General features: G+C 41.0%; 3 protein-coding genes across 6 annotated transcripts; 1 reads left to right on the forward strand and 2 right to left on the reverse strand.

The window, feature by feature from the left end:
- Nucleotides 1-10,271: 10,271 nt before the first annotated feature.
- On the reverse strand, nucleotides 10,272-43,726 carry pitx3 (paired-like homeodomain 3). Its single transcript, XM_074675805.1, has 4 exons — nucleotides 43,494-43,726; nucleotides 34,959-35,076; nucleotides 28,377-28,582; nucleotides 10,272-13,446 (listed from the first exon to the last, which is right to left on the reverse strand). Exons 2-4 carry the CDS (start codon nucleotides 35,065-35,067, stop codon nucleotides 12,877-12,879), a joined length of 885 nt encoding a protein of 294 aa, XP_074531906.1. The 5' UTR covers nucleotides 35,068-35,076; nucleotides 43,494-43,726; the 3' UTR covers nucleotides 10,272-12,876.
- Nucleotides 43,727-55,523: 11,797 nt separating this feature from the next.
- Nucleotides 55,524-185,210, forward strand: gbf1 (golgi brefeldin A resistant guanine nucleotide exchange factor 1). Of its 4 annotated transcripts, none has more exons than XM_074675201.1 (41): nucleotides 55,524-55,839; nucleotides 67,083-67,187; nucleotides 68,580-68,646; nucleotides 119,425-119,556; nucleotides 129,629-129,747; nucleotides 130,032-130,140; nucleotides 130,379-130,439; nucleotides 138,470-138,524; nucleotides 140,822-140,857; nucleotides 141,763-141,910; nucleotides 144,855-145,084; nucleotides 145,281-145,449; nucleotides 145,574-145,785; nucleotides 146,026-146,124; nucleotides 146,230-146,424; nucleotides 149,212-149,401; nucleotides 151,064-151,195; nucleotides 151,282-151,370; nucleotides 151,469-151,671; nucleotides 151,762-151,885; nucleotides 155,562-155,687; nucleotides 158,457-158,539; nucleotides 160,058-160,294; nucleotides 160,606-160,699; nucleotides 162,834-163,010; nucleotides 163,183-163,247; nucleotides 163,375-163,498; nucleotides 163,678-163,749; nucleotides 163,900-163,994; nucleotides 164,105-164,258; nucleotides 165,890-166,115; nucleotides 167,203-167,360; nucleotides 167,826-168,075; nucleotides 170,856-171,076; nucleotides 174,097-174,247; nucleotides 174,421-174,551; nucleotides 174,699-174,800; nucleotides 176,920-177,033; nucleotides 179,252-179,429; nucleotides 179,517-179,699; nucleotides 182,059-185,210. In XM_074675201.1, the coding sequence occupies exons 2-41, from the start codon at nucleotides 67,092-67,094 to the stop codon at nucleotides 182,310-182,312; spliced, it is 5,661 nt and encodes a 1,886-aa protein (XP_074531302.1). In that variant the 5' UTR covers nucleotides 55,524-55,839; nucleotides 67,083-67,091; the 3' UTR covers nucleotides 182,313-185,210. The 4 variants fall into 4 exon arrangements, with proteins under 4 accessions (XP_074531302.1, XP_074531303.1, XP_074531305.1 ...); XM_074675202.1 differs by having other exon boundaries at nucleotides 170,856-171,064; XM_074675204.1 differs by lacking the exon at nucleotides 140,822-140,857 and having other exon boundaries at nucleotides 182,059-185,209.
- A 5,676-nt stretch (nucleotides 185,211-190,886) lies between these two features.
- Nucleotides 190,887-212,739, reverse strand: macroh2a2 (macroH2A.2 histone). Its single transcript, XM_074676420.1, has 9 exons — nucleotides 212,518-212,739; nucleotides 208,863-209,042; nucleotides 207,320-207,426; nucleotides 202,600-202,794; nucleotides 197,787-197,885; nucleotides 197,503-197,602; nucleotides 197,315-197,404; nucleotides 195,161-195,335; nucleotides 190,887-191,389 (listed from the first exon to the last, which is right to left on the reverse strand). Exons 2-9 carry the CDS (start codon nucleotides 209,032-209,034, stop codon nucleotides 191,224-191,226), a joined length of 1,104 nt encoding a protein of 367 aa, XP_074532521.1. The 5' UTR covers nucleotides 209,035-209,042; nucleotides 212,518-212,739; the 3' UTR covers nucleotides 190,887-191,223.
- Nucleotides 212,740-288,358: the final 75,619 nt, after the last annotated feature.

Raw genomic sequence — 288,358 nt, forward strand, 5'->3', positions numbered from 1 at the left:
TTTTTTGTTCTCAGTCTGCTGTTTTAGAAAACCCTTCTTTCAGCCTCTGTCTAAAACTCTCCATTTCAGCTGCTGTCTCTTTAAGGCTCCCCCTTTAATTGGCCAACCCTCTGGAAGCCTGTCAGAGAGAAGGGGGTTTGAGGTGGGCCTCGGTGTTTGAGGCCTGTCTCGCCAAAGTGTTATGAACCAGTCAGGAGATACATTGACATCATAATTCAAAAAGTCTTGTAAAAATCTTGTCATATCTTTTTAATCTGTTCACAGACAGGTTCAGGGATTTCTATGACATATGAATATGTAAAAGGTTTGAAAATCTGCGCATTCTGCATTGTTTCTTTAAATCTATTTTTTTAAATAAGTGAAAGCAGAATACCCACTCTTTAAAAGTAGGGTCTGCAGGATTTTTCCAAAACATTAAATGTTAACTTTTACAGGAATAATCCTGCTCCGCCGTCTCCTCTGGGCCTTTATTCATGTGTGTCAGTGTCTGTGTCTGCCTCGAACCCTCTCCTCTGCCTGTATGTTGACGTTTTTGGTTGTATCTGTATATTTCAGGATGGAGAGTAGATGGGGTGAAATCAACCAATCACAGTGCACACTTTGTGTGTTGGTGATCGTGAGTGGAAGAAGCTAATCAGTGCAGCTACGATAGCGGTAGTAGCACCAAGGAAGAAAAACAAGGAAAGTGAAACGAAGCGTCAACAGATGAAGCTTTTTACGAAACGAGGGTGAAGCTTGGCTCGACTTTCACTCGTTTTCAGGAACTTGGAGAGCATTACGAGATGAAGAGTGACATGAGTTAGCTTTCTGCTGAGCAGGTATGTGTAAAAGATCTGTGATTAGCTTGTGCTAGCATGCTAAGCAGATGCATGGCTCTCGAGTCTCTCCCATGTAGAAACGCGATGCTGCAGGTAGTTGATGAGTAAGTGAATGAGTGTGCTGCCGCTGGCACTGAGCCAAGGAGGAGGAGCCCAGTTTGAATTTGTATTTACAAACAGATAATTCCCACAGACCCTGCCTTTAAAGATTGATACATTTCAAAGACTGCAGCCAGTTTGATTGTCAGGCCTCATTAAATGTGGATAAATCCTTGCAAACATTTGCTCCCTCTTGTTCGTTCGGTGCCTTCTGTGCCCTTCTTAAATGGTCTAATTTAACCCAATGAGGTTTCCGACAAAGTTTCATAAAAGCACTTGCTCTGATGATCCAGAGTCACGTGACACAAGATGATTTTGTTCATTAGATCTTCACATCTTTCAAACTTTTCTCCAAATTTAGGGCTTCAATTACCTCCTGAGATTTACCCCCCTTATGAAGATCGAGGAAACAGCTCATAAAAAGAATCACCAAAAGTCACTTTGTTTAGTTAATAACTTTGAGACGCCAGTTCTAATTTTTACTAATCCCCGACGAGGAACAAATAGTCAGAGGAGTCTGCCGAACGACTCCGTCTCTCTGTTTCCTGCTCGGAAAATTACCATGAAGGTGTTTTTCTGCTTCAGTCCTAATTATATAAATCACATTTCTCGCTTTCGTTTAGTCCTCCCGCTCTGAGACAGTAATCACCTTATCAACCAGGAACCATGAAATGCAAATACACTAAATATCCTCAGATTGTGATGAGCTGCTTTATGCACCCAGCAGGTTTATGATCAGAGGTCAGCAAAATGACGCTGACCCCTTACGTTTAGTAATACAGACATCTGCAGCATATAGGGAGCATTTCACAAAGTGCAGTGCTGCATGATCAGAGAGGAAGCTTCCACTTTCACTTGGGTATTCTACAAACAGGGATTAAAACTCTGTGTTTACATGGTGTCTGTATCTGGAGCGTAGTCTGAGCTGAAAACAGACCGTCCCCCTGGTGTGAACAGCCCGCTGTGATGGCACTGTTAAAGACGGGATCACTGCTGTATTAATTACACGAAACTGTTATAAAATATGATCGTAAATCCCCCTTCATGTCAGCGGGGCGTATATCAGAGGCCTGAACAGATGCAAAGTGTCCGTCTGTAAAAGTGCTCGTGGTCCACAGGAAGCAGCGCTGGCGGCTCGCAGACGGATCCGGTTGCACAGAAACGTGTCATTACGAGGTTTTGGCTCTGCGCTGTAATGACGCTGTCTGTATCGGGTTCTTAAAGAGAAATAAAAATCCAGGCATTATTCTTTTTTTTTTAAACTTTGACTTTGAAAAGTGTCTGGAGGGAATTAATCCAGAGGAAAAAAAATCCAGACAGCAGATGTGATACAGAAACAATGCAGTTAAAACGATACTGAAGGCGACTCAAGTGCTGATGTTAGCGCTACATGCTAAATGCTTTACATGTTCTTCTTTTTAGAAATGTAAGAGAAACAAACATGGAGAAATAACAGAAAAACAAGTAATAATAGAAAAATAAATGTCCACAAATCTGCAGGAAACGTCCCAAGAAACATCACCGTCCTGGAGAGACAACAAAAGATACTCTGGATCTTTCTAAATCCACTGGATTATGCTCACCTGATAAACTGAGTTTGTGTTTTTTTCCCCTGAGAGCAGTTTCTTTCTCCATTTGTCTTTGTTTTTCTGTCCAACTGAATTAATATTGTTAAAAAAGCTGCAGTAATATCTGCTTCTTTTTCTGTTTTCTCAATAAATCTCTGTTTGAGTTGTTACCCATATCAACTCTTCTGTTTTTCCTTTGCCTACTTTATAGTGGCATATTGTATTCACTTGAAGATTAATAGATTAATAAATATATACTCTTTTTTGAAGAAGGTAACTATCTCATAAAAACATTATTTTTTTTATTTTTTGTTTTCCTATGTTTACAAGATACTATCTTAAAAAACAGGAAAAGCTTTAATGGTTGGTCAAACAACGTGAGGTTTTAACCACTAAAAACGTACGTATCACCTCAATAACAACAATTTGATGGATGTTAAACAACTCCCATCACCTCAGCCTAAAACCAACTTTTGCATTTAAAGGTCCCATATTCTGCTCCTTTTCTGCAGTTTAATATGGATCATTGATGTCTTCATGAAATGGTAGTAACATGTTTTGGTCCAAAAAGCCAATAAATCAAGCACAGCAGCATTGTTTCCAGGCTCTCATAGCCCCTCTGTTCAGAACGCTCTGATTTAGTGGGCGTGACCTTCATATGTAAATGAGTCACAGCAGATACCGCCCCACTCTTCAGCGTCACTGAGAGAGGCACCACAAGCTCCGAGTGCACAATGTTTAGAAAACAGCAAAGCTTTTTTACTGTAAGGGAGAGGAGTGGGCAGGGAGGAGGTTTGGGGGTATCTGCTCCGGTGAACCAATCAGGCCAGACTTGCTCCTGATTGGTCAAAAAAGGGAATTGCTGACATCAGCAAATCCCCAAAATCCAAACAGCTCGTTTTAGGTCAGGATGTTACATTCACAAGCACTAATAAGTTCAGGTTTTGTCATGAAATATCACATTTTGTGGTATGGGAGTAAAGCCAAAGACCCACAAATTTCACTAAAAGACTAAATAGAGTGATTTTTGCATAATATGGGACCTTTAATCCACCAAGTTAAAAAAATGGATTTAGAAATTTTCGCAGTTGCTGGTGTCAGTGTAAAGTGTGACCTTGTTAACTGGTGACCCTAAACCGGTAATTACTGATACGTTGGACTCAGCTGTTAGCAGTTAGCACGGTCACTCTTAACTCCCAAACACCAGTTGCTCCGTAACGGTCAGACCTCGACAGGAGCTGACTCAATGGTGTCTTATCGTTTCTGGAAATTGAACACAGAGAAACCATACATTTTATGCTGCTTACAGACTGAACTGAGTGTTTATAGAATGTTAACTCATTGGAGCTAAATGCTGCTTCCATTGCCCAAATGTGTGCACATATTTATGATGACATGAATCTTGTTTTTATGAAATGGTTATCTCATAAAAACGGGAAAAAATTCTAGTGGATGCAATACACCACTGTATGAGTTGATCTCATCTTCAGCTGAATCAACAGGATGCAGAACTGTCAAGAAATGAATTACTCCCAAATACAAATACACGTATTAACGAAGAGACTGTTTAAACTTAAGAAGGGGAGCTTAACCTAAAGAAAGAAAAGTACATGTGTATATTTACATTTTCTGTCAAGGTCACAAACAAAATCACTATCGTTTCTTTAAACTCCACCTTGACTGTTCATTCTGCAAAAACTCAACAATGTCTTTCGATGAATGGATGTATTATGATGTCGAAATTTGAGAGTTCAAAAAAACACATTAGAAGACACAAGACCAGATTAAACTTGCCAAACTCTTCTCTGTGACATCACCCATCTGTGTCTGAATTAAAGTTTTGAAGCCCAACGTGGATGGAGGCCTTATTGGACTCACACCTTGGCTTTGTTTGAGTAAGTACGAGGTACAGAGGCCTTTAGGCTCTTCACAGACAGCGACAGGGTGCTTGCCAGTCAGCCAAGTCAGTCGTTTCCTTAAACGGTCGAGCTGTAAGTTTAAAAACTTTAAGATGTAAAAAAAAAAAAAATCACCCCCAGTTGAGTGTTTGCTGATAGAGAAGTGACATCCTAAGACCCCAAATGGTTTGTTTTTGTACCAGGCTGTAAAATTGTTGCTGTAAAGATTTAGCTCTTTTGAATGGGTTTGTATGTGGTTTTTGGTGTTTTTGCAGCCAGCCTCAAGTGGACGCTCAAGGAACTGCAGTTTTCATGGTTTCATATTTTATCTCCTTCTCCTTTCAGTCACACTCTGTGTGCATGTGCTTTTTTGTTGAGCACGGGCGCTGTATTTGTTGTCAAAGTTTACTTTTTTCTAATGTTTACTGCTGTACCTGCTGCTTAATCAAACTAAAACCTGATACCACACTGTTAAATTTGATGTTTACAGGGAGCTGTTATAAGTGGTTAGGTCGCGTGTCTGATGACATGAATCCTTGGGCCCGGGTTTAAATCCAACCTGCAGCCTCTTTCCTGTCCCTTCCCTCTCTCAGCCTGTTTCCTGCTCCATCCACAGTCCTCTCATGTCTGAAGAAAGGCTGAAAAAATAAACGTTTATTTTTGACAGTAACCGATCGTTGTGTCTCAGTTTAAATATGCAGCAAATCCTGGTGAGAGAAAAACTTTAAGCTAATCTGAGGCTAAACATAGTCCTCAACAAATTCACAATTTCCTCCTGCAGCAGCCCGGAAACGGCTGATCCCTTTAAATTTAAGGTTCACATTTTATTATAAGCGGTTTCTGAAGGAGTCCGATGAAAAAATACAGGGTCAGGGAGTTGGAGAAAGGAGGTGTATACTGTTTGAGGTTTTTCTTTTAATCAGAAAATGATGGCACTGGTTTGACACAGTAGGTAGGGAAGACACACGGAAGCTTTAGCTTCTTTTAGACTTTTACTGTCCCTCTTTAGTGATTCAATCCAAGAAAGATAAAACAAAACCCGTTAAACTTACTGTACAAGGGTTCAGAGATGTGAAACTGGCGAAAACTTGGATTCTGTGTTTATATCTAAAACATAAACGGATTCAAAGTGTGTTTTGGGTTACAATTGTCACAACTGACGATCCCTGACAAACGGCTAACATTCTTCACTGTAAAAGAAAAATCAGTAAAATAAAAACCATGAAAGTGCTGGCAGCAAAATTTCCAGATGGGTACCGTCAAATCACAGTCAAACGCTGTAACACAGAACTACGTGAAATAACTGTAAAAATGCAGGACTAAATTTTACAGTCAAAATAAATTAAAAAGCAGTATTTCATAGTATATTAATGTATACTGTATATTATCATTTTATATTAATTCAGTCAGAACACATTCAAATCAGATTTCTTTAAGGTTAATCAATGTATTTTTATGGTATTAATTATTATTTTAGGAAACACTCAAATCAATCTACAGTAAATTCCTGTTAAATTACTATTTCTTCCATGTACAACAACAAATTCGCAAAGTATAAAAACAAACTCAATACGTTAAACTAAAGATAAATGTGTGCAAATGTCTTACAGTATTAATATGTAATTTTAGAGAAAAATACCATTATTTAGCAGTTTTTTCCTATTATAGTCAAACACCTTCAATATAGTGACAGTGCAAAGAGTCCTGCAGAAAAACACCATTATTTTACAGCAAAGTACTTTTGTTTTTATAGTGTTTTGAAACCGTAAATGAGGAGGGCACACAGTGGATATAAGACTCTACTGAACATTATGGTATTGCATTGGGGAAACATGCTGCCTGTGCAACACTGCATAGATCGGCTGTGTGATCTTTATTACACTGTTATTAAAAATTGAATGTCATAGCAGAGACCATCAACACATCTTGTTTATTAAAAAAAAAAAAAAAAAACTGTAAAAATCACTGGATACATGGTCTGCGCCATGGAGCACAGACAGCCGGTCTGCCCTCTGGAGCACAGACATCTAGGATGTTATTTTACAGATAATTTCTGTAATTTTGCAATTTTGTATAATATTTTTGAAAAACAGAAAAAATAATTTAAAATTTAAGGGTTTATGACCGTTAAGTTTGGATTTTTTTTGGGACTGTGTAAAATTACTGAAAATATCTGTAAATCTTCTAGGGTTTTGTTGTTTTAGAAGAAAACAGGAAAAATCTGTTTAATATTAAAGACCATTTCCTATAAAATTACATTTTTTAACAGTGTGTTTTGTTCTGTGGCTCACATTTTGTTTGCGTGAAGTCAGTTTTATATTAATGGGAGCACATAGGTTGTCAGATATCAGTGGATTGGCCTCAGGTTTTTCTTTCTCTTCTCCATATCCCTCCTTTCATCACTGTCTCGACATATAACTTTTGATCCAGAGTTTGTTGAATGTTGACAAAGACTGTTCAGGAGTGAATTTTGTGTCCCAGCGTCAGCAAACAGCACTGATAGACTTCTGCACACTGAGCTCACAGAGACACAGATTCAGGTTCACCTTATTCCCAAATAAGAATATTTAGTTGGAAGTCAGGAGAAAAGTCATTTGAAGTGTCTTCTGCTTGCATTTCATATAAATGTGAAACAAAAAATTAAAAACCACAGGAAATGTAATGATAATGTGTAGTTAGAAGTTTTCTATCAGCAGGTCTGTTGTTCTGTCTCCCCCTGTAAAATATTGCTCCTCTAATTCTTAAGACTCCTTCTCTGTCTCCTCTCTCCTCTATCCTCTGAGGTAATCGTTAGAACTTCCTCTGCTTCTGTATTTTTTTCCACGCCACGCTCTCTGCCCTCTCTTCTCTTGCCGTAGATTTGGACTGTGAGTAAACATCAGGGACTCTCTGCTGGAATATTGATTGTAGTGAGTGTGTTTGTGGTTGTGTGTGCTGGTATTGTGTGTACTGTGTGTGTACTGTGTGTGTATTGTGTGGGGCAGACACTGTGACCGCTCCACCTCACTCCACAGAAACAGGTCTGTGCCGGTTCAGCGGGAGCGTACAGCTGCTGTCGGATCAGTGTTGATGTGGAAATCCTCTCACAGCCGGTTTTACAGTCTGAAGCTGAGGCCTGTTTTTTTTTTTTTTTTTTTTTTTTTTTCTGCTGGTCTGTGTCACATACAAGAGTTTTCTCTTTTATTCTCAGGTCTGAAAAATCTGATCATATCTTTCAGCAGATACATGATGCAGACGTCATTTCTACTGTTGCATTCCTGCTGATAAACAACATTTTAGGAGCAAATGTTCTCACTTTCTGTTGGTGAAACATTCGGGGTGTGTGTTTAAACCTTATTTAAGAAACAGGGTGTGGTGTACAAAGTTTTATTGATTTTCTTCCAGTGTAGAGTGCTGTTTGTTACATTTTTGCTGTATGAAATGAGCCAGTAATGCACCTGATTGATGACTTAAGTGTGAAGCAGAATGACCAGACTCCACCAAGTGTGTACAAGCATTGTTAGTCATCAAAGAAACTGAAAGCTGCTGGGAAAATCATTTTTAAACTAACTCAAAGAAAATCTGGAGACACAGTTTTTATTTCTTTCAACAACCCACTCAGGAAGAAAACAAGAACTAAAGAGACTCAGGTTGTTTACCATCAAAACAACATGAAGCTAAAAGTGCTATTTATCCAAACATTTTGTCAGCATTGGTTATTCAATTTCCCCTTTTTTTAACACTAAGTTCTGTCTGTCAGTCTTAATTTCAGTGATTCACTGTGTCCATCGTGTGACTCAGTGTATCTTTTTCACAGCGTGAAGACAGCAGAGACTAAGAGCCTGTGTGGAGTAAAAAATGAGGGACCAAGTAAGAGAAGAGCATCTTAAACCTATGTACACAAAAAAAAAAAGAAAGAAAGAAAGATGCGTTCTCAGGTGATCAGTAAGTTTGTAAAAAGGTCACACTGCCTGTCTTAGAAAGGAATGATCTGTAAGTACAACATACTGAAAAATGTTGACCCCACCGTGCTACAGCATCAACTCTCTTTCAGCACCTGTATCCCTAAAAATGGTTAGATGCTGGAACACAGCAGACGTTTTTTTTTTGTATGTGATGTTTTACTTTAACAGCTTGTCAGTTTATCGACAATTTAATTTAATTCAATTTTAATGGAAGATGAGTTCAGATATTTTTTTCCTGTCTTTTTTTTTGCATCAGTGGCAGATTTTATACACTGTTATTTTTCTTTTTAATTTTTTTTTTTGCTAATTGTTCTGATTTATTTATTTATTTATTAAAACCTTTTTTTTTTTTCTTTTTTTTTTCACTTTTTCACTTTTTTTGTGACTTGCCTGCAGGGGCCTGGGGCCATGATCCCCTTCAAATGTGAAATGCTAGGTACCACCCTAAAATCCAAGTTTCCATCACCTTGTTGAGGTGAGACTAATAGCTGCATTTCCATTACACCTAGAATTGCACATAATATAGATTTGGCAATAAAGAAATGGTAATGGAAATACCACAAGCTGTGTTTAGACTTAGCTGTGTTAAAACTTTTGAGGCAACAAACTACTAGAAGCTTATTTAAATGTATTTCAATGTGGCTTTAATTTTTACTTTGTATTTTAATGTTTTTGTTTATTTAACAAAAGAAGATTTTATTGTTTTTCCACTCCATTCTGTTACCTATTTCTTTTAAATTATTTTTTGTTGACTATTTGTTTTTATTGATTGTTTTTTTTTTAAGCTAAAATAGAACTTTGGTAAACTGTGGTTGTTTTGAAATGTGAATATTTAATTTAAGCTTGACTTCATTTATCGGAGCAAAATAGACATGTAGACACAGCAGTGACCAAAGTTATCTAAACACTTTGGATGTTTATAAGGTTTCAGTTGTTTTTGTGGAAGTGTCAATAAAACAGTCATCACTACGCTCTGTATTTGAAAGAACAGAGCCATCACATGAGATTCAGATTGTTTTCCTGATAAAAAAGAAAACTGAAAATGATGGACTGGATCCTTTAAGGTCCAGACTTGAACCCATCCAGCAAATTTGGTTGAGTTATAAATTAAAGTGGACAGATCTGTTGAACATTTAAAGGAAAGTCTTTGTCTTGAGTTTCAGAAGTCATGGAGTAACACTAGCGTTGAAGTTTTCAGGAAATATATCGACATCATGAGAGAGACGTGTGCTGCTGTAACTGCTGCAAAAGGTGGACAAACCAAATATTCAAGTTAAAACAGATAAAAAATCACATCATCTAATAATTGTTGTGCTCAGAGTAAACATCTGCATGTTTACTGATCAGGATCTGGAGGAAAAAAGAAGTTAAAAATCTGTCAGGTGTTCTCATAATTTTGTCCACCTGTGTATATTTACACAGGAGTTTGACATCAGTTAGATAGATGGTGTAAGTACACACAATCTGCTGCTCCTGTGTTGGTCAGCGCCTGAATTTGGCAACAGAGCCCAAAATCTGGACATAAAGCTGGTTTTAAATAAGTAATGACGCCTAGATCCAGTGAAAATTATAAAGTAGTGAACACAAAATGATGTGCTCCCCAAGCCAGACTTTCAGTCTCACTTTTCTCTTTGTGATGGACATCACATCTGAACCAGCTCAGTATAAAGAGTTTTCAGGAAACATCCAAATTCACATGCTAAAAATAAAAAAGTTCATTATTCATGTCACCTGCTTGAAACTGAAAAATACTTCCTTGAATTAATAAAGAAATCATTTTAAGAAATAAAAATATGATTCCATTCGAAATGTATGTCAAGATTTTTTTATTTTTTATTTTTTATAAGGTTTTGCCTAACCTTTGAGGAATTTTCTGTTTGTGTTGGCTTTGGCGCCCCCTGTGGACAAAATGACATCTCTCAATCATTTGCTGATCATACCCTTTATTGTATCATATTTCCTGACCAAAACAAATCCCCCCCAAAAAATTCTGGCTTTATTTCAAAAGTTCACTGTAAATTTGTTGTTGGTATTTACTGATGAAAGAGTGAAAAATACAAGGAGAGGTTCTGACTCCTCCCCCTCGCAGCCGTTACCAGCATCAATAATGAACATCCAGTAAATGTCGGTCCATTTTTACTTGTTTTGTTTAGTCAGTTACAAAAAGGCGTTACTGTTTATCCTGGTTGGTATCATAAAGAGTTCAAAAGAACTACTCACAGGAGTTTGAAGTGGACTTTTATTTACTGTTTGATTCATGTTGGTTCAAAAAAAACCTCTCATTTCTACCTAAAAAAAAAAAAAAGATTCTGTCATCAAAGTTTCACATCAGACTTTTTCTTACTCCTTCAGATCATCAAACTGTAGATTTTTAATTATCTTTCAGAGTTTCAAGCTGGACCAACTTCAAGTTAAAGTTGTTTTTTTAATATTTGTTTTATATTTTGACAAAATCAAGATCTAGACTTCATTTCCCATGAGCACTATCACCCTAAGGTGGACATATATCTCCTTTGTTGTTGAAGACAAACACAGGTCGTCTTTTTTCGTACTCTCTTCTGTTCAAGACGACCTTCAGCAGAATGTAAAGCGACGGGGCCATTTGTGGATTTGGAGCCACGTTAAATCCACTACAAAGAAATAACCAATCAAATCGAAGAACATCTCCTTCTACACAAAGTGTGAGACCACATCAGCATCAGTTTAAAAATTCTAAAAAGACAACCTGTTTTAATTATCTACCAACCCCTAAAATAACGTTAGAGGAGTCTGTGATTTAAAAAGAATTCAACAAAGAAATGTGGAAATCAGACAACTTTCTGTTTGCATGGTTTCATATTAAACTTAACCTCTATTTTTGTTTATATCTTTATAATGGAAGAAAAATGCAGTCTTATAACATTTTTTTTTTGTTATTTTCATGGAAGGCATGTCAGTGTTTTGCCATCCCCTGGGTGATCCTGTACCCTTACTTTGGGAACAAAACCCCCCAAAATATTCAAACCCTTTAAAAAAAAGGTCAGTTGTTTTCGTCCCTCTGTCCACATGTCGTCATAAAACAATGCTGTTTTACTTTTTTGATCTAAACCTGGACTTGATGTTTTGTTCAGTCATTTCTGTCCTGATGAAAATGTCAAACATGAAATTCTTTCTGATGTTAAATTTGAATTTTCCTTGAAACTCAGCGCAAAGGAAACTCAACCAGAGCGGAAATGTCAGAGCAATAAACAGATGCAGGGGCTGATGGGGATTGATGGGCTGCTAACCCCTCGTTTGTGGCTCCGCTGGGACACCTCGCTCCTTCAAGGCTCTTATGTAATCCTGGCGCTGCCTCTGTGAATTCTTGCCGTGTTACCGGATAGCCTGCGGTTAGCGCTGCGAGTGTAGGTCAAACGTATCAGAGAGCACCATCGGGAACATCTATATCTCCCTCCCAGCTCACTACTCTCTTTCATCGTTGCGCAAGTGTTGCCATGGAAGTGAGTCAGGGTTTCCATGGCGCCGCGCTCATTGTTGTGAGGACATCATGTTTTGGCCTGTGTGACACCAGAGGCTGCACATAAGTGATATCAACGGACATGTGACCTTCTGCTCCATGTCAGCACTCATCAGCGTTGATAAAAAGGGATCCTTTAATAGGTCGTTTAATGAGACAAAGCAGGCTACATCGGGAAAAAAAGCTTGTTTTTTTGTTATGACAACTGCACTCTTACATACATGTTTTTACAGTCATGACTCCCTTTGAATAACACCACACAAATCTATATAATCAATGGCTTTTTAGAGTTTCTCTTGCAGATATTCTGTTTTATGTGTGACTGAATTGTTGTTTTGGTGTTTGACCATGAGGTTAATGTGCTCATCTTCCTTCTTCTGCTCAGGTCCACCCCCTCCTGCTCTCCAAGCTGACCTTTGACCCTCTGCGGGGAGAAGAATTCACAACAAAGTCTAAAGTTCCTAAAGGTTGTGCTCATATTACGTCAAACTAGGGCCTTCTGCTTTTAAAGAACATGCTTCTCTCATCTTTAGAGTACATTTTCATATATTTTCGTCACATACAAAACAGAAAAAAGTCCATTATGTACATCCTCCGTTGCTCCGTCATTGCACCCACAGGTCCCTTCTCCTGCGATTGAAGCAACGATCGCATTTGGTGTTTTTTGGGCCAAGATGTTGACCACCAGTCCAGGTGAAGCATCCGTGATTTATTTACCCTTGGTTTCTACGTTTACTCTAATCATGCAGTTCAAAAGAAGGAAAAAAATGTGGATAACAATCTTTAGAAATCCTCTGGAGCGGTTGGTCAGTTCAGCGACAAAGTCTCACAAACGGGAGAGATTCCTTTGAAGCACAGTGGTCCATCAGGGCATGTCTACGTGTTGATTAGTCAGTCTTGGAGATAATTCTGAAAGAGTACCATCAAAAACACACTCTGCCAGCCTGCAGCACATCTGGCAGCCTACAGATGGAGCTGAGGAGATGTTGGGTTGGGTGAAAGTGGACTTACAGCTGGTTGGTTGGATTGGGGGTCCTCGTCAGGGCTTCGCCTTCATACCGGCCGGTCTACCGCGTACTGGCAGGGGCTCAGGTTGGACACGGGATTCTGCACCGCCGGGTAAGCGAAGTTGGCATGTTGCTTAGCCTTGAGCCGCAGGCTGGCCAGGCTGGAGTTGCAGGTGTCTCTGTACATGTAAGGACTGGCCGTGGTGGCGTAGGGGCACGTGGCCGCCGTCACTGCTACCGAGTTGAGCGCTGTGGGGCTGTTGAGGTTGTTGAGGTTGCCCAGGTTGTTTAGCCCAGTGGTGGGGACCCCAGCCACCGCCGAGGGCACCATGCTGGAGGCCATGTTCATAGAGGGGATGGAGCTAGGGGGGGAGAACATGGGCTGGGACGACAGGGGGCTTACATTCATTGAGTTAAAGAAGGGGAAGCTCTTGGCAGAGAGCGGGCTGCTAGCTAGGCTCTTGGTGGCCCAGTTGTTGTAGGAGTAGCCTGTGTACATGTCATCGTAGGGCTGCATGAGTCCATTAAACTGGGCTCCAAAGCCATTTTTACACAGCTCTGCCTGCTGGTTCCTCTCACGCTTTCTCCACTTGGCACGTCGGTTCTTGAACCATACCTACGGAAGACAAAAGAGGAAAACCTGAGTGAAGGCGATACACTGAGACCTCCTTGTGCAAAGACACTGCTAACTGTGCGGTGGAGATTTTCTTTTCACCAGAGCCTCCTGGTTTAGGGGTGAGTTGAAGAGCTTAGGGTTTTACCAGAGTTTCACATTAATCAGAGTCAAATTCAGGTGAGGAACTGCTCTGGGATTATTTTCACATTTTCTTATGTAAAGATTAGTAAAATCTCAAACCTGAACATATTTCCCTGTTCAGTACTGTAACTCTGAGCTGAAAGGATAACAGTGAAAGCCTGGCAGGGGCAGAAGCAGGTTACTACCTTAACGATACAATGTAATATGACACAATGATGTCAGTATGGTTAGGAACTACACAATATTAAAGTTCAGGATGGGATATGAAACATTATGATCATTTAGGACGCAGCAGTGTAATACACTACAACATGTGATAGAAAACTGTACAACATGATAAGGTATAATAAAATGCTATATGACACAATACCAGAAAATGCAAGATGATACATCCCGGAGTGTATCTGATATAATCATACATCACCTGAGATGATGTAATATGACAGGGTGATGCAATGTATGACGTTATATATTACAATAAGATACAAGATGATATGATGTGAATTAATGCAGAGTGCTATTAATGACATGATAAGATGCAATACAGGCAGACAGGATTTGATGTGTTGAGATATGTTAGATCAAAATACAACGCATGTTGAGTCTGGATACTATATGACATGGTATGTTCAGTTAAAACAAAACTTGATACGGTACAACACAATCCAATATGTTCCATTAAGATAAAGAATATGTTTTTCTGAGTTATGGGATGTTCAACTTGGTTCTTTCGGCTCAGCTCCCAAAGAAGAGTCAGATCTTTCAGTTCCTAAACAACTCCTGATTCAGTCTTATCTGTAGCCTCGTATTAGCCTAACCTGGAAAATCTGTTTGATTTGTGTTTCGATAAAACCCCTTTGCCTTCAGTGTTTTGATGAGAAACCAACATAATTTTTGTACATTTGTTCTTTTACAAAAGCTGGCATTCTTCATTCACTCATTCATTTTCTATATCTTATCCTGTTCAGGGTCGCGGGGGGCTGGAGCCTATCCCAGCTGTCATTGGGCGAGTTACGGGGTACACCCTGGACTGGTCGCTAGTCAATCGCAGGGCTGACACATAGAGACAGACAACCATGCACGCACACACTCACACCTAAGGACAATTTAGAGTGATCAATTAACCTGATGAGCATGTTTTTGGGCTGTGGGAGGAAGTACCCTGAGAGAACCCACACATACACTGGGAGAACATGTAAACTCCACACAGAAAATCCCACCAGCTGTGGTGGGGATTTGAACCGCTGACCTTCTTGATGTGAGGCTACAGCGCTAACCGTTGCTCCACCGTGCACCTCAAAAAACAAACAATTGAACCAAAGACTCTGCTTTGTTTACAGGTTTCACTCATATTTATGTGATTTTGAGACACAGGGAACTCTCCTCCTCAGCGCTGTCTGTTGTTTCACTCACTGAGTGGAGACAAGACCCCATATCCGACTGAGTGTACCCCTCTGCTTTCACAGAATGGTATGATCCTATATCCTCACATGTGATATGGCTGCCATGCTGTCATTCAAAAAATCTGTTTTAATTGGACTCCTTCATCCACTTTTGGTCCAGAGTCTCTGCACACTGTTGTGACGATGTGACTTTTCTCTATTCAAGACAACTTTTTACTAAGCACAACGCACCAAGGTATTTATCAGTATAGTTATGTAGCACTACGGTTTGAAACCTGGCATCAAGCAGATGTTGTAGTAGCCGGCTATACGTAGCGCTATCGGCAGCCTGATGCTCTAACACACGTCTATAATATGTAACGTTAGTGAATCCTGGTTAGCTTTGTCCTGCCAGTCATTTGACTCTTTTGAACAGACCACAGCAGAATAACTGCTGAATGTAGGTTGAAATGAGCATTAGCACAAACAGCTTAGCTCTTGTGTTAGCTTTTATCACTTAGAAACTCCTCACAGTCCGTTTAAGTTACAAAAGAAAACAGCATGAGCCATTACATCAAGATATGATATGATGCGATACAATTATGACATGTTACTTCACAATAAAATTAGTTGAGATACTATGATGAGATAAACGGTACAAAACCTATGTTCTGTTATGATACAATACTATAAGATATGATATATTCAGATAAAATATGATACCCTGCAAATATGTTCTGTTAAGATAAAATTTGATTCTTTAAGATGCAAAAATGTATTTTCTGTTAAAAAAAACTATAAAATAATAATAATAATAATAATAATAATAATAATAATAATAATAATAATAATAATAATAATAATAATAATTCCTTTAGAAATTAATAGAGAAATGAAAAAAATATTTTTTTTAAACCTACACGTATCAAACATACCCAGGTGTCAGTGACCTGATTTTTCAAGGCTTGATTTCTATCTCATAATTATATTATTTTAGTGCACAGGAAAATATAGAATCACTGAGGTGGATATTTACATAACTTATTTCTCTCATACCATCTCAAATATCACAAAGTGAGAGAAGTAAATTAACTTTTTATTCCAAATCTCACAGAGTCAGAGTATCCTAACCTCCCTCAAATACTCACAGCAATTTTGGTGTGCAGACGTCTCCACAATTTTTGAAAGACATAATAATCCCAGAAAGAAAGTTAAAGTGTTTCATCAAACAGTCATATTAGGCAGGGCTTATTAAAACTGATCACTGACTTATTTGGATAGTGAGATCTCAATGAGAGAAATGTCACAGAGTGGAAATCTTCACATTTGTCATTCTCCAGTCCTATACTTAGAGGAAATGAACTGGATTAGAGCAGGAGGAAAATCTTGATTGAGGGTTTTAGATATTAAAAAGTGTTTTATTTGAGAGGAGAATGAGGAAAGTGAGCGCTCATATTTGGACGTAAAGTCTTCAGTAGAACTCTCTGGTCCTCTTTTAACATTCCTGTGTTTGTTTCACATTTGGTTTCAGATGATTCTGTTTCTTTGCTGCTCATTAAACTTGCGTTAAAGTCCAGCGTTGGTACTCAGCCATCTCTCTGCACCCTCAGCATGCGTGCAGGGTATCATCCAATCCCTGGTTATTATAGTAACAGAATGCTGTTGACCATTAATAAGAGTATAAAGTAGATGACTCAGAGTTTTCCATTCCAGTGACAGCAGGGGAAAGTCCACGCCAGAGAACAGGAGCTACCCAATCTTTTTCATCACTCCCAGGAAATGCTGTCTGAAGGTTTGTGGCAAAGGCTCGACATTACTTAGTCGCTCGTCTGCAGCCGTATTTATCTGTGAAGTGGTGCAACGATAGCATGAGAAGGTCATCAAAATACCTGCTCAAAAAATCTCACTATTCACAGCGGCGGGGCCAGACTTTGGCCAGACAGGGTCAATGTCCTTCACGGAGGCTTCCAGGAGTGGTAAGCGTTAAAGGCTGACCACAAATCAAGGAAGGTTATCACCACAAATCACATCTTCTGACACAAAATAGCCCAAACATTTAGTAACATTAGAATACAAATATAATTTTCAACCTTGGATGGGAATTCTCAAAAGTGCGGAAATTTAAATAAGCTGAAAATCACATTTTTTCATTGGCTCAAAATGAAATTTAAAACAAAAAAAATCTGTCTCAAGTCACTATTCAATAAAATTGTGTCATGACTATCTTTTACAACTATTATCTTATTAAAAAATTACGATTTTTTGACTGTTTTGCCAGTGCCTGACTGTAATTCATCATTTCTGCTGGACGTTGGCTGTGTCAAGTCTAAGTCCATGTTTACTAATCTGATTACCTAAGGGCCAAAATACACCAGATGTGTCTGTGGTCCAGCTCTGGTTGTTCATGGCTCTGGATTAGACTGTTTAAATCAATGTGTCGACTAAAACTGGATCCGCTCCATTACAGTCTGGCTGCATCCCTTCTCCGGCAGGTTGCAGCAGATACGCAAGATTCCTAAATTTGTTGGATGCTGGAGCTGTGATGTGTCAAAAGCAGACTGAGCAGGACAGGAAGTTGTGCACAGAAACCACATAAAAAAGCAAAAAGAGTGACTTTCAAAATAAAGCAACTTGTTTTTAGCTTGACTACAACAAACCAATGAATGAGCAGAGCCAAACTATGAATCAACAGTTTTTTAGGTTTGAATGAAGACAGGGTCATCATTGGAGTGGTACTCCAGGGAACTCCTCAGTCTCCTGCAAAGTGTTGGACTGAACTAAGCGGCAACCTCAGGTCTAAGAATATGAGACAATGCGGAAGTGCTAAAATCTGCTGTTTCTCCATTACCTGTTTGAAGCTGGCTCCGGAAGTACCGGAAGTCACACCAAGCCAAAAAAAAGCTGTTTTCAAAGCAGAAATTAACCTATTTACAGCCTGGTTCAAAAAACGTCTCCTGTCTGGGTCGCTGATTTTACTATCGGCACACACTGTAAAGGGGGTGAATTTTTTTCTCGCATGCCCAATCAGAGGCACAGCTCAGGGTCATGTGACCGACAGGCACCCTAGAGCTGTATGCAAAGCCTTTGCCACTACCAATATGGCCGCTATAGCCGATGTGCTTCGTTTACCATTTCAGAAACAGACAGGTGACAATGGGGAGACAACGTTCATGTTTTATACAGTCTATGGATCTGGTGTATCCCCGTCATAACAGTAGAAGAAGAATAATGACTAAACGAAACAACAAAAGAAGAAGAACACATTGTTGACAGTCACTGGAAATATGGGTATTTTAGAAATGAGATTCAGAAACGGAAAATAATGAGAATGGCCATGAAATATCGAGAATCACGTCAGGCTGTTGCATAACTTGTATCCAATCAAGAAACAGAAGAAATTTACCACATTTGAATGCATAGATACTACCACTTTGGATAAACACCAACCAAAAGGCCAATTTCAGCTGGAGAGCCATGTCTGACTTTAGGTTCTATTCAGGATTCCAGGTCGGTCAACCAGCAACCATGGTCATCTTCTGTTTCCCCCAGTTATTAAATGTCTTTAATTCATATTCAGCATTCAGGTAGGTTGGCAGGTCTGGATCATGTTTTCATTTGGACTTTTTCTATCTTTTTATGTTGACTCAGATCAGCCATATATCATATCATATCAATCATATAACATGGGAGGGACACAGGTGGCTCTGTAGTCAAAGGGATCAAGCCTAAAAGAGATCACAGTTTGGGCTTCATGTAAGAATAAAAGACAAAGTGGATTTATCTTAACAGACGTAGCACCCAGAGGAACGCTTTTCACCAACACCACCAAATGCATCCACACTTCCAGACCCTGAAGAGCTCCTCTCATGAGGGATCACTTCAACAGTCCACATCACAGACACACTAATCCATGGGTTGGATTTTATTAGGCCTGTTTGTTTGGAAGCCAGGTAAAGAACTGACATTAGGGTATCTTTGTCAGCAGATAATAGCTGCTCTAACAACTCTTCTTTTTTCAGTTGAAGTTTATGCTGTATTTGGAATATTTCCTGTGTTTTACTCTATTTGTTTTGGCACTGCTCCTGGACACAGTGAATACAAGTCTGCTGAGCACAGCTCCTCTGTTCATGCTTTGCGATATAAACTAAACTATCCTTGCTTTCTTCAATTATAAAGTTCAATCAGAAAAAGCTGAATGGAAGAGTGTCTTCAAAGTAAGTTTGAAGCAGTCACTATGTCTTTATCGAATAATGGCTCAACCCACAGTCCACGAACCCCACATCTACCTTCTCAGAATGAACCCAGTGAGCTCCTGAGCTGAGATCACAAACTCTACACACACCACTGAGTCCAAACCATTGTACTCAAAACTATAGCTAGATCAGAGATGCAAAAACATGACAACTCACAATATTTCAGTGTCCCAGAGTTTTTTTTTTTTCTTTGTTGAAGTAAGCTAACTGACCCCATCTGCAGAGGCTGATGGTCTCACTTCTGACACTTCTCCACAAAGAGGCTGAGCTGTGGATCATGTTGGGGGGGTTGAAAAAAGTTTTGTTTGTGTTTTGTTGTTTGTAGACTTGATTAAGTGAGCAGATTGTTTCAGATGTTTGGCTTTGTGGATGTTCAGTAACTGGTTTAACTGGTCTCCTTTTCACTTTTCATTAATGTACTTGTTTTTCTGTGTCTACTTTCTGGTGCAGCTAGTGTTACAGACTCTCTCTTCATGCAGATTTGAAGAATTATTACACTGGTTGCAGGCTTCCGTTGTCAAGTGATACCAATACTGATCAGATACCAGCATTATCTTAACCTCCTACCGTTCCTTAATAGTAATAATAGAAAATACATTTTGGTAACTTCAGGCTTTTATAACCTTGTAAACCGAAAAAAAAAAGGCTATAATTATTTTATGGGTTTGTTAATGTATAAATGTTATGTACAGTAACCAACGCTAGGATTTAAATTTATACTGTGAACATACCAAACTCAACCATGTTGCAAATTGTCTGCAAAAAAAGCGTGAAATATCTCCTGGGCTACTGCAGCTATCTACCTCAGTGAAGTTTGAGCTCTGCTAAGCAAAAATTGCACAGACCTACAGGCTTTAATGACCTAATTTGCACACGGGCGTAGATCTGAGCTGTATAGACCTGCCCCATGGAGCGGCCCTTTGTAAGCAAAAACCAGTCTCACTTTTTCACTCTGTATCGGACCGATACAAGATACCAGGATGGCATTGTGCATCCCCAGTTTTCTTATAAATATTTCACAAAATATCATTATAATGATTTTATTAACCAAAGTAAAGTTAAGCTGAAAATCTAGTATCATGACATTCTTAGCATGAATGCATCAGATTAAGCTGGGAAGCCTGTGAGTAATCAAAGTGATCACAAAGATGTGATTTACATAGTTAAAAACTGTTTCTAGGGAAGCCAGTCGATGAGGAGTCTGGGCAAGTTACCCATGTGATTCAAGGTTTTGTTGGAGGGATGGAGTCACAACCTGAATTGCTCCCATTGTCAGTTAGTGGTGTATGAATGAGTGTGAATGTGTTAGTTAAAAAAACAACAACTGATGGTTCTCAATAAACCTCTGCCATCACTGTGTGAATGTGGTGTGGATGGGTGAATGGGACTAGAAGTGTAAAGAGTGGTTGGAAAGACTAGAAAAGCGCTATACAAGTACTGGTCCATTTACCATCTTCAACATCCTGAGTCCCTCAACAAGCAAAGTGATGACCGTCCAGACATTTCATAACTACTGAGGGGAGTGTGACTGGCTGGAAGTGATTGTAGCATTTTGATATGAAATGATGAATGTTTAATAGACCTCTTTATGACCTACGTCATCATAAAGATATGCACGCATTTTAGCTCCATTCGTTCAGAGAAGTGAGCATTTTTAACCAACATCAACCGTAAGCAGTAAAATAGAATAGAATAGAATAGAATAGAATAGAATAGAATAGAATAGAATAAAATAGGATAGAACAGAATAGAATAGAATATTCTTTTATTGATCCCCATGGGGTAAATGTTCCCATTCATTACCCATTACACCAGAACTTACAGCACCACTGTGGCACAAGAAGCTTGTTAGTGTGTTAGCTGTTGGCCTACCCAAACATCCCGTACGCTTAGAACGATAAGTCTTTCTGTCGAGTCAAGCGAAGAAATTTAAAGTAAAATGCAGAAAATCTGCACCGTCCATCCTCTGACCTTTCCTACACTGTCGTCATTAAGTCTCATCTGCTTCAGTGATTAACAACACCTCTCTGACAAATCCCATGAATCAGTGTGACAGGTGAGGCACGCAGGAATCCGCCTCCACGCAGGGCTCGAAGAGGCCACTGAAAGACATTAAGTACGACGCGTTGTGCAGTCTGTTGTCCTTTCAAAATAACAACCAAGAGTGTTTGCTATGTGACCTTTCAACCAGCCAGCATTGATGTGATCCATTACTCGTCAGGCAGGCCGCTGTCTGTATTGTCATCCATTTGAGTGTGTGTCCTCCTGCTCCATATAGCTACAGTTAGCAGAGCGCTGTGTGTGGCCAACCTCTGCTGCACCTTTGACATTTACGGTCAGTGTGACACCAAGCTTCGGGAGAAGCCAACAAAGCATCATGACTTCAAAAATACTCAATTTAAGGAATACATTCTCTTAATGTAGTTCACAACAACCTCATCTTTTCTTCCTCTTTATTCATTTTCATTTGAAGACAGATTCAGATCCTCTTGGTGATAAGAAAGGAAATCCTTTTGAGAGGATCAAGCTTTTTAAAGATCATCAGTTTTCCATCTACCTTACGCAGCATGCCAGAATTTCAACACAGAGCTCCCTGGTGTCAGTTGAAAACAGAAAAAGCCATGAGCATATCTGGACTCTGGGTTCACTCTTTGTAATCTGAAGCCACTGGGAGTGTAAAGGTGAACACACACTTTCCAAATAGTGTTGATGCTAATGATCTGAATGCACGCAACAAAAAGGACTTAAAATCAGAAGACAGTAGCACTTGAATAGCAGCTCATAACAGCCTCAACAAACAGGGAATAAAAGCTCGAAGTGGACACTGAGGTGTCAGTGGGATACAGCAACGGACAAAGAGAACCCATTTCTCAGTAGTGCACTGAATTCCTGGCAAGACGTCAAACCTTAACACACTTTAATGGCACTTTACTGATCTGGATATCACTGCAACTATTCAAACATATTCTTTAAATTGATCATTTTGAATAAAGCAATAACAAATTCCTCAGCAGCTCCTCTTTGTTTGTGTTTCAGCTGGAAGCTCCTTTATAATAAAGTCTAAGTCTTTTTGTAACCTGAAATGCACAGAAAAATGTCTCATCGCAAGATATCTAATGCCTAAAACAATGCCAGAACTGTTCATAGAGTTTAAAAAACGACAGTCTTTATACATGAAACTACCAAGTAATGTTTTCGGATCCCATCGGCAGCTACACTGCAGGGCCAAAAAAAAGTTTCCACCAAAAAAAGGGTCTCATACTCTAATATTTTGTTGGACCACCTTTAGGTTTGATTACAGCACACTGTGGCATTGTTTCATCACAAGATTTATCTCCACCCAGTGTTGCATTAATTTTTCACCAAGATCTTCATCGATGATGGTAGAGTCTGACCACTGAGCAAAGCCTTCTCCAGCACATCCCAAAGATCCTCAGTGGGGTTAAGGTCTGGACTCTGTGGAGGCCAATCCATGTGTGAAAATGATGTCTCATACTCCCTGAACCACTCTTTCACAATCTGAGCCCAATGAATCCTGGTATTGTCGTCTTGGAATATGGTCATTGAGTATATTCAGGTAGTCAGCTGACCTCATTCTTTGAGCACAGACTGTTGCTGAACCTAGACCTGACCAACTGCAGCAACCCCAGGTCATAGACTGCGCCCACAGGCTTGGACAGTAGGCACTAGGCATGATGGGTGATCACTTCATCTGCCTCTCTTCTTACCCTGATGGCCCATCACTCTGGAAGAGGGTCTATCTGTACTCATCAGACCACATGACCTTCTTCCATTGCTCCAGAGTCCAATCTTTACGCTCCCTAGCAAACCAAAGCCTTATTTTCCAGTTGGTGGTTTTCTTAAGGCTACACAGCTATTCAGCCCTAATCATAGACTGTAAAAAAAATGGACGTCATCTTGCTTGGCTAAAAGTGAGGTCTCCACAAAAACTGCTCCCCCTGGTGGCTGGCTGCAGTATAGGTAAAAAAAAAATCTGGCTTTCCAGCCATTCCAGATGGGCTGTGGTCAAACTTTAAAAAATGAATACACCTTGTAGAAATGTTTCTCACGTCCGATTGTTGTGGTGATTTGAAGATATCATTTGGCTGTCTTGTATTCAAGTCCTCTTTTTTTCTGAAAAGTTTTGTTTCCATTACTTATACAAGGTTAAAAACGGGGTTTTACGTTGCGTTTAAAGATGATTGACAGCTGCCGTTCTCGTGTATTTTTTACAGGGGTTGTAAAATATGTTGTGAGGTAGAGTGAAGTGATTAGACTCTCAAAAGAAAAAAAATATTAGTTTTGTCACCCAGCTCCACTTAGATTCTCCCAGAATCCCTCATTGTCACTGTGCAGACTCTGGCTCCAAATTGCTACAATGGTGGCGCCTGTGAGGGGGGTATTTTGGCTTCAAAAACGTACAATGATAAATGGTGTAGCCACGCTGTCCACTCTTTATACAGTCTATGGTCCCAATCCCTTGAGTTCCCTTCACATTGTGCGTGTGGAAATGCTCTTACTTTCATTATTAAACATAACACTTAGTTCTACTGTTGTTTTTCTTCCATTGATTTCACCAAAGTTTAAGAGATCTTCGATTACCATCATTCAGGATTTTTCCATTTACCACATTTCTTCCTGGAAGACGATGTGTCCCCACTATCCTTCCAGTTTTTAACAATGCGTTGGACAGTTCTTAACCTAGTTTCAGTAGTTTCTTCAATCTCCTTAGATGTTTTCTCTGCTTGATGCATGCCAATGATTTGACCCTTCTCAAACAGACTAACCTCTTTTCCACAACATGGGATGTGTTTTTCCACATGGTTGCCTAAGAAATGAGAAGCAGCTCATTGCACCAATTGGGATTAAACAACTTGTTACCAGCTGAAAGATAATCACCCATGGAATAATTATCCAATAGGAGGCTTGTAACTGTTTGCTTATGTTTGCTTTGCTTAACTGTTTTTTTGTTTGTTTGTTTGTTTGTTTGTTTGTTTGTTTGTTTGTTTGTTTGTTTTGGGGGGGGGCAGTGTATTTTTACACTTCTTACTAAGTGGCAAGCTCCAGTCGTGAGAAATGAAGCCACACAAAGGCCTGAAACCACATACACCAGGCCAAAAAAACCCCTCCTTTAATTGCATTAATAAACATGTTGACAGCTTGGGTCTGAATACCTCGTTCCTCTATCACCACCCTCTGTAGGGGAAGGAAGATATTAAGATGATGAATTTACCCAATCAGAGGCACAGTTCACATGATTACAGGTGGGTAAGTGAAGAGGCTCAAAGCCTACCTATTCCTCATGTGGCCAATGATCAGGTTCAAAATGTCCTTTCAGAAATGGGCTCACAGAGACTACATCCTTTTATTGTACAGTCTGTGTTCCAAGCAACTCAGACGTCATTTTTGTCTTTAATATAATAGAACAAGAGCTCTTTCTGGACCCATCTGCTGAATGAGGCTCATATTAAGTCTGATAAAACAATGTTAGCAACAAATAAGATATGAGCGCTTGCTTTGAATTTTCCATTTGTGCATTGCATAGTCTTTTTATTGACAAGCAAAACCTGCTGTAACACTAGGCAGAAAACCACACGTACCAACATACTTTTTCAGGTTGATTCATTGCTGTGAGCTACTAAATCCCAGACATGTCAGTGTCAGTCTGTTAAGCCCTTCCTGGTTTACAGATTGTGAACTTTCTGTGGTTTTTAAATCAAGCCTTGGCTGTTTGGATGAAGAGGCTCCTCAGAATGACATTTATTCCCCAAGTATCATTCAAAAAAAGCACAAGGAATTTAACTGTTTTCTTTGACTTTGCTCTTTCTGTACAAAACATTTGTGTGAACATTAAAGTTACCAAGTGCCAAGCCTGCCATTTGTGGTGCCATCTTGTACTGACATCTTGACTCCTCCTCAGTCTGCTGCGCTAACATGAGCTGCACCTGGATCACCAGTGTTTGCAGCCTTAGGCTCTCTGACAGCCAGCTTTGGAGGAGCATCATATTTAGTGAGGAGCTTTGAGGATTAAAATCCCAAGCTCCAGTGTAAGTTTTACTTGCTGAAGCTCAACACAATATTTTTTATCTTTACTTTGAGAAAAATAATTCTTTTTTTTCACAGGAAAGAAAACGTCATGACTGAGTGATCATCAGTGTTTGTGTGTTCACTAGACGAGTTAATCTTCCTGTCAGGATGCTCCTGTGCTGACGTGGACTCAATTCCAACATCAAGTCGGTAAATTAGTCTCTGGTAGTTTGTCGGCTTTTTGAGATAAAGTAACAAGTAATGACCCCTGCTTCATAGAGACAACCACATCCTTCCCTGTCCTTCCTTTCACTGAGCCTGGCAGAAAAAGAAGAAACATCCTCCTCTACTGAGGAGATGAATATTAACCTGCTGTGACTTCAACCGTTAGATGCCAATTCTTCTAACGCCACTAGGAGCTCCTAATTTCTATTCAAACCCCAATCAGAACCAAGAAGGGGCGGGGCCTTCTGGAATCATCAAGGTCATCAGACAGTGGAGGGCCAAGAGAACAAGGTAACCTCACTTGGTTTCTAAGGTACAACAAAACTATACCTGCTACTCATTAATCAATCAATCAATCAATCAATCAATCAATCAATCAACCAATCAATCAATCAATCAATCAATCAATCAATCAATCAATCAATCAATCAATCAATCAATCAATCAATCAGTCAGTCAATCAATCAATCAATCAATCAATCAATCAATCAATCAATCAGTCAGTCAATCAATCAATCAAGCAATCTTTATTTAAATAGCAAAATAAGAAAGAGGAGATCAGATATGTTTTCTCAAGAAACGTTACAAAAAGCAGGTACAGACCTGCTAATGTTGATGTTAGTTTTAAACTAAGTGAAAATGGTAATCTGTTAAATTACGTCAAACCCTCAGTCAGAAACCTGCGTCCGTCTTCGAGCCACAGGTAAGAAGCCGGTCCAGTTGTGTTTTTATCAGCTCAGAAATATCTCCGAGGTAAAGCCCCTGATGTCAGCCAAAGATCTGGAGAAACTCATTCACACCTTCGTATCCCCCCGTCTCCATTACTGCTATTCTCTCTACACGTCTCTCTGCCAGAAATCAATCCACTGTCTACAGACGGTCCAAAACACTGCAGCTCAGCTTCTGACAGAAACCAGGACCACATCACCCCAGGTTTAGCTGAACTACACTGGCTGCCTGTTGTTTCTAGGGCTAGTGTTAAGATTATTTTAATCACATTAAGGCTCAACATGGACTCAGCCCTCCCTGTATACCTGAGCTTCGATTCCCAAATGAGCCAGTATGCACTCTGAGATCCTCTGTTAGAGCTCCAACAGCTTCCCCAAGGTCCGGTAAATTAAGGGGGGACTTTTACTCTTAAAACTTCTTAACTTCAGAACCACCTGCCAGTAGTGATGTGCAGATCGAAATTGAATATCGATACTACAAATACCAAATCCTTGTGCTCTTAAATCCATTCTCAAATCAAATTATAAATCCTTTTTATACTTCAGTCAGAGGTAAAGTTCATCATTATCAGGAACACAGTGGAAAGTAACTAAACCACAGAGATCATGTCTAAATGGCACACTGTTGGTGGGAAGTCTTTATGTTTCCACCTGGGTAAGTGTGTCATGCGTAAGTGCAGGGGCACACTGCTCAGTCACTGTTTGTGTTGGAGAGGAACAAATTAATAACTAGAAAAGCAATCAGAGAGCACAGACCTCCGCCAAGCATATTGTGATTGTTACCAACACTTTAGTCCTACTTTAATGTTATACTTCCTTTCAGCAGACTGTCTGCTACAATTTGGTGTTCGTTGCAGGTTTGTATGATAATTTGTTTCCTGACATTGTTGAAAATTATGATGACCCAGTACATATTTCATATTCTGGATCTTAGTATCTAGAATATTGCCAGGATCTAGATCATACTTTTAAATCTGTCAGGAATTATGGTGACTTTGTCTTGTATTGTTTTGCAAAGCAATCTGACCATTTATGGTGGAGTTATGTACACATATGGTAAAACAGCCCCATCTCAAAAGTCCTGGATCCAGATGGTGATCCAGATCACCTCCAAAATTTAATCACTTCTTCCTTATCCCATTTTGAACATTTCCTGAGAATTTCATCAAGATCTGTTTGTTACTTTTTTAAGTTGTGTTGTTCACAGACAAACAAACTCTCATAAAAACATAACGTCCTTGGTGGAGGTAAATATAGTTATGAAATACCTAACAAAATAAATACAAGAAGTCTAATTTCATCCAGGTAAGGTTTTCCTGAAGATTTGATCATTTACCATGGATTACATAGACAAGGGGTCATTAGATTACACGGAGCAACTGTAATAAAACAGCGAAGGTGGACTTAGAGCAATATATACGAGAAAAGATGGGTAGAAAATAATGTTTATCTATAAAATATAGCTACTTTTATTTACAATTAGTCTAATGGGTATAATCAGTGTTGGATCTGTATTGTCAATACCAGCCTAAATTTCACTCAGTATCAGATTGGAAAGGATATAGGTGGTCACAACCAGTTCCCTGTTTTATCTCACTGCTTCAGATTTATTTTCCAGAAACGCTTCGATTCTGTGATTTTATCTCGTTTTAACCTTCATTTTATTGGTTTCATTTTATTTATACATTTTATGGCTCATCTATGATACAGATCCAAAATGAAGACATGCCTAAGAGTCCGATCTCAGCTTATCCCACCATGAGACCTTTGCAGCCTTTAGTAAGTTACAGTGGTAAGAACAAACTCCCTTTAACAGACAGAAACCTGGAACAGAACTAGACTTGTGTTAGATTAAAATACGTTTTAGCCTCATGTCAACACCGTCACTAGCCGTCCACTCTGAGTGAGGTCACAGACGTGACTGTAAGTGGTCAATACTCATCAATAAGACTGCACCTCATGGAAAAACCCAGGACACTGTGCTGATGTGTTTCATTGAAATCAAATCTCCCTCCAGGAAATCCATTTGGAGAAGAGACTTGATGCAGTCAGAGCAGGGTGCAGGAAAAAGATCGCAGTAACAGATGTTTATCATATGTCACACGTATTCTAGATTAGCAGCCAAATAATGGATTCACAGCTGAAATGGTGGACACAGAGCCGTGGGTACCCACCCTGACCCGGGCCTCGGTGAGGTTGGTCCACACAGCGATCTCCTCTCTGGTGCTCATGTCGGGGTAGCGGTTTCTCTGAAAGGTGGCCTCCAGCTCCTGGAGCTGCTGGCTGGTGAAGTGAGTCCTCTGCCGCCTCTGCTTCTTCTTCAGAGAGCCGTCCTCGGCGCTGGACTCGTCCAGCTGGTTCTGGTGAGATTTCTCTGTGTCTGAAGGTGCAGGAGAGGAGACGTTAGAGAAGGCTGAGGCAGAAACACGAGAGAACATGAGTCAACCAGTAAAGCAAAGAATAATCAGTGCATCTCTGATCAAATCTAAAATGTAAAATACAAACATGAAGGAGCTATAGTTTTGTTTTATTCAGTGTGATGTAGAAGTGCAGAAGAAATGGATGAGAGCTGAAATTAAAGGATGGCAAATAAAAAGAAGAAAAATAAGAAAGCTGTTGATGAGTTATGCTGAAATGATTAAAAACACTGTTTTAGTTCAGAAGTAGTGGAATATTACATTAAACATGAAAGTGGAAATCAGAGAAACTGAAATTATCAGTTGTGTTTGACTTAACATACATGGGGTGGTGCAGATGTTTGGTGTATTTTTCACCATGTTACTTCTCTGAATAAAACATCATTTTACTTTTGCTATGCTTTACTTTTTTTAAATAAAATGAATAAATCAAACTCAGTCTCAAAATATGAAACCGATGTGGAAATGCCAACAACTGTTGTTCCTCGAGCGTCCACTTGAGTCTGGCTGCAGGAGCACCAGAAAACACAAACACACCACTTCAAAAGACCAATCTTTACAGCAAAAACTAAGATGTTCACAGCCTGGTTCCGTAAACAGTTTGGGTCTCAATAGCTCGTTTCTCTCCTTGTCAGACAAAAAAAAAAACCTCACCAACACAACATCCATGTATTAACCTGAAGTTAACAGACATATTTACATGTTTCTGCTCTGATAATCTTTTTAGTCAAGTATGACTCATCACCAAGCTTTGAGTTGTTGGTAATACCTCAGAGAGGCTTCAGCTCAATTATCAGTAATTTCTCCAAACAGGAACATCCATGTACACCCATATTTTCAGAGCTGGAAGTAATATCAGACGTCGTTTGACCATGAGCAATTCATAAAGGGATAACAGCATTTGAAGACAGTTTGCTCCATGTTTGTGAGATAATTTAAAAAACACATGGATGAAAATTCTAAGAGGTACTACACAACTCTTTTGAGTTGTAACTCCTGCTGCTAAAACTTACAGCTGATAATTTTTATCAGCAAATTTTTTTTCAGATATTAAAAATTAAAATGTTCATATTATTGGATTTTATGTTTAATGTCTTATTTTAACCCTCTCACGCATGAACTATGAAAGCTGGTGTCAAGATTTATGAATTTTTTTTTTATCTTCTCGGGACATAAATGTTTTTGTTATTATTTATTATTATTTGTTCATTTATTTTATTTTTTATTAGTCTTATTTAATGTATTTTATATTATTGTTTATTATTATTATTATTATTATAATTATTATTATTATTATTAGTAGTAGTAGTAGTAGTAGTAGTAGTAGTAGTAGTAGTATTAATAATAATAATAATAATAATAATAATAATAATAATACATTTGATTATTATTTATTCTATTTTATATTATTTTTTAATTAATATCTCAGAAAGTTACAGACATGTTTACTCCAGTGAATTACATGAACTTGAGCATTCAACATAAAACTGAATGATAATAATGTAAAGTTAATTTAATTTAAATTAAGTTAAATTAATTTTTAGTTTTGTTTTTTTTTTTTTTTATCCAAGGAATAATTATTGCGTTTTCTTCTTTGAAAAACATTAAACTTATTTTCACATATTTTAACTTTGTGTTAGAAATTTACTTGGTGTTGCATGATGTCCACTATAGTGGACACACGGTGTATTACAATTTTCGGCTTATTTGAACCCAATTTCAATAATAACACAATAATACCATTACTAAGATGTTACTATATACCAAATTTTTGTTTCCCACTAGGGATCTTTTGGTCTAGGAGGATTGACAGGATGAGGTCCACTAGTGTGTTCGTCTGTCTGGTGGTAATCTTGGAGTCAGAAAAAATTGACTAGCAGTTACACCAACTGACCACTGAATGCAGCTCAAAAGGGTGGGAGCAGCAGAGAGCACTCCAGAGGCTGATATGCAGTTACACCAGTTCGGTGCTAGAGACTGGCTGAACACTACATTAACTACAATGCACCAGGGAGTTGAAGTCAGTTTGATAAAGCTTTAAATTTATGTTCTTTTATAAATTGGTTTAATTTTGTCCCTCAGGGTGGCACAGTGTTTGACGCTGTAGTCTCACAGCATGGGACTTCCTGGTTTGAATCCCCGGATGGGCGGGAACCTTTCTGTGTGGATTTTACATGTTCTTCTTATGCATGTGTCAGTTCTCTCAGCTTCCTCCCACCATCCAAAAACATGCTCATCAGGTTGATCAATCACTCTGAACTGTCTGTGTCTAGATGGTATCGGTCTTTACATCTTAGCTCTGTGATAGACTGCTGACCTGCTCTGGGTGTGCCCTCCCCTTAATAGGCCCCAGCACCTGCCACTCTGAAAAAGCTATTGGATGGATTTTCTCTCAGTTTGATGGAAGTATTCATCATTCATTACCAGTATTGAGAATTTTTTAGCATATTCATGGGTGGAGTTTATGAGCAGCAGAAGAAAGTTTAACTTGAGTGCTTTCTGCTTCTGCTGTGACTTCTCACTGTCTCACTGTCTCAACAGTGTCACTCTGTAAAAAATGACTGTGTTTGTGTTTTGTTTCTGACAAAAAATGATCACACTTGACCTAACATGAGCCACACATACCTGACAAATCCAGGAAAATATCTTCTTTGAATATATTAAAAGACAAAAACAATGCCTGAACTTATTGTAAGGAGTAACACAATACGCACATGGGAAAGGAAAAAAATATTCTTCTTATTTCAAATCTAAGCACATTTTTCCTGACTTGCCTGGTAGCATTTGTAGCATTTTTGCTGGAAATAAGAAATAAACACTTGCTTCAATTTCAGTTTTTGAAGCAGAGTTTTTTGTACATTGACTCAAAGTAGAAGATTTAATTTAAAGAAAACTAAGTATGTGACAAAGGATGTTAGTCCCTCCTTGGGTTTGCAGATGCTGTGCAGAAAGCTGTGAATGAATTAGACTTCAGGAAAACAGATGCAGTCAAAGAAGCTTTGAAGTCTAAGCGTCAGCGCGGATCTTCCATCTGACTGATATGAAAGCACTACTAACACATTTCCCTGACTCCTCTCTCTGTGCTCCAGCACTACCCCACACTACTCGACCCTGCTGCTGCAAGCGATGGATAACACTGTCAGATCAAACATGATGTGAAATCTCTGCCCCACAGGACGGAGCCTGGGTGTGACGTTGCCAGGAGAGAGCGACTCCAAACACTGCATTATGCTCAAAGATGTGCAGGAACCCTGAGTGATTGCATTTGGCCCCCAGCACAGCCACTTTAAAGGACCACACATCCATGTTATGTCTGCCAGGGCTCCTCTCACTCCCATAATTTAAGGACCTCACAGAAAGAAGTGAAATTAGTTGGCCAGCTAATCCCATGGATCAGGCTTTTGTGACTCGGGCAAGTTGGGCTCTGTTTGGCGAGGGCTTAGCTCTCAGAGCAGCTCCAAATGATCAGCAGGGTTTAAAAAGAGGCTCCACAGGGCCACCAGCAAAACCAATAAGGGCCAGAGCCAGGCTGTTATCTGGCAGTAAACTGACACTGGGTAAGCTGTCACTTAAGGCCAAAGTCTATCACAATACAGAGGAAAGGGCAGCAACGCGCTGAGCAACAATGGGAGCAATCTGACTGATAATGTGCCGACATGACAGAGCCGTTCCAGGTCAGCTTCTCAGAGGGATTTAACCTGCAAACAACCACGGACAGGAGGCTTTTAACCAAATCACTTCTCAGCGTTTGGAAAAAGAACAAGAAAAGAGAGAAGGCAGCACGCTAGAAGACTTCATTAAGGAGCAATGATGAAGACCGAGGGGTATCCCCTGCCTGTTTCTGTCAGTTAGGCCTTAACAATAATCTGCCTGACTCGTTTTCATGTTTGAAATCAGATTTTACAGCTTTTATCTCAGGGAAACGGTTTTTGTAAAAGCCACCCTCAGGTGCTTCAGTAGTGGATCTGTGGTGGATGTGAGGGGCCTGAGGCACAGGCGTCAGCTCTCTGTGCTGAGGTGTGGCTGCTTTGAAAGGCCTCAGTGCCAGCGTGAGTGGAGGATGTGTTTTGTGTGCTCAATAAAGGAACATAAAGCAACAATAAACTGTGAGAAACATATTCACAACGACATATTTTTAAAGGGAAAATCCCCTGCTGTGGATAAAAGCATCCACTTTGTATTGTTCCACTCAGCTCTCAGAAAGGAAACAGACTCATGTGAGGTCTGGTGCTCATCAGAAAACTCACTCTGATGCAGTGATTTGAAAGGATCGCACAAAAAATGTGCAAAACAGAGTTCAGACAGTCTGAAATGTAGTCTGTCTGAGTTAGGAAGATACAAATCAAAGAATATATTTCTTTAAATGTGTTTTCCCAAATGACAGGAATACACGTCAGAGAGGAAAAATAGAGTAACTGTTTTTTATTGGCTTCAGTAAAGTAAAGAATCAAATTGGAAAGTTTTGAAAATAAAGCAAAACCACCTAGCATGTGTTGATTTTCAAAAATTTCACCAAACATCATAAAAACTTCAACACATTAGTTTTTCTTGCTGGTAACATTAACTGAAACCACAGACTTTCTCAGCAAATCCTGTAAATTAATTTTACATTTGTAACATTAACAGCATATTAATCTTCAAAATATTTTTACTTTCTTTGTTTTCTCTTCAGCAAACGTGAAATCCAGGCTCCATAACATAATAAACTCTTGTAACAGTATTTTCCTGGGACCAGAGGAGCTCAGCTAGTCCTGCGTCGAACGAGTCCGGAGTAGCAGCACAAACATCCGGGCATTTTCAGACCCAAATAGTGAGTAAGTGACAGTTTGTTACCGGAGGATTTCAAACCACACACACTTTAGCAATACGATTAGGTTACACACACACAAACACACACACACACACACACACACACACACACACACACACACACACACACACACGGGCAGAGATGTGTGTAAGTGTAAGTGTTAGTGTGCGTGTGTATGTGTGTGTGTGTGTGTGTGTGTGTGGGGGGGGGGGGGTATTTTTGCTACTTTCTTAATCTATAAAAACACACGTTCACAGTTCTGTAAATACAATCACCCACGTGCGGATTTATCGTAGCCTATAAATTGTTTGATCGTAACCTCACGAGCTGTCCACCAGTCAACAGATAGCACGTGCTACCTCACATGAAGCTTGACCACCTGTTACCACGTGACCTGAGGCTAAGATAAAAAAAGGAAATACACACCAAAATGGAGTCAGGAAAAAAGTCTCGTTTATATATTTTGTATTATAATTTTATTAATAAATGCTTTATTTATTTATTTATTTATTTATTTATTTTTAAAATATTTTTTATAAACATTTTATTATTTATTGGTATATACGCTGTGCGTATTAAATAAAGGTTATTGTGTGTTTTCAATTCATGGTGTTCTGTGTAAAATGAGGCCGTCGTGCCGTCTCTGCTGCTCTCAGGAGAAAAGAAAGGTTCTCATTAGGAATACATTTTCATATTCAAAGTCAAACGGATAATGTGATATTAGAGGCCCGGCAGAGGGAGAGGGAGAGAGGTTGCTGAGTGAAGACACAAATAAAGCCTCAGTTAAACAGATCCCGTCAGAGTCCCTACGCGCTCTCACGTCTCTGGACTGCAGAGCGCGCACACGCACCGAGTCTCCTCCATTTCACCACTTTCAGGGTTTTTTTTTTCTTCTCTGGTTTTTGTCTCATTTGACACGCAGATGGTGTGTCAGTGTTCACCGTAGTCAAGCAAAAAAAAGAAAGAAAAAAAAAAAGAAAGAAAAAAAAAGGGGTCATGTTTTTATTAGTATTTTATTTATTTATTATTTTAAAAAAAACATGGATATTACCCATAATCATTTAATATTTTAGTTGTTTTAATTCAAATACAAATTGGGTAATTCGGGCGTATTATTATTATTATTATTATTATTATTATTATTATTATTATTATTATTATCATTGCAGTTGTATATTATGCTGATTTACATGCATTTTTGTTGATTCATCGATTTATTTGATCATTCGTTAATTTATTCATACATGTGTTTTTTTATGTTATTAAATCAAACAGTAAATCCTTGCCCCGCAGGCCCGACATGCCCACACCTGCAGGTTTCTGAGCGCTCTGGCTCTTATTTCTGACGCTCATTATTCTGATGATTTTCTCTAATTTTAACATGACGTTTCTTTCCCCGCGGGGCTCCTGGAGAACAAAAACTGCGTGTGTACACTCAATGACGCTGGCTTGGACAGATACATGTATTCAGTATTTATCGTGTAGTATAAATACAGTTTTAAAGGACTCGGGGAGAAGTGTGAACTGACCGCTTGTGTCCTGGCCCTTACATCCCGGCTCGTGCTGCGGGGTCCCGGAGTCAGAGAGCGACAGCGCGGGGCTGCGGGCTTCACTGTCCGTCAGCAGGTTAAAATCCATAACCAGGCTCTGCGGACACACACACAGACACAGATACACACGTTAAAAATCAAACAAACTCTCTTAGTGATAAATGAACCAGCATTAAAAAACAAAACATCAGCAGTGTGTGCGCGTGGTGTGGTCACGCGCAGCTTAGTGAGTGTTTCATTTGTTCGATGGTGTGACTTTTTAAAACACATGTCGTGATCTCTGTTTTTAACCACTCTTTAAACACAGATAAGATTTTCCTCTTTGTATCAGAGGATCAGAGCGCGCCGTCATGCGCTCGGACGCCCTCCTCACGTCCGTAACTCTGGACCTGCAGGTCTCCTACAGCTGCTTGATGCAGATCAAAGAGAGGATGAAAAACGCCATCCTCTCACCTGGCTCAGCAAAACGCTTCACCAACATGGAGTGAAGAGTCTGTATCTGATTGATGGAGCAGTTTTCCAGCCTTAAAGAAAAATTAAGACAAAACCAAGAGGGGAAAAAAAATCCTCAACTTCCTTTTGTTAAAGAAAAAACAGGAATTAAACTTTTAGTCCATCGCCAGAAAGGAGCAGAAAAACAAAAGAAGTGACTTTAATAATGACACTGTATTTTCAACAAAAGCATTTACCAGTTTTCCCTTGTTATCCTAATAACTGGATTCATTTCAATGAATTTTTCATCACTTTGTCTGAATTAATCCGGACCATGCTGAGTCCCTGTGTAAAACACACTCCTGTTTTCTACATTTCACTTTCAAATATTGATTTATTTTGATGAGGTGCAGCCGTTTGATGTGGCTCCCTCTGCATTTGTTTAATTTGGCAGCACATTCAGCTTCTATTTTCTCTTCGATCTTTCCATTCAGGCCTGGTTGTGGTTGTAATCCCGATCCCTTTTATACCAGCCTGACATAAGCTGCTAAAACAGGAGCTGCCCTGAATTGACTCTATTTTTGGGCTACGTGGGGAGAGCAATTGAGTTATTGCTGTAAAATACATGACATTTCAGAGGCCGATTCCTGCCGCTGAGGTAGAACTGGTCCTGAATGGAGGTCAGAAATAGCTCCTGGTTTATTTATCTGAGAGCAGTTAACACCTTGAATATACTGGGACACACACATAGACAGATGACAGAGGGTTGGTGAGATTTATGGGACATGAAAAAGGAGCTTTATATGTCAAATGTTGATCAGAGAGGGCCTCTGATCATGTGGAGGGTGTGGGGTGTGGTGTTATTTAAAAGCAGATACAGTAATAAAGGCAGTCTTGTGATCAGAGGCAGAAAATGTGTCAGTATCTGGAGGAATAAAGAGATTAAACAGGCACAAGGGGAAGGCCCAGCTCACCCAAACTCAGCCTGCTGCTACTGTTTACCCTCCTTTTCTGTTTACCTTTGCATTTCCCAGCACACTGATGGCATGACACCTGAAGTTTACAGGTTTAGAGGAGAGTCTTAAGACTGCTGCGGGCCACAATGAGTGCATGTCATCAAAGATTTAAAACGGAGATAAACCTCATCCCTGAAAATCAAACACTGACTCTGAGCCGGGGTTTAAGCCTCGCCTGTTTGGACGTTCCCCGTGTGTAGTCAGCGTTGTGGTTACAAGTTTCTATTCAGAGGGAGCAAATTTAGATCTGCACACACACACACACACACACACACACACACACACACACACACACACACACACACACACACACACACACACACACACAGCCCTGCAGAGTTTCCCCACCGCCTGTTTGCCACCATACCAGTCCTTTGTGTGCCAGTCACATGTGACTTTTGCCAGGGTTAAATCTGAAGCCTACTGGGGGACGGGGATGTTGAGAGCATGGCACGGCTTCAAACAGCCCCCCCACCCCACCTCACCCTGACTACACCAATGACAACAACAACATGTTGTACAACCTGAGCGAACTCTTCAACCTGACTCACTGTCCACATCTGAAATGGTTGATGTGACATGTTTTTCCTCATCATTCAGACAGAAACTCTCTGAGCTCCCACCATGAGACAAACCTCCTTCAACAGGATTCACACTGTTTCAGACCCTCCAGATACACAAGGAAACACACAGAAGACAGAAAGAAATGGGTTTGACCTCTCAATGAAAAACTCAGAGATGTCAAACTCTGTTTAGTTCAGGGGCCACATTCAGCCCAGTTTGATCTGAAGTGGGCCTTACCTGGAAAACCAGAACATAATAATCGTAAAATAAATAACAACTCTAAAAGTTTCTATTCATTCTAGTGTAAAAATGCACATTCTTGATCATTTAACTTCTTTCCACAAGAAAAAATAAAAAAGAAGAACCTGGAATTTCTGTAGAAATTAAGTTTAATGGTAAAAATGTTCATTACAGCTCACAAATTCTAAGCTGAACAATGGCGTGTTTCATGTTATGTTAAAAATAACTCATCAGGATGTAGAAATTATTTTAAATTTACCTCCATTTCCACATCTGTGTCTAACTCCTGACCTCCTGACCTGAAACTCCACAACACTTAAGAGGGGACTTTTCAAGATCAAGGTGAAAATGTCTAAATTTGCCTCAAAATACATAAAAGTTGCATCAGTGCATGAACAAAAGGGCTCCACCAAACCAAAGTGACTCTTTTCTGTCATTTTTACACTTTGCAGATGTATACGTTTGACATCCCCTGCTTTAAACACTAACCAGTACACACCAGAAACTGCTGCTGTGTGAATCTCATCAGGTAACTTATTGCCTGATTTTGCATTGAATAAACAAAAGTGGATTTGTGAATTGATTCTGGGCTATGACATCCTTTTAATGCTTTGTTTAACCTGTTTACACTATGGTTTTAATTTGGTTATTTTCTGTTGTAATGCGCAAAACAAAACAAAACAAAACAAATGAAAATTAAATAAAAAAATAAAATAAAATAAAATAAATAAATAAATAAATAAATAAATAAATAAATAAATAAATAAATAAATAAATAAAAATAGAGAACAGGCCCTGGTAGAGTCATCTCCCAAAGCCCTGAACAGAAATAAAGACGGAGGGAAAAAGTCAATTCTAATGTACAAGACTCCTGTTCCTGTTTGGGCTGAGATTTGTGCCACTAGAGACTGATTTTAATTGTGATATAAGCATGATCTGAAAATAGATTTAATTTTTTAAAAATAAATTCCTTTACTTTGAAATTTTTTACATTACCCACCTCATTTAAAATAATAATAATAAAATAATAATAATAATAATAATAATAAAAATAAAGTTTCAAGCAAACCTAAATATCCAGGCATGATGGAAATGGTGCCACACTCTTCACTCGGGTACAGACACAGACCATGAAGAAGTTTCTGCAAACGTGAAAAGGATTTCTGTGAATCTGAGCTCGATTGCTCATCCTCTGGGACGTAGATGACGTAACGTTTGTGTCACACTGAACGGAAAATAATACTGTGGGTTTTTTTATTTCAAGGAATACAGAGCGTTGAATTCTCAAGAAGTTTAAAAAAAATTTCAAAATCAGTTTCAAAACATGAAATCTATTTTCAGACCATGCTTTCCAAATTCAGGATCATAATTCAAATTTTGTTTCCATTGGCACAAATCTCAGCCCACATGTTTTACATATACTGGACATAAGGTTCAGTCATTCAAATACCTGACGTGCTGTTTTCTGACGTTAAGCAGAGCGATCCAGAGCAAGCTGTCACATCTTGAACAAAGTTCAGCTCCTGTTGCAAAAGTCTGAGTCAGCATGTCATCTCCTCAGGAGCACGTTAATGTTCTTCCGCTCATTAAGTTTGTCATTGGAGCAGTGTGATAGCCTCTGCTACACTGTAAAAAACAACCCACACATGTAAAAACAACAGGCTCCTCAGCCAAAGACTGGTCTGCTCACTCACTCAGCTTCTCCCACAGAGCTCCACTCGGACTCTGTCACTGATGTGGACTTGGCACACCAACAGAAGAATGTCATCACTGCCAGTTATGAAAGGTTTTCCTTAAACTCTCCCTGACCCCCACTTAACATTGTGTCAGTCACTCTGACAAAGCATCATAATGCTGCGCCCAAGCCAACCTGCATATTCTGATTAAAGGTTTAGCACCTTATTACCACCGAATATCTCTGACAGCTGATAGGTCGGGCCACGTTTCTTCATCAGACACATCTGCAGTCTTCATCCAGACGGACGCACAGACCAACAGCATCTCAAAACACAGTCACATCTCAGATTAGTCACTGTGAACATAAACCGTCTGAGACTCTACAGAAAGACTGGCATCTGTTTTCTGTTTAACATCCGTGAGAATGATCAGAGCTTCTCTCAAAGATTAGGAGACAGGAAAATGGGTCTTCTTCTGTCAGCCAGAGGCCAAAGCTGTGTCTCTGGGAAAAAAAAAAAGACTAGAAGGATCAGGTTGAGTCTCCCAGAAGAGAGATTACCTCTGTAAGCACGCTCCCTCTGTGTTGTGGTGTTGGATTAATGAACCTCTGATATGGATTTGTGGGTTAAAGTTGACTTGTGGGTCAGAAAGATCAGTTTCCCTTCATCGTGGCTGCACAAATATTGTTTCATTTGCTTCTTTTTGTAGTGGAGTGACTCAAAGGTCCGACTGTTTGAATTTCAGAGACTGGAAAACGTGACCTTCTGGTAATTCTTCATCTTAAATTTATTTCATATTTCCTCTAAGCCTTTTAAACAACTCTGACCCCTGACATTTCAGCTCCAAGCCTGAGCTCATTTTCAAGATTTCTCAGAGCTCACAAAAGAAACTGTCACAAGATCACCTTTGCTGTTACTTCTCCATCAGCTGAGGAGAAACTGAGGCGTCATTTTAACAAAAACACAGCAAAAACAAGCAGCTAGAGTCAAAGTCTGAGAAAAAACTGTTTGTTTGGAGGAAGAGAGTCTCAGTTTAGGTTGAAAGCAGAGTTACCTGTGCTGTAGATTTCAGGTGAGATGTTTTTTTGTAAGCTTTTAAAAATCAAAGACCCTCCAGAAACATGTCCCAGGTCAGTCAGGGTCCTCGCCTGCCTGACAGAGCAACAGCTGTCCCTTTGTGAAGTCTAGCAGCAGTAAGGTCCAGTATTTTGGTCGGAGACATGAACGTGAGCCAGTCCGGGAGACTTGATCCTCAGCAGTGATGGATGGACAGACGGCCCGGTGTCAATGTGGTGCTGAGAGGCCGGCTGGCTTTGGCAGAGAGGGGCGTGCGGGTGATGCAAGCCAGTCATTTTGTCCAGAACAAGGTGTCAGTAACCCCCCTTCCCTTCCCTGCCTTTCCCTTCCCCTCCCACACACACATAGAGCAGGGGCGCCACATGATTATGTTTCCAAAATGAAGGGCCCCTCATCCCCCTCCCTGTGAGCTCAACATGACCAACAAGCTAACACTGAGCTAACAAGCAGGCCAGGAGGCCAGGCACATTTATCACCGTTCTAATAGAGATAGCTGTGCTGTGAGTGTGTGCTGGAGTTTATAAAAATAAAAAATAACTCAGATTTCTCTCTCCTTCTCCTCCTCAGTGGATGAGGGACGCCTCCACCTCCACCTGACACGCTGTCCCACCACCTCTCCCCGCTCAAATAAAGCCCGAAACATGGCTTGGATGGGGCTGTGTGTTTACTCTAAATGCTGCAGGCCTCCTGTTCAGAAATTGGACGCAAATCAACATCACGGCGCGACTCTCCGGTTTGCATTAGCTGCAGCGCTTTGCATAAGCAGGCGCCGGGTGACACGGATCTCATTAAAATATATCTGCTGATAATAATAAAAAATAATAATGGAGGCAAAAAAAAAAATCCTCTCATTTTTCGGGAGATTGCGCGGGTCCATCTGGCGGTGCGCGCGGCAGCCTGCTTGCATTTCCACGGACTACGGGCATTATCCCGGGAATTATTCATAAACGCGTGGAGAATTAATTCCGGGGATTAAGAGTTGATTAAGATGTGTGTCACTTTGCTGTCTGAGAACTTATTAAGGGCCTCCTCGAAGAGGCGGCAGATGGAATTTCAGTCCAATGTTTGTAGATGTTAATTTCTGCCCTCCTATAACAGCCATTTGCATATGATTGAGGAGAGTGCGGCCGCGCGCTCCTGCAGCAGTCCCCTGCCTGCCCGCGCGCTCAGAGAGCGACGGAATAATTGGCAAAGCAACACAAGTCCACAGCAGTGATTAACACAGTGCCTCTGTGCAGGGGGAAGTTATTACCGTGGATTGAAAAACACACTCCTCAGATGTGATGAGGACTTCAGAGTGATCAGGAAATGATTTGAAAATGCAGACTGTCTTTAACAGGATGGACACGGAGAGCTGGCACACCGTGGGGATGTTTATGGGTCATTTTATGAGAATGAACGGCGGATTTAGAAAATTTAAAATGAGTTATTTAACAAATTAAAGACAGTAATGCCTCCTGCTCCGCGTCCACACTTTATCTCCTTATTCTTTTTAATTTAACAGGTGACTTCACGTCAAATTTCACTGTATGAAATGAAACACCAAAGAGATATTAATAATTTAAATCGAATGAAACACTCACAGATGTTCACCTGGCAGAAAGGATGAACCGTGGTGTGCTCTTTCGGTGGTGATGAACTCTGGGTAGCGCAGGCCGTGGCCTTCAGACCCGCCTTCCCAGTTTGGTAGGCTAATTGATATTTAAACAAAAACGCTGAGATTACAGCCTGAGGCCAAACGAGAACTTCGATACAAACAAATGTTATTTCCATATGTGCAGAGCCGGATGCAAAAGAGGCCGGCGCGTGCGCGCCGTCAAGGCCTGCTGGAGGAAGTCTCACGCGCTCATCATATTAGACTAAATCTGCACGTGATTTCAATAACTGAAGAAAATTGCCCAAAAAATAAAATATAAATTAAGAAAAAATAAAATAAAAAACAAACGACAGTAAATAATTAAGTGAGATAAATCAAGAAAGGAGAGGAAAGGTAAAGATTCCAGATAAAAGTGTTAAAGATAAAACAAAATTAAAGATTCTATCACGGAATATTCCAGATGAAGCTCGTGCATCGTGAGACCTGCCATTTCTTTATTATTGGGATTTTTAAAAATCCACTTTATTTTGATATTAACACCGTTTCTACACACGTTGTTGCTGAATACATGTTTGTTTTTTTTTTTTTTTATTCTGCGCTAGACATGAAACTCTGAAATCAACCCGGAGTCTCACCGGGCCTCGCGCTACAAAAACACGAAATTCATTCGAAGGAATATTGGGACCGGGAGGTTCAGGAAAAAAATCGACTGAGAACACTCTTTACGTATTTATTAAAAAAAAAAAAAAATCAATTCAGTCTTTAACTGTAGAGTTCAAAATCAAAAATCTACTTTAAAAAAACTGTTAAAAATCTTTGTAATATTTCTGAATAATTTTTGAAGTGAAAAGAAAACAAATAAATAAGGAATTAAAATTGATTTAAAAATAAATGAATAAATAAATAAAAGCACAAAGTAGACTTAAGTTTCTTTGTGTACCACTTCGTTTGTTTGTATGTGTGTGTGTGTGTGTGTGTGTGTGTGTGTGTGTGTGTATGAGTGTGTGTGTGAGTGTTTGTGTGTAGTGGAGGACAGTGGAAGTGGTGCTGTGGGAGGGTACACGGCTCTGTTTTTCTGTCCGCGCTCTCCTGTGGCCCCAGCAGCCACCTGCCGCCTATCAATTTCCCCAACATCTCCAAATATTTTGACCTCCCAAATATTTTCACAGCGTCTGCCTCTGCACGGCCAGAACTTCTGGAGGAAACAAACCGAATCAGAATCATGACAAATTTAATTTTAATGCTGCAAGTAGAAAAACTGCATTTCAGAGCGCGGGAGCGCTGATTTAACCAGCTGCTAAATTCTCTTTGTTGTCTCATAGAAAAATCTGAATCATGGGCAGACAGAGTGTTTACTGTAACAGACTTTGATGGTGAGTGGTCATCCAAACACAGCTCTGTGTCACAGATATATCCGTGAATCCGCGCGAGGCCAAAACGCACGGAGTCTTTGCGCAAAGCTCGTGCTGTTTTTCGATCAGGATTTAGTTTTTAGTTGTTGTTTTTTTAAAGTAATTGACAATTTGTTGTGCACCGTTTATAAAGCACTGTAATATTTTGACGGATTTGCTTAACAGAATGGTAGATTTCATTTTGAAACTCTGACACAGAGATAGGCGTGTGTCGTTCAGCATCATAATCTCCTCAAAACAAAGCCGCGTCGATACTTTTTCTGTAATTCTTAGGCCTCACCCACAGCCCTCTGGAACTAAACCTGTGCATTTTTATTTGCACATGGCCCTGGTAGCTCTGAGCGCTGGACATGGTGTGTCAGAGGAGAGGTAATGGACACACTGCTCTGGATTTTTTCAGCTGTTACGCATAAAGAAAAACGCGCTGGATGCCTGGAGGCGCACAGAGTCAAAAAGAAGAGAGGAGGAGGAAAGGAAGAGAAGAGGTTGACTGCACTTACATGGAGTCCCGGTCTGGTTAAATTAATCCGTGGTAAAGGCAGAGAGCTTCGCTGCAGGCTGATGGATATGCTGGCCTCAGGTTTTCTGGTGACATGGACAAAAAGTTCTCCGGAGCGTCAAAAAGTCAGAAAAAAAGCTTTCAGCCGGTCACTTTCCTCTGTGCTCCTCTTCTTCTTCCTCCCTCTGTGCTGTCAGACATGAAGGCTGTCGAGGAGTGAGGCTTGATCCCCACACATAGTGTAGGGGTGGAGGGAGGGGGCGGGGGGTGAGGAGGAGGAGGGGGGGTTGACTTCATGCTAAATATTGTGTGTGACAGGTCCACGGTAGAAAGGACGTCCCCCTGCTCTCTCTCTCTTACACACGCGGCACACCCGCACGTATCCACACACTCAGTACAACACACACACACACACACACACACACACACACACACACACACACACACACACACACACACACACACACACAGTCCCCCATGTCCCTCCTCGTCCCTCACCCACTGGCTTCCTGTCCACAGATACACTCTCCATCTCTTTCTCTCTGCAGCCTCCAGGGCGTTTTTCTTCTACCTGCTTTGCGTTTGGTTGGGATGTCAGAGGTGCGGACCAGCTGTACGGATGCTTTTAGGTCCAAACTTCAGTGTTTGATTTTATCCTGTTTTTTTAAAAATTTGATCTTCTATCATGTTTAAGTAAAACTTTAGCAATACAAGTGTCCAAACAGCACTGGCTCTCAGTCTGACCTCCTTTGACAGAGTGAGGTTCAGCACAGGTTTCATCTGCATCCACCAGCTTTACAGAGACACATAGTAAAGACAGTTTACAGAAAGATACACACAGGCAATGATGTGTCAATCTGCAGCTCCATCGTTTCAAATAAGTCAAGAAAGTGAAGGTGAGTTTACAGGCACTTTGGTGCTTTTATCATAAAATGAAAATGTATAAAGAAACTGAAATTGAAGAGAAGGCTCTTAAAAGAGAAGCAATCCTTAAATCGTCTGGAATCAAAGATAAATCAGCTCAATCCACCTTTTTCATGGGAAACTAACAAAGTGGAAATCTATAGTTTGCTGCTTATAGACATAAAGAGTGTCTGTGCTGCCTCATGAAGAGCATTTCGTCCACTCTCCTGCAGCATCACTTCACTCAGTGGTTGAATGTATGTTTTCAGACACCCTCATTAATTAAGCAATTTTAAATATCATCATGAAATATTTTTGGGAAAATCTGTGTTTCAAATAGTGTGGCCGCATTAGACAAACACAATCAAATAATGGAGCATGTGGGTTTGGAGAATGGCTCAATACTAGACAGGCAACCAGTGGACCGTTTTCATTACCAAAAGCAAATTTCCTGAAACGTACAGCAGAGCAATGAAGGCATGAAATTCCCTACCACTGTGACTAAATTAACACAAAATATCACTTTTTAAAACTCAAATTGAAACCTTTTTTTTTGTATCAACCTAACCTTTGTATCATTGTCTTATGGATGATGTTAATTTTATTTTTTGAGAGAAGTTATTGTAAAGGTCAATGAATATCCCAAGTCTCTGGATTTCTGTTCTGTATGTTTTTTAAAGGGGACATATCATGCTGATGCCTGATTTAATACTTACATATAATATAATAAATTTGAAAACAAGACCTTACACCCCCTGAATTTTCAAAAACTGAGATATTGTATTTTTTCTGATATCCAAGATCGAGATTTGATGCCTAGGAAAATAGGTCATTGCCAGATGGCCGCAAGATTTCGACCGTAGTGACGACACGAGGATCCTTTTTTTTATTGGAGTAATCTGATAAAGCAGCTCCTCCTCTGTGATGTCAGTTAGTCATACAACCGCCACTGAGGGATACACCCACCAAGAGCTGAGTATAAACGTATAAACTATACATGTTACAGTACCGGTTTGACTCACCACACTGAAGCGTCTTGAGATGATCTGTGTCGAGGTGGATTTTCTTCCTCCTGAGCTGCAGAACCGCCCGGGTCTGACTCCGGGTCCAATACAAAAGGACGTATCCTACACTCTGCCATTTTATTACTGCTATCAATGCCTTACAGAGAAGTTTTGGCAAACAGCAAACTCGCTCGGTCTGCCCCATCCAATATAGCGATTTTGTAAATACTGCCATGCTGCAAAAACCGCCCCCTGGCTCTACCCCCTCCGCCCCTCTGATAGAACTGACCAATCAGAGCACAAAGGGCTGTGACGTTGAGAGGTTACTGGAGGTCTTTCTCCAAACGGAGCGTTTCAACGAGATCTTCAGAATGGCCTAAACTGAGGATATTGAGAACGCTATTGTGGGGCAATGAAGGAACTAAATGACTTGTGCTGAGGGCAGAAATGCTTTACAGGCATCCTGTAGTCTGGCATAGTGAAAAGGAGAAACAAGTATGATATGTCCCCTTTAATTCTCTTTCCAATACATGATTGACTGTACAGACTGTGTCGCGTTCTTGTTAATCTAGATGCAGATCTAGATGTAGATGTTCAGCCTGGACCCTAGGGAGACTAGCTGTGCCCCAGGGTACAGCTAATGGGGATCCAAATCAAATAAACCAATGATCAAATCCTTGTCAGAGTTCAGAGTTCAATGTCCCATCACATACAGTGAGATGAGCATCAGCATCAGCAGCTCTGATCAAACCCTGATCTTAAAGTGATTCACGTACAGAGCAGGTGGAACACTGGACACCAGTTTGGTTTGACCTCTGCTGCTGAAGCTCCTGTGATGTCATGTGGTGGTTTTCCCTGAACATCTGGATCAGGATGTGGTCATTTCTTGCTGAAGAAACCCTTGGACGCTCAGATTTTGGTTTGTCTTCCAAGCTGTTGGTTGGTCTGTGTTTCTGCAGAATGGGTCCAACTGCTGAAGGTCTGCATCTGGATCTTCAGGTGTGTTTCCTGTGTTAGGTTCCTTGTTTTAGACATTTTTGTCTCTGAAGAATGAACATGAGGCAAGGCAACAATTATGTGGATTTGTTTAGTATTTTGGCTGTGACCTTACAAAAAAAATGTGCTTGAAGACCTAAGAGAGATTCTTAATGTAATATTTCACAAATGTACAGGGTGTCTGAAAACTTTTTTTCATCACTGTAAAATCTGCTGTTACTCACTGTGTCCTTGTGTGCACCGTCTTGTTTTCTGAAGCAACATTCGCTAACAAGTGTTGAATAAATGTGAAAACAGCTCTGTGTAGAAAAAAGGAGGAAGTGAGAGATGAAGCAGGCACCGTTTCAGAATAAAAGTGAAATCCTGATGCTTATGAAACACTAAAATGACTAAAATGAACAAAGTTGGTTCTTTTGACGTACAACAGTAAAGTAGACCATTAAAAGCTGGATCAACATTGCCTAAACAGTAACTTTTAATACATTTTGCTATTCTTGAATCCTGAACTGATAAAAGTCATTTGTTCTTCATACTTCCTGCTCCTCAGGGAGGGAGAGCCCTGCTGCGTCCTGATTGGCTCTCTCAGAGTGACCAGCCTCTGAATTTTTTTGTTCCTCCTGCCTTCTCGGCACACTGCCAGCTTCGGCTGCACTGCCAGATATCCCAGCATGCTTTGTGCTCTAATTCAGCCACTTGCATACACAGTGAATAACAGTGAATTTTCATGCCAGAGTGTTGGCGTGCAGAGGGCAAACACAGAGAGAGGTGACAATAGTTCAGATTTTGTTCAAAGAACAACAGATGTTGCTTGATTATTGAACTGACCTTTCAACCCTTTACCCACAGAGACTAACCCCAACTCGTTATTGGTACCTCTCCTCTAATAGCAAACTAAAACCTGATGAAATAACAGCCAAAGGTAGAAAAGACTGAGGAAAGCAGAAGATACCACAGAAACTTCTCTGCACCAGCTTGAACCATCAGGGAAAAAAACATGATACAAGTTTACAACAGCAAAAACATTTGGGGGAAACATTTTGTGTGAAGAAATGAACCTGGCCACATTTAGGGATGCTGCCCACATCATCTTTTGAGGAAATTAAAACATTACACCAATTTTAGCGAAGAAAACAACATATTTGAGTACAATAACACCACTAACAAACACCATAGAACTTGTTACACAAATAATCGAACCTCTTGTACAAAGACAAAGTTTAGTTATTGTACTTATTAGGTCTTACTCATCCAAAATAGCAAAGTAAATAAAAAAAATGCAGACCAGACAAAAGCGCAGATCTTAAGAGGATAAGAGGATGAATCTGCTGTCACTATGGACACACACTCTCTAACCTCTCTATCTGTAAGACAAAATACACACCTGATCAAAAATGATACAACTATTTAAAAAATTACTTGAATTGCATGAAACATTTTGCTCTTTTAAAATCTTAAAAAGGTTCTAAGTTGAGTTTCAAAATACAAAAAGAAGAAATGGGTGTGAGACTTTATGTTCTTGATGAACAGTAATTTTTAGCACTTCTACACAGGCCTCATGTTCCTGAACCAGATAGACCGGCAGTACCGGCTGTTGGCCGACTGGCAGCACCGGCCATTCTGGTATTCTCCAGAACATCAAGATGACCAGTCCGCCCCTGACGTCTTTAATCTAAAAAAAGAAACGCTCTGACCACCGCCTAGTTAGGGTCTGGAAAACACTGGCCGTTTGGGAAAAGTCCCAAATTTCCCGAACGGCCAGCCCGCCCCTGCAGATTACGCAATCTTCAAATCCTCCAACAACGCTGTCTGGCACTGCCTGTTCGAGCAGCGGGATTGACAGGCGACTCTGCCACAGCCTGATCCACCTCCTCTCTCTCATGTTGCGGCCGCGGCCTACCTGCCCATTGGCCCATCAGGGATATCCCAGGTATCCCCACACACCAGTCCGCCCTTGTCTGAGGGTTATGGAGCAAAAAAAGTCCAGAGGTAGATCCAAAAACATTTCACCAGTGCTGAGCCAGAGGATCTGAGTGGCTGTTTGTCAGGTGACGGGATGATCCTGGACTCAAGTGAAGACCATTACTACTGCTGACTGCAGCCCAACAACCATCAGACGCCATCTGAGAGAGAAGAGCTTTAAAAACAAAACATGCCTTTAAAGGCCTCGTCTCCTTCACCACAAACTCACTGTTTGGACTTTTTCAGAGAGCAGCAAACATGGGACCATGAAAGGTGAAGAAAGTTTGATTCTCTGAGGAGAAAAAAACTGAACCTTGACGTCCTGATGGCTTAAACGTTACTGACATGATGAGGAGATCCCACTGGAGATGTTTTCACGGCGGAACAGTGGAGGGGGCGCCATCATGATCTGGGGCTTTTTCCTTCAATGGACCAATGGAGCTTCAGGTTGGTCAGGGGCGTCAAACGGCGGCTGGCTCTGTGGAGATGTTGCAGGGGGCCTCCTTCATGACTGAGGGCCCTGGTCTGTGTGGGAATGACTGGGTTTTTCAACAGGACAACGCTGCAGGTCACAATGGGCGCCTGACAAAGGACTTCTTCCAGAGGAATCAGCTCACTCTTTGGACCATCCTGATGTTCCCCTGATCTTAATCACTCTGACAACATTTGGACGTTTACTGAAATTGACATCATTTCTGTTGCTAGGCGCTGCCCAAGTAGCTGCCTGTTGCAGTAGCTCTCTCTTCTTTGTCAGTTTCTTTAGTTTTTTTCATCTCTTTTTCGTAATCTTTGTATTTGGAGTGGATCATTACTTTGTATGGCTCATTGTTGGTCATGGACACCAAACTTTTTGTGGCTTCAGTGATATTTTTACTACTTTTCTCCTGTGTTTGTCTGGAGATCCTACATGTAACCATGGCTGCATTGTTTACATGTGGAATTAGCTGTTAGCAGCCTGTAGCACGTCAATGCTAACAAGTGTAGGGCTTGATGTTTTCCCTCAAGGTGAGGAGGAGGAGGTGAGGACGACGTGCTGGTTCTCGGATGTGAGCTGGGAGGTGATGACGTGGACTTGTCCTTCCATCCGTCGTTGTTGGGAACGTGGGATCTATCTCCGGTGGGATGGACGAGCTAGTCATGCTAGCCCAGCGGCAGAGGGGCTGCCTGAGGGCAGAGTGGCATCGTGCTGTTCACAGACGTGGCTGATGGAGCTGACATCGGACGCCGGCGCCACATTGGAGGAGCTTCGCCTGCTGTGAGCAGACAGGATCCAGGAGACAGAGACTGAACAGACTGCTGGGGAGGCTCAGTCCTGGACCCTGTGGAGGTGGAGACTGGTGGACGGGCTGTCGTCATCTATTTTCTTGTGGACCTTTTTGCACTTTCTATACTCTTTCTTACTTTTGTTTTGCTTGATTGTTGCTGTGACTCCTGAATTTCCCTTCCGGGATATATAAAGTATTTTCTATTTTCTATTCTATTCTATCAGGTCCAGACAGTGGAAGATCCTACATGAAGATATCTTCACCACTTGGAGCAACGTTCACCCTAACCTCTTGGAAACACTTACAGTTTTTAGTTTTTTTTGAGCTATGATCTTAAACTTTTGATCAGCTGATGAACAGACTATTTCACTTCAACTGTTGTTGGAAATAGATTGCTTACACTTTTTTTTGTCCCACTCCCATTTCTTCTTTTTGCATTTTGAAACTCTACTTAGAACTTTTAAGATCCAACTCTGAAAAGTGTAAATTCTTGCAATTTGTCATCTGGTCTTAATCTGATCAGGGTTGTATATCCCAGATTCATTAAGAATGCTCTTCTCAGTGTAATTTTCCAACCAAAACAAGAGCCAGAGATGGTTGTGGGGTTGCAGCATGGTCAGTGTGTTAAAGTTTCAGTTGAGCTTGCTGCATGATGGAGATCTTTATTTCGCTGCGCTAAAACAATTCTGTTGTGAATTTAAATTTCCATTCAAGAAAAATCATTTGAATGATACGGCTATCTGTCAAGGCTGATGGCTGCTCAACAGTAAGGCTTTTCATGTCTTCTCCAAAGAGCAGGACGTTTGTGAACACAGAGGGGTTCTGCGGCGTATTGGAACTGTTATCTTCTTTCAGTTTAACCGATTCAAAGACAGCCGTGGTTATGAACGTGGTTATTTGAACAGTGTTAACACATTCCTAACACAGCTGTGGCCTTTCAGATACGGTAGCAGCATAAATGCTACAGTTTCTAACATTTGTCATCTCTCAGTGACCTTTGCTGATGGTGGTGATCCTTTGAAGCTTGCACAATCAGCAGCAGGAGCAGGTTGAATATGAAAATATCCAAAACTCATATGCAGGTGTGTTTGCCTTTCTGTGACATGGGGCGTGTTAAAGGGAGCCCCACATTGCTGTGCTGATAAACTGCTTCATAGTACTCTGCAGGTCAGGTGAGAGTCAGGGGACAGTGAAGGTGTGAGAAGGAAAAACTTCGTATTTCGATTGTGCTAGACTCAGCATTTGGCTGCTGTGCTCTGTCATTCTCATCCAATCACACGTGGTGTTGAACAGAGGTCAGATTGAATAAGGATGTGAGATTACAGGTACATTGGAGGGCCACCAGCACTGTGTTCAGTGCTAAAGTGTAGTTATTCATCAGCCACTTTATTAGGTTCACATGTTCATCTGCTCATCTCCTCATTATTGAAAATATCTAATCAACCAATCACATGGTAGCAACCCATTTAGTCATGTAGAGATGGTGAAGACGAGCTGCTGGAGTTCAAACCGAGAATCAGAATGGAGAGGAAAGATGATTTAAAAGACTCTTTAACATGACATGGTTGTTGCTCTGAGTATTTCAGAAACTGCTGATCTACTAGGACTTTAACCATCAACCATCTCTGGGGTTAACAGAGAATGGTCCCACAAAGAGAACATATCCAGTGAGCAGCATTTTCTGGGACTAAATACCTAGAGGTCAGAGGAGAATGGACAGACTGGTTGGAGCTGATAGAAAGGCAACAGTAACTCAAATAACCACCGGTTACAACTGAAGTCTGCAGAAGAGCATCTCTGAGGCTACAATTCACACAGGCTCACCATAACTGGACCATAGAGGACACAAAAACGTTGCCTGGTCTGATGAGTCTGGATTTCTGCTGCTGTAATGGTGTGGGGGATAATATCTCAGCTCACTTTGGGCCCCTTAGTACCAACTGAGCATGGTTTAAAGTCCACAGCCTACCTGAGTATTGTTGCTGACCATGTCCATCCCTTTATGAGCACAGTGTACCCATCTTCTGATGGCTACTTCCAGCAGGATAACGCTCCATGTCATAAAGCTGGAATCATCTCAGACTGGTTTCTTCAACATGACAATGAGTTCCCTGAAGTCAAATGTCCTCCACAGTCCCCAGATCTCAATCCAATAGAGCACCTTTGGGATGTGGAGGAACGGGAGATTCTCATCATGGATGTTCAGCCGACAAATCTGCAGCAACTGTGTGATGCTATCATGTCAATATGGACCAAACTCTCTGAGGAATGTTTCCTGTGCCTTGTTGAATCTATGCCACCAAGGATTAAGGCAGCTCTGAAGGCAAAAGGGGGTCCAACCCGATACTAGCAAGGTGGACATGATAAAGTGGTTGAGTCAGAAGATGAGACAAAGATGAGAAGAGAAAAGAAGAAGGACAAAGAAAGAGGTGAGATAAAGCACATTCTTGCACATTCTCTTTGACAACTCCTCCAGTGCTCATTAGTTTGGGATTTTGTCATTTTCTGTAACTTTGCAGTTCGCTCTGCTTACCTTTCTTGAATGCCCCCTATATCAGCTTCATAGCACTCACTGTTTTTGTGGTTCTGGTGCTAGCTGTGGCTAGTTGTGGTAAAACTTTAGTATCACCTTCTACTTGCAGCATTCAGTGTGTTTAGCATAGTCCAATCATGTTATTCTTCTCCAAAACAGGGAAAAAACATCCACATCTGTGACAACATTTTTTTGTGTTTGTTTGCTGCAGCTGTGAAACTGAGTGTGTCGAAGTCCAGAGTGAAGTTTTCACAGTCAGTGATGGTTTGGGGTGCCATGTGATCTGGTGTAGACTTTTAACAGAGAATTTTCCAGCACTTAATGCCAAAGACAGAGCCAGGAGTTCAGTTCTGAGTGGGGGAAACACATTTTGGGGGGGCCTCGAATTACCAAAGTTAGTAGATCGAGATGTAAACTGATAAAAACGACTGACTGATGTACTTCTGTTACTACATGTGGTTTTAAAGCAGGTTTGGTTTCATTTTCCTTCTTTAATAGTTGATAGCATTTTAATATCATTTTAGTGCACTGGACAGGCCTACCTGTGATGCTCTCCATGGCACTGACCAAAAGTACCACTCAACAGTGGCTGCACCACTACAGCTTCTATTCTTTACTTCTGTTTGTGCCGTATGAGCAGTAACATTAACCAGTGTCAAATAAAAGACAAAAAAAAAACACTTCAGCCTTCCTCTGAAATTATCCTCACCGAGGCTGAATATTTCATAGCTGTGTTTCAGTGTATTATTTTTTCTGACAGGCTAAAAACATTTCCAAATTTGGCTCATTTTATAAGGAATGGGAAAACGATCTTGAAGTGTCAAATTCCACAATGTTACTTTGATGAAGGAAAAAAATAACATAAAAAGTTTAGGTAGGTCTGTTGTAAAATGGGTGGACCTGGGACCCTTGAGCCCACCCATAATGCCTCCCCTGCTTCATGCTTCTTTTCTGATGATGTTCCCAATGGTGATGCTGAATTTTTTTAACTGTAGCCATAACCATTAGAACAAAAGGAAATAAATGCTTGTAGTATTTCACTATTTATTTGCAAAATCTATTTAATCAACGAGTTTCACTTTGTGAAATTTAATACTGAAATAAATTAAGTTTTCCATCATATTGAAATTATTGAGTTGTTCTGTATAGGGACAATCATTCTCTTCAAATGTGTAAAAACAAATTAAGGTTGGAGCCAGTTCGTCTGGTCGAAGTACAGTTGTCATACATTGAAATGTTTATTGACTCCCACTCGTTCTTCAGTTGAAACTAATTGAAGCTTGAATAAATTCAAGATTAGTAACTATTTCTTGGCATTATCTCAGCTTTACAAAGAAATCGCGCAGAAAAATCCCTAAATATGAAACAGCAGAATGAGTTAGAAGCTGAGTAATAGTTTTTTTTCTTCATCCATTCAGTTATCTCCTCTTCATATGTTGTCCTTTTACAACCTCATGTACCTCACTGTTTTTGTTTCAGTCCTTAAAAGTCAAGGTAGCTTTCATGGCTGAACATCTTTGTCTTTGGCAGCTCCTTCCTCTGGTGACTGCTGAGACATGAGCGACCTGATGGTGAAGGACAGTCAGAGAACTCTCAGAGTGATGTCAAGCCTCTCCTCGACGTCTGGGATGTCAACACATGCAGAGAAAGGTTGAGTCTGAAGCCACATGACAGCTCGACTCACCAGACGCCATGCATTCCTACTTCAAAAACCCCAAGATCCTCTGGCACATCAGTATGCAAGGACCCTTTTTAAGCAGCTACAGAGGGCTCCTGTCTTTGATCAGGGTCCCAGAATTGTGCAGGGCTTCATAAAGACCATATCCTGAGAGCCCTCAGAGAATCTGTGTGAGTTGGCTGTGGGAGTTACTAAAGCAGTCCTCAATCATCTCTCTGCTTTACTCTGCTTGACCCTCCATCAGGTCGACTAACCTGAGTCGGTGATAGACGACATGGTCTGCGTCATCAATGAAAAGGTGAGGAGGATGTACCCTGCAGACACCCTGAGACAAAAACTGAACCGCTTTGGGGTTCAAGTTTGAACAGACCACTGCCGAATAACTGCTGCATGTGGGTTGGTATCAACATTAGCACAAACAGATTAGCCTGTTGAAACCATAGACTGTGAAAAAAATGGACGTCATCTAGCTCAGCTCTAAATCAGCTCGCCACAAAAACTGCTCCCCTTGGTGACTGGCTGCCATATAGGTAAAAAAAATCCAGCTCCCCAGTCATTCCAGATGGGCTGTGGCCAAACTTTAAAAAATTAATACACCTCGTAGAAATGTTTCTTACGTCCAATTGTTGTGGTGGTTTTAAGATATCATTTGGCTGCCTTGTATTCAAGTCCTCTTTATTTTGAAGAGTTTTGTTTTCAGTAGATATAAGAGGTTAAAAACAAGGTTTTATGGCACGTTTAACGTTGATTGACAGCTGCTGTTCTTGTGTATTTTTTATCGGGGATTGTGGAGGTAGAGTCAAGAAGTGATTAGACTCTTGAAAAAAAAAAAAATCATGGTTTTTGTCACCCCGCTCCACTCAGGTCCCTCACAGTCTTCACTGCACAGACTCTGGCTGCACAACTGCTACCAATGGCCACGCCTCTTATAGGGGTATTTTGGCCATACAATGCTAAATGGCTAAACCATGTCCACTCTATATACAGTCTATGGTTGTAGCAGGTCAAATACACCCATATCCATAGCATACTGGGGTATATTTGGCTTTAGCTAGTAACAGACCAGGCCAGACTACCCAAAATACATACCTTTCAGGAAGTAGGATTTACAAAGTGTCTGATTCAAGGAAAAATGATTGCTGTGAATGCAAACAGGGCATTACAGGTCCAGAATCTGTCTAGACTCTGAGTTGACTACATCAGAGTGTACTGTGAATCTGAAATTAGTCAAACTTGTTGCAAGAAACAACAACTGAAGAATCAAAACAGTTTGGCCTTGCAGTTAAGTTTCTTTATTTGAAAAATGAATTTAAAACGGATTGAAGTGAGACTGTTTCATTTTATAATGGAAGTCCTCACAGGGCCTTTGGTTGTTATCAAGCAGCCAGTTTCGTCATTGGTTCATCCCTGCAGGCTCAGATTGAGAGGAGCAGTGAGACAGAGCTCCTCATTGGTGATGCAGGCCGTGCTACTGACGTCATCACCCCAGCGCAACCAACCTTAACTGCACTACCGCTTTCTTAGTCCCGCCTTGGATTCTGTTTCACATGTAATGCTCTCTTTCTCTTGAAATAAAAACTGATATAAAGAGTGTAAAATATTCTACGGGTGGTAATTTGTCAAACATTTTAAGTGTCTCGAAAATTTTTGAACCCCAAATCCTGATAGCGGTTAAATTGACCGGTGTACCGGCCTATCAATCAATAGTCAAGCTCGGTTGAGAGCACAGAGCTTTTCCACGTCAGTGTGTTTACCAGGAGCAGAGTGACAGCTGCAGGAAGGGGTTCAATTTACCCACGTATGGAGCTTTTTCATGAAGACTGAGTGAAGAAGCGGTGTTGGACGATATAAGGTTATCCCACAGTGGAATGTCCGAGTTTTTCAGCGAGCCATCCGGTCGTAGTGGGTTGAACTTTGGTCTTCATCGGGCACTGTTGGCCGGCTAGCTAGCCGAGCTAAGCTAGCATTAGCAGAAACAAGACTCCATCTTTGAAGTAGCAATCACACAGGTAATGTATATTATCTCTTTTAAACGTAATATGATTTTGTATCCCTGTCAGCCAGAGTTTAACTCTGTAAACCAGTGAGTCAGAGCAGACTTTCTTTAAGGACAGACACTGACAAACCGTAGACTGATGGCCAGGTGACCTGCTAGCTAGTTGAGCTAGGTGTTTAGCTGATTTGTGAGCAGTAATTGATTAGTTTATGCAACACCTCTTTGACTCTTAATGCCTTCTATAGGAAAGACAAGTCCTCTGTCATCTTGTTGTGGGGGTGTTTGACTCAGAGGACTGTCAGCAGGCTTTAAACATCTCACTGTGGAGCAGAGCTAGCCTGTCAACTCCCCTAGTAAACGCTGCTGATCAAGTTAATCTAATTATCCAGCTTTTAAAGCTCACCTGACAGACACCTCACAGACTTATGTCTACTACTTCAGGTGTTTTACTACGAGGCCAGCATACCTGCCAACAGTAGAGTGTGAAAAATAGAGACATTTTCTGGGGTAGCAGAAAATCGGCCTTTATTAACATAAACTACTAGTGAAATAAACAACCATCACATCAATTCATGATATTATGTGAGTACAACCGAGGTTAACTGACAAAATCTAATTTATTACCTTAAAATATTATTAAAAAACCTACAACTTTTCGAAATCAAATCATTATGATCACCATTAGAATAGTTGCCAACACCAACTTGACTCATCCTCTTGCAGGTCAAAATAAAATAGTACTTTTAAATAGTATGAGGTACAGTGTGGAGGAAAATATTACATCATTTTATTTTTTTCCATCTCTCTGCTTCTACACGATTCATTGTAAAATAAAACATGAAATGAGCTATGTGGAGCAAAACATTAGCCACAGTTAAAATAACTAAAGCAGGCTCCATCCTGAAACACTTCAGTAATAAAAAAATTGGTGCTTCAATCCAATCAGCTTTTTTAAACAGTTATCCAGATTCTGTTGTTAGTAATTTATATAATAGTGAGATGCTGTTGTTACACCATATTTTAAGATAACACAACAGTACAGCTTATAATGATGCCTGACTCACGTGGTAAATTTGAAAATCACATTTCAGTTTAGCCTCCAAATTTCAGGAAGTCAGGAGGATGGCATGTCTTGCTTTATATGTCTCCGTTTTGGATGTCTGACTTGATGCTGTACAACTACAAGGGGTCCGATGCTGTCTTGATGCTTGTCGAATACTTTGTGGCTTTGTGAAGTGGGTTAGAGTAGTTAGTTGTGTTGTTACAGGTTGCATGCAGTCATTGCACATTCCTTTTAGCAGCATGACTTGTCTTTAACTTGAAATTGCTCCAAGCAACCGGTGATAAGCTGTTTCAGGGGCCCTGCTCCTCATTTTCTGTTGAATCCTTGTAAATTTGATATTGCCAAGCCAGTGTCTGTTGTCAACTCTTTTTCTCCAAACTTGTGCTTCATGGTACACTTTTCTGACACGCCAGCATCTTGAAAAAGTGAAGCCAGTATTCACAGATGGAACATGTTGTGAACGTCAATACCCAAGACAGTCATGGTCTTCTGCGAGGAAAATATAACATCGAGTGCTGTTGATGTTACACCTTTGAGAGTAAAGTGTCTTTCATTATCCAGGGTCATAATCAGTACTTTGTTATAATGAACAGTGTTGAGAGTGTCCCTACACAAGGTGTTGCAACATTGCATAAGACCGCTCCACTGTTTGTGTTTCCAGTAAACCAAATCAAATACAGTGATGGATTGGAGTCTGAGTATGTTGTTGTTACACAGTCTGCAGCAGCTCAATATGCAATAGAAGAGCGACATAAAAACATATCAACATGTAAGCACACAACACAGATGTTTAAATTGTAAAAGAAAAAATGGGAAAAAAGGGACACAGCAAGCTTCTGTTATTATAATTTAAAGGGGCAGTGAGGAGTTCCTAAGTGATCTTGAAAAAGTCTCCCTTCAGATATATGCCAGATCATTATCCACACTTTAAAATGAGATTAACAGCGTCAATGTAGGTTATTTCGAAATGCCACTTTGTAGCCTCTCTACAGCTTCCCGATCGGGTCGAGAAAGAGTAGACTGATTTACGGCACGTTCGAATCTCTATGACAGCACCACACCAGCTGACAAAATTAAGTGGTGAGAAGAGAGATGTGTGTTTTTCTCTGCTGAAAATGATTTCTGTGATTAATTTTGTAGTGATGGTTGACACTGGAGCCTAACTGTCTGACAGAAGGAGGGCAGAAGAGCAGAAGAAAGATAAACAGGAGAGAGATAGAGCACAAGCTAAAGGCTAAAAGAGCTAATCTGTTTGTGATAATGTTCATTTCAACCCACAGTCAGCAGTTATTCTGCAGTGGTCTGTTCAACTTGAGTCTATCAATAAAATGAAGAGTGAGGTTACGTTAGCTCTGATTGGTAGATGACTGGTAGGACATAACCAGGATTCACTAACGATACACATTACGGACACGTCTCACAGCATCAGGCTGTCAGTAGCACTACATATGAATGCCAACTAAATTACTGTACAAACTCACAGTTAGCTTGTTGTCACATTAGCCTACGGATACATCATAGCACCTGGCTGCTCGTAGCTCTACATATAGCCGGCTACTGATACAAACTTACAATGTTTGTTTCGTGCTCAGTTTTCAAACAACAGTGCTACGTAACTGTACTGATGAATACCTCATCACGTTGTATCCAGTAAAAAGTTGACTTGAACAAAGAAAATTTGTTCCAAAACAAACACACCTGGTTAGAAGTCACATGTTTATGACAGTGTGCGTTAGACTTTTGTCCAGGAGGTGGCGAGGCAGTCTAATCAAACAGATCCTCCTCACAGCATCTTTAAGGTTGGAATTTAATTATATACCTAAAAACACTTGTAAATACTGCAGCAAACAATACAGCTGCCCAGTATTCCTGTATTTCTACCCTCTAAGACTAAGACAAGATTAATGAAACTATTTCTAGAAGAGGAATGAAGCAAGATAAAAAATGATAAACTAAAAAGTGGACTTCAAAAATTTGACTTCATGAAACAAGAGAAAAAACATAAACCAAAGGGAGAAGAAAAGATCCATGGTCGACAGCAGCAACAGGCCAAAGAGAGGACTGGCTAACTTCAGAGGGTCAGTTTCTTAACTAATTTAACAAATTGAGTCCATGATCAAGTAAATCTGCCTGGGTTCCTTATCAGCCTAATTTTCTTAAGTTGACGGCCGATTTTGAAATTTTAGTTCTTTTATTAAGAACTTTTACTAGAGTGCAACATCAACAGTTCAGACATGCAGGGCTGATCAGATTTAAAAAAAAAAGTTTGAAATGATGCAAAAATACTGTTACAATAAGAAAGTAGATAAAAATTATTTTATAGAGGGTTTGAGGTGAATCCCCCCAGTTGCTAAATGTGGGCAGATTTTCTGTTTGATAAGTAAAGTCTAGAGATGTTTTCCTCCTCATTTTTATTGCAGAACTGTCCCCAGAAAAACTGAATTTGTACCTGTTTCCTGTGAAGCTACAGCCTCTTTTTTCCTGCTGCCCTGCAGGTGCTCCATCAGGTTGAACTGAAACTCACATTATCATAGGAACACAAATACACAGGAACGCCACGTGCCACTGTTTACTGCACTGGATGTCAACAAGCCACACTGCTAAAATTTAGGTTTTTGGGATCAAGAGTCTTTGACTTGACTGCTAGCTAATGGTTCATTTAAGTTTTGATTCATGGCCCCCTCCCCTGCTCCTCACTGATGGTCACAGGTAGTTACTGTTTGAGCTCACTGCTCTTACAGTGGGGAAAATAAGTGTTGAATGTGTCAACTTTTTTTCATCACAATTACTTCCAAAGATGCAATTCAAACAAAATTTCTTCCAGACATCGGTATTAACTCAAATAATCCACACATGAAAAGAAATCACAACGTTCAGGTCCATAAATAATGATTATGTGGAATTTAGTACGATAACACAGAAAAAAAGTATTGAACACGCTAAGTGAGACTCATCTTATACTTAGTGGAGAAGTCTTAGTTTGCAATGACAGCTTCCAGATGCTTTTTGTATGTTTGAACTAATGGCCCACACTGCTCAGGTGTGATTTTGGCCCATTCCTCTGCACAGATTGTCTTCTGTGCAGAGGAATGGGCCAAAATCTGCAATATTCTCTGGTGAACCCATTTCTTTAGTTCTTTCCACAAATGTTCGATTGGATTGAAGTCAGGCGATTGACTAGGCCATTCTAACAGATTGATTTTCTTTTTTTGAAACCATTTGAGAGTCAACTTTGCCGTGTGCTTTGGATCGTTGTCCTGCTGGAAGGTCCAGCCACGTCTCATCTTCATCATCCTGGTGGATAGCAGCAGATTCATATCAAGAATTTCCCCATACATGGCTCCATTCATTGCTACATCATTTATATGAAGTTTGCCAACACCATGAGATGAGAAACAACCCCATGCCATGATGCTTCCACCTCCAAACTTCACTGTTGGTGTAGTGTTTTTTGGGTGATGTGCAGTGCCATTTCTCCTCCAAACATGGTATGTAGAATGACAGCCAAAAAGTTCAGTTTTGGTTTCAGCTGACCAGACAACATTCTCCCAGTATTCTACAGGCTTGTCAAGATGCTGTTTAGCAAACTTTAAACCAGCTTCAACATGTCTTTTCTTGAGGAATGGAGTCTTGCAGGCTGAGCGTCCATAGAGGCCATGGCGGTGGAGTGCATTGCCTGTTGTTTTCTCTGTAACAATTGTACCTGCTGCCTCAGGGTGGTCCTTGGCTCGTTGAGTATTGTTCTGACTATCTTTCTGACTCCCTGGTCAGAAATCTTGCAAGGAGCTCCTGTGCGTGGCCTGTTGATGGTAAGGTGGTGCTTCTTCCACTAGGGCTGCACGATTATTGCAATCGCAATCGCAATCGCAATCGCAATGTCAGCACATGCAATTACGTAATCGCAAAAGAGGTTATCGCAATCGCAATCGCAATGTCAGCACATGCAATTCAGATTTTTCTCCATGATAACCAAGCAAGTCTGTAGACTCATCATGACACAACTTTTTTTATTAAATCGCAAGCACAATCGCAATCGCAATATTGTCCACCTAATCGCAAATCGCACCTTTTCCCCAAATCGTGCAGCACTATCTTCCACCTGCAAATAATGGCCCCAACGGTGCTGACTGGAATATTCAGGTGCTTTGATATAAGTCTGTAACCAGTTCTATTCTGATGCTGAGCAACAATCAGGTTGTGAATGTCTTCAGAGAGCTCTTTGCCTTTACCCACATAATCATTATCTAATTGCAGCTTTGGAAATAAATGTAATGAGAAAAAAGTTGATGCGTTCAAAACTTATTTTCCCAGCTGTAACTCATCACAGATAAAAAGATGTAAACTCAGTATGTGTGAGGTGATTTGTGGAAAAAGTGACTTATACAGTGTTTTCATAGCCTATATAATTGGCTACGTCCAGCTGTATGTGTGTGGTGAGCACCTGTTGTGGTCAGTGTGGTGAAACTGGATTTGCATCCCCATTTGGTCTGCGCTCCAATGTTTTGATACAAATACTTGTCGTTTTACAGCTCTAATGTGCGCAGTTATCAGGGCCTGGATTCCGGTGTGGCTTTGGGGGCATCCTGCACGGAATATTCAATCCCCCCAAGTCTGGCACTTCTCACACATATTTAATCTATAAAATTTCACACTGACATCGTATACCACACTGTAAATGTTTGCACAGTTGTTTATAGGACAGAACAGCCGCCACATCACTCTTGATCAAGACTGGGAGTGTGAGTAGAGCGGTCAGCTAAAAGGGAAGGGAACAACATGGTAGGCAAAACTCAAAGCTGTTGTATGATGACCCCAGGTTTTGATAACCTGGAAAATTTGTGTCAGGAGTAGCAGGATGTTGGTCTTGTGGAACTTTTGTGGCTTTAAAAATGGATGTGTACACTGCTAGAGCTGCCTTACTGTTGATGTGACCTCACAGGCATCACAGGGCCAACACCTCTCACCTGTATCAGCACAGAACACCTCAGAGCCATGACTGATAATTGCTCAGATAAAACCAAAACTATCTCTGTCTCAGTGGTAGGCATTTCTCAATCAGAGGGTTGGTGCTTCTTGTCCGGGTTGTGTGACCAGGTAAAAACCCTTGGAGTGGTGTAAAGACAAGAGGAAGAGCTTCATTTGACATTTACCTTTACATGCTGGCTAAAATCTGTTGATATTCATTTGATTTCTTAAAACTGACCAAAGTTCAGTAGCTCTAACTGACATATCTATTTCAACTGTGAAAGTAATGCTCTATTTGTTAAGTATTTCTTTCAGTGATCTCTGTTAAAATTCAGTACCTCAGTGTACTCAAACCTCCTTGTTCCATCATCACAGACTGATGAAATCAAAGCTCACCTGTCCCTCAGGTGTCTCTGATCCCAGATGATCAGTGGTCAGTTTTCTGTAGTGTTATGTGCTGTGTAAACATCAGCAAACTCTGCTTCTGACCAAGGAAAACCTTCTCTATTAGGGGGCGATGTTAGTACGACATGACATGGAGCTTTACGGCAGGATCAGAATCTGGATTTATCAGGATTGTTTTTCATAGTCAGACTATTTTGTTGGGCTGAAATGATTTGAAAAGAATAGAATAGAGTAGAGTAGAGTGACTTTATTGACCCTTAAGTGGGAAATTGTTGTGTTGACAGCAGCAATTAAAAGAGTAAGTAGAAAAATACAAAAAAAAAGAATAAAATAAAATAAGATATCCACATAAGAACTGTAGTTACAATATACAACAATAAGGATTGTGAGAGTTATACACCAGCTATAAATTAACATCACTACTAGTTTTAAAGGAGAAATTAAATACAACATTAGCGGAACATAGATTTGTTGACCGATGTCAGAAATGTGCAAATAGCAGCTAAGGTTGAAAGGTGATGTTTTTTAGACATGCACCGACTCTGGTGAAAAACATGCACCATCCATCGGCTGGCTGATCGATTGGTGCCGATTTCCTCAATTTTGGGGTATCGCGGTCGGTGATCAGGGATCAGTATTCCCATCCTTACATATGAAACAGATCTTATATACCTCCAGGAAGGTCTGACAGCCAGCCATTGTTGCTTTTTGCTGTGAGACCTAAAACTCAGGACACTTTGTTGTTTTTTTGAGTTAAAACTGGGGATGGGTACCTTTCATGTTTGAAACGATACGGTACCAATGCCTGATAGCTTGCAATCGGTACTGGTACTCAACGGTACCACTTTTCTGTACTTTTTTGTGTTTATGTGGTAAAAAAAATATTTATTTGTTTAATGATAAAATATTATTATTTTTTTCAATTTAACATACTTGTTTCTCAAAATATAACCTTACAATGCTGTGTTTATGTTCAGCATGGAAAATCGCCTAGTCTTCCGCTCCCTCACAGTCACAAAGGTGCATTTAGGTACCTAGACATGGTACCTTTTGGTTTTAGATTAATCGGTACCCGGTACTTTTGACAGAATTCAGTCGGTACCTATAAAAGTACCTAATTCGGTACCTATCCCTAGTTGAAACATAGAGATTTTATTGTTTCACAGGTATTGTTCAATGATTTTTTCAATAAAATGAGATTTGAACATTGAAGATATATGTTGTCAGTTATAAAAATTAAAGAATAAAAATTGGTATTGGCCCAAATCAGTATTGGCAGGTCAGGCTTTTTAAAGATCAGTAATGGGCCAGAAAATTGTGATTGGTGCACCCCTACTTTTTTTTTTTAAATACAACACTGTGGTGACATAGGGAGACATATGCTTTTCTCCTGATTCGAGTCATTACGCATCGTCCTTAATATTTCAGATTATTGCGATTTCCATTTTGCCTCTGAAACACAAGACCAGGTGAAAAAGTTGAGTGTTGATGATGATAATGAAGTTTACAGACTTTATCAGGAGCCATATTTTCCCCCCAAAAATGCACATCACATATAAGTCAGTTTTTGGGATTTATTCAGGGGGTCTGACGTCATCAAACTAGATAGGCCACGGAAAACATTTTGCTTTCTGCTGGAGAAATGTGGTACGTTTTTCCAACCCAGCTTTTAAACAAAGACTATAATGAAAGATTTAAATTCGAAAAAAAAGAAAAGAACAAAAAAGTCAAAATTTAAAAATTGTATATCAAAAAATTCCAACACTTATGTTTATCATTTCTTTGTCCCACCCTTATTATTCTGACCCACAATCAATATTCATTTCTGAACCGGCATTCTGAACTATTTTTTTGCACCAGTTTTTGTCTTTTTTTTACCATTTCATATCTTTAATCCGCTCCTTTGTCCTCTGATGTGTTTTTTAAACACTCACATTTTCACATCAAAACAACATTCATTTAAGGATGTCAGCTGTAACTGTTGTTGAGTTTCTAGAAAATGTACAGAGCTTTAGCTTTACAACAAATTAACTGTGCAAATTATGTCCGAAAATATAATCTCAAGACTCAGTAGCATTAAATCAGACAAGTGGTTTAAAATGTAGTCTTTGCAATTCTTGTAAAAATCTAACAGCTACAACAGCCAGTCACTCCGTCAATAAATCTCTACTTCTACCTACCAAACCTTCACCCTCCTATTATACAGAAGAGGCTGCTTACCATGAATTCAAAGAGATGGCCTCAGCCCTCTTGTCTCACCGCTTATAAATCTTCTTATAAAGTAAGAGTTTAATCCGGCACAGCTTTCATGACATGAGGAAAAAGGTTAATCTGGCCATTTTGAGGTATACTGTTTGTCAAATATGAACAGGTAGTCATTTTGCTTCTGTTTGGTTTTCCATATTAGCTTCAGGCATTGTCAGAGTACACATGGAAATATGCAGGTCACTTCTTAGAGTCTGTGCTCACACTGAGGTGAAAATTCAGGTTGGGCTTTAAGCCTTTTTACTGAATGTGGACTTCCTGCTACATTGTCCTTTTTCATGTTAGATGTTTTATCTAACAAGACAATGAAGAAAAGCTTCTGCATGCTCTCAGGCTTAATGTTGACATATTGGTGGAGTCAAACAATGTTTCAGTCTGGCATATTAAATATATCAGCGAGGGCTGTCATTTTAACGCGTTAATTAGATTAATTAATTACACCGCAAATTAACGTGTCATAAAAATTAACGCAGATTAATCTAGATCCCAAACCCGCAGGGTTTTTGAAAATCTGCTGGAAATCAACCGTTTGCTCTAGCTCAATTCTGTAAAAAACAGATAATTCTACAGTCTTTACTGCATTAAACAAGCCCTGAATGATCGATATTTGTCCTGTATTTAAATCTAAAGAATTCTTTGAAAATTTGCTTCCATCTTCCTGGTGTCATGTTTCAGCTTGGGGCTGCTCTGCACCAATGAGCAACAGTTTCTGTGTCTAGAGCATGTAACATTGAAAATACTTCACTTTTCTTTGATCCAAGACTTGAAATAAGTGTTTTGTACATAGTTCCTCACAGTTTTTAGCCTTTGGCCCTGGTTCTCCTGACCTCATAGAAGTATAGAAGTTCATATTGCAGTGAAAATTGAGTCCACATCGGGTAAAAATGTGACAGAAGCAAAAACCATCCTAAAAATCAAATCAGCTTATCTTAGGTGCAGGACTGTGTAGATTGTGTAAAGATAGAACCATAAAACTTTTTTCATGTGTTCCTTATGCCTCAGGGTACCTAAAAATGTGTTGTATATATTCCCACCTTATCTTTAAAGGTTTTTTTAATGTCTTTTAATGTAATTTTAATGTCCTGGAATTCAAATTCTTTATTTTGGGACCTGAAGCAGATATGAGATTAAAATGCGATTAATTAGATTAATTAATTACAAATCCTGTAATTAATTAGATTAATTTTTTTAATCGCCTGACAGCACTAATATCAGCATTAATCTCAGACAGAAGCAGGAGATGTTCCTTATCGTCCTCTGGTTTCTTTCTAACACTCCTGTCACACATCCAGGTGAGGACGTTTCAATGTTTGAGTATTTTTCTATGGACAGGTGTTCCTGTACTCCCATTTGATAAATATTGGACCTCATACTGTGATGAGAAGCTCTGACAGTTTTTTTTTACTCCATTTGCATCTTTAACCACAAAGCCACGACAGCCTCAGCACAACCATGATGTTTGCCAGATAATGAATCAAACTGCTTCAAATAAAATGAACTTCCTGAGAATCTGTGCCTCACAGATGTAGTCTGTCACAAAGGTTTTTCCTTTGAGTCTCATGGTGTGCCGAGTTGTTTTACCTAAAATTCACACCATGAGGTATCAAAGGCGTGTAAATGCCTGTGGAGCATCAAGCCATTTCATCCAAACCGACTGTGACCTCTGTCACAGCGTTGGTGTCACAGCCGTCCTGTCAGCACCACTGACAGACGAGCTGAGGAGACAGCAGAAGGACAAAGTGTCGTCACCACGCTGACTGAGATCAGAATTCACCTGGGCACACTGGCATGTAGAGAGCAGGACGTTTTTAATGTTTGCGTTCTAACAGCAGGAAGCGAATCAGTCATGTAGAGGAAGAGCAACAAAGAGACGCTGAAAAACATATCTCATAAAACTGAACACATGAAACTTGTTGGTTTAGTGTAGGGGCCAGCCTTTAAAGAGAGGGTGTTGAGCTTTTTAAGTCTTTATTCTGTCCCTCCCAGGCCCCTGTAGTAGTTTTACAAGATTTAAACTCAATCAAATCCCTGTTTTTCTCTCACTGGTGTTATGGGAAACTCTTATTTCACCTTCGTTTTGGCTGCCCTTTCTCTCCCCTTTCCTCTGATTGGCCAGCCCTGTGGAGGTCTGTGGGCAGACCTTGGTGTTTGAGGCCCACCCCTGGATGGGATCATGAATTAGTGAGGAAATCCTCATATGATGACCTCATCATTAGTCCTGTGAAGATCTTGTGCTGTTTATAGAACTGGGTGTTTTTATCAGTTTACAGACAGAATCAGGGATTTCTGCAAAACATCAATATGCAGAGGTTTGACGGCATTGTTACTTTATATTTTGTTACTTAATATTTTGTGGAAGCACAAAACCCCCTCTTTAACAATATTTTAGCTGTAATAAATGATTGAAGTACAGCCATGTTATCATGCTACTGTGGCTTTAAGCAAAGTAGTTAAATTTGAGGACTTAAAACACCAATATACATAAAATTTATATATATGGTATATTAAAAAAAATGTCTCAAATTTCTCAAAAGTCATCTCTTCTGTTTATTTCACAGCCTGGCAGCATGGTGGACAAGAATATTTACATCGTGCAGGGTGAAATAAGCACTGTTGTTGGAGCCATCAAGAGGAACTCCAGATGGAACACCCACACACCTCTGGTGAGTTATATAAAATTATAAAAACTCTTTTTTTCCTTTTTATTAACAGACTTAATTTCAAATATGGGTGAGATTTAGGGTAGACAACTTGTGGGTAAGTCAATTAAAAGGCTAATAAAATCTGTCATGCTCTTATACTGTTGGTACTGGTGTTCTATGTGGCTTGCAACAGCACACAAACATTGTGTCACAGTTCAGGACTTGATTTAAAGTTTTTTGGTCGGTACAGCAACAGGAAACAAAAGCAACACAATATTAATTTTGTTTGACTTTAACAATTTCTCTGAAGTATGGCTGAACAATTAATCAAATTAAAACAAACATTGCATAGTAATCGAATTAAATTTCCAAACTGCAAAAGCTTAAATAAAAAAAAAAAATAACAACAGACCTGGAGAGAATATGGTAACTTGTACTTGTTCTTATAAACCAGCAAAAGTCTATTTTTTTGGTAAACACCCTGTGAGTTACAGAGATCCATACCGTAGAGTGAGCCAAACCCTGTGTTCACTTTATTCTGTATGGTTTGTTACTCTGACAACTGAGGGTCAGGGAAATTTCACAATGGCCACGTATACATGGGCCTAAATATTGTGCTTGCTCAAACGGAAAGAATTTAACCTTTGTATACACCTCATTCTGAAAGAAAAGTGCCAATCTGAATGGACATTTAATCAGTTTCACAGGGGTGGAATATTCCTTTCCCCAAACCGATTGAGGTATCATGTATCCACTCAAATGAAAAGTTGTCTGGGTGCGTTCAAAAAATAAAGAAAGCAATTTGTTTGTTTTCCCAAATCGTTAAGCCTTACTATGAAGTGCAGCATTGAAATTCAGATTCATTTAAAAAAAAAAATAAAGCGCAATATCAATAAAAATATTTAAAATTGAATTAAAAAAATAGAAGAATACAGAATTTAAAATGGACCTCATAATGAAAGTGCTAAATGCAGGCAGAGTTTTCTTTTAATGACAAATATCCGGGGTCTACTGGTCACACCAGAGGTGTGTATCTCTACCAAATTAGTCAGGTTACCAATAAACCACTGGTAAACTACATTCTTCGTGTGGCTGCAGTCTCTGTCTGCTGCTGCTCTTCTGTCTGCTGGAGCTTCACAAAAACATAAGGACACAAATGTACAGGAACACCGTGCGCTTCTGTGTCCTCCACTGAACTTAAGACTACTCCCAAGATTCACACTGTCTGTGGTTTAAACAAGCAAAAGGTGCAGATACACTCAGAGTGAAGACAGAGAAAAATCTTCAGAAAACAAAAATCATTCTATAGTACTACATTTGGATCATTTTCAATCAAAAAAACATTTTACAGCATTCTGTTTAGGGAATGGTGCTCCAAACACGTCCTCTGATCATTTTCTTTTCCTTGTCCAGGATGAAGAACAGGACCCATTACTGAACAGCTTTGGCCAACTCAAAGACATACTCAACAACATTAAAGGTACGTTGGGCTGAGGGGGTGCAGGTTGTTTGAGCCCATTACAACGTGTCACGAACCAGTTAGAAGATCCTCATATGATGACCTCATTATGTCATGAAGACCTCATGCTATTTTTTTTAAGGTGTTTTGATCAGTTTACAGACAGATTCAGGGATTTCTACAACATACAACATACATGGACCCAAATATTCCGCTTGCATTCGGTTTATTTGCTGAAACGGAAAGAATTTAACTTTTGTATACACCTCATTTTGAAAGAAAAGTGCCAATCTGAATGGACATTTAATCGGTTTCACAGGGGTGGAATATTCCTTTCCCCAAACTCATTGAGGTATCATGTATCCACTCAAATGGAAAGCTGTCAGAGTGTGTTCTTTCAGCGCATGCTCAGATATGACATAAGACGCAACTTAAGACATTCCTCAACTTTAAAAATGGTGGCGAGCAGTCAGCACTGGACTGCTGCGGAAAGTTTGTTTTTGATTCAACTTTTGAAAGAAATGAACATAATATCAAGACTGGACGGACGACAAACTCGCAATACGGGGTATTGCAACACCGTGATAAACAAACTGTCGTCCTTCAGCTTTGATAAATCTCGTGATGTTTACGTTTTTCTGCGAATGCCCCATTGATTATTCTGTTTGATTACAGCTTCGCATGTAGACCAGAGATTGGAATATTCCTTTCCATCTATACTATTGTTTTTGGAAAAGTCGTTCGGAAAGATTCCACTCAGAAAGACGAAAAACTCCTCATGTAACTGTTGCTACTGACCTTTGAGTAATGACTGTTGAACCAGTTTGTTTGAGTCTTTCTTGTTACAACAAAAGGGACTGTATTAAAATGAATCGTGCTTTTTTCAAGATGAAGAGTCAAAGTTGTGCTGCTTCACTCAGCTTGCCCATGAACTTTCTTTCAGTGCAGTTAAAACAAACATTTGTTAAATTATGACAGAGGATTATCATTGTGAGAGTGTCTTCCTCCTCGTCTTTTGTTCTGTTGCTCTGCTCCATGCTACAGAAGGAAAATCAGTTGAGAACGCAGGCCTCCTGAGCTTAAAGCCAGAGGTAATATAATGATCATGGCCTTTAGACAATCTTGTAGCACTGTTGGTGGTGATTGATCATTTGTAAGTCTAAGTGTGTGTTAATGCAGCAGAGGTCTCAGCCCCCCCCCCCCCCCCCCCCACCCCCTTTCTGGGAGAAGCCCAAGCTGGCTCTTAGGACAATCCTGCATGTTGTCATGCCTTTGCAATGAGAGTCCTGGCAGCTCCCTCTGCCTTACAGCTCCGCTCGTACAAGCCATCAGCAATGGGAAAGATGCAACACATGGAGCTCCACAGCCTGAGCCCCCACTGCTGCTGCCTCCCTCAGGGGAATGCCTCTGCCACAGTGAGATGGACAGGCGCTGCTGGCTGTGGAGGAATCCACCACACTGGTTAACCCCCCTCTTTCCTTTTCCCTCTCCCTGTAAACCCTTTGCCTTCAGCTCCCAAATCAACAATAAGCTGAGTTCCTCTCCTTCTTGTATGAACCTTATCAATGTTTTCCACCAGAGTGCTAATCACAGGTAAAAACTGAAATACTTTTAGAAAACTCGCATGAAGTGATGAATTTCTATGAGCCCAACTCTCCGTGCACCCAGCCTCTCACATGTTCCATCCAGGCCCCGATGAGAGACAAAATGGAGATCAAATAACCGCAGTGAGGTTGAAATCTGTGCTTGACAGATTGATCAATTTGTTTTGTTTTGTTTTGGAAGCAGAGTAACAACCTAGTAGATCTCTAATAGGTAGCTTTTGTCTCATACAGCAATATTTTGTTGGGAGATCTTGCGGGTGGGCTCTTCGCTGCTGCTCGGAGGCTTTGCAGCAGCCCAGCTGTCTGCTTAATGAAAGCCCAGTAATTCCATTGACTCTGGTGTGTATCTCCGCTCGCTCTAACAACAAAAGCCAACCAGCGAGGAGATATGAATTAGGTTTCTTGGCCCCCTCTCCCTCTCTGTTCTCTTGTTTTCTTTCTTTCCATCTTTCCCTGTTGCACTCTGACTGGCTCAGAGTTTCACTGCTCCGGTGGTTCTGTTCTGCTGGCCGTGATTGACAGGACCATGTGCCTTAGAGCTGGAGAGTAATGCAGCTGGAAGTATATCATCTGCAGTTTTAGTTGGGTAAATATAGCAGGGAGTCTTGTCAAGCAGAGAGAAAAATTGCTCTGGGAAAGGAAGTGTTGTCTCCTTTCTGTGAAAGAAAAAAAAACCTCCTGGGCTCCTGGAAAATGTGGTCCTCCCTCTGCTCCTGAACAATGAGAGCTCAGTTGGAGACGCTGGGCCTATGATGGACCATATGCTGATGCCACATCTCCACCTTGCTCAGTCTTTGGATAGAGCCGGTTTCTAATGCTCCATCCCTAACCTCATTAGACCCATATAATCTGAGTGCTTTCCACAGCTCTGTGGCCGGCATCTGACTTTATGTGAGCTGATTTGGAAAGAAGTGAGGTGTGCTGAGCTAAAATTTAAGACATTATTTGTTTCTATGAAGAAAAGTTCATGTTTGAAGCCTTTACTGAACTTCTTCAAGATTTCACTTGCGGCTCCAAAAACCTCAGGCGCCGTAAACAACATTTATGTGTACATATCTTTAAGGCCAGAAGCCACGTATGTGTTTATCCCTGGATGCAATCTGATGGGATGTATAGGTCATTTCAGGCGGTCTCATCATCTAAAGACGTGTGACTAATAAAAGGAATAGAATGTACTTCACTAATCCCTGAATGGAAATTCAGAGTTACAGCAGCAATACAAGAAAGTTCATAGTGCAAAATTCTAATATATAAATATATAATATATATTCTAATATATAAATAGAAGTCTGTTCAGTATCTGTCTCCTGGATCCTGTCTGCTCACAGCAGGTGAAGTTCTTCCAATGTGGCGTTGGTGTCTGGTGTTAGCTGCATTAGCCATGGCTGTGAATAGCATGATGCTACTCTGCCTTTCTGTATTCTCTCTGGTGCTGGGTTAGCACGGCTAGCTTGTCCATCTTGTTGGAGATAGATCTTACCTTCGTACATTTACACTGCAGCAGCAGCACGTTGTAGTCTCCTTCCTCTCCTTAGCGCTCAGAAGGCTTAGCACAGGTTAGCATAAGCATGCTACTGGCTTCTAAGGGCTGAAATGTTGGGGGATCTCTGGACACATCAGCAAGGATTTCCATAAAAGCCCAAGTTCAGCACTTTCAAATGGTTTTCATTTCATGTTTATATGTGCTCCAGAGGCTGAGACAAAAAATCCTTAGTGAAACCAACAACTCAGTTTTTTTTTTTTTTTCAGAAAACCCTCAGGTTTCAGGAGATTGTGTACATCTTATGCTCAGGTTTCAAGTAGTGGTGTCCCTGTCTGATATTGATATCGGATATAGGTGCGATATCAGCAAAAAAACAAATATTGGTATCATATCGGAATGCATCTAAAATCTCCAATATAAGCAGTTTTTGTTACCCATTGGTTAGTAATAAATGGGTCAGTTTTTCCTCATACCTACTGTTGCTGACTACTGTTGCTGACTTCTGTTCTTTCAAGAAAAAAAAAAATCAAAATTTTCGAGTTTCTCAAGTCGCAAATTTACGACTTTAGAAACTCAAAAATTTTGAGTTTTTTTCTTGAAAATTCATTTATTTATTTCATTTCTTTAGTGGCCCTAATACACTGTCGTAAGTATTATCCCACATTGGGACTTGCAGGTTATTATTTAACACTGGTATTGGATCTGTATCTGTGTCGGTCGATACCCAAAGCCTTGACTGGTGCATCTCTAGTTTCTGCAAAGAGGCTGAAGCCCTCTTCCTTACCTCATCCTAAATTTAACAAAGCTAGTTTAAGTTCACCCTTTCCAATATGCCCCCCACCCTTCACCCCAGTTAATGATAAAATTTAGTACTCTGCCTCAGAAACAAATGGGGGACATCAGTTGATACCTCCATATTTCATAGGTTCAGTCTTGATACGCAATGAAGGCTTCCATCTGCTCATAACATCCTTTGAGAATCAGGAAAATGTGGATAACTTAAGCTCTGAACTCCTTTGTCTTAAGCATTATCAACTTATTAAACTCTATTCAAAGATATCACAAAAACACGTTGAGCCATTTGTGCCAGCTTCTAGTTTTGGTCCGTTTGTGCTGGCCATGTATTTGAATGAGTATCAATACATGATAATTTTGTCAACACTTGTCGCCCTTATTATCAAGTTTTTATGATGTATGACTCCATCAGTGGTAGTTCAGCCTTTGCAGTGAGCTTGAAGTGAGCTGTGGTGTCTCGTCTCGATGCTACAGCTCAATTAAAAAGATCCCACTGACAGGGACAAAGTGGCTCTGATATCAGACTTACCTTTCTTTGTAGTGACTCCATCAAAGCGCATAAAGAAAAGAATCTACTGAAAGTATTATTGTACTCTGAAGGGTTGGACCGAGCTTTGGATTGAGTCTTTGTCTCTTAGCTGATTGACAGGGGGTCTCTTCTATATAGGATAGCCATCACACGCACAAATCTGTCTCAATCTCTCGTTGAATAATTCTGTGGATTTATCTTATTCCTTCTATACCTCAGAGAGTACAAGAGCACAGAGAGCAGCCTTTGATTCCTACATACATTTTATTTCCTCTCTTCCTGCGCACATTTTTTTTTCCACTCGCACCTTTTTTATGCAAAAGTCACTGAGCCTCAGCTTCTCAAATCTTCAATTCTCTCCATCCACCCTTCCTTTCCCAGCAACCCCCTCTGCAACAGCGAAGGTCAGATTTTTGACAAGTCTGCAGAAGAAACAGCCTGCTCCTAAATCCCTTCATTTTTATTCATACAAATACAGGTTTAGAGCCCCTCGCAGCCCCCTAGATACAAAGCCAGTGTGGCCTTTTGACTGACAGCTTTCTCCTCTCCTTTCAAACACTAACGAAATTCACAAGCACACCTCTAATTGACTCGAATCACCAGCACAGCACCAGAAGAACATATCAGGGGGGCATGGCGGTGGATTTGTAGAATGAACGTTGTAGAGGGTGATGTGATTGCTCTCCAGCTGACCTTTAAAAATAATTATCCTGTTTCTCTCAAGACAACGAATTCAGAGCTAATTTACTCTGGAACTGAAGTGTAATGACAAAAATCACATTTTAATCACTCACAAATATGCAACATTCGTTGGATGCACATTGTATTGCATTTGTCTGACCTGTTTGTGATTTCTGTTTCTGGCTTTGGTGTCTGCAGTGGAAAACAGTCTGTATGGAGAGCAAAACCAGGTGGAGCACAGTCAATTGTGATGTCAGCAGTCATCTTAGGAGGATGTGTTTCTCTCTAATAACTGATATCTACAGGCAAAAGCAGCCAACAACATGTTTTATTTAGATTCAGATTTCCTGGCTTCCTTGATTAGATCAGAAATTATCGATCCACCTCTGTTCAACAAAGAAACATTGTTAACCCTTTAATACCGGAGCCTCAAAATGCTTGCCTGGACCTTTATGTGCATTTTGACCATAAAACGGTCAAAAAACGTCCTGTGAGTCAGTGCTTTGGTCCATTTTTTTCTGGAGTACTTTGAACGTTCAATATCTGGAGTTATTTCCAATTAGCTGCATTTTATATGCTAGTAAAACAGTTTAAAATGAAGAATAACACAAAGACAGAATTGGATTTTAGAGGTTTAGTGAAGGAAAAAACACAGCAATCAATCATCGGAAAAATATTTTAAAGGATGAACCTAAAGTTTGGACATAAATAAACATGAACATTAACATTTATGATCATTCTCTCTTAGTTTATAATTTAAAAAAGGTCGCTGACAACTGATACTGATCCTGATCTGATACCAGTGTTAAATAATAACCTACGTGCTCTGCTGTGGGATAAGACTAGTAATGTTTTGAGTAAAAGACAAAAATGAGTACATATGCAATCACTGAATTAATATTTATTTAAACTATAAGTGTTTAAATGTTTGACAGCAGTTTGGTTAAAAAAGGCTTCGGAATTTACATAAATAACTATCTGATTGTAAAATTTTTTACCTTGTAGACTAAATCACAATTTAGCATCAGTGTCAAGTTCGTACTGATCTTTTCCCACCTTGACCCGATCCAGCTTTGAGGGGCTGAATTGGCGCTGATTCCAGATACCTGATACCTGATTCCTGATTCCTGATACCAGGATTGGATTGGTGCATCCCCAATCACCAGCATCCCCACAGCTCTCTCTTTCCACTCACACCACACCTGAGGGCAGAGTCCTGCAAGGGTCCAATTTTCAAGATCCGCCCCGCCTCGACCCGGGGACGTACAAACCCGCACCCAAACCGCAAACCCTGCGCATCAGCCCGATTAGTACCGCAACCCGATCCGACCCGTTGAAACACGACCCGCAGCCCGACCCTTAACCTTATTTAAAGTAATCATTTTGGGTCATATTGTCTGAAAATTGAACAGTATATCGCCATAGTTCAGATGCCAGTGAGTAAACAACGCACCTGAATGAAGCAACTCTTCCAACAAAAGCCTGACTTCAGCTCCATCATCAACCCTCTGTGATCTTCTCACATACAACTGTAAAATCACTAGTTTTTTACGTTTAATGCTTTTAAACTTTTAATCTCTTAAAAGGACCTTACGTGTGTAATAGTAGACTTACTGTCTGTCCAGACTTAAGCGACGCAACGTGATCATGTCACAACCATGGATGTATTATAAGAACTGGATAGCGTGGCTCAGCCTTCCACCATGTTGCGGATTTGAAGCCAGAATCTATTTGGTCACACAGCCTTACAATCAGCTTACAACTTACGTTTTTATTTATTGTATTTATTATTATTTTATATTCATTTTGATGTGTCAAACTAAAACCCGCGACCCGACCCGCATGTTATTTTTTCCACCCAGATCCGAACCCGGGAAAAAAAAAAAGTTTTTAAAAACCACCCGCAAAGCAGCTGTTTTTGGGGGTACCTGACCCAGTGCAGGACTCTGCCTAAGGGTCACTGCTCCTCGTCACGGGACAAACTGAAAGTGAAAGTTACAGAGAAAGCGATTCCGCTGTTTAGGCGCAGGCCCTTTTGTAACTCTTTATTTACAGTGAATCGAGCATGAACAGCAAACTATCCATGGGCATTTCAAGCCAAAGTGCTATTTGATATTCATTGTTATAATCACATTAAATACGATCTGGTTTGGACACAGTTTGTTTTATTTTGAAAGTCACTGGGCATTTTTAGGTGGTTCCTGTGCATAACTTCCTGTCATGCTCAATTAACTTTTTGGTCACTGGTCATCTGGCAAAAAACTGCAACCTGGTGCAGACAAGACAAAGCCATCATTGCACAAACCTTTTGATTTTTTTAATGTTAATGACTTTTCCAATCATTGCCCATCCCTGCCGCAAACAGAAGAAGACTAAGTAATGTGATGGACTCGAATGAATGGAATGATGGAAACGATGAATGATGCTAGAGGCACATGTCATCATAAGAAGTATGAAACTGTCCTGCTTACTCTCTGTGTGTATATTTTGCTCTGTTTTGCGCAGCCTCATCTGAGTGTTAATGCAACCCTCACTAACTCACCACAGTTTACTGTCGTGTCAGTCATCTAGAAAGAATGCACACATGCCACCCCTCGCAGTCTGATTTCAAGGTCAAGCCCGAGTGTGTGTCGCCTCGGTACCCAGCTGTGGTCAGGCTTGCACTGTGGGGCCTCCCAGGGGTCACAGCCCAAACACTTGGGAACTTGTTGCGGCCTTTTAACCCCCTTTCACCCCCCTCCCCCGGTCCTCCTCCTTGCCACCTGATCTTCTCACATATATCACTCCCAATTGAATCGGTAGAAGGCAGCTGGGAAATGCCAAGGAAGAGACGCCATAATTCATGTCGCTAAGCCACTTATGCAAATATGTTTACTCATGAAGGCATTCTGAGCAAGGAGAATCTGCCTCATGGCAATTCTTTACATGTCTGCCACGTGGCGCTTGGCGTCCTGTGGCTTTAAGCAGGAGATCACAGGTTAGGTTCCTCGTGCTGCTGTCAATCTTATTGTTATGATAAGGCCAGAAGACTCTGGGGGAGTTTTTTGCAAAATTTCATCAGTCTTTTAACTTAGCCACAGCAGAAATGGATGAATATCTTAAGGTCTGTGTGTTTATAGGTAAACAAACTAATACTTAAACTTTTGTTGTTGGTAAATCTTTTCTGTGGACTGTGCAGCTAGAAACTGAATTATTAGAATTATTATAGTGAATTTGTAAAGCATGATCTGAGATTGAATTTAATGTTTTGGAACTGAATTATTTGCTTTGAAGTTGTCTTTTACCTTGTTAATAATTTAATTCTCAATATTTCGTAAATTCAAAAATGTACAACTCAGATTAATTTTAGTGTGGCACGTTCATTATTTCATCTTTGTCTGCATCACAGAAATCCTACAAAAACATTTTTTACAGTCTATGTCTGTGCTCCTAACCTGCACAGAGCGAGCTGAGCTCACGCCATTTCCATGATTTCTTTTTTATTATTTATTTATTTAAATTAGGACATTGCATATTAATCAACATATCAGCAAAAGCTTCAATGTAAATATGCTGGAGTTAGCACAATAGCTAGTTTACATCTGCAGCCCTAAGGCAGGTAAGGACAGTTAACATGGACACACACAAGAGAAACAGAACATTCACACAGACATTACATTAACAACATGTAGTTACAATAACACATGAAATCATTCTCAAAAAGTTTGAGAGTCCCCAAAATATTTAAAAAAAAAAACAGAATAAGGATGGTTTAGTGTGAGCATTTTTGGTTGGTTTTTAACCAACATTTCAGAGCTGTTTTAAAGGCTGAGTAGGTGCCACAGTTCCTGACATTGGCTGGCAGTGTGTTCCAAGTTAGTGAGCCTCTGATTGACCCCACCATTTGGCCAAATTTAGTCCTACGCCGTTGTATGTTACAGTCTCCTCTGGTCAATGCTCTGGTATTAACTCCATCACTAGTTTTTTTTACCTATAAAATCCCTTAAGGGAGGAGGAGCAGGTCCATTTAAAACTTTAATAATAAGGCAAGCATCCATAAATATTTGATAACTATCGAAATCCAAAATGTTATACTTACTTAGGATGTTACAGTAATGATATTGTTCAGGCTTTTTGTCCATAGTTTTCAGTGTTCTCTTGAAGAGGGACTTAAGTGGCTTCAAAATGGTCTTTGAAGTGTAAGACCATGTGGTATAACAGTAAGTAATATGACTAAATATCATGGCATGCATATAAGCCTTAGCTGATTCTGTGGTCAGAAAAGGTCTTGCTTAAAGTTTGACAAATGAAATTTGATTATATGTAATATTTTCTTTACATGTTGCTTAAAATTTAGATTGGAATCAAAAACTACTCCATGATTTTTAAATTGTTCCACCCGAAGACCAGGGACTGAATAATTAGGTTTGCTTGCAGCTCAGAATCACATACACATCTCTGATGTTAGAGCGTACCAGCCAGGTGAACAGGATTCGCAAACTTGAGAAGGATTTCTGTGCTTGATTATCCTTCATCAAGGACGTGGATGACGTAATGGTCGTGCTGGGATGAACTCAAACAGACTAAATACAATTTTAAGGGAAATAAAAAAACAAAACAAAACAAAACAAAACAAAACAAAACAAAACAAAACAAAACAAAAAAAACCCCATCAATTTCAGATCATCCTTTTTTAAATTCAATATAATAAATATAATATTTGAAATTCAGTCTTGAGTGACACTAACCTCAGCCCATATTTTCTCTCCCTGTTTCATCTACATATGACTCCTTTAATTCAAAATCCTAATCTAAAACCATTGAAAAACTCTAGTTTGAGTTAAGAAATATGTCTTCATCATGGTGCTTATACACAGTAAAAGAAGATATTTGTTTTATTAACATATTTATGGATTTTGAACATATATTCAGTTTTAAATCAGTTTGATTTGCTCTCTCTCTCATTCCTGACTGACTTACATCGTGGAGATTTCCCCTGAACTTTTAGGTCACTTTACAAGGTGTTATAATTCACCTTTGAAAGTTAACTTTGACTTTTTTTTCACAATGGTGATGATCATGGTGAGTGGAGTGAAGTATAAAAGAACAAGTGTTCAGTACCAATAACTAATAGAAGTATTTTAAAATAGTTTCTAATTCTAGCTGAAGTGTGACTTAGAGCTGAAACGATTCCTTGAATGATTCGAGGTACTCGATTACAAAAATTACTCGAGTAATTTTCTCTGCCTCGAGAAATCGTTTAATTTTTAAAAAGATCAAAGAGTGGTATTTCAAATAGAGCTGAGGCCATATCAAGAGAGTTTTCAGACCCCTCAAGCTACCTCTTATACAAAATAGCAACTAGCAACAAATCTAGCTTCTTTTCTGGAGTTTGGAGACTAATGGGTCATTCTACGAAACAGGTGCCATTTGGCGCCGCAACATTTGATGAGATGTACAAGGCACAAAAAATGCATCAAAGTGTGTTAACAGATTTTGGAGCTACCAAAGCAAGTGCTCTTATTGACATGCTGTATCAGAAAATTCTGTTTATTAAAGAGAAAAAAAATCATTTGAAAAATAACTGCTCTTTAACTAAACAAAAATGTATTTCATCTGATTACTCGATTATTTGATGGGATTTTTAGTAGAATACTCGAATACTAAAATATTTGATAGCTGCAGCCCTAGTGTGACTGTTAAAGATTAATCCTGAGAATGAAAATACTTGTCATATCCGTGTCCAGTTATGATCGACTGTTATTGCAAGGCGGCACTGTGGATTATACAGGTGATAAACATCTGCCAGCCTGTACTGTACAGGTTGTAAAAGTCCCCATCAAAGCAGCCATGATGAATTGCTGCCCCCTCCTCCCCAGACAGGCTGCCACCTAGTGCTAGTTAGTAGCTGTAAATCTGGCCAGTTAACAGTGCTCTAACCGGGGACTGACAGGCAGGGCTTAGGCTCAGTGTGAAGAGGGGATGCAACTGTTGTCCTGTTTCAGAGGCTCTCAACAATGTGCTGAGTGGATGGAGAGTCCCAGCAGAGGGCTATTAATCATGCTGGCCGGGGTGTCTGCAGGGTGGGAGGAGGGGTCGGCTCAGGCATGGACGGAGTTGAGGGTGCCGTGGAGGATCTGGAAGTGCTGACAGGAACAGTGGGTAAGATTGGGGCAAAATAAACTAGCCCCCCTGAGCCCCGAAAGACAGGAGGCGGAGGAGACAGAGGGCTGGGTGGATGAAATAAAAGCATTTAGACTGAAGCTTTGAGATCTGTGCACAAATTTGGACTGGTTTCAGTCAGATCTGTTATTCCACTTTGATTACACAAGCTGCAGTTTAATCCTCAATCACTGTCAGTGATGAAACCCAGCACTGAAACCCTGTGACATCACATGCTTTATTACTGCTGCGATCAGGATTCATCATCATGTCATGCTCAGAGGTTATGAGCCACATTTTGGTTTTATATGTCCAGTTATAAAGATACTTTAATTTCTCTTTTTCATTCATTTAGTTTTTAAATTAAAGCTGTCAAATTTGCCTTAATTTGAACGAACAGGAGAAAAAGATAGAAATAGTATCCAGTATTTCTGTTCCTTACAAACTAAAAGCTTCACCTTTGACCCTCCACACTTGTCTGTATCGCACGCACACTTGGTTTTCCTGCACAGTAAGGGATGCATGATGATGTTATAGTCACATATCGTTAGTCATATCAGATGAAACAGTATGTACCTTGGTTTTAGGGTCACGGTTCGGTACATTTTTGGTACAGTATGGAACAACGCAAAACCATTTGCTTGTTAAGCATGTTTATTAAACCAAAAACTTGCCATTATACAGCGAGGGGGGAGGCTCTTCAAGCTCCGGTCGGAGCTCAGGTTGTTAGCAGCAGCCATGATGCACAATTCAGACACAAGCTCCTGTGGCTACGGAAGCTCTTTGATATTCATCCTCTGATTGTCTCACCATGAGACGTCACGTCCACATGATATGCACATGATCACAAAGCACGAATCACAGACCACTTTCCTCATGAATATTAAAACGCCTTCCCTGCTCAGCCAATCATAGACGAGTACTCACGTGAATATTAAAGAGCCATGTGCAGCGGCTAACGTAAACTTACTGTACTCGTTCAAATACAGCACTGTACCAAACCGAACGGCCTTATGGAGCGGTTCAGCACGTATACATGTACCGTTACACCCCTAGATGAAACAGATGCAAACAAACAAGAAAACACACAAAAATGCTTCAAAAGAAACATTAACTTCAAACTTAGGCCCCGTTTGCACAACGTTTCATCTGAAAACACTAAAACGCACCTAAAACGTGGTTACAAAAATTCAGTTTACGTGGAAACGCTGAGGGACTGAAAACGATAGTGAGCATGCCAGGCCTGTAGTTGGCGCTATAACTGTCTTGTCCAGAAGCATCTTTTGGTAGATCTCCACTGAAGTAGAGTTGGGCCAATCATCTGGTGTATTTGTGAATGCTAAGAGTAGAAGTGGAGCAGCAGATGCACATTTTATATAAAGACAGTCAGCAGATTCAGCAGATTGAGCAGCACAAGCTCAACAAGGTAGTCTGCAACAGTCGTAACAACTTTAAGTACTTTACTTTATTGATTTATTTGACAGGGACCATGTACAAATATATTAATCTTTCAATAGAAAAGATGCTTTGTACCAGATTTAGCAAATGCTAATTTCCATCTGCAGTCCCTGGGCAGGTTCACAACAATCACAATGCAATTACATAACTATTTATGTTAAAAAATTATTACAAAACACATTACATTAGCTCATTTAAAATTAATATACATCAGTGTCAAATCCTATATTCAAAATCAACCGGACTGATGCTGACAAAGTTGGTTATCAAGAATATATTTCTTAAGATTTCTATAAAGAAATTTTAAATCTTCAGAACATTTCAGACTGTCTGGGAGCTGATTCCATTGTTTAATGGTTTTGAATGAAAAAGCTGTTTGAGCAAAGGCAGAGGATCTTTTTAGGACAGCACAGTTTCTGTGAACTGTCAAGCGAGATGTTCGGGTTGTTTGCTCAGTGTAAAGTTGAACACGTTTTTTTAATGGAGGTGGAGCAATGTTATTGACAATTTTAAAGATATTTCTTAAGTTTGTAAATGAAAATTAAATTGTCAAAATATTTTATACCCACTGAGAATATTGCAATGTTGACAACAGTACTGTTGTCCTGTTGTATGCACTCAGAAGAAGGGGAGTGTGACGTCAGCGGTTCCACTGAAAACGCCGGCTTACTGTTTACATGGCAACGGTGTCGACAGCGTTTCAGAAAAATTCCACTCTGGAGGCTGTCTTCAAAAGTTTGCATTTTACGTCGGCTGAAACACTGTTTCTGTGTAAATGCGAAGAAGAAACGCAACAAAACTTTTGCATTTCACCCTAAAACCGTTGTCGTGTAAACGGCCCCTTAGAATGTCAAAATGAAATACAAATGACTCATTAAATAGAATATCTGACAGGGTTAAAACCAAACCATGAATAAGTTATTGCTTAATAACAATTGAGGATAGTTATGAATTCAAATCAAATCAAAGTTTCATTGTTTTATTTCACTTACTTCATAAAAATATATCCTTCTGTCTTTCTTTAAAGGAAGAAGATAGTTATCTCAGAACTACTCAAAACATTTTCTGTAGGTAAAAGAATTGTCTCTTTTTTCTTAAAAACAAGGTACCCTGTTTGTCAAATATAAACTAAAGTTTTCACTTCGTCCTTGTGAGGAGGAAGATCAGTCCTGATTACATCCTGTAATCCTTTTTAATGCTGGTTTTAGAGCAGATTTGTGAAAATGTTCTTTGTAATTCTCACATAATTCTCTTGTTAATTGAGAGGAAAGATGCATATGTTCCCTCTGGGGTTAACTGAACGCTTTGTTTGTTTCACAATTTGTTTTTCTGTCAGATTAATGACTGTACGCCACTTAAACGTGTCGTTCATGTGGTGCAGGTGATTTGTCTTCCACGCCTGTCCCTCTTAGTCTAGACTGGATCAGCTGAGGTCTGGACCTTCTCTGTGTTGTCAGCTGAGACTGGATGATGAGGATTTAGTGTTTTCCTCCTTTCAACCTGGGTTGTGTTTAAATGTTCTGTTAAGCACATTCTTATGAGGTGGTAATTGGGGTTCATTGCGTGGCAGAAATCCCCACAGACACCCACCTTGTTCCAGTTTACCCCCTGAGCTGAGGGGCTTTGAGTTCAGCGCTGCTGTAATTACTCCACACTGAGCCAGGAGCATCAATAAAACCGAAGGTATTAAGGTGGGTTTGGGATGTTTCAACACCTCTGAATGTAGCAGCGACGCTCCACCAGAGCTCTGCTCTAAAAAAGGACTGGGGTCTGCACGTGGTGACATGTTGACAGCATTTTTCAGTTCCACTACACAAGCTGGTATTGACAATTTCTGAAGGTGTCAAGTGTGGGTTCCCACTGTGTGAATATGTGCCTCCAAGTTTAGCTGCAGTGCAGCACAGAGTTAGTGGGCATCTGAATTGTGTTGAAGTGTAGGACTTTGTGTATTTTTGGTGCCTTATCGTCAACAGTCTGTCATCTAAATTCAATCCACAAAACGCTCATAGTTTCTTCTTTAACTGCCTCCTGATGATGACCTAACCCTACCTTGTGCAAAGGTTGCTTTCTGTCCTTTTTCGACAACAAATATGCTTTTATTTTGAAAGGACACAAAATGTTCTTATGCCAGATAGTAAAGTTACAGCAGTGAATGAAAACAGCTAAGAGAACAGTGTTCAAAAAATGTTTTAGTGCCCCTGAAAGAGACATGAGCTCTTGCCGTCCATTTCATCGTTACTTTCATTATTCCCTGTTATCTGTTTGACACTTCCTGCAACCTTTACATAAGAAGTAGAAACACAGAGAGAAAGAGCTCGTCTGTTAGTTTGTCAATCGCCAAAGTTTATCTTGTATGGACGGCAAAACAACAACAACATCATCATCTGAGTGTTGGAAACTGCATCCTCAACTGCAGTAATGTCTGTACGCCGTTACCATTCAGCCACAGACCCTGGACATGTTTAAGTCCAACCAAAGACTATGTAACACATGGACGCAGCTTCTGTGACATCATTCTTTGTTTTGGGTTCCAAGTTTTGAAGCCTATCGTTGGCAGGTACCATATTAGGAATGCTGAAATCAGCCTTTGTCAGTTAGGATTAGGATGAGGTACAGAGGCGGGCCTTTCACCTCTTCACAGACAGATACACAGATCCCGCCTGTTGGTCAAGTCAGCCGTGCCCTTATATGGGCGAAACAGTCTTTTTTGAATTATTAGAGATATTTTTAATTAAGAGATTAGCAATTGAGTCCAACAAAGCAGCAACCTCCAGGGATTATTTTGTAACCCGGCGGTTTAGAAGATATTAAGATGACAAGTTCGCCCAATCGGAGGCACAGCTCATCTCACGGACATTTGCTTCAAAACTACAAATCTTAAACAGATGAGTGACATCACACAGGCTACATCCACATGTTATTCAGTCTATGAGTCCAACATGAGAAGTCAGAGGCTGATTACTCCCTCTTCTGTTTAAACAAAAGAGTATCAATGCTAATTTTTAAGACTTCTGGCCTTAACACACCGATCCAGATTTCAGCAAAAACCACAGTTTTACGGCAGCTACGGCAGCTCTGTAAGAACATGTTATTACACTGAAATCAAAAGCACAAAAAATGCAGCACTGTCCGCTTCACCTGCGACAGCTCCGTCAAGAAAAGTGACGTCTGGAAATGCGTCAACAAAACAGTGAATGTGCAGTGACAGATGTGTGGCGATAAACTTGCATGCGATAGAATAACTAGTTCGATTCTTAACCACATGAGCTCAAAGCACAAGGAGAAAACAGTGGAGGAAGGCAGCCTTGCATCACACCAATTGGCAGCTCTGTTAGCACATTGATGTGAGGAAACCAGAGTGGAGAAAATCAGCTTACTAATAACTGGAGATCTGCTCCCATTAAGTTTTGTGTAAGGTGAAGACTATAGAGAGCTGATGGCGTTTGTTGAGCAGGAGTACGAGCCACTGCCACGGGGAAGAGCATCTACAACAGTGGAAATGATGTACCTAATCACTTTTATTACAGTCTGGGAGGTCCGCTTCCGACAGACTTTATTTTAGCTAGTCATTAAAATAAAGATAAACTGTGAGTATTTGAATATATGTTCATTAAATACTTAGGATATTCAAATACAATACGCAAATTCAAAAATAATACTTCAGATTCTGAGAGTAAAAAATTCTGTTATGAGGCTTTGTCTTTATATCTCTTCTCAGATTAAGAAAAAAAAGATCTAAAACATTGCTACAAAAATTTTTCATTAAATAAAGAAAATAAACTGAATTTTTTAGCACAGGTCAAATTACACTGTTTTTGTTTACCTATAATATTATTATCAGTGTGATAAAGTCTAGACACATTGGACTCAAAGTACAGCATGCTTTACTTAATTGTCTTATTTCTCCAGCCTGTCTTTTGATTATTTTCTCCTGCTGAAGCAGAGGTTTTGTTGGATGATCAGCAAAGATGATATCTTACTGTTATGTATTGTTTTACAAAGTGATAATATTGGGCCGAGTCTGTTTTCTGGATATCTTTAGCTCCTGTGTCATCCATCTTCTCCTGCTTCGTCCTGACACTCTGTGACACGGGGCAGAGGAGGCGGCTTACTGCTTATTGATGGAAAACAACCCATCATAAATAAGGCTGAGCATGCTAATGTCACAGACTGCAGTCCAACTCGTCAGGGACTTGTATAATGTGGAGAATTCATAAGTCATGACACGTTAACGGCGTCTCCTCCATTCTGACGTCTGCTACTTTGCCATGCTGGCGGTTGTAAAATGTGTTTGTGAGCACACTGACGAAAATAGGCTCCTCAAATCCTCTGCACCTCTGACAGAGGCCTATAACTCCATATTGATAGTTATATTGGGTAGAGTGGGCTTCACACGGCCATGTTTATTATCATGAACAAACAGTGTTCTACATGGTGAATCAGGGCTGGAGAACAGAGGCTGTTGTTGATAATCTCCTCTGAAGGACAGCAAAGCTAGTCAAATCAAAGCGCGCTGCACTCGCTGGGGAAGGAGCGCTGGTACGGAGGAGTCGGCTGTGGAGGGTATGGGCTGCTTGTTGTGGTAGAAAATAAGGGTCCACATTAGTATTTCGGTGAGGCGCTGTCTTGCTGTCTTGCTTGTGTGGCGCTCACGTCCTTAAGCCTTTGGTGTTTCAGTGTGAATCCCACACTGCCTTGATGGACTGGGTTAATAAACCTCTCAGCAACCATCCCTCCCACACACACACAGGAAGACAAACGGGGCGCACACACACACACACTCTCACAGCGATCACACATACACACTGAGCTCTCTCAGCACACACAGCTGCTTGTTATTTCATGCCCCATAAGGATGCTGTGACCACGGACATTGTAATACACATATCCAATTAGCTAAGCATCGAATCCCACGTTGGTCTCAAGCTGGGATTCTCACAGATACGTACATGCTCGCTTCTTCTGGACCTGGAATTCATGTTTTCATCACAAATGACTGCTTTTTGTATCAAGCAGGACTTCACTCACATACAGGGTCAGGCTGGATAACTTCTTCGATTGACTTCCTGGTTTTTTTTTTGGTTTGTTTTAGCTTCAAATTTTTCCTTCTTTTGAGTTCTGTTGTTTCTGATTGGCTGATTCAGGTTTGTTATGGATAAATGAAGAGACAGTATTATAAATGTTTGAATAAGAAATGGAAGACCACCACCACCACCATCCTCCTCATCATCTTCATTTTTTTTTATTGTAATCATTCCATAGCTGCTTCTTTTCTGCAGTTGAAGTAAAATTTGTGTTAAGGAACTTCATATTCATCCCTCGTAATTATGCACTTTCAATAAGAAAATCTTTTTTCAACTCTGTTGTTAATTTTTTTTTTGTATCCGTTTTACCTATTATTTTACAGACAACAAACAACAGTAGAGAGCAACCACAACAACTGAACAAATGACTACAGACAGGAGAACCAAATAACCAGCTACTGAGCCTGAAAAGGGATAGGGTTAGATATAAACTAAGAAAACAGGAAGTGTGTCCAAACTGCTTCTTTGAGTGATTTCTGTAAAAACCAGTCTCAGACTGATGAAACCAAAGCTCACCTGTCGCTCATACCAGATGATCAGTGGTCAGTTATGTGCATTGTTACGTACTACGTAAACATCAGCTAAGGAGCATGTTCTCCATTAGGGGGCGATGTGCAGAAAATATGTCAGAATGTTTTTTATGGCAGGATCAGGATCTGGATTTTATTAAGTCTCACATAATTCACATTCACATTATTTTGACCTGAAAACAACACTTTTAGATCCAGATAGTTCTTATTCGGTGTTCTGTATGATTAAATATGACTAACTGGTGTTGCAGCATCTACAAAAGTGACCCTGAAACTAGGGATGGGTACCTTTCACATTTAAAACGATACGGTACAGATGCCCGGTACCTGGCAATAGGTACTGGTACTCAGTGGTGTCAATTTTCGGTACTTTTTGTGCTTCTGTGGTAAAAAAATACCAATTCGTTTAGTAATAAAATACATATTTTTTTGACTACACATATTTATTCTTAATTAAATAACCTTGCAATGCTGTGTTCATGTCCAGCATGGAAAAATGGCTACCCTTCCACTCCCTCACAGTCACAAGTATGCATTCAGGTACCTAAACATGGTACCTTTTCATTACATGAACCAGTACCCAGTACTTTTGACAGAATTCGGTCAGTACCTATGAAAGTACCTAATTCTGTACCCATCCCTACCTGAGACCTAATAACAATTTATAAAACCACTCAATACCAGTTACTGTTAGCTGTAACACCCCCTCCCCAAAAGATGCACTTTGCTCTCTATTTAACTCTTGAAAAAGCGCGTCTGACAACTACAGTGGTTGGTGGGTGTCAGACGATTTCCAATAGCTACAACACAAATGCGTCAGTCATTTACTTCTTTTCACAACTTTTCTGTGTCCGTGGGGATAGCTAACCTCTTTTAACTCCTGTTGTAGCTGTACTTCCTACTTACTTTACTTGTGGCAATGCATTTGCATTTGGTGTTTTTGCGTTTGCAGTCGTGTTGTTGCTTTTGCAAATCAGCTGACATCTACCGGCCACAGTAGACGACTCTCTCAGAAAACACAGTACACAGACATTGGCTGAACTGCCCATCGTTGGTGATGCATTCACTGTACCTTGTAATTCTCAAGCACATAATAAGTCATCTTACCAGTAACACATTCCCATCCAGTATCAGTGGATCAGGGTTTTTCCCCTTGAGATGAACTATCACAAAGCATGCTGGGATATTGAGAAATAGTGGTCTTTTGATCTTGTGTCATGCCCTCATCAGTTCTGGATCTTTCTGTAGTGCCCAGCCCTGTGACCTTCTATATGAATGCTCAAAAGCCGTGTTTGATCTACATGGTTAATTTACCAGCCTCTTTGTTATTGATAATTGTTGAGTTGTTTTTCAGTGATTGAGAAGAAGTATTACACACACTTTGTGTTTTCGTGGTTGAAGGTAACTTTTGATAGAATTTTCATGGAGGGAAAAGTTTGTCAAATACTTTTTACCGACTTTTACCTGATGACATGACTTGTGAGAGTCTGCATGCTTATCCAGTGAGTATGGAAAGACTGATCCACGATTTCATTTCAGTGAAATCACTCTACAAATTCTGCACAACATCCATATGGTTGTCATCCCCCCTCCTGCTTGGAACAGGACACTGGCACAAGGCCCTCGCCTCTGAGTGGACACCCAGAATTAAAAAAAGCTCTCCTATTTCTGGGTTGCAGCTGGGGGTTTGAAAGGAGTGTGTGCTGTAAAGGTGACATGGGTCAAAAGTTTCTTGTCAAGTGATGGCGGGAGGAGGAGAACAGGCACGCTGCTGGGCATGGGCGAGGGGTGGGGGTGGGATTAAACAACTGGCCACATTTTGTAGCACAAATATTGAATCAAAAAGAGGCGACACATGCAGCAGGAGAGCTCCAAACCTGTTGACGCACCCCTTCTTAAATAGAGTGGGATCAGCACCGCTGATAACAAATTTAAACAAAAGCCGCCTGCTGACAGGGGAGGGAGCCACACAGGCCGGTGTGGACCAGTGCAGCTGACGACGAGACATGCTAACAACCTGGGACAACAAGGAGGTGTTGATTGCTCTGAAAGCAAAATAGACCTGCCGATATGTACAACCACGTTCTCTCCCTGCTGTCAGGCCCACAGTGTTTTTTTTTTTCATAGCTTCTGGCTGCTCAGAGAGACGGACTTTACACACAGAAGACTGGAGTCAAAATGAAGGTTTCTTTGTTATTCCATCTTTTAACCCTGCTCACATGTGTTCACACATGCTGTTCCATGGTGTCTAGCTAAGCAGCCGCCTTGTTTTCATCAACACGCAAGGGCTGCTCACCCAAAACAATAGATCTGGGATCTTTCTTGACTTGCTCCATTTAATCTTTCTTATTCTGTGGTTCACCTCATAACGTAGTTAGCCCAATTATGTGATTATGTGGATAGCAGGAAAAGGTGAACATTAGGACTGCAGCGATTAGTCGACATGATCGACTAGTCGACAATAAAAATTTGACGCAAATTTTAATAGTCGACGCGTCGTATTATTGTTTTTATTGTCACATGATAAAATCAAATACCAGGGAGTAATACTCATTTGTAACTTCAGTTCAAAGCATGAGGTGCTGTGTTATTGGATACTTTTATGGGAAAAGATCACCAAGTTCATGCGTGAGGAATATTGATGAGGAAAAATCTCCACTCCCAGAGAGCGCTGTGCGCTGACGGAGGCTCTGCATCTCTGGCTTGGACAGCCTGACAGCTCCCGGAGTTTAGCGTCTGATAACGTGATTTAGAGAGTCTCCTTCACTCTCTGTAACAGTCAGTTTTTCAGGATGTGAGTCACAAACTAGTGTCAAAACTCCCCTAACTTTTGAAAAGAGAGGACATTTATCTGAAGGAGCTCTCACTCTCAAGCTCACACTGCACCGGTAACACTCAGCGGGGAGGAGGAGGGGCGGAGTGCGCATGAGCGAAATAGCGCATGAAGAGAAACGAAACTAAACACTTTGTCATGGAGAGCTGGGAGAGAGTCAGGCAGGATCATACAGAGAGCAAAGCAAGCCCCAATAAGCAAATAAACAGTAGGAAACAAACCCAAAATCACTAATAAGATGTCTGTCCAACACTGCGTACAACAACTCCATTTCCCTGTTACCTGCTTCATCCATTTTGAGATTTATTTATTTTTTTGTATAGTAGGCTACTTATATTTTTTTATGTCATCATGAATGAAATGAGATAAATAAACAAACAAACATGACACAGGGCTGACCAATCAGAGGTGAGAACCTAACTCTGGGTAAATGCAGTGAAAATGCATCACACAGGTTGAATTTTAAAGGTCTGCACATTTTAAAGGCCAAATTAGGTTGAAACACAAAATAACCACGATTAATCGACTAAAAAAAATAATAGATAGATTATAAAAATAATTGTTAGTTGCAGCCCTATTGGACTGTAGAGTAAACAGACTGGCCTTTTTATTTTTATTTTTTAAATTTTATTCTATATTTTGCATTTTGCTTTGAAAAACAGTGTTGTTTAATACACTCTGATATGAGAGAGATCTTTTTGGCATTTATTCGGGATACATTATGGTTTTGAAATAGTTGAACAACACAACAAAAATCGTTAGACTAATCGTCCAATTAATCATTAGATTAGTTGACTAATCGATAAAATAATCGCCGATTAATCGTTTTAAAAATAATCGTTTACCCCCAGCCCTGGTGAACAAACATCTTGCTCAGTAGGCAACATAATTAAAACTAGAGATCAGAATCACAAGTAAAACATAGATATTATTTAAAATATTTGAAAATATTTTCTTTGTAAAATTGAAACAAGCACACATGTAAAGAAATAAATCCATCCCAGTGATGCTAAAATGTTGATGTTGTTTTGGAAATCTAAAATTCCCTCTAGCAGGAGCTGAGAAGGTGGTGAACCTTCCTGAATTTACGACTTGGAGGAACTTGTGGCGGGCAGTGGGAGGTGGTTGACGGAGTAGACTTGTTGGTGTTAGTGTTGTGGGACTGTGGGAGGGGGGGTCAGACACAGGGGTCAGTGGAGAAATGAGTCTATGAACTGGCGGGTATGAAGTGTTACCGTTGAAGTCAAGTGTAGGTCGGACTAATCCAGAGCTCACGGCACAGATCCCACTTTACTCAACACCACAGATGTATCGGTCTGGGCTTTACGCTGTGTGTGCTCTGCAAAATGCTGCACACAAGCACAACATTGTGCTTTTTTTATGAAGGAAGTCAAGCTTTTGGAGTAGAGTTTGACTAATTTGATTCTGATCATGATCATGAGAGGAAGAAAAAATGAATACCTAACCAGAGTTAAGCAAGACTTGGAGAAAAGGCTTTGTTTAAGTTTTTATTGCTTCTCGTATCAGGTCCTGAAATCAGATCGCTTGCCAGTTTATGGCTGGCACCTGTGTTTGTTTACCTGCATGCTCGTTCATTAAAGACGGGCATGGATAAGATTTTTTTCATACCACTGCCCTTATCAATCAGTCTGATTCTTTATCATTTCCCTTAACAATTCCTCCTGTGAATTTTCTCTGTACAACAAGCTTTACAGGTTTTCTGTGTCAACATTTTATTGAGTTTATAAGTAAAAAGGTATAAATTTTGTCACTGAATCTGGATATTTCTGGATGTAAATGAATAAAAATAAGTCAAAATTGCATGTCACATGACGTTAATGCAATGTTTTGTTATATGTTATTAACTGAAGTAGGCCATCTGGTGTCTCAAAGTGGTTATAGCAATGCTTTAAGCTGTTTGGAACCTTGCTGTTGTTACGCTGAAGTCATCCATGATCCTCCAAGTAACTTTTTCTTTTATCTTGCCTGTTAGTGTTTTGACATTTGAAGTTTTCATTGTTTATAGAGAGAAACTGTGATGTGTTTCTGTGATGAAAGTTGAAATTCTGTTGTAAAACCGAAGTTATACCGATGTATGCTGCTCAATAGCATGTCAATAGCATTTCCCATATATGGTAGCGTCAAGCTGGGGCTATTTACTAATGTAATGTAAGAAACACTTTAAGCAGAAAGTTGTGAATCAGTTTTCTTGGATTCATCTGCAAATTGTCCACGTAAGGTTCAGCTGTTCTGGCGAAATGTAAAGAATTGATAAGGAAAGTGTTAAGCATAAGGGCTAATGTTGTCGATGGATTGAACCATTTCTTAACAGGAACTGATTTTTGATACCCATCCCTAGGGTTTAAGTGCTGTCTCAATCGGCAGCAGTATATGAAAAGATGTCAAAAGAGGTTTGCTTTCAAAGTTACCACGAATGTTGATGAAGTTGTCACAGGCTAGCTGCTAAAAAACAATAACGTTAGCCGCTAAAGTTACTCAAACTATGGTTTCATGAGGTTTGGTGGTTGTGATCTGATCTTTTCTAAGACTTGGACAAAGATACTTGGCACATGACTTTGACTCAGCTTAGTTTGAATTGAAATAAAAGGTTTGCTGAACTTTACCTGATTGAGAGTTCCCCCTTTTTGCATTCAAATTTTAAAAATCCAACTGAAAAGTCTGCTTGAATCATTATACTGTTGTCATTTTATGCATCAAAGGGTTGGATTTAACATTAATGTAGTAATTTAGAGGACAAATCAGGAGATCAAGTATATCTTGTATCGAGATATAGCCGACAAATATCAAGATATTGGATTTTGGCAATATCTTGAAGCGTCAGAGTGCGTTGAAAAGCGAAAGTGAAAGTCAAAAACATGTTCGTTTCTCATTGTGGAGACTTGGGAGAGAGTAGCAGAGCAGCAGAGAGTGAAACGAGCGAATCACCGAAGAGATTTACATTCCGACATCTGAAAACATTAAGGTTACTGCTCGATTGCGATATGGTCATTTCATACATCTCACGTACAAAAACCTGTGATACATCGAGTATATTAGATACATCCACCGACACTAACTCAACTTGAATTTTTTTTTCGGTGACTCAGACTCGACTGATGACTTCAGACTCAACTTGAACTCGGGCTGTGGCGTCTGGTCCACAACTCTGCATGTGACACATTTCTATTAACAATAGAGGGCGCAGCCTCTATCCTAGTTTACTTCTGTTTCAGATCTGTTTAATTTTTTTTAACACGGAAGCCTGCACACCTAACCTGACATGCACACCCTCCCAAATTTGACTAAACAGACTACAAGCCCTGTGATTGGTCAGTTGGTCAGCTGAGCAGGATTGTGCCTACTCTTTTGTCCAGAATTGCCGCATGTCAGCCGCACATTTCATCTCCTCTGATGCTGCATCTCCGTTTATCCTTGAAATGGCAACATGTACTAGCTCAGATATAGCGCTTCGCTCAAATTGCTGTGAAAACGTGAGTAGAAATGTAGCCGGACTAAAAACTGGCGATCTGACGATCATGCAGACCACACTGCCCTCATGTGTTTCGTAGCAGTATTACAGAGCAACAGGACACATTGCAAGAGAAATATGTAGTGCTCATGACTACTTCAGCCACTCTAACCTAGTGTCAAACAGGCAGTATGATCCAGGCTTTTGACTTCTCTTGTTGGGTGTCATTGAATGTCTTCTAACAGCTGGTAAAAACTTATTTGTTCTTGCAATTCATTACAGGAAGTGGTGGGGGCAGTATCACTCCCACTGTTTATGTCATACACAGAAATGATGATGAAGTTCAGATGAGTTATGGGGAAGGGCACAGAGGATGCTTCCAAAGGTTAGGAAGATTTTATTTGCAAAATATGTGAAATGCAAACTGTGTGAAGCAAACTCTCCTTCCATGGCAGCTCTACAGCAATCTATGAATGTCTAAAACGTGTGCGTGTGGGAGATGAAACAGGGATCCAAAATAGTACGCCAAATAATCAGGATGAATCAAACTGAAAAAATGATCAATGCATTAGTCAACATGAAAAATAATCACAAGTTGCAGCCTTACTCCACACCTGCTCTGCAGGTAACAGAGAGAATACAGCAAGGGCCTGGGCCTCTTCAAAGGGTCAGGTGATTTTCTCTTAATGATGATCCTTCTTTTTCCTGTTTTCAGTTGATACTTTTACCATCAAGTGGAAATTCTTTTATGTCTGTTTACAATGAGAGCATACTTGAATATAGAGGTCTCCCAGTCCAATATTGATATCGGATAGCTGTCCAATATCAGCAAAAAAACAAGTATTGGTATCGTATCGGAATGCATCAAAAATCTCAGATAAAAGCAGTTTCTGTTACCCATTGGTTAATAATAAATGGATCAGTTTTTCCTCATACCTACTGTTGCTGACTACTGTTATTTGTTTGAATAATATCACTTAGTCAAGCCTTTTCTAAAATGACAGACATACTACAAAATAAGTAATAAAAGTATACATGTTTAATGCTGATATCCTATCAGATTAATATCGGTATCGGCCAATACTCAATGCTGCAGTATTGGTATCGTATCGGAAGTGAAAATGTAATTTTGGGACATCCCTAATTGAAGAATCCTGAAAAATACACTTACAGAAACTTTGGGGTATGGTGTAATACTGTTGGCACAAAAAGCAAAAAAAACATGGTGAAAGTTTTTACTAAGTCCTCCCAGCCCTTTAATGTGGTATAGGTTTTTCCTACCTTAACTACCTGTGACCTCAGAAACATACAGCTTATGTGACCATTGTGGTCCCTCCTGTACTGGATTCTCATCCAGAGGTCTGACAGTTTTGATCTGTTTATCTCAGGATGAGCAGAACTGTCTCCTAACAGCCCAGAGGATCAACTAAAGGTGTGGATTCAGACATCGAGTACTTTTATCCGACAGCCTTCTGCCTTTGTTTACATAGGAGTGTGCTCGTCCACACAGGCAGCATTTGTCACTTGCACCCACAGACACACTGCCCATGCCATTTTCTTTAAAGGTGACAAAAGGGATAACCAATTGTTTTTCTGTTTATCAGAGGTGACATGACCAGTGGCGCAAGGGGGCGAGGAGGCCCTGTGTTGCCATAGCTAAATATACATCCCTGACAGCTCCATAATAGGTTCCAGGAAGTTCAGTCGAAAATAAAAACAAAGCAACATTTCTAGCTGATTGGCTTTGAAAGGCCGTTTTTCCTTGCTGAATGGGAAAAATGTGGACTTCAGCATTCCATGGCCGTGATGCCAGTCGGATTGGATAGGCGCAGCCTTGCGTGTGCAGAACAAGCTTGGTGTGAGGGAGACACATTGCACTGCAGAAACCAACTTTATGGGAAAGAATTTGTCTACATGTTTGAAAAGGCCAATGGTAAACAAAAGGACAGAGCATACTGAGAGCTGTGCACATCTGTCAGTCAGGTTTTTTTTTTTTTTTAACCACTCCACGCCGATGCACGGCCTTTAACACATTTGTTATGTTTTCATTGGCAACTTTTGCCTTTTTTAAAGGACACTGAAGAGTGTGAACTCGATGTTTTGTGGTTTACAGCTAATCCTTGCAAAGCCTAAAGTGTAAGCCAAAGAAACTGGAAACCCTCCTCTACGTTTTTATAACGATTATTTTCAGCTATCTTTCTCTTCAAAGTTCTGAATGTAACAGCTGGGATGTTTCACTTCCAGATGTTCCAGTCTACACTGCTTTATTCTGTCCTGACAGCAGCATTGACACTACTTTTTAATGAGAAGTTTTATATCAAGCAGAAGATGAATAGGAACACCTTTCTGCCTGCTCCTACACGGTGTAGACTCAAGCTCTTCAAAACTCTTCAGCAAAATTTGAAGACCGTGCGTACACATCCAAGCCTCCATCACTTTCTGTACACATTTCCTCAAGTATTCATAAAGATAATGCACTCCCTGGACCCCATCCCATTTGCTCAGCTGTCTGACATTACTGCACAGTATCTTTTGAGGAGGTACTTACTGCAGCCCGGTCTAGAATTACTGCACCCCTGGCACACTGCCTTACTATTACACCCCAACTACCCTTCAGTAAATTGTTTGTTTTCCATTTTTGTCCTGTTTTTAGACTCTCAAGTTTGGTTAAATTACGTGCTGAGAGATGTTTTATGACAAACACTAAGCCCTGGGGAAGTGCACTTATACATCAGGGGAAGAAAGCTGCCATGTGAACAGCATTGAAGTGGTTCATTTTTCTCTCCTCTTCAACCACTCAGCCCCTCCTTCAGTTGACACGCTAAGAAAAAGGACAAATCTTCCAGCACGGAGCAGCAGAGGAAAAGCTGTGGATTGAAGCTGGGCTTCTTATTTTTTATTAAGGTGATTCGATTTTAACTGATCTCTTATTTGTATTAACTTAATAAGAACTCAGACACCTTAAGGAGAAAAACACACCCTGAAAGAAAAAGGTAGAGCCACAGTATGACAGTTGGGGTGGTGCTGTCTTCTGTGCGGCCTGTTGCTCCAGAGTTTCCCTGAAGAATGGCAGTCACGCAGGCCCACAGGGGAGTCATTTATGACAGTTGTCGCCTTGGTCTGCTAAGCCAGTCCAGGACATCTCCAGCCACTCTGTGCGGGCAATTCAGTGCTCCAGAGGGGATAAACCCGATAGGCTTTAATGTTTCCACACGGAGCCTGTGTGGCATCAGCGGTTAGAAATGTCGCCTGTATGCGTGTGTTGTTTAAGGGTCGCCATATGTTGCCATGGTGAGGGCCACTCATTGCATATGGAGAGCTTACATGACAGTTAGGCTTGCACATGTGTCTGAATTTTTCTAGATTTTATCCAGATGAATTGTGTGTGTGTGTGTGTGTGTGTGTGTGTGTGTGTGTGTGTGTGTGTGTGTGTGTGTGTGTGTGTGTGTGTGTGTGTGTGTGTGTGTGTGTGTGTGTGTTTTTCCCACCAGCTCCTTGGTACGTTTCAGAAAATATGTGCCATTTTGTCTACAAGTTTAATTAAGCCAAGTTTATACCCTTTACTGCTCACCTGCAAAACTTGTAATTACAATAACTTAAAAAATCACTTCTGTACAGTGTTTACCAGCAGAGATATGAGCTTTTCAGTGTCAGACTGAAGTAATGTCTTTGAACCAGTTTATTTGTTATTGCTGATAATGCTGTAAATACAGCTGTTTTGGCTTGTCTGTGTAAGTGGTTTCTGCTGTTTTTGCAACCAGCCTCAAGTGGACACTTGAAGAACTGCAGTTTTTAGCACTTCAATATTGGTTTCATTTTTTTATGGCCAGTGGTTACTGCTAGTTATTATTTGTTTTTAATAGAGAGCAGCTGGAAAATACAACATCATCAACGAGTACCATGTCATACTTTTGCTGTCCTCCGAGAGTTTTTTTTATCATATTATTTACTTATTTACAAACTAGAATATATTTGAAAGTCTGAGGTGATTGTGTTTCTGACTTGTTAAAATAAACTGAATTCTACAAAATTTGGGGTTGATAGCTGTACATAAGTATATCATATATTAAGGGTGTTCAATACCACTTTTTTCAGACCAATACCCATAAGAGTACTCCCTTTTGAATACTCATAGATACTGAGTACTGATACCACTGGTACTTTTGATACAATAAATCTAAATTCCCAGTGACTGATGATTTTGAACAAAGACAGCACTGTCACTCTGACATTAAGTCCAAAATGAAACACAAACATCTCTCTGAGTTTATGACTCTAATAAATTAACAAAAGAGCAAAATAAAACTAGCAACTGTTAGATTTTTAGCATCTTTTAAAAAAATAAACTGAAGTGCACATACAACAGTTGAACTGCTAACTCTCCCTGGTTTATTCATTTTGTCTGAACAGGAACTGAAACACATTTGCCTTGGTGACAAAATGAGGCAATGAAGTGCCAAACTACTGGTGAGGAGGACGTAAGATTCTTTTGGCTTTTGTATCAGCTGTTGGTGTCAGCAGCCTTTGCTAGTACTGGTACCTTGAAAAAGGCTGGTATGGGCCCGATATCCGATGCCAGTACCAATACCAGTACTTGCCCATCCCTGTTGTATACAAGTCGTTATCATCACATAGGGATGGGTACTGAGTTAGGTACTTTGATAGGTAGCGACCAAATTCTGTCAAAAGTACCTAGTACCGATTCACATAAAATCAAAAGGTACCATGTTTAGGTACCTAAATGCATCCTTGTGACTGTGAGGAAGTGGATGAGTTGGAGATTTTCCATGCTGGACATGAACATAGCATTGCAAGGTTATATATTAAAGAATGAATATGTTAAATTGAAAAAAAAAAAAAGTATTTTATTCTTCAATAAATTGATATTTTTTTTACCACTTTAACACAGAAAGTACCAAAAATTGGTACCGTTGGTACCGGTACCGATTGACAGGTACCGGGTATAGGTACCATATCGTTTCAAATGTGAAAGGTACCCATCCCTATCATCACAACATGCGACTAACACAAGGCCACGGTCAGGATTTTCTGAAATGACACATTTTTAAAAACCGAAACAGAAATTTAATTTTCTGGCTTGTCAATAAGTCTTATGGTAAGAAACCTCCCAGAAAGCAGTAAAAACTGTGTGTTTTTAACACATCTGAAGATGGGACCACAGGGTCTGCAGAGTCCGTTGTTACTGAGTTATCAAACATGGAGACGGTGGAAGGAGAACAAACAAATAGTTTGACAGAACATGTGCTTGAAGGAAAAAGCAGCGTGTAATGTCACTGTTGAACAATGTTGCCTCACATCGTATGTTGTCATATGATGCAAGCCTGTATCTGAACCTGGATTAAGTCCTGTCATGAAAATATTGTACATGTCACAGATTTATTGGGCTATTCTTTCGATGTTCCTGGCACACATTCGCTGGACATTCCAATCTTTTGCTGCCATGAAAACTAAGCTTTGGATCTAGCTAGGATTGAGTCTTGCGTATTAAACCTTCACGGAGACATCCCTCTCATGCCCCCTGCGATCCCTTTGTATTATATTTGTGGGATAAAACTAAACTTAGCTTTCCAAATGTCAGAGGGTTGGTGGACGCTGCATGGAGATGAAGGAGCTCCATGCTGGTGCTGATCCATCAATGGGATGTCAAAAAAAAGACCTCAACACAACACAGTCTGGCTGCTAGGCCTCACAGACCCCACACATCCAGAGTCATTAAGGAAGCCCCAATAAATATTAGAAGGATGACTGCTTTGGAAAAATAACAGTGATGCATTAGCCTCCTGCCTGATCGCTGCCAACTACCTCTGCAGGCACAGCCATGACAGGTAACATCAGCAAAACAGACATGGCAACAGTTAAGAAGAGCTGTACTGAAAGCTATTTTCAACCACAGGAACTAAGATTTAAAGCCTGTTTCCACCACCAGTTCAGTTCCATTTGTATAATATGTCACATTTTGTGGCGTTTCCTTTGACTTAAACTGGGAGATGTCCCCAAATTACTTACCACACCGTCTCACTTTTTGGGACCCTTCTGTTGGGATGCTAGACGTGCTGCCAACTAGGGCTGCAGCGATTAGTTGACATAATTGACAAGTCGACGATAAAAATTCATCGACGCAAATTTTAATAGTCGATGCGTCGTATTATTGTTTTTATTGTCGTTGTCACATGGTGAAATCAAATATCAGGGGGTAATACTCATTTGTAACTTCAGTTCACAGCATGAGGTGCTGTGTTATTGGATACTTTTATGGGAAAAGATCACCAAGTTCATGCGTGAGGAATACTGATGAGGAAAAATCTCCACTCCCAGAGAGCGCTGTGCACCGACGGAGGCTCTGCATCTCCGGCTTGGACAGACTGATAGCTCCCAGAGTTTAGCGTCTGATAACGCGATTTAGAGAGTCTCCTTCACTCTCTGTTACAGACAGTTTTTCAGGATCTGAGTCACAAACTAGTGTCAGAACTCTCCTAACTTTTGAAAAGAGAGGACATTTATCTGAAGGAGCTCTCACTCACAAGCTCACACTGCAGCGGTAACACTCAGCAGGGAGGAGGAGGGGCGGAGTGCGCATGAGCGAAATAGCTCATGTAGAGAAACGAAACAAAACGCTTTGTCATGGAGAGTCAGGCGGGATCATACAAAGAGCAAAGCAAACCCCAATAAACAAATAAAGATTAGAGAACAAGCCCAAAGTCACTAATAAGCGGTCTGTCCAACACTGCGTACAACTTCATTTCCCTGTTACCTGCTTCATCCATTTTGAGATTCTTAAATGTTTTTGTATAGTAGAATACTAATATTTTTTTATGTCATCATTAATGAAATAAACAAACAAACAAACAAACAGACAAACATGACACAGGGCTGACCAATCAGAGGTGAGAACCTAACTCTGGGTAAATGCAGTGAAAATGCAACACACAGGTTAAATTTTAAAGATCTGCACATTTTAAAGGCCAAATTAGGTTGAAACACAAAATAACTGTGATTAATCGACTAAAAAAAAATAATCGATAGATTAGTCGACTTTAAAAATAATTGTTAGTTGCAGCCCTATTGGACTGTAGAGTAAACAGACTGGCCTTTTTATGTTTATTTATTTATTTTATTCTATATTTTGCATTTTGCTTTGAAAAACAGTGTTGTTTCATTAGTTCTGTTATGAGAAAGATCGTTTTGGCATTTATTTGGGATACATTATGGTTTTGAGATAATTGAACGGCAGAAAAATAATCGTTAGACTAATCGTCCAATTAATCGTTAGATTAGTTGACTAATCGATAAAATAATCGCCCAATTAATCGTTTTAAAAATAATCGTTTACCCCCAGCCCGTCTGCCAACACTGCAGTCTGTTGATTGGTGGAAAGAATCATTACTTACCGTTTGGCAGCAGCTGCTGTATTTTTCCTTGTGGCACACAGTCTTCTCTGAAACAAATCTTGATTGTTCTTTGTAACATAGAGCCACATGCCAATCACAAAGAAGACAAATTGCTGGATGTCTTCCATCGTTACATTTTGTTTACTGTGTCACGTTTTTCTTCTTCATTGGATTTATTACGGAGTACACCATGTCATGCAATCACGCTATTACGTAGCTGATGTGACTATTGGCATCTGGCTTACACACCGCCTACCAAGAGGGTCGCGGTTGGCTGTGGAAATGCAAACAGGATCAGGTCTTACCGATCTGACTTGTGCCGAACTGTACTGACCTAAACCAGACTGCTTGGTGTAAAGGGGGCATAAGTTAAGTTCTGGGAAAATCCATGCTAGCAGGCTAACTACGATGCTGTATGAACACCAGCTTGTCTTCTACCTCTATGGTTTCGTTTCTGTTGAATGGCCTTTGATGTTGTCTTACTGCCTTCTACTGCTCAGGCAGTTTAACGCATATACTAATTTTTTTGATCTGCAAAATCTCTGTGTATCTTTGGACCACGGTCAAACTGGGACAAACAATGGAGTTCAGAAACTATGTGGTTCCTGGACCTCCTGGTCAAAAAGCCTCATAAGTCTGCCTTTCAGTTACCAAAGAGTTTTTCTTTCTGGGTGTTAACAACCTTGAGTTACAAAGGCACCCAGTGGATCTTGGATCAGGTCGGTTAAACCCAGTCCATGATTCAATTTGTTTGGTTGTTTGCCCAAGCTGTAGCAAGCACAGACTGACATGCTGTGGTGGAGAACCTTGTTCTCACTGTGTGACTTTTGGAATAGAAAATAAATATCATGTAGCCCAGGTGATGGATCATCTGCCAGGTTTAACTCTGTCAGTAATCAGATTACAAAACCAACTCAGTTATGCAGTTCTGTTGTGTTTGGGAACTGGCTGACAAGCTGCTGGCAAGATGAACACACACTGGTCTGTTGTCCTCTCAAACCACCCACCTCTCCAGGCCTGGGTAAACTGAAACAGCCAAGATTAGTATTAATCCCTCTTAATGCTGGGGCTCATAATATAGTCATTAGGTGACTTGAGACTAAGCCATTCCACCTAACTGCTGCGATTTATTAAACACACTCACAGGATTTGCTGTCAATGCTGTGTGGGTATAAAGCGAGCATCACGTCTAAATACAGAGGTATCAGCCTATTAATACTGATGAGATGTGCTGTGAATGGCTACATTCAAATGAGGGGTTCACACACACTGAGGCAGGGATAAAATGGGATGACTGGGCTCTCCTCTGAATCCTGCTCTTCTGTGTGGAGTATGAGATTCCTGGGCACATTTTACAAGAGCTGACTTATCAGTTATAAGAGACTTCCCAGATTAATTGATTAAAAAAAATAGTTTCCATTTTAGAGTTTTCTGTTTGTTTTTGATTTTGTGTTCACTTCTCCATTAAATTCAATGATTTACGGTAAAATGATGAGAGGCACATGTTACCACCACAGAGTAGAGCTTAAAAGTATTTCAGGATGAATTCAGGATTTTTATTGACAACGATCAAGACATAATTATTTCATTTCTTTTATTTTGTTTGTTAGGTTTGTTTTTTTATTTACTGAGTTCCTTCACAGTGTAGAAAGAAATCATGGCGGTTATTTCTTACCATCTTTTTGAATCCTTTCACTTTGTGCGGAATGCAGTTTTGTCTTCAACCAGGCACTTACTAACGCACAATTCTCTCTTTCTGTCTCTGGGTCATGTGACTACACAGTAACCACATTTACATGGAGCCAAATATTCCAAATAGAATCGGGTTAGAAGCCCAAACGGAATGAAAATGCTCCATATAAACACCTCATTCGGAAAAAACAGGCCGAATCCGAATGGAATTTCATTCCAATGCACAGGGGTAGAATTTTCCTTTTCCCATTCCTATTAAAAGCAAAATCCTGTCATGTAAGCGATGAATCGGAAAGTTGTCAGGCTGGGTTCTGTCTGCACATGCTCTGTCCTGACGTAAACAAGCAGTGACATATGACGTTTACTCACATGGAAACATGGCGGCTTCCAAACAGAGCACACAGCACTGGTCTGCGTCGGAAAGTTTGTTTTCAATACAAACTCTCAAAGAACTAGACATTGTCGCATGCTTAGACGATAGGAAAACAAGAAATACTGAGAAATACGGAATGATTATAATCTGAATTAGAAAAAAATCTGCATGTAACTGTGGCTAGTGTTGTGTTTTCAAGGGGACAGAAAATGAATACAGGGTGTAGGGAGAGTACTGAATTGACCAGAATAAAAGATAATCCTCAATATGAGAAATGAGAAAACTTTCTGAGACTCAGCCTTGTTTTCTAAAGAAAACAAGTGTCTGTCGATTTAGCAGCTTGTGGTTGTTTTTGCTCAGCCAAGCAGAGTCAGAGATGTTAGAGTCAGCTGTGAATGCAATTTCAAGAAACTCAATCATAGTTGATCTAAATAAACTAAAAGATGAACCTTTTCACCATTGAAATTTGAAACTGATCTAGAGTCAGTTTTTTGACCTCCAGCCCAAACTATCTGAACATTCAATCAGTTGATCTAACTACATTGGAGTATCATCTTTTGGCCAACGGTGGCCTGGTATGACGTACACTTATGAACACACTTGAATGTGACAATTGTTGAGGCCAATGTGACCTGAGATCATGTAGGTTGTTCCTCCCAATCACTCCTCAGGTGTCTCCATCATTTCCCAATGGAGTGATGAAGTCTCCTATAGGAATGTAGGGGTCCACAGCTTGGATTCCTGTCAGAACCCCACTCAGGAACTTGAAGAAGGCTGTGTACTCTTGTTCTTCTTCTCTGGGCAGAACTCTGACTCTGATGCCCTCAGTTGACAGCTTATGAGTGTCTCCAAACTGGGGTGGTACGTCTCCCCATTGGCTGCTCGTCCACCTGCGCCAACGCTAGCTCCTTCCTTTGCCAGCAATGTCACGTTCCACCCCACCACCACCATGCCAGTTCACCACTCGCAGGTAGGGCTGTCCAGATCAGCATTTTTGACTCCCAGTCCCCTTCCAAACTCAGATCACTCCGTTATTCTGCAGTTTTGGATTTGGCAGCAAACTGTGCTCAGTGACAGCCAGTGTGAATGATGCCCAGATCGGCTCTGATGTGACTCCTGAGACCAGGATTGGTACCACCCTGCTCGCAGGGGGAGGCATAGGGGTTTGGTGCTTTGGGGGCCTGGTGGCGGTCAAGGAATTGAACTTGGATATGCTGACCTCAGCAGTGCAGAATGCTGAGATGTAACCGTGATTTTTTGTGGCACTCAGGTTCAAGTCAGACACGTTTTATCAGTCCACCCAGGATAAACAAATGCTTAGAAATCTGTACATGTCTATGGCCACTTGGACAGTTGATATTGCCCACTTTCGTAAGTCAAAATGGAACAAGTCCACTTGACCCAGGCTTTGGTTATGTGCTTATGAATTGTAAAGCAGCAGCATAAATTTCTCAGTAACACTGATAAAAACAAAAAAAAAAGTAGTGATGGGTGGTGCTATTTGGTTTTTTATCTTCTCTTCACTGATTTCTTTCAGCAGTTAAAGTGGAGTCTGTGATGTCTTCATAGACGTTGATTTAAGCACTAATGACGCATCAAGCAGCTCTTTGACTAAGTCTAAAAACCAGGTAATCTTATGTTTCCTGATAACGGAGGATCCCTGTGAAGTGTCCTTATCCATTCAGCAGCAGTTTTCGAGTACCACACCAGTTTTTTCGTAGCGGCTGTGTGTAATTTCTGACAGGCTGCAGTTGTAGCTCAGGCCTCTGTGGCAGCGGTGTAATGTGTCTCATGTGAACAGCAGAGTCGGCCTGTACAGTGCATGGTTTCTGGAATCTCTCCTACCCCATGGGAAAGCCATTAGTGGGGAGCTGAAGGAGTGCAGCAGGTGAAACAAATAAGGACGATAACACACACACACACACTCACACACACACAGTTCCTCACACTTTGTCTCTTTGTTGGCTGCTTTGTCTCTTTTCTCTCTGCCGGCACCTCACGTTTTCTTTCCTTCTTTCTCACATCATGTCCTACCTTTTCTTTTTTAGATTTTCCCAACAACACTATTTTAATTAACTAATCGAATTAACCATGCTGTATTTACAGCTACATACAAACGTAATGATTCCAATTTACATAAACTTTGACAGAAGCTCATGTTTATGGAGGGACTGTTCCATTTCTTGTTACTATCAGCTGATGTGTCGATTTGTGCTGTAACACTTCAGATGTTCAGTAAAATGTTTAAAGCTTATTGTATTCATAACAGCATAACATGCCGTCGTGTTGTCTATGACAGCTCACATGTGAACAACTGAAGCATGTTCTCATTTGCTGACCCAATAAAATCTTCCCCTTTTGAAGAAAAACACAAATATAGAGTGTGTCAAAAATGACCTCAGCAGCTCTTAGTGTATTGGCTTGGCTTCTACTCCACAAAAACAAAAAAAAGGCTGGGATGAACATAACTTACTTATATTAAAGTTCTTGTTGCTATATTTCTCAGCTTCACCAAACAGCAAAAGTAGAGACTATGGACAGGTCTTAAATGCCGTCAACAGTCTTGATGCTGCTTTTGGTGTTATGGCTGTTATATTTCTGGTCATCAGTGCTTCATGGGAAATTGCTGTCTGTTGTAGACCTGATACTTTCATACAGCCATCCTGTTGATACTTGTTCTACTGATCTCAATATCATGCCAATCATATCGTACATGACCTGGAGAATATAAATCCTCCCTAAAGCACAATCTACAGTGCTTCTTCTTGTATGGTTGATTTAAAGTTTATAATGAAATGCAAAGTAACTTTAAGCAAAGTAACTTGAAGCAAAGTAAAGTAACGCAAAGTAACGTAACACAAAGTGACGTAACGCAAAATGACGTAACGCAAAGTAACGTAACGCAAAGTAACGTAACGCAAAGTAACGTAACGCAAAGTAACGTAATGCAAAGTATCGTAACGCAAAGTAACGTAACGCAGCGTAACGCAACGTAACGCAGCGTAACGCAGCGTAACGCAGCGTAACGCAACGTAACGCAACGTAACGTAATGCAACGCAACGCAACGTAACGCAACGTAACGTAACACAACGTAACGCAATGTAACGCAACGCAATGCAACGCAATGCAACGCAACGCGACATGACGTTGCATAGTGTAACATAATGTAACGTAACAGCAATCTGTATTGGTACCCAATGGTACCAATTTTCAGTAATTTTTTGTGTTTATGTGGTAAAAATCAATTTCTTTAAATCTGAATCTGTACTCGGTACTCTGTACTTTTGACTGAATTCAGTCAGTAACCATAAAAGTAACTAATTTGGTACCCAACCCTAGTCAAATCACAACATAACATAACATAACACAACATAACATAACATAACTCAACGTAACGTAACGTAACGTAACGTAACGTAACGTAACGTAACGTAACGTAACGTAACGTAACGTAGCGTAATGTAACGTAACGTAACGTAACGTAACGTAGCATAGCATAGCATAGCATAGCATAACATAAAATAAGTGGCTTAACACAACTATTATTCAGAGAATATGAGCCTGTATGCGCTTTTAAATATGTATATGTCTACCTCATTGTTGTCACAATATTAAAAATGTATCCCTACATCCAGGGATGTGTACCAAATTAGGTACTTTTAGGTACAAACTAATTTCTGTCTGTAGTACTGAGTACTAATTCACGTAAAATCAAACAGTATTTAAGTACCTAAATGCATCCTTGGGACTGTGAGGGAATGGAAGAGTAGGAGATTTTCCATACTGGACATGAACACAGCATTGCAAGTTTATATACTGAGAAATAAATATGTTAAATTGAAAACTTTGAGATTCTATAAATTGGAGGTGCACTGATCACAATTTTCTGTCCGATCACCGATCTTTAAAAAGCCTTTTTACTTTCTATTTTTTATAACTAACAGCATATGCTTTCAATGTTTCAATCTTATTTTATTGAAAATCATTGAACAATCCCTTTGAAACAATAAAATCTTTATGTTTTAACTTAAACAACCAATAAAGTTTCAGTAATTTTAGGTGTCAGAGCAAAAAGCAACAAAGGCTGGCTGCTGACCTCATATACCCAGAGGTATATAAGATCAGTTTCATATGCAAGGATAGGCCGATCACCTTTCTCTGATCCCTGATTACCCATCACCGATCCCACAAAAGTAAGGAAATCGTCACCGATCGATCAGTGCATGTCTACTATTAATAAACAAACTGATATTTGTTAGCACACAAACACACAGAAAATTACAAAACATTGGTACATAAATGATAAAGCTACCCATCCTTACCCACATCAGTATTTCAGTAAAAACAACTTATTAGAACCAAAAGAGAGTTTTTACCCCTTTTGGTGTTAGTGAAGCTTCTCTCTCTTTCCTTCTCCTTGGCTGTCATCGAATCAGTTTTCTGGTTTTTGGTTTGTGTCAGACCTTGGAATGAAATTAGCTTCAGGGAAAGGGCCACAGAAGCGGTTTAGGATTTGTTTACCTTTACACCCCTGTTGTGCAGGTCTACACTGTGGAGACACATTCAGGATACTTTTCACTCCAAACTCAGGCAACCAGGATTCCTTTACACAAGTAATATTTGGTATTTAAAAACCTCAGAGATGGGTGTATTTATGCACCACACTGCCTCTGATCTCTCTGCTAAAACATGTTGGTCCTGTCAGTCATTTTTAACTGTCCACCATCATGTGTGTGAATTATTGCCTTTGCACTCTCAGGTTTTAGATCTACACATACAGTTGTTCCAGCCGTCCTCCCCAGCCCTTCATTCACTGCCTGCACTGGTGGATGGCGGTACTCATAAGAGGGGTGTAAAATCCAGTCCGAGCCTGAGTATGTGTGCTGGTTTATCCAGCCGAATGGATGCCATCTGCAGCTTAACCCTTCACTGTACCAAACCGCCAGCCCTCCAAACCTCATTACCCCAACCGTGCACCCCTCCCTACCTCCCTCCCTCCTTCCTGATCCTCTCCTCATCCCCTTTCCTCTTTCCCAGCCCGACATCTTCACCAAGACACACACTGACATTGGCAAGGGGACGTGGCTGAAGGATGGGATGGAAATTGTGCGTCTTGCTCTGCGCTGTTTGTTTTTCTGGAAATAGAGGTGATAATACAAGCCTGTCTCATCTGAAGGGCACCTCACTGTGACACGCCAAGCAAACACTTCTGCTTAAAAATGAAGCAGGATGACTTGAATCAGGTGGCTGGGTGTTCTCGGCAGAGCAGAGAGAAAATGTGTTTGAAAAGTTTGTTTTATTTACCGCATTTTGACCCAAGTGATCAGCTAAAAAAGACTGGCTGGGTCAAACTTTCTGGTTTTATAAACTCCTGTGACTGAGAGTAAGAGTGAGAGGCTGGTACTCTTTTCCTTGCTGCTGTTTTTGCCCCACACTTTGTGTGATTTGAGTATAACAGCCCTTTTCTTAAAGTTTATGTTCTATAAGCTCCACTGAAAGACAGCGACATTTATAGAAAATATTCTATTCAACAAAAGCTATGCTCACAGGCAAAATATTAACTGCCTGACACAAATTCATAGAGAGCGTTTATACGGGGGATCTGGCATGATAAAACATCCGTTATTTATAAGTACACTGGGCGTAAAGTATGTCCATCCATCACAGAGGGGACAGCAGGCTGTGAAACACATTAAGTGGACGCTGGGGCCGGGCCAGCTCTCTGCCGAAATAATGCGGCCTCTGTGCAAACTATGCAGCATAGAAAATACATTTTATGTACAGGATAACAGGTGCAAAGTCACGCAGAGAGCGACCGGCTCGGCCAAGGAAAGGATCTGTAATGAAGTCATGCTGTTTGAACGCACCTCCTTTTTCATTGGCTCTGCTTTTAAAGGTGAAACACACATTTTATACGATCCAGTGGCTTTGGTTTTAAATAAGTTTTCAGAGATCACAACAAGATGACAGAACAGTATCCTTCCTGGATTTAATTTGACTTACTAAGCATGCATTTTAACGATTCACTGTGCCTTAAATAATCCAAATGTTATGTTCAGAAGCATAACAGGAAAAGTTTGTACAAGACTATTCAGAAAAAAAAACAGAGCTATTTACATATTCCTCTTTTTTTTTTCAGATAACGAACAGGTGGACTTAAGCCACGTTTCCACCAAGCAGACCGGTTCAGTTCGTCTCAGTATGGCGCCCATTTTGTGGCGTTTCCACTGACTTATTCCGGGACAAATCCCTTTTGACCATTAATTGGTCAAAAGAATTGTCACTTACCCCGACAGCAGCTGTATTTCTCCTGGCGGCACATAGTCTTCTCTGAAACAAAGCTTGATTGCACTTTGTATCAAAGAGCTACATGCCAATCACAGAGAGGACGAAATGCTGTATGTCTTCCATCTCTGCTCTTTGTTTACTGTGTCGCGTTTTTCTTCTTTGTTGGATTTATTAGCGGGTTAAACTGTGTTGCGCTGCTGCGACGTCACGCTATTGGGTCAGGCTTAACTGTACCAAACCGTGCCAAACAGTACTGAACCAAACCGGACTGCTTGGTGAAAACGCGACTTAGCTTAATGCTGAACTATTAAACAATAAAGGCAGCAAAAAGAAGTAGTTGTATTCAATACCACTTTTTTTTTCAGACTGATACAAGTACAGGTACTCCCTCTTAAGCATTCAGAGATACCTCTAGTACTTTTGATTCACAAAATTTAAATTTAAAGTGACAGGTCATTTTGGTCAAAGGCGGCACAGCCACTCTGCCATTTAGTTCAAAATGAAACACAAACAATTTTCTTATAGTCTACTTTTTTATGTAAATACCATTTATAATATATATATATATATATATATATATATATATATATATATATATATATATATATATAGTATGTTAATACTATAATATATATATATATATATATATATATATATATATATATATATATATATATATATATATATATATATATATATATATATATATATATATATATATATATATATATATTTATATATCACAACAACTGTCAGAGTTAACTTATTTCTTAGAATAAACAGAAGTGCAAAATAAAACATTTGAATTGTTAACTCTCACTGATTTATTCATGTTGTCTGAACAGGACCTGGCGCACATTTGCTGTGGTCTTAAACTGCAGCAGTGTAGCAGCAACCTCTGTCAAGGAGGACTTACTCGACGTAAGACTTTTTTGTCTTGAGTATCGACTGCTGATATCAGCAGCCTTTGCAAGTACTGATAGCTCGAAAAAAGCCTGGTATTGGCCTGATACCTGATACCTGGTACCGATACCAGTGCTCGCCCATAATTTAAGTTTCTGGTCATCTTACTAACCTTTCATTTAAGGCAGTGTCATGAAAACATCCAGAGCCACGTGTGAGTTTTCAAAGCTGTTTTATGGCACATGGCTACCTGTTTAAAGGCACTTAAACAGGATTGATATGAACCGTTTTAGAGTTTTTAGAGCAGCACTTCTGCATTTGGTATTAGTTTAAGCTGTGAGACAGTGGTTTGTCACTGAATGAGGTAAACATAAGGGGAATCTGAAATTAGACAGAGAGGAAAAAAGGGATTTAAACAGGTTCTCTCAGCAGACTTCAGCTTCACTTCATCTAAAACATAAATAACAACAAAAAAATACAAGTCCCTGTGGTTTTGCAAACTGAACAGTTACTATCAAGATGTTTTTTTACACCCAGGTCACAGGTTCAGTAAGAACCTGACTCCAGCTGGCTGAATTTATTCAAAGTAAGAGCAGCAGTAGCTTTATGTTTTAGGCCTCACTTTAATGAGTTTGGAGAAAAACTTTTGGTCTCTTCAGAGTTATGTGAAGACATGTTTTGATTGACTCAGTGATGGATTATGCTGTAGGAGCTTATACATACTTGTAAGTCTGTTGGTTCTGTGCCTCTTGAACAATCCGAGAAGAGTGTTCTTGTAAATACGAATGCAAACTATATTCCATGAAGCCCTTAAGGAGATGTTCTCCTGCAGCAGCCATTACAGCCGTCCTCCCAAGCATTTTAGAAAAGTTTTAATTTCTCCCGGGCTTTCAAATTGCCTGTTTAGGTTCTGCAGAGGCATTGTTCCAGGCATCTATAAAATACCGCTGTGGCTCCATGAAATGACCATATAGAGCTCCATAGCACTGCTCCGTCCTAATTGCCCTCTTCCACAAGTGTCAATTTCATTCAGGAGAACACAGGGACTGAGGGCAGGAGGAGGAGTGAATGAAACAAAGGTGCGGGGGGAGGGCTGGGGAGAGCTGACATTCATCAAACTTCTCCCGAAAGAAATAAAAGAATACTGTCGTGGAGGACTTTGTCTGGCAGATGAACGGCACGAGTCTCTCTGGATTTCATTTAGCCTTGCTGTTCTTGTTAAAGCGTCGCCTCTCTCCTCAGCACGCGGAGCCGTGGCATTGCAACCAAGGACCCTGACTCTTAATTTTAGCAGCTGAAGAGGTCCAGATCAATAACCATCAGTGTTTGGTTTTGGACCGCTGCGTCGGTCAAAGGGGGAATTCACTCCTCCCTCATCTGCTCGCCCTCTCCCTGCCTCTGTTGCACCCTATAGGAGGTGTCATTCTGCTCCGTCCATTTTCACTCTGAGCTTGTGAACTGTGTTAGTGATAGTTGTGTGCAATAAAAACAAAGAGGAGTTTACTGCAACCATGTCCCAGAGATGTGAGCCTGGTATAGGGGAGCTGGTCAAACACAGGCTCAGAAAGGTAGATTGGATATTGATGACAAAGGACAGATCTATTCAACCCAGTTCTATGCTCTTGTGCATCATCAGGGGGTCTGTGACATTAGCTAGGCAGAGCTTAATTACAAGGGGAAGATAACTTCAGAGGCTCAGCAGTTTGGAGGTATTTCACACTTGTTTCATCAACAATTCTGACGACACCATATTTATAATCCTATGTAATATTAATACAGTCAGTTTGATTGTATTTAGAGTTCATTTTGGTTTACAAAGTTAGAAAAGGCTCAAATTGCCAAAACACAGCTCTGTCTCATCCTCATGTGAAGGATAGAATAGATTTAATACCGGGATCAGATTGGATCAGTATTGGTATCTCTTATCTGTTAACTCACACTGGCTGCTTGTTCAGTGTGGCACGTACCGCCAGACAGCTGGAGTTACCAGACCCAGTATTCCCTGCACTTCCCAAGCCAAAGCCTTCATGTTGGGCTGTAAAACCTCAAACCTGTCGATCCCTGGCCGGGCTCAGAAAATTATGTCTGCTTGTTGTAGTTAAGTTAAATAAAAAATGTGTTTTGAAAGTACCATTTGCTTTTGTGTAGTTTCTTTGCATGACTTGCTGTCCCTCAATTTACTCGGTGCAAATTGATGTTGTTACGCTTACATTCAACAAAAGTAGAAGTCTTGTGTGTCAGACGGCGACGCAACAGACCAAAGTCCAACTAAGGTCATGGCTCGATCGTAAAGTCACAGCGGGGATCTAGTCTTGTCTGGGTATAAACACAGAAAAGAGAATTTGACTCCTGGCTGGGAACGTTTCACTCTGCTTCCATAGATGACACTGTGTCTGTTTTTGATAAGCAAAGCTGCGGGCGTATCAAAATTGTTTCAGCTCACCCAGACAGAAAGCAACATTCTCATGATGATGGCCAAGATGGATGCAGTTGAAACTGTTTATTTTTCTTAAATGCTTTACCTGTTAATTACTTTACATGGTGTTTGCACCGAGACAATTGCAATTGCATTATTTAGGTGTGTCAGTCGAGCTATGCTCAGTCCGTTCTCAGTCTGACCAAGCTGTTTACATGAATCTTAATAGTTGGATCTCTTTGCTGACTAAGCTAAGACTTCCTAAGCTGCATTTAAACATACTGATGGACTTGAATAGAAACCTGTCAGATCTGATAACATGACAAAGAGGAGATACAGCTGGTGTACTTTGATCGTTAGACTACATGTAGACCTGTGACTACATCCTGGATATCAAATAGTATACTCCAAGTTTGTTTCACTGGAGGTTGACACTTTGTTTAAAAAAATGTTAAAAAAATTATCAGGATTTTTTGTTTTTGAAATATCAAAATCAGGATTCTTTGTCAGTTTTTTTTTTTTTTTTCAAATTCTTCATTTCAGTCTTTGTTTATAAACTGGATTGGAAAAAACGTTACCACCTTTCTCCAGCAGAGAGTGAAATGTTTCTCTCTGACTCACATGATGTGCATTCTATGGGAAAAATGGCTTCTAATATAGTCTGTAGACATTATAATCATCTTTTTCACATTGTCTGGTGTTAAAAAAGCAAACTAAAAATCACAAAGATCATAAATAGTGAAGAATAGGGATGGGCACCGAATTAGGTACTTTTATAGATACCAACCAAATTCTGTCAAAAGGACCAGGTAGGGGTGTAATGGTACACAGAAATCACGGTTTGGTACGTACTTTGGTTTTAGGGTCTCAGTTCGGTACATTCTCAGTATGGAGCAACGCATGGAACAACGCAAAACCATTTGCTTGTTTAGCATGTTTATTAAACCAAAAACTCACCATTATACAGCGAGGGGGGAGGCTCTTCAAGCTCCAGTTGGTCGTTAGCAGCAGCCATGATGCACAATTCAGACACAAGCTCCTGTGGCTACGGAAGCTCTTTGATATTCATCCTCTGATTGTCTCACGGTGAGACGTCACGTCCACATGATATGCTCATGATCGCAAAGCACGAATCACAGACCACCTGAATATTAAAACGCCTTCCTTGCTCAGCCAATCATAGACGAGTACTCACATGAATATAAAAGAGCCATGTGCAGCGGCTAACGTAAACTTACTGTACTCATTCAAATACAGCACTGTACTGAACCGAACAGCCTCATCGAGCGGTTCGGCACGGATACATGTACCGTTACACCCCTAGTACCAGGTATTGATTTCAGTAAAACCAAAAGGTACCATGTTTAGGTACCTAAACACGTCCTCCTAGTGATTATGAGGGAGTGGGAGAGTAGGGGATTTTCCAAGCTGGACATGAACACAGCATTGCAAGGTTATATATTAAAGAATAAATGTGTTAAATTGAAAAAAATGTATATTTTATTATTAAACAAATTGATATTTTTTTACCACATAAACACAACAAAGTACCGAAAATTGGTGCCGTTGAGAACCGGTACCAATTGCCAGGTACTGGGCATGGGTACCTTATCATTTCAAAGGAAAGGTGAAAAGGTGGAAATTAAATTAAATCAGCACCCCAAAAATCATAATAGAACCGAATCATGAGAATAGCACATCATCCCAGCACTATTTTTAGCACTGTATAATGTATTAACAAGCGTTGTTTTGGTGCTAGCAGCTCCTGAGCATCGTCAGCGTTCAGCATCCCCCCGCAAATTAATGTCGCTATAACATGAGAGCAAATTAGGTTGATATCCAGTGACCTTCTCTTAAACTTGCTTTTATGAGACAACATGCTTAATTATTTGCAATGCTTGTACCATAAGAATGTAAACCTTTCTTTGTTTTCTTGAACCAGCCTTGAAAGCCTCAGATACTTTGCCTCTGGATCGTCTAAATTCTGTGATTCTGGGAGAGACGGTCTTGTTCGTGTATCTCCTGGCTCTGCTCAGAGAGCCCTGTAGAGATCTTTGAGGACTTCACATTGAATATTTTCTGTGATTTCAATCGAGATGGACCCTTTGGATGGAGATATTGTTTGTGTTTCATTTCTGGATGTTCTGTGCAGATTTCTCCTCCAGTTTGTTGGACAATAATGTGCGTCTGCAGCTCAGATTTATCTCCTGCTGTTGCTGCCTGCGTTCTAAGCCTTTTCTGCTCCACTGCCAATAGATGTGCATGTGTTAAAGATGGCTTGTGTTTTGCGGTGAGCCGGCCTCATCCCGAGGTGCTCTCCTGGGGGGCAAAGGTTCACCCCCGCCTCCCCTTTCTCTTTGCCGGGGTCATTTGGAGAGGTAATCCACACATGGCTGGATACTCTTACTACAGCTCCGAGCAGAGGGCTGGAGCTCCAGCATGCTAGAGAAAGACAGGATTAGGTTCATAGTGAATCGTAATGGGCTCATTTCACAAACCTCTTTTTTTTTACCAATTAAGTCAAACTCGAGTCGGACTTGTACGCACTCTTAAATCAGGACTTGTACCCAGCAAACCCGGCCCTTAGATGGCAACATGCACGCCTGGTTGAGCCGCTTTAATCCTGCATTTTTTTTTTACTTTGGTCAATGTCAGCCAGAGGTTAACCTGGTTATAGAATGATTGCTTCACCACAGCTGCAGCCGTCGTTATTTATTTCACTCCACTCCACAAGCCCCGGAGATTGAGCTGAAGTACAGAGCCTGTATTTAGACTTTATATAAGAAGATTGGTGGTGGCCACCGACGGACCGCTCCTGTCAGCCCCGCGTTCACCGATGGCCAGCCGGATCAATACAACACAATTGAGTTCTCCAATCTGTGGTCTTTGGGACGCAGCCACAGCACTTACAGGGTGATCGCGTCTGATGAAGTCTTTATCAGGGTCTATTGACAGATTCATTTGAGCTCCCTCCTTCCCCCTTCACCACACTGTAAAGTAATGGGACACAAAACCCCTCTCTTTAAAAAGTTTTCTTCCCTCGAACAGACCGCTCAGACCAGCAGAGCTATCACACTCTCAAAGTTAACAGTTATTTTATTTATATTCTGCTCTAGTCAGTAGTTTGTTGTTACATCCTTCTCCAGGACCAGTGTTTGTTTTTTGTGCTGTGGTTGCTAAATTTATACCAAGAGTCACCCTTCACGGGTTAAACCAAAACAGCTCCAAGCTTTCATATCATGCAATAACTCAAATAACACACCACATGAAAAAATATTCAATAAAGAAGCAAGCAAGAGATTTGCTTTTGAAGGGAGGCCTAAAAGTGACCTGGCGGCTGATAAAGGGACTGTGTAAATTTCCAAATTATTTCATATTTGATTTCTAAACAAGCCGCAGGGGTATTGGATATCACACGCTAATGCAAGGCGGTCACATGTGCACTTGGGAAATTGGTTGGACGCTCTCCTCGGCGCTTTTGATGTCCAAGTTGTTTTTTCTCATCTGGAGTGGAGCGGCTCTTAAGAAAGCCATAATCCTCACGGTATTGCTGTGGCAAGCACTCCTCTGGCACAACATTTCACAACGGCGTGCGTGACTCCACTAATTTTCTCCGTTGTTGTTTTACCTGTTTTGTATTTTTGCTCCCCCCGCTCTTGACCCTCTCCTCTCTGAATCCTCCAGAGAAGGAGAGGGGGAGAGGGACTGTTGAAGTCGGGCTGGATTGGCTAAAGGTGGTTTCCCAGAGTTAAATGCCCAGCGAAGCTCTTTTGTCTGTGAACGGATTACAGAGGAAGATCTTCTGCTTCTCACACCGCAGCTGCTCTCAATAACGGCGGAACTCATTCCCAATGTCGTATTAATAAATATTAACGCTTGGTTTGGGTCTCTTAGATCATGTTCTACTCCTATTTATTGGATTGTTCATTTAAAAAAATGTCCTGTTTATTTAAAAAAAAGAAAAAGAAAAAGAAAGGGAAAGTTTTATTATGAACCTTACATTGCAAACATAGCAGTCTTTAAGGACGTTCTGTTTTTAAGACGCAGGTTTATGCCAAGATTTGCTCTGGTAGCAAAAAAAGTCGTCTTTAGTGATGAAAATTAAATAAATTCTCAAATGTTATAAGTAGGGATGGGTACCGAATTAGGTACTTTTAAAGGTACCAACCAAATTCTGTCAAAAGTATCGGGGACCGATTCACGTGAAATCAAAAGGTACCATCTTAAGGTGCCTAAATGCATCCTTGTGACTGTGAGGGAGTGGAAGAGTAAGCAATTTTCCATGCTGGACATGAACATAGCATAATTAGGTTTTATAATGAGAAATAAATATGTTAAATTGAAAAGAATTGCCATTTTATTATCAAACCATTTTTAATACAAATAAAAAAATATTTTGACCACATAAACACAAAAAAGTACCGAAAATTAGTACTGTTGAGTACTGGTACCGATTGCCAGGTACCGGGCATTGGTACCGTATCGTTTCAAATGTGAAAGGTACCCATCCCCAGTTATAAGCCAGCTCCAGCTCGATATCTTAAATCTATTCCAATCTGATTCATCCATTGCGTGAAACAAATAGGTACAGGTACCTGGCACCACATTGGTACTAAACAGTACCTATTTTTGGTACTTTTTTGTGTTTATGTGGTAAAAAATATTAATTTGTGTAATAATAAAATGTATTTTTTTTTCAATTTAACACATTTATCCTAATATATGACCTTGTGATGCTGTGTTCATGTCCAGCATGGAAAATCACCTTCTCTTCCACTCCCTCACAGTCACAAGGATGGGTTTAGGTACCTAAACATGGTACCTTCTGATTTTACATGTATCAGTACCTGGTACTTTTAACAGAATTTGGTTGGCACCTATAAAAGTATCTAACTCGGAAACAAACCAGAGCTCCAGTGTCTTTAAATAATCCTATCCTAAAGCTCATCATTACACAAGTCGCCGACGATACAAATATGAAAACCGCAGCAGTAGAATGTAAGTCTGCTGTCATCACCACAGCTTTTTACTTTCAAACTGCTCACACGTCGACTTCCCAGTGTGTGGTTCCACATTGTGTCACAGCAACGTGGAAATGCAAGAGGTAAACACACAGCAGGAGCTCCACAGCGATCCTGTGACGCCTCTGTTACTAACTCCGGCAGGCTCACGTGCAGCCATGAGACAAGGAGTCAAGAGACCACAGAGCCAGGGGCTGGCTGGTTTACAAAGATAACAAAAGGAGATTTGCTACCTGATAATTGAGATCATTCTTTGAACTGAGGCGGGAGCCAGCAGGAACTGTTTACTTCTTCTTTTTTAGGGCTATTTTTGTTTGATATTTTACATTTCAACTTTACTTAAATCAAATGGATAGTACCGTTTTTACAGAGATGATTAAAACTCAGTGGTAGAGGTGGGCACTGCAGAATCATTGTCAACATTATGTGACACGTTTCCTTTCTATTTTCTAATGATAACGGTTAATGTGCAATTCTGAATCTGTGTATGAATCACAAGACCATACATCACACACCATCATTATATTAGAATAACACAGGGATAGATACATCTTGGGAAAGGTGGAGTCCAGGTTTGATGTAGCAACTATATATTCTGCTCTGACCCTGACAAAGACTGTCAATGAGTGATTCTTTCTTCATGGGTGTAGAAGGGAGACATGATTCTTGAATAGTTGAAAAGTTGATCATTTATAAAGAATCAAATAGGACATATGACTATTTTTTGACCTTTGAAACTTATTTCATACACAAAGGCCTGGCTGTACAGCTGACACAAGCTGACTGTAGTTCCTGTTTGCTAGCTGTCAAATGAAAACAAAAGAAGAAATGATTATTCAGGGACCAGGCATTGTTTCTGTGAGATTGTGAGGCAGAGAAAACCACAGTAACTGTCCACAGTTAAAGTCTCTGTGAAGAAGTTTTGAGACATTGTAAACAAAACTAAGGCAAAGTGCAAACTTTGCTAGACCAAACTAGTGTGAATTATCCTCAAATAGTTCCAGGTGACTACTTAGTTAATCATCAAATTGTCCAAGTGACAACGTCATTTATAGATCCAAGTGATTATCGGATTGACATTTTGATGAAGCATCTAATAGTTCCAATCAACTTTATGCTTGAACATCGAATAGTTCCCAGTTAATATTCGATTTAATGTCCAAAGGTTCCCAGTGACTATTGCATTTATCCTCAAATAGTTCCTGGTGACATTTTGATTATTTGTTGAATAGTTCTTGGTGACTATTCAATTTATCACCAAGTAGTTCCCTGTAACTTTTCCATTTACTGTCAAATAGATCCCAGTGAGCTTTGTTGAATAGTTCCAATTAACCATTCGATTGACTGTCTAACAGTTCCTGCTGATTATTGGATGTACTGTCAAGTAGTTCCTGGTTACTATTTAATAGTTTAACAGTTCCAGGTGACTTTTTGGTTACTTGTTGGATAGTTCCGGGTGACTATTCAAAAGTATGCTTGTAAAGCTCATTCCTACCATGGAAGCAGTCAGGTTTCTGTTATACCCGTCTTTATGAAATGAGTTAGCATTTTTTCCTCAATGTTCAACTCTTCCTCTCAGTCCACTGTTAGCTCTCCTCAGCTCTCCTCTCCCTCTCCCCATCTCCCTTAATCCACATCCCTTATTATTCCCCTCTCTCTCTGCCTCCTGTGACGTTAATTCCTCATTGATCTGCCCTCCTCAGGGCAAAAGAGCTGTTTACACAGACCCTCATACACTGCGCAGGGAAAGTACATTAAACTCCACTAAATAGCGTTGACCACTCTGCTCTGCCCTGTGTGAGCAGCAGCGTCTGAGGTCAAAGACTTCTCAGAGGAACCCCATGTGTTGTTGTTCTGAGAGGTTTAAAGACACAGGACACAGAGGAGAACGGTGGTTTATTTGGAAGTTAAAGTGCACAGAGTTAAAGGTTTGGCCTGTTGAAGAAAGGAGCTGTTCCTCTTTCTGAATATGTGGAGCTCAGAGTTGAAACACGGTGTCCTTTATTTTCATCAGATCCACCTTCAGGAAGTGACCTGACGTGGTTTGATTGCATGACTGACCTTTGTATCTTTCTTTTCTCTTCCTCAGAACTCTCAGATGTTGAACCCAACGTTTTTCTGAGGCCCTTCCTGGAAGTGGTCCGTTCTGAGGACACCACAGGACCAATCACAGGCCTCGCCCTGACCTCCGTCAACAAGTTCCTCTCCTATGGCCTTATAGGTAAGAAACTGGGACTAATCCTGTCTGTTTTTCCAAAAGTGAACGCTGGGAAAACCTTTCGTACCTAAAGCACTTTTAAGTTTAGATTACTCAGGCCTGAACCACGCGTATATGGATTTTTTTTTTTGATCGGATATCATTGTCCTCATTTAAAGAAAAATCTCCGTCCACACCACAGAAATATCTCTGTCCATACGAAGAGGCCAAACTGAAAACGATCGCCTCTGAAGCCTGCAAGGCCATGCCTGGCCGATAAGTGGCAGGTTAGCAAAATGTGAAAACCATAGAAGAAGAACATTATGAGCATGCGCAGTCAAACACAGTAACTTGTTGCTAGGCGCTTGACGTCATCACGTCAACACCAGCTCCGTTTAACACCGCTACATGGATCCACTCAACCATTTTTTTTCTATTTCTTCACTTTTTTATCTGTTTTAAAAAATCTCTGTTTATGTGGGTGAAATCGCCGTGTTTGTGTGGTTGAGAGGCCCAATCGGACAGAAAAATGTGCGTTTAGGAATATATCCATATACGTGTGGTTCAGGCCTCAGTGAAGGGAGAGTTTCACCTGTGATCTTCTTGTTTCAGATTCAGGACTTTGGTCTTTACTTCCTTTTCCTTTCATTTGAATAATCAGTGATGGAAATAATTGTAAACTGTTCACAAACCTCACTTGATTGTTACAGAGTGTGTGTGAGGAGAGCAAAACACCAACATACTCCTGCAGATTAATTTGGTCTGTGGTTCAAAATGCATTTTGACAAGTGAACCGCTCTGTAGTCCCATAGATGTAGGTGCATATCCAGGCACAGTGAGACAGAAACACACAGTTTGTGCACATTTTGGTAACAAGGCAATTTAAAGTGATTAAAAGGAGGCACTTGGAGAATCATTACAAAGATTAAAGAATAGAATAGAATAGAACTTTATTTGTCATTGCAACCAGTGCAACGAAATTGCAAACAATAACACATTAAAAGTAAAGGTTTGAATTCATTAAAGTCATTAAAAACAAGCCAATTCCAGTGAAGAGAAAATTAAGCAAAAACAGAAGTAGCACAAGTATTGTACATTCACTGACTTTGGTGTAGAAGATTTTAGGCCTCTTTATTTTGCCAAAACGAGGCCAGGTGTCTCACATGACCACACCAAACCTTTGCTAATGCTAATAAATGTGCTAATAATGTACCCTGTTCAACACAGCCTTTGACTTGCAGTTTCATACCACATACAGTAATTGATGACTCAGTGCCAAAAGGATGGATCCACTTAAACCATAGGTCAAAGGATTTTGTAATGTCACAAATATTTTTTCATAAAGGTTCATAGCCTCTGTGTGATTTTTTTCTTTCCCCTTAAGAGGAAAGGTTTTACTCATTCTTATTGCTAATGGTCACGTCAGCTCCAGGATTCTCATCGTGACACAGAAGCTGGCTTGTGTTGGAGTATGGTCAGGACTGCCTCTCGTGATCAGCCTCATCATGGAAATATGACCGTGTGTCTGCCAGTTGTTTTGTCAAGTCACCAGATGTTGGTCGAGTCCGTGTTTTGTTACTGTTCACAGCTGCAGTCATCTTAAACTCCTAAACTCTTTTGAATTGATTGTAGATTTTAATGTCAGGATTAAACGTACTTAAAACCTTGTGTCCAGCATTAATGTAAATTCAGTCTGAAGTATGGATCTAGCAGCTCTCAGCGTGTTCAGACTGATGCTGAAATTCTCGCCCCCCAAAGCTCACACACACATGCCCACAACATATCTGTTCAACGAGCACCTCGCTCAGTCAGTGAGTCCCTGAGCCTCCGTCTGTCACTCCGGCTTCCTTAATCCCGCCGCCCTCGACCCGACGCTGTCCCAACACCCCCATCATTTAATCAGCCTTCCTCTAAGGAGGACATGAAGCGCATGCAGCCGCTCTCCGAGCGTTGACTCACTCTGCTCTTTGGGTAAAGATGAATAGATCTGACAGTAGTTTGAAAACTTTGTTAACCTTTTTGCTTCGCTGTTTGCCTTTTGCTCTGCTCGGCTGTTTCTGTGAAGCCTGTAAACACCAGGTACTAAAGTCATTTCAAAGAAAAAAGGAAACCTAACCATGGAATATGTGTTTCCCAGAGATTATAGTGATCATAGAAGATTTGGATTTTGAGTCGAGAAGCACTAATATGTTGTAACATCAGCTGAGTCACTGCAAAACATTGTGCAGTTGAAGATGTCTTCTTTTTGGATCTGTTTCATTTTCCTATGAATTATTGGTTTTAATTTTAATCTCCCAGATTATAAAGCATATCTCAAATGGGTTTGGATGCATAGATTAAATATTTATTCATTCATTTGTTCCATACATGAAAGCTGACAACCAAATCCATACACAGGTGCACATTACACCCTTAAACAAACACATTCATGATAGGAAAGGAGCAGCGTGAAGAGAAATGTATCTTATATTTGTCTGCTCCTACTTGAACAACTTTTTAAAAAGAACAGATGCTCTGACATCACATACAGTTGAACTTCAACAGCCGACATTAATCCGTCATTGATTTTAACAACAAAAACAAACAAAACAAAAACAAATAAATAGCCTATAATAAAATAAAGAACCCCCCCCAAAAAATTCAAATTTTAATCTCAAAACATGCATCACATCCAATTTAATTTTCTACTGTGTATTGACTCATTTTACATTTTTTTAAATTGATGAGTCTCTGCACAACCCTTTAAGTCTCGTGATTGAAATTCCATATATTTACACCTACAACTGAAGTACACATTTGATTAAAAGTAGTTCGTTTGACTTTGTACTTAAAATCAAATTTTCTTTTATGATTTTGATCTTCTGTGGTAAACACAAATAGCTTTTGGTTATAGGTTATAATAGGTATATAATAGGTTTTCTGGTAAAGCTCTGTTTCTGGCTTTAAACATAACTAGTAATGTCTGAAGCTCCATTATCTCTGGAAGCTTCAATAACCCTGATTTAATAAATAAACTATTGGTGTGTTCTCTAAATATAAATATTGTATTAATTTCATTCAAAAAGCGCCACCTGATATTAAAAGCCACCCTTGGGCTTTAAGAAATGAAGAAAGTTTGGATTGTTTTCACATGATGTGATGTTTAGAGACCCAATTTTGAATTCACTGCAAGTAGGCGTCCATTAAAGGTGTGTCCTGTACGAAGGATGTCTCTTTCAGACAGATATTTTTCTGTTAACCTTGAAATCAAGACGCAAGTAATTTTTTTTCTTTCTCAAAAGGTGTTGCTTTTTTGGGGTGGTTTGACTTACACTGTTCAAAGGAAAAAAGGGATTTGATGCAAAGTTACAGCAGATAAGTAATCGTGAGAAGTAGGTAAAAATCAAATTGATGGGTTAGTGACTAAAATGCAGTAAAACACATTTAATTTTGATCTTAAAGACAAACACAGCATCCATTCAGGAAAAAAAAAAAAAATCTTTACAATAAGAAAAGCATTTTCAGCGTTTTTATGAGTTCATATGATTCTATATCAGAGCACACACTCTCCAAACCACTCAGTAGAAGTCCTAGAAATCATTTCTGTTCACATTCAAAACAATGAATATTCACACAGATCAAAAAACGTCTGTCTAGTAAATAATAGAAAAAAATTTGATACTTTTTTCTGAACTAAATCTAAAGTGAAGTTGGTTTGTGTGATAACATAAAGAGCAGCAGTGCTGCTCCTGTCGAGTACTGCCATCTCCTGGTGTATAAAGGAAACATAATCGAGCCTCTGAGTCTGTGTTGCGCTCTCTTCTTACACTTTTCTTCTGGATTTATGTTTTAATTAACGGTGTTCAGGTTCCAGAAGCTTCTCTTTTAATCTTAATGCCTCAGTAACCTGCAGAGACCTGAGGTGGGTGTGAGTCTCCACCTGTCTGATACCTGCTGAGTGATTTGTGTCCATGTTTTATGTTGTAAGCTTTCACAAAGGATGGAGGTGTTTAGAAACACTCAGGTTAACACGCACATGACTCAGTTTAGTCAGAATAAGACTGAAGCAGGCGGATATAATCTCATTAATCTCACTGTAGTGTTAAATCTGATCCTTCACTTCCAGCTTTTCCCTGTCTCCTAAACGCTGCCACTCGCACCATCCTCTTTCTGTTGTTTGATTTCTTGCTTGTCCAGATCCCAGGAGGAAGTGAAAGGACCCCATCTCTCCCTCACACCCACTTATTCCACTCAGTCATTTTATTTAGTGGGAGATAATTCCTCTCAATCTGTGGCCCGAGGTCTACTGGCATAGAGAAGGGAGTAAACTAAGCCCTGCTGCTGACAGATCTCCAGATCCCTGCTCTCTGCGCTCCTTTCCCCATGTTCATTTCTCCTCCCTGTTCTTCCCTCGTTCCCCCTTGTTTCTCCTGCCCAGCAGAGTCAGCAAAGCCCCTCGCTGTGCTGCTAGCAGCCGCTTGGTCACTAGCCCCCACAGGGCTCAGAGCGAGGCTCAACTGAGGCTTAACCTGCAGCCACTGCCAGAATATATCAGCTTAGAGTACAGCTGTAGTCTGCCATGATTTTAGGGCCTCATACATTGTTATACTCAAAGAAAACCGCTGTTACAAGACGAGAGAGGAGCACACAGCATGAGCAGCAACTTAACCTGGAGGCCAACAAGGAAAGAAGAGACGCTGTCTGTCTCTACACCAAAACAAAAACAGTCCAGAGATTGGTCAACCAACAGTTATCCTACGTTCTTTGATTTTTGTTGTTTTGTAGGGTAAGACTGCTGGGTCCCTTTAAAGAGAAGCCCTCAGGAAAACCTGTCTGACGAGAGCGAGTTCTCTGCTTACAAAGGAAAAAATTAAAGCACAGAAATATATCTGTCCATGGGGTAAACTTATCAATTTTTCTTGATATTATTTTCAAGCTATGACCAATTCTACAGTGGGTCATTTGGCTGATATTTAATTCTCGTTTAATACATAGCATTAACAGGTTCCATCATTTTTTTGTTAAAAATGCAAATCATGTGTTGGAATTTGCAGTTTTTGTGCTGTCTGATTTCTCAAACATCAAGTTCACTCTTAAAAATTAGCACTGGAATACAAGTTTGTGTTTGCTATTTGTAGCATTATTTGTTCAAAATAATCATTGAAACATTAAAAAGTTGTTTTAAAAACTACTTAAATAATTAATTTAGATAAAATAATTCACTTTTTGTGTGTCCGGGAAATCTGGATCAACCTGTTTAAAAAAAAACCTATACTTCAGCAATGGTTTGCTCCAAAGTCACATGACTTAAATCAGTTGAGTCACATTCATTTAAGTTGGAACCATGAAGAAAGTGTGGCATGTTTCAGCTCCTCCTCAGGGGCCAAAAAATGGAGGAAATGTCAACTGTGTTCGCATCTTTAAATTTACTGTTGTAGGGACAGGTTTCTCTTTTCTTGTCCTGTCAGCTGTATTACTGTGATTTCTGAGCCAAAATTCTTTTAAATTTGAGCTTAACTGTGATATAAATGATGAGGGAGCATAGTCTGACATAAAAATGGAGGAAAAACTCGAAATTAAGTACAATAGGTTTATGTTGAGAAATAGTCACAACTTTTGTCCATAACACAGTTGACAAAAAAATGCATCGTTTTATTTTTTTTGTAACTTAAATATTTAAGAATTCATTAGAGTGCAAGCTTGTCAATTAATGAATTTAGTTCATCCCTGGTGTATCATTGGTAAACAAAAAAATATATACCTGAAATGTTCCCCTAGTTAAAGAAACACTCAAGTAAATATGAGAAAAAAAATGAAAACATGACATCAGAGAGGAAAGCAAAGAGATTGAAACAGGTTCTCTCAGCAGATTCTAGCTTCACTTCATAAAAAATCTGAAAAACAAACAAACACAAAAAAAAACAATACATGCATCAAATAGAATATGAAGCAAAGAAAGCACATATTTTTCACTTTTTTTGTAAACCTGAAATGTTCCCTTAATCAAAGAATCAGTCATATGTGTAAGAAAGACTGAACAAACCAGAATGTTTTAAAAAGTAACACTTATAAGTTGGACATAATTCTTTGCAAGATTAAATACGTGAAAAATTAATGAGGAACAGATAAAAAACACAAAATGAGAATACAAATCCCTTTGGAGGACTTTTTCTGGATGTGATTTTGCAACCTTGCACATAGGGATGGGTAGCAAATTAGGTGCTTTTATAGGTACAGACCAAATTCTGTCAACACTACCAGGTACCGATTCATGCAAAATCAAAAGGACCATGTACCTAAATGCATTCTTGTGAGTCTGATGGAGTGAAAGAGTAGGTGATTTTCCATGCTGAACATGAACACAGCATAGCAAGATTACATATTAATGACTAAAGATGTTAAGTTGAAAAAATGTATATTCTATTATTAAACACATTGATATTTTTTACCACATAAACACAAAAAAAATACTGAAAAATTGGTACCGTTGAGTACCGATACCGATTGCCAGGTACCAGGCATTGGTACCGTATCATTTCAAATGTGAAAGGTACCCATCCCTACTTGCACATCTTTTGTTGCATGCACTTTAAAGGGAAATGCATGATTAGCAACACCTACCACGTAAAATAAACATGTGTATTCTGTGCAGTACCTCCTAAGAGGAACTGGTGTGTAGCTAACGCTGGGGGCAGAGCAGCCTGACTGAAAGGTGATCTGGTGCTATTCAGGAGATGAACAGGTGAACAAACTCATTTTCTTCTCTGACCATGGAAAAAGCAGCTCTCTCTTTGTCTGGTTTCTAAAGATGTGTTGGCCCGTCAGCAACGTGCAGCTCCAGAGCTTTTTGTGTGCTGCTCGCTAAAAAGCAGCCACCCCGCTCTGCTGCGCTCCCTCTCGACTCGTCTTTGATTTCTGTGACCAGAGTTTGATACGACTTTAACTGCTTTATGTGGCAGCTGGTTCAACCCCTATTGACTCGGCCCACATACCCTCAGGCACACACACACACACACACACACACACACACACACACACACACACACACACACACACACACACACACAAACGCATGGACACACAGTCTTTTCCTCTGTGATATTTTAACAATGCCTCCCCTCACCCCCTCCTCTGGACACGGCCTGTATGGAGTGTGTGCCAGGAGAAGGATTAGTGTTTTATATCACTTCTGACATTCTGCTGGATCCCCCTGTGGCTCCACTTTCTGTGTCTGGATGTTGGATGTTTTCAGCACAACTTCCACGCTTGTTGCTGCCCTCGTCCTCAGGAGAGATGTCGGCATTGCTCTGTGGAAACAGACTGTATCACTCATAAAGCAAACCTCACAGTACACTGTTTGGACTCCAGTAACCAATCCAGATATCCTCAAACAGCTCAAAATCCTAACTTCTTCTTTTCCTTCATTAAACTCTGTTAGTAATGACATGGCCACACTGCTCACGTCTTCCCAAACCCTCTTCCCTCTCTGTCTCTCTTTCCCTCCCTATTTTCTTCCGCTCCCCCCTCTTTTCTCCCTCCTGTGCTTATTAGTTAATGAATTACTGCTCCTGAGGGCGATGGGAAAGGAAAACAGGCTGGCTCTGGGCGGATAGCTGGCCAGCTGCTCAGGTTTCAAAAACACTGGCTCCTGTTGCTCCGACAGCCAATTTGTCCCAGCCTGCCTCCAACAAAAGGCCACATCTGGTCATTAGATCCCAGGGCTGGAAGGACAATGTGCACAGACCGTGCTAGATTTGTCCACTTTTGTTGATGTGTGGAGCTGGTGGGTGTGATTTTGGTTGCTGAAGGGTTCTGGAAAGGTTAACTGCTTTTTTTTCTTTTAATATCAAACACTAAATGGTTTTCTTTTTGACACTTATGATCCTAATGTGACAGAAATAAAGAACTGTGATTCAAAGGCAGATTTCAAGGATGGATAGATTGGTAAAATTGGGCCTGATGATGGAAATGACAGAAACGCCAGAGTCTGATTCCAGTTCAGATGCATGTTTTAATCAACTGTATTTGTCTTTTATGTAATGTTGTATTTTTTGTCCTAAATTTCCCGTTTGGCCGTGGACATAAGTGAACATCCCCCAGGTTTTTAGTACACTACTTCTCATCTTCTAAGCTTCTGTTGCTGCCTTAAAATGTCTTACTCAATCAGGAGTCGTTTTCTTTCTGACACAGCTCATTTGGAACCTGCTTTTTTTAAACACATACATACTGTTTAAGCTAATAAAATGCACAGGTTGTTGAAGCAGTAGCTCCAAATAAATCTCAAAATTAAGTACATAATGTTTTGTATTTATTTTCTATTCAAGATCTTCTTTTGTACGGGACACAAACATTGTTGAGATTTGTTTACAGACAAAAAGAAGCATTACAAACTATGACAGTACAAAATAAATGTCTACAACATGTTCAGTGACAAGACAGAATCAAACAAAAATATATGTACAGTAAATTGTATTATTTTTATGATATAATATTTTACTATATACAGCTAAAAAGAGCAGCAAATTCAAACAGCTTTTTACCAAGTGCCAGTCTCTGGTCTGAAGATATAAAGTCTTTAGGAAAATGCACTTTTAAAACCCGTTTTAACACGTTTTTATTCCTTGGCTTTTACCCTCAGCAAGACTTGGTTTCTTTGTCTGAACTTATTTACCTTTATTTACTTGTAATATGTTTTCTTTCATGTGTGTCTGTTTTTTTATCCTTTTTACTTAAGCTCTCAGCACAGAAATTTGTTTGCAGCTGGGTTTATTTAAAAGTGCTTTATAAATAAAGTTGGTTGGTGCTAAAAACTGCAGTTCTTGAAGAGTCCGCTTGAAGCGGGCTGCAGAAACAACAGACCCACACACATGCACCAGTTCAAAAAAATTAATTTTGCAGGAAAAAAGACATGTTTTAGTCTGGTTCACAGAATAGTTTTGGTCTGAATAGCTCATCAGCGCACACTGAATGGAGCGGGGATTTGCCGATGCCGATACCGATACTGAGGGCAAAAAAAAGCCGATATCCAATATATTGGCTGATATCCAATATCAGCTGATTTATATAATAAATTCATTGATATACACAGGATATATACTGTATATGAACACAAATTATTATAATACCCATATGATTCAAGACAGAGACAGATTAAATTAAAACAAGGAACTTAAATTATAAAACTGTCAACATAAGAACTGTAGTTTAAACCAATGATAAATAAGAAAAAGCTGTAAACACAATAATAGATAAAGGAGTCAAACTGTAAACACAGTAAGTAGAAAAAAAAGTCAAACTGTAAACACACAATGAGCAACTTACGTATTATAGTTTTACATTAGATAATGGTGGACGTGTGAATTAACAGTAGCATTTATCTGTTTATCTCACAAAAAAAGCAACTTTTGCGACTTTAAAACATCATTCTATAGTCTTACATTAGATAATGGTGGACGGAGGGGGCGGGCACTCAGGCAGTGTGCAGCCCAACACACAGACACACAGGAACAGGTGTGACAGAATCTCTGGGGGGCAAAAATGTATGTAATCGGCTACATTTTGGCCGATGTTGATTAATCTGTGACAGGTATAATCGGCCCGACTGATTAATCAGTTGGGCTCTAGTATGTATACACTTTATTTTACAGTTTCTGCTTTTTATACATCTCAGTGTTGCCCTGTCAGACAGAAAAGATCCTGGGATCAAAGATTATGAGATCCTTCATGCTTCTGTGTGATGAAGGTTGGGAAGTATGAAGGAAGCAGACCTATAATAGGTTCATGGACAAAAATACAGTTTTTTACTCAACAGGACGACCAAGAAGACCAAGTAACTCGCTCATACAGCAGACAGTGATGAATAAGAGCGTTAAAGTTAGTGACACAGTTCACAGAGTCCAGAGCACGCAGGCTCTGAGAGGAGGTGTGCTTTTACTAGACATCACTGTCGTCCAGTAGAGACGTAAAGTCACTTTTGTCAACAACAGATCAGGTGATGACAGAGCATTTTATCAGAGCATTGTGTTGTTAGTAAATGTATAAAAGTTGCCACCTTTAACCTATGTTTCCTTTCATTTCTGACCCATTTACGCTCTTATCAACTCTGTCCTTTTTGTAGATGCTAACCATGAAGCAGCGGCAGAGGCCATTGAGAACATGGCAGACGCAGTCACACACGCTCGATTTGTGGGAACAGACCCAGCCAGCGATGAAGTTGTCCTAATGAAAATTCTGCAGGTACTCTTTCAGGTTGACTTGTTCAAACTGTAGTTTTTTTTGCTCTGTGCTGAGAAAAGTAATGTTTCAACAACATGTTTAGTTTATAAAGAACAGGTTTTCAGTTTCCCCAGGTTTCCCCATAGGACGGACATTTGTAAAACTTAGTGTGTGATTTAACCGCTGAGCTAAACTGTAGCCTGGGTAAAGTTTTTGAAATAGTATGGTGATTTCTCTGCTTTATTTGAAGTAAACTAACAGTCTTAGTGTGATTTTACCTCATCATCCTGTCATTCTGTGCCCAGGTCCTGCGGACTCTGCTACTGACCCCTGTCGGAGCTCATCTGACCAATGAGTCCGTTTGTGAGATCATGCAGTCCTGCTTTAGGATCTGCTTTGAGATGCGCCTAAGTGGTGAGTCACATTTAATTTCAACATTTTGGTCAAATTTAGAATGAATTGACACAAACTGTATCCATGAGTCTTTTTTTTTTAACATGGAACCTTCACAAACCTCCTGCACAAGTTTTCTGAGCCTCCTCTCTTCTGACTTTACTCTCTCATGAAACCTGTGAATGTAATGCTCCATGTTTTATGTCTCTTTGTCATCTGTTTTGATTTTTCTGATGAACATCCGTCCGTCTTTTTGTAGAGCTCCTCAGGAAGTCTGCTGAACATACACTGGTTGACATGGTGCAGCTACTGTTCTCCAGGTAAATAAACGTCTCTGTATGAATGTGTGAAGGTAATGTTCACATACAGCTTAAGACTCTGCATCCTAAAAGCATCAGCTTGAGGAGGTGCTGAGTACCTAAGGTCACTGAGTGCAGCTCATGGATGTTATAGATGATATAGAAAAGTGCTCGTCTTTTTTTTTTTTTTTTTTTTTTTTTACCTTCAACACATTTGAGGAAGGCATTAAAATGACCTGTGCCACTACACACTTCAAGAACAATCACTAAAAATAAGCAGAAATAAATTAATACCAGTCTACCACAATGGTTTTGTCCCCCTCTTGGTTGTTACACCCTCCCCTAAACCAAATTACAGGCTAGAGATAGAGGTCTCCCCACTACAGACATTTTATTTTGGAACAACAAAGCACAGCTGCAGCCTTCAAGATCCCCATCTTTAAGAGTCCTTACTGCATTCTGACTTGTTAAATTAAAAGATAATACAGTGATGCCTTGACTTACTATTTTAATTGGCACTGTGATGATGCTCTTATCTCAAATTACTTGTATGTCAAATCAGTTTTCCCCATTGAAATGAATTGAAATGCCATTAATCCATTATAGACCCCAAAAAACACCATTTTTATTACATATTCTCACAAAAAAAATAATTGTACTTACAGGTAATACTGTATAAAACACAATAAAACAGAATGTACTGTAATAAACTGGTTGTATTAAGAATAATCTTCAGCATTTACATTTGAGATCAGACAACTTAAAGATGCTGATGTAGGTGGAGAAGAAAAAACTGAATAACTGAATCTAATTGGCTGATTTTTGCCCTTTTTGTCACACTTTCATCTGCAGCTGTTTTCAATAAAAACCTATCCAGTGCGCTCTGTTTTATCCTGCATTGCAGAAAATTTCTAAAATAAGTTTGGCAAGTGTCATCGAATAGCGCCATCACACGCCAGGGGCAACTTTTCCTGGGTGTTCCTTTAGAATAGTTTCTGAAAGTTTTGCCAAAAAACTGCGAGCATAAATGTGAGCACAATAGTGATGCTACCACCGCGTGGTAACCGTTTAAAGTAAACGAGTGGGACACAGGATGCTGGATGGATGTTGCAGTGCTCCCTGTGTTGTTTGCTATGATCCGTAACCTGAATTTAAGCTCTTAACTCAAAGCAAAAAAGCGGCAGAGAGATATCTTGTGAAATGAAAAACTCATTAGTTGGCACACTGGTAAGTAAAGGAACTGTTGTATAGCATGACATAATATAATACGGTGATGGCCAACATTTTTTGAACACTTGTCATATTTAGAATAGAATAGAACTTCATTGTCATTGTAACAAGTACAGCGAAATTGAAGTCACAGCAGCAATTAAGAAAACAAAAGTAAGAAAGTGTATAGAAAGTGCAAAAAGGTTAATAAGAAAATAGATGATGACAGCTTGTCCATCATTCTCCAGTTCAGCCAGCCTCCACCTCCACAGGGTCCAGGACTGAGCTTCTTCAGTCATGCTCCACCTCTGTCTCCTGGATCCTGTCTGCTCACAGCTGTGAAGTTACAACATGGCGTTGGTGTCTGATGTTAGCTCTGTTAGCCATGTCTGTGAATAGCATGATGCTACTCTGCCTTCTGGTATTCCCTCTGTTGCTGGGTTAGTACAGCTAGCTTGTCCATCTTATTGGGGATAGATCTTATGTTCCCAATGTTGGACAGGTCCATGTTGTCACTTCTTAGCTCACACCTGAGAACCAGCACGTCATCCTCACCTCCTTCTCCTCACCTTGTGGGAAGACATCAGGCATTACACCAGTTAGCATTGACATGCTACAGGCTGCTAACGGTTGAGTTCACATGCAAACAATGTAGCCATGGTTACATGTAGGATCTCCAGACAAACACAGGAGAAGAAGTAGTAAAAATATCACTGAAGCCACAAAAAGTTTGTGTCCATGACCAACAATGAGCCATACAAAGTAATGATCCACTCCAAATACAAAGATTACGAAAAAGAGACGAAAAACATGACAAGAAACTGACAAAGAAGAGAGAGCTGCTGCAAAAGGCAGCCATAGCCAACAGGGTGGCGCCTAGCAACCAATCAAGAGGTTTCAGTGGTTTTGTTAAATTGGGTGTTTAAGTACCAATAAAACAAATGAAGCATCTACAGAGTCGTCATTATGCTCAGTATTATCATCATCATCAGACTTTATTTCAAGTTCACAAAGAAATGATTGAGGGCGAACAAGAATAAATATATTTGAGAACTTAAAGATTGAGAGTCCAGAATAACTAACATAATAAGCTAAGAAGTATAATCAAATAAAGCAGTCTGTATGGGATCAGAGGATTCAAATCCTGGTTGTTTTGCAAAGCGCTCTATGAGTTTGCAGCACTGATGCCAAGATTTTTACCAGGTTAGTCCTGACTTAAGGAACCACAGAACAGAGCTATCATAAGGAGCTTTAAGTTATTTTTCTTATAAAAAGGAACATTTAAAATAATGGACCCGCCCCCTTCAAGTCCAGACCAGGGTTATAATAGTTAACTAAAAATGAAAACTAAAATTTAAAATACATTGCAGTTAACTTAAAGTAATAAAAACTAGAAAAGAAAACAAAAACGATAAGTGAATTATAACTGTATCTTGTGTTCACAAAACTAACTGAAACTAACCAAAATTATAGACAAAATTTCCATAGTTATTGTTTTTGACAATATTAATAGGCTTTAGGATTTAACTTAATCCAACACATTTTCCTGACCAGTTTTACAACAGTTTTCGGCAGTTGTCAGCACCGTACGGCACCATCATAGCGACGTGCCGGGACGTGCTTGTTTACTGCACTGACTGGCTGTGCGCTGTGCTGCGATGAAACGTAGTGGAGCAATGAATCAGAGCATCTGCAATAGTTTAATTTCATGTGAGTCTGACTTTAATTGTTTTTGAGTCTGCCTTTATTGTTACAGAGTCCAAGTTTCTAATTATTAAAGCTCATTTATATTGTTTTATATAACTAATGCTTATATTACTTTTTATTTAATTTATGTTAACATTATTTTTATATAATTTATGTTTATATTTTTTATACTAAGTTTATATTATTTTCTTGTGTTTAAGGCAGAAGCCAACAGTTCAGTATCAGTGTTAACTGAGCAGTGAGCACTATGTTGGACTGGAAAATAAACAGTATTAAAAAATATTTACTCTGACCTTTTTGAATCCTGCACCTGGTTAATAAGGTATGAAAAAACTAAAACTAAACTGAAACTAAGCTAAAACTTAACTAAACCTAAGCCTTGTTGCAAAAATCAAAACTAAATAAAAACTAGAATGCCTGCTCTAAAACAAATTAAAACCAAACCAAATGAGAAAAACAATGTTAAAACTGACTAAAACTAAACTGCAACGACAAATCCAAAACTATTATAACCTTGGTCCAAGCCTCAACCTCATGCTGCATGTTTGGGTGAGTTTTAAGAAAAGTGGACGGATCTGTTGAACATTCAAAGGAAAGTCTTTGGATTTAGTTGCAGAAGTCATGGGGTAACATTAGTGCTGAAGTTCTCAGGAAATTTATCGACACTATCCCGGAGACATGTAACTGTAACTGCTGCAAAAGGTGGACAAACCAAAAATTAAAGTTAAATTTAACAAAAAAAAACAAAACAAAACCAAAGGACTCACTTCATCTGATGTTTGTTGTGCTCAGAGAAAACACCTGCATGTATCAGGATCATGATTTGGAGGCAAAAAGGGGTCAATTATTTCAGATCTGTCAGGTGTTTTAACATTTTTGTCCACAACTATGATTTAATATAAATAGATAGTATATTTCATTTTTCATTATTTTATGTTTACAGTTTTTAATCTCAACACTTAAAAACTTAAAATGCTGCTTTTAAGTGGAGGAAAGGCAGCTTTTTAAATCCCAAATCAGAAGTTGTCTTCTCGTGGAGGAAGAGCAGGACAGACTGCCTGTGCACCTCTCCATCACCTCTGGATTACAGATTTGTGGTTATCTGCATATATTGGTCCCTCAAGCCTCATTATTCCCCTCATGGCTCATGAATTTCATTTGGTACTGTGCACAGGGTCAATGGGCCACTGATTCACTAATGCCATAACATGATTTCTCCTTTGGCATTTAGCAGAAGAGCTCCTCTCTACCCATCACCCCCTACTACACACACACACACGCTCTCACACACACACACGCTCATTCACACCCAAACCAACCTGTCCAGATGCATCAGAGTGCCAGTCACATTCAGTCACAGACAAGCGGATGAGCCAATTGAGCTCCACATCCCGTGATCTGCATATAGATGAAGCAGGCCTCAGCTTCAACTGCAAAGCAGCCAGTCCCATAAATACTAAGAGGTATACCCACACACACATACACACTCACACACACATACATGCAGAATCAGCATCCCCTGCGATCCCAGACAGAAGCAATCAAGAAGATCAGCCACAAAAAAGAGGCTTCTGCTCATCTACATGCTTGGACGCACTCCTGCAGAGCAAACACAGCTCAAATTTATTTGTGTCGTTTTTTTTTCCACCCTCCTCTGAGGGCGTGTTGCCACTGAGACTATTTGATGCAGGATTTGTTGCAAAGTGATGGGTTAAAGTCCGTCCAGAGAAGTCCAGTGTTGGTTTTTGCCAAGCTTGTCACCATGCAGCGACTCTCCCTCCAATCATTCTTGGCTTCTTTTCGGTTTTACTGGCAGGACTCTTCGGTGGTTATCATGTCCTTTAACAGGAAAAGCTCAGCAGCCACAGCCGTTAACAGACGCATTCCTGCACATGAGCATGAGAGAGAAATCTAGAGAGGGTTTTCCACTTCGTCCCTCTGTTACTGCTCCAACACACACCCCACATCTTATTTTGCTCCGGCTCAGCCCCAGCCCCCCTTCCTGTCCACAGACCCAGGATAATAGAGATGTGAGAGGGTCTGGGCTACCCCCCTTTCCACCACCCACTAGAGAATAATGAGCCGCAGCTCTCCTCAGAAGGACTGGTAGATGGCCTGCTGAAAGTATTAGGCATGTTAATCTGTTGGACCCACAGATCATCTAATAATCGGGCCTGCAAGACAACACTCTATTAACGCTGACTTAATGTCAGGAGGGGGGCTGCTGGCTCCTCTTTTTGTTTGTCTGTGTGTGTGTGTGTGTGTGTGTGCGTGACTGTGGCTGACATCTAATTTTCCAGCAAAGCTCAAGAGTCCACAGAAAGACGTGCACATACACAAACACACACATACACACTCACACACACGCACAGTCACACATTCTTTGTGAGATTCTTAAAGAACAGCAGCCAACATTGCTCATCAAATGCTGCTCGGCTTTATTGGCTGGGTTTTAAATGCTGAGATTCCCACCGTGTCGTCGCCTCTTTAGCAGCTCAGGGCATGTTCGACTGTTCACTTTAATCTGTTTTCATTTAAAGGAAGGAACATCAAAGAAGTAATCACTCTTTAAACATGTAAATAAAGTGAAAACAGAACAGATTCAGGACACAAATCAATGGTGATCAGAGCTCTTTAAGTGGGTTTTCATTCCTTGAGGGTAAATTGGAAAATGTGGATTTTAGCTGAACCTAAACATCCAAAAACTCATAAAAGACTGTAGGAGTTTTTGTTGCATGAGAGAGATTTGTTGCCTTTGGTATAGTTTGCAAAGTCCGTTCTCAATTTGTCGCTGTAATGAACTGCTATAAACAGTAAGTGAGCACCCATTGGGGGCTGTTATAGCTTCATTCCTTTTAGGGGTGTACAGTATTGGAGTTTTTTGCCAATATCCAATATACCGAATATTCCACATAGAGCTGAAACGATTCCTCGAATGATTCGAGGTACTCGATTACAAAAAATACTCGAGTAATTTTCTCCGCCTTGAGGAATCGTTAAATTTAAAAAAAGATCAAAGAGTGGTATTTCAAATAGAGCTGAGGCCATAATAAGAGAGTTTTCAGACCCCTCAAGCTACCTCTTATACAAAATAGCAACTAGCAACAAATTTAGCTTCTTTTCTGGAGTTTGGAGACTAATGGGTCATTCCAAGAAACGGGTGCCATTTGGGTCCGCAACATTTGATGAGATGTACAAGGCACAAAAAATGTGTCAAAGTGTGTTTACAAATTTTGGAGCTACCAAAAGAAGTGCTCTTATTGACATGCTGTATCAGAAAATTCTATTTCTTAAAGAGAAAAAATTTCATTTGAAAAGTAACTGCTCTTTAACTAAACAAAAATGTATTTTTTCCGATTACTCGATTAATCGATGGGATTTTCAGTAGAATACTCAAATACTAAAATATTCGATAGCTGCAGCCCTAATTCCACACGTCATTCAGCTGATTACAGATACTGATATTTTTTCCACATATCTAAATGCAGAGATCATCAACTTTCTCCTGTATTGGAAGTAGTGTTCAGTATTATGCTACTCTTATCACATTTGTTGTGTGTTTTTCATTTCTTGTGCAAAATAAGAAAAATACTTAATACTGTGTACTGTTTATGACAATCACTTTCAAACAAAATGATGCAGAAAGTTTCATCCTACCTAAAACTCTCCCTAAGAAAACTACAACAAAACCCACAACCAGGGCAAATCTGGCCGATTTCACAAATGACAGTTATTAAACATAAACTCTGTTCACAGGGAACATGTGAGAAGTGGAACTGTACGGAAATGAAACCCAAATTAAATGAAATGGTTTGCTCTTTGATGGTAAATGTGCCTAAATGATTCAGTAACATGTACATCACAGACTGTTGCTTAAACTTAATTTCACTTAAAACAGGAGCCAGGGTTTATATTATATTATATTATATTATATTATATTATATTATATTATATTATATTATATTATACTATACTATACTATACTATACTATATTATATTATATTATATTATATTATATTATATTATATTATATTATATTATATTATATTATACTATACTATACTATATTATATTATATTATACTATACTATATTAAATTATATTATACTGATTAAAACATTAAAGGGGCCATGAGGAGTTTCTAAGTGATCTTGAAAAGGTCTCACTTCTAGGTATATGCCCTAACATAGCTTCCCGATCAGGTCGAGCAACACTGGATTGATTTACAGCACTTCCAAATTTCTATGACAACAGCTGATGAGTTTAGTAGAGCGAATGGAGATCTGTGTGTTTTTCTCTGCTGAAAACGATTTCTGTGATTAATTTTGTAGTGATGGTGGACACAGGAGCTCAACTGTCAGACAGAAAAAGAACAGGAGAGCAGAAGAAAGATAAATAAGAGTGAGATACAGTCCAGGCTAAAGGCTAACTCAGGAGCTAAACTGTTTGTGCTAATGTTGATTCCAACCCACAGTCAGCAGTTATTCTGCAGTGGTCTGTTCAGACTTGAGAGTCTATCAATAAAATGAAGAGTGAGGTTACGTTAGCTCTGATTGGTAGATGACTGGCAGGACATAACCAGGGTTCACTAACGTCACACGTTACAGACATGTCTTAGAGCACTGGGCTGTCAGTGCTACATATGGACAGCTACTAAACTACTGTTTAGTTTGCTTGTTGTAATGCTAGACTACAGATATGTCGTAGCACCTGGCTGCTAGTAGAGCTACATTTAGTCGGCTACTGGCGTACGATACAAACTCACAATGTTTGCTTATCATGTTTCAAACAACGGCGCTACTTAACTGCACTGATACCTTACCTCGTCGTGCTGTATCCAGTAAAAAGTTGTCTTGAAGAAAATTTGTGCTATAATTACAACAGATCCTCCTCACAGCATCTTTTAGTTGGCACAGTGTTTAGACTCTCTTTAAAACTTGTAGTCTGAATATCAATGGGTAAATAAGAATTGTAAATTGAAATCCTCAGAGAAGCTGTTGAAACCTACTAAATAAAGTGTAACTTTTAGGTTGCGGGTTCATCATTTTCAGGTTCCTCTACCTGTAAAAAAGGCAGAGTGTTAAAATGAGATTCTTTTTAGAGCCTTTATTTAAATGTGTTTTTGTTCTTGCAGACTACCACAGTTCAAAGAAGAGGCCAAGAGTTATGTGGGTGCCAACATGAAGAAGGTAACAGAAGTGACATGATGAATGTGAACTTAGTCTGCTTGCCTTTTCTCCATTTTTACTGTCATGTTTCCTCCATCGTCATCGTGCTGTTCTTTAGTTTCTGTCTGAATGTTGTGGTTATGCCTGTAAAGTAAAGTTTATGACTTATGATCATCATTTAACTGGCTCAGAAATGTGAAATCCTATCACAGTCACATTCTGTTAGAATAACTTCTGTACTCACAGCCTCTCTGGTCAAATGTCTGTCATTGGTTGATTTAGTGATGTAGAGAAAGAAAACCCTGTATCTCACACATTTATGCCTTATCCTGCTGCTGTCGCCTGTTTCTGACAGTCAACCCTCTGCTGGTCTGATTTCTGCCCTTTCACGTCAGACTTCCTTTTTAAAACTCTTAGCTTCACTTTGAGTTGCCCATCTGTCTGTGTCTGCCTCTTTTGCTTCCTACAGACCTCATCCTGTATCTTGGACACTCAGGATCTTATTTGTGCAGAGCAGCATAGAAACACGAGTCAGAGTGGCCTTGAGAGGGTATTTGACTGGCCGTGTGGTTCTGGCGTAGTGCACTGACATAAGCAGGTTTAGTGTGGCTGTTTGGTGGAAGTGCATGGTGGTGCTTTGGGTTGGCATTTATCTTGGCTGGTTTTCAAGTTTTTAAAAACATTTCATGAGTATCTATTTAGAAGCCAAACTGTGTCTTTTTAGTATCTTTAAGAAAAGCATAGAACGGCTCTGTTAAATTCAAGAGGCAGTGGTGTGTCTGAAGGAGGAGACCAGGGTTGATCCAATATCTGAGCTGATATTTTCACTGTTGCTTGTCTGATTCAGAAGAAACCTTACAAACCTTTATAAAGTCAAATTAATGGTGTGAATACACCAGATTTAGAGAAATGTGACAGAAATGCACACACAGGCGGCCATTTCTGTGCAATGCACTCTGAGTAATGAGGAAAAACAGCTGATTTGTTCTGGGATGAGCAGCAGAGCTAAATATGTGGGTTGAGTCCATGAAGTTTGCTTAATCTTTCCGGCCAATGCCAAAACAGCTTACTTTACTGTCGCAACTGACCTATGGCTAGGCCACGCCCCCTTCACTCACTCAAACAATGAACATTCAGTGACAGGCAGGTGTCACAGTAGGAGACATTTCACAGGATGCTGTTGATGCTGTCGGTGGGAGTCCATTTATTTGTGTTTTTGGTCAATTAAATATGGCCCCGTCTGAGTGCAGAGGAAACCGGCAGAGGAGCAGGGAGGGGTTGTTTGGTGCGAGCGCTCTGGGCTTCTGCTGCACAAAAACACTGCTGTAGGGGTAATTTCTGCCCTAAACCTTGTGATAGCACCCAACTTGTTCCATCTCGGAGTATCACTTTAAAGTCAACAGCAGAATAAGCTGTTTGGCATCGGCAGAGAAGATTTGGTAAATTGTTGAATTGTTCACCCACATACTCGGCTCAGCTGCTCATCCCACAAAATGCATGTTCCTTACAAACGTGACACCGTTTAAAAGCGATATAGCATTGCATTAGCATCTGCCTCAGTGAGACACAGGGGGACAGGGAGGACTTTGCTGCTCATGTTGGCTTTGTGCTGATATATTGGGTGAAATAGTAATTAAAAAATAAGCTCTTTGCCTGGCTCTCTGCCTCTTTTGCTCAGTACGGCTGGTTGAACTGGACATGCTGTGTCATAGAGCATTCCAAACTTTTTGTTGATTATGCTCAACATCCTGATAGTTTACACACACTTCAATTAAGTCATCGTCATGTGTGTGAGTTGGGTATGAAGATATAATAAATAAACACCTTTTCCAGCTAATAAAAGGCTGAGCTGTTAATTAACAGAAACAACATGTGATGAGTCATAAAGGTAAGATGACAAACTGTGCGTCTCTGAATGATTGTTCCAAGACGAGGCGTGAAGGTGCATCACTGAGACTCTGCAGCAGTTTGCTTTGTTGAGGAAAGTTGGTGACTCCTTGTCAAACCTTCACACCTCTACATAAAAAGATCATAAACCCTGAACATTGAGCTGTAGGCAGTTATCCCAACAGTAGTCATTGTTTGCATGCCCTGCCCGCCTGTTCCCTCACTGCCTGCTTGTTTGCTGGCTGCTCATCCTCTGCTGGTTAGAGCCTGTAGTGGCTGTGTCTGTGTCCCCTGACTCCAACTCTGTATGGATCCCAGCTTCTTTCCCATCATGCATCAGCGTGTTTGCTTGAGTGTTTTGTGTTGGTCCTACTGCTGACATGTTACCCATCACTAATCGCGGGTACTTGCCCACTCCCCTTCTCTTTGAGGCTTACAATATCTTGTGGAAAAACAAACGAGTGCAGGTAAGGAAGAAGATAATTTTCAGTATTTAGGCTGGAGAACCCCTCTCCCTCACCCCTGTCCCTTTATCCTTTTCTTAAACCCCACTAACCCCTCATCTGTAGCCTAAATCTGTCTTGCAGAAATAGTTTTAGATGTGCTATAATAAAGAAATAATCCAGTTACTGAGGAAGAAACAACCGTAGATGATTCTGCAGTCTCCATCCTGTTCATTGTAACAAGTCTGTGCTTTTGGATACTTCATTTTTTATTGAGTCATCTCTTGGGTTTTTTACCCTCATGTGTATGTCTCAGCTATCATGCCACGGATGTTTTTTCTGAGCTGTTTCAGCACAAAGAACATCTCTGTATTTGTGTTTTTTCTAGGGTCAGGTAAGTTAGAACAGATAGAGCTGAGTATCTGAGACCATCAATGGTTAATAAGAACAAGATACAAACAATCAGGCTGTGACGGGCCTTACAGAGCTGTGTGAAGTTATAGCACCGCTGTCTTTTCAGTGTACAATGTTCATTTGCAAATTCATACCATGCTTTTTCAGTGCTACGTCCCGCTGATCTTTGCTGAAGATGTTTATTATACAACAACGTGATCAAACAGGATGTTATCCATAGTACCCCCGCAGCACACATCAATCATCTGTCACAGAACCAGGGTTAATCAAGCTGCTGAGGGAATCATTTAAAATATTTTTTTTATTTATTTTATTTGCCTTATATTTGCGTTAAACAAGATGATGATTGAAGATTAAACCTGCCAAATTAGGATTGAACAACTGTGCTTTGTAGCATTAAGAGAAATCAAGCATCCTGTCTGATCAGTGTCTGAATCAGTCATGTAAGTGTGCTGGTCCAGTCCTGAGACTCATTTCGAGAAGCGTTACTCAGTGATCTGCTCCGTTTCCTCCAGCTGAAGATGCGAGCTGGTGGGATGAGTGAGTCATCCAAATGGAAGAAGCAGAAGCGCTCTCCAAGGCCACCTCGCCACATGGTTCGAAGTCCCTCGGGTCAGATGGACCCAACACAGACCAGTACCCTCAGCAACAACAACATTTCAGGTAAGAAACTGTCATCGTAATACCATCACTACACACTTTTCCCAAGATTTGACTCACAAGCAGTTTCATTTCCTGAGTTGGTAACAGTTTTGCTTTTATTTTGAAAGGATGCAAAAAGTACTTCTGTTAGGTGGTAAGATTGTACGAGTTAAAGGTAGGGTCGTTACTTATAAGTAAATACACTTAAACTGGGCTCCACCTCCTTGGCTCAGTGCCAGCGGCAGCGCACACCCACACAAGCTAATCACTGATTATTTGACACATACCTGGTTAGCAGAAAGCCAACTCGCATCACTCTTCGCCCCGTGCTGCTCTCCAAGTTCCTGACAGCAAGTCATAGTTGAGCCAAGCTTCCCCTCTTTTCTTTTTGGAAAAAGCTTTATCTGTTTAGCGTTTCATTTCACTTTATTTGGGTTTCTTTTTCTTTATGCTATGTCCACTATCACAGCTGCTCGGGATAAATTCTTCTACTCACTAATCAACATGCAAAGTCACTTGTGCACTGATTGGTTGAGGTAGCCACGTCTACTCTCTGCCCAGAAACATCCCGACACCACCAAAAAATAAAAAAACAGGCAGAGGAGGGGGTTGAGGCAGACATAGATACTAACACATATGGAAAGGCCTAGATGTGACGATTGCGCAGGATTATTCCTGTAGAAGTTGAAATTTTATTTTTTAGGAAAATCCTGCCGACCCCACCTTTAAAGCTAAAAGAATAAAAAAATGAACAAATTTGGATTTATTTGTTAAGTATTTGCAGATGTGGAGCCAACTATAATAGTTTATCAAACGTCACTCCTAGACAGATAAAGATAAGAAAATAAAATCTTCAGGAGGATGTTAAGGTATCATGTTTGTGTAAGAAACAGCTGATGATTCCTTGAATCTTCACCTGCTGCCATAAAGTCTAAAGAAACACAACATCTAAAGCCTGAAGCTCCCTCTGCTGTTTTTAAAAGGTTTCAGTACTCCTTTTTCAACTACTGGTGTCAATTGCCTCTCATGTATCGTACTGCTTGATTATAGCATTAAATTATAGGTCGCATCAGGAGCTGAAACTAATTCTTTGATGATAACTAAGACTGAATAAAACACTACTTGTGGTGGAGTATTTTTACCTTCTGTTATCAAAGATTAAAGCTCTTTCACTGAGGACATTTTATCACAGGCTGCAAACCTTACCCATCAATCAGCTTTTTCAGTCAGTCTCAGGATTCTAAACTTAACATTAGTGTCTGGTTGATTATTTCTGTGTTGCAACTGTAACTTTTTTTGTTTATTTTTCTTTTGAATGGAGCCACATTTGTCAGGAACATGCATTTTTGGGATGAGCAGTAGAGCTGAGTACTTGGGTTGAGTGCAGCATCTTCTCTCCCAGGGCCAAAAAAGTTTCTTCTGCTGTTGCCATTAACTCTTGTTTGGAGCTCCTGGTACCCCCAAAGGTACCCACTTGTGGGATCAGCATCCAATCCACCAAACAAGAGTCAACCACAGAAAGAGTTGTTTGGCATTGGCAGAGAAGATTAAAAGGGACATATCATGCTGATCCCTGATTTAATACTTACATATAATATAATCAATTTGAAAACAAGACCTTACACCCCCTGAATTTTCAAAAAATGAGATATTGTATTTTTTCTGATATCCTAGAACAAGATTTGATGCCTCTGAAAATAGGGCATTGCCAGTTGGCCGCGAGATTTCGACCTTCATGATGACACGAGGATCCTTTTTTTTATTGGAGTAATCTGATAAAGCAGCTCCTCCTCTGCGATGTCAGTTAGTCACACAGCCGCCACCGAGGGATACACCCACCAAGAGCCGAGTATAAATACAGCTCCCTACCAGCTCTGACTGACTTGACTGAGTGCTGGATGCAGGGACTCTGCTCTGCTGAGCAGCTTGGCTTTACATGGTGAATTAGCAGTTAAAACATTGTAGTTTTAGCAGACGTCGTAATACTTGTGAGACTGTGATATTTGCATGCTTGTTCTGACATGCACTGTGAACCTGGACCACAATAATGCTGCGGTAATAACATAGTGAGGAACTGACGGTAGAGGCGATCTTTAGACTACACTTTCAGCATGATGGATAAAACAGACAGAGAAAAGTGAAGGAGCAGGATGGAGTCCTGTTATAGAAATAGTTTATTGGTGAAGTCTGCCTATATTTCCACGTATAAACTATACATGTTACAGTACCGCTTTGACTCACCACACTGAAGCGTCCAGAGATGATCTGTGTCCAGGTGGATTTTCTTCCTCCTGAGCTGCAGAACCGTCCGGGTCTGACTCGGGGTCCAATACAAAAGGACATATCCTACACTCTGCCATTTTATTAGTGCTATCAATGCCTTACGGTGAAGTTTTGGCAAACAGCAAACTCGCTCGGTCTGCCCCATCCAATATGGCAATTTTTTAAATACTGCCATGCTGCAAAAACTGCCCCCTGGCTCTACCCCCTCCGCCCCTCTGATAGAACTGACCAATCAGAGCACAAAGGGCTGTGATGTTGCGAGGCTACTGGAGGTCATTCTCGAAACGGAGCATTTCAACGAGATCTTCAGAATGGCCTAAAATGAGGATATTGAGAACGCTATTGTGGGGCAATGAAGGAACTAAATGACTTGTACTGAGGGCAGAAATGCTTTACAGGCATCCTAGTCTGGCATAGTGAAAAGGAGAAACAAGCATGATATGTCCCCTTTAAGCAAGTGTTACATTAGTGTTACTCTGATACTGAGCTCTGTTGCTCACTCCACAAATTTTATCTTTCTAACAAATGTGGCTGTTTTTTTTCCTGTGAGGACACATTTATTTAGAAATTATCAAAACAAATCTTGAAACATTGATGCTACTTCTGAAATGACAGGTAAAGTTTTACCTTTTGCCGTTTGGGTGAATCCCAGAAAACATAATGTTTGTCTTTCTTCCGTCAGGTGGCGTCTCCTTCATCGAGCCAGGCTTGTCCACCTCTAGTATCCCAGCTTCAGACAGCGCTGGATCATCCATTTCCAGTCCTACAACCACAGACAGCGGCCTGGACACCTGCTCCAAAGCCACCTCCAGGGAAGACCTCTCTGACTTGGAGAACTGCAGCTCATCAGCGACCACCCCGGGCGCCACCACCACACTGGCCTGTGGTGAGCCTGGCTCTTCAGACGCTCAGGTACAGGTCTTTGTAGAGCCAACAAGACAACCAAGGATTGTGTCGTTTTTTTATTATTGAAAACTTTTCAGATTTTTGCGTTTTCTTTTTGTAAAATTAAGTCGTACTTTTGTGTCTTTGAGCAAATATTTCTCGTATTTGGTTTTAACACTCTGCATTGACTGATGATGAGTGTCTTCTTACCCTTTGTGTCCAGTCTGAGGGCAGGCTGGCTGAACCAGTCCAGTCCACCTCAGTGGAGTCCATCCCAGAAGTTTTGGAGGACAAAGACTCTGTCACAGAGCAGTCAGACAGCGCCTCTGTCCACGATATGGACTACGTCAACCCTCAAGGAGTCCGGTTCACACAGTCCACACAAAGAGATGGTGAGGAGGATTTTAAAGAGCTCACAGGCTTCATGCTGCTCCCGTCAAAGCCACGAGCAAATCATGCTCATAGTTTGTCCTCAGCTTTTACTCAACCTGCGCCCTGTTTTTATCTCCTCTCCAGGAGGATCCCTCATTCCTTACGGCCTACCATGTCTAAGGGAGCTCTTCCGCTTCCTGATCTCACTGACCAGCCCTCATGACCGCCACAACACGGACGCCATGATGCACATGGGCCTGCAGCTGCTGACTGTCGCACTGGAATCAGGACAAATCGCTAACTATCAGTCTTTACTGGGACTTGTGAAAGATGAGCTCTGCAGACATCTCTTCCAGGTAAAGACTGTTTGTTGTTGAGTTTTTACTTGGTGAACACATTTTTCCTGAATTGACAGAGAGATACTTTCAATGCTCGACACAGATTGAAACTTTTCATAATTTAACACAGAGCTGAGGATCTGCTCCGATGAGACAACCACATGTTTAAGACTAGATGATTTTTTCAGAATAAGAAATCAAAATCTTATGCTTCACATAAATATAAACTCTAATCCCATTGTGTTGTTGTTGTTTCAGTTGCTGAGTGTGGACCGTATGAACCTGTACGCTGCCTCTTTACGAGTTTGCTTCCTGCTTTTTGAAAGCATGCGAGTCCATCTGAAGTTTCAGCTGGAGGTAACTGAGAAACCAGAGACCTGTTCTCTGAAGTCAGTCTTTGGATGGATGGTTAAAGTCGTCCTGTTAAACAACCATTCATTACCCTGTGTGCTGAATTTGCAGATGTATCTGAAGAAACTGATGGACATCATCACGTCTGAGAACATTAAGATGCCTTATGAGATGAAGGAGATGGCTCTGGAGGCTCTGGTCCAGCTGTGGAGGATCCCCAGCTTTGTCACTGAGCTCTACATCAACTATGACTGTGACTTCTACTGCTCCAATCTGTTTGAGGACCTCACCAAGCTGCTGTCAAAGGTATTGATCAGTCCAGGCACACTGATGATGAAGATTTCTGATGCCCTTTACATGAATTATCATGGTTGTATTTTTGACTCTGTTTTAGTTGGATAAGCAAAACTTTAAGTGTTTTTGCTGCTTTTTCTCATGAAAGAGATAAATGAAAGACAGTGGCCCTCATCTATCAATCTTGCGTGGGAATTTGCGCAGATCTGGGTGTAAAAATCCGTTTATGGCAACGTTTGCGTGTGATTCATGAAATGTGCGTACCTGGGCCAATCACGCCGTACGCCTGATCAGCTGTTGATAAATGTGGTGGCTGAAAACAATCATAATTTACATAACACGCCCCTAAATATTCAAGGTTCAGTTGGCCGAACCCACGGAATTCACAAATTTACGGCATTAAGGGGAAAAAGGGAACTTCTCCATGCCAGTGATCGACAACGCCATAGCAACAGAGGTAGAGAGGAAATGACGCCGCATTGTTTGGCAGTCAGAAAAATAGAGCAAATCAGAAAAAAACTCACCTGCAAGGAAATCACTGCAACTGTAAGCAGCGTGGATGTGAAAAACTACAATACAACAGAGTTTTAAACATTTAATTTACACATCCTTCGTCTATACCTTGATTAATTAATCCTTGATGTTTGACTCCTAGAAGCCACAATATTATTAATTGTTTCTGTTCAGGTCCAGAAACGTGGAAAGTTTTCTTTTAAAAATGTGTTTGAGCTCTGAAAGAAGCTGCAGACTCCAGCCTGAACCTGTCATAGACTGAGGAGGAAGAGGAGCTGAAGTGTGCTGATCGTGCGCAGTTACGTACGGGTAGACCTGAGTTTATGATTATTCATACCACGAGACGAGCTCATAAGTTGTGATCTCGTGTAAATAAACCTCCTTTGTTATGAAATTGAAACTGAACTTTTTCGCACACAGTTCACATTTATATGATAACAGACCATCTTCATCTTCACAGTGAATCCTGTAATCAAACAGCTTCCTTAAAAAAATCTGTTGTAAAAGTTTGATCCAGCGTCCTCTGGATGTTCTCTGCGGAGACTTTATGATGAACACGGGAGTGCATTAAAAACTGAAATCAGCCTCTTTTTTTTTTTTTGGTAAACTGATAGAGGAAACATTTTTTAAACGTAGAAATCAGCTGACAGCTCACGCTGCTCCTTCATAACGAAGTATTTTATAGGATGGTGGAATAACAGGGAACAGTTAGAAGTATTCTTGGAGTCATATCTAAATCAAGGATCTAAATATTAATCTAAGGACATCAGTTTTTATTTCTGAAAATGTTTTGTGCTCATATGATCTAATAATTCTCCTCCACAGAGGGATTTCCCTCGCTGCACTCCGCTCTCCACTGATATGAAACTTGCGAACACGAACTCAGACCTGGCGTGGGATTTGAGCGTACCCGACGCCCACATTCAGATTGATAAATGCTGATCTGTGCGTGGAAAGGAGCATGCACCCATTTTCAGGCGTACGCATGTTTGATAAATGAGGGCCAGTGTGTGTTCTTTTACTCGCTCTGGCACATTGTTTATTTCCGGTTTTAGCTTCATCAATCTAGGGCCATCTGCAATGGATAAGCCAGAGATCAGCAAATCAATCAGGATGGAGTAGATCAAGCAAAGATCAAGTATTTGACTTGGCTAAACAATAACTGTTGGTCTTTCTAAAAAAGAAAACTTCTCAGCTTGAGCTGCTGGAATACTGACAAAAACCAGAAAGAGACTCTATTATCCTAAATCTAAAGTCTCTGGCTTTCAGGCTGTTTTAGAATTGATTAGAAAGTTATATTATTGGTTCTTCAATCTCTTAATGGTCTTGCTCCTTCTCATTTATCAGATTTTATCATATGTGGCTGTGAGAGTGCTCAGGTCATCAGGGAGTGGACTTTTAATTGTGCTGAAGGTCCAAACAAAGACCCATCATGAGGCAGGATCTAAAAACACAAATCCAGAGGATCTATTAAAAAAATTCTAGACTGAGAAACACATTCAAAGAAGTCTCTTTTGCAACAGCTTTAACTGACAAACAGGAAACTCACTGAGCTCCACCAGACGAGGAGAAAACAGCGCTGCAGCAGCTGCAGAAGCTACGAGGCCTTATCACTTTCAAGTTTTCAAAAAGTAAACTGACAATTTTTTTGGTACGGAAGGTTTGTTTGTATGGCAAATGTCATAATTGGATAAAAGAGATACACACTCAAGCTCAAGCAAAGTGAAACTAGAAGGGGAAAAACAAAAGGTTTAGATTTAAACAAAAATTTTAAAAAAAGAAAAACATAAAAGTTAAAGTTCAGAGTTGTGCAATACAAAAATATTAATTTGATGATTTTTATATATATATATATATATATATATATATATATATATATATATATATATAAAAGGCAGCTGTTAAAAGGTGAGTCTCCGTCTTAGATTTAAAGGAGCTGTTTAGTTTTGACTTTTGGGACAGAAAGCAGACCTGGTCCAGACAACCTGAACCATCTTTAGGGTTTTTTCTAATCTCTCAGAGTCAGTGAAATGTACAGCCTCTCTGTTTTTAAATGCATGCAGATCGTTATTTAGTCTTCCTACAAACTTATCTGTGCCTCAGCTGCTATTTAAAGATTTCCTTTAGTTCCTTCCTTGTTGACAGTTTTTCTCACAGTCAGCTGGAGCCTCCAGAGCCTGGTTTTCTCATGTTTTTTTTTAAATAGCATGGTTTCTTTAACTTTCTTCGACTCTGTAGATAATTTTGTTACTAATAAAATCCATCATTTCCCCTCTGTCTCCCCAGAATGCTTTCCCAGTATCAGGGCAGCTCTACACCACACACCTCCTCTCACTGGAGGCTCTGCTCACAGTCATCGACAGCACAGAGGCCCACTGCCAGGCCAAGGTCATCAATAACACCGCCCAACAGGACCAGGCTGAGACGATGGCAGAGGGAGAGGGTTCAACCAAAAATGGAACAGATGCTTTGTCTGGTAAACACATCCATAATTCATCTCATGTTTACTGTACAGACTTCAAACTTTAGGGACGCAGACCCTTGGTTGCTTCACTCAGTAAACAATCAATGGACTGAAGCTGGATCGGTAGAACAGGTGCTCCACGGTCAGACGCTCCATGCACTGATCTAGGCCTGGGCGATATGTCGAATATATCAATTAATTCAAATTTTTTCTCCCTGCTGTTGCGTACCTTTTATACCGCAGCAAGCGCTGACTCCGCGTGTGTGCAGCGTGATTTAACAGTTCACTAACTAAACAACAGAAACCTAAATGTCATAAAAATGTTTGTGTGCGTCTTTGAGACCCAGCACCTTGATGGACACGTTATAGTCCGTATCAACAGTGCAAAGAGGTTGATATAAACTAGACCTCTCGTCAGTGAACGTTCAAATCCCTTTCCTCCAATATTCTGTTTTCTATCAGTCACTTTTCAGGAGTTTGTTTAGATCTTTGACTGAAACATTTACAAAGCCGAGACCCTTTTAGGTTCACCTGCAGATTATTGATGATGTGATTGACACTCGTAAAACCTGCTGCTCTTCAAAGTTATACTCTGATCATTTTGAGATTTAGACAGTAAAGAAATATACATTAGTTTTTCTCAGAACATCCTCCCTCTACCGAAGAAAATCCTCTCTTATGGTGATTTGGATGGATCATGATTTGTGAAAGTAGACTGCAGGGTGGGAGATGGGATGACGATGGGCGATCGAACAGAGCGGTGCTGCTCGGACAGACATGACTGAGAAGTTGTTAAACTTTTACCTGGGGGAAGCTGAGTCCTGTATTTCTCTGGAACTCTCTCTATTCCACCAACTAAATCCTCCATTCAGCATAAATCCATCCGCTGACAAACAGAGCAACATAACGAACCAGCATCGAGGTGCGATCTGTCAAGCAGGGGCGGACCAGACTTTTTAGACTGGGGTGCCCTGACCAGGACACTGACTTATGCAGGGAGGCATGAAATTTGTGAGCCTACACTTGAATAAATAGCATTTATTTTTACTTATTTGTTTGTATTAAAATTAAAGGATAAACAGGCTACAGCCTTAAAAAAAATAAAACTAGACAGAAACAAAGTGGATTTTTTTTAATCATTTAAAAGTAGAATATAACTGAACAGTGCTGTAGTGCACTGAAACAGTAGTGTACACACTTTTTCTAGCAGTATTTTTAAATTTAAAATGTACAAATTGGTGCAGCTTTCACTGTGAATGTAAATAAGTCTGCCTCCTTTAAAACTACAAAGTGGAGTTACTGAAACAGAAGAAAAGCTGAAAATTCAATTCAAGAGTCAAAAAGAGGTTACTTTTATTAAGTTTAAGACAAAATTAAAACAAAACTGGTTTTGAGTTTTCTCAGTCATATGTACTTATTGTTTTTTGGAAAAAAAGGAAAAAAAAACATCAAAAAATCATAAATCAAATTTTTTGTGAAAAAATCAGAGATTTTATTTTTAGGCCATATCGCCTAGCCTTTCTCTGACCATAGGATCAGTTCATAGTCCACCATAAATTTATTGTCTCTCCCCACATTTTGTATCTTTCTCAAGCTGGTCTATCAAATACAGGCAGAAAGCTCCTCACACATGTCAGTAAACTACTCGTTTGACACGTTTGTCCTTGTCTCCAGATCCCAACAGACTGGGCGGCACCAATGGACTTCAACAAACCAAGACGGCACCAGTGTGTCCCCCGACCAGTGGACATCTGATGGCAGAGAAAATGAAACTGGGAAGACAGGATCAGGGAGATGTAGAAACCAGTGAGGCTTTAACTTTGAAGACTTTTCTCGAGCATTGTTGATGTAAACTGTTGGTCAGAGATAATCATGTACTTGTTTTCATCCAGCTGAGAAGAGAGCCCCCAAAAAGCCTCATCGTTTCACAACCTGCTCACCAGACTCCCAGGAGTTGCTGGACATACGCACAAAGAAAAAGGTAAGAGCTGGTGATTGTTCTGGACTCGCTTTAGCATGAAACGAAAACATTAATATATTGAATGAAATCCTCAATTTACACCCTTCCTGTGTGTCCAGCTGCTGATCACGGGTACAGAGCTGTTCAACCAGAAGCCCAAAAAGGGAATCCAGTTCCTGCAGGAGAAAGGCCTCCTCAGTGACCCCATCGACATCAACCAGGTGGCCCAGTGGCTCAGAGAAAACCCCAGGCTTGACAAGAAGATGATTGGCGAGTACATTAGCGATCGCAACAACATGGAGCTTCTGGATAGCTTTGTCAAGTATGATGCAATCCAGTCCTCAGCATTGAAAGATCATTTTAACTGATTGCTTTTAGGGGTTAATTCACTAATGGGGATCTTGTTTTTCAGCACATTCACCTTTCAGGGGCTTCGTATCGATGAGGCCCTGCGACTCTACCTGGAGGCCTTCAGGCTCCCTGGAGAAGCTCCGGTCATCCAGAGACTCCTGGAAACATTTACAGACAACTGGCATGTACGTAAAAAATGTCATCACTCCTGTAGAAGGCTCAAACTGTTATACACTGTTATACAGTCTGCATCAGAAACATTTTAAAGCTTCAGACAAATCGAGAACAACAGTTTGGAAGTCCAAAGCTGTTCAAACTGGTCTTGTATAGACTTGATTAGCAGACCGTAATCAGTGCAGTATCAGGATGATGAGATTCTTGTTCCAACTAATTACAGAATCCAGTAAGTTTGAGCTCTGTGTATTATTTACCAATGAGGTATCAACACTTCAGTGTCTGTAGAGTATGGAGAGCAGAAGCAGGCAGAACACAGCCCTTTGTTATTACATCCAACTCCCATCATTGGTAATCTGAAGATTATTTGTTTCCTACTATAAAACGATATTTCCATTCAAGAGGAGCTAACAGTCTGTTTTAAAACAAACATTTACTCTGAGACACAAATCTGCTTGATGCTGTTTCATTAAAGCCAACCAACGTTTAGATTTCCTCATTTCTTTGAATGCATCTAAAATGGTGGATCCACCTCCATTCAGAAAACAAATAAAGAATAGACATAGAATAGAAAATAGAAAATACTTTATTTATCCCCGAGGAAAAACAGGAGTCACAGCAGCAATCAAGAAAACAAAAGTAAGAAAGTGTATAGAAAGTGCAAAAAGGTCCACAGGACAATAGATGACGACAGCCCGTCCACCACTCTCCAGCCCAGCCAGTCTCCACCTCCACAGGGTCCAGGACTGAGCCTCCCCAGCAGTCTGTTCAGTCTCAGTCTCCTGGATCCTGTCTGCCCACAGCAGGCGAAGCTCCTCTAATGTGGCGCCGGCGTCCGATGTCAGCTCCGTCAGCCACGTCCGTGAACAGCACGATGCCACCGTGCCCTCTGGCAGCCCCTCTGCCGCTGGGCTAGCACGGCTAGCTCGTCCATCCCACCGGAGATAGATCCCACGTTCCCAACAACGATGGATGGAAGGACAGGTCCACGTCGTCACCTCCCAGCTCACACCTGAGAACCAGCACGTCGTCCTCACCTCCTCCTCCTCACCTTGAGGGAAATCATCAAGCCTTACACTAGTTAGCATTGACATGCTACAGGCTGCTAACTGCTAATTTCACATGTAAACAATGCAGCCATGGTTAGATGTAGGATCTCTAGACAAACACAGGAGAAAAGTAGTAAAAATATCACTGAAGCCACAAAAAGTTTGGACCAACAATGAACCATTCAAAGTAATGATCCACTCCAAATGCAAAGATGACGAAAAAGAAACGAAAAAAATCACAAGAAACGGACAAAAACGAGAGAGCTGCTGCAAAAGGCAGCTACTTGGGCAGCGCCTAGCCTAATTTTGTATTAGCGAAAGTAGCCTAATATTGTATAAGTAGTTTGCGCCGCCTTTGAGGATAAACCGGACAAATCTTGAATTTTTATAAGTCTGCGTCACAATAGTTTCTTTGCAAATTTAAGACCTTTCTTTTGCAGATCTATACCTCTGAAGTGAGTCAGAGTTGGCCTTCTGTGCCACTTTTATTAAGATGAAAATCAAGATCTGTCAGGTCTGTCTTCAAAAAAGGATCACTTTTATGTGGGACTTAGATTAAGCCCTATTTTCACAGGATTAGTTTAAGTGATTTTAGAATGTCCCCCTTACATTAGCTTTTGATGTGGCGTGGGATAAGGGAAGCCTGCACACAACTTGAAGTTACTCGTGTTCCTGGTTAAAAACTGCCAGTCTGCAGCAAAGCTTTCCATCCTTTCCCCCCAGATTGTTTGGTCTCTCTCTGGTTTTCTGTTCATACAGTACAACTATTGGACACTTCTCATATGGGTTTTGGAGCTGTCCAAATATTGTACTGTAGTTTATTTTATCTGTTGTTATCATGGCTATGTTAGCCTAATATCCCTAAGTGACATTAAACTAGTGGTGAATTCTTTTTTTCACAGTTTTAGTTATGTCCATAAATTAGCCTTTTTACCTATGACATAAATCTAAAGTGCTGTTACAGCCTTCATCTAAAACGCCCAACACTTTCTGAATATTTTGTTTGCAGAGAATGAGAGAGAAAGCTGCAGATACTGTTTTAAAAAATATTACCATGTGAACTTACAAAGACACCGATTTAGACTGGGTTACCTTTATCAGAGGACCTATGAGTGTCTTGAAATATGGTTTGTGATTTGTTCTGGAAATGTTATTTCACAAATAATGGACATGCTCAATTCGCGAGGGATTAAAAATAAACGTTCACCACAGTTCCTCTAAAACTATCAGGGGTCTTTAGGTGAAATGTATCCTGTGTGAATGGGCTTTCTTTGTTAGCACTTATCTGTCATTGATAGTTGTCCAGCATGAAAGTCTGCCTGACATTATCACCTTTCTTAATTCCTTTATAACTCGTTAGGGGCTGAAAAAGACCTGTTAGTTTTTGACATACTCAGCACTAAACTAACCTCCACATTTAGAATATACTGATAACTTCAGAAACAATCAATTATTTATCTCACATCTGCACACCAGGAGACTTCCTCACACCCAGCTGCTTTACAAACCACAACATTCATCTTCATTCAGCCCAGCAAACAGAGAGCAGTGTCATACTCTCAATATTAGAGTAGTTGGATGACATAAGTGTTAAGGCAGAAACACACACACATTCACTCAAATATTGTTTATATATATACACATAGATAAATATACACATATATATATATATACGCACACACAAGGATGGACAAAGGACGAACTAGACTCTGGGGACATTTGACTTCTGAGAATAGCAGGAGGATCCATGTGGAAAGTATTCCTAGTAATGTCCTTTTCTTAGACTGCTCACAAACACAGGCCTTGAAAGAGTTGATGAGTCATTTTAGTCGGTGACTCTGTAAATGAGTTTTCCGCTCTGTGAGTGCCACTGGAATATCAGCCGCGTGTGCAAGGTCAGGTTCAGTTCAGATTCATGTCAGGGGAGCTCTGCTTATGTAATATAGGGTGAAACACTTCTTTAGTGGGTTCAAACCATTGTAGAAAAAAAATGGATGTCATCTTGTTTAGCTAGAAGTAAGGTCTCCACAGAAACTGCTCCCCCTGGTGGCTGGCTGCTGTAAAGGAAAAAAAATCATCTCTCCAGTCATTCCAGATGGGCTGTGGTCAAACTTTAAAAAATTATTATACCTTGTAGAAATGTTTCTCACGTCCAATTGTTGTGGTGATTTGAAGATATTATTGGGCTGTCTTGTATTCAAGTTCTCTTTTTTCCTGAAAAGTTTTGTTTCCACTAGTTATATGAGGTTAAAAACATGGCTTTACGTAACGTTTAAAATATGTCGAGAGGTAGAGTCAAGAAGTGATTAGACTCCCCAAAGAAAAAAAAAAGTATTATTTTTATCACCCAGCTCCACTTAGATTCTCCCAGAATCCCTCATCGTTTCTTCTGCACTGACTCTGGCTACAATTGCTGCCAATGGTGGCGCCTTTGACGGCAGTAGTTTGGCTTCAAAACCGTACAATGATAAATGGCGGAGCCATGCTGTCCACTCCATATACAGTCTATGGTTCAAACCTCTGTGTAATGTGTGTTACACTGTGTGTGTTACACTGTGTGTGTTACACTGTGTGTGTTACACTGTGTGTGTTACACTGTGTGTGTGTTTCACTGTGTGTTCTGTGTCTGTGTTTATAGAAAGTTAACGGCTCTCCCTTCATGACCAATGATGCTGGCTTTGCACTGGCCTACGCTGTCATAATGCTGAACACTGACCAACATAACCACAACGTACGCAAGCAGAACATTCCCATGACTGTGGAGGTGAGTGATCTTCCTTTGTAACTAGTGAGGGCTACCTTTCGTGTTTGAAACGACACAGTACCAATGCCTGGTACCTGGCAATTGGTATCGTTACTCAACAGGACTAATATTTGTACTTTGATAAATGTTAATGTGTTTTAAATAAAATCCCAGCATTTTTCAATTTAACATATTTATTTCCAGCCTTGTAATGCTATGTTCATGTCCATGGAAAATTGCCTACTCTTCCACTTCCTCACAGTCACAATGATGTGCCTAGGTACCGAAACATGGTACCTTTTGATTTTTTGTGAGTTGGTACCTGGTACTACAGGCCAAATTTGGTCGATACCTATAAAATTGCAGAGTTCAGTATGGAGCCAAAACGTTCAGTATGGAGCCAAAACAATAACTTTGATGTTTGGTGTTGAAAATAACATTTGGCATTGAAAAACATATCCTGAAACTGAAAAAAAAAAGAAACATTTGCTTTGAAAAATGTGTATTATGAAAAGTCATAATGGCATCAAAGCAGGAAATGGCGTTGATAAAGTTTTGCTGAAGTTAAAAACACGGACATGAAATGTTTATGTTCTTTCATTTTTATACATTTTTGCATTCTGATGTTTTTGAATGCCAATCAAATTTTATTTATTTGATGCTACCTTTTGATCAAGGAAAGTTCATAATTTCAATTTTTTTAATTTTTTTTTTTTTTCGCTCACTGTGTTTTTCAGTGTCAACTTTTTGTCACTCTTTTGGTGTGAAGGGGAAGGTTTGGGCTAGGAGGGTGTGATTTGCATATTATTTGCATGTTATTGGCAAACGATGCAGCACTGGCTTGCTTGATGTTAGTGTTTCCTCTAGCTTGGCACTCGCATCAAGCATGCAAGCATGTAATAAAGAAGAACAATGGAGCTTCTCAATAATAAGCCATTTTTTCAAACTTTTATTTTGATCTTTTAATTAATTATTTTTTTATTTTATTTTGTTTTATTTATTTATTTATTTATTTATTTATTATTATTATTATTATTATTATTATATTTATTTATTTATTTATTTATTTATTTATTTATTTATTTATTTATTTATGTGGGGGGGGGGTGCACTTTAATTGTTGTTGTCAATTCTCTTTTCTTGTCTCACTCTTATTTTTTCTTTTTGCATCTGAAACTCTACCTAGAGCCTTAAGATCCAACAGTGCAAGATGTAAATCCTTACCATTTTTAAACTGGTCTTAAAAGTTTGATCAGGTGTGAATATATGGACTCAACTGATTTGCTTTAGGGAATCCAACTTTCTCATTTCATTTTCATTTTGATATATTGTTTGGGATGAGTAATGGCTTGATGTTGGTGGGGACATGTCCTGATATCCTAAAAGATTAATCAGATTTAGTTTCATATTTGAATTTCTAAATGACAGACATTAGTTTGTGAATTTGATTCTTTGAGGGTAACAGAACTGGAGCGTTTGTGCATGTCTCCTCTGGATTGTTTCTATCAGTGGGACGTGCCGCTCTTGGTGTCTGAGGGTTTGACATTCCTCTGTGAGTGCGGGCATTTGCACCAGTGCAGCTTGGCGGCTGAGAAAGCCAACAGCTGTAGCCAGTGGTGGGCCCTCTGAGTGGTGAACTCATCCCAAACAGTTGGAGAGGGGGCAGGAGAGCGGTGTGTGTGCCTGTGTGTTCGTGTGTGTGTGTGTGTGCCGGCAGTCTTTGTCTCTGTTTTTTCTGTCAGTGATTGACAGCTGACAAAGACTAAACAGCGTCTCTGGGGCCGCTTGTGGGTGGGCCACTCTCACAGACAACAATAGCTCCATCTCCCTTTCTCTTTCTTTCCGTCTGTATTTTATGAACACATAAATTACAGGACACGCCGTGCGTACACTATCATACAGCTGCTGTTTTATGTCGTTTGAATATCCCCATACATTCTTGAAAGGTCAGCGTGGTTTGGTGAAGAAAGCTGCTTGACCTCCGGGCTCAGACAACAGGCAGAGGCTTCCACACAATAGAGAGGACAGGCCCAATAAAAGTGGCGCCTAGCACTTCAGTTACTTAGCAGCTTGCAATGTGTAGTATTCACCGCAGCATGTGTTGGCGGTGTGGTTATTTTTGAAATGGGGAAACTATGCCCAGCATCAGAGGGTGTAAATGAGATCCCATTCTCAAGGGTCTGACGATGAGATGTATGTTTTCAGGGAGGTGCAGGTGAGGTTAGCGGGATTATGTCCATAAAACACAGCAAGCTGTTGATTTGGCAGCCTGCTGCTACGAGCGGCTGCTGTGCGAGCTACTGTGTGATAAAATATATATATATGTGTGTGTGTGTGTGTGTGTGTGTGTGTGATGCGAGCATGACAATCAGCCTCCCCCTGGCTCTCTCTGTCACTGTTTATTTTCTGTGTGTCCCTGCAGACGAGCTCCTGTTTCCCCTCTTCTTACCTGCTAGTTAGACACACTCTGCTTAGTGAGGCACAAAAACCAGCCTCAAGGCTGTCCGTCATCGCCGTGAGGCCGTGTTTATTTACAGGAGCCTCACTGCTCTAATCCCTGTTTTCCTAATGCTGGAGCTGGAGCATATTAAGTGACACATAACACATGGGTTTCTACATCATCTCTGATCTGACTGCTGGTTGGATGGATGCTCACTTAATGAAGCTCTGAATGACAGAGGCTTTGGTTGAGTGAGCTAAGCTATTGACTGGCATGTCGATGCGTTTGAATAAAGTTTGTTCAAGAGAATTAAAAGCTCATCGTCTCACTTCTTTTGTTTCTTCAAACAGCAATTCAAGAAAAACCTGAAGGGCGTGAATGGAAACAAAGACTTTGAGCAGAAAATGTTGGAGGACATCTACGTTGCTATCAAGTAAGCCGCCTCAAGCCGTCACACTTCATTACTTCTCTGATTCTCTGATTTGACTGAGTAGTATTCACTGTTAATTCGTAGAAGATCAACAGGCTTTTCTCTTTCCTGATGACTAGTTACCGTAATTTCAGGAGTATTGGGCGCACCTGAATATAGCCACACCAACTAAATTTAAAAGGAAAAAGAATTGTACATATATCCGCTGTGCTTGTCTATAAGCTGCACATTGTAACATTAGATATTTGGCAGAAAGGGATCAGCCCGGTGTTGGTGCCATTGAACTTTGTCCCCAAAAATCTAAGGATAATAGACCTAGGCTAATATCTGGCTCTTTTTTTCTATCACTGAAACAATATTAATAGTGCCTGTGCAGACACTAGATAACACTCCCAGAGAATTGTGTCAGAAAGCCGTGTGTAAAAGCCGTTCAGGAGGACACCTCCCTTTTGCAGTTACAGTGTGGTCTGATCCGGGATCAGCATCCATTTCTATCAGTTTGCTCTCTCTGACCAAGTCCACAAAGTAAATTATCTTGAAATATTCGGTAACACTTTATTTTGATAGTCCATCTGTTGACACTTAACGTCTATCAGAAGATATTCAACACAATTTTTTGACAGACCAGTAACGTGCATATAATCAACTATTAGTAGACCAAAAGCTGCATTTTAAGGTTTTACAACATTAAAACTCTCTTAGTTTTAAAAAAAAAAATGCTTAGTTGACATCTGTAGATTGGGAGCTACAAAGATCTATCCAGTAGATCGTAGAGCCATACCCCTTGATCACTTTATTCTGTATGGTTTGTTACTCGTACTGACAACTCGAGGTCAGCAAAATTTCACAGTGTTCCTTTTTCTTTTCAATTAAGAAATGCAAAAAAGACTTGTTTGAAATGCTATCAGTACTTTTTGTTGGTTAGTCATACTGTAAAATGACTTAAAACTTGTGTTGAGTGGACAATGCAGAAGATAAACGTCCCCCCCAAAAAAATCATATGCTAAATCGCAATATTGGTCTAAAAAGATTGCAATTAGATTATTTTCCAAAACTGTTCAGCCCTGATCGAAGCTTTCTTCAAAGTGGGGACACTGCTGTGAGAGACTCTTAAGACCTCCATCTCCAGGATAGACCAGATTACAAAGTCCATCTGATCAATACCTGGACTTGACGGAGGCCAAATGTTCTTGTCCCACTCATTAAGAGTAAACAAATGAGCTCGGGCACATTAAAAGATGTGACTCCTGAGAGGAACTCTACAAAATGTTGATCTCCTAGGAACTAAAGCACTAAAACTGAGTGAATATGATAGAAGTACATGACGGGTAAATCTTTCTGGCCCACCCTTTAATTTATGTAGTGATGATTTATGAATGTCGTTCAAGGACACTTTTATCAGAACTATGCAGAACTTGTTTGTTGCAGGTAGAAAGTGTCAGGTGTCACATAAGCCACATGTTGATAAGATAACCTGAGCTCTTTGAGCCAGCTTCACCGGTGAGCTTTTTTTCCCCGTAGGAGTGAGGAGATCGTGATGCCAGACGAGCAGACGGGCTTGGTGAAGGAGAACTACGTGTGGAGTGTTCTGCTGCACCGTGGAGCCACGTCTGAGGGCGTTTTCCTCCACCTGCCACCTGGCAGCTACGACCACGACCTGTTCTCTATGACCTGGGGTCCCACCATCGCCGCCCTCTCCTACGTCTTTGACAAGAGCCTGGATGACAGCATCCTCCAGAAGGCAATCACCGGCTTCAGGTGAGTGGTCTCAGATATTCAGCAGCTACGATCGTGCAAATCAGAAAACTTCTCACCCACAAATGAGTTTGGAAACACCTCAAGTTTCTGTTCACAGAGCCTTTTTTAAAAAGCAGCATGAGTTATATGTATTTACTGCATGATCAGACCTTGCTGCACCATTTTCTTTGACTAACCTTTGGGTGTACATTAATGTGGTCAGACCATTGCTGGATAAATACCAACAAAAGAAAAGTAAAAAGCAACTTCCCGCTTTGTTGCTTTGTAATATTTGAAGGTTTATTCAGTCCTGTTTGTTTTTCTCTTTGCAGGAAGTGTGCAATGATAGCCGCTCACTACGGCTTCAGTGACGTGTTCGACAACTTGATCATCTCCCTTTGCAAGTTCACCACTCTGAGCAGCGAAGTGAGTGAGGCATGAACTCATCTCTGACACTGCAGGTCACTGTGCAGCTGGAATTATTTAGATCTGATCACACAACTGTCACCAGCTGTTAAAACTCCTCAAAGGAGATCTCAAACTACAGAATGACTGTGGTAAACAGTCTCATTTAAGTGGACAGGTGGGCTTTTCCTTGGTTTCCTGTGTGGTTACGAGTGCTGTAGTTTAAATGGGCGTAAGTAAAGTTGCTGCAACAGAAAAGACACAAAGTGATATGTTACTGAAAACAAAATATCTGCATCACTCATTTCACTCCCTCCATCTGAGATAAGATGGAGGGATCATCAGATTGATCAGCTGGCAGATCAGTCGGTGCCAGTTTCCTTAATTTTGGGGGATCAGGGATCGGTGATCGGCCCAGCCTTCATAATCATATGAAACTGATCTTCTATACCTCTGAAGGTCTGACAGCCAGCCTTTATTGCTTTTTGTTCTGAGACCTAAAACTCAGGACACTTTATTGGTTGTTCAAGTTAAAACTTAAAGATTTTATTGTTTCACAGGTGTTGTTCAATGATTTTCAATAAAAAAAATTAAAAAAAACGGTATCGACCCAAATCGGTATCGGCATGTCAGGCTTTTTAAAGATAGGTGATCGGTGATCGGCCAGAAAATTGTGATCGATGCACCCCTGATTCGAAATGACCGTATGATTAATTTATGGGAATATTAATGTATAAATGCAAGGTGAGGAAATCTCCACACTAACAGAAAGTACAGTTTAATGGAAGCAGAGTAAAAGGGTGGAGTTAAACTTGTACATGTTGCAGGGTTGGCGTCAGAGTTGTTGATAAAACATGAACACAGAGGATCAGCAAACTGACTTGGATAGACCTGTGCATCGTCACCAATATCTGATCTAACTTTTTGAGTTCTACCACAGCCTCTGATGACTTCAGAGGCACCTGTGGCTCAGTGGAAAAGTCGGTTCTGGGTTTGACTCAAGCTCCTGGAGGGTCCTTGAACAAGACACTGAACCCTAAATTGCTCCGGCTGCTCGTCAGCAGTGTGTGAATGAGATTAGCCAATCAACCTTCCCTTACTGTAGCATCCTCTGCCATCAGAGCGTGGATGGGTGAATGAGACTGGCAGTGTGAAAGTGTTTTGAGTTGGTTAGACCACAAACTCTCGGGTCCATAAGTACGGGTCCATTCACAATTTCTGTCTTTTTAGAGGTGTTTTACTGAGGTGGCTCTGATCTCTGCAAAGAATGAAAGAGAAACATTGTTTTGTTGGTGGACTGCCTGCTTGTATTTCTTTTATTTTAAAACTATCAGTTTTACATTTTCTTCTCATTAAAAGCATGAAATACTCTCAAAATGTGATTATTTAAGATACTTTATCAAGGGTGAAAGGATGTGGTTTGAAATTTCTCAAATGCAGCTAAAGAGAGCTCTACCTATTTCTTTAATAGTGATGGTTGAACTGCAAAAAACAAAAACTGGAAAACAGATCCTAAATCTACAAAAACAACAGTGGCAATAAACAAAAAAAATCACACAACCTTAAAATCTGTTACAAACGTTTTTCTTTCTTTCTTTCTTTCTTCCTTCCTTTCTTTCTTCTTTCTTCCTTTCTTTTTACTCTTCTTTCTTTTTTTCTGTCTTTCTTTCTTTCTTTTTTCTGTCTTTCTTTCTTTCTTTCTTTCTTTCTTTTCGTCTTTCTTTCTGTCTTTCTTTCTTTTAGCTTTCTTTCTGTCTTTCCGTCTTTCTTTCGTTCATTCTTTTCGTCTTTCTTTCTCTTTTTTGATCTTTCTTTCTTTTTACTTTCTTTCTTTTTGTCTTTCTTTCTTTCTTTTTACTTTTTTTCTTTCTGTCTTTCTTTCTTGTAAAGAAACCAAGTGTTATAAGCGTTTTAATTCAGTTGGTTGTTAAATGACGATTGAAATGTCATGAAATGTTCCTCTGAGCTGTAGTTATTAACAGCAGCAGAGGATGTTCTGCCCATGATAACATGCATTCTGTGAAACTGTACACCTAATGCAAATGAAAATGAGAGGAAAGCAAACTTAGTTCAGTCCTTTGACTCAGACGAGATGTCGGAGCAGTAACAGAGTCTTCATGCTGACTGAGCGTCTGCCTGTCCTCTCTCCCTGCAGTCCATAGAAAACCTTCCCACAGTGTTCGGCAGCAACACCAAGGCCCAGACCGCTGCCAAGACCGTGTTTGACCTCGCCCATCGGCACGGCAACATCCTGAGGGAGGGCTGGAAGAACATCATGGAGTCCATGCTGCAGCTGTTCAGAGCCGAGCTGCTGCCCAAAGCCATGGTCGAGGTCAGGACAGTTTGTAAACTCCACACACTCCTCCAGGCTCTGTCAGTGAATGATTGATGTCTGCTTTGTGAGGACTGCGAAAGCACCCTATCACGCCTCTGAATATGCCACTATTATTATGCTCTGCTGCCCCCTACTGGTCATGAACAGAACTCTGTGCTGCTTCCCTCAGGTGGAGGATTTTGTGGAACCAAATGGGAAAATCTCACTTCAAAGAGAGGAAACACCGTCAAACCGGTACACACACATTTCATCCACTGTATTTTTCTTAGACTACATTTGTTGTGATGGTGAGAAACACATCTTTTGATGAAATACTGTCCAAAAGTTAAAGTGAAATCCTTCCTCTCCTGTTGCATATTAGCGGTGAGTCTGCAGTGTTGAGTTTCGTGAACTGGTTGACGCTGAGCGGAGCCGAGCAGTCTGGACTCAGAGGACCTTCCACAGAAAACCAGGAGGCCAAGCAGGCCGCCATCCTCTGTATAAAGGTGAAGTTCTGTGTTTTTTTAGCTGTTTAAATATTTTTAAATTGACTTTCTCATGCCAGTTTGTCTTTCTGTGCTTTTTTTCTCTGACACCTTTGTGTTTTTATCGCCTGTTCAGACAGCTCCCACTCTCTGAAATGTGGCGTCATTTTAATGTTTTATTCTCTTTTACTCTTTTTTAGCAATGCGACCCAGAGAAGCTGATCACAGAGAGTAAATTCTTACAGCTGGAGTCTCTGCAGGAGCTAATGAAGGTTATTTTGATCTCATACATAATAAATCTCATTATGTTTCATCCTGTACTGACTCTCCCTGCCTGGGTAGATACACTTGCTGCAGTTACTCATGGTTAAGTCATTGATTCAGTAAAAACAAACATAACTGAGCTGGTTTCTCCTCTCCAGGCTCTGATATCAGTCACCCCAGATGAAGAGACGTATGATGAAGAGGATGCTGCCTTCTGTTTAGAGATGCTGCTGCGAATCGTTCTGGAGAACCGGTAATGAGACAAGTATCAGCTGTGTCTTCTCATCACAGATTGTTTTTTTTTTCTCAGTCATCTTTAACACAAACATGTCCTCCTCTGTGTTTGTGTGTGTATGTGTGCAGAGACCGTGTGTCCTGCGTGTGGCAGACGGTACGAGACCGTCTCTGCCACCTCTGTGTTCACGCCACAGAGAGCTGCTTCCTGGTGGAGAGGGCAGTGGTGGGGCTCCTGCGTTTGGCAATCCGTCTGCTGAGACGAGAAGACATCAGCTCTCAGGTACAGTAAACACACACAGGCAGAGAAAACAACCTGAAGCCAGTATACTGTCACAGTGTTCGTCAGGGATGGTTGTGATTCTCTAACAGGGGCGTAGCTACAATTAGGCAAACACAGGCAGTTGCCTGGGGCCCAAGATTCCCAGGTGCCCCCAAAGCATCTCTTAAAAACTGATTTATGAAGTTCTCTTCAATTGAAAGCATTCCTTTTTTTCTAAATCTTACTCCACATGCTTCAAAATACATCAAGAAGCTTCATCTTTAATGATGGTTTTGGGTACTCCCCCTCCCTTCTTATTCAATGGGCTATTCCATGTTACAACACATCTGAAAATTTGATTCAGGAAGAAAGTGGTAGAAAACACTTTTTTCCCCATTTGTTTCTTTTTTTCAACCAAGTCTGAAATAAAAACAATGTTGCTCTGAGATCTGAGATAAACATAAGAGACTTTCAGGATTTTAAGGACTTTATCTAGCCCAGGAAATAGGATAATTTTCTCAACTTTTTGAGTTGGTGCAAAACATTATTGTACAAAATCTCTTTTTTGGATACATAACTCACTGGACAGGGGGTCAAATAAAAATACATTAACTTTAATATAATAGTACCAAAAAGTATGGTAACTGTAAATATCACCTCTTTCAGTAGATTTTTTTTTCCAGTTTTATGTTGTGCTTGATATTTACATATTTTTTCTTTGCTACATTTTTTTTTCAATATTTACCTATTGTAATGTTTTTCACTTCATACTTTCTTGTTTGTTGCTGTTACTCTGTAAATTCCCCACTGTGGGACAAATAAGCTGTCGATTGACCATAAAAGATTTCAAATCCAGGACAAAGTGGACTAAATTATGTATTCACTTTTTTTTCAAAATCAAATTAAAGTACAGAACAAGAAAGAAATACATTTAGTTGCGTAAGTTACCATGTACAAGATTAGCACTGTCTCATGCCTTGATTCTGGGAAAGAGATAGTGGACCCAGGGAAGGCCAGTCTAGCTCTGAGGAAGATGAGTTACAAGGACATGGAGGGCCCCATTGACTGGGTTTGCCTTGGGCCCCCAAACCACTAAATACGCCCCTGTTCTCTAATAATCCCTAATTAACAAAAGAAAAATCAGATAGTTCATGTGGCTGTTATCTCATCTTAAAAATGTATGTTGTGACGTGATATAACCAACAGTGAATGTAGGGCATCTGAAGGGCAAAAGATATCAAAAATCTTCGGTAGTATCATGAGAAAGTGCCATTTGGCAGTAGAAAAGCTGTGACACTGTAGGATTCAGATCTAGATAAAAACTCATGGGGACCTCTGCAGTTAAAGAGTTCTGAGAGGAACTTACTTATGAAGTTAAGAGCAATCTTTTCTTTGTAGAGCCAGGATACTGAAACACCTGGTCAGAGTTTTTAGACTAGTAACACTGGTTTCTATCTGAATGAAGTTTATTGGGTAGAGTCAATGTGATGCTGAGCTCTCATTATCAGACGACTCTGAAAGCAGCACACTGAGCACAAACACACATTTGTCAACATGAGAGGATGATAATCCATCAAGTGAAGCTGGAATGAATGGATGATGCAGATGAAGGATCCATTAGCAGACTCAGCACTCTGTCGTTCCACTCACAGGTTCTCCTCTCTCTGCGTCACCTGCTGATGATGAAACCTCCCGTCTTGGCGCGGGTCAGCAGGGAGGTGGCTTATGGTCTCCACGAGCTGCTGAAGACAAATGCAGCAAACATCCACTGCACAGATGACTGGTACACACTCTTCTCTCTGCTGGAGTGCATCGGAGCGGGAGTGAAACCACACGCCTCCTTTCAGCTCGCCTCCACCGTTACCGACAACGACACAGGTTGGATGTTTTTTGTGCTTCTGTATTTTATACTGATGATAACATGGTGGGCTCAGGAGTGTATCCAGGGATTTGCACAAAAGCTGCAAAAAGTGTTTTTCAACCACAGGAACTAGGGTCTAAATTTTGTTCTCCTAATTTTGTTGTTTAGTTCTGAGGTATTAATGTACCCTTGAAAACTGCCTAGGGGTAGGACTCTCCAGAAGTCCAGGAACTCTAAGAGATGAGGAGCTGCTGAGTAAGATGATGTGATGCAAGCTGACTGTTTTTGATTGGTGGAGGACCCTCAGTGTCCATCCACAACAAGCTGACCTCCAACTGTGATGGACTTGGTTTAGTACCTCCTAAACTATGGTCTTCTTTGAGCCTGATGGTGTGAATGTGTCTCTGTCAGCTCCTGGTGTTCCAGTTTAAAGAGTGACCCTGTAAACAGGAGACCTTCAGCTGTATGTGTCCGTAAAGATTAGCAATGGGTACCTTTCACATCTGAAACGATACAGTACCGATGCTCGGTACCTGGCAATAGGTACCGGTACTCAACGGTACCAGTTTTCGGTACTTTTTTGTGTCTATGTGGTAAAAAATATCAATTTGTTTGATGATAACATTTTCAATTCAACATATTTCTTCTTCAATCTATGAACTTGCAATGCTGCGTTCATGTTCAGCATGAAAAATCACCTACTCTTCCACTCCCTCACAGTCACAAGGATGCATTTAGTTACCTAAACATAGTACTGTTTGTTTTTACATGAATCGGTACCTGGTACTTTCAACAGAATTCGGTCGGTACCTATAAAAGCACCTAATTTGGTACCCATCCCCAGTAAAGATCCAGTTTACAAAAGTTCCTGCTCGAGCATTTGGGTTTTTATTTTCATTAACCAAAATCCTTGCACCTGGCTGGAAAATTCACATTGCCGGCAAAAAACAACAACAACAGAAAAAGCACTGGTTGTACCTGAATTAATTAACTTAATTCAGTGTTTTTATCTTGAAATGTGTCTGAATGTTGTAACATTAGCCTAGCTAACACTTAGTTAAGTTAAGATCAGGAAACTATATCTTCTAACTTGTGTCTCCTCAGGAGCCCAGTCTGACAGCGAGCTGCAGTCTCATCATCCAAGTGAAGCCAGTTTAGACCGGGGCTACACCTCTGACTCTGAGGTCTACACCGATCACAGCAAGACCAGGATCCCTCGATCCACTACAGACGTGGATGTCGCCAGCAGTGGATGGCTCGTGGTCAGCTCACACACACACTCACAGATAACAGCCAGACATTATTTTGTATATGTAACCGTTAAAGAATCAGTAATGTGTTTAGAATGAACTCATCTTTACACATTCTGTATGGAAATACCTTTGTGGTATGGAGAGCAAAAACAGGCAGAACACAATCCACCATAATGAAATCTTGAATCCCATTGGCAGTGATCTGTTTGTTTCCTGTACTGAGGACAGATCTGTCAAAGCATTTTACTAATTTGCATGCCTTTATTTCAGCAAATGTAGAAAATCAGTTTCTTTTTCAGCTTCAAACCGCTGAAGGAAGCAAGAGTGAAGCCTCTGTAGAGATTACTGCTTACAGTAAAACTGAGACTCAGCACAAACAGATGGGAATAAATGAATGACTTATCATCACTAACATTAGGAAAGTAAAATCTGATCTAAAATGTTTCTTTTGATATAACTGTGGTTATTTTCTAGGTGGGCAAAGATGACTTGGAAACCAGTAAGATCCCCACAGTGGGCTCGAAAGCTCAGCTGAATCACCCACTGGTGAACCAGTACAGTCTGACTCTGGGTCAGGACCTGGGCCAGCATGACACCAAGTCTCTCATCAAATGTGTGGAGACGCTTTCGTTTATTGTCCGGGATGCCGCCCACGTCACGCCTGATAACTTCGAGCTGTGTGTCAGAGCCATACGAGTTTTTGTGGAGGCCAGCCTCAACGGAGGTGAGTCGGAGAGATTCCACGTTCAGGAAAGTGTTAATGTGTAACTCTCCAACCTGCAAAGAGCCTGTTTCTGACATTAGGAATGACTTCTGGACCTCTATACATGTGTGTCAGTATCTGTGTCTGCCTCACCCCTGATCCTCTGCCTGAATGTTGATGTTTTGGTTGTGTTGGGAAGTTTCTGGAGAGAAAGCGTGGTTACCTCAGCCAATCACAGCACATCTAGTTCACAAGGGACTTTGGTGGTTTAGTAAGTGGAAGAAGCTAACCTGAGTGGCGACTATAGTGGACGTAACACAAAGGAAGTAAATCAACCAAAGTGAAACAACAAGGGTGAAGCTTGGATTGTCTTTCACTCGCTTTCAGGAACTTGGTGAGCAGCACATGACAGAGAGAGACGAGAGTTAGCTTTCTGCTAACCAGGTATGCGTAAATCATATCAGTGATTAGCTTGTGCTAACTTGCCAAGTCGCTCCCATGTAGAAACGCGATGCTACAGGTGGTTGCTGGGCTAGCGAGTGTCATCACATAGTCAAAGTTAGTGGCTGTGGGTGTGTGCTGCTGCTGGCACTGAGCCAAGGAGGAGGAGCCCAGCTTGAATGTTGTGTTTACAAACAAGTTATGAAATTTCCTGCAGACCCTAACTTTAAGCCATAGTTATGTTTGTTTAATTTAACTTAGAAAAAGATAAGGGAATTGAAAGCTAAGATCTTTTGCTGGCAGTTGGTTGAAACCTCAGATAAGACAGGGACAAGGATTTGGCAACTGCTTAAGCAGTAACTTCCATAACGCCTGGTAAACTCCAGAGATATTCAGGTTACTCACCCCGTGGCAGTTTTTATTCACCTGTTTTTGTCCTCTTTCATGTTTTATCTCTGTCCGACTCTCCAGTCTTCTCCCTCTTCCCCTCCTCCATTCATCCCTCTGTGTGCTGTTTGTGATATAAAGTAAGACATGGATTAAGGCTGCAAACGGCAGTGGTGCGCTGTACTTTGGCTTAGATGATGGCCTATTCATTTTCTCCTGTTGCTTCAGGGCACTGGATGGATTCTGTCAACAGAGCTTTACACTGACAAACAAAGAGGCTGGGTCGATCAAAGCTCAGGGCTGAGGATGGAGATAATCTGATACAAAATGCAAAACCTTTTATTACACTGTAGGTCCTCTGAGGTTTTGACTTTATAGTTTTATGTCAAGGGTGTTCTCAGGACAAAGGGAAGATCCTTTGCATGACAATGACACCAACACCTCGCCTGGGGGCCTGGGCAACGGCTGGTAACACGGGGTATGTCAGGTGTTCATAACCATCTATTCCTCAGTCTTTTCAGATTCATTTGCACCTTAAACTGAGAGATCTTTTGAAGTTTAGCAAAGGTCCTGGAGAGTGGATGTTAGTAAGGCGTAGGACAATAGCCCAAAACAGTGTACACCATGACTGGAGCCACTTTAAATACACTCCTGCCCAAAGTGTTAATACTTCTTTTATAAAATCATCGACGCTTGAGAGGAAAGTCTCCATGGTTTTCTATGCTTAGCAGTGCAGTGAGAAATGGTTTAACTTCTCTTTGTTTGAATGTGTTGTTCTATTTCACGTACTTTACTAACACTGTTTTTGTGTTTGGTCTCAAAAAGACACTGTGCACTTGATGTCCTAACATACCACACTTTCACAGCAAAGGGTGCAAATTGCTCCATCTTCTCTGGCAAAAAATTCATACTCCCTTGTCCAGCTATGTTGGAAAGAACGACTGGAACTTGGTTTGTTTGCCTTGATAACTCCGCTAAATGGATGTGATCGCGAGCTAGCAGACTGACGTCTCAAGAGATTTGCGGTGACATAAGACACGTTCTTGCACTTATACCGCTGAGATTTCAATTTATTGTTAAACGTTATTTGTCAAATTTTTACACAAGAGCATTTATAGTGTGCTCAATTTCTTATGAAGTATTAAATAGAATACAACATAAACAAGACAATAGTTTTATTTATTCATGTTCTTTGCCTCATTGCAATTATTTTCCGCGTGCCAACACAAATAGCCTCATGTGCCAGCTGTGGCACCCGTACCCTTGGTTGTAGGGGTGGAGGAAAAAATTGTTGAATATTATTATTAGGACTTTCTGTGTAACAATTTTATTTTTTTATTTTTTGTCTAAAAATATTTTTTTTTTTTATTGAAGTCCCTCTTTCTGGTTTTTGTCTATAAGCTGGATTGGAAAAAAGTTGAGATTTCAGATCCCCTGAATAGTCCTAATCACATGTGATGTACATTTTTTGGGGAAAATATGGCTCCAGATATAGTCTGTAGACATCATCATTGTCATCATTCATTCAACTTTTTCACTTGGTCTGGTGTTTAAAATGCAAACGAAAATTCGCAAAATTAGGAAACATCCAAGAATTGCAATGTGAATCGAATCATCACCAGAAAACAATCGCAAAAGAATTGAATCGGGAGAAAAGCATATCATCCCAGCCCTACTAGGTTGCTGACCCCTGATGTACACAGATCAATCAAGAGAGGTTTTGATGACTACAGAGTAATAAAGAGTCACACTAAACAGTCTGCTCACCATCTGGACACTGAACTACAAACTGAGTGAACTTAACTGCAAATAAATACATTTCTCTTTGCATCCTGGGAAAAGTTGTCTTGAATAAAGAATTGTGCTCTATATTCAAACTTCTTTTGGAAAGTTAGCCAAGTATAAAAACTCAGGCCCCTCGAGTGGACACTGGTGCACCGGTTCTTGCTCATTTCAACCCCTCCGTTCCTCAGGTTATCGTAACCACGACAAGAAAAAGAACCACACCTACAACTCCTCCAAGTCTCGAGTGAGGAGGAAGCCAGGAGGGAGGGAGAAAGAGGGTGGAGGAGTAGCCAGGCGAGGCAGCAGCAGGGCGTCCAGCCAGCGTCCGTCACGTTCCCACAGTGACGACGAAGAGGACGAGGGCGTTCCCGCCAGCTACCACACGGTGTCATTACAGGTTAGTCAGGATGTAAGTACAGCAGCACTCTTTACCCTTCTCTCTTCTGTTGATTGGAGCACAGCCATCCCAAAGCATTTTGGTCCGTCCTAAAATTGATTCTTAATTCACGTAGACAGACACTTCAGTCCACAAAGCCTCAAAACTGTTCACTGAAGGTGACAAACGCCAAAAGAGCGATGACCTTGTGTGGTCGTGGCACTAAGATGTTTTGGGAAGCATGGCTTTGGCTCTGAAAGGAACACTCAGGATGGGTGTAACGCATTACTGTTTGTTCTGCTGCTGTCAACATCCAGGATCATGTAAGTATTTCAGCAGCACGTTACACCCGTCCTGATGTAAACCAATGATCCGGTGTGGTGTTTGCTGGGTGGGAATGTAACCTTAAAGAAGTATGCCAGTGTGTTTTAAGCTTACTGTAGTCACAAAGATTGACTCAGGATTCTTACTTCTTTAAAAAAAGTTGCAATTACTACTTGTTGTGCTCTGCTATGCTAAGCTATGCTAACCACATTCTGACAGCAGGCTGTTTATGAGAAGTGTGGATCTGTAGGATTCACCAAACTATGAGCTTTTAAACCAGACATGTCCAGAGTCAGACCAGTCCAGCCAGTCCAGTTTTATAATTAATCAGTCTTTATTTGTAAATCATAACAAACGTTATCTCAAGACACTTTACAAAAACATTCACAGGTCTAGACCCGTAAATGTTATTAGATTTTATTAGCAGAAACCCAACATCAAGACTAGATAAGGAGTCTGATTTCATCTTAACCCACCATGAGAACAGGACTTTGCAGCATTTAGTAAGTTACAATGGCAAGGAAAAACTTCCCTTTAACGGGCAGAAACCTCGGACAGAACCAGACTCATGTTAGACAGACATCTGAGGAGATTGTGTTGGGGTTAGAGAGAGACAGATAGAGAAGAGATAGTGGGAGAGAGAAGTATAGAGAGAAGGGGGGGGTGACAGAGGAAGAGGGAGACACACACGACGGTTAAGGTGAAACTACAGGTCTACAGCAGCAGACCATACCTGGCATTAATCCAAAGCCATAGCAGCTGGAGTCTGACAGGAGCACAGCAGCAGACCGTCCACTTCACCGACCCAGAGGAACCTACAAGACAAACTCAGAGCCTCCCAGAGAGATGTATGGTCAGTAACCATAACAGGACATTAAGACTGGAAGTTAGACAGATAGAGAGAGAAACAGGAGCCCTGTGTGTCAGTTTCCTCCTGGCAGTCTAAACCTAAAGCAGCATGACTAAAAGCTGGTTCAGACCTGATCCAGCTCTAACTGTAAGCTTCATCAAAAAGGAAAGTTTTAAGTCTACTTTTAAAGTTTAAGACCGTGTCTGCTCCCCAAACCTCAACCGGTAAGATATTCCAAAGAAGAGGAGCCTGATAACTAAAGGCTCGACCTCCCATGTTACTTTTAGAGACCCTAGGTACAACAAGCAGACCTGCATGTTGAGAACGCAAAGACCTAGACGAAAAATACGGAACTATTTAGTCTTTGAGATAGGATGGCCCGATGCCATTAAGAGCTTTGTAAGTCAAAAGAAGAATTTTAAACTCTATCCTAGATTTTATAGGTAACCAGTGTAGAGACGCTAACACTGGAGAGATGTGCTCTCTCCTCCCAGTCCAAGTCAGTACAGTGGCAGCGTTCTGAACCAGCTGAAGAGTCCTCATAGACTTATTAGGACAGCCGGATAAAATAGAATTACAATAGTCCAGCCTAGAAGAAACGAAAGTATGGACTAGATTCTCAGCATCGCTCTGAGACAAGATGTGTCTAATTCTCTTGATATTACGAAGATTAAAAGAAATGCCGTCCTTGAGGCCTTTTGGATGTGAGAGTTAAAGGACAGGTCCTGATCCAAAAGAACTCCCAGGTTCCTGACAGTGGTGCTGAAAGCCAAGATGAAGTCATCCGAGGCGAATGATAATAATGTCCCCAGCTTTCATCTTATACTGTTTTAATTATATCACCAAATGAATCATGTTCTAAATGATGTTTACATTAACACAAACAAACCAAAGCCTATCCAGTAACATCTCTTGAAACTATATCTGAACTATTTATAGTCTGCTTGTCTAAGGCTAAAGTTCTGTACGTTCTGCAGAAACTCACCAACTCTCACAGCTGATGATTATAAACGATGGATTTATCATGATGTGAAAATGTGAGAGTTCAAAAAACACATCAGACGACACAAGATGAGAAATAGTTCAGAATACAGGACCAGCAATATTTTGGGCTAAAAATGTTGTTAACGGGTCAAAATAATCTGAATACAAAAAAAACAATCCTGATCAAATCCAGATCCTGATCCTGCCATAAAAACATCCTGCACATTTTCCCCATATAGCCCCTATTGGAGAACATTTTCTTTGATCAGGAGCAGAGTTTGCTGATGTTGACACAGCATGTAACACTGCAGAAAACTGACCACTGATCATCTGGGATCAGAGACACCTGAGGGACAGGTGAGCTTTGTTTTCATCAGTCTGTGATGATGGATCAAGAAGGTTTGAGCACCCTGAGGGACTGATTTTACAGAAATCACTAAAAAGAAATAGTTATAGTTGCTGACTCTGGACATGCTTGATTTAAAGGCAGTAGAAATAAATAAACAAACACTGGTATATTCCTTTAATTTGTGCTTTGAACCCTTTGTTTTTCCCTTGCCACACATTCACGCAGTTTTGTTCTTTGAGGCGGCTCTATCTGGTTGAGGAAGAGTCTATGTTTACACTAAAGTATTAGATGTGATAAATATGTCTACCTCTGTTGATAATAAAACACACACATTAACTTTCATCTTAACTCTTAAATGTTCTGTGATGGTTTTGTAATAACAGAAGAACAGTCAAAGTGATGGAGTGATGCTCATGATCTAAAGCTAATATTAAAGATCACAGACGCATGAAGGATGTGAGGAAGTGACTTCATGCTCGTTGTTCGTGCCTCATGATAAATGTCTTACCATGCATTAAACTGGTGTTGGTGTTTGTGGCCGTGCAGCTCTTAGACCTGATGCACACTCTGCACACTCGGGCTGCGAGCATCTACAGCTCCTGGGCAGAGGAGCAGCGCCATCTAGAGGCCGCAGGCAGGAAGATCGAGGCTGACTCTCAGACTCTGTGGACCAGCTGCTGGTGTCCTCTGCTGCAAGGTAGACCCTCATCACAACACACGAGGCATTATTAAACTTAACCCCTGCTACACACACACACACACCTCAGAACAGACAGTAATTCCTGAATGTTTGACTGGTTTCATCGTTCCTGAGTATCTGAAAGTGTTACTGTAGGTGTTGAGTCATGTGTCTCATGCGCCTTCCTCCAGGAATCGCTTGGCTGTGCTGCGACGCCAGACGTCAGGTCCGTATGCAGGCCCTCACCTACCTCCAGAGAGCACTGCTGGTCCACGATCTGCAAACACTCGATGCCACTGAGTGGGAATCCTGCTTCAACAAGGTGAAAACAAACATGCATCACACAGAGTAGGATTTGCATCTTGCTATGAGGTTGGATTGTTTTGGTCTGCTGCGTGTTTCAGAATCAGTCGAATTGAAGGATCTGAGGATCCTCGTCATGTTGACATGTGTGTGTTTGTGTTTGCAGGTGCTTTTCCCTCTCTTGACGAAGCTGCTTGACAACATCAGCCCGGCAGATGTGGGAGGCATGGAGGAGACCAGAATGAGAGCCTGCACGCTCCTGTCAAAGGTTTAAAGCAGCACTCAACAATAAACCATCTTCACACAGAGAGCACACAAACTAAGAGGCATAAAATAACAGAATAAGATTCACTGTCATTGTACAATGTACACAACAAAACTTTGTTGGAGCTTTCCTGTACAGCATAAATAGGGAGATATATGGATGAATAGTTCAGTTGTTTGCAGTGATTGCACACTGCTCAAATCAATAAAGGGAACACTTAAACAACACAGTAACTCCAAGTCAATCACACTCTGTGAAATCAAACTGTCCACTTAGGAAGCAACACTGATTGACAATCAGTTTCACATGTTGTGCAAATGGAATAGACAACAGGTGGAAATTATAGGCAATTAGCAAGACACCCCCAATAAAGGAGTGGTTCTGCAGGTGGAGACCACAGACCACTTCTCAGTTCCTGAGCTTTCTGGATGATGTTTTGGTCACTTTTGAACTCTGGCGGTGCTTTCACTCTGGTGGTAGCATGAGACGGAGTCTACAACCCACACAAGTGGCTCAGGTAGAGCAGCTCATCCAGGATGGTACATCAATGCTAGCTGTGGCAAGAACGTGAGCTGTGTCAGTCAGCGTAGTGTCCAGAGCATGGAGGCGCTACCAGGAGACAGGCCAGTACATCAGGAGACGTAGAGGAGGCTGTAGGAGGGCAACGAGCCAGCAGCAGCACCACTACCTCTTCCTTTGTGCAAGGAGGAACAGGAGGAGCACTGACAGAGCCCTGCAACATGAGCTCCAGCAGGACACAAATGTGCATGTGTCTGCTCAAAGGGTCAGAAACAGACTCCATGAGGGTGGTGTGAGGGCTGACGTCCACAGGTGGAGGTTGTGCTTACAGTCCAGCACTGTACAGAACATTTTGCATTTGCCAGAGAACACCAAGATTGGCAAATTCTCCACTGGCGCCCTGAGCTCTTCACAGATGAAAGCAGGTTCACACTGAGCACATGTGACAGACGTGACAGAGTCTGGAGACGCCGTGGAGAACGTTCTGCTGCCTGAAACATCCTCCAGCATGACCGCTTTGACAGTGGGTTAGCAATGGTGTGGGGTGGCATTTCTTTGGGGAGCCATACAGCCCCCCATGTGCTCTCCAGAGGTATCCTGACTGCTATTAGGTACTGAGATAAAATCCTCAGACCCCTTGTGAGACCATATGCTGGTGGGGTTGGCCCTGGGTTCCTCCTAATGCAAGACAATGAGTTGATGTAGCTGGAGTGTGTCAGCAGTTCCTGTAAGATGAAGGCGTTGATGCTATGGACTGGCTCGCCTGTTCCCCAGACCTGAATCCAACTGAGCACATCTGGGACATCATGTCTCGCTCCATCCACCACAGACTGTCCAGGAGTTGGTGGATGCTTTAGTCCAGGTCTGGGAGAAGATCCCTGTGGAGACCATCTGCCTCCTCATCAGGCGCGCCCAGGCGTTGTAGGGAGGTCATACACACTACTTAGCCTCATTGTGACTTGTTTTGAGGACATTATGTCAAAGTTGGATCAGCCTATAGTGTTTTTTTCCACGTTAATTTTGAGTGTGACTTCAAATCCAGACCTCCATGGGTTAACACATTTGATTTCTGTTGATAATTTTTGTGTGATTTTGTTGTCAGTACATGCACAGTACACTATGTAAAGAACAAAGTATTTAATAAGAATATTTCATTCATTCAGATCTAGGATGTGTTATTTTAGTGTTCCCTTTATTTTTTTTTAGCAGTGTATATGTACATTTGTTGTGAATAAGTGAATAAATACAATGGACATAATTATAATAAATGAATTAGATATGAAGTAAATGAGTAGAAAATTAAAGTGCAGTGACAGTAAATAAATAAATAACAGTATTAGGCAGAGTATACAAACAGTATTGCACTAGTAGAGTTAGCAGCAGTAAGTGGTTATGGTGGGGGTGATGTGGGGTTGAGGTGTTTTGCCACAGCTAGGGGAAAGAAGCTGTTTTTCTATCTGTTTGCTTCAAAGCCACTGCAGACATCACCTGCATCAACTGTTGCTCTTTAAGAATCAGGATGGGAATCTAAACTTGATAATTGCTCAGAGGTAACAACCAAATCTTTCAGCCTGAAACAAAATCTGTTCATTCATTCCTCCAGGTCTTTCTCCAGCACCTCTCCCCTCTGCTGTCTCTGCCAACCTTTGCTGCGCTCTGGCTGACCATTCTGGACTTCATGGACAAATACATGCACGCAGGATCCAGTGACTTACTGGTGAGGACTGTGAGACAACTGTTAACACCAACACACACTGAGATATAGACATGGGGCATGTTTTAGCTTTAAATGACTACTACTGAATCATCATAGAAGTTAGGCATCCCTGAAAACTATCAGAGGAGATCAAATCCTGATTTATCCGACTGAGCTGATGAGGTTAATGTCCACATTGATCTACATTTCTAAGTGTGAGTGTAACTGTAGCAGAAGTTTTTCTTCTTTGTAACTTCAGGCCTATTGACTGCTCCAGACAGGGAAAAAAAAAAGCACCTCTAACTTCTGTTGGTCCACTTTTGGTAAAAATACAGTCTTTACTCTGTCACACAAATTGCCTCAGCTGGCAGCTGCAAAACAGGCTTTACAGGCTGCAAAATAATCCATCAGAACGATTTACCCGCTGAAAGTTTGTCCACTTAGAGCGGCCATTTGTCACCAACAGGCACAGATTGTTGTTCAAGGTGTGGACAGCATTTAAAAAGATTCTTAGAGGAATAAACATTTGTCAGGGTGAGAATGTTTTACTAACTTTCAACATTTTATATCTGAGTTTGAATCTGAGTCCAGAGAGTGAGTTCACCTCAAAAACATGGAAGATTCTGGTTGACTGCTGCAGATATTGTTTTTTTTATTATTATTTCTAAAGCTAAACTTATCAATATTACATCAGACAAACTGATCAATGCAGCAGATAGAGATAGATGGATAAGGATTTTTCAGGGCCGATACAGATTATTTGTAGTCAAGGAGGCCGATAACTGATATTTGAAGCAGATATTAATTTGCAGTCAAAGTGCAAATATTGGTGTCAAAACTTTAAATAAAACAAACTCCAACACTTAACTTCAATCAAAAACCTTTAAGCATGAGTTTATTAAACAGCTCCCAGGCTCAGCAGCATGTTTTATAAAGTTAAATGAAAGCTTAAAAAAATAAATAGCTAAAGTTTCCTACAGTAAATAAAGTTTTCCATAATTTCATTGTAACTGCAATAACTGTAATAACTGACTGCTGATTGGCTGTTACCCAAGCCATGGCTCTGCTTGTAACCAATCAGATGGTACTGTGGGTGGGACAGTGCTGGGGACTGAGAAGTGACTGCAGACAGCGGAGCGACTGCATGAAAGCCACAACAACGCAGTTTTAAATTTGTTTCTTCGTCAGATTAAAAAAAGGCAGATGCTGATATGCCTCAAAATGCCAAATATCGGCCCAGCCAATAATCGGTCTATCCCTAGTAGCAGACCAACAAATGTTTGTCCTCTGCAAGAACCACAGAAGGCAAGGCAAAACATTTTGGTTCAAGCAAAAAAAAACAAAAAAACGCTAAAATAAGATAATAAAAATGTTAATAAGCATGAGAGTTTGAGTGCAGAGTTGTTTAATAAAGTAGGTATTAAAGTGATAGTAAAAAGCAGCTGTAAAAAGGTGAATCTTCAACCTGGGTTTAAAGGAGCTGAGATTCAGCAGACCTGATATCCTCATGGAGTTTATTCCAGATATTTGGAGCATGGAAGCTGAATGCTGCCTCTCCATGTTTGGTTGTTTTGGTTAAAGCTTTCAGTCACTTTGAAGTGATACTCCAGGATGGAACAAGTTGGGTCCTATCACAAGGTTTAGGGCAGAAATTACCCCTACAGCAGTGATTTTGTGCAGCAGAAGCCCAGAGCGCAAGCACCAAACACCCCCTCCCTGCTCCTCTGCCGGTTTCCTCTGCACTCAGTCGGGGCCATATTTAACTTGACCAAAAACACAAATAAACGGACTCCCACCGAAAAAATCTGATATGGGTCTGCATTCACGCTTTATTTAGAGAATTTTCAGCGCGTTACTTTCACACAAAAACACCGCTAAATAAGGCTCTAGTTCTCATCGTGTTGTAAAACGGCGCTACCTCCGCTGCAGAGCCACAGCTGGCTACGAGGCGCTCACCGCTTAGTGTATCAGTCCGCGCGCCAGCATGCCAGATATAAACAAACGCAGGTAGTCTGCCAGGATGAAGAGACACGACTAGGGGTAATTTCTGCCCTAAACCTTGTGATGGACCCAACTTGTTCCATCCCGGAGTATCACTTTAAGGTGAAATTTCCCAGCAAACAGAAGAGTTTTAGTTCCATGGCTCTTAAAGAAAGATCAGGTTTTCGTGACTTTCTGGGTAAAAGCCGGGTGCTGACTGTCTCCTCCCTCCTGTGGTTCCTCCTCTGTCCCCCTGCAGCTGGAGGCCATCCCTGAGTCTCTGAAGAACATGCTGCTGGTCATGGACACTGCAGGGATCTTCCACAGCGCTGACTCCAGGACCGGCTACTCTGACCTGTGGGAGATCACGTGGGAGCGAATCGTCTGCTTCCTGCCTAACCTGAGGGAGGAGCTCTTCAAACAGACCGTCATACAAGGTACAGAGCGGATAGCGGCGAGCTGGAGGGAGGTTTAGTTTTCACACGCAGACCCGCTGTGTCTCATGGATGACCTTTGTTTTATAGATCCAGCACCGAGTCCTCCAGCAGAGCCTGTGCAGCCCACACCCCCAGGAGGCCGGCCTCCCTCCCCACAGGTGTCACCACCACCTGCCAAGCCGCCCTCTCCAGTCCCAGTGGCCCCTGCAGAGACAAAGAGCCCCAGTAGGCCAGCCTCCCCACAGGAGCCCCAACCAGCCAGTGCCAACGGTAAAACCCCGTCCTCTCTGTGGAGTCAGATATGTTCAGACCAAACCTTCAACTCCTCAAATGAGGAAACTCAGTGCATTCACAGCGCTTCACTTTTTAACATTTTGTTTTGTTACAGCCTCAAAATTCTAGACACAACACCCAATAATGACAACAAAAGAAAAGCTATTTGAAATGTTTGTGAATTATTAAAAAATCAAAAACTAAAACACACATATAAATAAGTTTTTACAGCCTTCATGCACATTTTGTAGCAGTAACAGCCTCAAGTCTTTTTGAATATGACGCCTCAAGCTTGGCTCAACTCTCTTTGGGCAGTTTCCTCTGTGCAGCACCTCTCAAGCTCCATCAGGTTGGATGGGGAGCGTCATGCACAGACATTGTCAGATCTCTCAAATGATGCTGGTTCAGGTAAAGTCTGAGTTCCTGCTGGTCCCCTCAAGGACCTTAACAGACTCGTCTTGAAGCCGCTTCTTTGATATCCTGGCTATCCTGGTCTTAGGGTTGCTGAAAGATGAACCGTGGCCCTAGTCATAGGTCCAAAGTCTTCTGGAGCAGGTTTTCATCCAGGAGGTCTCTGTACATTGCTGCATTCACCTTCCCCTCCCCCTCTATCCTGACTGGTCTCTCAGTTCCTGCTGCTGGAAAACATCCCCACAGCATGACGCTGACACCACCATGCTTCACTGTAGGGATGGTATGGTCCAGGTGATGAATGGTGCCTGGTTTCCTCCAAACATGACGCCAGGCGTTCACACCCAAGAGTTCAATCTTTGTCTCATCAGAGCTGAGGATTTTCTTTCTCATGGTCTGAGAGTCCTTCAGGGACCTTTTGGAGAACTACAAGTGGTCTGCCATGTTCCTTTTACTAAGTGGCTTAATTCTTACCATTCTAACATGCAGACTTGATTGGTGGATTGCTGCAGAGAAGGTTGTCCTTCTGGAAGATTCTCCTCCCTCCACAGAGGACCATGGAGCTCTGACAGAGGGACCATCAGGTTCTTGGTCTCCTCCCTGACTAAGACCCTTCTCCCCTAGTGGCTCAGTTTAGATGAGGCGTCCAGCTCCAGAAGAGTGCTGGTGGTTCTGAGCTTCTTCCATTCACAGATGATGGAGTCCTCTGGGCTCATTGGGACCTTTAAAGCAGCAGAAATATTTCTGGACTCTTCCTCAGATTTGTGCCCTGTAGGATGGGTACCTTTCACATTTGAAACAATATGGTACTGATTCCCAGTGCTTGGCAATCGGTGCCGGTACTCAACGGTACCAATTTTCGGTACTTTTGTGTGTTTATGTAGTAAAAAATATCAATTTATTTAATGATAAAATGTAAATTCTTTTCAATTTAACATATTTATTCTTCAACATATAACCTTATAATGCTGTGTTCATGTCCGGCATACAAAAACACCCATTCTTCCACTCTCACACATTCACAAGAATGCATTGAGGTACCTAAACATGGTGCCTTTTGATTTTACATGAATCGGTACCCAGTATTTTTGACAGAATTCGATCAGTACCTATAAAAGTACCTAATTCAGTACACATCCCTAGTGCCCGGGGACCATCCTGGTTCTGAGGCCATGTCCACACGAAACCAGGCATTTGGGAAACCGCATATATTTTTATATGTTTACGTCTGTCCACATGAAACCGCAGTTTTACGAAACTAAAAACAGTGTTTTCTGAAAAATCTGGCCAAAGTGAAGATTTTGAAAAACTCTGGTTTCATGTAGACGCCAGTAAACAGAGTTTTTGATTCCCAAACATCACAGCTGAATGACGGGGCTCATTCTGATTGGCTAGCACAGGTTTACGTCTGGAAAACGCTGCCTTTTGTGGGTTTAGCCTGCTTTAAGCTGCACTCACAGGCAGATTTACCCACTGTGTGTAGACGAAAGTATTTTTAAAAACGAATGAGTGGGGGATACTCATTTTTGGAAATACCCAGTCAGGCCACATGGCCTGGGGACAGACAGTTCCTCTGACTTCATGCTTGGTTTGTGCTCTGACATGCTCTGTCACCTGTAGAACATTCTATAGACAGGTGTGTGTCTTTCCAGATCAGGTCCAGTCAACTGAATTTGCCACAGGTGGACTCACATTGAGCTGTAGGAACATCTGGAGGATGATCAGAGGAAACAGGATGAACCTGAACTCAGTTTACTGCTTTGTGGGAAAGGCTGTGAATATTTGTATTTGTGAATTTATTATTTTTAATCAATTTGCAAAATTTGAGGCTGTTCACATGACAAAATGTAGAAGAATTGAAGTGCTGGGGGAACTTTCTGGATGCACATAAGGGATGTTTTCAAACTGCCCTTGTAACCCCGTTTTGTTGTTTTCTGTGTTTCAGGATCAGACCGAGCCTCTCCTCCCCCGCCCTCGGTCTCTCCCATGCCAGTGCCGTTAACAGCATCCCCCACCCAGGCTCCCTCCCCCCTGAGCCAGTCCCCCCTCATCCTGCAGCCCCTTGCCTCCCCTCTGCAGGTGGGAGTTCCTCCCATGTCCCTGCCCATCATCCTGAACCCCGCCCTCATTGAGGCCACGTCACCTGTACCGCTGCTGCCAGGACCCAGACCTACCAGCCCATCTGACGAGGTCAAGTAAGAGACTGTCCAAACCCCCGTCACCCAGAAGACCTGGACCAACAGACTGTATCTCCTGTGTGAGGTAACGTCTGGCACACGAGAGGATGACACCTGGAGTGAACCACATTCAACCTGAAGGAAGAGTCCAACCACACGTGAAGCTGATCCTGAGTCAGTGTTCACAGGTTCAAACCATAAATTATTCTCTTAGTAACCCCGCGAGATGATGAGTCCAGACACTGAAGAGCAGCTGGAGGACACTAAGGAAACTAATCTAACACTGAAGGTAGAAAACAAATGAAATCAAGAACTGTAGCTTCCACTGAGGTCACTCTCTGGTCTTTCTATTGAAATGTCCGCTTTACGCCGCCAGTGAAGAGATTATGTTGTACATTTTACAAACTACATCTTGTGTTTTTAAACCGAGTAAATAATAAACATTTTAAACCAATATCACAAAGAAGGAACTCAGATTGAAATGATCAAACGTGCTTCTTTACTTTTTCATGACTGTCTTAAAGTCTAATGAAGACCACGGCCTGGATGTAAACATGGACGACATCTGTTGTCCCTATCATAAAGTCAGAGTGGCATAAAATAACCAAATCAAACTACACTGTGTGCACAATTAGGCAAGTTGCATTTTAGACGATTGATTTTATTTTCTAACAATCACAGCGCTCCCAGTCTGAAATGTGAATAAAGCTCAAACCTGAATTTTTAAGGAAGGTAAAGTCAGGTTTTGTCTTCCCTTAGAGAATATCTAAGAGTGCAGGATTATTTGGCGAATACTGGTGCGCCGAACTTTTAGACACCAGAACACCAGAATGAAAAAGAATATTTTCCCGTCTCACTTGTTTATTTTCATCAGTTAAAGTGTAAATAATGATCAAACAAGTGAAAATTTCTCAAAAAAAAAAAAAAAGGAAACAGTGACTAATAGAGACACACTTCTATGCAATAACTGTCACAAGCCGTCCATCCACAGCTTCCCAGACCCTGTTCAGAGAGGTACTGTTCTCCTTCATGGTACATCTCCAGTTTAGGAAGGGCCCACAGGCTCTCCATCTAAGTCAGGTGAGGAAGGAGGCCGTGTCATTTCCCCGTCATCTTCAAGCCCTTTACTGCTGGAAGGCCGTGCAAGTAGGGATGGGTACCCTTCACTTTTGAAATGATACGGTACAGATGCCTGGTATCTGACAATCGGTACCACTAACTCATCAGTACCAGTTTTCAGTACTTTTGTGTTTATGTGGTAATACATAATAATTTGTTTACTAATACAAAGTTTTTGACTTTAACAGATTTATTCTTCAATCTATGAACTTGCAATGCTGTGTTCATGTCCAGCATGTAAAATCCCCTACTCTTCCACTCAATTACAGTCACAAGGATGCATTTAGGTACCTAAACATGGTACAGTTTGATTTATGTGAATCAGTACTTGGTACTTTAGACCAGTGGTCCTCAACCCCAGGGCTGTGGACCAGTACTGGTCCGTGGGTCAATTGGTACCGAGCCGCACATTAAAAAATACTCAACCTACATTATTTCAGTTTGATTCATTATCTGATTCTGAATGATGTTTTATTTGAAAAATGACCAGATTCTCTCTGTCATAGCCATCTATGGCTCATTTTTGACGCCAAATCCCCCAAGCTAGCAAAATGGACAAAAAAACAAACACCTTTGGAAAGTTAATTTGGGCAGAGTAAAAGAGCCAGTGAGGAGACGGAAGAATAGCCGGTCTGTCACATTTTTTTCTGACATTAAACCAGTCCGTGGCACAAAAAAGGTTGGGGACCGCTGCTTCAGACAGAATTTGGTCTGTACCTTTAAAAGTACCTAACTGGTAGCCATCCCTCTGTGCAGTGGAATACCTCGATACATGTGATAGAGCACTGACTCAAGATGGAGCTTTGTGCCCACCACTGATTCATCCATCATCTGGTCTATGAAGAGTCACTCTCATTTCATCAAGTCCACGAAACCTCAGAAAAATCTGTCTTCTGGTTTTTCTTGGCCCAGTCTTGACATTTCAATGGCACTTGGATTTCACCCTTCCTCACCTTGGCCATGTCTCTGATCACTGGAAAACTTGTTCTCCTGGGTACTCCAGGTAGTTTACAGTTCTGGAATATTCCAGCACTGTAGGACGATGCCTCCTCGTAGCGTCACGCTTAATTTTTCCGTACATCTTTGACAGTTTCAAGCACGCTGCGTCAAATCTTTTTTCACACGAGGAAAAGTATCTGGCTGTTTTCCAAACCGCCTACTACATACTACATGTGAATGTAGTATGTAGTAGGCACTACAAACTACCTACTGCTTTTGCTTGTAGTATGTAGTATGACTGTTCTTTTGGGTCTGTTTTGTAGTGAACTGCTCTGGTTTCCAGTCTTGAAAGGTGGAGCTACAGATGATGGTTTTTTTTTTGCCTTTAATATAAATATACAAAACAAGCGATTGGCAGATCTTGGCATTTTAGTTATTTTGTTCATCATATCAAACAGAATCATCATTTTTGATTTCCAATCTTACTACAAAAGTTATATCGTTTACTGAAAATAAATCTAAAAGGGATTTTACTTTTTTTAACAGCTGATGGAAAAACCACTTCTTCTGTATAATCCATTGTTTAATAACGTGAATTAGTGATTTATATGGGCCAATTACTTTGTAGAAGTAAACACCTCTTTTACGACTGGAAGTAACAAGACTTACTGGTGTTTCTACGCATCACATCACTTCTATCTCATGGATAGTCAAACGTTAGCGTTGTTGTATTGTAGTTGTAATGCAGATTAATTCCAGTAGATGGGGGTAATTCACCACCCACCACCCACATAGACAAACAGCGTCAGTGCCATGCATTGTGGGAAATAGTATGCCAGATAGACTAGTCTGTTGCAAACTGAGACATCCCGGGATTTTTAGTATACTGCAGATTTTGCAAGTTTTCACATACTGACTACTACAGACTGAAATTCAGCCAAAATAGTCGGCACTGCTGGTGTAGTAGGCGATTTGGAAAACAGCCTTCGTCTAATAACTATTCACTCTCCCTCATTACACTAAAACACATTCCCTGACTTGTTCGAATCCAATAAACACTCTCGTTTTCACAGCCTGGAGTTGGAAAATATGCCTAAAATTGTGCACACAGTGAATAAGTGTCAGAATAATGAACTCTGGGGCTTAAATCAACCTGCTGAGTTCAAGCTCTGACAGATACCAGGTTGATAACACTTATTTGACTTTTACCTTTGGTGGTTTGATAACATGAAGGACAGGAGCTCTTAAAGTTTTGGCTTCACTTTAGGGGAGCTGAAGTGTTTCCATCTTTTCACGAGGAGCCAAACCAACTAGTGGACTCTTTCTCTCTGCTCCAATCACATTTGTTCTTTGAAGATGGATCGTGTTTAGCTCCCAGAATGAGCTAACAGACTATTTCAGTGGTGGGTTAATCCATGTTTAAGATGTTGTAGTGAGATTTTGTAGCAGTTGGATGGTGTGTGTGTGTGTTTCAAATCACTTGGACTAAGTATGTTGATTGTTATCAAGGCTGAAGGGATCAATAGATGAGTGGATTGAGATGAACGTGTCAGCTTTGAGGCTGGAGTAACTCCAGGTTAAATGATCCAGAGTTCGTCCTGATGTTGGAGTCAAACGTGGTTTGGTTCAGATTCAGATGTTGCTCTCTGAGTTTTCATTAGAAGAAGAAACCTGTGACAGAAACGTCAGACCTCCACCCTTTAGTAGACTCTGATAAGACCAGGCTGTGTGTCACGTCACCGTGGAGATCACAGATAGAGACACAGCAGTTAACTTCCTGCATGTTCAGATCAAAAAGATGAGGCGGCCTCAAACCGATTCTGACCTTTGACCCCTGCTCTTTATTTCTGGTCACTTCTTCATACACTTTGACCTTCAACCCCAAAGAAAACACGCTTCAGTTTCACTCTGAACCCCTCCACCTGAAGCCTGTTTCAGAAACGACATTCCTTGGTGTAGATATTTACGGATCCAAATAGTGGCGTTAGTGCTTTATGATGAAATGTTTGACGTCATTTTTACGTTTGTGCAGCATGCTCGGTCCACTCATGATGAGAACCCAGAGCCTGAGCAGCTCTCACAAAGAGTCTGTGGAAGCTACAGACTGAGAAGAAACTCTCTGTGGACGTGGGTTTGAATCCTTCATGTCTAAACTGAACCCTCTGAATTTAGAGCACGAGGGCTTTTACTTTGAAAACCATCTGTCTTCCCTTAAGGTACATCAACATCCTGTTGTGTAAAGCTCCAGAGTGAGACTTCCTCTTTGTGCTTATTTTGGCATCTGTTTTCAGTCTCCTTTTGCTATAGATATATAAAAATGTCAGATATATCGCCAATTAAGAATCCTTGGTCCTGAAATTTTTTTTTTAAAAAAAGGGGGAAGTAGAAAAGCCAATCTTCTTCTAATGGTCTTGTTTGTTTCTGTCGGTCAGTAAGAGCCGTAAATATTAGTTTCAGTCTGTTTTGAGACTGGATGAAAACTCCTCACAGGTGCATCATGACGTCATTTTAAAACCTTCTTCTCAATCAATGAGTGATGTGATCAATAAGTATTTCTTAACGAAAAGCTTTCAGTAGGGTCTAGAACCAGGAACTATGTGGTTCCTGTGATCTTTGTTTGCATTCTCACCTCCGGACTGATGACCAAATCAGACCAGAAACATGTAGAGAAAAACTGCAGGGGATCACAGGACACCACCAGACCAGTGGAGGGCAGTAAGACGACGATGAAAGCCATTCAACAGAAACAACTGCATGGAAGGTGGAGAAAGGCAGACGCCTGTTAGCCTGTTAGCATGAATGGTATTCAGCCTGTGCTGGTTTTGGCCGTGATTTATTTTACTGTAGATGGATTTATTGATATCTGAAAGGAGACACGTTTTATTTGATGAGGACACAGATAAAACTAAACTTAATATCCACTGACACGTTCAGCTGAAGGTCTCCAGTTTACAGGGTCACTCTTTAAACTGGAACACCGGGAGCTGACAGAGACACATTCACACTATCAGGCTCAAAGACCATTGTTTAGGAGGTACAAAACCAGGTCCATCACAGCTGGGGGTCAGGTTATTGTGGGTGGAGGAGGAAACAAACACACTGTGGCAGCTCCACCAATCAGAAGCATTCAACTAGGTAAATTAACTCTAGACTAAATTAAGACTTTTTCCTTCAGTTGTAAAAATAAGAATTTTGTCAAAACTTTTACACATCCAAAAGAGAAAATTCAGAAGAACTTCACAAATATCAGATGTTCTGTCTTTGCCCATTTTTGGTCTAAAATCCAAACTTTGGACTGAAACTCAGAGAGCAAGTTTACTCCAGAAACATTCAGTGTGAAACAACTTGGGTCCCTTGCGTTAAATTTTAACATTAAAGCTCCTCAAAGTAGTTTTTTTAACAGCTGGTAAAACGGACTGAAATAGAGCCTGATTCCTGTTTTTTATTTGAAAAATCAACAAGACCCTCAGCAAGAAGAAGAGACGACCTTTGAACCAAAAGCTTTGACATAATCCATCAATTCAATCAAAATAATTAGAAAGACAAGTTTAAGGGTCGGAGCAAAACACAGAATTTCATGAGACGAGGGGAATTATTTTGGTGTCTTTGAAACAGGATGATATAATGAAGATTTAGATCTGATCAGCTCATGGTCTGACACTCAGATGGTTTCCACAGTAGAAAACGTCAGTGTGTTAAACTCACGGCTCTTTAAATCTGATCACGTCAAACATGGAGGAGCTGTGTTTTCCTTTCTCTTCCTTATTTGTTGCTGGAGTTGGCTCTCAGTGACGCTCTGCATGCTGACTGTGCCTTGTGTACAACCACATGAAACCTGACCAACCCATGAAGACTAACTCACCGTTTAATGCCAAATCTGTGACCTGGAGAGTGTGTGTGTGTGTGAGTGTGTGTACAGACAGTTAATCACCCTTTCAGAGCCTGCAGCAGACGTCCTCTCAGATGTTTCATGTTATTTATTGAGTACAGAGAGCAGAGATGGATGTCTCCACTGCAGCCCTGTATACATACTGTAGATACAGAGTGTGTGTGTGTGAGTGTGTGTGTCAGTCAGGTAACACTGCAGCCTTACAGAGCCACCATCATGAGACTGTGTGAGCTGTGTGTGTAGTTGTTAAGGACTCTCTGGTATATAAAGTCTATCAGGAGCTGATTCCTGCTCGAAGAGGAGACGACGTGAATATAATGTGTACATAGAAATGCAAGCTGAAGTACTTTTTACTGTCTAATAAATCTAAAGGAAAGAAAGAGCGCCTCCTGGTGTCTGATGATTTCTGAACACTGCCTTCACTCACTCTCTTCTGCTCTGCTCTCTGTTCATTCAGAGCAAACTGAATAATCCTTAAAGGTGCAGTCTGAAAGTTTGACACTAGTCAGTTTACATTAGACTAAGAACTGGTCTAGGAAGTCATGATATATAAATGTAATGATAATAATAATAATAATAATAATAATAATAATAATAATAATAATAATAATAATAATAATAATAATAATAATAATAATAATAATAAAAATAAAAAGGTATATATATATATATATATATATATATATATATATATATATATATATATATATATATATATATAATGATAATACACACCTGAAAAAAATATTTTTACGACCACTTGAAAAATTGTACAAGATTACATTTTGCACTGAAGGATGTAAGTAGAGTGTCAAAGTGCAAAAAGAAGAAATGAGAAAGAGACTAAAAATACCTGATCTAAACACACTGGGAACATTTGGGGATGGATGGAGAGAGAAAATCATGGATTCTCCATGAAGACATCTTCACCACTTGGAGCAATGTTCACACAGCCTCCTGGAAACACTCACATCAAGAACAGTGGAGCTCCTCATAACCGAGTCTTTTTTCAAAATTTTATCTCTATGTAAGGGACGTTAAGGTTTTTTTTTTTTTTTTTTTTTTAAGCTGTGCTCTTCAACTTTTTCAGATTCTTGGTTAATTCTAAAATAAAAATAAAAAAGTGGATTTCAAATCCTATCATTGAATTTGTAATGCCAAAACAATATTTAAAAAAATGAATAAATGCCATAATAATGGCACATGTTTGTAAATACTCAAATTTTGAATATGAATAATATTTAACAGTTAAAACAAATTAGACGGGTTGTAAATTGTAATGGATATATATATATATATATATATATATATATATATATATATATATATATATATATATATATATATATATATATATATATATATATATATATATATATATAATTATGTAGCTTTGGGTTTTTTTTTACAATTTTTCTGTGTAACTAAACAACACCTGGTGTTTGTAATCCACTTTAAATGATCAATTCCTTAGGGAACCAAACCTGATTAAATCTAGGTTTAAAAAAAAAAAAAAAAAAAATGTCAGATTACCTACCTCAATACACATATTATTACTCCAAACAAACTCATGCCAGGGGCGGGCTAAACGGTCTCAGGCCCACCCACTTTTCAACAGGCCCATCCTAAACTTTGAAAAAAATATATATATATCTTTTTGTTTATTGGGTTGAATGTAACATTGTGTAATTTCATCTCTTCATGTTTGTTTTGTTGTTGTTCGATTCCCTGTCCTTATAAAATGAGCTGGCACTCTTTTTGGCCTGTTGGAAAAAAAAAAATTAAAGGGAGTGGTGAAATGTCCAGCCTTATGTTTTATGGGTGGGACTAAAGAATGATTTTGGGAAGACTGTAGGTTTTTGTTTATTATTTAACCATGGTGTTGCTCCTACAGGCTATAATAAATGGAAAGCTGTAGCAGTGCAGTTCAGTGGTGCGTTACAACACAACTCTGTGGTCAGCACCGTGGAGAAAAATCACAGGTAGATCTGTCTGATGCTCTAAAATGCAATGAGATAACAAAGGAGCAAAAAACAAACACGAATAGTAACAGTAGTATGTCATTTGTTTTATCATTTCAAATTGACCTACTAACTTTCGTGTTTTAAGGCCCAGCCAAACTTGGTTTGGCCCACCCAAAAACGAAATGCTGGCTCCGCCCCTGACTCATGCAACAATTTATTGAAGCATTTATTTATTTTGTTCATTATTTTATAATCATAACTTTTATCATCTTGGCTGTTTGTAGATTGTCCATGTGACTTCTTCTGCACTCTGCGATTCTGTCCTATACAAACTGCAGACTACAGGCTAAGACCAAGCAGCAACCTCCTGTCTAAGAATATGAGACAATGTGGAAGTGCTCAAGTGAAATCACAGTCTGTGGCTGAGACTGAGTGAAAAAATGAACAGCGTGCAGCTGCGCTTACACACACTTACCCAGGCAGGAGAAAAAGTTCTTTCCACCAAACGGCAATATTTTGATTACGGAGAATCGATTTTAGAGCACAGAGCTGGTATCAGAAGTATTGATATTTTAGTATCGATCTGCACATCACTATTTCCTAAACTTCTCCAACAAAGGGGGAAAAAATGAGCTGGTCTGATCTCTGGTGTAAAACATCTGAATTTTTATTTCAAAGCAGAATGAGAACCACACTTTTTTAGTAAACTAACTGTATCAGAAACTACAGAGGCAGGAAAAGAACTGATATATTTGTACATGGAATGTAAAAACATCGATGAAACCAGGAGGCGTAAAGCAAACTGTACAGACTGAAATGGTCTAATCTAAAAGAAGTCTTTTATTTTGAAGGAACAGTGGAACAGAAATGTGAACAGCACTCCACTCACAAATATTTTTTTTCCTCTTAAAGCAAAAATAAAACAGATTCCACATGAAAAAAAAACTCCTACTGTCATATCAGCTATCTACACCTGCAGAGACAAACAACAGTTAGAAAAACAAACGGGGACAGCGGGAGCCTCACTTGGTGTCCATCTTAGCCATTTCCTGAAGGTAAATCCCGATGCTCTCACTGTCAAACAGCACAAAGTAAATGTTCTTCAGAGAGGAGCTGGTGGACGACACAAAATGGTTGGAGATGGCCTTGAGGATGAGCTGGGCTGCTGTTTGCTTTGGGAAACCGTTCCTGTGGGACAGAGACCAACGGTTAGTGGATACACGCTGAGCCCTGAGCACCGGAGCTGAGACCCAGCAGGACCTCAGGACTCAGGTGGGTCATTTCATGGTCTCATTTCTTATTTTGAAACTTCTCCAGGGACATGAAACAAATCCAAGAAGTCTGAGTGTCTTTACAAATCTAAAGGTGGAAGCAGACTGTCCTGAATCCCACTGAGCCAGGCCCAGTGCAAGTTCTGAAAGACTGGCTCACAGCAGGGTGTGGAGGTGGAGTTCATTAAAGGTCCCATATTATGCAAAAATCACTTTATTAAGTCTTTTAGTGAAATTTGGGGGTCTTTGGCTTTCCTCCCAGCCCACAAAATGTGATATTTAATGACAAACCTGGACCCTCCCCGCCCACTCCTCTCCCCACATCTGGGGAGAAATCTCTCCAGCAACCGGGAGAGGAGTGTGGCTGTTTTTGGCTGTAAACAACCACATAGTTCCATGCACAAGCTTCCCATCTCAGAAGAAGACAAGACTAAAGCCCGGCTCACACTACAGGATTTTAAAAATCTTTAAAGTTTCTGAAATCGGGTTGTATCTCACACATAAGAAGAATCTTCACAGATCATCTTCTCTTAAATCTTAAGCACACTCTAACTACAAGATTTGAAAATACTGACCAGCACACACTACAGGATTTCACCAAGATTATTTGACCAGAGAGAGTGATGCACCACATGTGCTCAGTTGTTTGATCTGAGGTTTTAAGTGCACTGGTGGGACAGGAGGAGAGAGAAGCGGAGCTGTCTGCTGCAGCATCCATTACGCGCACGCAGAGGGACAGAGGTGAAACTGTTGCTGTATCAGCCAATAATGGCATGATCTCACACCCATCACTGATAAAACAACAGTTTGCTACTGCATGAAAATGGCGTGGTTATGTGTTATTTTTAAAGGCATTATTGAACTGGCTCGAGTGGGCCAGTGGAGCGCGCAGTCAGCTGACCTGGAGCCTTTCAGTCACACTTTGAGCCTGCGTTTGTTGTCTGTTGTCCAGTCTCTGGGGCTCTCTCTTTCTCTTAGCTGTTGTCATCCTCAGTGAGAATGAATGTTGTAATCATCCAGGTAAATATCAAACATGTTTGAAAATGATCGGCTCTGACAAGTCTGTGAGACGATTGTGGGGCTAAGGATTCATCTGTCAACCGCTCACACTAGAGGATAATCTTGGCCGAACATCGGGTGGTTCATTTATGAAGGAAATGTTCCAGCTACACTCAGTAAAACTGTGCATGTGTGTGCTTGTCATTTCACTGCCGACTGCTTTTCCAACTTTGAGTAGTACAACAGAGGGCTAGCGAATAGACTGGTCCTGAATCCAGGCGCATTACCAAACACCCTCCAACAAACCTCGAACCCTGGAAATGTGAGTATTTTAAATGCTGTGTGCTGTGGAGCAGATGTAAGAGCTTTTCCTCAGTGTCCCCCCCGTCTTTGTGTTAGCTTCAGGATGCTAACTTTAGCTGCAGTTAGCCTGTTGTTTTAGCCTGTAATGGTACGGTAAACAAGCTTCGCTGTTTTCTAAACATTGTGCACTCGGAGCTCGTGGCGCCGCTCTCAGTGATGCTGAAGAGCGGGGCGGTATCAGCGATGGCTCATTTACATATGAAGGTCACGCCCACTAAATCAGAGCGTTCTGAACAGAGGGGCTGAGAGCCTGGAAACAATGCTGCTGTGCTTGATTTATTGGCTTTTTGGACCAAAACATGTTACTACCATTTCATGAAGACATCAATGATCCATATTAAACTGCAGAAAAGGAGCATAATATGAGACCTTTAAACAGCCCACAGGTTTTCACTCTGGACTCAGTGTTTTAAGCAATAGGTGCAGTAATTACCTTCTGTGCAATATACATATTTAAGTATATGTGCAACAATTTATTACTGATGTTCCTATTTAGTCTCATATTCTCAGCAAATGATCATACTTATGTTTTTTAGTTATATTCAATTTCACATGCACTTACGCTTCCATTTTTTCAACTTTCTTGTATTTGTATACTTGTAATTTCTTTTATTTTATAATCTCTTATATTTGTATATTTTGTATTTTCCTAAATCTTAAGTTACTTATTTTGCACTTTCTATTCTTAACTTTTTAAAGGAGTAGCAAGAACTAAAAAGGAATTTCCCCTCGAGGAGAAATAAAGTATATGACGATCATTTATTGATTTTGAAACATTTTTATTTCAGTATTAAACCCAGCACAAGCAGCAGAGAAGACCGTAATGATCTCTCTGTGGATTCACACACTCATACTACTCTCTAGCTAATCTAGCTCTAGCCATCATCAGGACAGCTTTATGTCTTTACTTTAACCTCTCCGTCTCTCGAAACTAGTCACGTTTTTCTGCTTGTGATGAGGAAACCTGAAGCCTGAAGGGGTTCAACTCCTCAAATCAAATTTAACTTAATCTGCATTAATAATGTAGCACAAAGTGCTTCACATGTTTAAAAGCAGATCCCACCCACCCCAGCACACACACGCAGACCCACACACACACAGGTAATATTGTTTTTGAAACATGTGGCTGAGTAAAGAGGAGCAGTGTCAGCAAACACAGTCACAGGAGGCCTCTGCACTGGGTGCTGCTCACAGCCCAAAGCCAGGGCGCCTCCCCCTGTGCGCCCACCTTGCTACAGGTGGCCTTTGAGCTTCCTTTCTAACAGACGGGCGTCAGTCACGTGAGCTAAGCTGTGTCTCTATGAGATGGAAAAAAAATCCACCCCCCATACAGTCTGTGCTGAATCGTTTCAAACCTAAGCTGTTTTTGAACTGGACTGTAAATATGTTTTAATGCTGTAAAAGTCTGTTTTTGGCTTGCTTTCGGCTCTCCCTCTTTTCTTTGAATGAAATGAAATGAGAGAAGCCAGATATTTACTCTGTATCAGATGTTAAGGCTGTTTATTGTTTAATTGTAAGATGTGCATCAAACTTCCAGCTGCCGTCAGGTTAACTTTCCATTATGACAAACGGCTTTAATCTGACATCAGATGTGACGGGACAGTTAATATAGATATAAATGTATATGCTGGTTCAGACAGTTACATTAAATAGTGATTGCTGTGATTGTTTATTGCATTAAAATGTGCCTGACACTCTGGAAACCTGCCTCTGAGGCTTTGTTGACATGTGCGCACATGTGCGCCTGTCACCAAATTACAGCTGTGGAGGGTGCACTCCGCTTTGCGCCGAGGATAGACCAGGTTGGAGCTGGCGAGCTTTCAGCGCACTTTTTTTGGCACGAAATTGTCACTGCGCCAACATGAATCTGCTGACACCTTCCCCTGGTGCGCCGTCACACCCATCTCTGCGCAGACGGTCTACCAAATTGTCAAATTGGCAGCGCATGGTGGTGCACCGCATGAAATTAACACTGCGCGGGTTGCGCCAGGTTTGCGCCCCCTGCACTGCACAACGAAATTAGAGCCCTTCATGTTCAACTCTATACTGCTCCATGTAACCATCTCTGCCTCCTGATCAGTCCTGTCTTATTGATGTGAGAACGAGGATTTATTAGGACAGACCTAGTCTGATCTAATGCTGACGTCAGATCAATGATGTGAACGACTGGAAAAACTCCTGTGACTGACGCCCAGCAGGAAGCCTCTCCACTGAGCAGCTGTTTTTTTTTTTTTACTTCATGTTTTGAGTGTGTTTGCCCTGCTGACCTAACAGTGAATGGAAACCATACATATCAGACACATCAGACACTTTGGCGTGAGCTCACCGTCCAGCAGGAAGTGAGGGGAAAGCCACAGACTTGAGTTTCTTCTCCTCGGCTGCAGAGAGGCAGTTCTTCACCGTCTTCTCCAGCTGGTCCTCACACTTTTCTGAACCCCACTGAGGGACGTTACAGTGGATGATGAAACGAGCCGCCATCCCGATCGCCTGGCTCACCGCCACTAGAGGGTGCAGAAAAGAGAAATGGCTGGATGTGAAACTCCTGTGACTGTTGAGTTAGACTTAAAACACTCATTGAACAAAATAAAGAAACAAGGATTCAGAGCAGTGAGCTCGAAGTCTGGGGTATAAACCTGCAGGGCTTTTCTTAGAAAACACCTGAGGCTTCATGAAATTAGTGAGGAAGTCGTGACAACAGGTCCTTTTCATATGACATGAACAGCTGTTTGTTTCTCTGTCAAAAGACTTTGTCAACATTTTTTTAACGAGTGATGTATAAATAAAGTTATTATTAACATATTATTAATATATAATTATGATGGAGGGGGTGAGGGTGAGCACCTGAGTGATGACTAGTCTGCCACGGTCATGGGTTGCCATGAGAATAGGGTGTAGCATGACATCACGCCTGTTGGTGACTCACCAGTGGACGGTGGATTTGGTGACTGAGCTCAGAACAACAGGAGTGTTCGTGCTGTCGTAGTGGCCTCTGTTGAAGATGACTGACATCCTTTTTTCTTCTTATATTTTTTATATAAAGAGTAACTCCCTCAAAGAGGACTGTTTCTGATGTGCTTTGAGTCACCCGGGCTTCAACTGTGTTTATAAATCCTCCTGCTTGTAGTTCAGGCACTTTGGCTATGTTCACACTACAAGTGACCTGAATCTGATTTGTTTCTGACAGTGTGAACAGCAAAAGTCACATTGAATCTGACCTTTTCAAATCAGATTCAGGCCACTTTCAAATGTGGTACTAAATCAGATACATATCCGATTTTCTTGAATGCAACCGTGGTCTGAACAGCCAGGTCGCATTTAATGCGACTTTGACGTCATTTAACAGCCCCAGTTTACCTCAGAACTAATGTTTTTAAAGTCACTTCATGGACGGAACATATTTAGAGGTTAATATAGACATGATTATTAAAAAGTGTATGCTTTTTTTAAATAAAGAGTTTAGTTATTTATCCAGCTACAAGCTTGATTAAACAATGCATAAAAGGATGAGTGATGAGAAAAAGTGAGAGAGCGCTGGGGCAATCGACCGGCATCTCCATTACACACACAATAAAGGATAAAGGTGAATGAATCGTACATTTGAATTATGATATCTAACTAACTTAGTTTATTAACACTGCGACGACTTTTTGAATGGATTAATCAGGCTAAAGTAACAGTTCTGCTCTGTGTTTGTTGCTCCTCTTCACATCGTGTTGTGCCTGATATCATCAATGTTAAACTGAGCATGCGTGTCACTTCTGAAGCGTGAGCTGTTCACATCACAGTCTGCAGTCAGGTCACATTACAGGTGTTATCTGAACAGCTAAACACTAAAATCAGATTTGAGCAATATATCAGAATTGAGCATTAAGGGCTGCAGTCTGAACGTAGCCTTTGAGAAACAAACTTTTAGGCCTGAGAAAGTTCTTGAAAGGATTTTTAAACTGTTCAAGACTCACAGTGCTACAATCAACAATCCTTTAAATTCAAGAGGAACACAAGTCAACTCTGAGTAACCTTCACATAAAGACAAGTTGTAAAATAACATAGGTTTATTTTTTTGTTGTCTGAATCCCTGTGATGTTCATCTTTTTAATACTAGATACTGTAAACTCTCAAAGTACGGAGGTCAGATCGCCTGAAGAGGTTGAGGTTAGCAGTTTTTGTTTTCAGCTCAAGTTTTCTCAGAGGACACTTTTATTTTGTTGAATTAACAATCTTTTAAATTAATCATTTGATGACTTGTTGATCTGTTTGTGTTTTTTGAGATATGGTGCAAGAACTCGACCTCATACAGACACCAAGGATCTGAACCCTTGGTAGTTTGAGGCTGCCGCAGTGCCTTCAGGCAGCGGTGACTCTGGTTTAGTGTATTTCTCTGCCTTTAGTTGTGTTTTTCTTGGAGCTTGGAGCAGTGATATTCTTAGACGTCTGCTGCTGTTGATCCTTGTTTGAGGATTCTGTGTCCACCAGTCTGTACCTGACGCCACCTCCAGAGGCCCCTGTGCTTTCCGTAGCTCCTTGACTCCATCCAGGAACTCTCGGCCTCCAGCTTTCTCCAGAGCGTTACCTGAAAAGGAGGTGAAACCAGCAGGGGGTGAGCACAACCTGGAGAGGGGACGGTCTGAGGGAAAAAGCTAAAAAGGAAAGCGAACAAGTCGTCCTCACCCACTCCGTCCTTCAGGTCCATCTCTGCATTCGTGGGGTTAATAATCCCCTCCACTTTGATTGTTCCGATTTTGCTGATTTCACTCTCTGTTAGTGAAAGCTGTGGATTCACAAGGTTATACACAAACAGTTTATCCACTTTACTGTTGTTTCTTCAAAGTTAAAGATGACAGTTTTGCTGGCATTATCCATAAAACTTCTTTTTACTTCCCACTAAAGAGTATTTCATCATCTGACAACAGTCTGACAAACCAGCACTGGCCTCTCAGAGACCAACACGTCACCTTTTGACCGAGGAACAGGCTCTTTGCTGACAGGATGGTGAATCCTTCTCCTGGACCATCTTCCACCGTAGAGTTTGGAACAGCCTCGCCATCTGCGTTCTGAAAAAAAGGGCACAATTAGATCAACTTCAATCCTCAGGGAAACAAAGACTAAACTGGTTTTTACACCTCAGTGCTCACTGAGAACACAGGCAGAGTGCCAGACTGGGATCCAGTGAGCATCCCAGGCTCCCACTGATTCTTCATGAACTTGCTCTTTAATCGTCAGTTTCACAAGTCAATGAGTCTTTCTGAAGTCATTCTGTTTCTTGATTTAACAGAGATGCATTAAGAATATTTGATGCCTTGTTGGCTGGAGGCCAGTGGATTTATTAGCAGGCTGATGGTGTTTCTTCAGATATGTGAAAACATAAAACATGTTTTCGACAACATACAGGGAGGTGCCAGTGCTTGGGAAGATTTAGAAACACTGCAATCACATATGTTTGGAGCCAAATGAGCTCCAGTTTGATATTTATTGATAGTCTCAACACTGTCTGCAGCTTTAGCTACAGAAAGGGAGTCAGACTGTGCTGCGTCACCACCAAAAAAAGCAAGCCCAGCTACATCAGGCATGTTTCCTCTTTTAAAGTAAAACAAAAATAAAACTCCATCTTCGTAGAGTTGTAATATGTGTACAAATAACTGAAAGCCTGTATTTCATTGAAATCAGAATCACACTGTATTGTTACATTTAAATTATAAATGCCAAATTTAGATTTAATGCCAGTAGCATTGTCATGTCTTCAGTTAAGTTTGCACTCTTTACTTCAGCCTTGTCTCTCATATTTGTCATGTCTGGTTTTATTTTGTAGTGACTCCTCTCCTCTTGTTTTCAGATCACTTCACTTCCTGCCCTGGTGTTTTCCCGCCCTTGTGATTGTGATCCCAGCTCCTAATTGTTTCCACCTGTGTTCCATTACCTCTTGTGTTTAAGTCTGTGGCTGTTTTCCAAACCGCCTACCCCATACATGTGAATACAGTATGTAGTATGCACTGCATACTGCTTTTGCATGTAGTAGTTAGGGATGCACGATATTATCGGCACAATATCGGTATCGGCTGATAAAAGCTTAAAAACACGTTTATTGGTATCTGGATTATTATTATTTTCCATCTGAAAAATAAGCTCCTTAAATAAAACATAGCACTTCATTTATTTGCACTGCAGAGCTCTGTGTCTGTATCCAGGTTGTTACAGTAGCTCTAAAATAATCAAATTCAACTTGGTTATGTTTAAAAATGCATTGTACATTTAAAGTTCATGTGATCTAAAGAAATTATTTTTCAGTAATTCAATACTGAATGTCTTGAGTTTGAAAAAATAATACATTTCTTATTTATGGTAAAATCAAATGTTTTTTGTCTTGTTTTATGTGTGTTTCTTAAACAAATAAGACCGTCACAATAAGAGTAACATATAAATTCCATTACAGGTTAGACTTAGCTTTCTTTACAGTGAAAAAAACAAACAAACTTGTGATTATCGGTATTGGTATTGGTATCGGTATCGGCCAAAAGGGGTTTCGATATATCGGCATATCGGATAACGGGAAAAATCCAATATCGTGCATCCCTAGTAGTAGTTAGACTGTTTGTTGGGTCTGTTTTGTACTAGTCTAATTTTAAGTTGCGTAAGGCTTCAGCTGATGTTTTTTATTTTCATTTTTTACCTTTATTAAAAAAGTAAAAAAAAAAAAAAAACTATAAGTACATTGTGACATTTTAGTTTTTTGTAAATCATATCGCAGCAGAAACATCATACTTGATTTTAAATCTTATACAAAAATATATATTGTTTATTTTTAAAAATCTGGAAGGGATTGACTTTTAATTTTACAGCTGATGGAAAAACCGAGGGGGGGATTTAGTTGTTTGGGGGCCCAAGGCAAACCCAGTCAGTGGGGCCCTCCAGGTCCTTGTAACTCATCTTCCTCGGAGCTAGACTGGCCTTCCCTGGGTCCACTGTCTCTTTCTGAGAATCAAGGCATGAGACAGTGCTAATCTTGTACATGGTAACTTAACGCAACTAAATGCATTTCCTCAAGTTCTGTACTTTAGTTTGATTTGGAAAAAAGTGAATACATAATTTAGTTCACTTTGTCCTGGATTTGAAATCTTTATGGTCAGTTGACAGATCATTTGTCCCACAGTGGGGAATTTACAGAGTAACAGTAACAAACAAGAAAGTATGAAGTGAAAAACATTACAATAGGTAAATATTGAATAAAATAATTTAGTATAGAAAAAATATGTAAATATCAAGCACAACATAAATCTGGAAAAAAAATCTACTGAAAGAGGTGATATTTACAGTTACCATTACCTTTTTGGTACTATTATTTTAAAGTTAATGTATTTTTATTTGACCCCCTGTCCAGTGAGTTATGTACCCAAAAAAGAGATTTTGTACAATAATGTTTATCACCAACTCAAAAAGTTTGATTTTGAGGGGGAGTACCCAAAACCATCATTAAAGATTAAGCCTTTTGATGTATTTTAAAGCATGTGAAGTAAGATTTAGAAAAAAGAAATGCTTTCAATTGAAGAGAACTTCATAAATCAGTTTTTAAGAGATGCTTTGGGGGCCCCTGGGAATCTTGGGGCCCCAGGCAACTGCCTGTGTTTGCCTAATTGTAGCTACGCCCCTGGAAAAACCAGTTCCATTTAATCCAGGTATGGTATAACAATGTGAATTAGTGGTTTATATGGGCTTTAATGAATTTGTAGAAGTAAAAAACTCTTTTATAACCAGAGGTGACAAGATTCACTGATGTTTCTTTGGAATCAATCCACACCATGCCACCCCCATAGACCAACAGTGGCTGTTTTTTCAATGCGCCTACTACGTACTACAAGTGAATGTAGTATGTTGTAGGCACTGCATACTGCCTACTGCTTTTGCAAGTAGTATGTAGTATGACTGTTTTGTTGGGTCTTTTTTGTAATATTCTACTCTGGTTCTGGAAGGCAGAGCTACAGCTGATGATTTTTTTTTCACCTTTATTATAAATGTACAAAACTAACTATGGGTAGATTGGGACTTTTTATTTTGTTAATCATACCACAGCAGAATCATCATATTTGATTTTTAATCTTACACCAAAAGTTATTGTTATTTTCAAAAAATCTGGAGGGATTAAGTTATTATTATCACAGCTGATGGAAAAACCATTTCCATTTAATCCCACTATGATTTAAAAATGTGAATTAGTGGTTTTCAGGGTGTTTAAACACCTCTTCTACAACTAGAAATGACAAGATTTACTGGTGTTTCTTTGGCATCACTTCACTGTTATCTCACAGATTGTCTAACGTTAATATTGTTGTATTGTAGTTGTAATGCCCACTCATTTCCAGTAGATGGCAGTAATTCATTGAAACCTGCCACCTGCATTGACAAACAGCATTAGCGTCATGTATTGTGGGAAATAGTATGCCAGGTAGACTGGTCTGTTGCACACTGAGAAATTTGCCTGGATCATTAGGACATTCGGGATTTTTGGTATACTGCAGATTTAGCAAGTTTTCGCTTACTGACTACTTCAGACTGAATGTCAGCCAAATAGTGGGCACCGCTAGTGTAGTAGGCGGTCTGAAAAACAGCCTCTGTCTCCCTTTGTCCTGTGTTTAACTGTCATGTCTTGTCCTGGCTGTTTTGTTCAACACAAGTGTAAGAGTTTTTTCAGTGTAGGTTTAAATAAAGACTATTTTTGTTGCTTCCTCATTTTGACCCTGCTTTGCTGTGAACTTCTGATAGAACCTTTTTTTGTGATTATTAAAAGCCTTTCTGTTTTGAAAATCGAGCATCTGTGTCCTTCCTGCAAACCTTGTTAAAAAATATTTCAATAGAGTTGGAAAGTGACAACAGAATGCTGAAAAAGTAAAAGGTTTATCACTTAGTGAAAGACTGGGTGAGCAAAGTTCAACAGTTTTAGAATAATGTTCCTAAGTGTGTAAAAACATGTAAAGCTGCGCAAAGACTGAGCGGGTTTCATCATCTACAGAACAAAACATTAATATCATAAATTTATAAATCAAATCATTGTGTTGGACCAAAACGACTTAACACAAGTCAAAATGTCCCTGAAGTCACTTATTCTCTATGTCTCACTGTGCTGACTCTGATGAGCTCTCCTTCATGTAAACAGAAGCTTCACGTTGACATAGGCGAGCCACGCCTGTGCACGTGTGTTTTCATATTGGAGTAGTGTGACCATGGGCTGTAAAGGCGCTGCGGTGGCACGGTTTGAGTGGCCAGTGTGGTCTTGCCCCAAAAGATTCAGTAAATTTGATGAACTCCTTGAACAAAACGACCAAAAAAAACAGAAAACACACATGACTCTGTAGTGGAGATCACTGCATTAAAACTATAAAGATGGTTTTCACTGTCATGTATGTTCATTAATTCCTTATACAACAGGTCTGTTTTGTCTCGACTGGCACCCAACAAGGTTATATTTCTTTCAACAATGAGTGTTTGAACTCTTTTTTTATTCAGTGTTTAAATAACTGTTCATCCTGACACTTCTGGCATCAGCAGGATAAAACAGCAAATATTATTAGTAGGAAATGCTGATTGCTGACATTTAAAAGCATAAGAGCTGTTTTTATCATCAGGGGATAATCTGCATGAAACCTGTTGGTTCTCTGAGAAGGTAAACTATGGTCCTGGAAAGGTGCACTCTCAGGTCCCCCACTCTTTAGGCAGAGCTGGTTACAGAAGCAGAGCTTTTTAAGCCCTGCTCTGTTGTACTCTGTCAGATGAACGTACCTTTGGCTTGCGGCCTCTTTTGCCTTTAACCTTTTTGAAGGTTTTGACAGGTTTCTTGCTCTTGGAGCGTTCCTCCTTCTCTGGGACTGACGCCTGACTGTCCACTTTCACCCGGGCCCCCCTCTTCTTGGAGAGCAGCTCTGGGTGGATCCGAGGGAGAACTCCTCCGTTTGATATGGTAACCCCCCGCAGCAGCTGATGGAGAGAGCGTTTCAGAAATGAGGCCTTTGTAGGAACCATGTCACACACCTACATTATTCATGAGGAGTGTGTTCTGTTGAAGTGACTCGTTCAGTGTAAGCAGATGTGAAATGAGGTCAGCCAAAGTGTGGGGATACTTCACGCCTCCTGAAACATTAGCTGCTACAAACACCATCTGCTGGGAGCTCAAACCTTCACGATTAACCCGCACGTCCTACACGGGGAGAGGACTTCACGTTATCAAGACAGGCGTGAGCTCTGTCCATGATTTAACATTGATGCACAAAGACAACTGATGGAAAACTAACACCTGTATCACAGCACGCATAAAACTTTAAATATCTCTTTAACTTAGCTCATTTTATAAAACAGGATCCTAAAATCTGTTCCATTTTTAAATCATTTTATGTTCTGAGGGACTGAGCTGGGCCCTGACATTCTGTGCTCGTCAACATGTTTACGATCGCTATAAATGAATTCAGGCTCATGGTAAGTACTTCAATTCAAAAACCTGTTAGAAACTTCATTTGTTTAAAAGCATCAGAGGGTAATACACTGTTTACCTACCCAATAACACACACACACACACACACACACACACACACGGGCGCACACACACACACACACATCACAAACAGTATAAAGGCACATGACTCTATTATCTCAGCACAAACAGGTGATTTCTCAGGTTGATCAGACATTTTTATGTTCCCTCTTAAGCACTTGAAGTCCCTGTTTATGCATGTTTAACCTGTGTATTAGTGTTAGCTCTCAGTATTTTTTCTTCATTTTACATCATCAGTTTGTTCATATTCATATAAAACACTAAATACTTATGTAAACTTAAACTCAAAGGTTGCACACTCCAGTACATTCTTTTATATTTTCTTATTAGGTTTTGTTTTTGGGAGAGTTTGTTTTTGTTTGTCTGTGAACAACATAAATTAAAAAACAAATGAATGGATCTTGATGAATTTTTCAGGAAATGTTCAAAATGGGATAAGGAAGTAGTGATTAAATTTTGGAGGTGATCCGAATCACCGTCTGGATCCAGGATTTTTTTTAAAGGATTCTTTATCATTGTGAGATAGGGCTGTTTTCACCACATGTGTATATTTGTCAGATTGCTTTGCAAAACAATACAAGACAAAGTCACCATAATTTCTGACAGATGTAAAAGTACAACGCAGATCCTGGCAACATTCTGGTTTCCAAGATCTAGAATATGAAAAATGTTCTGGGTCATCATAATTTTCAACACTGTCAGGAAACAAATTATCGTACAAACCTGCAACTAACACCAAATTGCAGCAGACAGTCAGCTGAAAGGGAGTATAACATTAAAGTAGGACTAAAGTGCTGGTGACAATCACAATATGCTTGGCGGAGGTCTGCGCTCTCAAAGTGCTTTTCTAGTTTTCAAACTACTATGTATTAGTATATATGATCTGAATTTTATGCCACTAATCATGGTGATTCTAGTTTTCTGTGTGTGGACTTCTTCTGGAGGTTGGGCAGCTCTTTCTCACTGACTTACTCCCGCTTGTCTGTGGCTCATCACCCTCATCAAGCACCTACACTGCATGTGTTTTTATACACTGAGGCGTAACATCCATGCAAATCCGCAGTTTTACGTCACTGAAAGTGATGTTTTCTAAAAAAAACTCCAGCTAAAGTGAAGACTTCGGAAAACTCCGGTTTCATTGTTTTGTGTGTATGCCAGAAAAAGTTTTTGGTTCTCAAACGTCACAGCTGAATGACGGGGGATTCATTCTAAATGGCTGCCATGAGTGTCATGTCTGAAAAACACTGCCATGCAGGGCTTGACGTTAACTTTTTTGCTCACCAGCCACTGTGGCTAGTGGTTTCCCAAAATTACTATCCACTCAGCATTTTCACTAGCCACAATTTTGTTGTTGGATAATTATGTTTAATGTGATTAAAGCCATTAATGAAATGCTAAAGTTTACTTGAACTAAATTTACAACCTTTTTAAATGTAAATGACCTCTGTTTACACTCAGAGAAAGACTACATAAATTTTTAATGCCACTTTTGAAACAGTCGTGTGGAGGGTTGTGCTTCTTTATGTGAAAATATGCCGTCCATTAAGACAAAGTCATAAAAGGAGTAGTTTATTGTTGCATTTGATAAAAGTTGTGAATGTTGGAGATTAAATATGTATGTATACATATACAACATATATACGTCACACTGGACTATAAGTCTTGTTTAGTTAGAATGGTTTGGTTTGTTTACAGTATTTTTACATTTGGAGCTTTTAAATATTGTTCCTACAGCTCCTCATATCTGTGACCAGTTTCTCTTCTCTACATGTCCTCCTCCCCCTGCTCTAGGTGAGTGTTGCTGGTGAGATTGGTGCAGTGTGACCTTAAATGAGCCCCATCTGATAGACGTCCTCACTTTTAAAAAGTTACGGGAGTTTTGGCGCTACTTTGTGACTCAGAGCCCGGAATCAGTATACAATGGAGAGTGAAAAAGACGCGAGTGAAGTTTTAAATCACGTTATCAGGCGCTAAACACCGGGAGCGGTCACGGTGTCCAAGCGGGAGTCTGGAGATTAATAAGTGCATCTCAGCAGTTACGTCAGCAAAAGACTTGGCGAATGGACCAATGAGCAAGCACTGTGTGCAGGCAGTGCTCATGGGAGTTGTAGTGCCATAGTCTCATATTGCCCTAGCTGTAGTATTTCAGACGCTGTTTCAGAAAACTACAATTACATCATTTAACCCACCACAGTGGCTAGTAGGAGTGGCAGTGTTACCCGCCACAGCTGGAATTCACCCGCATTTGGCGGGTTGGCGGGTGTTAATGTCAAGCCCTACTGCCATGTATGGGTTTGGCACGCTTAGAGTCGCACTTATCAGGGTAAAGAATTTTTAAACCAATGAGGGGGATATTCATCTTAAAAATATCCAGCTATGTATGTGGAAGGCCTGAAGCTGTGTGGGGACTGCCCTCTGTGGCAAGAGTATTCCCTCTTGCACAGTGGTATAAGGTCTGTCTCTTAAGTGGTTTAGTAAAGCTAATTTCTAGTTTTTTATTGTGTTTATGAGTGGCTAATTACTGTTCTCTTTCCTCTCTCTTCCAGTGCCTCCACAAGCCTCCTGCCTTTCAGCCCAACTCTGCCACACTGCCGCTCTTTGCCTCTGGACACTCACCTGCCTTCACATGCCTCGCCCCTGAAGTCTGACTCATTCCCTTTCACCTCAGTCTACGGTGAAACTTCTACAACTGCTCTGCCTCTGCTGCTTTGGGGTTCATTTATCATTGTATCACTTATATGTCTATTAGTGTTTGAACACACTAAAACTAGCACGAGCATCATCTGTGTACTTTCATTTTTAGTGAGCACTTACTGCATATTACATTTTTAGATTTCCAAACACTTCATCTATTTTTTCAATATTTCAATTTTTCCTTCCAACTGTGAGTTACACCAAGTGTTTTTAGAGCATTTCACTGTTCATTTGTATTAACAGGTAATAAAAGAGGTTTCTTCAGTGAACTGAAAGTGAACTCATGAGTTAGTTCTTGTTATCTATTGATTCCATTTTTCTTTTCTCCCTTAATTTTCCATTGTCTACTTTTTTGAGTGTCCAAAAGATTTAACATGGTTTCAGAGGGGATGAGTACAAAGCTTTAAGTCTTACTCAACACTGTTTCTGGTTGATTCAAGGTGGTATTAATACGCCACATCCTACTTTAACTTAAATAAACAATCACTGAAAAATCACCTGCTCAAAAGCTAGCATTGATAATTGGGTCTCAATCTGCACACCGACCTCATTTTGGTTCACCACAGTTTTGGCAATAACATACCTCTAGAGAAAGTCTTTGAGCTCTTCCTTGTATTTGTTGAAACTTTTTCACAACACCAGAAAATCCTTGAAATAAAAACATAACCCTCTGTTCTTCAGTTTCCACTTCAACAAAAAGTGCTAGTTTAAATTCCTGAATTAAGAAACATTTTTTTTATATTTAAATAAGACATTTTTTGGTGTCGTATAAAGTCTGATACAACAATTTTTTTGCTGGAAAAAAAGACAAAAACTTACTTGGATTTCAGTTTTTACAGCATGAAAACTTTTGCGACAGAGATTTTTGTGACAACTACATCAGAAACTTTATATAATTTTATTTTTATGTAAATCATTTGAAGCAATAAATAATTATCATATGAACGTCACAAACAGTCCAACTGGTGGTCTTTAAAGTAACCCCACGTAGCATTACTGTTGTTTAATTTAAGGCCTTCTCCTTTCTCTTCACTGTCTGAAACTAATCACATCCTGCTCTCCCTCAGAGATCAAAAAGGTGTGGATTTAAACACCCAACTGTGAAACGTGTGTATATGGTGTGTTGGCAGGTGTGGGGCTTTTCTGTAAAAGTCTAAGAAACTGCTTCTCTTTATGAGTGTCAACTCAAAGTGTTTCTCCTAGACGATCTGACGCTGTAATTTAAAGTTTTGACGTTAATGTGTCAGTGCGCTGCGGTACCTGGTTGAGCTCCTCGTCGTTGGCCACAGCCAGCTTGATGTGCCTGGGAGTTATTCTGCCTTTCTTGTTGTCCCGTGCTGCGTTTCCTGCCAACTCCAAGATCTCAGCTGAGAGGAGAGACAACACAGTCTGAGAAGCCTTTAAACACGCAGTGTGTACTCAGGTATTTCTACATGTTTGCTTTCTGCTGTGAGCTTTACGGCACGCCAGGAGGGGAAAAATTCAAGAGTTAGTGTTTAGATCAACATCTCCTGTGAGGAGGCTGGATTATTGCTGGTGATGTAGACACAAACAAACATCTCATAAGATCTTTATACACTTTTCAAATGCTTTTTGTTTGGCTTTACGGCTCAGGAAACTCAGTCCTATTGCTTCTCCAGAAATATTACATTGTTCCCTTAAATTACTTTAAAGTGATACTCTGGGATGGAACAAGTTGGGTCCTATCACAAGGTTTAGGGCAGAAATTACCCCTACAGCAGTGATTTTGTGCAGCAGAAGCCCAGGGCACTCGCACCAAACACCCCCTCCCTGCTCCACTGCAGGTTTCCTCTGCACTCAGACGGGACCATATTTTACTTGACCAAAAACACAAATAAATGGACTCCCACAGAAAAAATTTGATATCGGTCTGCATTCACGCTTTATTTAGAGAATTTTCAGCGCGTTACTTTCACACAAAAACACCGCTAAATAAGGCTCTAGTTCTTATCATGTCTCTTCGTCCTGGCAGACTACCTACGTATATTTTATCTACCTTTATATCTGGCACGCAGAGCGCGCGGACTGATACACTAAGCGGCGAGCGCCTCGTAGCCAGCTGTGGCTCTGCAGCGGAGGTAGCGCCGTTTTACGACACGATGAGAACTAGAGCCTTATTTAGCGGTGTTTTTGTGTGAAAGTAACGCGCTGAAAATTCTCTAAATAAAGCGAGAATGCAGACAGATATCAGATTTTTTTGGTGGGAGTCCGTTTATTTGTGTTTTTGGTCAAGTAAAATATGGCCCCATCTGATTGCAGAGGAAACCAGCTGAGGAGCAGGGAGGGGGTGTTTGGTGCGTGCGCTCTGGGCTTCTGCTGCACAAAAACACTGCTGTAGGGGTAATTTCTGCCCTAAACCTTGTGACAGGACCCAACTTGTTCCATCCCGGAATATCACTTTAAGGGGTGGCTGTGGCTCAGTGGTAGAGTCAGTCAATCAGAGGGCCTCGGTGCAATCCCTTGTGTCCTTGGGTAAGACACTTGGTCTCAAACTGCCCCTGCTGCTGTGCTTTGAGGGGTCTGAAGACTGAAGAAAGCGGTTAACAAGCACACTCCATTTGTCATTATTATCATTAGTAGATGAACTAAGCTGGATGTTCTGCTCTTTCTGTTTTAATTACATATCAGTATCAGAGATCACTGACACATCACTGGCACAGCTTGCAGTCAATCCATGATAATGATAGTTGATGAAATCATTTATCGCCTTAAACCTTTTGTTTGTTTGTCTGCACAGTGTTTTTAACACCACAATGAAACATGCTTGTTTGAATCTCTCTACCTGCCAGGTACTCAATGACCGCTGCCATGTAGACAGGCGCCCCCATTCCGATGCGGTATTTGTGCGTGCCGGTCCTCAGGTACCTCATCATCCTCCCCACGGGGAAGATGACTCCCGCCCGGGCTGAGCGGGAGAGCTTGGTGGCCTTCTTCTTCCCTCCTCTGGCTGACATCCTGTTCTCTAACACACAGGAAAAACACAGGCAGAGAATGCAATTCATTTGAGTTTATACATCCACACACACAAAAAAACTCATCAGCATGTTGTTAGAGGCTCAATATTTCTAAGAACAAAGATCACTCTGGGGGGTTGTTGACATGTATGGATGGATTTTAACTAGAGCCTGACCGATATGGGATTTTTGGGGCTGATGCCAATACCAATACTGTGGGCAAAAAAAAGCCGATATCAAATATATCGTCCGATATCCGATAAATAGACAGATATCCGATATATCGGCCGATATATATAATAAATTCATTGATACACACAGGAAATATACTGTATATGAACACAAATTATTATGATACCCATATGATTGAAGACAGAGAGAGAACACTATTAAATTAAAACAAGGAACTTTAATTATAAAACTGTGAAAATAAGAACTGTAGTGTTAACCAATGAAAATAAGAACAAGCTGTAAACACAATAATAAATAAAGAAGTCAAACTTTAAACACAGTAAGTAGAAAAAAAAGTCAAAATGTTAACACACAATGAGCAACTTACACAACGTTAAGACACCGTATTATAGTCTTACATTAGATAATGGTGGACGTGTGAATTAACAGTACCATTTATCTCTGTTTATCTCACAAAAAAGCAACTAACACAACGTTAAAACACTGTTGTATAGTCTTACATTACCTAATGGTGGACGAAGGGGGCGGGCACTTTGGCAGTGTGCAGCCCAACACACAGACACACAGGAGCAGGAGTGACAGAATCTCCGCGGAGCAAAATTTTTTGTAATCGGCTACATTTTGGCCAATGTTGATTAATCTGTGACAGGCATAATTGGCCCGATTAATCGGCCCGACTGATTAATCGGGCCGGCTCTAATTTTAACAGGGATTGTGTTTTGGTTGAGGTTTGTTCAACTGAAGAGTCAAAACAAAATGTGGGCTAACAAAGCCAGATCACAGTAATAACAGTTTATTTAGAATTGAAGATATTCCAGTGCTGTCAAGTGATCAAAAAATAATCTAGTTAATCATGATTAATCACACATTCCCATTGGTGTAAGTAAAGTCTACAGAGAGAATCAATCTGTTGAAATCATACAATTGACTTGAAGTTTGTTTTGAGTGGTGCTGCCAGACAATTAAGATCTTTCATCAGATTGATCTCAGGGCTGCTGTGGATATCAATCATGTTTCATTTTACATAAGCTAAAGTTTTTAAAATAGTAAAAAGTAAAAGTGCATTGTATAAATATAAAGCTTAATGGTGCAAATAAGTCATGCACTTTTAGCTAAATAAAATAACTAGTGGTTTTAACACCTGAATATGGTGTAACAACATCTCACTGTCAAATTACAACCAGCAAAATCTAGATTATTGTGATAAAATAACAAATTTGACTGAAGTACCAATGTGTTTATCACCCAAGTGTTTCAGGATGGAGCCAGCTTTAGTCATTTAAACTGCAGCTAATTATTCTCTCCACACAGCTCATTTTATATTTGACTTTAATGTGGAGAAGCAGAGGGATGTGACACAAAAACTAAACAATCTAACAACAAACAACCTCAAGCCTTATGGTGATCACAAGATGGTGATTTCAGTTATGTGATTAATATCAGCTTTAATTTTCATTGTAATATTTCAGGATAATAAGTGAGATTTAGTCAGCTACAGTTGTAGAAATATAACATCATGAATCAATGCAGCACAGAAATGTATTTTGTTACACTTGTGTTTATTCCATTTGCTCGTCTGTAGTTTAGAGTCATATGTGGACAGGCTTTCTGGGTATAGGCTGATCTTGTGATCCCCTGGGGGTAACATCCGGTTTAGCAACATGAAGCTGATGTGGAAGTGCAAAAAGCCGCAGTTCATGGAGTATCTGCTTGAGGCTGGCTGCAGAAATACCACATACCAAGCCAAAAAAAAAAACAGACAAAAAAACTATTTACAGCCTGGTTTAAAAAAAAACAGCTTACGTCCGAATTGCTAAGTTCACTATGAACACACACTGGAGGTGGGATTTTTTTCTAACCTCCTATTGGTGCCTTATTACTCTGCATCATGAACAAATAGGTGCCATAGCAGAGCCTACATCCATAATTTAAACAGTCTATGGTGGTACCCCAAAAAGGAATGATGGGCATTTTGATTCTATGGTGCCAATATATTGATACTGACACGCTCCTCACTTGAGGATCTATAACTCTAATTAAGTATTGATAATTAATGATGTGAAATAAAAATGAGTACGTCACTTCCAAATCTTGTAGGGTAACTTACTCTGAAGTTTGGTACCGACCCACCCCTTGGCAGCATGAAATTGAACTAATCCATACATATTATGTGACCAGACCAGCAACAGTTCAGTCTGTGGCTGTAGGTCTGGAATTACTATAATTATAATTATTATTATTTTCGTTATTATTATAATTGTTATTATTATTATTATTATTATTATTATTATTATTATTATTATTATTGTCATTATGATGATGATGATGATTATTATTATTATTATTATTAGTAGTAGTAGTAGTAGTATCTTTTTATATTCATTTTTCTTATATTTATTTATTTATTTATTTGTTTGTTTGTTTGATCAGCCTATAAAGTTTGACTTTCAGCATAAACTTCAGATGACAAAGATAGAGAAGATAGAGTTAACATCCGTCTAGCACAACAAAACAGGCCAGGCTTTGCTTAAGATAAAAAATATAGATATACGTCACAATCACAACTTAAACTGGTCAGCCATTACATCCCTGTTCCTTCTGAAGCGTATGCTGGCAGCGGAGGACGTAGGAAGGAGAGGTTATCGCTCCCTCCAGCCCCCCCGGGTTTCCATGTAAACAAATTCCAGCAGTGAGCGCTCTGATAGGCTGCGGCCTGCGGCATATCATCTGAATGTATGCACTAATTAACATAGAAGCCCTCGAAAGGTGGAAGGATATGGAAAGTGTGTGAGTGAGTGAGGTGATCGGCGCATGAGCCGAATGGAAAAAGACGGGAATGTGACCGCGGCCATGAAGCCCGTCGTTACTGTACCAAACCAACCGGTACTGTCAAACGGCTACGTAGACGTAGCAAACGCAGACGTTCACTGGACTTGTTCGGTTTTAAAACACAGAAACCACTCAAACAGCGTCACCCGCGCTTACAAACGGCTCCTATGCTGTATTAGCCTCACTGTAGCGAGGTTATGCATGAAGCCAGGGGTTAACGTTAGCTGGGTTAAACCAGGTCGTTAGCAGAATCATTCAGTGCACATTCTTTAGCTTGTTACGGTACAATAGAGACGTTAACCACAACGACCCATTTCTTTAAACAAGCCCCCGCCCGCCCCCTTCGTTCTTCATGTAGCCTCCAATCCTCTTCATGTGTGTAATCACTACAGACATGGAAAGTAAAGCGCCCCCGTCCATCCGGATATGCGTGGAAAAAATGAAGCCCCTTCAAGTTTCTACCTGTTTTGTGCTCCTTTCACGCGAATCAGCGCGTGCCACAGATGCTCCTGCACGGAACACGGGATCCCTGGCGGAGAAAGACGGCGCGCTTTGTTTGGGTTGTGTTTATTTGCTGTCCTTGTGCCTAATCTTTGCTTCTCAACCTTTGAAAAAAAAAAACACACGGAGCAAGCAGGAACAGCGTAGTGTGGTCGGAGGCTGGCTCTGTGCTACTGATGCTGCTAAGGGGAAAAATTCAGTGAAAACGCCCCCCTAACATGGCTTCAAGAGGGAAAATGTTGGTTGGGAGACATACAATGTGCTTTGAGAAGTAAAGGTGATATTGTGGTTGAAGGTAAAGCATTGTCAACTACAAAGTAGTTACTGCATTGTTAAAATATATTTGTTAAATTAAAATGTTACAGCTGTTTGGCTAAAAAAATATTAGTCATTTGCATATAATGAATTATTAATGTTATTTTTTATTTTATTTTATTTAACCTTTAAATTAGCAGTATTATTCCCGTTGATAAGCATTTTTATTTATTTATTTATTTATTTTTATTTTTATTTTTTTTACAAGGGAGCCTTGGCTGGGAAATCAGCATAAAAATTAAGCTGGAACTACAATGAGTAAACATTACAGCAGTCAACTTTATAATAATAAATCAGATTTACAAAGAGCTTTTGAAGGTAGTCAAAGACACTTTACAAAAGACATGAAATAAAAACAGGAATATAATACAGAGAACAAAACAGAAATGAGAGTTTAGGGTAGTGGGAGTCTGGTCTTGTCAGCTGTCTAGAAGAGGTGGATTTTGAGTTGGCCCCTGAAAGAATGGAGGGAGTCTGGATTCTGGATCTTTGGAAGAAGAGAGTTCCTGGTGATGGCGGTCAGGAGGTTGGCGTTGGATGATCTGAGGTGGCAGGTGGGTTAGTGATGTCAGAGACGGTCTGTAAGGTATGGGGGAGCAAGGTTATGAGGGCTCTGTAAGTGTTGCGCTGGATCTTGAAGTTGATTCAGTGCTGGACAGGGAACCAGAGGAGGACCTGAAGGATGGGTGTGATGTGTTCTCAGCAGTAACCTGCAGTAAAATGTGCAAAAACCCATTACATGATCCTTAATCCAACTTTAAAAATAATCTAGACTGACAAAATTATCCAGTTTTAGGTGACCTTGTTTCTCAGACCAGGATGAAGGAGCAAGAACACTGACAGCACTTTGACCGAAGACACTTCATATAGTTTGGCCTTATAAAGAAAGATATACCATTTCTCCAGTCTTCTGTAATAAGACAAACAACTTTACCTTTTCATACGAGACACTGTGATGGATGGAAAATCCTAAACCAGAGACAAAACGCAATGCAGCATGGGACACTGAGTCCAGCATTTTCAGAGATGCTGAGGTGGCATGCATACAAAGAATACCACCACAATCAAGTACAGATGAAAGGTGCCTTGAATTAGTTTTTTTTTTTTAAGCAATAAACGAAAAACAGCCCCTGTTTGTTCAGAGAAACACAGCTTTACACTCAAGTTTTCTGTTATAAACTCTGGAAGTGATTAATAATTTTCATCCTGAAGAAACCAAAGTATTTAAAAGTCAGGACACATTCAATCACCTCATCATTGAAGCTGTTTGATAAAACTGAACCTAGAATATGTCAAGTCATCACAGGCATTATAATAGGTAGTAATATAACAGTGTGGTCTTGACCTGCTTTTTGTATTAAGTTCCTTGAGATCTCAAAATGACATTTATCATAATGAACAGAAATAAAAGGCTACCAATAAAAACCGACTGACTGCTAATAAGGCCTTTGAGTGTGTCAGCTGTATTTCAAATCACATTTTTCTGTCTGCACATGCCCAGGTTTAACAAGTAGCCCGGGGAAACACCGAATGAACATGCAGACTGTGGGAAGTAAATCAGACAGATAATCCTGGCAGCATGTTTGATGCATCATAAGAGAAATCCCAGGAGACAGAGAGAGTCTCTGAGCAGCCAATCAGATCTTTTGACTCCATCTTTGATATGCCAAAGCAGATAGATCAGTGGAGGGGAATACCAGCCAGATCCACTTGTTCACAATTCTGTCATAGAGTCAGAATCCGAGCAAAAAACAAGCATTTAATCAATCAGCAGGCATAAAATCAGGGCTTTGGAACAATAAAGTGAAATAGAAAGAGCTTTTTTCAGTTATCATAAGCATGCTTAACAAAAAGAACACTGGAGACCTTACTATTTGTTTTGTCGCGTACAAAGGCTCAAATGATAAACAAGAAGGGATTCAGTATTATTATTTCTTAATCAACCAAGAGTAGAGCTTTTGGCAGCATTTCACAGATGAGAGGAAAAACATCATTTAAAAATGTCAAACAGAATAATCTCATGTGAAGTAGCTGAGAGTGTGCTGGGACTGGAGGAAAGGAGGGATAGAGAGTATGTCTTCATTACCAAAAGTTGATCCATAAACTGCCTAACTAAAAGCATATCACTATGTATCCCTGTGCATCTTGTTTTCCTCAGTATTTATTCAAACTTTTTCATGCACCACCTTTATCACACCTCAGTACAGGTTGACGTATCCTAAATGGAGAGGCCCTGATGTGCTAATTCAGACTGGCAACTTGAAATGCACTACTGTCATATTTGCCTTACCTCTTATTCTAATTTCCTGACAAATTATCCGCCCATTTGGGCCGTCTAAATTAAGTTTCGTCCTCCATGCCTCAGTCCTGTGCTCAAACTTTCAACCTTAACACGTTCAAAGGATCCTGCCTGTCAACTCTGACTACTTTCATTCATACCTGTTTTATTAACATTGTGTTATGGTAACTGTCTTAACGAATGATGAAATCGATTCCAATATTTACTTGATATAGGCCTATCTAAAAAAGAAAACATCATTATTTTTGATATTGGTCACAAATTAGGCAGAACTTTTTCTAATCTTCTTTTGAGCTGTTTGAGATTCAAAAGTCAACAGAAACTACTCACTCGTGCATCTATTTGATCTTGCAGCCACTTGCACATATGGTTTTCTACAGAAATTATACCCAAAGACTGTAAATAAAGTGGACACCATGGCTCCATCATTTACCATTTTACAGTTTTGAAGCCAAAATTCCCCCGTCACAGGCGCAGCCATTGGCAGCAGTTGTACAGCCAGAGTCTGCGCAGTAGAGACTGTGAGGGATTCTGGGAGAATCTTAGTGAAGCCAGGTGACAAAAAAAAAAAGTTTTTTGTTCTTTCGAGAGTCTAATCACTTCTTTACTCTACCTCCCAACATATTTTACGATCCCTGAAAAAATACACAAGAACATCAGCTGTCAATTATCGTTAAACATGACGCAAAGCCTTGTTTTTAACCTCTTGTAACTAATGAAAAAAAAAACTCTCAGAAAAAAGAGAACTTGAATACAAGACAGCCAAATGAAATCTTCAAACCATCACAACAATCAGACGTGAGAAACCTTTCTACAGTGTGTATCAATTTTTTAATGTTTGACCACAGCCCATCTGGAATGACTGGGGAGCCAGATTATTGACCTATACTGCAGCCAGTCACCAGGGGCAGCAGTTTTTGTGGCGATCTCACTTGAGTCAAGCAAGATGACATCCATTTTTTATATTCTATAAACAAGTTTTTTTTCCACTTATAGTTTTTGTAATATTTTGTATAAATAGTTACAATTCTCCTTCCAGTGTAAGCCAGTTATGTTTGTATTGTGGTGTCCCACAGGGGTCCATTCTGGGACCTTGACTATTTCTAATCTACACTGCTCATTTCTCCAACACCTTAAATGTTCTTTTATTAATAACTATTTGCAGATTACACAACTCTAAATCTTCCTTACACACGTTTAAATAACTGATGAGGGATGCTAACACTGGTTTATCTGCCCCATGTAAAATAGAACAAGTTAATATGTCTAACTCTATCATCTTCAGTAGTGAAAAACATACTCAAAGTGTCATAGTAGGGCAAAAACAAAATAGGGACATACAAAATGCAGATAAAAAAATGAAAGGGTTCAGTCACAAAAACACTCAAGGCAATGAGTCGGAGGACACAGGTGTAACAAGAAGACACAGATGAAAGTAATCAGGTGCATTCAAAGAGAGGGAAAACACACAAAAACAGGAAGTCAAGATAAACCAGACATAAAGGGAGCAAGAAGTACAAAATTAAACAGGAAACACTAAAGAGTGAACATGGAAACACACAAAATGAAAACAGCAGAAAACATAGTTAGCTACCAGACCTCTGCGTGTTTTTGCTGCAGAGAATCTAAATTGGAAAGAAGAAATTGACAGGATTTGTAGGAAAACTAATAAATGTCTTGATATCACTAAAAGGATTTGTCAATTTATCACCAATTGCCTCTATAATCTCTCTTTAATCTCTCAATAGGAGCCTAATTTATCTATTTTTTTAGTTTATCATAATTTGGGCTTGCCCACACAACGTAAAGTGAGTTTACCTGAGAACTTAAATCACTGTCTTTAAAGGTTGAGCTGACATTCTCATTGAGGTCTACAATGACTTGATCTGCCTAAGGAACACAATGAAGACTACGCTCTGTGTGTTGAAGAGGTCCCTTAGCGCTGCATGCCTAAACTACTTAGAAACACTTAACTATGGGTTTATCTTCAACATATACTGAACTGAACGTGACATTTACTGTTGAAAATGGACTGTGATTGAAATACAGTGACACAATTGTTAATTCTAAAAGGAGCTGAAAAATAATTGTGTATCATCTGCATAAAATGAGATTAGGCTATCACAGACTTAAATACAACGTGTTGTGGTCTTGTTTTAGAGAGTCCCCTTATATATATATATATATATATATATATATATATATATATATATATATGTATATATATATATATATATATATATATATATATATATATATATATATATATATATATATATATATATATATATATATATATATATGTATATATATATATATATATATATATATATATATATATATATATATATATATATATATATATATATTGAAACAGTTATCTTCTGACTTCCCTGAAACAGATAACTCATGCTGCAGTGTGAAATATTATTGCATTTACACATTCCTTTCACTAAATAGTGCTTAACAAGAGTGAGTCATCATATCTTTGGCTTATTTGGGACTCAGAATTAAATTACTCTCTAAAAAAACTAGAGTGAAATGAAATGTATTCAAATTTGATATGTGAAGCATATTTCAATCATTCAATTTAAAAAAGAGTATTGAACCAAATAACCCAGACAAAAGAAACATTAAAAACTTTAGCTTCAAGTTTTTATTTTAAAGGTAGAAACAGGATAATAACTGTGTAAAATCAGCAAGAAGAGATGTGGATGATGTGTTTTTATTGAAGCTCCAGTATTACCAGGCTATAATAATCAATTACCATTGTAGTTTGTAATGAGTTTGTGTAACTTCTCAATTAGTTCTCTCATTTTTTATAAAACCTTATGTGTGGTATATTGCCTAACAAAGCTCTACTTTAGGTAAGATAAATTAGCAAAAATATCTTATTAACCTGTGTCAAATACTCAGATTTTTAGTCTTATTTTATCTATTTATTTATTCATTTATTTATTTATATTAAATTGGAGTTTAAGGTACCTGAAAGAGAAGTCCCTTTTATTATTATTATTATTATTACTATTATTATTATTATTATTATTATTATTATTATTATTATTATTATTATTATTATTATTATTATTATATCAGCAGATATTAGGTCAATGACCGTACATTTTCACTGCTCCTTTTGTTGTACTTTATCTGACCAGTAGAGGTCAGTACAGGACTGTCTGCTGCTTTAGCTGCATGGCAAAGCCTCCACTGAAAACTGTGTAAACAATATTTTATGGGCTCACTGCTATAAATAAATGCACACACATACACTGTAAAGTGAAGTTGAAGTCAAAGACATTCATTTAGGATATTTCAACAGTGTTCAGCAGTAGAGAGCTCCTCCTGATAGTAATAATGATGTTGATGATGATGATGATGATGATGATGATGATGATGATGAGGAGGAGGAGGAGGAGGAGGAGGAGGAGGAGGAGAAGTTGGATATCTGATAGTGTGAGAGTTAAAAGTTAGATACAGTACTAGAACATGAATCCGTTTAAGGCACGCAGCCTGAACATCTCTTTCATGACGCTACGCCAGCAGACAAGGTTTAACATCGTGAAGTGAGAAGCAAAACCTGTGTTTTTCTCTGCTGAAAAGGATTTCTGTGTTTTATTCTGTATTTTTGCTAGACTGACAAAAAGGAATAGGAGGTCAGAGCAAAGGAAAGCTACACAGGAGAGTGATAGAGCACAAGCTACAACAGGAGCTAAACTGTTTGTGCTAATGTTTATTCCAACCCACAGTCAGCAGTTATTCTGCAGTGGTCTGTTCAAACTTGAGAGTCTATCAATAAAATGAAGAGTGAGGTTACGTTAGCTCTGATTGGTGAGGTTGGAGTTGGTAGATGAGCTCTGGTAGGACATAAACAGGATTTAATCTTACACATTACAGGCACGTCTAAAACAATAATAAGTATAAATAAATACGTTACCTTGTCACTTTGCATCCTGGAAAAAGTTGTCTTGTAGTATTAAGAGGTGACGGCTCTCTTGTCCGTCTCGATATGTTAGCCTCGTGAGAGGATGGTGACCTGTTTCAATGTGCAGTTGGGAAAGCTCCAGCCCCCACAGTGACCCTGACAGAGCAGTGGTGAACCAACACCAAGGCCTTTGAATAACCCACAGAAGCAAAGTGGAGCTAAAGCAAAAAAACCCTGATGGCCATTTTTAACGCCTGAATCCACTGTGCGGTGGTGGGTCTCGGACAAAATTTAAAACCTGTATGTTTTCCACAGTAAATATTTACAGTGACTAATCCACTGCTGGCCTCTCAAAAGGGATGACAGAAACAGATGGCCATCCTTATATTAGACACCATCCTCCTTATTTCAGACTTTTTGGGAAACAGCTAATCTAAGACTGAGCATGTCATTCAGATCCTCCTCTTTTAGCTCGCTAAAGACCGCCACAGCCCTGAATATACCTTGGACATTAATAACTCTGCTGTGCTGCAGAGAAGAAGGCCTTGTTAGTGGGTGGCAGAAAGCAGCTAAACCTCTACCACTGACATCTACACCAGCAGATGCATTGGAAAAAAGCCTCTTAATCATGACAAACCCCATCCACCCTGCAAACTCAACATTTCTTCCCCTTCACTCAGAGAGGAGGTTGCAAGGCATCAGGACCAAGAAACAGCTTTTTCCTGGTGCTGTAAGACCACTGGTAGTGCTCCCAGCTGTCATCTGGACATTTAAAGAGAGGAAGCCAACAGAGTCAGATCTGTTCATGGATTCATGGGATGTTTGCCAAAATCACTCACTCTTCACGGGATTCACCTGGCAATACACATGGTGCCATCTTTAGAACTGACTTTGGACCAGACGTGCAATTACTATGCTGTTTACAAATGTATATTAGAGCTAAAAGGGGAGGAAATTTAGAGATTTTGATAATAGTCATAAAATTAAGATGATGGGTTTTTAAATATACAGGTGAACAAGTCAAGATTTTAATAATTTTCCCTTTTACATTAAGGACTTGATCTACTAATATCCCAAATAACACGCACTAAATTAATCAAGAATCCACATGAGGATGGCTGCAGAAAGACCAGAAGACCCTTACACACCAAGCAAATCTCCCTCGCCACCTTCTGGCCCCAGAGTTCCACACACACTGTCATAAAATGTGACTTTTAACCAGGTGTGTGTTTTATTTGGAACAGATTTACTTTGTTCAAGTCAACTATTTACCAGATATAACGTGACGAGGTAAGGTATTTATCAGTTCAGTCACATAGCACTACTGTTTGAAACATGACAACAAGCAAACGTTGCAAGTTTGTACTGTACGTCAGTAGCCAGCTATATGTAGCGCTGATGGCAGCCTGGTGCTACAAAGTATCCATAGGCTAACGTGTCAACAATAAAACTGTCAGTTCATACAGTAGTTTAGTAGCCGTTCATAAGTAGCGCTACTTACAGCCTGGCCCTCCCACTTATCCTTAACATGTGACGTTAGTGAATCCTGGTTAGCCAAGTCCTGTCAGTCATCTACCAATCATAAGTTTGAACAGACCACTGCAGGACCACTGCTGACTATGGGTTGGAGTCAACATTAGCACAAACAGTTTAGCTCCTGTTTAAGCTTTTAGCTCGTGCTCTATCTCTCTCCTGTTTATTTTTCTTCTGCTCTTCTGTCCTTTTTCTGTCTCACAGTTAGGCTCCAGTGTCTACCATCACTACAAAATTAATCACAGAAATTGTTTTCAGCAGAGAAAAACACAGATTTCTCTACTCACTACTAAACTTTGACAGCTGGTGTGGTGTTGTCATAGAGACTTAAACGTGCCTTAAATAAATCCAGTCCTGCTTGACATGATAGGGAGGCTACAAAGTATGAGATACGAAGCATTTTGAAATAACCTACATTGGTCGATTAACCTAATTCCAAAGCGTGGATTATGATCGGGCAAGACTTTTTCAAGACCTATTTCAAACTCCTCACAGCCCCTTTAACATATAAACGTGCAGATTCAGTCAAGGAGCGGGCCTTAGCTGAATCTGGATCCTCTTTAATGATCTCCACCTGAGGGATGTGATCAGTGAGGTCAGGTAGACTGCTGGACTTCCTCCTGCTTCAGCATCCTCCATCAGACAGACCGGACAGATGGCTTCCACAGCCTCAACGCTGCTTCAGGAAGGGGGGGAGCTGGGAGGCCCCAGAGCCCCTCGGACTAGGGAAGGGGGCATGGACACTCTGAGTCAGCACGCACTGAGGATGGAGAAAACAGCTGGGGAGAGAGAGTCTAAACAAAGCCTGAGAGGACTGGATCTGATCCTCATGGCTGTGCCCAGAAGGAAGACGTCTCTGTCTGTGTATATCAGTGTGTGTATCAAGTGTGTATCAGTGTGTGTGTGTGTGTGTCAGGTGTGTGTGGATTTGGAATGAATGTATTCCAACAAATCTGATATGGTGAGTCAGGATTGACAGGAGCTGGACACTGAAGTCGAAGCTTACTGGATATGGTGTGTGATCTCTCTGACTCAGTCTGAAGATCAGCAAGGCCAAAGACAACACGTCTTTTCTCATGAAAACAACAACCTCTAGTTAAACAACTGCACTGAAACAGAGCTGAATCAAGTGCAATGGAAAGTATACACCATAGTCCACTGAGAGCAGTATTTAAGGCCCCCTTGTCAGTCTTCTTTGTGTTCTTTTGGTTCCTGGTTGTTTGATTTGGGCTCAAACAATCAGAGTAAATGTTTACTGCGACTGCAGTGTTAATTGTGAAATAGAAAGGAAATCAACCCAAACAGTGAAACCTTAGCAGTGTTGGATGAAGAACTAAAACGCCAAGCTTCAGTAAAGCAGAGAGTGCAGATTTGTGTGATATGTCTTTATCACTGCACAGGAACAAACATGCCTGTTAAAATATACATGGCAAGAGTTTAGTTTGAAAGTCGACCTGCAAACCTGCAGCACTAAATGAAAAGTCCAAGACTGTTAAGTATGAGTATCAAGGGAAATTTTGATAACTGAATGGGGGAGGTGTTGACTGGTTATGTTGTCTCACCTGCGTCTCATTGCTCATCACTTAAAGGGGACATATGCTTGTTTGTCCTTTTCACTATGTCAGACTAGGATGCCTGTAAAGCATTTCTGCCCTCAGTACAAGTCATTTAGTTCCTTCATTGCCCCACAATAGTGTTCTCAATATCCTCAGTTTAGGCCATTCTGAAGATCTCGTTGAAACGCTCCATTTCGAGAATGACCTCCAGTAACCTCGCAACGTCACAGCCCTTTGTGCTCTGATTGGTCAGTTCTATCAGAGGGGCGGAGGGGGTAGAGCCAGGGAGCGGTTTTTGCAGCATGGCAGTATTCACAAAATCGCAATATTGGATGGGGCAGACCGAGCGAGTTTGCTGTTTGCCCAAACTTCACCGTAAGGCATTGATAGCATTAATAAAATGGCAGAGTGTAGGATACGTCCTTTTGTATTGGACCCCGAGTCAGACCCGGACGGTTCTGCAGCTCAGGAGGAAGAAAATTGACCTCAACACAGATCATCTCAGGACGCTTCAGTGTGGTGAGTCAAACTGGTACTGTAACGTGTAGTTTATAAGTTTATACTCGGCTCTTGGTGGGTGTATCCCTCGGTGGCGGTTGTGTGACTAACTGACATCACAGAGGAGGAGCTGCTTTCTCAGATTACTCCAATAAAAAGAAAGGTACCTTGTGTCGTCACGACGGTCAAAATCTGGCGGCCAAATGTCAATGACCTATTTTCAGAGGCATCAAATCTCGTTCTAGGATATACAAAAAAAAATACAATATCTCATTTTTTGAAAATTCAGGGGGTGTAAGGTCTTGTTTTCAAATGTATTATATTATATGTAAGTATTAAATCAGGGATCAGCATGATATGTCCCCTTTAAGTGTTTTCAGTCAGCTTCAAACCTCACCCACAATCTGAGGCTCATGCTATAGTAGATTTTCATGAATTATGGTGTCACTTCAGTGGCTGCTGTATGGCTACCATGCCTTTGTAAGCACATGGATGCCAGGGAGAGTCACCTGATATGGTTATTTTTGAGGGCTTTTACTGCTGCTGCTGCTGCTGCCCCTGCCTTGGTGTTTTATGTGCCCACAAGGAAGCGAGGTAGGTGTGCTCTCCCTGTCTCAGGCTTTGGCATTCCATGTAGTAAAAGAAAAACAGTTCTTCTCAGTGTACTGAATCATCAGAATTAGTAAAATGATTTGCTCAAAACATCTGTTCACTAAGTTGTTCAGTATTTATCTGCAGCTAGAACACAGCAGAATGTTTTGTTCTGCTTGCGATTCAGATTGAGAATGGCTGATGAGCTCAGAGTTTAGTGGGATAAAGCACCAGTTTGCAAACTGAAAGCTGCTAAAACATTCACATTCATTTTCCCTGACCATTCTATTTAATACGTTCAGTACATAGATCACTCACTGACTGTCTGACTGAGAGACAGACTCGGAAACGGAGCTATGGTTCAGTATGTGAAAGTGTGTGGTTTCACAAGCCTCAGTTTGTTCAGTTTGTTCAGTTTGTTTGGTTTGTTCAGTTTATTCAGTGAGTGACCGAGCTGAACGCGTACCCTCCTTTCCCTCCCAGACAGTCAGTGAGTGATTCGTGTTGGAGCTCCCTTTCAGTACCTTCACTGAACCGGGAAGAATCTGTTGATTGTGTTCACTGAATGTTTGATTAACTGAACGTGCAAGGCTGCAAACCCTCAGCCTCAGTCACACACACTGTGCTGTCTTCAACAAGATCAACTGAGATTGTCTTTAGTGGGTGTCAAAACGTTCAGCTAAGTGAAATTAAGTCGGCTGTATAAGCCGTTTGCACTGAAAGCAGCTATAAAAAGCACAGACATTTTGGGGCATCTAAGGTTTGATAAAATATCGGCTACTTCCTTGGTTTTGGAGACATGAGATGGAGATGTAGGAGCGGGCTTGAACAACAAAAGGCTCCCAACTGACTCCATAATGTGGTTTAGTCAGTACATATGACTGAGTGAAGGGAGGGTGGGCTTGGGTGACTCTTAGAGTATGGAGAGAGGAGGGCACAACTGAAGTTGAAAAGTAAATTAATCTTTTCAGTAAGTGATTCAGTTAAGTTCATCCAGATGATTCATTTGTTCTGAATGAACCATTCACGATTGACACATCACTAATTCCAAGTGAGCAAGTGGACAGGCAGTGAACTCCCAGAACAGGGCCATGGTGCTAAATATAACTTACTGCATACAAATACAAAACAATATTCACGAGAGTTAATCTGACTGAAGTTTCTTTAGAAAACATGGTGGGGGGTTGTGGGATGTTTCACAGACATGAGCTGACTGTCTTCTCATTCAATGATGACCTCTTATCTCCCCTGATTCTACCCATTTATAATTCTGCCAAAATGCTCTACCTCATCTGATGAAGCAGCCTCAGGAGCTTCAAAAACAATGAACATGAAGACATCTAGACAGATGAGAACCCACAGAGGACGAGACAGGACAAGAGAAGCTCAGAGCGTCTTAACAGATTCACCTCCAGGCACAGGGGGTGTTTTCATGTTGATGTGCAGCCTGCTGCTGTACCTGGGCAACCATTTAGCATCAAGATGAACTCTCCCTTTACTTTAAATGAGCTAGTATCCAGGAAACACACACACACACAGATACACTCTACCAGAGGATCACTTATCAACACACATTACCTTCCAGGTGGTCTTGTTCTAATAACAGAGATGTTTTCTAATACATGGCGTGTATTTGTATGTTCTCAGTGTTTCACATTTATAACTCCATGACGTGTTTATCTACATGATAATGTTCGCTTGACCCTAATGACTGTGGCAGATATCAAAAACATACATCATCCAGCACCAAGGAAGCGTCAGGTAGTGACGGCTGCTTCCACACTTTATTCAAAACATGTGAGTAAGTCACAGTGCTCAAGTGGGACATCTAGTGGTCGATAAAATTAAGTGCAACTGAGACCTGTCGCCTATTGGTTCTTAGACTGGGATTTGATTCGCCTTACTGTTCAAGGACACTAGCTGATTGTATGGTTAATATAATAATAATAACAATAATAATAATAATAATAATAATGATAATAAAAATAATAATAATAAGAAGAATAATAAATCGTTTTATGCAATGTTTCATTGTTTAAGCTGCACTTACAAACCTTGTTATGAGGTTTTATACAGAAACAACAGTTTATCCCCAGTGTTGGGAGGCATTATTGGCCTGCATTCGGGCTCAAATTCTGACATTAAGAAATAAAGTTCTTGTTTTGATGTACAGTATAAAAAAATAAATTGAATCAGCGACTACTTTTGGTACATTTCCCTCCCTGACACAGTTTACTTTTTCATATGTTGCCTAAATGGGAGATGGGAAACAGAGATTCAGCTAGATGTGAGGATTTTCGTGTAACTTAAAGAGGGGGTATTCTGTTACCTCGGCCTGAAAACGCTGTCTTCTGTGAACAGCCCCAGATCTTCACAAGATCTTCACGGGAAATAATGAGATCATCACACAAGGATCTCCTAACTGGTTCATAACACAATGAGAGAACTGGCCTAAAACACCAAGATCTGCCCAAAGCTCTGTCCCTGACAGGCCTCCAGAGAGCTGGCCAATCAGAGTAAAGGGGGTATGTGGAGCGGGGAGCCTTAAAGAGTCAGCAGCTAATATATATATATATATATATATATATATATATATATATATATATATATATATATATATATATATATATATATATAAAGCAATTTATCATTTCTTTGAACAGTTGTATGTATGTGTGTATATATATATATATATATATATATATATATATATATATATATATATATATATATATATCACTCCATTAGAGTGTTTTATTTAAATCTGTCTGGATTGGTTAATTGCTCCCTGGTTAATCTTGACTTTCTCTAACAAATGGAAATGTGTGAAGCATCAGATCAACCAATGATCAACCAGTTTTTCTGAAATTTCTGAAATTTATTTACATTGCACTTTTCATACAAGTAAAATGTAGCACAAAGTGCTTTACAAACAGACACATGAATTAAATAAAAGAACTAAACCCCTAACCCACTCCACCCAGCCCCGCAACCCACCCACACAGCAACCCATACACAGTGTTAATAAAAAGCAACATAGATAAAAGACAATAATAGAGCACACAGCTGTACCCAGTACGTACTGAGGAAACGCCATCTTAAAGGTTTAGAAATGAGAAAACACTGGAGATTAGGTAAAAAGTATAATATTAAATTTATCATAATATAAAATAAGAAAAATGATTTTTAAGAATTAAGAATAAAAAATACTTGAAATTAAGTTAAAATAAACATATGTATATATAATAATAAATAAATGAGGAATAAAACAGGAAAACAAGAGAATAAAATATGGAAAATATAAAAGATTTTTTAAAAGAAAAGATTGAAAAAAATAAAAACATAAAAACATAAGACAAGATAAGATAATAAAAAGTGGTCTGTACTTAAAATAAATAAAACACTGAAAGGTAATTCAGGTAAAAGCTCGACTAAAAAGGTAGGTTTTGAGTTTGTTTTTAAAGACATTAACATTGGATACATTAGATTTAGGCATAGTTTACATCAGAACCTCCTTCCAGAGTAAACTGTTATACTGACAGCATGACTCAGCACTTTGACTGTCCTATCCAGACAAACTGACACGATGACTCGTCATTCTGATGCACTGACACAGAGATTTACTTTGAGAGATGAACTCAGGGTTTTGAGAAAGAGGCTGGCCTCTGCAGGTAAGCCATGGTGTTTTGCTATTTGTACAAACTGATTTGAGAAATGCATTTCCTGTTTTGACGGTGGTGAGGATGATTCGAGAAATGTACCAAAGTAACTGAGAAAAACTTGAAGTCATCTGATGGGTCCATTAGCACTAGGGGTGAATGGTGTCATGTGAATAGCACAATGATACTTACAGCACTCTGAGGATAAACTCTTCTATTTTCTGCTTTGTTTTAGTGCCAGGATTAATCTAAGCACACCCTAGAAAAAAAATTCTTTACATTGTAGGAGATTCAGTTCTTTTATTCTCCTGTTCATTTTAGAACACATCCTTGTTTACGTTACCCTGGGAAAGTGACCCTGCTGATGCTCGGGTGGGACTTCCTATCATCCTTCTCCCAGACCGGGTCGTCACCTACACTCACGGTGGCATTAGAGGGAAACCCTGCCTTTCCTCTCCTGGTTCCTTGTGGACAAATCTGACAGGTTCAGGGGTGAATGTGTTTATTTCAGATCTTTTGTACTCTGCTGTGTGACCTGCTCGCTGCCGGGTCAGTGATGAGTGTGATGGAGCACCGTGTCCCATCTGCGAGGCTTTCTGAGGCACTTTGTACAACAAAGACCACTTAGCCCAGGTTAGAGTGGCACACAGCAGCCTGACGCCTGTTATTTCCTGCTGAGGATGGAGCTAATTTGTAGCTAACCTTTAGCTTTGGGGGTTCAGATGAGGTGGCAGTTCTGCTGCAGGCAACCTGTGTTTGGCTTGGAAGATTTGGTATTCCAGGGTTCTTATCTGTTGTGTTATTGAACCAAGAAACAGGCTGGCTCAGACAGATGATAGGAGCAATGTTTGTGTTCCTAAGAATAAAGACATTCCTCCCCAAAGCCTCATAAATCACACCATATATCCCAAAAAGGAAGAGACTCTTTCACCCCTCTGCTTGTTTTCATCCTTTGGAGGAGGCAGCCTGGCATGGACCTCCTGAAATCCTTTAAACTCTTTCACCATACATCTTTATAGAGACAGAGTGAGCAGAATCATCTGGAATCCTGATGACTGCTATATCTGGGTAAACAGTTGAAGAGCCAAGTCAATTTTACAACTGTGATGTGGAAAATTCTCCTCTTTTGGCCAGCTCCTCTCAGATGTCAGGAAATAAATGTGTTAATGATTTATTGATCTAAAATACATCCACTTACTTTCACTCCCTGACAAATCCAGTTCCTCCCTTTCTTCCTGTTACGTGACTGCATGTATCTGCACGTACTAAAGCGTGTCAGCACAGCCATAAGCTAATCCAGCGCGTTTGATCTCTCCGAACATCCTGTGGTTTTGTGATGCTCGCCATGATTAGAGTCAGAGTGGGCCCGTTTGGAGATCCAGCTTGGGTTTACCCGGGTCTGTGTGACAAACCCATCAACAGCAGCAGCAGCGGCGGTATGTGGGATCGGCTCCGAGCAGTTTCCCAGCAGAGGAGCCCCCTTGAAAAGTCATCTTCTGAACCGCACTCAGGTGGCACAGTTAAGAGGCAGCTGGGAAAGCTATCTGACTGTTTACTCTGCGTCTGTTTGGCCCACTTTTCCCATGCTTTTGTGACTCACATTAGGTAATGATCAAACCTTATTTTGAATCACTTCTGACTGAGACTTATCAAAGCACTCTTTCAGGCTGCAGTTGGACTGTTTGTTTTTTTTAACTGATGTTGCTCTGTTTTTACACCATTGCCAAGAAAGATGAAACATTTTTACCTCTTCTCATGAAATGACTGTGACAATGTAAATTATTCTTTACTGATCAAGTGTAGTTCGACCTTTAAACCTTTAAAAAAAAAATTTCTTTGAGAGGTGGTTTGATTTTTCTATTTCTTTACCTATAACTGTTGTAAACATATATGGGCTTTTATTTTGAAGGAAGGGCTTGCTGCTTACCTGCATGAAAGCTAAGGGTGGATCCGAATAGTCCTTTCCAAGTCCTTTCCTATCCACTTTACCTTAACCCCGATAAAAAACGTCACAGGGTCAAGGGAAGGAGGGGAAAAGATGAGAGGAAAGGAGACCTACGGCCAAAGAGGAATTCGACTGCACTTTCACTTTGATGTCATATTTATGAGACGACAATCACTTGTGACGTAGGTAAGCCACGACGAACTACAATGTTCCGAAAATGAACTACAAGAAGTTCGGCCTTATCTCACAGGGTCGTTTCGTGTCTTCACTGGTTAACATTAACAATCCATGATCAGAGGATTTACCTGTGATGGTGTTTTGTCTTTGGTCATGCAGTGTGTGTTTCCTGCTCACAGCTGTGAGGTTCGTGAGAGCATCTATAAACGTTGACAACCTGAAGTCTGATAACACAAGAGGACTGTCTTGGATAATACAGCAGACTGTCAGAAACACTATACCCCCTGTTTCATTCACATAATTCATTATGAACATTGTTTGAATTTATTATATCTAGAGTATTGTAAAGGTCCTCATTTTTCCTTCTTTTATTGATTTTAATAAAGTTATTACTTCTATCACTAGTGATTCATTGTTTCAGTTCCGAATTGCAACCAAACGTTTCGGGTTATAAATCTTTTTGACATTCATACATCGTGAAAACAATAAACACATTCAGGCAGACACGTGATGGTTAATGTTAGAAAAGCAACAATACTCACGTTATTTCCGTCCCTTCTCCATCGTAAGTTTCCGTAAACTTTCGGTAGGAGCCGTTTTTATACACGTCAGGTGCCACAAGGCATTATGGGGCATTTTCTTCCCCTTTCCTTTTGAAAAGGATGGTCCGGTGTTTCCTAAGCTAAAGGAGATATTAAAGGAAGCAACGACCCTCTTTTCCTTAACTTTTGGAGAATTCGAACAGCATTTATCATGGCCGACGCATAAATGCTTCCGGGTCATTTCTTCAGTTAGGAAGGTTCCCTATCAAAAAAAACACAATTCACATGCACCGTAAGTCTCTGCTGGTCTCCTCTCAGTTGCTCTGTCTCTTTGGTTCATCCACTCCTGCAACATGCAGCTTTTTGTTGAAAATACTAATTTCTCCAATCACCACATCGAAACCAAAACAGTAAACAGACCTGGTGTAACAGGCCTGTAAGAGCCCAAAATGTACCAGCGATTCATAATGCAACTTAAAAAATGTTCAATGTAATAAATATTCAATTATGTAACAAAAGTGCTGAGCTTGAAATGTAATAAAAAAATGGTAATAAAACCAAAATGTATTATATTTTTTTGCCAAAAATGTAACAACTTATTGCATTTTGGGGTTTTATGACATTTTTTCTTTTTACATTTTGGGTCAGTTACTACATTTAAGGCTTTATCACATTTTTTAAAATTACATTTTGGGCTCTAACAAGGCCAAATTATGCCTACCAGGCCTGATTATACCCTCCAATATATCAGTAGTGTTGAGGGATCCACACAAGAAATATTTTTAAAACATTTTATTGGGTGCATAAGATATAAAGCAGGGCTGTCACTTTAACGCATTGATTAGATTAATTAGTTACACCGCAAATTAATGAGTTATAAAAATTGACCGGATTAACTCATTGGCTGCCAGCCATTTTCAGAGCATCTTGAACGATCTTTTAAAACCAAAGTAATTTTGCTTTCTCTGACCGTGTAAAAACCAAAACTATCTAAGAACAGTGGACTCTCTGCTTTTATGTCTCACTTCCTGTTTTTGATCCAAAAAACAGACAAAACATACTATTTTTAATTGCGTCCATCTCGGGCGCTCCATCCTTTGATCCTTTCCATGATCTCTGTCGTCTTTACTCACGATGGCGCCGCTTTTTGTCTCTGAATATTGTGACACATCGTCAGTTGGAGCGAGAGCTGCCTGAACTTTTCTGACTTGCAGCTTCTCTCTGTGTCTCTGTCATCTCTCATCTTCTCCTCATATCCATGCTGAGCTCTCATCCAAAGAGCACACTGCTCTCACCCACAGTAGTTTACGAGCACGATTTTGATTGACAAGCTCCACCAGACCCCGCCTCCACCTGCTGAAAAACGCAATTTACTTCTATAGACGCAGGAATCGTTTGCAATTGAATTGACATCTATAGACGTCAACAGCGAACACAAACATTTTAATATTGGCTAGTTGAAAATAAATGTGGAATTATAAATCCTTTCCTTGTTAAATCATCTGATTAGTCATGCACTACAGTTTTATAATGTCACAGTATTTAGATTCCTTAATTTGGGGACCTTAAATAGATATGACATCAAAATGTGATTAATTAATTAATTGATTAATTAAAAATCATGTAATTAATTAGATGAACTTTTTAACCACCTGACAACACTAATATAAAGATGTACAAAAATACAAATTCACCAATGGCAAAATGCAACACTGAAATCATCCTGCTCTGTGACAGGTTAGAACATCAGAGCTGGTGTAAAGCCTTCTTTCTTGAATGTTGCATTTCTGACTTGCATATTTTGGCGTATGTGCACGGCAGGGGCGAAAATCCCGTTTCATTGTTGGGGGGGACAATAAACAGTAAAATTTCAGACTGATTCCTAGGGGGGGGACATAAAAATAAATGCTATAATTTTTGCTGTGTTGTTTTATATTGTGATATTAAACAGTGACTAGTACCAACTATGGATAATCAGCCTAGATTTAATTTTCCTTTAGTTCATGAAAAATGTTTTGGCATGAATGTGGAAGCAACACATCCATAACACTATGAACTCAATAATTAGTATTTTATATCTAAATTAATGAAAAAAAGTGTTGATCTTAATTGGAGGACAATAAGGGGTTAAAATTAACAGTCAGAATGGAATTAGAAACTGTATCTATTCAAGATCTAAGTCAAAGTCATAACTACTTTATTTTTAAATCAATAAATCTAGAATAGAACATAAGACTTTAATAAATAATGGCTTCATCTATGAATTCATAAATCTCACTAGAGATGCCTCTATCTCACTAGAGGCATCTTAAATAGTTTTAATATTTGTGTCATAAATGAGAGGACGAGGATGTCAGCATGTCACCTGTCTGTCTTATCTGTCACAGCCTTCTTTGCATCATAGAGCAGAGGCTGTTTGCCAGCCAGCAGCAAACGGTGTGATGATTAACTAATAAATTGTTTAGTGTTTTAATGCACTTAATCACGATCCTTGGCGCTCTGTAGTCTGTGTCTGTGTGTGCGCACCACATCCGATGGAAAGCTCAATCAGGGCCTTTTTTTTTTTTTTTTTTTTAAGCATACTGTCAGACTTCAGAAAAAGGAGTTGACATTTGCTTTTCATTTTCTCCGTGTGTCTGTTTAACAAGTGAAGTTATGACTGATAAGTCCTTCAGTGAAAGCTACTTACTTGACCGCGACCCTCCGCTCTGTCTGTATGAGTTAATTTGTGTGCGCGCGTGTGTGCGCAGCTGCAGCATCCGTGCTGGGAGAAATAGATTGGATCAAACCACTGCGAGGATCGCGCGGGGAGGGGTGTGTGTGTTCTCTTTCAATAGTTAAACTCGTCAATCATTGTGTTTTAAGTAGCATGACTTGTATTACACCATTGAAAAAAGAAACGTTACTATTGGAAAACTAATTACAACTGGATTTTTTAGGGGGGACAACTTGATGGAAGGGGGGGACATGACCCCTGCATCCCCCCCGGGATTTGCGCCTATGGTGCACGGGGCAAAACAATCTTGATGCTCTGTTGCTCTCATTTACTATGAAAAACAGAAGCAAACTACAATACCTAGCTGTCACGTTTCTTGTTTTGGCTGTGAAAATACTGTATTTTACCCTTCTTTCCCACCATTGTTACAATGTAATAACAAAAAAAAAAAAAAAAAAAAAATCAATCCTCAGCCTCTCAAAACTGAATTCTGGGTAAAGTTAAGCCTGGTCTGTTTAAGACCCCTGTGTATATTTTGGAGCAGGACACTTTAAACCCTGGGGCAGGGGCGGCCCTGGCTACCTTTGCACCCCCAAACTCTAAAGACGCATCCATTAAGCTGACTAATGTAAAAAAAAAACAAAAAAAAACAAAAAAAAACAAAACAAACAAAAACAAAAATGACATATTGCACTGTGTGTATTATATACATTTATAGTTTTTTTTCGTTTTCCTCATGTAGATTGCGCTCTGGGCGCTCGCCCATATTGCCAATAGCAAAAACTGTCCCTGCCCTGGAGTATGATCAGGCCTGGGCCCAAATGTACCTGGATATAGTCTGGACAGTGGGTTAATTTGGCCTGTTACACTGGCTCCAAGCAGAGGATAAAACTAAAACTACTTGGTAAAGATACTGAAGCATTTAACTGCCAGAGAGCAGAAATAATAATAAGTGATGAAAAACTAACATCAGGGAACATTTTAAAATCAAATACAGAAGCCAATGTACTCTAAAGTTGTCTTTAGAGAGCTACACGGACTTAATGTTCAGAAGAAAGTGAATGAATTAAAGACAAAAAGATAGCACCAGATAATTTCATGGTAGTTGTCCTCCTTTGACTCAAAGTTAATGTGATAAACTCCATGGAGGAGCGTTTCAGAGTGGGTTCAATGTGCTTCGTATTTCAAACACTAAGTGTCTCAGTGTGAGATGAGGATAAGCAAACACGTGAAGGAGCCTCCAGCACCCTGAACCTCAGATACAGCAGGAAATCAAATAAAAACCTGCTCTTCATGGAAATGCAGACTGTGTTTTGATGGCAGTTGGTCCCAAAGACAGAGCTAACACATCTGTCCTTTTAATGTCTGCTCCCTGCTGCAGGGAGGTAATATTTAACATTTTATGGTACAGATCTGCCTCATGCAGATGGTTTTGTGATTTGAGCGTCTCCAACTTGTTTCACCTCACCTTCAGCAGAAATGTTTGGATGACTTACGAGAATTCAGACCCCACTGGGGTTCCTCTCACGCTTTTTTTGTTTGTTTTGAAACAACACAATAAAAATGTAGCATAGGGTTAGTTCAAGCAGGCCATGAAGTCAGGCTCAGTCCACAGTACCTCAGCTGCCCCTAACACCAGGCTAACCGTCTGACGGCTCTGCTAATTACACCTACACATCCAGTTGGCTAATAGGCCTTCTATGTAAACTGCTTTAGCCTGCTTACGCTTCCTGCTTCCCCCTTAAATTTTTGAGCAACCCATCTCCACTTCAGCTTCTCCTTTGATGCTTCGTCTAATGTAATCAGTGTGTACTGGCCCCATCGTCACCAGCTTCATCCCAGCTCTGGCAGCCCTTCACATCAGATACATAAGCCTCCTAGTTTTGCTGGATGATGGAGCATCACTACGTCAATTTACAAAAAAGCAGGTCAACAGAAAGTTGTGAAAAGAAACCACATGAAAATGCATGTTGTCTTTCAAAATAAAACAAACCAGATTGTATTTAGCTTTGCTGTAACAACAAACCGACATAATGAGCGCAGATAGGCCAAGAGTCAACAGGTTTGAGTCTGAACAGTCCAGGCTGATCATTGGGGCAGGAACTGAGGGAACTCCTAGGTCCTGTGACTCCAGCTGTCTGAAGTCCTGCAGTGCACTGAACTGAACACAATGCAGCGCAGGGGAGCCGATGAACCAGACCACGCATCTGCTGTATTCCTGGTGTCAGAACATAACAGAAGTTAACTTTGAGTAACAGTATAACTTCTAACAACCAACCACAGGAAAAAACAGACATTTTCATGGTTCCTTCAGTTTTAATCCACAGTTTAAAGAACACTAACTTGTCTGAATGAATGGAGCCAAACGCTGCTTCTGTTGCCAAAATGTGTGCCCATCTCTTTGATGAAAGTCGGCAACATTGACTTATGATGTGAATCAAGGCTAAAGTGGTTTACACAGACTTTTTTATGGACTTGTTTTTATAGAAGTGAACTGTTACCTGTGAGATGGAAAAACCTCTGTAACAACAAAAAGTTACAAGATTCAGAAGACCCTTTAGTTAGAAGGCCTGTTAGTCAAAAGGCCCTTTGGTTAGAAAGCCCGTTAGTCAAAAGGCTCTTTAGTCAGAAAATCAGAAGGCCCAATAGTCATAAATAAGTTTGGATTTAATTGATGTTCTTGAGCCTGAACTAAATTTACTACTAGAGGGCATTCTGATTTTCTGACTAAAGAGCCTTTTGACTAGTAGGTCTTCTGACTAGCAGGTCTTCTGACTAGCGGGCTTTTTGACCAACAGGTCTTCTGACTGATGGGCCTTCTGACTAGTGGGCCTTTTGACTAACAGGCCTTTTGACTTGTGAGCCCTCTGATATTCTGACTAACAGGCCTTCTAGTTTTCTTTTTTTAAATTATTTGTTGTTTTACTAATGGGACTTCTGAGCACTGGGCCTCTTGACTAACTTGACTTTTGATTTTCTGACTTGTCTACCTTTTTATTTTCTGACTAATGAGCCTTTCATGGGGGCCAAGACCTGCCACCGATGCAAACAAAAGTACCTGCAAACAATAAAGAAACACTGCAAACAAAAATAAAAACTGCTGCAAACAATAAAGAGACGCTGCAAACAAAAAATAAACGCTGCTGCAAATAAAAGTACCAGCAAACAATATTAAGCGCTGCAAACAAAAAAAAGTTACAAATTAAAAAAGAAATGCCACTGCAAATAAAAGAAACACAGCAGCAAATTAAAAAGTTGACGCTGAAAATAAAAAAGGCGCACTGCAACGGAAGTGGATTAATTAGCGGGGACTATATTTACCGACCCACCGGTGTTTCCTGAGAGGAGAAGTTGGCGAAGAAGAAGAAGACGTGTGGAAATTGTTTAACGAAAAAGAAAATAAGTGAGAATGCTAGTGTTAAATGTCACAGTGTGTACTTTCTACTGTGTTGTTTGGTTAGGCCGTGTAGCCCCAGGTTTGACGTCGAACTGGGGGATGCCGGTGTACCGTTAGCTTCGGCTAACACGGGGAAACACAGTGTTCGGCTGCAGTAAGACTAGTAAAAAGAGGAGAACTGAGTTCGGTAACTTTAATTGAATATGCAGCAAAACACTGTTACATGCACCACCGCACACTCTCACAGACTCTACCCCACACAAACTCAGCTGCCAACAGGTACAGAGAGCCCGGAACAAAAGAGAGCCTGTAAATAACAAGGCAAAAATTAAGTAGACTGTTAAACATTGGTGTTGTTGTGTTGTACCAGTGATGGTTCCTTATCCCTGTATATATGCACCTAAAACTGAATGCCACAGGCCACAAACAGGGAAAAAAAAATAAAATAAGGCAGTGCATTGTGGGAAACAGTATGTGTTGTGCACTGGCCTGTTGCCTGTTCCTGAATCAGTAGGACATCTGGGAAATTTTGACCTGCTGTGGATTTAGCTCTTTTTCACACACTACGGGCTCTAATTGCGTGGCGCAGCGCAGGGGGCGCAAGCCTGGCGCAGCCTGCGCAGTGCTAATTTCGTGCGGCGCACCGCCGTGCGCTGCCAATTTGACAATTTGGTAGACCGTCTGCGCAGAGATGGGTGTGACGGCGCGCCAGGGGGAGTTGACGGCACACCAGGGGGATGTGTCAGCAGATTCATGTTGGTGCAGTGACAATTTCGTGCCAAAAAAGTGCGCTGAAAGCTCGCCAGCTCCAACCTGGTCTATCCTCGGCGCAAGGCAGAGTGCACCCCACGCAGCTGTAATTTGGTGACAGGCGCACATGTGCGCACATGTCAACAAAGCCTCAAAGGCAGGTTTCCAGAACGTCAGGCACATTTTAATACAATAAACAATCACAGCAATCACTATTTAATGTAACTGTCTGAACCAGCATATACATTTGTATCTATATTAACTGTCCCGTCACATCTGATGTCAGATTAAAGCCGTTTGTCATAATGGAAAGTTAACCTGACGGCAGCTGGAAGTTTGATGCACATCTTACAATTAAACAATAAACAGCCTTAACATCTGATACTGAGTTTATCTGGTTCTCTCATTTCATTTAATTCAAAGAAAAGAGGGAGAGAGAAGACGAAGAAAAAAGACACAAAATAAATGTATGTCACTCAGGATTTACCTGTGATTTCCCATATTTCTCTGTTTTAGTCTTTATTTTTAACGTGATCTGAAAAGATGGGGTATATTGTTGTAAGGAGGATGAGGTGGAGACACTGGGAGAGTATACAGTATATCACCAAAGGCTCTGCTTGGGGATGACAAACCAGGAGTGCAGGTGGATCAAAAGTATTCTGAATGGATAAGCCAGCTGTGTAACTGCCTCTTAATTTTTTACTCCGAATAAAGACAAAGGAACAGATTAAATCTGTCCCGGGAGCTGGCCCAAACGGTGACGCGCGTCGTGTCCTCCGATGTGCCCCGTTGTCCATTGACCTGCTGCAGGGACAGCAGCTCTGACCGTCTGCGCTACCAGGACTCTCTCCGCGGTGCTATATATCAGTCAGACCAATCAGACGCTGCGCCTCGGCCGCAGGGCATTTAAAGGCGAGGAGAGGCACTCATTTGATTGGTGAAAACAGCGCTCGGCTGTGTTAAACCCACTCGCGGCTTTTCTCCTCCCTCTCTGCCATTTGCGCGGAGGGAGGCGTGGACGCGCAGCTCTGCGCTCATGTGCGCCTGTACTGCACCTCTCTTGGCAATAGGGGAAACTTGCAAAGTGCGCCGGTCACGCCCTGTGCGCACGGCGAAGGCCGGCGCAGGGCAGGTGCGCCTGCGCCTGGTCTACGAAATTAGAGCCCTACATATTAACTTGAACCAAATCAGTACACACTGGTAGTAAGAAACAGAAACAGCCAATCACAGGACCAGAGAAGAGAGGACTAAACAACAGGCCATGAGGACCGATGAGGACAGAGAGAAAACTTTGTGACCACAACAAATCCATGATCCATTAATCTGTGATGTCAGCTGTGGCACTGAAATAAAAAGTGAACTTTTTGAAGAATAACTGACATCTGCTTACATATATATCTGTGAATAAGAAGCAGTGGGTTGATATAACACAGGCTGCAGTACTCTCCAGATGACAACCATAACTCAGCGAGTCCATTTACAATCCATGCAGCCAACTTACTGTTTGGTTAATGTATGTACACTCAGCAAGATGTCTAACCCACAGAGTTTTTATTTATCAATCAGTTTCTCCCACCAGCTCTGACTTTCATCACTTCATCTTGGTTTCCTACCGAGCTCCTACAGCTTTATGTTGACTTCATGAAAAAATAGATGAGGAATAGGCTTCCCACTTTTCTTCAGCGCTTCATCATCAGGATGAGAAATCATCTCTCAGCCATTAATGGAAAACAGACGCCTCAGTGATTTCTGGGTTTGTTGTTTGTAATGTAATCACAGCTCAAAATGTTCCAGCCAAACTGCACAGAGCGCAAAAACAGTCTGTCAAGTGTAAATAAAAGATGGGTTTTTTTGTTTCACAGCCTATGTACGGTGCTGCGGTGGTTGGTGCTGCTGCCTCACAGAAGGGAAGTTACTGGTTTGAATCCCCAGATGGGCAGTAGCCATTTGTTCTTTTTTCTCATTTTTTATCTATTTATTTTTTTGCCACATTTTTCTCTTTTGTCCTTTTTCTCCTCTTCACTTTTTTCTTTTTTCCCTTAACTTTTTTTTACCTTCTCTCTTTTTTTTTTTTTGCTTTTTCTCCCCTTTTCCCTCTATTTTTCTTTTTTTCATCTGTTTCTCCTTTTCCTGTTTTTATTCCCCCATCCCAGTTTTCCCTTTTTTTCACCTATTCTTTTTTCCTACCCCCCCCCCAACTTTCTGCCTTTTTTTCTTTTTCCTCTTTCTTATCTTTTTCTCTTTTTTTTTTCATTTTTTTCATTTTAGTCTTCTTGTCAATTTCCCTTTTTCTGCTTTTCTTTTTCTCTTTTTTTTCTTTCAGCCCATTTTTAATCTTTTTTTTTTTGTTTTACTTTTGTTTTCATTTTTATATTTTCTGTTTCCCTTGTCTTCTGCCCCCTTCCCTTTTGTCTTCTTCTTCTTCTTCTTCTTTTTTTTTTTAAGGCGGGGCCTTTCTGTGTGGTGTTTTCCTGGGTTCTTTAGAGGTACTCCACCTTCTTCATACTGAGGATCAAGTTGATTGATTGGTCGCACTAATTAGCTTTCACTGTGTGCCTGACAGGTTGCCTGTCTCTTTGAGTTAGCCCCAGAAATAGGCTGGTTACTGTCATGGTTTGGGTTTTTGGTTTCTGTGTTTCTGAGTTTTCTTGTGTTTTTGCCCTTGTGTTTCTTTGTATTCTGTTCTGGTACTGTGTCACCTGTGTTAGTCTTGTGGAATGTCTGTGTCTCTTGTCTTTAGTTTGTGCTTCTTGTGGTTTTGATTTGCTTCTTGTCATGTGTTTGTCTTCTTGTGATCATTATTTCTAGTGTTCTGGTGTCTCTTATGTATTTAGTATCTGTCTTGAGTTTCCCTGTGTTTGGTTTGGTTCTCCTAGTGTTTCCCTCCTTGTTGATTGCTCCTCATGTGTTTCACCTGTGTCGTGTTTCACACCTGTGCCAATCACTCCCTGTCTATATAGTCTCTGTGTTCAGTATGTTTCTTGTGGGTTCATTGTATGCTGTCCTTGTTTGTTGTTCCTGTCGCCGTGTCATCGTGCCTCCTGTGTCTCCAGTGTCTCCAGTGCTTTTTGTGAGTTCCTTAGTGTTTTTGGTTTTTGTTTCTTTTGTTGGAGTTTCATGTTTGGTTTAAGTTTTTGAGTTCAGTTAAAATAAAGTTTCTTTTTTCCATCTGCATTTGGGTCCTCCACCTTTTTGGTTTTTTCCCTCGGGACTTTTCATGACAGAATGAACCCACCAAAAGAGGACCCAGCAGATTTTTTACTTTCTATGGACTTTTGTTCTAGAATTTCTTATTTTCAAACTTTTTTCCATGGTCCTGAATGGATTAAGGAGGGCCAGAGTCAGTCTCCCTGGAGGGGAACCAGACTGGCCATTTTTCCTGGCACCCGGGGAGGCCGCCACAAGAGGCGTGGTGGTCCCCCACAGCCAGTCAGGACTACCAACCCTACCCTGCAACCAGCAGGGCATCCCCTACTCCCTGCTCCTGAGGACCTGCGGAGCACAGCTCTTCGTTCTGGGGTCCTACCCAGCCCTGCTCCTTGCCCGGGGGTCCTGCCGAGCACTGTTCCTCGCCCGGGGGTCCTGCCGAGCACTGTTCCTCGCCCGGGGGTCCTGCCGAGCACTGTTCCTCGCTCGGAGGTCCTGCCGAGCACCATTCCTCGCTCGGAGGTCCTGCCGAGCACCATTCCTCGCTCGGAGGTCCTGCCGAGCACTGTTCCTCGCCCGGGGGTCCTGCCGAGCACCAGTCCTCGCCCGGAGGTCCTGCCGAGCACCATTCCTCGCCCGGAGGTCCTGCCGAGCACCATTCCTCGCTCGGAGGTCCTGCCGAGCACTGTTCCTCGCCCGGGGGTCCTGCCGAGCACCAGTCCTCGCCCGGAGGTCCTGCCGAGCACCAGTCCTCTCCCGGAGGTCCTGCCGAGCACCGTTCCTCGCCCGGGGGTCCTGCCGAGCACCCTTCCTTGCTCGGAGGTCCTGCCGAGCACCATTCCTCGCTCGGAGGTCCTGCCGAGCACCATTCCTCGCTCGGAGGTCCTGCCGAGCACCAGTCCTCTCCCGGAGGTCCTGCCGAGCACCGTTCCTCGCCCGGGGGTCCTGCCGAGCACCCTTCCTCGCTCGGAGGTCCTGCCGAGCACCATTCCTCGCTCGGAGGTCCTGCCGAGCACCATTCCTCGCTCGGAGGTCCTGCCGAGCACCAGTCCTCTCCCGGAGGTCCTGCCGAGCACCGTTCCTCGCCCGGGGGTCCTGCCGAGCACCCTTCCTCGCTCGGAGGTCCTGCCGAGCACCATTCCTCGCTTGGAGGTCCTGCCGAGCACCATTCCTCGCTCGGAGGTCCTGCCGAGCACCATTCCTCGCTCGGAGGTCCTGCAGAGCACCATTCCTCGCCCGGAGGTCCTGCCGAGCACCATTCCTCGCCCGGAGGTCCTGCCGAGCACCCTTCCCTGCTCGGAGGTCCTGCCAAGCACCAGTCCTCGCTCGGAGGTCCTGCCAAGCACCAGTCCTCGCTCGGAGGTCCTGCCAAGCACCAGTCCTCGCTCGGAGGTCCTGCCAAGCACCAGTCCTCGCTCGGAGGTCCTGCCAAGCACCAGTCCTCGCTCGGAGGTCCTGCCAAGCACCAGTCCTCGCTCGGAGGTCCTGCCAAGCACCAGTCCTCGCTCGGAGGTCCTGCCAAGCACCAGTCCTCGCTCGGAGGTCCTGCCAAGCACCATTCCTCGCTCAGAGGGCAAGACCCTGGTGGCTGTCTCGGCTCTCAGGCCGTCCCCAGTGACTCTCTCGGCTCTCAGGCCGTCCCCAGTGACTCTCTCGGCTCTCAGGCCGTCCCCAGTGACTCTCTCGGCTCTCAGGCCGTCCCCAGTGACTCGCCCGGCCGTCCCAAGGCCTACTCCTTCTCCCCGCTCGGCCGTCCCCAGGCCGACACCTGTGCCTCGCTCGGCCGTCCCCAGGCCGACACCAGTGCCTTGCACGGCTCCCAGGCCGACACCAGTGCCTCGCTCGGCTCCCAGGCCGACACCAGTGCCTCGCCCGGCTACCAGGCCGACACCAGTGCCTCGCTCGGCTCCCAGGCCGACACCAGTGCCTCGCTCGGCAGTCCCCAGGCCGATACCAGAGACCGGCTCGGCCGTCCCTTGGCGGAAACCTGTGCCCCGCCCGGCTGCCCCCAGGCTGACACCTGCTCCTGGCTTGGCTTCCATGCTGACACCTTCTCCTGTTGCTTTTCGTCACTGGCCACCTGGCCGGCCCTCTGAACAGTCTCCTTTGTGTGGCCTGCCACCTGGCCGGCCCCCTGAACAGTCTCCTTGGTGTGGCCTGCCACCTGGCCGGCCCCCTGAACAGTCTCCTTGGTGTGGCCTGCCACCTGGCCAGCCCCCTGAACAGTCCCCTTCGTGTGGCCCGCCACCTGGCCGGCCTCCTGTACAGCCTCCTTCGTGTGGCCCGCCACCTGGCCGGCCTCCTGAACATTCTCCCTCGTGTGGCCCGCCTCCTGAACATTCTCCCTCGTGTGGCTGGCCACCTGGCCGGCCTCCTGAACATTCTCCTTTGCGTTGCTTGGCACCTGGCCGGCCTTTTGAACTTTGCCTTTTGTGCGGCTCACTACCTGGCCGGCCTCCCTGACTTTTTGAGTACTGTGTCCCTCCGGCCTTGCCCCCTCCACCCGCCCGAGTGGGGCCTTTTGAGATTTTTGTTTTTTCTTTTTTTGGACATCTGGTATCTGTCCTTTGAGGGGGGGTACTGTCATGGTTTGGGTTTTTGGTTTCTGTGTTTCTGAGTTTTCTTGTGTTTTTGCCCTTGTGTTTCTTTGTATTCTGTTCTGGTACTGTGTCACCTGTGTTAGTCTTGTGGAATGTCTGTGTCTCTTGTCTTTAGTTTGTGCTTCTTGTGGTTTTGATTTGCTTCTTGTCATGTGTTTGTCTTCTTGTGATCATTATTTCTAGTGTTCTGGTGTCTCTTATGTATTTAGTATCTGTCTTGAGTTTCCCTGTGTTTGGTTTGGTTCTCCTAGTGTTTCCCTCCTTGTTGATTGCTCCTCATGTGTTTCACCTGTGTGTGCACCAGTCCTCGCTCGGAGGTCCTGCCAAGCACCAGTCCTCGCTCGGAGGTCCTGCCAAGCACCAGTCCTCGCTCGGAGGTCCTGCCAAGCACCAGTCCTCGCTCGGAGGTCCTGCCAAGCACCATTCCTCGCTCAGAGGGCAAGACCCTGGTGGCTGTCTCGGCTCTCAGGCCGTCCCCAGTGACTCTCTCGGCTCTCAGGCCGTCCCCAGTGACTCTCTCGGCTCTCAGGCCGTCCCCAGTGACTCTCTCGGCTCTCAGGCCGTCCCCAGTGACTCGCCCGGCCGTCCCAAGGCCTACTCCTTCTCCCCGCTCGGCCGTCCCCAGGCCGACACCTGTGCCTCGCTCGGCCGTCCCCAGGCCAACACCTGTGCCTCGCTCGGCCGTCCCCAGGCCGACACCTGTGCCTCGCTCGGCCGTCCCCAGGCCGACACCTGTGCCTCGCTCGGCCGTCCCCAGGCCGACACCTGTGCCTCGCTCGGCCGTCCCCAGGCCGACACCTCTTCCTCCGTCTCCTCCCAGGCCGACCCCAGTGCCTCGCTCGGCCGTCCCCAGGCCGACCCCTGCTCCTCGTCCGGCCACTCCCAGGCCTACTCCTGCTCCTCGCTCGGCCGTTCCCAGGCCGACACCTGCGCCTCACTCGGCCGTCCCCAGGCCGACACCTGCGCCTCGCTCGGCCGTCCCCAGGCCGACACCTGCGCCTCGCTCGGCCGTCCCCAGGCCGACACCAGTGCCCCGCTCGGCTCCCAGGCCGACACCAGTGCCCCACTCGGCTCCCAGGCCGACACCAGTGCCCCGCACGGCTCCCAGGCCGACACCAGTGCCTCGCTCGGCTCCCAGGCCGACACCAGTGCCTCGCACGGCTCCCAGGCCGACACCAGTGCCCCGCTCGGCTCCCAGGCCGACACCAGTGCCCCGCTCCGCTGTCCCCAGGCCGACACCTGTGCCTCTCTCGGCTCCCAGGCCGACACCAGTGCCCCGCTCAGCTCCCAGGCCGACACCAGTGCCCCACTCGGCTCCCAGGCCGACACCAGTGCCCCGCACGGCTCCCAGGCCGACACCAGTGCCCCGCTCGGCTCCCAGGCCGACACCAGTGCCCCACTCGGCTCCCATGCCGACACCAGTGCCCTGCACGGCTCCCAGGCCGACACTAGTGCCTCGCTCGGCTCCCAGGCCGACACCAGTGCCCTGCACGGCTCCCAGGCCGACACCAGTGCCTCGCTCGGCTCCCAGGCCGACACCAGTGCCTCGCCCGGCTACCAGGCCGATACCAGAGACCGGCTCGGCTCCCAGGCCGACACCAGTGCCTCGCTCGGCAGTCCCCAGGCCGATACCAGAGACCGGCTCGGCCGTCCCTTGGCGGAAACCTGTGCCCCGCCCGGCTGCCCCCAGGCTGACACCTGCTCCTGGCTTGGCTTCCATGCTGACACCTTCTCCTGTTGCTTTTCGTCGCTGGCCACCTGGCCGGCCCTCTGAACAGTCTCCTTTGTGTGGCCTGCCACCTGGCCGGCCCCCTGAACAGTCTCCTTGGTGTGGCCTGCCACCTGGCCGGCCCCCTGAACAGTCTCCTTGGTGTGGCCTGCCACCTGGCCAGCCCCCTGAACAGTCCCCTTCGTGTGGCCCGCCACCTGGCCGGCCTCCTGTACAGCCTCCTTCGTGTGGCCCGCCACCTGGCCGGCCTCCTGAACATTCTCCCTCGTGTGGCTGGCCACCTGGCCGGCCTCCTGAACATTCTCCTTTGCGTTGCTTGGCACCTGGCCGGCCTTTTGAACTTTGCCTTTTGTGCGGCTCACTACCTGGCCGGCCTCCCTGACTTTTTGAGTACTGTGTCCCTCCGGCCTTGCCCCCTCCACCCGCCCGAGTGGGGCCTTTTGAGATTTTTGTTTTTTCTTTTTTTGGACATCTGGTATCTGTCCTTTGAGGGGGGGTACTGTCATGGTTTGGGTTTTTGGTTTCTGTGTTTCTGAGTTTTCTTGTGTTTTTGCCCTTGTGTTTCTTTGTATTCTGTTCTGGTACTGTGTCACCTGTGTTAGTCTTGTGGAATGTCTGTGTCTCTTGTCTTTAGTTTGTGCTTCTTGTGGTTTTGATTTGCTTCTTGTCATGTGTTTGTCTTCTTGTGATCATTATTTCTAGTGTTCTGGTGTCTCTTATGTATTTAGTATCTGTCTTGAGTTTCCCTGTGTTTGGTTTGGTTCTCCTAGTGTTTCCCTCCTTGTTGATTGCTCCTCATGTGTTTCACCTGTGTGTGCACCAGTCCTCGCTCGGAAGTCCTGCCAAGCACCAGTCCTCGCTCGGAGGTCCTGCCAAGCACCAGTCCTCGCTCGGAGGTCCTGCCAAGCACCAGTCCTCGCTCGGAGGTCCTGCCAAGCACCATTCCTCGCTCAGAGGGCAAGACCCTGGTGGCTGTCTCGGCTCTCAGGCCGTCCCCAGTGACTCTCTCGGCTCTCAGGCCGTCCCCAGTGACTCTCTCGGCTCTCAGGCCGTCCCCAGTGACTCTCTCGGCTCTCAGGCCGTCCCCAGTGACTCGCCCGGCCGTCCCAAGGCCTACTCCTTCTCCCCGCTCGGCCGTCCCCAGGCCGACACCTGTGCCTCGCTCGGCCGTCCCCAGGCCGACACCAGTGCCTCGCTCGGCCGTCCCCAGGCCGACACCTGTGCCTCGCTCGGCCGTCCCCAGGCCGACACCTGTGCCTCGCTCGGCCGTCCCCAGGCCGACACCTGTGCCTCGCTCGGCCGTCCCCAGGCCGACACCTCTTCCTCCGTCTCCTCCCAGGCCGACCCCAGTGCCTCGCTCGGCCGTCCCCAGGCCGACCCCTGCTCCTCGTCCGGCCACTCCCAGGCCTACTCCTGCTCCTCGCTCGGCCGTTCCCAGGCCGACACCTGCGCCTCACTCGGCCGTCCCCAGGCCGACACCTGCGCCTCGCTCGGCCGTCCCCAGGCCGACACCTGCGCCTCGCTCGGCCGTCCCCAGGCCGACACCAGTGCCCCGCTCGGCTCCCAGGCCGACACCAGTGCCCCACTCGGCTCCCAGGCCGACACCAGTGCCCCGCACGGCTCCCAGGCCGACACCAGTGCCTCGCTCGGCTCCCAGGCCGACACCAGTGCCTCGCACGGCTCCCAGGCCGACACCAGTGCCCCGCTCGGCTCCCAGGCCGACACCAGTGCCCCGCTCCGCTGTCCCCAGGCCGACACCTGTGCCTCTCTCGGCTCCCAGGCCGACACCAGTGCCCCGCTTGGCTCCCAGGCCGACACCAGTGCCCCACTCGGCTCCCAGGCCGACACCAGTGCCCCGCACGGCTCCCAGGCCGACACCAGTGCCCCGCTCGGCTCCCAGGCCGACACCAGTGCCCCACTCGGCTCCCATGCCGACACCAGTGCCCTGCACGGCTCCCAGGCCGACACTAGTGCCTCGCTCGGCTCCCAGGCCGACACCAGTGCCCTGCACGGCTCCCAGGCCGACACCAGTGCCTCGCTCGGCTCCCAGGCCGACACCAGTGCCTCGCCCGGCTACCAGGCCGATACCAGAGACCGGCTTGGCTCCCAGGCCGACACCAGTGCCTCGCTCGGCAGTCCCCAGGCCGATACCAGAGACCGGCTCGGCCGTCCCTTGGCGGAAACCTGTGCCCCGCCCGGCTGCCCCCAGGCTGACACCTGCTCCTGGCTTGGCTTCCATGCTGACACCTTCTCCTGTTGCTTTTCGTCGCTGGCCACCTGGCCGGCCCTCTGAACAGTCTCCTTTGTGTGGCCTGCCACCTGGCCGGCCCCCTGAACAGTCTCCTTGGTGTGGCCTGCCACCTGGCCGGCCCCCTGAACAGTCTCCTTGGTGTGGCCTGCCACCTGGCCAGCCCCCTGAACAGTCCCCTTCGTGTGGCCCGCCACCTGGCCGGCCTCCTGTACAGCCTCCTTCGTGTGGCCCGCCACCTGGCCGGCCTCCTGAACATTCTCCCTCGTGTGGCCCGCCTCCTGAACATTCTCCCTCGTGTGGCTGGCCACCTGGCCGGCCTCCTGAACATTCTCCTTTGCGTTGCTTGGCACCTGGCCGGCCTTTTGAACTTTGCCTTTTGTGCGGCTCACTACCTGGCCGGCCTCCCTGACTTTTTGAGTACTGTGTCCCTCCGGCCTTGCCCCCTCCACCCGCCCGAGTGGGGCCTTTTGAGATTTTTGTTTTTTCTTTTTTTGGACATCTGGTATCTGTCCTTTGAGGGGGGGTACTGTCATGGTTTGGGTTTTTGGTTTCTGTGTTTCTGAGTTTTCTTGTGTTTTTGCCCTTGTGTTTCTTTGTATTCTGTTCTGGTACTGTGTCACCTGTGTTAGTCTTGTGGAATGTCTGTGTCTCTTGTCTTTAGTTTGTGCTTCTTGTGGTTTTGATTTGCTTCTTGTCATGTGTTTGTCTTCTTGTGATCATTATTTCTAGTGTTCTGGTGTCTCTTATGTATTTAGTATCTGTCTTGAGTTTCCCTGTGTTTGGTTTGGTTCTCCTAGTGTTTCCCTCCTTGTTGATTGCTCCTCATGTGTTTCACCTGTGTCGTGTTTCACACCTGTGCCAATCACTCCCTGTCTATATAGTCTCTGTGTTCAGTATGTTTCTTGTGGGTTCATTGTATGCTGTCCTTGTTTGTTGTTCCTGTCGCCGTGTCATCGTGCCTCCTGTGTCTCCAGTGTCTCCAGTGCTTTTTGTGAGTTCCTTAGTGTTTTTGGTTTTTGTTTCTTTTGTTGGAGTTTCATGTTTGGTTTAAGTTTTTGAGTTCAGTTAAAATAAAGTTTCTTTTTTCCATCTGCATTTGGGTCCTCCACCTTTTTGGTTTTTTCCCTCGGGACTTTTCATGACAGTTACCTGTCCAGGTGTACTTTACCTGGGGCCCAATGACGGCTGGTATTGGCTGACAGGCTTGATCCACATTCATCTGACAAATCTACAAATATGTATTAATTTAAAATACTAAAAGTCAAAAACGGCACCTATTACGGTTGTCATATAAAAAAAGCCAATGTCGTGATTGAGTGAAATAATGATAGAATAGAATAGAATAGAAAATACTTTATTTATCCCCGAGGGGAAATTCAGGAGTCACCGCAGCATTTAAGAAAACAAAAGTAAGAAAGAGTATAGAAAGTGCAAAAAGGTCCATAAGAAATTAGATGACGACATCCCGTCCACCACTCTCCAGCCCAGCCAGTCTCCACCTCCACAGGGTCCAGGACTGAGCCTCCCCAGCAGTCTGTTCAGTCTCTGTCTCCTGGATCCTGTCTGCCCACAGCAGGCAAAGCTCCTCTGATGTGTCGCGGCGTCCGATGTCAGCTCCGTCAGCCACGTCCGTGAACAGCATGATGCCGCTGGGTTAGCACAGCTAGCTCATCCATCCCCCGGAGCGAGATCCCACGTTCCCAACAATGATGGATGGAAGGACAGGTCCACGTCGTCACCTCCCAGCTCACATCCGAGAACCAGCACGTCGTCCTCACCTCCTCCTCCTCAGCTCGAGGGAAATCATCAAGCCCTACACTAGTTAGCATTGACATGCTACAGGCTGCTAACAGCTAATTTCGCATGTAAACAATGCAGCCATGGTTACATGTAGGATCTCCAGACAAACACAGGAGAAAAGTAGTAAAAAAATACCGCCGAAGCCACAAAAAGTTTGGTGTCCGTGAACCATACAAAGTGATGATCCACTCCAAATACAAAGATGATGAAAAAGAGACGAAAAAATTACAAGAAACGGACAAAGACGAGAGAGCTGCTGCAACAGGCAGCTACTTGGGTAGCGCCTAGCAACCTGATGATATGTTTCTTAAATTATTCTTATTTCTAGAAACTTAACTAGAACATTTTTCTTACTTCACTCGCCCCTGTCCTTGTTTCAGGGTTTTTAAAGCCTAATTCTTCACTTTGGTAAATTTTTAGAAATGAAACTCATTTTCTTTCTAATCCACGTATGTTGGTGTAAACAGGTTTAGCTTGGTAAAAGTTTAAACCTTTGATGAAAGTTCATACCTTGTTACCACCTGACTTAGGTTCTTGAGCCCTCCCTCCCCTCCTTTGTTCCTTTGTCCTTCATGATCCTCTTGATCCAACCCGATGTCTCGGTCCTGTTCTGAGTTCTGTCCTATATTTTGGTCAATTTATGACTTCACTTTTAATGGAGACTGAGCTGTAGCTTTATTTGCAACATGAGCACATCGTTCTTTTGTTGAATGATTTTTTAAAAAAAAACAATATATGAGTCGTCACAGGCAAGTTTAACTGAAAATAAAGCAGATAGTTTGTCCATGCCAAAGTCAAGAGTTCATGCATTAATCTTTACTTTTCACAAGATAACTCAAATTCTCTTCAGATCCAGCTCATGCAGGAGAAGTGTATGATGGATGTACTGTGGGGAAAGACTTTGAGAATTCATTCATGGTTTTGAATATGGAAAACAGAGGTCACTGTGATTCCTGTCAGTTTGAAGAGGGTTAAATAAGGTCTGTCACTTGTGATGCATTCTGATGTTTTGTTGACGCAACAGCCGCCCTGACCACCTCCCTCCACAGGCTTTATCACTTCATAAAAACATCACCTGACTTCCTCCTCTGCTCTTTTCCTGAAGCCTCCATCCACGTGAGGTCTTTGTCACCTGAATGTAAACAAATGTTTGTCCTCCTCTGGAGGGGAGTGGGTTCAGCCAGCTCATGGGACACAGCAGAGGGGGTGGAGCAGGAAATGAAGTCTGAAGTCTGGACAACCTGATCTGCCGTGCAGTCTGGGCCTGGATACCTATTTCAGGTATTTTTAGCCACCAGCCGGCCGAGCGGTGCTGTGTGGCAGACAAAAAAGAAAACAGCCTTTCAGAAGACTCCCCTAAGGACCCCAGGAATAGAGTCCCCAAATCCCCCTCTCATGTGCTCCTGGAGCCTCGAGAAGATCAGAGCAGAGCTGAAGAAGGAGCCGGCTTCAGGTTTCGCTCTGACGGACGGCCCTCTTGTGTCAAAATAGGCCCTAAGAGTGGCGACAAAGCCCGGGTCATTGACCTGCCCCTGCTGCCAAATCCTGCATTCCAGCCGAGTATTTTTAGTGCTGGCATTTAAACTTGGCAACACATTACAGTACATACCCATACCAGCGGCACTATTTCCTGTTCCTGTGAAAGACAGGCTGTTTGAAAGCACACATCACCAGCCGTTACAAAACACAGCCAAACATGCAGGCGTGTGGGCACAGCGTGAGTTATTTTACTTTAAAATACCAGAGAAATATTAGTTTGGAGTTCACGTTTCAAGTAAAAACAGAAAGTTTTATCAAAAGTATTAAACTTGCATGCCACCATAAGGTAGGCTACAAGAGCCACCTCACTTAACCAGAACTACATACACGTAGAATAAGAACAGAGCTAACAAGCTCATCCCCAAACGGAAATTCCAGATACCCCAAAAAACAGGGGAAAAAGCAACAGGGTATCTTGTGTAGCCTGGCCTTATTCACAGTCCTCCTTCAAGTGTTTCCATCATGGGATTTATGTTGTGATATTCGTTTTAGCTCTCCCTCCCTGAACCACTGCCTTGACTTTCTGTGCAGTCACAATTAGTGTTGAAAAAGCCTCACACACACTACAGTGAATAAGTCCAAGCCTGAAGTCTTTGATTTGTTGGAAACAAAATCAAACAACATATTATTAAATAAAACATGATCACATATAAATGAAACTTGATTGGTGTCAGCCTAATTTAAAGGGATTATTTTGTTTTTTAGTATTTATTTTGTTCCTATAGTGCCCTGTATTAGCTTTATACAATTTACAGTTAACAAAAAAAGCTCTGAGAGCTCACGGCGCTGCAACTTAAGAAAACACATGCAAAAAGACAAAACACAAGCAAATAAAGAAAACATCATTAATTTGACAACACATGAGCAGCATTTAGAAAACGCATGCAAAGACCAAAACACATCGCATTAGAAAAACAAGCTGCAAATACACTCCAACACAACAGCTCCTGTTTGTTGTTCTCGAGCCAGCTCTTCGTCTCTCTCCCTCTGCATCCTTCTTTCATGGAGCTCCTCGTCCGTGTACTCAGGCTCAAACCGGTAAGGAAAACCGTCAAACTCGAAGTCATAGTCTGACTCTTTGACATCAGAAAATTATTCTGCCATGTTGCTCAGCAATGTCGGCAAAAAGTAAATCAGCTGTACCTTTGTGTCCCGCGGCTATGACGTCATCTAAAGTTTGTTTACCAGGTCTGCTCTGGGTCAGCTGACCCACCTGAAGACAGTAGATGAGCTGACTTTATGATAACACTGGCGATGGATGAAAAAATTTAGCCGAAACGAGCGATTTTGCAGAGATTATGTCCCGCGCTGAAGCTCCCTTGCCCTGGCCCCCGCTAAGTGCGGCTAAAATCGGTTGGATCTAAATAACTTCTGAAGGACTCCGAGCTGCACGATGTTTGTCTGAGTGAGTTTATGAGCATGCACACACCTATAAATAAGGTCCAGGTGTCAAAAAACCGGAGTTGCCCTTTAATACATCAAAGTCACATGCTTTTTACCTCAGTTTCCAACACAACTGACAAAAAGAAAATCATAATAGAGCTGAAAAATTGCAAAAAAAAAAAATCACACCTGTTCCTGAAAAAAGAAGGAAAGTTTTAGTGTGTGTGCAAACATGATTGGCATAACATGGAATCAAATATCTTTAGTTCAGTCAGGACCACTTTGTCAAAATAATCTTTTTTAACTTGCACAGTTTTATTTGGCGGTATAGTTCTGTTCTGGGACTCCCTGCTCTCCTACGTGCTTGCGTGGTTGCGTGGAAAGCCTGAGGAAGGAAGAGCACACCTTCCTGCCCATCACGAGCCATTGTGAATGGCATAAGCAGGGAGCGCAGCAGCAAAATAAAAACCCAGACAGAGCAGAGCAATTGGCATGAATACATCGACAGGAGGAGGTGGGTTGCAAAATGCCATCAGAGGAAGCAGGAAGGAGGCTGGGCTAGAGCTGTTTAAATATCCCGCTCTGAATACAATTTTCCAATAGGAAGCGGACACGGGAGTCGGCCAAACAATCAGCTGATCTGCACTGATGATGACAGCTAAGCTGTTAGAGCTTGACGTCATGGCCTGCCTGAACTGACGCTACACTTGATTAACATTTTCCAATTTCGGATGAAAAAAAATTAAACAGACTTGGTGCAAAGGCCTTCAACGTGTCACTAATGTGGACCAGTCAGGAGATCCTTATGTGATGGCCTCATCATTTCAGCAAGTTTGTGAAGATCTTGTGCTATTTATAGAACCAAGAATTTAGATTAGTTTGCAGACAGATTCAGGGATTTCTACAATGTCTGAACAGGTAGAGGTTTGAAAATCTGCACATTTAGTCTGAACATCCAGCGTCGTAACTTTATATTCATGTTTAAACCATGGAAAAGCAGAAAACCTCCTCTGCATCACTCCTCAAGTCCACAAACCCTCCTTCTCTATCTTTCTTCCCCCACAGATGATTCTTCCGTGTCAGCGTGTCCACGTCCCTTGAAGTTTTCGTGTACGTTGGAGTTGTTGAGCAGAGGTTGACCACTACAATGATGTCAAAGGTGAAAGGTGAAGAGGGGGGATGTCGGAAGAGCTGTAATATATGTCGACCCTGGAAATATGATACTACCCAGCAGAGCAGTCACAGGGTCTTCAGTCTGTATTGTCTCAGTCTGTGAGCAACACAAGGCTACACAGACCTGTGGTAGGGTCAGGACAGAGGCTTTAAAAAAACAACACAGACTTTTTTTCTGTAAAATCTGTATTAATAGAAGCAAATCTTGAACAAAGAGCACTCTTCAACAGATTTAACATCTCCAGGAAGCAGGAGAGCTGCCAGACAACTTCCCGTACCTGTCAGAGCTCCTCAGCAGCGCAGCTCTCACTGTAAGCGGCAGGACGACTCCTGGATGACTCCTCCGCTTATGCATCTTTTCAGAAAAGCACATCTCTCTGAATTTTTTAAAAATAACCAGTGGAGTAACGTGTCCTTGGGAACACGTGACCCTCAGAGGTAGCCGTAGCATCATAAATGTACATATGGTATTTCAAGACTTTTAAGGAAAGGGTCAGAAAAGTGCTGTGGGAACTAGACCAGGGTCCTTCAAAGCTCAGGTATCTGCAGTGTAGACCCGGTTAGGTGTCCCTGTTTGAAAGGTCAAGACAGCTCGCTCCAGGAGATCAACATACCCAGTTAAAAAAGGAGGCAGCGTGGAAGTGTGCTGCTAAAAGAGACCCAGTTTCTCTGTGGAGGAGGAATAAAAACATGCAGAAACACAGAAGTCAGCTCAAAGAAGTTCAATTTATTACCACCTGTATTTATGTGTTATCCTGCTCTGACAGCAGCTCTGATTTATGCCTCTGCAACATGAAAGTGGAATGCAGTGACACCCAAATGAATGGACATCTGGATATGTCAGTAATGTTCTGGATGTAACCTGACTCCTGCTCTGCAACCACGAGGACACCAGACTGTCCTGCTCAGCCTCAGAGAGGCCGACCACTAACTTCCCCTGCCCTCTGTGCCCTCCGTGCCCAGGAAACGGCTCTGACCAGCTCCCGTCTCTTTGCCAGGCCGAGCTTCAGCAGAGAGGAAGGTCTGTTTGTGACTGAGAGTCATCCAGACTGTGTCACTGATGAAATGTGTCTGAAAACACCAAAAGGCCTGACTTTCCCCTTGTTCCACATCTTAAACCTCAAATTATACAGTGGACAGCCCTTTAACCTCGCCATGATCTTCTCCAGATTGGGCTTCAGGCTAACTGTGCTAATTGAGTCTTGTGTGGTCGTGACAGGAAATGACATTGCCAAACCCGTGTCAGAATTAGCTTTAGAGAGGATCTTTGAGGACAAAAGGCTGTGGACTCTGTACAGTCCACGTCCACATCCATCCATCCATCCATCCATCCATCCATCCATCCATTCATCCATCCATCCATCCATCCATCCATCCATCCATCCATCCATCCATCATTTATACCTTTCCCTTCTCAACTGGCTCCTAAATCTTTGGGGGAAATTAATTAAAGTAATTCATTTATTTAAAGGGGCAGTGCATATTAATGAACATTTCAGCACAGCATACATGTAGAGATGCTCGAGCAGCAATCTACAACCTTTACTATCAAAAGAGCCATTTTGCACCGTCTTGCACCACTGTCAAAGGAAAGTGGTCTGGATCTGCAAAAAACACAACACAGCTTGTGTTATAAGTTTTATTCTTTGTCTGTTTTCACCTGTTATAACAAAAAAAAAAAAAAAAAAAACTCCAAAAAGAAGTTTAGTGTGCAGGTCTACTTCGAAATAAAATTAACACTGAAATATGCAGGCCCTTTTGAGTCATTTCATTATTTTGCATAAAGTAAACAAAATAAAAAAAAGGGCCCACTTTGTTAAATATATATATATATATATATATATATATATATATATATATATATATATATATATATATATACAAAAAAAATATCCAGCCACATCTTAGCAGCTTAATAAAATGAAAACAGAAAAATCTGAATATTTGTGACTAAAGTTAATTTCAGGTGTTGTGTGATTTTCTCCGTGTCAGGGCTATAAAATGTGACTTTGATCTCATTTTCCCATAGCAGTTCCAAAATCAATCTCTGGGGCCGTTTACACGACAACAATTTTAGGGTGAAACACAAAAGTTTTGTTGCGTTTCAGCCTCAGGTTTACACAGAAACAGCACTTCAGCTGACCTAAAATGCAAACTTTTGAAAACGGCCTCCAGACTGGGATTTTTCTGAAACGCTGCCGACACTGCTGCCGTGTAAGCCGATGTTTTCAGTTCAGAGCTATGAAAGAAGATTAGGACCATGTTAAAGAGAAAAAATATACATAAAAGTTACAAGATTAATCTCGTAAATTTGTGAAAAATAAAGTCATAATTTTACAAGAATAAATAATAATTTTACAAGAAAATTCATTCATTGGAATAAAGTCAAAAATTCATGAGAATTTACTAATTATCTCAATATCAGAAGATCTTAGAAATGTATGAAATTCATGAGATTACATGTGTAAAATAATTTTGATGGCTGTGCACCACTCCTGGGGGAAGTTATTTAGCATTTCTGTACCATAATGAAACAGATTATTTGCCTTTTTTAGTCGTTTTAGCGTTATAAATCAGTCTGAAGTGTAGATTTCTATGCACTCTCTGGGTAACTGACTCAGTGACTCAAATGACTCAAAACCTGGATTCACTTTGGTGAGTTACTCATTTAAACTTGATTCAGTAAAAAGAATCGAGTATCCCATCACTGAGGCATTTTAAGTTTGAGGGATTTTTTTTAAATGTGATTGCAGAGTTATTATCAGTCTACACCAAAAGTTGTTTTGTTAAACATGGTTTTATACAGAGATATTTAATTTTTATGTAATAAATACAACAAATTATCAGTCAGTTTGAGTCTGTGTTGGGTTTGTTCCTTCTTTCCGTTGAATGGATATCTGAATTCTGTGTCTTAATTTGCTGCTGGTCTTAAATATCACAAATAAATGCTCTGTAAAGTATAAAAAGTTCTCACTTTAGATAAAAAAAAAAACAATGATCAAACAGCTTTTAAGCTTTTGTGACAACCTTGATTAATCAATCATGATTTACTTTCTAATAAGTTGTTCACTATCCTTTTGTTAAGTATAAAGAAAGAGTTACCACATTACCACGTTACAGAGGGTCATATCAATCAGTAATATAACCATGTTTGTACATGATTTAAAAATGAGTATCAGTGTATGAGCAATGCTTTACAGAAGATGAGTTAACCACTAACTAATACTAATGCTTAATGAATGCTAAATAATGTGAAGTTAATTTAAAATGGTCCTAATATGGGAATTGGTGTTATTTATTTTTATTTATTTTTATCCATGAAACAAACAGGGGCCTGTTTGCTAAATGAACTAATAGTTAAATTGCCACTTGTTACATCTTGTTTCTTCAGACATAAATCACCCAGTCCACCAAACAACATCAAACAAGAGTCATTGGGAGAATGAGTTGTTTGGCATTGGCAGAGAAGATTTGGCAAATTTTTTAAAACTGTACGAAGAATATATCATGAGCACAGGTGAATCAAACCCATACACAGTTCATGTTTCCAGAGACCCAGTGTAACCCTGACTGTTTTCCGTTTTCACATCAAGCAGCAACCTCTGGTCTAAGAAAATGAGACAATGCTGAAGTGAAAATCTGCTGTTTCTTGAGTGTTCGCTTGAGTCTGGCTCAGGAAGTGCTGGTAGTCACATACACACCAAGCCAAAAGAGCTTTTTTCACAGCAGAAATTAACTTATTTAAAGCCTGGTTTAAAAAATGGCTACTGTCTGAGTCGCTAATTTCACTGTTGGCACACACTTTACAGCGGGTGAATTTTTTTCTAAATCAGCAGTTTAGAGGATATTAAAGGGACAGTTCAGTTTTTTTGAAGTGGGGTTGTATGAGCTCTATGTGACCACTAAGGACATTAGATACAGTAGAAAGTTGTCTCCTCTCCCTCAGTAAGACACAAACTGTAATCGCTGGTGACGAGGAAATAGGAGCTAACAGGGACAGACGGTACCAGATTCAAAGGCTATTTTCTCTGCCTACAAAAACTAAAATCAAAAAGTAATACCACAGTTTAAGAGTACGCTACATAAAATATTTTTTAAGTGCATTAAGTCTTCGGAAATTTATTAATTTAAACATTTATCCGGACCTAACTAACTGGTCATGTATCCTTCCACGCAGTGCTAGTGCGCTCAAGATAGAGTCGGAAATACTCAGTGGTGTAAATGTCTGAGCTGTGACTCAATGCCCACGGATGCTGAGTGTTACTGCTGTCACGAATGGAACTTGGTTACAGACACTCTTCAGGATTTGTCTGAGGACACTGCTGGCTCTCAAGCCGTCTGTATAACTCATCACACAGATTTCCCTGCTCTTCTAAATTCTGGAGTGTCCTGTAACAGCAACAACAATAACAACAACAGTCGTGGCAGCAGTAACACTCAGCATCTTGATGTCCAGTGTCCGTGGATGTCTCCTCTGTATTCCTTTCAGTCACCATCTGTAGCAGCTCTTCTTCTGTGTGCTCCAGTTCATACAGGTATCCTTTTGGTTCCAAAGTGAATGAAACTTCATCATCGCTGTCATAGTCACTTATTTTGAATTTCCTACGCTACCTCACAATCCTTAGAGTACAAACAAAAGAATTACGATACACGATCAAACTTACACGAGGCTACAACCGGCACCCGAAGCATAGCTTGTTTACATTCCCTACAGCTGAAAGGAGGAGGGGGGACGGAGCGCACTAGCGCTGTGCGGAAGGATACATGACCAGTTAGTTAGGTCCGGATAAATGTTTATATTTCTGAAGACTTAATGCACTTAAAAACTATTTTATGTAGCGTACTCTTAAACTGTGGTATTACTTTTTGATTTTAGTTCTTGTAGGCAGAGAAAATAGCCTTTGAATCTGGTACAGTCTTTCCCTGTTAGCGCCTATTTCCTCGTCACCATCGATTACAGTCTGTGTCTTACTGAGGGAGAGGAGACACCTTTCTACTGTATCTAATGTCCTAAGTGGTCACATAGAGCTCATACAACCCCGTTTCAAAAAAACTGAACTCTCCCTTTAAGATCAGATCGTGCGCTCGCCCAACCAGAGGCACAGCTCAGCTCACGACTGATGAGCACCCTATAGCTGTACACGAAGCTCCTGTCACTTCTCAAATGGCCGTGATAGCCGATTTGCTTCAAAAATCCGTCTGTGTCCAAAAATCAGAAACAGACGGGTGAAGTCGGGAGACTATGTCCATTAATTATTCAGTCTATGTTTCACATTCATGTCGTCCACGTCGACCCCCTGACCCACCACAGTCAGAGAGCTGTATGGCACATGCTTCTATGAATGATGTTTACGGCAAACAAACCCTCTGCTAATCCTCCTCAGTCACATGAAGTGAGATCCAGCTCAGAGGAGTTTCCGTCCTCCCTCGGTGTGCTCCTGTTTGGAGCAGAGGGATTGTTTCCATTCTGCAGAGCCCAAACCAGCTTCCTGCACCGTGCTAATTTAGTACCGGAGCAGACGTTCGAGCTGCTCGCAGAGGCACGCTGCCCGCCTGGCATGTGAAACATATTAATTATGGGAGCTCCCCACCTGTGAACCACACTCTTTGAGTGAAACACATTTTTGAATAAGAGCCTGATTTTCTGGCTGTCAGACTCCTGGGCGAGGTGTTGACAGCATGTTTCCTAAAGACTGTGTTTTCCATGACACTGAGTAATTAGTGATGATAGACTCAACAGTGTGCTGGCATGGATTCTACGGCTTTCTGAGCTGAGCCTCTCCACTGCGAGGACTCTGTATTCCATCTGAAGTACACTGTGTTTAAAACCTGTTTACACAAAGTGAGACAACAAAATAAATGTACCACTGACATCCATAAAAACTCATTTTGAAGCTGACATGTTTCACCAGTTTTCAGTCATTCAGTTACACCCCTCATTGTCTAAAAGTAGCATGTGGAAAGGTCTTTATCATAGGTATCCGAACAACTCAGTGTGCTCAAACATCCTTGATCCATTATCACAGACTGATGATATCAAACCTCCCCTGTCCCTCAGGTGTCTCTGATCCTAGATGATCAGTGGTCAGTTTTCTGCAGTGTGTTACATGCTGTGTAAACATCAGCAAACTCTGCTTCTTTGTTGCTAAGCTCTGTTGCTAGGTCCTGTTGTAGCTACCTGTTACAGCAGCTCTCTCTTCTTTGTCTGTTTCTATAATTTTTTAAATCTTTTTTTTTCCGTCATTTTTGTATTTGGAGTGGATCGGTACTTTGTATGGCTCATTTGTTGGTCATGGACACCAAACTGGTTTTGTCTTCAGTGATAATTTTTTTAGCTCTTGTGATGGTCTGGAGATCCTACATGTAACCATGGCTGCATTGTTTACATGTGAAATTAACTGTTAGCAGCCTGTAGCATGTCAATGCTAACTGGTGCAAGGCCTGATGTTTCCCCACAAGGTGAGGAGAAGGAGGTGACATGCTGGTACTGAGGTGTGAGCTAAGAAGTGAAGACATCAACCTGTCCTTTCATGTAGGACAACAAATCCAAGCCTTTACTTTTGTTTTAGTGCAAATAACTACAAGTACATAGTAAAATCTTTATATTTAGTGAAGAATCCTGTTACACAGTAATCCTTGTCAGGCTAATGTTGGCAAAAGTTTGTCGCTTCCTAGGGTACACGACTTCTGCAGCCTTCAGCACTAATGTTTTCATAAACTCCCCCTCATACACTTTGATGCGAATCTTAGTGATCGGGTCGCTGACTTTTATTGCTGCATATCATGGACTGTACATAGAGTGGACAGCGTGGCTCCGCCATTTATCATTGTACAATTTTGAAGCCAAAATTCCCCCATCACAGGCGCCACCATTGGCAGCAATTGCAGCCAGAGTCTGTGCAGTAGAGACGATGAGGGATTCTGGGAGAATCTGAGTGGAGCTGGGTGACAAAAAATATATATATATTTTGTCTTTCGAGAGTCTAATCACCTCTTGACTCTACCTACTAACATATTTTACAATCCTGGAAAAAAATACACAAGAACGGCAGCTGTCAATCATGAGCAAAACCTATGCCTCGTTTTTAACCTTGTGTAACTAATGAAAACAAAACTTTTCAGACAAAAAGAGGACTTGAAAACAAGGCAGCCAAATAATATCTTCAAATCACCACAACAATTGGACGTGAGAAACATTTCTATGAGGAGTATTCATTTTTTGAAGTTTGACCACAGCCCATCTGGGATGGCTGGAAAGTCGGATTTTTTAACCTATATTGCAGCCAGCCACCAGGGGGAGCAGTTTTTGTGGAGACCTCACTTCGAGCAGAGCAAGCGGACGTCCATTTTTTTTACAGTCTTTGCTGCAAACACACTAAGCACACAGGTTTCCCATTTCACATCTGAATTCATTACGCCAGATTAGACCACCCGATGGGCCAGTTTTGGCCTGCGGGCCATAAGTTTGACACCCCTGATTTAGAAAACGATTCATTTTAGAGCAATTATTATCTTACATTATGAAATGAAAGCTATCGGCCACATGAAAACTGACCCTGTGGGTCACATTGTGGAAACAAAAACATAAAAAAAAAATCACCGACATGAAAACACAAGGTCTTTCCCACTTATCAAGGTGAATCCATGACCATGGGCTTTAGAAAGTGAGGGTGGAGATACCAGGTGAGGAGGCAGGTGTTATAATGTTTACTCACCTTGTGATGTCACAAGTTGAGCAGATTCTCAATGGATGGTCAGACAGAGGTGGATTTCAAGAAAACAAGATGCTGGTAGGTTTATTTCTAGTTATATGAATGAAAGAATACTCTGGACACATAAGTAGATGAACAAAAACACTGAGAAGTGTGTTTTTCATGATGTGTTCTCTTAAAAAAATGTCTCTGAATGCTGTCTTCAAGCGACGTCTGCATTTGTAATTCATTAAATTTACAACTGCTGCTGATTAAAAAGGAAGCTGACTCTCAGGATAAAAACAGCTGTGATTTTCAAATAGAATAATGTTACATCTTGAAGCCCAAATGATTCACCTGTCTTTAATCCTCAAGTATTGAAATATCTCTGCTGGCTCAACCATCTGCTCCTTATGGAAAAGCAATACATCAAAAACCTCCCAGCATTCACAGAAAGCTCAAAGAGAAGCGATGCTGAAAGCCGTCTACCAACCTGCTGCTCCCTGCTCGGCGAGGGCAAAGCACACATGTGAACACACACAATGACGGAGAGCTTTTGTAGCTCCTCCAGCAGACTGAGTTGTGGCAGCAGGTAGGATCTGCAGCAGTCAGGCATCCATCTGGAAAAGAAGTCAAGCTCATCAATCACGACATGCAGCACTGTGGGTTGGCCGCGCTCTCTGACTGTGGTGAATGTGTGTGTGTGAAAAAAACGAAAGGAGAAAATTTACTGCTGTGACTTACAGAATCGTACTCATACAAATACAGATGTTTGTTGAGGAGCCAGAGCTTCATGTTCCCAGCAGCAGTGAACAAGCAGGTAGAGGCCTGTGGAAGCAATTAGCCCAGGTTACCTCATTAAGGTACCGCTAGGTACAGCTGTGACCTCTGTACCTCAGAGCCTGCAGACAGACACACAAGTACACCACAACTTACCTGTTATCTCTTCTGTATTTGTCTTTCTTGTTGTAGCATTGTACACTGCCTCATTGTACCTCCCCATACTGTGGCTTATATGATGTCCTGTCTTGATGAAATATTTCACAAAGCCAACAGGTAGGGCTGTTGTTACTTCTGACTTTTTGACATCAACTTCCGCATCTTTTCTACCTAGATCGTTTGTAATTGCATTCGTGAGCATGTCATTTAAAACTTAAAGGGGACATATCATGCTGATCCCTGATTTAATACTTACATATAATATAATACATTTGAAAACATGACCTTTCACCCCCTGAATTTTCAAAAAATGAGATATTGTATTTTTTCTGATATCCTAGAACAAGATTTGATGCCTCTGAAAATAGGTCATTGACATTTGGCTTCGAGATTTCGACCTTTGTGACGACACAAGGATCCTTTCTTTGTATTGGAGTAATCTGATAAAGCAGCTCCTCCTCTGTGATGTCAGTTAGTCACACAACCGCCACCGAGGGATACACCCACCAAGAGCCGAGTATAAACGTAGAAACTATACATGTTACAGTACCAGTTTGACTCACCACACTGAAGCGTCCTGAGATGATCTGTGTCCAGGTGGATTTTCTTCCTCCTGAGCTGCAGAACCGTCCGGGTCTGACTCGGGGTCCAATACAAAAGGACGTATCCTACACTCTGCCATTTTATTAGTGCTATCAATGCCTTACAGTGAAGTTTTGGCAAACAGCAAACTCGCTCGGTCTGCCCCATCCAATATGGTGGTTTTGTAAATACTGCCATGCTGCAAAAACCACCCCCTGGCTCTACCCCCTCCGCCCCTCTGATAGAACTGACCGATCAGAGCACAAAGGGCTGTGACGTTGCGAGGTTACTGGAGGTCATTCTGGAAACGGAGTGTTTCAACGAGATCCTAAAATGAGGATATTGAGAACGCTATTGTGGGGAAATGAAAGAACTAAATGACTTGTACTGAGGGTAGAAATGCTTTACAGGCATCCTAGTCTGGCACAGTGAAAAGGAGAAACAAGCATGATATGCCCCCTTTAATATGCTCATTGCACCTGTACGGCAGTTTAGAGGAGGCCTGCTGAAATAAGATACACACAGGTAAGTAACCCCTAATTCACACAAACACTGGCCCTCATTTATCAATCCTGCGTGGGAATTGACGAAGATCTGGGTGTAAAAACAATCCTACGGCAAAGACCACGTGTGATTTATGAAATGTGCGCACCAGGGCCAATCAAGGCTTACGTCTGGTTGAAAACAATCATAATTTTCACAACACGTCCCTAAATATTCAAGGTTCAGCTGGAAAGACATGGAGGGAGGCATTACAAGAAAAAGGGAACTTCTTCATGCTGGTAAATCGACAACGCCATAGCAACAGAGGTAGAGAGGAAATGACGCCACGTTGTTTGGGTGCCGGAAAAGTAGAGCAAATCAGAAAAAACTCACCTGCAAGGAAATCACTGCAGTGATTCAGCAGCGTGGATGTGACAAAATAAACTACAGCAGAGTTTTAAACACTTAATTTACACATCCTTTCGTTTCCTTGATTTATTCATCCAAGATGTCTGACTATTAGAAGCCACAATGTTAATAATTTTTTCTGTTCAGGTCCAGAAACGTGGAAAGTTGTCTTTTAAAGATGTGTTTGAGCTCTGAAAGAAGCTGCAGACTCCAGCCTGAACCTGTCACAGACTGAGGAGGAAGAGGAGCTGAAGTGTGTCCATCGAGCACAATTACGCACGGGTAGACCAGAGTTTATGATTATTCGTACCACGAGACGAGCACATAGGTTGTGATCTCATGTAAATGAACGTCTTTTGTTATGAAATTGTCACTTTTTTTGCACCAAGTTCACTTTTATATGATGATATTGTGAGGAGTGAAATAATAATCTCCACAGTAAATCCTGTAATCACACAGCTTCCTTAAAAAAATTCAGGGATTAAGTTTGATCCAGCGTCTTCTGAATGTTCTCTGCGGAGACTTTCTCATGGACATGGGAGTGTATTGAAAACTGATAACTGCCTTGCTGTTTATATTTTTTTAAGTAAACACTTTTTTTTTATGGGGTGAAATCAGCTGAATGGACAGCTCTCTTGCTTGTTGTATTTCTTTTTTTTTTTTAAACAAGTAAAACATTAAAAGTATTGTCAATGCTTATGGTAACAATTGCTCAAAAAATAAGTAAAATGAAACTTCGTATTTTTGGGTTTATTACACAAAGGTATGCTTTTTTTTTTTGATTGAGGCAATAAATGGCTCCTAATTTTCCCACAGATGAACTGAACCTGTTGCCATATATTTTGAAATAAAGCTGCATAACACAAAGTAATCTAAAAAAAAGAAATGGGAAAAAAACAAACAAATCAAATTCAATGTATTGCCTGAAAAGAGAGAAAAAATGGGAGCAGTATGTGGGAGTCATTCTGCATGGGAGCAGGGGGTGGGATAGGACAGGACTGAAAATCCACCCCCATGTCACTCTCTCGGGATGGGTATCTCTCGTTTGAAGCCATATACTACCAATGCCCGGTACCTGGCAACTGATCTTGGTACTCAACAGTACCAATTTTTGTGTGCTAATGTGGTAATAAATATTAATTTGTTTAATAATAAAATCTATTTTTCTTTCAATTTAACATATTCATTCCTCAATATATAAACTTTTAATGCTTGTTACCTACTCTTCCACTCCCTCATAGTCACAAGGATGCGTTTAGGTACCTAAACATGGTACCTTTTGGTTTTAAATCAACTGGTATTGGATACTATAGACCTAATAGCATCATCGACTGGGTTTTTACATAGTCCATTTAAGTACTGTTGGTTGTGGCAATGTGGTGCTTAAAGATTATTATAATTTTTAATAAATTTGCAAATTTAAGAGAAAAAAACAGAAAGTTGTAATGTCATAGATTTTACAAATCTGCAAAATTTATGACGTTTCAGTAACTTGAAAAATTCAAAAATTGGCAAAATAAAAAAGGAATTAAACATGCAAATTTTTTATATTTCAAAACATTTGCTGATATTTTATAAATTTGCAAAAAAAAGAAAAAAAAAAACACTAAATAATGCAATTTCAAAAATCTGCTTAACTTCCAAAAATGGAAAAACTTTCCAAAAATTGTAAAAAAGGGGGATTTATATTAAGAATTCAAAAATTTGCTAAATCTTCAACAAACATGGACTTCTTTTTCTTAATTTGCAAAAATGACAAAAAATTGAATTTAAAAAGTTTCCAAAAATTGCAAGAAATCACAAAAAAATACATTATGATAATTAGTTATATTATGATTCCACTTAGTGTCTCTGTAGTTATCATTAATACCCTCTGTAAAAAAAAAAAAAAAAAAGCCCTTTATTTAAATAATATTTTTTAAAGTTAGAAGGAGCCACTGCAAAGGAGTCAGAGAGCCGCATGAGGCTCCAGAGCCACAGGTTGCAGACCCCTGATCTAGATGTTGTCCATGCATCGCTGTTTTGATCAGGACACCATGTAAACAGGAATAATCTGTTTACTGATGCACATAAACAGGTTATTCCAAATGTTTCAGAAACAAGAATATTGACCTTAACCTGAATATTGACAGCATGTAAACATAACCAGTGATTAATAGCTGACAGCCTCCAGTTAACAGGGTCATACTTTGCACTGAAACACCAGAGACGTCTGTGGCTGTAAAGAAGTCACATTAACTAAAGAAACTCTGAGTCCAGTTTTTACTTTGGGAAATTCATGAATAAGTTGGTTTGGAGCTAAGGCCATGACCAAATACGACACAGAGGACCCAATATGGAGAGTAAATGATAAGAGGAAGTTTAAATCCTGATTGAAAGAAAATGATTTCATGTTCACAATAAAACTACAGCATTTTATTAAACTATTAACTTCTACTAATTATTCTGATGGATTTAGAGTAGTTCTCTGTTGTTTTCTGGGTCCTTCTTTATGACCCAGGTCTCAGACTCAGCGGTCTGTGAGCTTGTCTTTGGTTCGAAAGAGTGTCTGGTTTATTGACACGTTTATGTTTTATATTTGTCTGTCAGTAAATGTCTGTAGATCACGTGTTTATAAATACTGTGTTGACATGAGTGAGTGGGCAGCTGACTCTCAGTTCCACCTGCTCTCTTGTTCTGAAGTGATCAATTAGGAATAAATTGTCAAAAGTGTGTGTACACATTTGACTTGTGCATATCTAAGGCTCCTCTGATTTGTCATCTTTGTTCATTCAGATTGTTAAATTTCCCATATTCTGCTTCTTTTCTGCAGTTTAATATGGATCATTGATGTCTGCATGAAATGGTTGTAACATGTTTTGGTCCAAAAAGCCAATAAATCAAGCACAGCAGCATTGTTTGCAGGCCCTCATAGCCCCTCTGTTCAGAACGGTCTGATTTAGTGGGCGTGGCCTTCATATGTAAATGAGCCACTGCTGATACCGCCCCACTCTTCAGCGTCACTGAGAGCGGCGCCACGAGCTCCGAGTGCACAATGTTTAGAAAACAGCGAAGCTCGTTTAACATTACAGGAAACAACAGGCTAACCACAGCTAAAGTTAGCATCCTGAAGCTAACACAGAGACAGGGGGACACTGAGGAAAAGCTCTTACATCTGCTCCACAGCACACAGCATTTAAAATACTCACATTTCCAGGGTCCCAGGTTTGTTGGCGGATGGTTGGTAATGTGCCTGGATTCAGGACCAGTCTATTGGCTAGCCCTCTGTTGTACTGTCCAAAGTTGGAAAAGCAGTTGGTCGTGAAGTGACCAGCGCACACATGCACAGTTTTACTGAGCGAGGCTGGCACATTTCCCTCCAAATTTGATCTCCAGCCACTAAGTCTTGTCTTCTTCCGAGATGGGAAGCTTGTGCATGAAACTACATCGCTGTTTACAAATCTCTCCAGCAGCAGGGAGAAGAGTAGGCAGGGAAGGGGTTCAGGGGTATCTGCACCGATGGACCAATCAGGTCAGACTTACTCCTGATTGGTCAAAAAAGGGAATCGCTGATGTCGGCAAATCCCCAAAATCCAGACAGCTCATTTTAGGTCAGGATTTTACATTCACAAGCACTACTAAGTGCAGGTTTTATCATTAAATATCACATTTTGTGGGCTGGGAGGAAAGCCAAAGACCCACAAATTTCACTAAAAGACTTGATAAAGTGATTTTTGTATAATATGGGACCTTTAAAGGTTCTCCTCGTGTCCTGTGCAGGACCATTCGGGCTGTTTATGAGAGCTGGATGACGGACAGTCACCCCAACAACATCACATAACAGTGTTGGGTTTCAAAGGCTGTGTCGGCATGTGGGGCTCTTCTCTGGGCATCTCTTTGAAGCCCGTACAGGGTGAGCTGGGTATCACAACAGTGCCAGGTAAATATAGAGACTCTGCAGCAGGTATTAAAGACGGCAAGTTTGTTACCCAAACAAAATTATAGACTGAGACTGGTATTAGCTGATAAAGAAAACAAGTATAAATAAATAAATAAATAAATAAATAAATAAATAATAATGAACATTTAAAGTGTTATCTGTATTGTATTCTGCGCTTAAGAAGTAAGTCTCTCTGCACTTGAGATATGACAATAATCAGTATTTGAAACTGAATCTTTCTTCTATCTTAGCTAATAGCAACCATGTTTACGTCTAGCCAAACAAAAAAAAAAACAAGCGCACGCTACTGTGGAGGTCAGAGGTAAGAAAACGGTCAGCCCCTTGTCAGTTTGTACTCTAAGGAACGTGTTATGGAGCACACAGTTAGCAGCACAGATGACACCAATGACCTTCTGACCATCTGGGATGTCACAGGCTTCAGCTCTGTGCTGCTTTAAAAACATGTAAAAATACAAAGTTTGCTTCTAGAGTGTCAGAAAAGTAGCAAAGGAGGCAGAAGGACACTGTGGGAAAACTGCAGAATACCAGGAAAGCAATGGCAGACGCATGTGGCAACGTCAAAGACGTAAAGTCAAGTGCTGATGTGACCCTTGCACGTGAGCCAAAGAGCTTTAAAGATGTTGACAGATCACCTGCACCCTGCAAGTACAGAAAAAGAGCTGAGTCAGAGGTTAGTGGATGGGGACATGAATTTAACATGTCACTCTTTCGGAGAAGGAAGTGTGCAGAAAAAATAGAAAGCAATACGGACTGATGGTTTAGAGAACTCCTCAAACTATCAGCTGACCAACCGGTGATGTCAAACGTGACTCCGACTCAGTCTGTCCCACGTGTAGGCTTTTAAAGGTCCAACGTAACGTAAGTACGAGCAAAACCACTCTCCTTTCTTTTGCCTTCACTCGCACAAACTAAATTCAACAAATCTACAAATCTCAAAGCAGTTTGTTTCAAAGCACACTCAGTTTCAGGACAACATAGTTATACAGCTACAGCTGAGTGACTTGTATTAAAACAGAGAATGGTAAGTGTGGCTTCAATCTCAGCATCAGTTCTGCAGAAGTTATATAAAAATGTTAGACATATTTATATTTAAGGTCCTTCCAGTTTTAAACTCTCTTTCTTACGATTAATTGAATAAAATGATGAGGTCAGAACTCACATTCTGCATTATTCATAATTTTTTTGATGATTAAATTATTCCCCCCACAACAATTTTTACTCTATGTCGTTTTATTTTGCCAACTGGCTGGAAGGTACTAATGGGATCAAGCCTTTTTGGCGAACTGTGACATCATTACAGAAATGTTAATTATTATGACCTATCCCTGTAAATCATATAAACAAACTATCACATATGAAATGTTAAATTAATGAATGAGTGGTGAAATAAATAAAAGAAAAACAGAAGTAAGCAGTTGTATAAGGTATCAATAAAAACTCTTTTTTTGTCCAAGTAATTAAACTCAAGAGTTTTTATTATGGAATGAATATTCTATCTTAAATCAAGAGCATTTTAAATGGATTTGAGAGCAGTATTATATTGATTTCACGCTCAGATTTTGTGATATGGTCTCTCAAAACTCTGCTCTTGCGCTCAAATTTGCTCTGTGCGTGCTCAAACTGTCACCTCGTGCTCAGTTATAATGCTGCGTGTGCTCAAACCGTCTCCTCGTGCTCAGTTATAATGCTGCGCGTGCTCAAACTGTGTCCTCGTGCTCGATTATAATGCTGCTTGCGCAGATTTCCTGCGCTCACACTCCGGTTCTTCCTCTCGCGCTGAGGGAATTTTTGCTCACAGATCTGTGTGTGCTCGAAATTTTTTGTGGATCAACCAATAGGAGGCTGACTAGTATTGACCAATCAGATTATCCCTGTTTGTTTATGGGTGTGTTTGCTGTTGTTCACGGAGCGTCACATACGGGCGGGCACTCTTTCAACCTGGTTTATCAGCCCCTGACCTCCAGGGCAGTAATAAATGTGATTTCTTTAATTTTTTTGTCCACTGTTTAAATCAAATATCATTCAATAAATACACGAGCACCCGTGTTCTTAACTGAAATGTATACCCATAGCTGCATGACACAGTGCTCTTTGCGGTGTGCTAGTGGAGAAAACAGTGTTACCATCATGAAGCTAGCGAGACAACAGCTCTCATAAAAAATGGACCGACAGAGTCAAGAAAATCAGGCAAGTTGTTTTAAATTCATTCTAATGAAAACTATATTGGGCTGTGCACTGAATATTTGATCATATATCTGGGGTTATAGATAACGTAACACCCATCTCTGCGCAGACGGTCTACCAAATTGTCAAATTGGCAGCACACGGCGGTGCCCCGCACGAAATTAACACTGCGCGGGGTGCGCCAGGCTTGCGCCCCCTGCACTGTGCCACGAAATTAGGGCCCTTGATTTCAACAGTGAAACCAAAACACAAAATCATAGCTTGGAAGCTGGAAGAACTAAGTATCGACCAAAACTCACAACTATGCTTGGAAAACTGGATAATAAAAGTAACAACTAATAAAGACAGCTCATAATTGAAAATCAAAATGTTAAAAACAAACTTGACATGAAGAGAACACAGAACAATGATGGAATGACACTTATTGTCACCTGGCTTGATGATAGAGGACTTCATGTACAGACACTTTCTACCCCTCATTAATAAACACAGTAAACCAACTGTGTACTGATGACTTCAAAGGAATCTAATGTGACAACAGGAGTTCAACCACAACACAGCACCCTGACGCTCCAGGAACCTGACAATCGCTTGGCCAGGGACCAGAAAAGAACCAAGGGGAGGGGGTCTGACACGAGTTAGACTTCCTGGTTCAGTTTAAGCCCCCTGTCCTCAGCCTGATCATGTTCCCCTCTCTGTGCGGCTGTGATGAAGGCATGGTATTGCGGTTTTGCATAATGCGGCCTGACACGTCACACGCTGCAATCCAAACTCTTAATCCCCGGCCTTAGAGACGCTCACCCTGTAGTGTTGCTCTATAAACAGCGTCTGTGCCTCACTCCTGGTCACTAGGGCCTTACTCGCTCTGATTAATGGATACAACTGTGAGTGTGACTGTGTGTGAGTGTGTGTGTGGGGGGGCAAAGACACCTGTCCCTCCTTCCATCAGCACTTCCTGCTCTCACTGAGGAGCCCTTGTGCTAACCTGGGCTGGAATGTCACCTTGGCAGACTCGGGGTCAAGAGGGCGCTGAGCTTTAGACAAAACCCCCCCAGCCCCGCCACCCACACCGCCACGCATGGCGCATGGCATGTTGGGTATGTCACAGCTCAATTGAGGAATCAAAGTCACTGAGGAGACCGTGAAGCTGATCATTTTATGTACTTCACTGGAGAAGCAGCTTTTAAAGTCCTGAGCCCGCTGCTTCAAATCAGTAAAGTTCAGCTGCATCACCCTCATCATCATCATCATCAGAGTCACTCCATAAAATAAAGTTCATGTCACGTCATGGTTTACATCTCATCAGTCTTTTAATTCAGTGGAGGATGTTTATCACGCTTGGTATGAGAGACGTTTCAAACATGTTTTGAGGTGCCAGAAGGACTCTGTAGCACCCCCCTGAGCTCAGAAGCTAAAACTGAAAGAAAATAGAATGGAAATTACATTGGTGGAAAAAGTTTTGGACCTCCCATCCATCTGTGAAACATTACTCTAAGAATCTCTCTCCAGCCTCTCCAGGATGTTGCAGATTTTTTTGTGATTGTTGCAGCTAAAATGACTGATTTCACGACAGCTCTTTTGAAAAAACTGCAATGCATGCTGTCCATAGTTTTAGATGGTTTTTTTTGCAATGGATTTTTTTTTGTGTTTTGTTTTATTATTATTATTATTATTATTATTTTAGATAAACAATTCATTTGGAAAAAAGGTCCAGTGAGAATATTGTCACTCAGTGATGTCTCTTGGTTACACACATTTTCTCTTGCACACACACACACACACACACACACACACACACACACACACACACACACACACACACACACATCTCATCCTCATTATTACACATTCAAAAGTACATTTGGCATAAAGGTTTAAAAAAAAAAAAACAAAAAAAAAAACAGAAAAATAAATAAATAAAAACAATCATTAGTACATGTACACACACATGCACCCTACAGTCACCTCTCCCTCTCTCACACCCACACACGCACACACACAGTTTTTCTCAGGCTCAAATACACCGGATGTGTCTGTAGTACGTCCCCATCCCGTCACAGCACTGGACCAAACAGGTTTCATTCAAATCAATGTCAATTTACACTGGATGTGTTCTGTTGCCGTCTGTCAAGTTTGCTGACGACACTACAGTGCTTGGTCTGATGACCAACAATGATGAGACAAATTAGAGGAGTGAGGTACAACATCTCGTGTCATGGTGCCACAACAACTACCTGGCCCCTAAACACTAAAAAGACCAAAGAGATAGTTGTGGACTTTCACAGGGAGAGGCGCATCGACCATCAACTTCTCTCCATAGGCAGTGATGTGGTGGAGAAGGTGGAAAGTTTTAAGTTTCTGGGGGTAACAGTGACTGAGGACCTGTCCTGAGGCAAACACATTGCCTTGGCTGTGGGAAAGGCACAGCAACGCCTCTATTACCTGAGGAAGATGAGGAGTGTTCACATCCCTCTGATGGTGAACTTCTACACCTGCGTCATAGGTGGAGTTCTGACCTATGGTTTCTCAGTGTGGTTCACCAGCTGCACTAAGGCTGAGCAGCAGGCACTTCAGCAGGTGGTAAAAGCCACAGGGAGAATCATAGAATAGAATAGAATAGAATAGAATAGAATAGAATAGAATAGAAAATACTTTATTTATCCCCGAGGGGATATTCAGGAGTCACAGCAGCAATCAGGAAAACAAAAGTAAGAAAGAGTATAGAAAGTGCAAAAAGGTCCATAAGAAATTAGATGACGACATCCCGTCCACCACTCGTCCACCACTCTCCAGCCCAGCCAGTCTCCACCTCCACAGGGTCCAGGACTGAGCCTCCCCAGCAGTCTGTTCAGTCTCTGTCTCCTGGATCCTGTCTGCCCACAGCAGGCGAAGCTCCTCCAATGTGGCGCCAGCGTCCGATGTCAGCTCCGTCAGCCACGTCTGTGAACAGCACGATGCCACTGGGTTAGCACAGCTAGCTTGTCCATCTTATTGTAGATAGATCCCACGTTCCCAACAACGATGGATGGAAGGACAGGTCCACATCGTCACCTCCCAGCTCAGACCCAAGAACCAGCACGTCGTCCTCACCTCCTCCTCTTCAGCTCGAGGGAAATCATCAAGCCCTACACTAGTTAGCATTGACATGCTACAGGCTGCTAACAGCTTATTTCACATGTAAACAATGCAGCCATGGTTACATGTAGGATCTCCAGACAAACACAGGAGAAAAGTAGTAAAAATATCACTGAAGACACAAAAAGTTTGGTGTCCATGACCAACAATGAACCATACAAAGTGATGATCCACTCCAAACACAAAGATGACGAAAAGAGACTAAAAAAATTACAAGAGACGGACAAAGAAGAGTGAGCTGCTGCAACAGGCAGCTACTTGGGCAGCGCCTAGCAACGGAAAGCATTGGATTGACTCTCCCAGAGATCAACACCATCTACTCCACTCGCTGTTTGAGGAGAGTGCACAACATCCTGCATGACCAGCACCATCTGGCCCACCACCTTTTCTGTCTGCTGCCCTCAGGGAGGAAGAACAGATCCATACTGGCAAGAACATCCAGACTGACCAACAGCTTGTATCCACAGGCTGTGAGGCTACTGAACTCTTTCTGCCCCCCACTCATGGACAGTAACCACATTCACCAATTTAATAGCAATGAACTGGAATGCACTGTTGCAGTACGTCACCATCACTACTCTCTCTCCTTGCCCCCCTCAACAGGTTTGTGGTTTTACAGCTCAACATGAATGAAGAGAGACTTATCAATGGAGTGGGAAGAGCAGGAACTCCTGTGTCTGTGACTCCAGCTGTCTGTCATTCATACAGCTTGATGGACTGAACACGCAGCTGGTGTGAGTTAACAAACGCGGTCAACACGCAACAGAACGGAGTCAGACTGCAGACGTATATGGTGTATTTGAGGTGTGAACCATCTCGCATGTTGTCCTTCTGTCATTCTCCTTTTGTGTTCCAACACGATCTGGTACAGGGTGCAAAACTGTTTCATGCTGAACACCGGGAAATTGCTTGCACGGTTCTCAGCTGCAGTATTTGTTGGTAAATGGGTTTTAATTCTGTCTGCTATGTCTGCAACTTCATAAAGAAAGAAGAAAGTTTGGAAAGGGACTGACTGCTATGGTTGGTGAAACTATCATGATTGGTCAAATTTGCGAATATGTTGCGGTAGTTGGATAAAATTGCAAGATCGCCCTGAATTCACAGGTAATGGTTGAATGTGCGTTAAATGTTGCGATCACAGCATCTCAACTTCTTGGAGGAACATGCTTGTAGGTCTTTAAGTTCATTTTCTTTTAGCACAGTTACAGCCAGATTACTAACTTTCCTGACAGTGATACATTCCCAACACCAACACTCAGGCCTCTGAGTTTTCAAAGGAGATAAAGTCTCTGGGAGCCGTTCCTAGGGTGTCGACACCATTCTTTGCTTTCCATCCACTGTGTTTCCAAGATCTCTGTGAAAGACCAGTACCCAGCTCCGCCTGTTTCTGTGTGACACCATGGATGAGGACAGTGAACTGAAACCAGATGTAGTTTTTAAAGCCTTTAACGCATCATTACAGAGAGATAATAAAAAATAAGCAACTTCTAATCAACATCTGCAGCTCATGTCCGGTTCCCCAGAAGTAATCAGCAGAATTGATTGCACATACACCGGCTCCACATGAAAATGAATGTTAACATAAATCAAACGCATGGATGAACGTGGTGATAACAAATACAGTGAAAGGATGGCCTGACTCAACACATGACGCTTCATTCTGATGCACGTTCAGGGAGGGGACTACGAGCAGGCGCTGTTGTTTCTGACCAGGCGTTTGTTTCTGACCAGGGGCAAACATCACTGTGATTTATAAAAATAAACTTGGCGGGAAAATGTGTGCACCGGTACGTAAACCTTGATTCTTGCACACAAACATTTTGAAAACAGGTGAAACTGTGGAGAAATAGAGCCTGCAGATACATGTCGATGTCACTCCCATACTTTATCTCATGAAATATCAAACTTTACTGACAGATGTACGTCATCATCATCATCATCATCATCATCATCATCATCATTCAAACCAATGATTTTATTTAGGCTATAATTGCACATGTAGTGAGCTGCTCCCATTAGTCACTTTCATTATGACAACACATGAACATAAAAATCATTAAATAAATGAAATAAAAGTCGACAGCAGACATTTATCTTCAGAGCCATCTCGTCTTCATTATCCTGGGTGAACGTCACAGGATTAGCTGCTAATAGATCACTGATGCTGAGTTAAAAATGAGACTAACACAGAAACCACAAAGCCACCAGTTTTTCATTAATATCTGTCAAGTATTTATCATCAAGTGTGGTTTTTAGTTTTAATAAAGATGTCTGTGTCAAAAAGCAGAGCGCACAGAGACACAGGGGTGGCTTCACAAAATTCACCTCCTCCATACTCAGCTCATTTCCACCAGCTCCTCGTGTTTATTCTGTAAATAATTCAAGTGTGGAGGTGAAGTCATTTCCGATATGATCATTGGGTCTATATATCCTCAAACTCATCCTCAAAACACTTAAACGTTTTAGTTGGTCAGTCAAGCCTGTGATTAATAATAATCAAAAAGTTAGGGAGCCTACTGACTGACGTATCCGCTCTGAAAATATATGAAGGAGTCAGTGTGGGTCTGTAACAAGGTTATGATAGTTAACTAAAACAAAACTAAAAATGAAAACTAAAATTTAAAATACATTACAGTTAACTCAAACTAATAAAAACCTGAAAAGAAAACAAAAATGATAAGTAAACTACAGCTGTATCATGTGTTCACAAAACCAACTGAAACTAACCAAAATGATAGACAAAATTCCCTTAGTTATCGTTTTTGACAATATTAATAGCCTTTAGGATTTAAATTAATCCGACACATTTTCCTAACCAATTTTCCGACAGTTTTCGGCAGTTCATCATAGTGACGTACTGGGACGTGCTTGTTTACTGCACTGACTGGCTGTGCGCTGTGCAGCAAAGAAACATAGTGGAGCAATGAATCAGAGCATCTGTAATAGCTTAATTTCATGTGAGTCTAACTTTAATTGTATTTGAGTCTGCCTTTATTGTTACAGAGTCCAAGTTTCTAATTAGTAAAGCTCATATCATATTGTTTTATATAATTTATGTTTGTATATTTTGTATTAAGTTTATATTATTTTCTTGTGTTTAAGGCAGCAGCCAACAGTTCAGTAACGGCATTGACTGAGCAGTGAGCACTATGTTGGACTTAAAATTAAACAGTATTACAAAATATTTACTCTGACCTTTTTCAATCCTGCACCGGGTTAATAAGGTATGAAAAAACTAAAACTAAACTGAAACTGAAACTGAAACTAAACTAAAACTAAGCCTTGTTGCAAAAATCAAAACTAAATAAAAACTAGAATGCCCGCTCTAAAACGAATTAAAACTAAAACTGTAATGGGAAAAAAAAGTCAAAACCAACTAAAACTAAATCAATAATGAGAAAACATGTCAAAAATAACTAAAACTAAACTATAATTACAAATCTAAAACGTTTCAAGTTTTAGATTTGAAAGTTTCATTTCCTTGTCTAAACTTCAGGTTTTCGCCATAATCCAGCACTGGAAACCTTTGATCCTCCAAAATAATCTGCCTCCCTACACCCAGCCTTTCTGAACTCAACAAAATAGCCATTACACGCAGAGCACGCACCATAACACTTGACCCCAGACACACCCTCCACTCATTCTTCACACTGCTACCATCTGGACGCAGATACAGGGCAATAGCTTGGAAACGGGCACGCTTCACCAGGAGCTTTGTCCCCTCTGCCATCACGGTGCTGAACAAGGGACCCAAATATGACAATGCTTGGCTTCGTGTTGTTTGTGAGGGCATAGATATGGATATGTTCGTGTATGTGCACTTTTTTTTTTCTTGTTTGTGTATGTGTTCTTTTTCTGTGCTGACAGTGGCAACAAATTTTATGTGGACATTAAAGGATCTATCTATCTATCTATCTATCTATCTATCTATCTATCTATCTATCTATCTATCTATCTATCTATCTTCATCTACTCCCTCATTTGAGTGTATTTTAACTTATGACGTGCTTTGCTTTACATTTATGGTTGATTGTGAGTGTAACAGGGGCAGAGTTTACAGCTTCTCCACATGCACACTTCTCCAAGTGGATCCTGATTTATAAAGGGAACACTGAGTGCAGGTTTGCACACAAACAGTTTTAAAACCAGAATCATTTTGAGTGCACACCATTTATAGGATTTGGTGCTGAAATCAGGCCCCTGATCTTTAACCGTCCTCTCTGTGTGAACACACTTCCAAACACAAGTTTATTCGTTTATTATTTTCGTTAATTTATTTATTTACAGTTTTTAGGTTCTGGTGTATCTTTGACCACAGAGAGCGTCAGATTCAACCCATTCCTAAATTTCCCTACAGTAGCTTTAATGAGAGTGTAGTAGGTTGGAAAGGCTATATTTTTAGTTTTGGTATTTAAACAGCCCCCCCCCCCCCCCCCCCCCATTTTTTGTTAAATATATGAACAGATTTATCACATTTCAAATTATTTGGTATGACAAATACATAAAAGTGTCAGTTGAAAGCGCTGTCAGGGGAGACTATGTAGCTTGTTCTGCTCAGATTGAACGAGCTACAGCAGAGCAAGGCGCTAACCATGTCCTCGTCTCTCCTTAATCCACAGGTACGTTAAAATAGAATAGAATAGAATAGAAAATACTTTATTTATCCCCGAGGGGAAATTCAGGAGTCACCGCAGCATTTAAGAAAACAAAAGTAAGAAAGAGTATAGAAAGTGCAAAAATGTCCATAAGAAATTAGATGACGATATCCCGTCCACCACTCGTCCACCACTCTCCAGCCCAGCCAGTCTCCACCTCCACAGGGTCCAGGACTGAGCCTCCCCAGCAGTCTGTTCAGTCTCTGTCTCCTGGATCCTGTCTGCTCACAGCAGGTGAAGCTCCTCCGATGTGTCGCGGCGTCCGATGTCTGCTCCGTCAGCCATGTCCGTGAACAGCATGATGCCTGTGTGAAAAAAACTGTGTTTTCCAATACAAACTGTGGTTGATAACTATTGTAAAGTTGTAACATGAGGTTTTGTGACATTTTGGCATATGTAGTGATAAGTAGAGCGTTGTTGCATTAGCTTTGTGAGTGAGTAGACAGCACAGAGACAAGCTAGTTCTTTTTCAGTAACTTTCACCGGAAGCGCGTTCGCACCACACGGCATTGTATTTGTATGTGTATGTGTATGTACATGTGTGCATGTGTGTGTGTGTGTGTGTTTGTGTGTGTGTGTGTGTGTGTGTTGTAGAAGTGAATGTTGATACGTGTTCTGTGATTTAAAAAGTGTGATATGGAAAGGAAGCATTTTGGTTTAGCTATTAAGTTGTATGTAGGATTTAGTTTGCACTGTTGTACTTTTGGTTGCATTTATTTTTGTTTAAAGAGAGTTTTATATTGTTTAGTGTCTATTTTGTTTTGTACATGTATTTATTTATGTTACTTATGTTTTATTTGGATGCTTTTGAGTCTTCTATGGTTTATATGGAATATGAGAAAGTTCTATGAAGTTATTCAGATTAAATGAGCTACCGCAGGGTAAGACGCTAACCGTGTCCTCCTCTCCCCTTAACCCACAGTGTTTTAAAACATTATTTTGAGTTACACAGTGCACACTTGCCTGTACTAACCTTTTGCTATCAGCCCACATTCCCCTTGACCTGGTGCAGATAACATGAGCAATAAGTGAGTTTATTTTAACAGCATAAACTGTGGCTTCAGACACAGTGAGCTAACTGAGGGTTGTAGACAGTTTTAAAAATGAGAAATATAAACATGTTTTTTTTTTTTTTTTTTTTTTTTTTAGCCAATGAATACATTTCCTGTTTTTTTTTTTTTTTCTTTAAATGTGTAAGTAAATAAAATCATGATATATCATGATAAGGGGATTAGAGGGTGAGGAAAGGCCTTTATTTCCCATGGCGGCCCTGCTTACCCTTTTTAAATCAGCTTTAACAGCCTGCTCATTAAACAGTATCTCTACATTAAAAATGAGACCTGAGTTTTATGATCAGTCCAGGCTTCCTTACAACAAGCTGAGAAAGATGAGCTCGTCTTCAACGTGGGGTATGTGAGACATGCAGTCTTCAGAAAGATGGCGGGGCTCAACATTCAGTTTGCTCTCGGTGGTAAAGTCCAAATCTTCCCCAAAAATTACTCATCCAACAAGGTCAACAAGACCCCAATGTGGAGCAAACTGCAGTTCTGTGGACCAAAATGCCTTGTTGATGCCAGAGGTCAGAGGAGAATGGACAGACTGGTTGGAGCTGATAGAAAGGCAACAGTTACTCAAATAACCACTGGTTACAACCGAGGTCTGCAGAAGAGCATCTCTGAACACACAACACATCCAACCTTGAGGCAGATGGGCTACAGCAGCAGAAGACCACACCAGGTGACCCTCCTGTCAGCTAAGAACAGGAAACTGAGGCTACAATTCACACAGCAACACCAAAACTGGACAATAGAAGATTGAAAAACGTTGCCTGGTCTGATGAGTCTGGATTTCTGCTCCACATTCAGATGGTAGGGTCAGAATTTGGCGTCAACAACATGAAAGCATGGATCCATCCTGCCTCGTATCAATGGTTCAGGCTGCTGCTGGTGTAATGGTGTGGGGGATATTTTCTTGGCTCACTTTGGGCCCCTTAGTACCAACTGAGCATGGTTTAAAGTCCACAGCCTACCTGAGTATTGTTGCTGACCATGTCCATCCCTTTATGAGCACAGTGTACCCATCTTCTGATGGCTACTTCCAGCAGGCCTCCACAGTCACCAGATTTCAATCCAATAATAAAGTGGCCACTGAATGTAGTTATGAATAAACAGCAGCTAAATACGGCATTAACTCTTCCCATCTCTTAAAATCAAAGACACAGATCTCTCTTCTTGTTGGTGCCTGTTCTCTGACTGGGTCAGATGGCTCTGTGGGCTTTCTGATGAGTCAGGGTGCTGCCCTTTGCCCCTGAGTGGCAGCAGCAAAATGATCCCTGGTTATCTTTATCTGTACTTTATATTTTTAAAACAAAATGAAATATGGGACCTGTTTGCCTCAGCTGTTTCACTGCTGACTGAAGCTTTTATTACACTGAAAGTACACTTTCATAAATATATATCCCCATATTTAACACCCTGTAACCTGAAACCTGAGCGTGAATATGCTGATGTAAAAAGAAAGTCCCCTCTGTCAGGATAGATCAAAGCGTTCAGGCTTTTTTAAGGTGTTATAGCCAGAAGTTATCTGATACACAGAGGGTGGTTCGGTTTGCAGGTGGGACCATCAAAGAGGAATGAACGCTGAGCCGAAAGATCAGGCACTCAGTGTATTTAAAGTAACATCCAGTTACAGTAGTCTGGGAAAAAAAAAAAAAGCATCAGCGGCAAACACTTAACAGATTCATAGTAAAATGATGCAAATCTAGAAATGCACAAACAGAAAAGGAAAACAACAGAAAATCAAAGTAACAGAAGTGCTCCAGGTGTTTTGAAAACATCCCAAGCAGTTTTGTCTGACACAGGCATGGGCAAACTACGGCCGGGGGGCCCGTTTAACGTTTTAATCCGGCCTGCCGAACTTGAAAAAATTCAAATGAAACCTTGTTAATGTTTTATTTTCCCTGCAATTCTGATGTTTTCCCACTAGATGGCGCACTGTAGATACATTGGCTTTGTTGAGGTGAAGCGTAGGCCTATTACTCCACATTTGCACTTTACCCTCTGACCCATCAGCCCTTCTGTAAAGATGAACAGACCTAAGAAAAGGAAAGTGGACAAAACAGAACTCATTGAAACACATGGAAGTGCGCATATGTCCTCGGATAAGATGGAGTGGATCGTCAGCGATCTGTTACTTATAAAAAAAAAAGAAGCTCAGGAACATGTCAGTAGTAAACCTTCAATGTGAGTTATTTGTCTAATTTTTATATAGAGACGTTCACATTTAATATCAAAATACCAAACAAACAATTCAGACACAATCTTTTATTATTTTTTGTTTTTTTCATTTTTAAAACCAGAACAGAAAAAAACGTGTTTTTCTGTAATTCTGTAATTCTGTTTTTCCAATTTGGTTTTAAAACAGAAAAACAAAACAAAAAAAGTCAATTTTTTCTTTTTTTTTTTTATTTGTTTTTATCATTTTGTTTTGAAACAGAGTAACGAAAGAACGAACCATACACGGATTAAAAATCCCATTAAAATTCCATTTTCTCATATTCTAATTTTAATTTCAAAACAAAACCAAAACAACAAAATACAGTCCGTTATTTGTTTTCTGATTTTTGATTTGAAAACAAAAAATTGAAAAACAAGTTGTTATCCGTTTTCCGATTTTTGGATTCTAAAACGGATATGGAATGAATGAATGATACCCTGATAGTTACCAAAGCACTCCATCCATCTGCTCCTGGTCCGGCCCCTTTGTCAAATGTTAGAACACATTGTGGCCCACGAATCAAAAAGTTTGCCCACCCCTGCTCTAACACCATGTCTTTCTCCTCACAGCCTCTGAATAATCTGTTATGGCTGAAACTCTCCACAAAATGACTGACAGTCAGAAAAAAACAACTCATTTGTGTGATTGATATTTATTTCAGAGGAACGCTGTCCTAATGGCTTTCACCGTCCTCCTGTAATTGCCTCTTTGACCTGTCAATCTGGATCACATTTGGCTTTATTTGCCTCATTTTGTGTTCCTCCCCACTCTGAAATGACTCCAGCAGACACACGGGCCTCCAAGCTCTGCGAGCTGCTCAGAGCTGCTCAGAGCCGCTCAGAGAGCTGCTCATTGGTCACAGATGTTAAAAGGGTTGGGGATGAACACTTGCAGATGACTAATTTGTGCCACTGTTTTCAGGAGAACTGCACCGCATTGAGTTTTTCTGCAGACTCACTTTGAGTTTTCGTCTTCCTGCTCGACCTTTGAAGCAGCTTCCCCGACGAGCATCTGATACCCCAATTAACCTTTGCAACAACCCCTATCAGGTACCTCAGGAGAAGCACAGAAGGTGCAGACGAGATTTAAAAAAAAAAACATCCTGATTTTAAGCTCAGATTAAATCCTTTCTCCCTCTTTATGGCAGATTTTTTTTCTCTCCTTTTTTTCTGAAAAACCCAAAATATCTGAACCACTGAAGTGGTCCACTACAGACCTCTAGCCACTGTGAGTCTCAAACATTGTAATTATGTCGTGCTAATGTTCCTTTGAAATCCTGGCTCTTTATTTTGAAATGTAACGTGATCTGTGTCGAGGCACTCCAGACTGAAGAGGGAGATGAAAGTCAGAAGACCTTCCCTTCAGCCTCACAGAAAACTTATTTGGCCTTTGACGTTCTGAGCTGCTTCTGATGTAACTGTATTGATTAACCTTTTCATAATAAAACAGTAAGGAAATTGTTCAGTTTGAATACAGTTAAAAAGGACTGACAGAAGCCATCCTCTAGGTTTTGATAAAACACCCCTATATCATTATATTGAAGCGCAAAATATTCATAGTTATTATCTGCTGTGTTCAATACTTATTTCTGATTGGTCAAAACCCTTTCTATTCTCTCTTTCAGTTGTGCTTAGTTTTCAGTTTTTGCTTAAAGGGGCTGTGAGGACTTTCTAAGTGATCTTAAAAAAGTCTCTCTTCTAGATATATGCCTGATCATAATCCACACTTTAAAATGAGATTATCAGCAACAGTATTGCTGGTTACAGGTTATTTCTAATGCTACTTGCTACTTCTTAAATTCCTGATCAGGTGGACCAGATCCGGATTTATTTACGTCTAAGTCTCGATGCAAACACCACGCCGGCTGACAACGTTACGCAGAGAGAAGAGAGATCTGTGTTTTTCTCTGCTGAAAACGATTTCTGTGGTTAATTTAGTAGCGATGGTGGACACTGGAGCCTAACTGTAAGACAGAAAAAGGACAGAAGAGCAGAAGAAAGATAAACAGGAGAGAGATAGAGCACGAGCTAAAGGCTAACACAGGGGCTAAACTGGTTGTGCTAATGTTGATTCCAACTCACAGTCAGCAGTTATTCTGCAGTGGTCTGTTTAAACTTGAGAGTCTATCAATAAAATGAAGAGTGAGGTTATGTTAGCTCTGATTGGTAGATGACTGGCAGGACATAACCAGGATTTACTAACGTTACACATTACAGACATGTCTTAGAGCACCGGGCTGTCCACTTGCGCTAAATATTGACAGCTACTAAACTACTTAAAAACTGACAGTGCTTACTTGTTGTCACATTAGCCTACAGATACATCGGAGCACCGGTCTGCCCATAGCACTACATATAGCCGGCTACTACAATGTTTGCTTGATGTCCAGTCCAAACCATAGAGCTATGTAACTCTGACAAACAAACAAACACACGCCTGGCTATAAGAAATTTACGACAGTGTGTGTGAGACTCCAGGCCAGAAGGTGGCAGTCCAATTAAAATAGATCCTCCTTATAGCATTTTTAAAAGAATGTGGCCACAACTAACCACTATTAAAAATCAGCATCATCATTTTATGTAATGTGTATCAGCAATCATGCCATATTTGAACTAATTATCAATTACCCCAGGATCTGGGAAATTAAGGGTAGATGGGTTTAAGGGGTGTTTTAGTTCATTGTCTTTGCTTTTGTCTGATATGACATTTTTGTCAATGTTTTTTTTTTGTGTGTGTGTAATATCTTTAGTATACGTAGATGACCTGAAATATTTCTTGACAAACTTCTTTATTTTTGTACTATCTGCAGTATTAATAAAAAGATTTGAAAATTATTAAAAATTAAAAATTATTGAAAAATTAAAAAATCAGCATCAACAATATTGTTCAATCTTCAACAACATTCAATAATCAGTGCTCAAAAAATTCACTAAGAGCTGGGTCTGAGACCTTCTGACTCATTCTACCCCAGAGGACAAAGAGAGGAAGGGTCAGATTAAGGCCCAAGTGTTCCCTGAACAGATGAGTCTTCAGACATCTCTTAAAGTAGAAAGGGACTCTGTGGATTGTATAGCGTTAGGTATAAATTCCACCATTTGAGCACAACAGAGGAGAAGAGTCTGGCTAGAGATTCAGAGCCGCACTGGGCTGGGATGGGAGCACCAGGTGTCTTTCACAGCAGAGCGTAGTGGGCAAAAATGGAGTGTAGACCTGGATGAGAAACCCCAGGTAGGCAGGAGCTGTTCTTGATAATGGTTTGTGGAAACCAGTGGTTATTTGTTTTTTATATCATGGTCAGTGAGAATTCCAATGTTAACTGGCGTGCTTTGGATTGGTCTAATGCACGCCAGTTGAAAGTTAGTTCGGCAAGTTAAATCACCATTGTATCACTCCGCTGTGCGCGTTACCATAGCAACGCGTCACACACATTTCAACGCATGCTAGAGCAACCTGCGCTCCTACTAGGCCCGGTCTTTATGACAGGAAGAATTGGAGCCAAATTCAGAAACAAATGACTCAGCAGCATCCCTGCCACAGAAAAAATCCAGCAAGGAAAACCTGCCAGTGTCGTTTAATAATTGCACAATCAACGGGAACATTCAATCAAATTTTGCTTTTATCTTGACAACGATTGCTAAGACAAAAAAACTTTTTTTTGGTTGACTAACAAAAAATAGTTCCTATATTTGAGCCCATTTAGCAAGTTTACAGCAATTATTCATTATTTCTTTTAAAGTTTACAGTTTGTGGGACCATGGTATAAGCGGATTAAACAACTGGGAAGCGTGGGTTAGACTGTTCTAAGGCACTCCGCGGAGTAACACCACTCTGCTGCGCGTCGTGGTGTTCCCACCCCACGTCGTGCCTTAGAACGGTCTAACGCACGCTTCCGAGTTGTTTAATCCTTACTTCTATCATCTCCAACCAGTCTGTCCATTCTTCTTTGACCTCTGGCACCAACAAGACGTTTAGTCCCAGTGAACTGCTGCTCACAGGAGATTTTCTCTGTTTTGGACCATCCTCTGTAAACCCAAGAGATGGTTGATGGTTGATGGTTAAAATCCCAGTGGATCAGCAGTTCGTCAAATACTCAGACCAACAACCATGCCTTGTTCAAAGTGTCTTAAATCACTTTTGCATTAACGAGCTGTTGATCAGGTGTACTTAATAAAGTAGCCGTTGAGTGTGTCTGTACAGAATGTTGTTCACAGTGTCATTTAAAGCATGTGAATCAAGAGTCCCTCCAAATAAAATGAAAAAAATAAAAAAATAAAATAAACCCCTGACAATGAATGAAAGCTACAAAAATTTGAAGATGAAAATAAACCATTTTCATTCTGTGTATGTCTTCAGTTTGTAACCTGATAACAATCAGGATAATGTAAAGTGAGGGACCCCTCTGCTCCTCAGGAAGGTTAGAGCTTCAACATATCCCAGTTCAGCTACAGAAGAGACACAACACAGTGAAGAGCAGAGAGACTGAACCAGTGTTTGAGGCGCCTCGCTCCCTCCTTCAGGATTTGACCACTGAGAGCAAACAGTGTTAAAGCCCCGCCCTCTTTTTGAAGACTCTGCGTGTCTCACATTCCCCACGTTGAAGACGAGCCCTTGAGTAGGGTGTGAATAACTGCTGAGATGAGAAACGCAGGCCTCAGATGTCTGCTGACCGCCCTGCTGAAGAAATGTGCTTTAATAAATGATCGACTCTGTTATCAAACCCTCGTCTTCCTCTGGTTGTCAGGGCGTTTTTAGACTGTGCACAGATTCTCCCACGGTTTAACCTCACCTGTAAGTGATATAAGGAGATAATATGACTTTTCGGTGCTGACAAGGTGTAAGACAAATAGACACAGGCTGTAAACATGTGAGGCCTACCAGGGTTAGATTTACCATTTACCAAAAATTACACGTAATAACTCTGAAATACATCACTGTGGTGATTGGAGGATTAAACACAAGTAGATTTTGATTTTTAGGAAGACTCTTGAATTTTGGTTATTTGCTCCAGACAAAGGAGAAATATATTCTTGCAGTTTAATTCATGTATGTGTTCTGTTCAAATGAACCTTTATAGAAGAATCAGCACAAAGACTGGCTGCTGCCTCACTGACTGACAGTTTTGGTGACAATTATCCGTCATCATCAGGACTCAGATGGGACATCAAAAATTGTACAAATTGAAAAAGTGTCCAAAATAAGAAATGGAAGTAAGACATAAATGAGTAAATAAATAAATAAATAAATGAATTTAGGTGTTCACTTTGTCATGACCTCCTGATGGCAAAGGCTGAAAATCTTTCTCTCTTTGAACATGGTCGGATTGTTGAGCTGCATCAGCAAGGCCTCTCACAGCGCGCCATCTCTTCTGAGGTTGGACACAGTAAGACAGACATTTTGAATTTCTTCAAAGATCCTGGGGGTTACAAAACAAAAAAGTCCAGAGGTAGACCCGAAAGCTGAAGAATCTGATTGGCTGTCTGTCAAGACACAGGACGATCCTCCACCCAGGTTAAGGCCGTTACTGGAGCCGACTGCAGCCCAACAACCATCAGTCGCCATCTGAGAAGAGCTTTACAAACAAAACACGTCTTTAAAGGCCTCATCTCTTTCAACGCCACAAACTCGCCGTTTGGACTTTTTCAGAGAGCAGCAAACATGGGACACTGAAAGTTGAAGAAAGTTTGATTCTCTGAGGAGAAAAACCTGAACCTTGACGTCCTGATGGCTTCAACGTTACTGACATGACCAGGAGATCCCACTGGAGATGTTTTCAAGGTGGCACAGTGGAGGGGGCGCCATCATCATCTGGGCCTTTTTCCTTCAATGGACCAATGGAGCTTCAGGTTGGTCAGGGGCGTCAAACGGCGGCTGGCTCTGTGGAGATGTTGCAGGGGGCCTCCTTCATGACTGAGGGCCCTGGTCTGTGTGGGAATGACTGGGTTTTTCAACAGGACAATGCTGCAGGTCACAATGGGCGCCTGACAAAGGACTTCTTCCAGAGGAATCAGCTCACTCTTTGGACCATCCTGATGTTCCCCTGATCTAAATCACTCTGAGAACATTTGGGGATGGATGGAGAGGGACGTTTACAGAAATGGACATCAGGTCCAGACAGTGGATGATCCTCCATGAAGACATCTTCACCACCTGGAGCTTTGAAACTTTTTTCTCTTTTAGGAGGTTTTCAGTTTTTGTTTAATCTGTGTTCTTAAACTTTTGATCAGCTGATGAAGAGCATATTTCACTTTAATCTTTTTTTTTTAATCACTTATTCATTTTTTGTTTTCTCTCATTCCCATTTCTTCCTTTTTGCATTTTGGAACTCTACCTAAACCTTTATGTCAGAGTTATGTCAGCCTTTAGATAGAGAGCTCCTCTGAGCTTCATCAGAATATTCCACATGTCCTCTGATTTATTACAGAAACATGGAACTCTATCCTGAAGTCTACTTGACCTGTTTGTAACTTCTAACATAAATATAAAGTTATGATCAGACGCAGCAGACTTATTCATCAACGGATGAAAGAAATCACAGGCCTGCAGCATCCTGCATGTCCAATATATCCCATAATCCTTTGTAAAGCCAAGATACTTTATCATATTTGTTCCATGTCCCAGTCTGTTTCTTCTTCCATTTCATCAAACTGTCTTCATCTCCACACATCAATCTGGTCTGTATGACCATGAGAGGAATAACGGGGAGGTTGTATTGTATCTCCATGGACACAGGATAGAACATATCCCGTCTCACTTTATGAAAGAAAGAAGTTCAGAACATTCAGTTTCCTCCACAGCTGCACAGACCACCCTGAAACATTTCATAAGGTCGAACACTGATATGAGGATTTAAACTGGACATCTCTCTGAGCTGGTCTTTGTAGATTACTGACATTTAGTTTGACTAACTGACTCAGAGAGAACAAACTCTTCTGCGTGTTACCATCGATTTGAATCACCTTTGTCTTTGTATTTGAAATCCTCTATTGTCTGATTCTTCTATTTCTACGCCCGTTATCTCCATTGTTCCAGGCCTTTTTCATTGTTTCTACTCTAAATTGCTTAACTGTCCTCTTGTCCTCTGTCCTCTTGTTGGATTCATCATGTTGGTTGGTTTTCTTGTTGTTAGAAGACTTTGACGTTGGGCTCTGAAGTTTAAATTATTTTGCTGTTTGTTTATTGCCTCCGCCAAGGAGGTTATGTTTTTGGGAGAGTTGGTCTGTTTGTCTGTGATCAGTATAACTCAAAATTTAACAAACAGATCTTGATGAAAATTTCAGGAAATGTTCAAAATAGGATACGGAAGAAGTGATTAAATTTTGGAGGTGATCTTTTTTTAAAAGGATTCTTTGTCTTTGTGAGATAGGGCTGTTTTCACCACATGTGTATATAACTCCACCATAAATGGTCAGATTGCTTTGCAAAACAAGACAAGACAAGGTCACCATAATTTCTGACGGATGTTAAGTACAATCCAGATCCTGGCAATTTTCTGAACTAAGATTCAGAATATGTAAAGTATGTACTGGGTCATCATTTTCAACACTGTCAGGTAAGAAATTATGGTACAAACCTGCAACTAACACCAAATTGTAGCAGACAGTCTGTTGAAAGGGAGTATAACATTAAAGTAGGACTAAAGTGTTGGTGACAGTCACAATATGCTTGGTGGAGGTCTGCGCGCTCTCTGAGTGCTTTTCTTCAGTAATTACTGATGAATGAATTAAGGTAAATGAGGATGTATGTGTTTTAATAAACAAGACTAGACCGAGTTTTAACATAGTTTAATAAAGGGGAATTAATGGATGCAGAATTGAAAACTTGGTTCCACCTGATGATGTTTAATTTGTTCAAATAGCAGTTGTGGAATAAAGGTAGAACCATGAAAACACATTTATCCAGTGAGGGTTTAAAGTGCTTCATTTTCAGGGATAGTATACTTAAAGTAAAACCAACTCGATTTTATGATAAAAATAAGAAAAAATGTATTCAGTCAAGGGGCTTACTTTTTTAATATGTACTTTGAAAACGCGATCAAGCCAACCCATATCAAACCGTATTGATCTAAACCGGACTCCTTAGTGGAAACGGGGCCAAAAGGACAGGGGACAGAAGCTTTGATGCAAGTGGACCCGGCAGCTGGACTTCATGTCACAATGTGAGAAAAAGCAGCTGTAGGAAACAGAAAGATTTCTTTGAGCAGATCAGAGCAGAGTGCAGTCGGTCTGAGCTTTCAATCAAACCATTAGCTTCACCTTTAAATTGCTCCATCTGTGGTTAAAATCCCCACTGCCTGACTTGACCGAGTTTAAACTGTCAGCAGATCTCTGGGAAATCCAAGGTCTTCCTAAATACTTTTTATGATAGTTTTACCACAGCGGCCCATCTGTTTTTTTGCAGCCTCGCTCCAACGATGCACAAAGCTGCATGCTATTAACAATACCCCTCCGTAAAAAGCCAAATATATATACTCTTCCTAAAAGGAAATATGGCTGATTCAACTATGCTCCTTCTGAGAACACAGACCAGAAAAATACCTCGGTGCCCAAATCTTCTCAGGATTTATGCTCCCAGTATTCATTCTACGCTGGGAGGCAATCATGTGGTTTCTGACAAATGGATTTAAACTATTTCAGTATTTTTTCAAACTGGGATAAGAAGTTCATTAGTTGAGTTTGGCCCGTGGCTGAGGGGTGAGGAGGCTTGTGGGTAAAAGGGGAGCCGTGTATCATGAATGGTTTGGCAGATGTCCTTTAATCACCTCACAGACAGTCCGAGACAGCAGCAGCAGCAGCAGGGATGTTTGGGCAGATGGTGTGTGTGTTAGCCTGCAGAGGAGAGGGAATAAAAGCAATCAAAGCAATGTATCACGTATATCAAAGTCAACGTTTGATGGGATTCATAAAATACGTTTCAATTTAAGCGTGATGGACTGGTGCAGAGCAGAGAGTGGTTAAAGACTGAGATGAAAAGGTCTCAGGCTGCTG

The sequence above is a fragment of the Halichoeres trimaculatus genome, unplaced genomic scaffold (assembly GCF_033239565.1).
Source record: "Halichoeres trimaculatus isolate MK-OKI-2021-1 unplaced genomic scaffold, fHalTri1.1 fHalTri1_scaffold_8, whole genome shotgun sequence".
NCBI lineage: Eukaryota > Metazoa > Chordata > Actinopteri > Labriformes > Labridae > Halichoeres > Halichoeres trimaculatus.

Bases quoted from the DNA above. Each gene is read 5' to 3' on its own strand.
- macroh2a2 (XM_074676420.1), bottom strand. From the start codon at position 209,034: ATGTCAGCCAGAGGAGGGAAGAAGAAGGCCACCAAGCTCTCCCGCTCA. The intron at 197,603-197,786 runs GTGACGTGTTGG...GTGAATCCACAG, and splicing joins GCCTGTTCCTCGGTCAAAAG to CTTTCACTAACAGAGAGTGA. The intron at 195,336-197,314 runs GTACAGACTGGT...TGCACCCTCTAG, and splicing joins GCCTCTGGAGGTGGCGTCAG to TGGCGGTGAGCCAGGCGATC.
- gbf1 (XM_074675201.1), top strand. From the start codon at position 67,092: ATGGTGGACAAGAATATTTACATCGTGCAGGGTGAAATAAGCACTGTT. The intron at 138,525-140,821 runs GTAACAGAAGTG...CTTCTCTTTGAG, and splicing joins TGGGTGCCAACATGAAGAAG to GCTTACAATATCTTGTGGAA. The intron at 151,371-151,468 runs GTAAGAGCTGGT...CTGTGTGTCCAG, and splicing joins ACATACGCACAAAGAAAAAG to CTGCTGATCACGGGTACAGA.
- pitx3 (XM_074675805.1), bottom strand. From the start codon at position 35,067: ATGGATTTTAACCTGCTGACGGACAGTGAAGCCCGCAGCCCCGCGCTG. The intron at 28,583-34,958 runs GTCAGTTCACAC...CTGCACCTTCAG, and splicing joins TAAGGGCCAGGACACAAGCG to ACACAGAGAAATCTCACCAG. The intron at 13,447-28,376 runs GTGGGTACCCAC...TGTCTTCCGTAG, and splicing joins TCACCGAGGCCCGGGTCAGG to GTATGGTTCAAGAACCGACG.